This window comes from Petromyzon marinus, chromosome 45 (genome assembly GCF_048934315.1).
Source record: "Petromyzon marinus isolate PM22_M1 ecotype Great Lakes invasive population chromosome 45, UKy_Petmar_22M1.pri1.0, whole genome shotgun sequence".
Lineage (NCBI taxonomy): Eukaryota > Metazoa > Chordata > Hyperoartia > Petromyzontiformes > Petromyzontidae > Petromyzon > Petromyzon marinus.
This window is the reverse complement of record NC_133711.1, coordinates 10809695-11058778: the sequence shown is the minus strand read 5'-3', so window position 1 is coordinate 11058778 and position 249084 is coordinate 10809695. Positions and strand designations below refer to the sequence as shown.

Here is a 249084-nt window from a genome sequence, read left to right as displayed (position 1 = left end):
AAATAGTTCACGACTATTTGTATTTTAGCAGGTAATGCCCACTGAGCTTTATAGCTGTTTTTTTCAGAAGCGAGTTTTTACACAAATGATCGCTCGACAAAGTGGCTTATCATGTAGACATTGATAGCAGACAAAATAGTGAAACATGTTTCTAAACCCATAGAACATACACGCGACCACGGATCATGTAGACATTGATAGCAGACAAAATAGTGAAACATGTTTCTAAACCCGTAGAACATACACGCGACCACGGAGAAAGAGAGAACACGCAAACTCGAAATATACAGCAGCAGCAGGCGTCAGGGTCGGGATCGAACCTACGACCTCCTGCACACCAGGGGAGGTAGTTAACATCTAGCCACGTCGGCGTCTAAATGTTATCACAATGACAACTAATGAAACACACGTGGAGTAAAAGTAACAATGTGTGTATTTATTGTAGCTGATAATTGTTTTAAATAAATGATGTAGAACATTGTGTGGCACTCGCGTACGCGTTTATACAAATATTTATAGAAATATTTACAACACAGCCGCCGTTCGCCACCAAGTGTCGGCGACGTCACCACTGCGCTTGTGCCAGGCGAGGTGCACTTCGAGATCGTCACGTGAAGTGAGGACGTCTCGCTGCTGGCAGGAAGGTCACGGGACATGCCCGGGTGTTGTAGGTTCACTGGCACACACGCACGTACACATAAGGCGTACACACATGCTGGTGTTGTAGGTTCACTGGCACACACGCACGTACACATAAGGCGTACACACATGCTGGTGTTGTAGGTTCACTGGCACACACGCACGTACACATAAGGCGTACACACATGCTGATGCACAATGATACACACAAACCAACACACATCGTACACAAGACAGCTACAACTTGCTTCATCAGCTGCCTGATGAAGCTAGTTGTAATTACTGGCGAAACGTCGTACTCAGATTGTAAATGTTGTGGCTTGGCTCTCCAATACATCGGTGTGCTGTACTCGTAACGAATTGGCATGTTCTGTTTACGTGACAACCCTTGCTAGTTGGCTGTCGGTCGCGAAAGCCTCCTGCGTGTCGAAGTGAACGTCTTTCGGTAAAGTCACGTAGTATGGATTCCTGCAGTCACGAAAACTTCAAATCAAGATTGGACGTCTTTGTTCGATGGCCAAAAGCCGCTGCTGCGAGAAGTAACGCGCAAACACACAGACACACACACGCACACAGACCCAAACACACGCACACAGACACACACACACGTGTGTGAAGTGTGGAAGGCTCGTTTGTGTGTGGGTGTGCGTTTGAACACAACGTGCATTCCATTGCATGTGACGCTACACAGCCTCAGTGGACTTAACACCGATCCATAAGTCATTGGGTGCCCATGTCTGGAAATCTGCCAAGCAGTGGGCGGGTGAAGAAGCCACTGCGTGAACAACTATTTAATTCATTGAGCGTCGGTTAAGCGTTCGCGGCCTGTAGCTAGAGATGCCAACACTCCCGGAATGGCCGGGAGTCTCTTCCGGAATTGACATTCGATCTCAGTAATCCGGAAGATTTTTTTTATTATGGGATATTTGATGAAAATAAGTTAGTATTAGTAAAAAAACACTATCAATGTAAGCAACCTTGAAGGTAAAGATACAACCCTGAAACTACTCGCTCACGCCACTGCTGGCTATTTAATCGAAGCATCGTCACATGGGGGCGAGACATCAACTACCTCGCCTGGTATGCAGAAGGCCGTGGTATGCAGAAGGCCGTGGTATGCAGAAGGCCGTGGTATGCAGAAGGCCGTGCGTTCAAGCCTCGATGCCTCGAGTCTGCGTGGCTCTTTCCTTGTGGTGGCGTGGATTCTTCTCCAGGTCCTCCGGGTTTTCTCTCCACATTTAGAATCAACGTCACGCGTTTGGAGTATTCGCCTGCAATACATTCCACGTGTTAAGCCACTTCGTTGAGCTATAATGTGTGGCCAGATCGCTTCTGAAAAAATAGCTATATAGCTAAGTGGGGCCTTAGCTGGTAAAATAAAAACAGTTAAATAGTATACCGAGCGAAAAAACTTGTGTAGAAATTAAATCCACCCCCCTCCCCCCATCAAAAACCCAACCCCGTACGTACTAGCTGCATGCGTTTAACAAATCTCGTGGATTTACCGTCGAAACGACCTTTCTCCGTCAGTGTGCGTAACATCCCAGCCGTTGCTTGTTTTTTATTATCAAGGATGACCCTGAAAGGAGGAGGGGGGGGTCCAAGCGGGAATCTGCACGAGGGATCAGCGGTGGCGTAGCTGGCTCTCGAGTCTGCAGGCGATGTTATAACTCCCCCGGGGTGCATGGGTCAGAGGGGCCCAGACACCGGGTTAAGAAAAGGGGGGGAGCAGGCGGGGGTGGGGTGGGCAGGCGAAATGGGGGGCGGAGGGACCGAAGAGTCGAGTGTCGCATTTCATTCCTTGCGCTGGGCCCGTTGCGATCACGCCACGCCACTGGGGCGAATCGTCGCCGTGGCTTTATCCCAATCACGATTTGTGTAAATCACGGTCGCGTCTCATTGGGCTGAAGCGAATCGCATCTGCGTGGGAAATCTGCTCGTTTTGCTGAAGGCATCGCATAGTTTCTCGTGATGAATGGCGCTTGCAGTTGAATTGGGTCCTCCGAGGGAACATTTCGTGACATTGTTTCAGAAATATGAAAAAACTACGTACATTATTTTGATTGTTTCTGTTATCCAAATGAACGATGTTGCGGTTATAATTAAACTAAAGTTTGTATTTTACCAGGTAAGGCCCATTGGGCTATGTAGCTATTTTTCAGAAGCGACCTGGGCACAAATGGTAGCCCAACGAAGTGGCTCATCGCGTGTAAATGTAGAGCAGCCACACACTCTCAAGGCGTGGTTCTAAATGTGGAGCACTCGGAGAAAAATCCACGCGACCACGGGGAGAGAGACACGCAAACTCTAAATATACAGCAGCAGGCGTCAGGGTCGGGATCGAACCCACGACCTCTTGCATACCAGGCGAGGTAGTTAACATCTCCTAGCCACCGTGGCGCCCTTAATAATTCAATTCACGTGGCTATGAATTTAAAATTACGTTCTGGGGTGCCGAATCAGCCCATCATCACTTCTACAGCCATAAAATAGCTACCACGTCATGGGAAGTCAGCGGTGGTCTTCCTGTGGCGAGAGTGGCTGCCGCCATGGGAATGTGGAATTTCCACGACTGCATCAGGGCTTAGGAGCATCATACACTGCGGAGGGTTGCATGCTTGGAATTGTCTTCTTCTCACGACCGATGTTAATGTTGAGCAACGACTGCAAACTTACATTGAGGTGGTTGAGCCAGACCTTTGCGTCAGGAGTCGCGCGGTGCTGAATCATCGCCGCTGTGATGATGCCTCCTCTTCCTTCGCGTTCGCCCGTCGGGCACTGAGTCGTTTCACGTTCCCTGGTCGGCCCTGGCTGGTGACCGCAGTCTCCGCAAGCTGAACGGTAAACTTTTACTGGTAGGAACGAAGTTGTAAACTGAGTGTACCAGCCTGCAATAGATTAATGTGTCCGTCCGTCCGTCCCCTTTCAATACTTTATACTGGTAGGAACGAAATTGTAAACTGAGTGTACCAGCCTGCAATAGATTAATGTGTCCGTCCGTCCGTCCCCTTTCAATACTTTAACGAAGTGAAATATCGTGCTGTTGTCATAAAATTGCGCAAAATTCTAATGTTCCTACCAGCCCACCCTGCAGGGACCTGTTTAATTTTCAATTTGTGCATCATCATCATCGTCGTCGAGCATCCGCCATTGCTGCTGCTGCCATCGTTTGTGCAGTGGATGCGTCTCAGGAGTTGTGCTGCCCAGAAGCTTCGTATATGTTGAACAGTATGTACTGTACGTTGGATTTCTTTCGCACCGTACGTGGCCAACCGTGCTCATCGGAAGATCAAAGTCGGGCATCTTCCGCGCTGCCGGGTCTTTCACGAGGAAGTGTGTTGCTTGTGACTTGCATGGAATTCGACCGAGAGACAGGAAGCACACACGTTAGAGAGAGCGCGCGCGCGCGTGCCAGTGTCGTGGCGAGACGGGCCGGTGGCGAAGAAGAACGACGGCAGTGGCAATCCAAGGAACGAGACGCGTCCGATGTCAGGCGTCCACCGGGGAGATGGAACGGTGAAAGCAGCTCGTTGCGTGGGCGCTCGGCGGATCAATGCACTGCAGGCTCAGAGCAGTTGGTGGCGGCTTGCGAAGGCCTTCATCCAGCAGTGGATTGACCAACACTGCGGCTGCTGCTGACAATGATGATGATGTTGGCGTGCGAATGGAGATGTGGGGCGGCGTCGGGGGGGGGGGGGTGCTGAACCCATGCTCGTTTTGAGCTTAGAGCAATATCAGAATCCAAAGCGTTGAGGGATGCACGTTGACCTTGGCTTGGAGTTTAAACACGCGCACAAGGGCGAATTCTTCCACCACCACCACGCAGCAGCCTCCGCGGCGCTCTTTGAAGTTGCGGGCGACACCTGCGAGCAATTTTAAAATAACGCTCGCCACGTGGCTCTGGGCTGCTTCGAGATTCATTCGGGGAGGGCTTCTCAAAGCGTGGCTCTGCGCGCGCGCCCGTTAGTGATGAGGCCGACTCAGCCTCAAATCACGAGTAACCCACGCGACGTGTAAAATATTGTCACTTGGGAGACAAAGGCGGCCGTGCGTGGTGCTGGTCACCCATCGCCTCGTGTGCCGTGCCAGCGAACAGTGGTTGCCCCCCAAGGACTATTCAGGCTATGCGGGGGATTTTTCGCACTGCGCTACGAACGCAGTGACTCAAGTTCGACTCCTGCTCACGGCCACCAGTGATTATTGTATAAGCCGGTTCTGGGCCTCCTCTAGGTCGACTCAGCCTCAAATCAGTGCCTGGTGCGGTGTGTTAATATCGACACTGGGGAAACAGAGGCGGTCGGGCGTGGTGCTGGCCATCCACCCCATCGTGTACCGTCTCTGCCTTGATAATTTAAGATTCTGATTTTGATAGGTGATCGCGAACAATACGTACCACAAAAGTCTGTTCATGCTATACGGGGGATCTTTGTTAGTGATTAGCGCACTGCATCCCACCCATAGCCGTGGTTCTGTGTGCTGCGATTGTCGTGCGTGTGATGCTGCTTTTGTAAACTTGTGAATAACGCCCGCAGCAGCAGGAGCAGCAGCAGCAGCAGCTGCCACCGGTTTACAATGTTGAACCCAGTTTGGTTTTTTTGCTCTGCCTCCAGGCAATAACTGGCACAGCCTGTGCCTCCTTTCAATCGTTAACAGCGACAATTACAGTTAGTTTTTACATTTTATTTAGTGGATATTCTCTGGGTTGACACTGGTGAGGCAAGGGCATAAAGAAGGCTGTCTCTCGTGTAGGCCAATCAGTTTCAAAGACAATGCGAGTACATTATCAGAGCAAGTTTGTGTGGATGTTCACCACAAGTACGTGTGTGGTTTTATATTTGGTGTTTGAACATCTTAACACAACTCATGTTTTATTCCCAGAAGGGATCAAACCTATTCTTATTTTTCATACTTCCATATTGGGAAAAAAGGTCCCTTACTAATATTATTATTACATGTTGAACCAGGAAACCCTCCAACTAGTCTCACGACTGGGATTCAGAAGGATGCTGCCAAGTTCTCGCAGGGCCGTAGGCGGCGATTTTTGCTGAATATATGCGCCGTCGATAGATAATAAATCGCTCTTTACTCATTTCGGACGACAAATTTGGGCCGCGCCGCCGCCGCCACCGCACCGGCCTCCGGGCTCGCGAACGACATCACCGGAGGGGAGGCCGCCAGAGGCCAAACCGCGAAATCTCTTCAGCAACAACAACAACAAGCAGCCACCACTGGGCCGCAACACCCCCCTCAAATGATAATACATGTAGGGGGCGGGGGGTAGAGGGGGAGGGGTGGCCCAATCTAAAACGTCGAGAGAGTCACCCTTGTCCCTGGTTATGCAACCCTCTGCCACGCTGCGTACATATATTGGCCAACCGAGTGTGCGGTTTGTGGTGCGTGTCGCCTGGACAACAAATATTGGCAGAAGTCGCCACCCCTTATGAATGGTGCCATCTGTGGAGGAAGTGCGAGGGGCGATCCGAAGTCTGAGACCAGGAAAAGCGCCGGGCAGAGAGATCTCCCAAGCGAAATGCTGAGGGAGGGTGGCATCTGTGTGCATACTGCATTGCATACTACATTGACATCATCACAGCTTTCTGGACCACAGGACGGGTTCTGCAGGATTGGAAGTATGGGGGACCGCACAGACATTAACAACACAGGGGCATCTTTTTCTCATTGTGCCGGGAAAGGTTCTGCCAAGGATTATTCAACATCGCCTTGCCAGGCACGCTGAGGAAAGGTTTGTGGAGCCTCAATGTGGTTTTCAGATGCAGGGCGGTCCTGCACAGACGCCATATTCTCTGTCCGTCTGCTATAGCAGAGGTGTAGGGAATTCCAACAAGACCTAAATCTCTGCTTTATTGACCTGGTCAAGGCCTATGATACCATGAGCATGCCAGGGCACTGGGCTGTTCTTCGTGCTTTCAAGATGGTGGACAGGCCCGGGTAAAGTTACGTGGCAGGAGTCAGAGCGATTCCCTGTTTACTTAGGGGTGCGACAGGGATGTCCTCTGGCTCCCACATTATTTAACATCATCTTTGACCACGTAGTTCGAGAAGCTTTCCATAGCTGTACTGCAGAAATTTACATCTGGTACAGATTCAACGGGAGGCTGATCGATGTCCGGGTGCGGTCGAGGGATGGCTCCCTATTGGTCAATTATGTTATGTATGTTGATAATCTGGTGATTGCTGCTCACTCAGATGAGTAGTTGGAGGCGCTGCTGTTGAACCTGGAGCGTGCCACTAAGAAGTGGGGTCTTACCATCAGCCCCACCAAAACTAAGCGCCTACCTGGGTATTTTGTGCCACCAAACACTCCACCCCTCAGCTCCCCATTGGTGTTGGAGCAATTGTGGAGAGAGTGGAGAGTTTCCCATACCTGGGCAGTATGCTCATGACCGGCTCCGGTTTGACAGCGGACGTCTCACTCCGAATCAGTCGAGTGGCATTATCTTTTCATCGGCTGCGCAATGCTGTGTGGAAGCTACCTGGTCTGTTGCTCCGCACGAAGCTGCGGGTCTTCTCGGCCACAGTCATGCCCTCCCTTCTCTGTGCTTGTGAAACATGGACCCCTCTAATGGAACATCTGCGGCGGTTATAAATATTCAGGCTGGCCTGCCTACCATCCATCCTGGGTTTAACCAGGCTAGATTGTGTGAGGAGCTCACACATCCTAGAAAAATATCTGGACACATTCCCATTAGTGAGCTCCTCCGGTAGGCAAGGCTACGTAGGCTGGGTCATGTAGCCCACATGCCCAGCCACCGCATACCCAAGCAGTTTCTGCTTGGCAGCATAGAGGGGACTAAAAGGGCACGACATGGGCTGGAGAAGAGATGATGTGGTATGGGAGAATGTGGAGCTGAGTCGACTTGCCGACGATTGGTACCAGCGGTGTCAAAATCGGCCTCCATTGAGGAGGCTCGTGCAGGTCGCTACTGGGGAGTTGGAGACAGTCGCCCTCCAACAACGACGGAGGGCAGAGGAGCGACGCGCACAGCGAGCGGAGCGCCGGGCGCCAAAAATGCAGCAAGTTGGCACAGTGGGGGGTGCAGCTGGTGGTGCATCTACCGGTCATCTCAGTCAGCCGACCCATGGCACCTGCTGGGTCTGTCCCGAGACTCTCCTGCAGCGAGTCTTCGACACTTCACGTGGCCTCAAAGTGCACCTTGCCTGGCACAGGCGCCGTGGTGACGTTGCCGTCACTGAGTGGCGATTGGCGGCTGTTGTTGTTGGCCTGGCCAACAGCGAAGCGGGCGGGGGGCGACATCGGTCTGGATTTGTTTTTTGGTTTGTTTTAGATATGAACGCAAACGGGCTGATTCGAGCAGGGGAGGAGCGGTGGCTCAGTGGTTTTCGCACCGCGCTCTCGAGCCCGATACCCGCCCAAGGTTCACATGGCCCACGGGTGTTATCAGCGGCCGAGCGGTATCCGAAGAAGCCCTTCAAGCAACCTGCACTGACCAGCGTGGTTGAAGTATGGATCAGACGACACCCCGTGACTGACGCGGCATAGGAGTCGGCCCTCGTCCAGTAGTGGATCGACTGCAAGCCGCCACGATTCTTCATTTGAATCCGCGAGTTGTTTTCCGTGGCGCTTGAGACGAACGCGTCCCCCAACTTGTCTGCCGCGCCTGGAGGTCGTCCAGTGCAGCAGCTGTTTCGGTCCTTGCTGCTGGGCTATGAGGCAGCAGGCAGCGGCAGTGGCAGCACAAGAGGTTGCTGATTCACGCTGCCCTGGGGTGCGTGGGGGACTCTTTTCTGTTTGTTTCCCGCGGGAGTTCCACACGGGCGGCAACGAGTTTTCTAGTTCAATGCCCCCCACCGTGGCCCGTCTCGCGATGTCAATCGGAATATTTATTTATTCCTGGAGGAATCCGATGAGCTATAAAGCTCTTTTTTTACAGATGTCCAGTAGGGGCACTGGGTAAGAACGATACGACAATCAAACAATACAAAACACGATAGAAGTGCAAAGTACAGGCAAGGTAAACAAATCACCCAAACACAAACAAATAAAACTAAACCATTCCCATCCTACCAGACAAAGCCCACTGAGGTATTCACTTATTCTTCAGAAGCGATCTGGCCACAAATGATAGCTCAACAAAGTGGCCTATTATTTGGACATGTCTAGCAGCCCAACACTTCAGACGCACGTTGGTTCTAAACGTGGCGGGGAACCCGGAGAAAAACATCCACGCGACCACGTGGAGAGAGAGAGAAACGCAAACTCGAAATAGACAGCAGGTGTCAGGGTCGGGATCGAAGCCCGACCTCCTGCATACCAAGCGAGGTAGTTAACATCTCCTAGCCACCGTGGCGCCCCTCGAATAAATAAATAAATAAACGACATGAGTTAAAATTGCATAATCGATTCAGAAGGTTCGGAAATGCAGCAAAACAACAGCGAACGTGAAACCGCGAGACGCTCTGGCGCGCCGTCCAAAACATGGGACCAACGCTTTCCCGCCGAGTGCGTTGACGTGGGCAAAACCTCTGCACATTCTCTGTCCATTGCTGACGAAAGTCGCAGGACTACGTTGTAAGGACCTTCAAGCGAACTCACCACCGCCCCTGTGGCCCACACAATCGGCGTGCGGCGCTTCCACACTGATCTCTTTAATTCTCATCATCTGGAATTTGACTCAATGAAGGGCTGGACCGCAGATTCAGATGTCGTGCGTTCGTTTGTGCGGTCAATGGTGAGCGGCCCGAGACCAGCAACCCGCTAGTTTCGCGAACTTTAATCACTGGTCTAGGTGGCGTCGGCCGGGGTCTCTGCCCTCTGAGTCCCCCCCCCCCCCCACTTACTCCGCCTGCTCCGGGGAGAAGCGTCAACTTCGAGCGACTTATTTTAAGCTCCAGTCCCATTGGGTCCCTCAAGTGTGCACGCCCCAGGCCAGTGTGAAGATTGGAAGGGTCGTGGCCGGGGTGGAGTTACCACCACCACGTATTGCCGAAACACTTGAGACTCGAGACACACCGCAGACACACGCAGACAGAGAGACACACGGAGACAGAGAGACACACGCAGACAGAGAGACACACGGAGACAGAGAGACACGTGCAGACAGAGAGACACACGGAGACAGAGAGACACACGCAGACAGAGAGACACACGCAGACAGAGAGACAAGACAGACACAGACAGACACACGCAGACAGACAGACACACGCAGACAGACACACGCACAGAGAGACACACGCAGACAGAGAGACACAAGACAGACACAGACAGACACACGCAGACAGATACACAGACAGATACACGCAGACAGACACAGAGAGACACAAGCAGACAGACAGACACACGCAGACAGACACACGCACAGAGAGAGACACGCAGACAGAGAGACACACACAGACAGAGAGACACACGCAGACAGAGAGACACACGCACAGAGAGACACGCACAGACAGACAGGCGGAGCACGCACGCATCCGCCAGTGTCTCAGAATCACGCAGCTGCTGCAGTCGTTCGTAAGTTGCGGAAATGTCAAACTCGCGGCCTCGGCGTTGAGTGAATATTTTTTATTTTCTCGTCGTGTTTTTTGCGCGAACTGCGCCCGTTGACGTTACCTATGGAGCCATTGAGTCGACTGCCACGTGCGGGTCGCGTCGCGGCTTCGTGTCATCGGTCGCGTCGAGGGTTCGGTGCGGAATGCGATGTCTCTTGGGTATCGGACGACATATTTTGGATGTGGTGCGGGTTCTGTATTGGATGATCCGTGGCTTCTGGGTTAGACGTGTTAAAGGTTCTGTATTGGATGTGGTGTGGGTTCTGTATTGGATGATCCGTGGCCTCTGGGTTAGACGTGTTAAAGGTTCTGTATTGGATGCGATGTGGGTTCTATATTGGATGATCCGTGGCCTCTGGGTTAGACGCGTGCAAGGTTCTGTATTGGATATGGTGTGGGTTCTGTATTGGATGATCCGTGGCCTCTGGGTTAGACGTGTTAAAGGTTCTGTATTGGATGCGATGTGGGTTCTGTATTGGATGATCCGTGGCCTCTGGGTTAGACGCGTTCAAGGTTCTGTATTGGATGCGATGTGGGTTCTGTATTGGATGATCCGTGGCCTCTGGGTTAGACGCGTTCAAGGTTCTGTATTGGATGTTGCACGGCAGGGTGGTGCAGTGGTGACCACTCGTGACTTGCAGCAAAAAGTTCCTGGGTTCGATTCCCCGACTCGGACGCCTTTGTTTGTGGAGTTTGGATGTTCTCCCCCTGTTCTACAGTGTCACAGTGATGTTGTGTGGAGTTTGAATGTTCTCCCCCTGTTCTACAGTGTCACAGTGATGTTGTGTGGAGTTTGGATGTTCTCCCCCTGTTCTACAGTGTCACAGTGATGTTGTGTGGAGTTTGGATGTTCTCCCCCTGTTCTACAGTGTCACAGTGATGTAGTGTGGAGTTTGTATTCTCTCCCCCTGTTCTACAGTGTCACAGTGATGTTGTGTGGAGTTTGTGTGTTCTCCTCCTGTTCTACAGTATCACAGTGATGTTGTGTGGAGTTTGTGTGTTCTCCTCCTGTTCTACAGTGTCACAGTGATGTAGTGTGGAGTTTGTGTGTTCTCCCCCTGTTCTACAGTGTCGCAGTGATGTTGTGTGGAGTTTGTGTGTTCTCTCTCTCCCCCTGTTCTGCATGGATTTCCTCCGAGTTCTCCGGTTTCCTCCCATAGCTAAAATAAACTCATTGCAATGCGACTTGTATCGGCTAAACATTCCGATGCTGAACAATTGCCTGCGAATTAGTCAATTGGCAGGACCCTCTTGAAAAAGAGTCTTGAGACTCAGTGAGGCTTCCTGGGCAAACAAGAATAACGATGACAATTATAACTTCAACTTCTAACGCGCCCCTGCTACACGGCATTTGCTTCTCTCGTAGAGAGAAAGAGAGGACGACTCAGAGAGAGAGGGGGGGGGGGGACTTAGAGAGAGAGAGGGGGGACGACTCAGAGAGAGGGGGGGACTTAGAGAGAGGAAGAGAGGACGACTCAGAGAGAGAGAGAAGAGGGGGCGACTCAGAGAGAGGGGGGGGGGGGGACGACTCAGAGAGAGAGGGGGGACGACTCAGAGAGAGGGGGGGACGACTCAGAAAGAAGACGACTCAGAGAGAGAGGGGGGGGGGGCGACTCAGGGAGAGAGAGAGGGGGGACGACTCAGAGAGAGAGAGAGGGGGGACGACTCAGAGAGAGGGGGGGGGGGACTTAGAGAGAGAAAGAGAGGACGACTCAGAGAGAGAGAGAGAAGAGGGGGCGACTCAGAGAGAGAGGGGGGACGACTCAGAGAGAGAGAGAGGGGGGACGACTCAGAGAGAGGGGGGGGGGACGACTCAGAAAGAATACGACTCAGAGAGAGAGAGAGAAGGGGGGCGACTCAGGGAGAGAGAGAGGGGGGGGGGCGACTCAGGGAGAGAGAGAGAAGGGGGGACGACTCAGAGAGAGAGAGAAGGGGGGACGACTCAGAGAGAGAGAGAGGGGGGCGACTCAGGGAGAGAGAGGGGCGACTCACAGAGAGAGAAGGGGGGGCGACTCAGAGAGAGGGGGAGAGGGGGGAGGGACGACTCACATAGAGAGGACGACTCAGAGGCACGAGGAGGAATCAGGGACGAGCGGCATGGCAGCAGCAACAGCAACCACGTGGTGAGCAGCCGGTGCCAAATTCTGCCCCAAGCTCTGCGGTCCGCGCTCTGCGGTGCGTTCCGAGTTACGTCATTGTCAGGGTTAGAGGTTCCGTATCATTTTGTGTTTAGATGTGGTTATTGTTGTACTGTCCGTGTCATCATATGCAAAACTGTTGTGTTACGTTGCCCTGTATTGTCTGATACCACGGGTCTCGTATCAGCTTCATGAAGAGTTCGTATCGGACCTGCAGTTGTTCGTAAGTTTGTAAGTTACTGTTTGTAAGTTCCTGTCTAATATGTCTCTCCGAGGAACACAGAAAGCACCCACGCCGGAGTATTGTTATCGTCGTCGTCGTCCTTGTTGTTGCTGTTGTTGTTGCTGTTGTTGATGTTGGTGTTGCTGTTGTTGTTGCTGTTGTTGCTGTTGGTGTTGCTGTTGTACCTCGGGCGGCTATTGGAGGCGGTGGACCGGGATTCAAAGTGAGCAGACACAGAGGCAACGAATCTCGGCCATCGCCCATCGCCTCTCTCCGGACGACGTGGCCTGTGCCAAGCCTCTTGACCAAGCCGAAGTCGAGGCGACGTCTCTGACCCACTAATTGTCATTTTGTGATGCTGCTGCTGCCTTGGCAGTGGTGCACTAGCACAATTAACAACAAACAAAAAATAAACCCAACACACCCGTCAATAACACGGTGGCCTTCAAAGTAATATGGATATGTAAATGGGCAACGTTTAAGGCAATGTGCCTTCTTTACAAGCACACAGAGAGAGCGGTACCCACCGTGCGACAAATTTCCACCGTGGGAATGGTCGATAAAGTCAGTACCACATTGGTTGTCCCATGGATAGACTGACTCCACCATAGGAATGTGGAATTTCCACCTCTGGCTAAGGGTTTCCAATGCCGACGAGCGAGCACCTAGTGCTCGTTTGAAAACTAATCTCTTTTTTATTGACCAGGTAAGGCCTACTGAGCTATAAAGCTCTTTTCCAGAAGCGACCTTGCCACAAATGAAAGCTCAACAAAGTGGCTTATCACCACCACGTGGAAATTAATAGCAGCCAAATACTCTAAACGCGTGGTGACGTTGTGTCTAAACGTGGAGGAAAAAACCGGAGGACCCAGAGAAAAATGCACGCGACCACGGGGAGAGAGACACCGCAAACTCCAAATATACAGCAACAGGCATCGTCGTGGTCGCGATCGAACCCACGTCCATCTGTATACCAGGCGAGGTAGTTAACATCTCGCCACCGTGACACTTGAGTTCCCATGCCATTTGGCTCTCCCGGCGCGGCGTCTGCCCCCTCTCGTCGTCTCCAGGAGGCAGCATGTGGGAAGACTTCGGCGACTTCCATGCGGAGGCCGAGGGCTCCGGGGCGCGGAGGGGGAAGACCTCGGCGCCGCGGTCCTTCGCCCCCATCGACACGGTGCTCACCGCCGTCGAGGACACCACGGGGAGCTCCTCGTCCGAGGTGGCCGGCGGGCGGCCCCGCACCACTGGACCCCCGGGTTCGACAAACCTCCCCCCCCTGCATGCACACCTGTCAACCCCTTATCAGTGCTGCCTACCTTATTGCAGACCAATTCAGACCTTATTGGTGACCCCGTGTCCCTTATAAAATCTCAACGTTCATCTTACAAAGCCCCATCGCAAGGGAGAAACACAAACAAATAGACACAAAAGACTAATTTTGTTTCCCGTATTGAAACAGATGCTCGCCGTATAGACCTGAAAACTCAACTTCCCTGTACAAGAATGCGGGGTAAATCACGTGGGTTCGCAGCTACGTGCATGGAACGGCCGCCAGAACCCGTCGCGTTCTCCGAGGGTAATTTCGTGACCCCACCGACAGAGACGGGAGCTCTTCGCGTTCGAGACGCGTGCGCATATCGGCCTCTCGATGTTCTGACACGGTCGACGGCTCCACGGCCAGTGTCTTCAACGAGGAGGATGAGGAATGTCAAAGCCAGGGGGAGGAGTGCGATGATGTTCCAGTCTCTGGCCGTCCGCGTTGCTCCGCTCTGTTCGCCAGCGCCCCGCAAATGCGGCTCTCCTGGCCTCTTGAGTCTCCCACCTCGGTGGTGATAAGTCAAAAGAAAAGTCTGAGTTGAGCCGTGCCATGCCGCGCAGGTGCGGGGGGGGTCCCACTGCTGGGGGTGTGGGCCGTGGAGCTGCACGGCGAGCAGGAGGGACGCACGCGGCTGGAGCACCGCACGGAGCGCTACGAGACGCCGCTGCCCGTGCTGCGCCGGGGCCTCCCATTCCCCGTCACCATCACGTTCAGCCGCCCCTTCGAGCCGCGCTCCGACCGACTGCAGCTGGAGCTCTACATCGGTGAGGGCCGGCCGCGGCCGCGATCCGTCGACCCCGCCACCCCACGCACGCGGCGTGGGGTGGCCCTTTGTCTTTGGGCCCGTGACTGTGGGCTAGGCCCTGTCAAGGGGCGTTGACTGGTAGCTTTAGACAGCCGTGGGTTCCCCTCCCCTGAACTAGAGCAGGGGCTCTCAGCCGGGGGTACCACGTGACAATGTCCTAGGGGGCACGTGAGGTGATTTATACATGTGTGAAATTATATCATGCCTGAGAGTCATTCGGTGAATAATCACGTGTGAATCTGCCAATATAAAATAACTACAATGGAATTTTAAATCCATATGGTAACCTAGAAGGATATGAAAGGCCTTTGTAAACTCATTGATCGTGATCAATGCGGGTTTCCAAGAGTAACCAGCGAGCGCGAACAAATTCCGTGACGCACGCAGAGCGTCCGTTGACTTTATTTTTGTATTCACTTGCGGTTGCTTAGCTAGTTAGGGATACACCTCACAAAATGGACAATTGGTTAAAATGTTGATGTTCATTAATTAATACATTTATTTCTCAGAACCATGTTGGGTCAGGCAAGGGAGTTACTCGGTTGATCCACTGGGCTAGAGGTTTGGCTCACCACGCCGTGGGAGTTTTCTCCGCGCTGCTCCATTTCCTCCAAGATGTTTGAGAACCCACTGAACCCGACGCTCTGTTTTGGCTTCCCCAGGAAAGTACCCGAGGATTGATCGTGGCACCTACATCCCAATCCCACTGGCCGAGCCGGGCGAGGAGGTGGAGCCCGGCACCTGGAAGGCAAAGGTCACGGGCTCGGAGGGCGCGCGGCTGGCCCTGCTCGTTCACACGTCGCCCAAGTGCATCGTGGGCAAGTACCGCTTCCACGTGGCGACGCTGAGCGCGGGCGGCCTCTACCGCTCATCCCGCGACCCCAACACCGACCTCTACTTCATCTTCAACCCCTGGTGCCCAGGTGAGCGAATCCCGTACCGGGCTGGGCTGCCCCGTAAAAGTTCGTGTAACGTCGCACGCGAAACACAAGTGACTTCGCCGCTCGTGGAATGTTTTTTTGCGACACAGTTGCACAACGCCAGAGCCATTGCAATGGCTCGTTAAACACAACAACGAAAAATCCACCTTGTGCAGTTTTCTCATTGCCATGGCAGCCCCCGTGACATAGTCCAGCTGCAGTGGAGGGACTCCTCACCATCGTGCCGAGGCAGGTCAGGTTTTCCAGCCCGTTTACTGCACCTCCGTGGAGTTCAAAAGAAACTCGCAAACAAACACCACCTTGTGAAGGACCCAACGCAGAAGATCGCCTGGGGGTTTGATCTTCCACGAAGCTGGCTCATGGTCCACCCTAAACCGCATCCACTGCACGAACCGTGGCAGTAGATGCAGATGATACCTGACGATGCACAAATGGAAAATCTAAAACTCTCCAGGAGTGGTGTGCGACTGTGGACATCCAGGCCACAACGTATAACGACGCAATGGCCCGATCCACAAATACGAAGGAGACATCACGGCGATTAACACTCCGCTGGCTCCTGATGCGGTTGCCTGGCTTCACCACAGTCGACTCCTGGTGACCGCCTACGATTGCTTCTGCCCTCCATTTGGCCAAATCCAAGCTCTGACAATGAACATTTTGGTTTGGCTGCCATTCTCCGAGCATTCCCGTCCATGGCGAGGCAGGTGGAGGAAGTGCTGCCCCCACCACCCCCACTTACTCTGCGGACCAGGGGTAACACTTCAAACGGCTGTCAGAAGTAGTTCAGCGATATCCACTTCCGCGGACCGTTCTCCAACGCAGAGAGGGTGTGACGGCGACGGCACAATTCGATCAGGTCAACGCGGCCACCACTGGCGTGCTGACCGAGCGTTCAAATCCAAAGCTCCGGTCAGCCACGGTCAAGCCGGCTTCTCCAGTGTCCGTGACCTTGCCCCTCTTGATTCATTCGGGGCATTGTCTCAATAAGCTGGATTGCAACAATTCCAAACACTCTGCCTTGCGCTCTCTCTCTCTCGCTCGCTCGTTCGCTCTCCCCGAGGCTGGAGAGGTTTTACTGTGGGCCCTGTGTGGGTCATGGAGCTGAGCCGCTGTCAGTCGCCGGCCACTTACCGGTGATGGACTGGGACTAAAAATCGGCCCAAGTATTTGTAAAAATAGCGGGCCCAGATTCGAGCTTTGGAGTTAACTGGATGTTACGATGTGACGTACAGTATGAAAAATAAGAATAGGTCTTACCCTTTCTGGCAATAAGACCACAGGTTGTGGCCGAAACGTCGTGAGAATATTATTGTGTTATTTTATTTTATCAATTTATTATTTTATTCTCATTCTATGTGACTTTACCGAAAGAACCAAAGAAGATGAATCCTTGCAGTCACGAAAGCTTTAAATCGAAATTTAAGACCAAAGGTGTTAAGATGTTCAGACACCAAATGGATACACGTATGCATTAACCACACGTACTTGTGGTGAACACGCAAACAAACATGCTCTGATAAGATATGCATTGCCACCTGTTCTATTGCGAGATTGGGTAAAACTTATTTTTATTTTTTATACTTTGAAACTGGCAAAAAGGTCCCGTGATATGTGACATACAGTGGTAGCGTGATGGGGTTTTTTTGAGCCGTGGGTCCCAAAAACTAAATTGGGGGGGCGGGCGGCGATGGGAAGAATCTTTTGGGGGTGCCGAATATGGGGACCTAATGCCAACTGACAGCGTAAGTAAGCGATGAAGCATACACATTAGAGGTCATAAAATATTTTCATGAATTTTTATATATATACTCTGATCACATTGGCAATTTCCCCGCACAGACCGTCCCCCCCACCGACCCTCCGGGCATTTGCCCTCCGGACTGCTGCCCTATGGCCAGTCCGGATCTTGCCGCCGCCGCCGCCGACTGACGAACTCACTCACTCACTCACCGTGAGCGTGCTCGTGTGTGGTCGCGCAGAGGACAGCGTTTACATGGAGAGCGAGGCGGAGCGGGAGGAGTACGTCCTCAACGACATCGGCAGGATCTTCCACGGGACGCGCGACCAGATCGTGTCGCGCGTCTGGAACTTCGGGCAGGTGAGCGTCGCGCAACGCACGGGTTGAACTCAAGTCCACCGTAGGTGCAGCACTTGCCCCAACAGTCTGTGTTACAGGCTATGCGGGAGATCTTTGCCTTTTGTTTGTAGGAGCACGTTTTAGGGTGAAGCGGTGGCGTAACGGTTCGTGCACTTGCGCCGTGGACTTGGCGACCTGAGTTCGATTCCCAGCTACGGTTGACATCAGCGCCGAGTCATATCAGATCTCTTCTATGTCGAAACAGCCCTTTATCAGCACTGGGGAAACAAAGGTGGCCGGGCGTGGCGATGGCCACCCACCCGCTAGTGTGCCGTGCCAGCCTTAATAGGTGCTCGCTAACAGCATTCGCCCCGACCGTCTGTTGAAGGCTATCTGGGGGACCTTTGTGCTTTGTGTGGATGCGCGTGCGTGCGTGCGTGCGCGTGCATGCGCTTGCGTGCGTGTGCGTGTGTGTGCGTGCGCGTGTGTGTGCGTGTGTGTGCGTGCGCGTGTGTGCGTGCGTGCGTGTGTGTGCGTGCGTGTGTGTGCGTGCGTTTCCCTACCGCGTCTCTCAGTACGAGTATGGGGTTCTGGACGCCGCCCTCTCGGTGCTGGACTGCGGCCGCCTCCCGCTGCCCGGCCGGGACAACCCCGTGACGGTGGCTCGCGTCGCCTCCGCCGCCGTGAGTCCGCAGTGTCGCCCACGTCACGGAGGCAGTCGCCCTCATACAACGGAGGGCGGAGGAGCGACGCTCACAACTACGAGCGGAGCGCCGGGTGGCTAAAGCACAGCATGTTGGCACAGTAGGGGGCACAGGTGGCCCATCAGCCAGTCATCTCAGTCATCTTAGTCAGTCGACCCGTGGCACCTGGGTCTGCCCCGTGACCTCCTGCCAGCGGGCGTTCGACACTTCACGTGGCCTCAAGGTGCACATAGCCTGGCACAAGCGTCGTGGTGACGTCACTGCCACTTAGTGGCGAATGGCGGTTGTTGTTGTTGGTGTATGCAGTATTGTGTGTGTGGTGGTGGTGTGTGCAGTGGTGTGTGTGTGGTGGTGTGTGTGAATAATACTTAGAGTTACCAGATTTCCTTTTGGGCAGTTCTCTCGCTTGGTTGCCATCTTGGCAACCAAGCGAGAGACAAATCCTTGCACGTCCACCCCTCCTCACGCGCGTCGCAGGTCAACTCCCAGGACGACAACGGGGTGGTGGAGGGCTGCTGGGTGGACAACTACACGGGCGGAGTCGCCCCCACGGCGTGGAACGGCAGCGCGGAGATTCTGCTCGACTTCAAGATGTCGCGGCGGCCGGTGAAGTACGGCCAGTGCTGGGTGTTCGCCGGAGTCGCCACCAGCGGTGAGGATGAGACGATGATGAGGACGACGATGACGACAATGACGGCGATAATGATGACAATGACAATGACGTCGTCGTCAGCTGGGGGGACGGCTCAGTTGGCCGGCGCGAGGTTGAGAGTTCAAGCCGGGTTGCCAGTTGGTTGGCACAGGCCGATCGCGAGCACCGTCGTTGTCACCGCGGTCAGCACTGTCGTTGGAGTCGTCGTCGTCGCCATCATCATTTGCGACGTTGTCCCCCGTCGGTAACGGCGGCAGCGCCGTCATCGCCGCATCAGCGCGTGGGTGGTGCATTGGCCAGATGTCGAGCTGAGTGGACTTGCCGATGACCGGTACCAGCGGTGTCAAGATCGGCCTCTGTGAAGGATGCAAATGGGCAATTAAACTAAAACTATATTTTTATAAAAAATATATATTATACCAGGTAAGGCCCACTGAGTTGTATAGCTATTTTTCAAAAGCAACCTGGCCGTAAATAATAGCTCAATGAAGTGGCTTATTACGTGGAAATTTATAGCAGCCAAATACTCTAAACGCGTGTTGATTCTAAATGTGGAGGCCAAAACCGGAGGACCTGGAGAAAATTCCACGCGTCCATGGGGAGAACTTGCAAACCCCAAATATGCAGCAGGCGTCAGGGTCGGGATTGAACCCACGATCTCTTGTATACCAGGCGAGCTAGTTAACATCTCGCCACCGTGGAGCCAGTTGGAGGCAGCCACCCTCCAACAGCAAAGGAGGGCAGAGGAGCGACGCTCACAACAATGAGCGGAGCGCCGGGAGGCTAAAACGCAGCGAGGTGGTGCATCTGCCAGTCAACCCGTAACACCTGGGTGTGTCCCGTGATATCCTTCCAGCGAACCTTCCTCACTTCACGTAACTTCAAAAACGAAACTGTGTCTGGCACAAGTCACTCGGTGGCAGCAGCAGCTGTTGCTGTTGTTGTTGTCGTTGTGTTGCGACGGTGCAGTGCTGCGCTGCCTGGGCATCCCGAGCCGCCCGGTCACCAACTACTGCTCGGCCCACGACCGCGACGCCAGCATGTCGTACGACGTCTACCTGGACGAGAGCCTGGCGCCCCGGGACGACCTCAACAAGGACTCCATCTGGTACGAGCGTCTGTGGCGCCCGTGTGCCTGAGTGCGTGCGTACGAATGCAGGCTTCCTTACGTGCGTGCATGTGTTTTCTGCGTTAGGAGTCACAGTAGTGAGTGCTGTGCTCGGTTAAGATCCTGCTCATTGGTGGGGAATTTCTGAATTGGTCCAGGGCCGCTCTTAAGATGATTTGCCCCGGTGGAGAGACAAAGTTTGCCGAGCCTGGTATTGGCCGCGCCTTCCCCCCCTCGTGCACCGTGCTGGCGTTTGCCGTAACGCATGGCACACCGAGAGTCATCAACCCCGCGACCTGAGTTTTATTCCGTTAACCCGGACTGACCGGCGCGATGAAGTATGGCCAAACCGCCCCCCCACCTCCAAACCCCACCAACGTACCCCTCCTTCGCCCCGCCGCAGGAACTACCACGTGTGGAGCGAGTGCTGGATGGCGAGGCCCGACCTGCCGCTCGGCTACGGCGGATGGCAGATCGTGGACGCCACCCCGCAGGAGAACAGCGAAGGTGACGTCGAGGCTGCGCTCTGTGCAACAAACGCGGGACGGTGCGGGTTTCCACTCCAAGCCCCCAACCAGCCGTGGTGGAAATCCAACATCGTAATAGCGAGGACGGGTCTCTTCCTTGAGCTTATCTGATTCATTACGCGGATGGTCCCGCCTAGCCAGTAGCTCGCGCTATTTAAAACACGGGAGATTCGTGGTGCGTGAGCACAGTTGGCAGCAACAAAACAACGTCGATATTTGGGTGATGTCCTCCGTCAATTTTCCCGCGGGTGAAGGCTGGTTCCCAGCTCTCCGCGCTGGCATGCGTTTGCGTGCGACTCGACCTTAAATGTACAAGCAGCGCCACTCGCGAGACAAGGGCGGGCCGGGCGTGGTGCTGGACACTCACCCCTTTCGTGTTCCACCGTGCCGGCCTTCGTCAGTGCCACTGCTACTCGCGAACGGCACTTTGCCCCCGACAGTCCGTTAACGGCGACGTGGCGGAGTGGGGGATCTTTGCCTTTGTCTCCCGCAGGGATCTTCCGCTGTGGACCATCCCCCGTGAACGCGGTGAAGAGCGGCATCGTGTACCTGCCCTACGACACCAAGTTCGTGTTTGCGGAGGTGAGTGGCCCTCCGGTCCGCGCCGCGTGCCGCCCCTCCGCCTCGCAGCTCCAGGGCGCTCCCGCTGCAGACGGACACCGCGCTCTGTTAAAATAATAATATTAATCGTTATTAAATAAAGCAAACATTTAAATCTGATCGTTTTACGCCAGTGAAGCTAAATTCACAACCACATCGCTTTAACTCATGTAGGCTTTTGCGACCAATGATTTTCATAAAAATATTTTTTTTTTGGGTTAGATCGCATGAATACAAACGTGTCGTTAAACTCGCCACCACGCAACACAGCCAATTGGTAAGGTTTGTCACGTAAACAAAACGTGCCACTTTGTTAATACTTCAGCACACCGATGTGTTGCAGAGTAAACCCACACCGTTTGAAATTTGAGTATGACATTTCACTGGCGATTACAACCAGCCTCATCAGACGACAGCTAGAATTGTGAATAAGTCTTCCTGTTTCCGGTATTTGTTCGCCATTATCTGTTGTTGCTCTGGAGACTGCGAGGTCGATGGTCGATGTTCGGTAGCCACGTTGATGGCATTCGTCTGTTAACAGAGTGGGCTGTGTGAAGGTTGCTATCATCCACTCCAAGCTCATGATCCACCCTAAACTGCATCCGCTGCACAAACCATGGCAGATGCGGATACCGGATGCACAAACGGAAAAGTATAAACTCTCTAGGAGTGTGCGACTGTGGTCATCCAAAACAGACCTTACAACGTATAACGATGCAATGCCCGAACCACAGTAACACGAAGGAGACATCACAGCGATACACAACTCCGCTACTCTTGACGCGGTTGTCTGGCTTGACCACGTGAATGTAAAATTGTAGTTGTTACTCCACATGAAAGAAAAAGAGATTTTCTGTTTATTTGTCTAGATGCAGATCTTCCAACGCCTGTGCAAATCGCTCCTGCTGTCAAGTGGCACTTCACTGTGCACAGCAGTGGTGGGCAACTGGCCACCAGCACACGGTGGCCTGGTCTAGGCGTGTCTAGGGCAGGCGTCGGCAACCTGCGGCTCCGGAGCCGCGTGCGGCTCTTGTATTCACCCACAGTGCATTGCGGGTCTTGTTGAGTTTATTTTTTACCGAATTCAACAAAGACGGCTCTTCTTGTTATCTCGGTTGCCGACCGCTGGTTTAGGGCGATGCGTGGGGTCACGATTAGTGCACAGGCGACGATGTGAAGCCTGCGGCCCACTGAGGTGGAGGAGGAGGGCCACTGGTGTGGCCCTCTGACTCTCTGGGTTGCCCATCGCTGGTCTGCAGGGTTCCTGCAACAGAGTATCAAACAACGACGCCAATAATGCGGCATTGCAACACGCGAATGTGGTTTTGATTATTATTATGAAGCTTGTTTACTGAGGGAAAACCTCACTGAGCCTCATGCATCCTTCTCAGAAGGGTTCTGCCAAGCTTCACAGCATGGGCAGGGGTAGCGATGGTTGCTGCGTACACTATATACGAACTGAGTAGCTTGCGGTGTAATGTTAGACAAATGTGGACCATGATGCCAGGCACAGCGGACTGCTCTTGTGAATGTTGTCACGGGGATCTTTAGCGTCCGCTGCGAAGCAGAAGGCGCGTTGTATTGTTTTTTTACGGTTTGAACACCTGCGGCGTTTAATCACGGCGGCCGCCGGATCCGAACCGCGAAATTCCAAAATTTGAGCCTGGCCTCATCGTCCTTGAGGTCGACTCAGCCTAAAATGAGCATCGGGTGCGGTGTGCTCGTGAGCATGACGGCTGTACAAAGGGCTGACAGCTTCGCAGCGCGGGGTGCACTAATAAGCGACCGTGCCACCACTCCGCTCCGCGTTGTGAATCTTCGCGCTCCCGCGATCGTTCCCACGATCGTCGTTTTCGCTCGGCTGCGTACGCCGCAGGTGAACAGCGACAAGGTGTACTGGAAGGTGGGGCTGGACGGGGAGCTGTCGCCCGTGGACGTGGAGCGGAGGGCGGTTGGCCACTGCATCAGCACCAAGGCCATCGGCTCAGACAACCGCGAAGACATCACTCACGCGTACAAGTACCCGGAGGGTGAGCGCCAGTGCCCGGGGGGGGGGGGGGGGGTAAATACATGTTGTGATTGTGAGCAGGTAGGGGGGTGTGTGTGAGCGTGTGTGACCGTGCCAGCCTTCATAGGTGTTCGCTAACAGTACTTGCCCCAACGGTCCGTTCAGGCTATGAGGGAGATCTTTGTCTTTATGCAGTGGTGCAGGGATTAGCACGCCTCAAATTAGTCCCTGGTGTGGTGTGTTAACATCGCCACTGGGGAAACAAAGGCGGCCGGGCGTGGTGTTGGCGGCCTTCTCCCTTATGTGCCGTGCCGGCCTTCATAGGTGCTCGTTAGCAGCACTTCCCCTAACAGTCTGTTGAAGGCTATGCGGGCGGTCTTTGTGAGCGTGCACTGTTTATTGGGGGTGGCATTACAACGGCTAGCGCACTGCGCTTCGAACTCTCAGAATAGCCCCACGAATGATTGACCGTTTGAACGAATGGTCGAATGGACACACAAACGAATGTTGAACGAACAAACGAATGCACACCGCGTGTGCGTGCGTAGGCTCGGATGAAGAGCGCGTCTCGGTGGAGATGGCCTGCAGGTACGGCACCAAGCCCAGCCTGCTGGCGGAGGCGCTGGGCTCGCGGCCCAACCACGACGTCGTCCTCGAGGTGACGGCGCCGCTGGACGGCGCCCTCACCATGGGCCGCGACGTGGCGCTGGGCGTCCGGCTCAAGAACCACAGCGTGGACGGCGAGGAGCGCCACGTCTCCCTGCTGCTGCACTGCGACGCCCTCTTCTACACGGGCGTCGTGCGCACCGCCGTCAAGCGGCAGAGATTCGACTTGGACCTCCCGCCGGGCGCCGGTAGCGAACGGACACATGGACAGACGGGCGGAGGGATGGATAGACACATGGACACGTGGAGAGAGCTCAATCCCAGACAGCTGTGGCTGCAATTACTTAAATTAAGCTCTGGATTCGCTCCTATTTTTTTCATGTATTGGAAGCCCATAAACTTTAGCCTGACTTTGCTGATTTGACATTGTGTGTCGGATCTGGTCCAGAGTTTGCTGGCATTGAACCAATGCCGCTGATGCACTCCCAGAAGGCCGTGGGGCCGGTAAGTTGTGTCAAAAATACTTTAACGTTGTATTCACGTGGAGAGGACATGTGAAAGCGATGTAGCATCTGCATCTCGATATGAATCATGTGTAACATTGATCATTAGCTGCGTATCGATAATTCAATGTTCACGTGTCGTGTTTTTGAGGGACAGCTGCTGTGTGGTGTTACCTCGGTGTGGTCTGGGAATGTTTTGTCGTTATTGCTGCCTTGCCCCATCTTGATAAATCGGACTTATGAAATGAATTAATTTATTATGCATTTATATTTAGTGAGTTGCTTTATCAGTTTTTCAACTTGTTTGCCCTGTTATTGTGTTTTTGTTTGGTTTGCTGTTGTAACTTTCTGACCCGCCCATACTGGACATCTGTGAAAAAAGATCTTAATAGCTCATGGGATTCCTCCAGTCTAAATAAAGATTTTGATCTGAGTAATAATAACGTCATTATCATCATCATCATCTCTACATTGTCAGCCTTTCACTTTGTTTGCTTACGCCAACTCCCCGCCCTCCCGCACCCCCCCCCCCGCCACTCCTGCGGCCCAGAGCACCAGGTGGTGCTGCAGGTGCGTCGGGGCGAGTACCTGGGCATGCTGGTGGACCAGGGTGGCCTGATGCTCACGGCCACCGGGCGAGTGCTCGAGACGAGCCAGCCGCTCGTCGCGCAGCGAGCCTTCCACCTCACGCTGGCGCCGCTCCGCATCACCGTGAGTCCCTCCCTCTCGCCCGCCGGCTTCGTAGCATGGCGCACTAACCACTGTGCCACCAGCTCCTCCTTATCACCACCACCATCATGATTATCACCATCATCACCACCAGCTTCAGAGCCACCACCAGCACGACCACACGTGGCTCCACATCATCAAGCAGAGGGCATGCGACTTGTACCTGTATGTGTGTGTGTGAGCTTGTCTTGTGTATGTTGTTGTATATGCCGGGTCTTGAAAATTTAATAAATGTGAAATTCTCTCCCCTCTCTCCGCGTCTCTTGCGAGAGAGAAACAAAACAGATGCCCTCTGTCACCGTCCTACTCCCGTGGCAGCAGCCGCCTGGTTGCCCCCCCCCCCCCCCTTTTTGACCTTTGGCTGTTTTCGATCACCATGTTTATGTTTTTGTTTGCATTCCTCCCTTCGTGGTGTCTGCTAAATTGAGGGGAGGCACTCCCCCTTCATACGTATTTATTACTATCACGTGTTGTGTCACATTGTTGGAAGACAAAGGCGGCCAGGGAGGCTCTGATTCATGGAATATATATTATCTGGTCTTGTGTGTTTGACCTATTTTCTTGTATCTCTTATGAGTTACCCCCGGTCAAATATCTCGTGGTTATTATTTGGTTTATGTTTAACCAAGATTCGTAATGCCCGTCGTTGTTACCACCGGTATTTCAAGGGTTTTATTAACTTTTGCTCCCTGTCTGTATCCAGGGATCCGTGCTTTTTATTCTCGAGGTCAGAGATATAGCTTAGTTTGGACTTAAGCTTTCGTGATTGCAGGAACTCATGTACTTTGGTTCTGTTGGTAAGTCACGTAGATAGAAAGATACAATAAGAAATAAAATAAGGAATACTGCAGTCTATAATGTCGACTTATTCTTATAGCCAAGCTTAAACTTTTTCCATATAAAAATATATATCAGTTATAATGTCCGTTTGCCCCGTGTCCGTGCCTGTGATTCTGGATATTTGTTTGTGAGCTATCCAAAACGTCATCACATGTGGTCCTTTGACAATCTGGAGATTTTCAGATGGTCGTTAACCTCCCTTTGCCCCGGAGTTTATTATTTAATCTCTCTTCATGGCCTCCTCCCTCGAGATGCTGTTAATGCGGCAAGGCAGCTGGGTGTGAAGGGTGGGGTGTGCCTCACCCTTTCATGCCCCATGCTCGCCCCGATCAATAAAAAAATGGCAGAATTATTCTTAATATTATTTTTTGGAAAAAGGCCTATATATACAACAATGTATCTGTCTCGTCTGTGCGTGTGTGTCTGTCTCGTCTGTGTGTGTGTCTCGTCTGTGTGTTTGTGTGTCTCTCTCGTCTCTGTGTGTGTGTCTGTCTCGTCCGTGTGTGTGTCGTCTGTGCGTGTGTGTGTCTCGTCTGTGTGTGTGTGTCTGTGTCGTCTGTGTGTGTGTGTGTCTCGTCTGTGTGTGTGTGTCTGTGTCGTCTGTGTGTGTGTCTCCTCTGTGTGTGTGTCTGTCTCTGTGTGTGTGTGTCTCGTCTGTGCGTGTGTGTGTCTGTCTCGTCTGTGCGTGTGTGTGTCTCATCTATGCGTGTGTGTGTCGTCTGTGCATGTGTGTGTGTGTCTGTCTCGTCTGTGCGTGTGTGTGTGTGTGTCTGTCTGTCTCGTCTGTGCGTGTGTGCGTGTGTCTGTCTCGTCTGTGTGTCTGTCTCTGTGCGTGTGTGTCTCGTCTGTGTGTGTCTGTCTCTGTGCGTGTGTGTGTGTGTCTCGTCTGTGTGTGTCTGTCTCTGTGCGTGTGTGTCTCGTCTGTGTGTGCGTGTGTCTCGTCTGTGTGTGTGTGTCTGTCTCTGTGTGTGTGTCTGTCTCTGTGCGTGTGTGCGTGTGTGTGTCTCGTCTGTGTGTGTGTGTCTCGTCTGTGTGTCTTTCTCTGTGTGTGTGTCTGTCTCTGTGTGTGTGTGTCTCGTCTGTGTGTGTCTGTCTGTGTGTGTGTGTGTGTTTCGTCTGTGTGTGTCTGTCTCTGTGTGTCTCGTCTGTGTGTCTGTCTCTGTGTGTGTGTCTCGTCTGTGTGTCTGTCTCTGTGTGTGTGTCTCGTCTGTGTGTGTCTGTCTCTGTGTGTGTGTCTCGTCTGTGTGTGCGTGTGGCTGTCTGTCGGGCTGCCGCCTCCCTCCGAGCAGGTGCTGGGCGAGGTGCGGAGCGGCTGGGACTTCATGGCTGAGGTCAGCTTCACGAACCCGCTGCCCACAGTGCTGCAAGGGGTCACCTTCCGGCTGGAGGCCACTGGGCTGCAGCAGAACAAGGTCATCCGCCACGGGTGAGATTGTCCGCGAGTCGGCGATGGCGCCCGCCTCGGGTGGTAACCTCCGTCGCCGCAGGCACCGCGCTCTGTTTAAAATTAGAAAAAAAATGTTCATATACACAAGAACGTAGGCCCGTCGCAGAACGTTATGGTGAAAAAAAAAAAACGCTGGGCCCATGTACCCATGTACCCATGTACCGGACACGCTCTCATTTGATGGAGGGGGGCCGAGCGGTGAAAGTCAACTCGGGAAAGAGGGGGGGGGAGAGAATCTATAACAGAGGTTTTTGGGTTAGATCGCGTAAATATATAAATATGTCGTTAAAACCCGCCACCACCCGACACGGCCAACTAGTAAGGGTTGTCACGTAATCAGTTCGTCACTAATACAGGAGAGCCAAGCCACAACATTTACAAACTGAGTACGACGTTTCGCCAATAATTACAACTAGCTTCACCAGGCGACAGCCAGATTTGTGGAGAAATCCTCCTGTTTCGTGCCTTATATAGAGGCGTAGATGTGGTGACCTGCGCTCTTGCACAATGTGGCGGGTGGGGTTACTGAGGCAACGTACATTATGCACGTGCATTATGCAAGCCCTTTGAACCCATCTAACCCAAAACACCTCTATTATGGGTGATATGGGTCGCAAAAGCCTACATGTTAAACAGGGAGATAATCTATTGCCTCGTTTACGTCGAAAAATTGCTCCGGTAGAATATTAGTTTTTTGTGTTGTAATGTAGGGGGAGGGAAGGGGGTGGTTGTGTCGGAGAGGGAAAAGGGGGGGCTGGACCCCTCCCGCGCTCCATTTTTTAATTTATTTTTAAAAAGAATCTGCTCGTATTGACCCTATAAAGCAAAATCCACAACCGCATCGCTTTGCTCGGCCATCATCTGTTCATTTGTTCGATGTAGATCCCGCACCGTTCCTGTAAAGTGCCCGTGCTGCAGAGAGTACTCATGTAAAGCAGCACTTGACCACGTACAGGCTTCCTGTAACGTCGTGTGAAGTAACCACGCCAATAATGACATGGCATTACAACACAGGAATGAGGCTTTGATTATTATTCTTATTAATATCACGCTTGTTTAGCCAGGGAAAATTTCACAGAGTGTCATGTCTCTTTATCAGAAAGGTCATCACCAAGCTTCGCGCGCTTTCAGACGTGCTTCTGCGGACGTCTGGAACGCTCTTCCTTCCGATATTAGGAAGCCACTGGAGCTATGCACTTTTAACTCAGCTACATTGAAAACGAATTTCTTTAGAATAACTTCTTGTGGTTAGTTTGTTGTCCTTCCCCCCGTACCTCCGCCTAGCACATTTGGCTACGTACGGAGCGAAGTAAGTTCACCATACGTACGTACGCGGGTGCGACGGTTGCTTCGTACAAGCCGAGTCGTTTTGCGGCGTAACGTTTGCAATTTTTGGCAAAAGTGGACTACGACGGCAGGCACACGGTGGACTTGCTTTTGTGAATGTCGTCACGGGGATCTTGTAGCGTCCGCTGCGAAGCCGAACGTGCGCGCCGCGCTGTTTACGCTTCCCCGCGGGTTGTCGACGCGCCCGCCGCTGGCTTCGTCGTCGTTGTCATCGGCAGAAACGCCCTCCCGTCGGCGTCGTCTCTCCGCGCGTTTCATTTCCCGCGGTGTCTTCCTCCGAGCTCCGCTTGACCCCCCGCCCACCCCCCTGCCCTGCGCGTGGCCCTCACTCACTCACTCATTCACTCACCGCCGCTGTTTTCCAGCGACATCCGAGTGGGAGAGACGGTGACGGTGCGGGAGCGGCTCACGCCCACCCGCCCGGGACTCCGCAAGCTCGCGGGCAGCATGGTGTGCAGGCAACTCACCCAGGTGCTGGGCGACACCGACCTCAACGTGTACTGAGCTGCGAGGTCACGGTCAGGGTCAAGGGGATGCCGCAGCCGGTGCCGTCGACGCTGCCCACGGCCCGACTCTGCCACCTTGGGGTGCTGCTGTGGCTAGGAGATGTTAACTGCCCCGCCTGCTACTCAGGAGGTCGTGGGTTTGACCCTGATTCTGACGATGCCTGCTGCTGCTGTATATGTGGAGTCTGCGTCTCTCTCTCATCATCATCACTGTGGCTAGGAGATGTTAACTGCCCCGCCTGCTACTCAGAAGGTCGTGGGTTTGATCCCGAACTCGACGCCTGCTGTAGGGGTTTGCATGTCTCTCTCTTTTATTCCGGGTCTTCCGTTTTTTTCCCTTCCAAATTTAGAAACGTGCATTTAGAGTATTTGGCTGCTATAAATTTCCGCCTGATGATAAGCTACTTCGTTGAGCTATCATTTGTGGCCAGGTTGCTCCTGAAAAAGAGCTCACATAGCTCAGTGGGCCTTACCTGGTGAAATAAAAAGAGTTTTTAGATTAGTGTCTGATGTGTCGATTAATTGATGCTTCGTTACACCACAAACATATTAAACATCCTTCATATTCGTTTTTGTTTATATATACTATGTGCATTTTGAGAGGTCGGTAGGAGTATGTTCTACGAGTTTAGGTCAATATGAATGTTTCTTCATGCCTGTAGCCTGCTCACTCGCTCATCACTGCCGGCTGTGGGGCCACTCTAAGAGAGAGGGGGCACGGAGAGCTCCTGCCAGAGGACCATTTGGCCTGCTCTTCCACGCTGGGCCAGATGCCATAAATAAGCAGCCACCCACACTTTACCCCACCACACGCAACCTCCCAGTCGCCGGTGTGGTGAATCCCTTTACACTGCTGGGTGGACAGAGTCAGTGGGGTTTGAGGGGGTTCTAAAAACGCGTTTCAACTGCCGCGCCAGGAGGTCAAACCGGCGACCTCTGGATGGAAAATCCTCTGGATGGCAAATCCTCTGAATGGCAAATCTACTCGGACATCTGTGAAGAAAGAGCCATCATAGCTCATCGGATTCCTCTACGAAAAATTCTGATTCTGGAATCCGGTGGCGCTGACGGTTATCCCACTGTGGCAGCATCTCTTGGCAGAAGTGAGGACAAATGATCCCGCTTCCTCCGAGATGGAAAAGCCCAGCGGTGGACACACAGATGAGCGTACGGAGAAACTTCCCAGCTCGAAACTCGGCGGCAGGAGGCCCAGGATAAGCTGAGGGGTCTTATTTTTGGACAAGGGCCCTGTCTAAGAGCACCACTGCAACCCTCGGTCAATTCGGCAGGAAAATGGAATTACAGTGCAGGGGCACCGAAGCCGGTAGGCGCGCCTTCGAGACAGCGGCGGCACTGGGTGCTTTACGGAGTCTCAATGTCACCCGCACAGCCGACTGGTGTGACACGGTGACAGAGCCCCGTTGTAACGGCAGCCCCAAACACGCCTGCTTTGTGTCATGCTACTGCGAGGTTGTCCGTGTTGTTAAAAAAAAGCTTTCAGCTGTTCGTTGGTATCGATGGTGGTGGGAGATTTGTTTTAAACTCCGCCGCTGTGCCTGGTTACCACCAATAAAATAAAAATAAAATAATTATACACATGGCTAAGAGCCACCTACAAAGTGGTACATATTTTAACAAACCCAGAGCGATGATGGGGCTGAGTCAACTCTCGGCCAGGAATTGAAAGGGTAAACTTCTGACAACGAATCGTGTTCTCTCCTACAGTGGCACGTGGCTAGGTACGGGATGGGAATTGTGATGATTTTTCTAAATTAAATGACAATTATAATTTTTAAATGTCGCATACATAGTAACTTTACGCTGTTAAACGTAACCCATTACCCAGTGCATGTCACGTTACCAAGAGTAGGCCATTGTGCGCCAGCGTCACGCTCCGAATTTTGACGAAAAAAAATTACACCGCAAATTCCGACAATTGGAAACTTATTAGCAATTAGTGCCCCTCTACTGCGATCAATGAGTTTACGATCAATGAGTTTGGAAAGTTTTTTTTACATCGTTCAAGACTACCATATAGATTTAAAATGTATCGTAGTTATTTTATATTGACAGAGTCATACGTGATTATTCACCAATGATATAATTTCTCACATTTTTAAATCACCTCACGTACCCCCTGGGACATCGCAACGTACCTCCATGGAGTCCATGTACCCACGCCTGGTTGAAGAGCCACTGCCCTAGACGACGATTAACGAGAGGCACGGAGGGGCGAGACAAGGGAACGGCACAGCGGGGGAAGTGGGCGGGAATCTTGAAGGGAATGTGGAGGACGGAGGAGGAGATCGGTGAGCGGAGATCGTGGGGGTGGAGCAGAAGGAGCGGTGAAGAGGGGACAAAGGGGGCGAGGGGAAGTGCGTGCAGAGTCTGTTGGACGCAGCGTGTGTTTGTTTACCTGCCGTGCGACCTGCTGTTGTGTCAAGCTGTGGCTCGCCAATAAACAGACCGGCCACACGTGCTCTACACGAACGTTCACTTTGAGGATCTACATTTGACAAATAAACAGATAATGGCGAACAAATCGATGTGGTTGTGGATATTCATTGACGGTGGGGCTTGGCTCGATTAGTCAAGTAAGTAATTTCATTAACCAGAAATTGTAATCAACTACCCTTTTTGTTGTTGGTTGCTCTGACCCTTTAAAAGAAACAATTTTTATACAACCAGGTAAGGCCCACTGAGCTGTATAGCTCTTTATCAGAGGCGACCTGACCACAAATGATAGCCCAACAAAGTGGCTTTTCGCTTGGAAATTTAGAGCAGCCAAATACTCTAAACACGTGACGTTGATTCGAAATGGGGAGGGGAAAACCGAAGGACCCGGAGAACAATCCACGTGGCCATGGGGAGAGAGAGAGACACGCAAACTCCAAATATACATTGTTACTTAAAGCTTTCGTGACTGTAGGAATTCATACAGTGAGGGAAAAAAAGTATTTGATCCCCTGCTGATTTTGTACATTTGCCCACTGACAAAGAAATTATCAGTCTATAATTTTAATGGTAGGGTTTATTTGAACAGTGAGAGATAGAATAACAAAAAAATCCAGAAAAACGCATGTCAAAAATGTTATAAATTGATTTGCATTTTAATGAGGTAAATAGTATTGACCCCTCTGCAAAACATTACTTAGTACTTGGTGGCAAAACCGTTGTTGGCAATCAGAGGTCAGACGTTTCTTGTTGGCCACCAGGTTTGCACACAACTCAGGAGGGATTTTGTCCCACTCCTCTTTGCAGATCTTCTCCAAGTCATTAAGGTTTCGAGGCTGACGTTTGGCAACTCGAACCTTCAGCTCCCTCCACATATTTTCTATTGGATTAAGGTCTGGAGACTGGCTAGGCCACTCCAGGACCTTAATGTGCTTCTTCTTGAGCCACTCCTTTGTTGCCTTGGCTGTGTGTTTTGGGTCATTGTCATGCTGGAATACCCATCCACGACCCAATTTCAATGCCCTGGCTGAGGGAAGGAGGTTCTCACCCAATATTTGACGGTACATGGCCCCCTCCATCGTCCCTTTGATGCGGTAAAGTTGTCCTGTCCCCTTAGCAGAAAAAAACACCCCCAAAGCATAATGTTTCCACCTCCATGTTTGACGGTGGGGATGTTGTTCTTGGGGTCATAGGCAGCATTCCTCCTCCTCCAAACACGGCGAGTTGAGTTGATGCCAAAGAGCTCCATTTTGGTCTCATCTGAACACAACACTTTCACCCAGTTTTCCTCTGAATCATTCATATGTTCATTGGCAAACTTCAGAAGGGCATGTATATGTACTTTCTTGAGCAGAGGGATCTTACGGGCGCTGCAGGATTTCAGTCCTTCACGGCGTAGTGTGTTACCAATTGTTTTCTTGGTGATTATGGTCCCAGCTGCCTTGAGATAATTGACAAGATCATCCCGTGTAGTTCTGGGCTGATTCCTCACCGTTCTCATGATGATTGCAACTCCACGAGGCGAGATCTTGCATGGAGCTCCAGGCCGAGGGAGATTGACAGTTCTTTTGTGTTTCTTCCATTTACGAATAATCGCACCAACTGTTGTCACTTTCTCACCAAGCTGCTTGGCAATGATCTTGTAGCCCATTCCAGCCTTGTGTAGGTCTACAATCTTGTCCCTGACATCCTTGGAGAGCTCTTTGGTCTTGGCCATGGTGGAGAGTTTGGAATCTGATTGATTGCTTCTGTGGACAGGTGCCTTTTATACAGGTAACAAGCTGAGATTAGGAGCACTCCCTTTAAGAGTGTGCTCCTAATCTCAGCTCGTTACCTGTATAAAAGACACCTGGGAGCCAGAAATCTTTCTGATTGAGAGGGGGTCAAATACTTATTTCCCTCATTAGAATGCAAATCAATTTATAACATTTTGACAAGCGTTTTTCTGGATTTTTGTTGTTATTCTGTCTCTCATTGTTCAAATAAACCTACCATTAAAATTATAGACTGATAATTTCTTTGTCAGTGGGCAAACGTACAAAATCAGCAGGGGATCAAATACTTTTTTCCCTCACTGTATTTTTTGGGTCTTTCGGTAATGTCACGTAGATAGGTTGAAATAAAATAAAGAAAAACTACGACGTTTCGATCACAACACAAGCGATCGTCCTGATAGACCCAAAGAAAATAAAAATATACAGTCGGCGTCAGCGTCGTGATCGAACCCACGACCTCCTGTATACCAGGTGAGGGAGTTAACATCTCGCCACCGCGGCACCCCAGGCATTGTCACACCCAGAGTGGCATTGTGCTGGTCAGGCCAACCTGTGGCAGAGACGTTGTTGAGGTGCCGCCCTTCGCTGGTGGCCGCGTTGCCCGGCCGTAATCCAACGTGAAGCCAGGCTTGAGCCAGGGGGAAGTTCTTTGCCTGGGCCACCACACGTGCTTAGAAGAGGTGTTGTAGGCTGTGGGGGCAGTGTCGCGGTTAGCGCTACGCTGCTCTACAAACCTGGCGAGCAGAGTTCGGTTCCCGCTCACGTCCAACACCGGTGACGATTATCTGAACCGGTCCTGGGCCTTCCCCTAGGTCGACTTAGCCTCAAATGAGTACCTGGTGCAGATTTAACATCGCCACTGGGGAGATAAAGGCGGTCGAGCGTGGTGCTGGCCACCCACCCCCTCGTGTGCCGTTCTGGCCTTCATAGGTGCTGCTCGCTAACAGCGCTTGCCCCAACAGTTTGTTAAGGCGATACGGGGGATCTTTGTCATTGGGGGTTACACTGTGGGCAGCAAAGGGCAGTGCGGCAACATCCACGGCACTGCGCTTCCATGGCTCAACACGTCGATGCACCTTCAGCAACGTGCGCGGACCACCAGCGTGGGGACTTGTGGTCAGACCCTCACGGCGTGGGAGGAAACCTCAACTCGCGGTGGATGACTGTGGTGAGAAGGCTCCAGCAAGAGGTTGGGAAGTAATATCCTGGTTGAGGGTTTTGACTTTTTCCCATTGGTCTTTTCGTGGCCTGAAATGAGTTCCACTTTGGACGATGACAACAGTGCTTGATCCTGTGGAAAGACCACCAACCCCGTGCCCGTCATGGGAATGTGGAGTTTCCAACATTCACTTAGGGACATGAGCGGGGAGATGCTCCGACTTGATTTAAAGTACAATATTCCCGCTCGTTTTTTTTTGTTAAATAAAAATCGCGTGCTGTAAATTGATCTCAATCGGTAAAACCGACGTTGCCACAAATTGCCTTGGAATGCAATCTTGTAAAGCTAGTACATCAACCAAAACATCTGTAGTGCCCCCTTAAATGTCCTGGTCCCTGATGACAGAACATGAACAAAACAACACGGACTTTGTGGCAGTCGGAGTGATAGTTTTGGGGGCAGGTTGTTTAATTGGAGAGAAGCGAGGGACTCGCGCGGGTGGCTTTGTGTGTGGCTGCAGGTGTGTGGGGTTGGATTGGCTCGTGGGCACGCCGTGCTCATCAAGTGGGGGAACTCAATCAAAGGGCCCGCCGCGAGGAACCAAGGGGGAGGGGTGGGGGATTTCATTCCGCGACTGATCCTGTTCAAGGTGGCTGGGGGGGCTGATCCGTTTCGGTGGTGTTTGGAGCGTTTTGTTTGGTCTGTTCCAGAGCCGGGTGATGCTTCGTGCGTTCCTTCGGGGGTTTGCTCCGCAGTTCTCCCACCAGCGTGGTGGTGACGTCTGTGAAGCCGCGGTTGTCGGGTTGTGTTGGTTGTTGTGTTGTTGCGAGGGTCATTTGAGTTGGTATGGTGGCTTGTGATGTATGCACTCCTCCGGAGAAGTAGTAGGCCTGTTGCCCTTTAACAATGTAAGATTTGTGTCGAGATTAATTTCTAAGTAGACCGATACATCTGGAATATACCGGCAGTGGTCTTGGTTACCTTCTGCACACAGTCATTTGGGGCGTCGTGTAAAATAGGGGCCCCACCACAATTGATAAAAGTGGTGCTAGCTAGGGTTTCGGGTGACCGAAACCCGCTGAAGATTGTATCAAAAGGACGCACCCTTGCATACTTGTATAATTCGTAGTAATAATAATGAATAACAATAAATCAATATTTAATGTCGGCAGCTTGGCCCAAAATAATCTGCAGCCATAGATTCGTCCGCAAGAGGGCGTCACGTGCCCGTGAAGTGGAAACCGCAGGGCCAGGCGCGAGCCAGTGTTGGAGTCATTGTGCTGAGCTAGCGTCCCATATCTAACGGAGCGGGTTCCTGCCAATTGGCAGTTCACCAGTGTCGGTTCAAGAGAGCCTGACTGCCGATGAGATAACATTTGAGTGTCAAAGTCTGTCTCCAGGTAATTGCTTGCGTTGAACCGATGCCGCTGGTGAGATGCGCTCTCGGAAGGTCGTGCGGCTGACGTGACGAGTCGAGCCACTCACATTGTTCACGTGGAGAGGCGGCGATGCGTAGATTGTCGTTCTTGCTCTGTTATTTCGTTAGTTGCAAGGCAGCGGCTGTAGCTGTGCGTTTGTCCGCAAGAGGGCATTACGTGATTTGTGTAGATCCAAACAGTGCACCGATAGCCACCTCAACCCCAGTGCCGGATTAAGCTAATGCGGGGCCTGTAGCATGTTATAAAAATAAAACCCACAGACCCGAGTGAGACCCGGAGGCCACTGAGTTCCATAGACTGAGAGATCCACACACACTAAATTACTCCGTCTGTACATTCCCATGGACTCACACAGAGATATATACTGTACTAGTAAAAACAGACCCACTGACTCGTACAGCCTCTCATACCAGTCCCAGACTCGGATGCCCATAGATTCGTAAAAAGAGCCATAGACTTAAGACATCCATCGGGCATAAGTGTCACTCGCTCAAATGCATTAACTCGTAAAGAGACAAAGACTCGGGGATATCCTAAAATACTCGGATCTTTAATTGTAAGTTGTCTTTTTTAAGTGTGAATTTAAATACACAATTCAAATTGTAATACATAAAACTATCGTCGGCTTTTCCACTTAAACACAAATGGGCACAAAAACGCTTCAACATTGCATTTACTTGGAGAACTGAGTTGTGCTCAAGTAATGCCGAGCTAGAAAGTACAATTTGCATGCAAAACAAGTTTTACTTTCTCATCCCCTATGGGACATGAAGCATCAATGAGCTCTCTCCATCTTTCCTGTCTATGGCTGCATGCTGTGACTCTCTCCACGAGAGGTTCATCTGACCAAGCTCTTTGGTGACGGTTCTTTGCTAGGTGGTTTTTGGCCTCCCCGGGTTTCTTTTTGCCCGAAGGCGTCCATCTCAGGTACATTTTAGGGATGTGGTTCTGTTCTATTCTTAGGACATGGCCCGGCCATCGCAGTCTTCGTTGTTTTATCTCCTTTGTGATTTTCCAGCTTCGGATTCTCGAGTACAAATGATTGAAAATTTTCTTTGGCCAAAATATATGGCAAATGAGGCATCCATTGTTGAAGGCTTTTAAGATTGCACTAAAATCCACAAAGTTGATGAATAAAGGTGTGTTTCATTCTAAGCACTGGCTCTCATTCCAGTAAGGATCTGGCTTTCTCCTTAAGGGAGTGCCATGGTAGCACGATGTATAGGAGTTCTCATGCCCTGACTACAGCACCACCAATCTGTCATTCATCACAAGACGGTCCAGAGCCGGTCCAGCGACGTTCACTTATCCCCAGGATATCGAGATTGCGCCTCTTCATCTCGCCGAGGACTTCCGCGGTCTTGGAGGTCTCGTACATTGTTCTGACATTCCATGTGCCAAGGTGGATCTTGGTTTTAGGCTCCAATAGGCCCTCTTTCACACTCCCGGTTTCTGGTTGGCTTTCATCAGGAGTGATCATAATAGTAGTGATCATACTGCCACTCGAGAGGCTCGAATGGCAGTATGATCACTCAAGTCTACTAAGGGCCTGATGTCAATCGTTTCGTTCATTGTCATTTCTGCAACATTCAGTTTTTTTTTACGGGGTGACGTTGTTAGCGCCACGCCCAACCTCCAGCCTGGAGGGCCAGTGTGCTGGCTTTCATCTGGCCTCTCGCCTGAAACCAATCCGGTTAAACCTGCCAGGAGCCCGAAGCTCCCACCGACATCGCTCTCCGGGGCTTTGGGGCACACAAGCCTCTCCACCACAACAAGGTCCACAGCCATGTATTCATAATTCCGTATGTGGTGTTGCACAAACTGGACTTTAGCCATGTAGTCATAATTCCGTATGTGGTGTTGCACAAACTGGACTTTAGCCATGTAGTCATAATTCCGTATGTGGTGTTGCACAAACTGGACTTTAGGTAGGAATTCAAACTTGAGGTATTTTACTTTCCTTGTGAAAATTTGACCAAACGAAAGTAAATTTAGTGTTCTATAACACTGTGATTGAATAAGCACGTTTGTAAAAAGATGTCCAATTGTGGTGGACGTTTGAAGCAATGTAGAAATCATTCCTTTGGCAAAACAAGTGACAATTCCTCCAGATAAGACGCCATCACTTTCATTCCATTCATGTAGTTTGAGCTTCAAAACACAGGTACAAACGACAAACGGAAAATCATTAGTATTACTTCCATGAAATTACGTCCTAAAAATATTCCAACATGTAATTGCAATATGCTAAATTGCACTTGGCCGCACCAGGATGGATAATAAAACACATTTTTAGGTAATCTAATCATTTACATACTATATACTTTTAAAGATGTGATGTAATATATAATGCATACTTGAACATCATATGTGTACGTGTAAAACATGCAAAAAAATATCAAAACGTGAGTAAAGGAGGAGGGGGGTTGGTGGGAGATGGTGGGAAAGGGTTATGAAGGAGAGGTAGGTGGGGGTAAGGGGGGGAGCTGCATCCCCTTGGACCGACGAACACAACTACAGGACTCTATAGAATGCAAACCAAAAGTACTTTATATTTTTTATCTGGCTGGGGTTTCCAATACCTTTCGGTCCGTGCATCTTAACCTGGGCTGCACGCTGCATGGGCATGTACGTACAACTAATTTGTTTAATCAAACCGATGTATTTATTAATATTATAAAATAAAAAAATACGATTTAGAACCAAAGGGGTGTAAGGCTGCAGAAAAGGATAAGAACCACGACTTTAAGCCAACCTTTCTGAAACACACGGACCACTGTCAAAATCCTCAAAACAAATGTTGTGGACCACCGCACACCAATAATACTTTAAAATTTTAACTGCAGGAGACCCCTTGAAAATTGCGGGTTTATCGTTTGCGGTTTGGACCTATCACGGACAACCTCTTTGTATACCAATTTAGCTTTCGTGTGGGTTGGTTTTGACCTTTCGCGGGTATCCTACGCCTGGAAGCACTGTACCACTGGCTGGTGCAGTGGTGCGGAGCGTTGTTTATCACTGGCTGGTGCCGTGGTACAGAGCGTTGTGTATCACTGGCTGGTGCCGTGGTGCGGAGCGTTGTGTATCACTGGCTGGTGCCGTGGTACAGAGCGTTGTGTATCACTGGCTGGTGCGGAGCGTTGCGTATCACTGGCTGGTGCCGTGGTGCGGAGCGTTGTGTATCACTGGCTGGTGCCGTGGTACAGAGCGTTGTTTATCACTGGCTGGTGCCGTGGTATGGAGCGTTGTTTATAACTGGCTGGTGCCGTGGTACAGAGCGCTGTGTACCACTGGCTGGTGCCGTGGTGCAGACCGTTGTGCACCACTGGCTGGTGCCGTGGTGCGGAGCGTTGTGCACCACTGGCTGGTGCCGTGGTGCGGAGCGTTGTGTATCACTGGCTGGTGCCGTGGTGCAGAGCGTTGTGTATCACTGGCTGGTGCCGTGGTGCGGAGCGTTGTGTATCACTGGCTGGTGCCGTGGTGCGGAGCGTTGTGTATCACTGGCTGGTGCCGTGAAGCGGAGCGTTGTGTATCACTGGCTGGTGCCGTGGTGCGGAGCGTTGTGTATCACTGGATGGTGCCGTGGTGCGGAGCGTTGTGCACCACTGGCTGGTGCCGTGGTACAGAGCGTTGTTTATCACTGGCTGGTGCCGTGGTATGGAGCGTTGTTTATAACTGGCTGGTGCCGTGGTACAGAGCGCTGTGTACCACTGGCTGGTGCCGTGGTGCAGACCGTTGTGCACCACTGGCTGGTGCCGTGGTGCGGAGCGTTGTGTATCACTGGCTGGTGCCGTGGTGCGGAGCGTTGTGTATCACTGGCTGGTGCCGTGGTGCGGAGCGTTGTGTATCACTGGCTGGTGCCGTGGTGCGGAGCGTTGTGCACCACTGGCTGGTGCCGTGGTGCGGAGCGTTGTGTATCACTGGCTGGTGCCGTGGTACAGAGCGTTGTGTATCACTGGCTGGTGCCGTGGTGCGGAGCGTTGTGTATCACTGGCTGGTGCCGTGGTACAGAGCGTTGTTTATCACTGGCTGGTGCCGTGGTGCGGAGCGTTGTGTATCACTGGCTGGTGCCGTGGTACAGAGCGTTGTGTATCACTGGCTGGTGCCGTGGTACATAGCGTTGTGTATCACTGGCTGGTGCCGTGGTACGGCGCGTTGTGTATCACTGGCTGGTGCGGAGCGTTGCGTATCACTGGCTGGTGCCGTGGTGCGGAGCGTTGTTTATCACTGGCTGGTGCCGTGGTACAGAGCGTTGTGTATCACTGGCTGGTGCCGTGGTGCGGAGCGTTGTGTATCACTGGCTGGTGCCGTGGTACAGAGCGTTGTGTATCACTGGCTGGTGCGGAGCGTTGCGTATCACTGGCTGGTGCCGTGGTGCGGAGCGTTGTTTATCACTGGCTGGTGCCGTGGTGCGGAGCGTTGTGTATCACTGGCTGGTGCCGTGGTACAGAGCGTTGTTTATCACTGGCTGGTGCCGTGGTATGGAGCGTTGTTTATAACTGGCTGGTGCCGTGGTACAGAGCGCTGTGTACCACTGGCTGGTGCCGTGGTGCAGACCGTTGTGCACCACTGGCTGGTGCCGTGGTGCGGAGCGTTGTGCACCACTGGCTGGTGCCGTGGTGCGGAGCGTTGTGTATCACTGGCTGGTGCCGTGGTGCAGAGCGTTGTGTATCACTGGCTGGTGCCGTGGTGCGGAGCGTTGTGTATCACTGGCTGGTGCCGTGGTGCGGAGCGTTGTGTATCACTGGCTGGTGCTGTGAAGCGGAGCGTTGTGTATCACTGGCTGGTGCCGTGGTGCGGAGCGTTGTGTATCACTGGCTGGTGCCGTGGTGCGGAGCGTTGTGCACCACTGGCTGGTGCCGTGGTGCGGAGCGTTGTGTATCACTGGCTGGTGCCGTGGTACAGAGCGTTGTTTATCACTGGCTGGTGCCGTGGTGCGGAGCGTTGTGTATCACTGGCTGGTGCCGTGGTACAGAGCGTTGTGTATCACTGGCTGGTGCCGTGGTACAGAGCGTTGTGTATCACTGGCTGGTGCCGTGGTACAGAGCGTTGTGTATCACTGGCTGGTGCCGTGGTACGGAGCGTTGTGCACCACTGGCTGGTGCCGTGGTGCGGAGTGTTGTGTATCACTGGCTGGTGCCGTGGTGCGGAGCGTTGTAGGGCAGGGTGAGGGATGCGAGACAGTCGGTGGCACGTCAACCTTTGCGTGCAAGCATCTCAAGGACAAAGTCTATCAACAGACTGTTGGGGCCAGTGCTGTTAGCGAGTAGCACCTATGAACGACGACACGGCACACAATGGGGTGGGTGGCCAGCACCACGCCCCGCCCCCTTTATCTCCCTAGTGGTGACATTTACACATCGCACCAGGTACTCATTTGGGGCTGAGTCGAGCTAGTGGAGGGCCACGACCGGTTCGGATAATTGTCACCGGTGTTGGGCATGAGCGCGAATCAAACTTGGGTCGCCAGGCTTGTAGCGCAGCGCTAACCATTGCACTACTGCTGCTAAGTGGCGGTGACATCACCGCAGCACCTGCACCAGGCCAGGTATCCCCCCCCACCCCCCCAGCAATATTCAAGGGTCTCCTGTACTCTCAGTCATCGTATCTGCAACAATTATGCCCACTAGAAGTTGGAAACCACTGCTTCGGAGAAAACAGCCAAAATAAATTAGTGGCGAGACCGCGTTGGCTTACAGATTGAACTTCTCATTCTGCGAGTGGGCACCGTCATCACATGCACCCAGTGAGAGTAGCAGCACATTAAGCGCAGTGTGGCGAGAGAAGGCAAGTGTCACGGGGATGCTGCACCCATCACGGATGAGGTTTGGCTCGACACCAAACACTGCATGCACGGCCACAAACAAAAAAAAACAAAACATCCATAAGAGGGTGATCACCTTTTCCACGGGCCAAAAATTGGACATGCAGTATTTCTCAGTCAGCCTAAGCGCTATCGAAAACTGCGCATGACACCGCAATGAAGTTCAACACAATACCACCAGAGATCTCTGTACACATCAATTTCTGCCACATGAACACAGCCGCCTAACTCCAGGACTGTCCACCAGTTCAAACTAAGACAACAGATGGCAACCCTATCTACATGGGAATTAGAAGAAAAAAAAATCACAAATGCAGCAATATATATGCTTTTTCATCATCTGCAAAGACTGGGCACAAGGCATACAGTATTCTGTTAACGATATAAAATAAAAACGTGGATTTCAGAACAAATACAGATTAGAGACATCCTATTGACTTGTTGAAGAAATTCAGTGGCAATGGGGTACAATGTTAGAATGTATGATGGGCAATGGCCAAGAGTAATGACAGAATGGGAACTAAAATAAGGGAACAAGTTTGAGAGGATGACTGCTGCGGAGATGAAGTAATTTAGTCAACGTGTGTGCAGAAGGTTGATTAATTATTGCATCGTGAGACTGCAAAGAATGGCGATGACTTAGGAGAGTCATCCGGCAGTAAACGACACATGGCTAATGATGATATGTTACGATAAATGCCGGATATTCATACAGATGTACATACCTACAAACAATTGTGGCAATGCCTCGCACGAGTGTGTCAATATTCAGTGACCAGGGGGCACTGTCCGTGGAATGCGCACGCGCGCAGTTTGTGTGCGTGGCATACCCCTCCGCATGGCATTGCGTCCAGCGGTGTAGTTGGGGTGGGTGGAGTCGGCCACCCAAGCCTGCGATCCCACGGGCATGGTGATCCGGAAGCGATTAGGACTTCGCAGCTCAGAAAATGTCTGTGCAACATAATCTTTCACCTGTTACAATGAAAGGATACACACAATTACACGCAATTACAACACCAACAACAACAAGTGGCGCACTGTACAAAATACTGTTATAATCTCAAAAACTCTGGAACCTCCATTCACCCTCGGCACTCACTAAATATATCCCTTTCTCTCAGGTGTGAATATTTACATTGATTTTGGCTATTAGCAGGGAGATCAATAACCACGTCAGTTTAAAATAGCACAATAACTTTACATCTATGTGTCTAAAATTTCTATGTTATCTTAAAACCAAAAATTCACTTACGCTTTCTGCCCTGTTCAAATGTGAAGTCTCAGCCGCGCTGATGTCTCCTCCCTGGCAATGTTGTGTCTATCTGAACTGATCTCGACACAGGTAACACAGATAGGTCAAACCTTTCCCCCCACCACCACTGTGCCACCTTCATGGTGTCAGCCCGTATGGACATTGCAGACATCAAAGTACTTATCATACTGTACAACATTTTGGTACAAACAAAGTGTAAACCAGTTTGCGAACATTTAAGCAATCAACATCAGAACTACAAACGTGAACTTGCATTGAACCCCGTGGTACAGATTTAGATCACCGTATCGTTACAACTATGCGCCCACGAGTTCACTAATGTGTGTGAAGTATGGTCAGATGTCCCCGATAACCTGCATGGCGTAGGTAGGCTCTCATTCAGCAGTGGATCGACAGAGGGCTGTACATGTACAAGTCTTCGCCATTATCCGACCAGGTTTGCAGTACAGTTGATCATCGATAACACTGTGTAACAAAAAATTGCTTTTGTTCCTGGATAGTAAGTGTTATTTCCTAATTGCTTATGCCCCAAAAGTATAGTAAATGGATATTATTCCCCACAAACTTTGCTTTTGTGACCAGGACAGTGATATTTTGAAGTGTACCTATTTTCAATGAGAACACGTGGTGTGCATTTGTGTCATTCCTTCACATAAAGTCCTCGTCACAAAAGCAAAGTTTGTGGGGAATAATAGCAATTTACTGTACTTTTGAGGCATAAGCAATTAAAAAATAACACTTACTACCCAGGAACAAAAATAATTATCCGATGCACGATTATCCGGCTTCCAACATATTCCGGCGAAACGGTCAAAACCGCTCTAAAGGCTGTAAACAGTCCAGCGATCGGCTCCATGTAGCGTACCTAAAAAGGTCGCTATGCTTAATTTCAGTGCCAAATATTATATACAGTACATTATACGCTGCATATAACTTAAACAATGCCAATGCTGCACGTATGTACATTTTTCATGACTACTAACTGCAGTAATAAAAACAGAAAAGATACAGTGCCATCCGGCGATAAGTGTGCATGTTCTTCGGCGTACGTGGTCTAAAGGCTACATCATTGGTCCGGAGATCGTCAAACACTACGTACATTACCCCATGCAGAGTCTTCGAGATTGAAGTCGTAAGTACGGAACAGTAAATACAATAAATGTTTACAATAGGAAATACATTTTTGTCTATTTGAATGTTTATATATGCCAATTTTATATCGTAAACAAATGTAAAATACTAAAAAGCATATACACAATAGACAAAACGTGTTATTCAAGAATGTGCAAAAATAAGCTATTTTAAATAATGATGTAGTGATTGTCCGGCGTTTTTGAAAATCCGGTACCCCCTTCCCTCCCCCCAAAGCCACCAGTTAATCAATCACCTACTGTATTTACTTTAAAGTTATTTCCATCGTACAAAACTAAGGAAGAGGTAAAACATGTTGCAACGTCATTTAGAATAACAATGGTAAAGATGGTGAGAATTTTAAAGGACACCGTGTTTAATCTAGGTGAGAAAAAGGTCTCATTTGTCAGCGTGACCTGGGTCACCAATATGAAAAAAAACAATAATAACATAACAAGGAATACAACAATGAAAACATTTATAATGGCGCAAAAACATAAACCAATATTACATGCAGATTTCCTGGACACTACATTTTGCACCGTCAAATTACTTAAAAAAAAACAAAGTTAAATTAAGTTACAGATCTCACCTGCCTCTCTACCTCATCCGGTTCCATATCTGGGACGGTCCGAATTGAGAACTTTCCGACCACCCGGCTGGGGATGACCGTTTTCTGACCGAGCTCCGAGAATGCTCCCTCGATGCCATGTATGGAGAGCGATGGCAAGTGCCAGCGATGATTTAAAATGTCCTCCTTCAATAAACACAACGCACACACAATAATAATTATAATCACACGCTAGAAAACTACACGTAACAAGTTAGAGAATTAAAAAAGGGGAAAAAAACACAATTAGAATTTCAATGAAATGTTTAACTGCCACTGCGGTGGACACGATTTTGCACGGATAAAACCTGGACATATTTCTCAGTCAGCCTCGGTCTATCGAAACTTGCAGTAAACCTTAATGAAGTTAATACCAGATCTTGGTACAAAACAATTACTGGCACCAATTCCCAGATTGTCTGGGACAAACACAGGCAGATGCATTATATGCGTTAGAGTTCTGTGGTGAGCGCTGGCATAGCGGTTAGCTTGCTACGCTACGAACCCGGCGACCAGAGTTCGATATCTGCTCACGGCCAACACCAGGTGACGATTATCTGAACTGGTCCTGAGCCTCCCATAGGTCGACTCAGCCTCAAATGAGTACCTGGTGCTCTTTGTAAACAATCCCACTCGGGAGACAAAGACAGCTCGGCGTGGTGCTGGCCACCCACCCCTTCGTGTGCCGTCCCGGCCTTCGTAGGTGCTTGCTAACATCATTTACCCTAGAGTCTTTTTAAGGCTATGTGGGGGATATCTATGGGACCTTTTTAGGCCAGTACCAAGACTATGAAAAATAGGCTTTACCATTTCAGGCAAGAGTACAGTGTGGTTGATGCAGACTTGATGCCCTGTGATGGGTGTCTATTTGGCATTGAACATCTTAACACATGTACTCTTGCTGGAAAGGGTTAAGCATATTCTTGTTTTCGTCTTGATACTGGCAAAAGAGTCCAACAAATCAAACTGCTCAACCCAATCTATTGGTTTGATATCTGCATTGTCTTTGTACCATGCACCCTTTGATATTCTTCGGTCTAACGTATGAATGCTGAACTTCTTTCGCACCATACATAGCCAACCGTGCTAATCGAGAGGTGGGAGGACAACAAACTAAACACAGACTCGTGGGACAAGGCCATAAAGCAGCCTGTAGGCCAATCAGTTTCAAGGACAATGCATAAGCACCCTTAGCAAAACAGCAGAAGATAGCAGAGCTGTCACATCCATGGACAGGGGGCGGGAACATGTCAGGAGAGGAGGCAAGGAGGGATTGAGAGCATCTGTAGTCAATGCCTTGTAATGGATGTATATTTCGAACATCTTAACACCTGTATTCGTCAGAGATGGTAAAGCCATTTTTTTCAATATATGGGACATGGTTGTCTTTGTCTCGAGCCCTGCAATCCTGTTTGTGCCTGCATGTGTGCATATGCTGCCACTACGCACACATCTGTCTGTATCCAGCACTGTAACGAGATTATTCATTCCTAAAGGCAAGTTGGGGTTGGCCCCAAGTGGTGAATGTGTGACTTGGTGAGTGACATGGGTAAGTGAACAGGTCTTCTCAACCACATTCATGCCCTCCATTCTATATGCCTGCGAAACGTGGACCCCCCTAATGGAACATCTTCGCCGGTTAGATACATTCAGGCTGGCCTGCCTACGATCCAGCCTGAGTTTAGCTAGTCCGGATTGTGTGAGGAGCTCACAAACCCTTAAAAAATCTGGACAGTCTCATCAGTAAGCTCCTCCGACAGGCAAGGCTGCATTGGCTGGGTCATGTAACCCACATGCCCAGCCACCGCATGCCCAAACAGCTTTCGTTTGTCCGGATAGAGGGGACTAAACGGGCATGGCACAGGCTACAGAAGAGATGGAATGACGTGGTACGAGAGGACATAGCGCTGAGTGGACTTGCCAATGACTGGTTCCAGCGGTGTCAAAATCAGCCTCTGTGGAGGAGGCTTGTGAAGGATGCTATTGGGCAGTTGGAGGTAGTCGCCCACAAGCAACAACAGAGGGCAGAGGGGTGACGCTCACAACAAGCGGAACGTAGGGCGGTGAAAACACAGCAAGTTGGCACAGTAGGAGGCACGGGTGGTGCATCTGCCAGTCATCTCAGTCAATCAACCCATGGTACCTGGGTCTGTCCCATGGCCTCCTGCTAATGGGCGTTCGACACTTCACGTGGCCTTAAAATGCACACAGCCTGGCACAAGCACCGTAGTGATGTCACTGCTACTTAGTGGCAAATGGCGGTTGTTGTTGTTGGTTGAGCGAGTTGGTGATTGGATGAATGGAGGAGTAGGTGAGTGCGTGGGTGAGTATCTTCCTTCCCTTGCTTGCTCCTTCGTGTTCCCTCTCGATTTTCCCATGGTTATTTTCTGTGCTATGAGACAATTCTTACAATTGTAAGCAGTTGTTGTTCACGGTGCTGTATGTGCCTTGGTATGCTGCTGGAGGGTTGTGGCCCCGATTTCCAGCCGGTATTCCTCAGGACTGAAGTCCACGTTCGCGCACAGCCGTGCCTCCATCTCCGAGAGCGGCTTCACAGATCTATGGATCCCTGGCACCAGGATCCTGCCACTGCTGTCCACTAACGATGCTTGAACACAAAGGCACACAAATATAGATGTACACATACCACACAATGTAACATGAGCAATCGGTTAAAGTATTTCTGCATTTGTGTATGTGTTAACTGGATTCGTGTATGAATGCAAGACCAGTACTTGCAAGTACTGGTGTTGCATTCCATGGGAAGTTGTTCCTTCTTGGTTCCGGCTCCTACTGTCTGTACTTCCATTTCTCTTGAACTTTATGATGTTGAGGCTCTGCCCCGTTTCAAGTCAAGATTCAGACCAATATCCTCCCCCCACCACCACCCCGTGACTCATCTGAACACCTTGACTGCATTAAATACTAATTATCTGTAAATTGTATTGTAACCTACCCAGAATCTGCATGAGATCTGTCATCGCCTCGTGGACAGAGCCACCGTAAACCCCTGAATGGAGGTCCCTCTGGGCACACTGCACCTGCAGTCACATTGCACAAACATAACATTCACACTGCACTTGCATTGACACTACACAAACAACATTCACACTGCACTTGCATTCACATTGCACAAACACAACATTCACACTGCACAAACACAACATTCACACTGCACAAACACAACATTCACATTGCACAAACACAACATTCACACTGCACAAACACAACATTCACATTGCACAAACACACCATTCACATTGCACAAACACAACATTCACACTAACAAACACAACATTCACACTGCAAAAACACAACATTCACACTGCACAAACACAACATTCACATTGCACAAACACAACATTCACACTGCAGAGACACAACATTCACACTGCACAAACACAACATTCACATTGCACAAACACAACATTCACACTGCACAAACACAACATTCACACTGCACAAACACAACATTCACACTATACAAACATTCACACTACACAAACAACATGCATATTACACAAACACGATATTCATGTCATAAATATATACAATGTATAACGAAAACATTAGCATGTCTTATTATTATTATTATATAAACCAGTAAATATATCAGGGGTATATGTCCCTCGAGATATCGAAAAAAACATACGTATTTATACTTCGTATTGAGTAAAAAAAACTTTAATGACAACAGGCTACAAATTATATCCAAATTGTATGATTGGTCAACTGTATCGCTGCATAAATCAGTGGCGGCTCGTGACATTTCCACTAGGCGGGGCTGTTTTGAGTGACCTCTAAAAAATGGTGTTCTCATTAAGAAAACCTCGTCATGTTATTGAACTTCCCGTGAAAGTGATGTAACTGTGTTATATACCAACGGTGAGGCATTTATAAACTCATTAAGAAAACCTCGTCATGTTATTGTTTTTTTTTTCCCGTGAAAGTGATGTAACTGTGTTATCTACCAACGGTGAAGCATTTATAAACTCATTAAGAAAACCTCGTCATGTTATTGTTTTTTCCCGTGAAAGTGATGTAACTGTGTTATCTACCAACGGTGAGGCATTTATAAACTCATTAAGAAAACCTCGTCATGTTATTGTTTTTTTTCCCGTGAAAGTGATGTAACTGTGTTATCTACCAACGGTGAGGCATTTATAAACTCATTAAGAAAACCTCGTCATGTTATTGTTTTTTCCCGTGAAAGTGATGTAACTGTGTTATCTACCAACGGTGAGGCATTTATAAACTCATTAAGAAAACCTCGTCATGTTATTGAACTTCCCGTGAAAGTGATGTAACTGTGTCATCTACCAACGGTCGGCATTTATAAACTCATTAAGAAAACCTCGTCATGTTATTGTTTTTTCCCGTGAAAGTGATGTAACTGTGTTATCTACCAACGGTGAGGCATTTATAAACTCATTAAGAAAACCTCGTCATGTTATTGAACTTCCCGTGAAAGTGATGTAACTGTGTTATCTACCAACGGTGAGGCATTTATAAACTCATTAAGAAAACCTCGTCATGTTATTGTTTTTTCCCGTGAAAGTGATGTAACTGTGTTATCTACCAACGGTGAGGCATTTATAAACTCATTAAGAAAACCTCGTCATGTTATTGAACTTCCCGTGAAAGTGATGTAACTGTGTTATCTACCAACGGTGAGGCATTTATAAACTCATTAAGAAAACCTCGTCATGTTATTGAACTTCCCGTGAAAGTGATGTAACTGTGTTATCTACCAACGGTGAGGCATTTATAAACTCATTAAGAAAACCTCGTCATGTTATTGTTTTTTTCCGTGAAAGTGATGTAACTGTGTTATCTACCAACGGTGAGGCATTTATAAACTCATTAAGAAAACCTCGTCATGTTATTGTTTTTTCCCGTGAAAGTGATGTAACTGTGTTATCTACCAACGGTCGGCATTTATAAACTCATTAAGAAAACCTCGTCATGTTATTGAACTTCCCGTGAAAGTGATGTAACTGTGTTATCTACCAACGGTGAGGCATTTATAAACTCATTAAGAAAACCTCGTCATGTTATTGTTTTTTTCCCGTGAAAGTGATGTAACTGTGTTATCTACCAACGGTGAAGCATTTATAAACTCATTAAGAAAACCTCGTCATGTTATTGTTTTTTCCCGTGAAAGTGATGTAACTGTGTTATCTACCAACGGTCGGCATTTATAAACTCATTAAGAAAACCTCGTCATGTTATTGAACTTCCCGTGAAAGTGATGTAACTGTGTTATCTACCAACGGTGAGGCATTTATAAACTCATTAAGAAAACCTCGTCATGTTATTGTTTTTTCCCGTGAAAGTGATGTAACTGTGTTATCTACCAACGGTGAGGCATTTATAAACTCATTAAGAAAACCTCGTCATGTTATTGAACTTCCCGTGAAAGTGATGTAACTGTGTTATCTACCAACGGTGAGGCATTTATAAACTCATTAAGAAAACCTCGTCATGTTATTGTTTTTTCCCGTGAAAGTGATGTAACTGTGTTATCTACCAACGGTGAGGCATTTATAAACTCATTAAGAAAACCTCGTCATGTTATTGAACTTCCCGTGAAAGTGATGTAACTGTGTTATCTACCAACGGTGAGGCATTTATAAACTCATTAAGAAAACCTCGTCATGTTATTGAACTTCTCGTGAAAGTGATGTAACTGTGTTATCTACCAACGGTGAGGCATTTATAAACTCATTAAGAAAACCTCGTCATGTTATTGAACTTCCCGTGAAAGTGATGTAACTGTGTTATCTACCAACGGTGAGGCATTTATAAACTCATTAAGAAAACCTCGTCATGTTATTGTTTTTTCCCGTGAAAGTGATGTAACTGTGTTATCTACCAACGGTGAGGCATTTATAAACTCATTAAGAAAACCTCGTCATGTTATTGTTTTTTTCCCGTGAAAGTGATGTAACTGTGTCATCTACCAACGGTGAGGCATTTATAAACTCATTAAGAAAACCTCGTCATGTTATTGTTTTTTTCCCGTGAAAGTGATGTAACTGTGTTATCTACCAACGGTGAGGCATTTATAAACTCATTAAGAAAACCTCGTCATGTTATTGAACTTCCCGTGAAAGTGATGTAACTGTGTTATCTACCAACGGTGAGGCATTTATAAACTCATTAAGAAAACCTCGTCATGTTATTGAACTTCCCGTGAAAGTGATGTAACTGTGTTATCTACCAACGGTGAGGCATTTATAAACTCATTAAGAAAACCTCGTCATGTTATTGAACTTCCCGTGAAAGTGATGTAACTGTGTTATCTACCAACGGTGAAGCATTTATAAACAACACGAAACAAAAGAACAGAGCACTCAAGTGCTGTCCCCATGACCATCAAGTCCACACGACACAACCCCAGTGACGGTGCCAAAAGCCTACAGCTTGCAGGCCGTGAGCTGCTGCTCTATTTGCACAGTGCACCTCGCGTTGTGACGTCGTCACTACAGCCATGGCCGCATTTTTCACCGCCCTGAATGGGTCTGTCATGTTATTGAAGCTAATCGCAATGAATGAAGGGAAATCTCTCTCACTCGGACGCCTTCACAGCTGCCCCGAGACCTCCCCAAGACACAAATCAGACTGCGGTGTTGCAGCGGTTTCTAGTAGGAACAATTTTAAAAGTTATCTTAATTAGGCAATTCAAGTTGAAATATGCACTATATTTCAACATTTTTAAACACCGCAAAACTATTTATAGAAAAGTATTTTTTTTATTAGAAAATAATTTCTCATCTCCAGCTGCTTGGTGGAGCGGCGTCCCAACAAACCCCCAAGTGGACAAACCGCGCCCGGCATAAATGCATAAATACTGATGGAGTTGAGGAGGGAAGATGAATATGGAAAGGTGGGCGTGCCTTGACAACGTACATGAAGTTGCTTGTGGAACCGTAAAGGCTGCCGTCCACAGGATATATTTACAGAAACACAACGTTCACGTTCCATTGCACAGTCCGAGAGGAAACACCGAAAGGGTTCTGACCTCAATTTCAAAGTAGCAGAGACCCCGCAGGCCAAATGTGAGGCACGGCGTCTGCGTTCCCAACCAGTAACTGTCGGAGATGCACACGCAGTCCACGTTTCCAAAGAAGGATTTTCTCCGCTCAGCAATCAGCTCACCGAGCCCAATGGAACCCGACTCTTCCATGCCTTCCAAACACAGCTTCACATTCACCGGCAGGGCCTGCAGTGATACTCACACATCCGCACATTTCACGTATACATTCCCATTTCCCACAATGATTTATGTTTCCAAAGCTGAAGAGCCTCGTCAGTTTAACACATAGGCCAAAGAGCTTATTTATTTAGTGAATCTATTAGGTGTCTATTAGGCACAGTTACGTAAAAAGTTGTATTAATCTCGATTCTAAAGAAGAAACCAAAACCCCCCTTTGGTCTAACAAATTTTAAGATTCATTAACTGATATTATTTTGTAAAAATAAATATTTTACCTGGAAAATCTCTAAGAGATGGAATCTCTATTTTTACAAGTGTGTCTGGGGTGTCAATTACTGCAAATAATGAAAGGTATACAAACATTAAAAAAAATATCCAACTCATCCAGTGTGCTTGTATGCATTGTCCATGCGTTGACCATCACACGTCACACCCGTCAATTCGTAAAACACGGACATACATAACTTTTCACGTAAATATATGGTGCAAATTACCATTTCATATATAACGCACTCTAGCTGTAACTCACAAATGTTGTGAACATGCTTTTTAAATTAGACTTCAATTTAAATCTGAATTGAAACTAATTTCTTTCGAACAGCTTTTTGTGTTAAGTTTGTTATCCTTCTCCCGCACCTCCAATTAGCACGGTTAGCAACGTACGGTGCGAAAGAAGTTCAATATACAAATACACACATAAATACAGACTGGCAGCAGTGTGTCTGAGAGACCGTTCCATGAAGAAGAGGCTCTCTGTCTGAATGAGAGTGCCGTTCATACATTTAATTCTTGGGACATTAAATGTTTCCCATTAGCTATTCACGATAGCTACTGGTCTCTGTACCTTACTGACAGCTTGAAACGACTCAATGCAGTTCAGCCAAGACAGCACAGGACCCTTGTCATCCGTTGCACCACGGCCATACAGCTTTCCTGTGAAAATTAACGAATTCAGTAATTTACACGCATAAACATATATCACCAAGGCTCAATCAGCAATTGTCCATCAAACTGAAAGGCTTGTCAAAAGACTGCAATGTTTGATGTACTACAATATTAGGAAGCCACTGGAGCTATGCACTTTTAAATCTAGATTGAAAATATTAGTTTCTTAAACTGCTTTTTTGTGTTTAGTTTGTTGTACATCCCCTGCATCTCTAATTAGCATGGGTTGGTTACGTATGGTGCGAAAGAAGTTCAACAAACAGGTGAACCCCGCACCTACGACCTAATTGGTTGCTGTGGAGCCGTCGTAAGTCGAACCTTCGTTTCCCATAGGTGCAATGTTGTACATTGGGGTTCCGCTCCTGGCAACCCATTATATGCCATAAATATACCAAAATTGACCACGAAAATAACAAACATTTATTGTAAGTTAACACAACTTTTACAAACATATATCAGGTAAAAACAAACACTTACATTTGAAAATCCTAAAGTGCTTCTCTGCATGTGCATCACATTTATTATTCTCAGATGTAGCGAAATATTTTTTTTCTTATTTGAAGAAAATTTACAAAAAAGCGAAGAGTGTTGCGAAAGAGATGCGTCTCACTCTAGGCGCAGCTGCAGACTGCCGTGCTATACTCTACATACGCATATGGTGGTAGAGAAAAGCAGCGCCATCAGTCTGAGTCTGGGCATGTCATGCCTGTCATGCGCAGAATCGTCGACAATCGACTCGACGTCGGTAGCAGTCATAAAGCAGTCGTAGGTTCGAGTTTTGGTCGTTACAGTGGCGGTCTTACTGTAAGGTCGTAAAAGTGGGAGTCGCAAGTCGAGCCGTCCTAAGTCGGAGGTCACCTGTAGATGCATACAAAGTCAAACTCTCCCAATGAACAGGTGATAAAGCCGTTGTCACCTTGTTTCCTTGATTAACATCATAAATCTTCCTTAAAACAATATTCTGAAGCAGAATATGGGTACAAACCACATTTACAAATGTGGTTTGTACCTTTGATCCTTACCCATGTATCGACAGTTACATTTTAATGTGCAATTTTATTTAGGGACTGTGTTCTCTTGGTGTGGTCTGGGACTGTTTTTTGTTTTGCTGCCTTGCCCAAGATTGCATTTGGTGTAGAAAAAGCGGCAGGGATTGATGTACTTATCATCATTTGATATACTCCTGTGTATCGATATTTCAATGTTAATGTGCCACTTCATTGAGGGACTACTGTGTGTTATCTTGGCGTGGTCTGAGACTGTTTTGTTGTTTTTGCTGCCTTGCTCAATCTTGATAAATCGGACTTATATTATTGATTAATTCATTATATGTAGTGACTTGCTTACCATTTTAGACTCCTATAATGTTTTGTATTGTTTGTTGTTGTAACATTCTGACCCACCCCTACTGGACATCTGTGAAAAAAAGATTCTGACAAATATTTAGCTGTCAAGGTCGGTTCATTTAATACATGGCCCAGTGGTGGCATGTTGACTACTTGTTGCAGGGATTCATGGTTCAAATCAACCCATCACGCCACTCTATTCACAATGTGCACGCGATGGACTCACCATTCCGATGCGTCAGCGTGAAGGGGTCACTATCCCAGCCATCCTCAAGCTGGGCAGGTTGGACGTCCAAGTGGCCATACACACAAACCGTCTTCTTGGCCGGATCCCTCCCAATCTCTGCGAGAATAACTGGCGGTAGAGCTAACTTGGAGCCATCTGCTAGCTGTCAAAAACAAGTACAATCCAGCGAGACATTATGGTTTTTGTATTCCAGTACTAAATTCTACCGCCGACTACAAAGGTACATCCCTGCAATTGCTTTTCTCACGCCACTGCTGACGAAATTGTCTCCAATCGATTGAGCTCTAGAGGGTACTTGGCCAACTTTTCCACTGGTCAGATGTCTTGGAGCAAGAGATGGGAGTATCTACACTTTCCCCCCACCACACGAGACTTTAGGGTAGACAAATTGTGACATATCCACTTACACTCCTGGGTAGCCAGAGACAGCAGGGGATTAAGTGTACTTGCACCATGTATATCAACAGCCACACCAGGAGATGGAGTTGAACCAGTTAACTCCAGATTACAAGTGTGCTAACCAATATACCACACTGGCTGCTTTCATTTTTCCATTAAAGATAAACACGTTGCGATTATTGCTGTAGACATTTCTAACTGGTAACACTTGTTTTTAATACCATTTGTGCATTACCAGTAATGCATTACTGGTAATGAATTACCGGTAATGGAAAACAAAAACATGTAACAACTATACATACTCTCAATCCACCCATGTAAATGAAGTTCAACGTTAGTAGCATGGCCTACCGTCTCCGTGCCAATGTCCACCATCTCCACAGATCCTCCTAGGCGCTCGATGTGCTGTGCTGTCATCTGCACCATGCGCAACACTTCACCGCGCAGTTCAGGCTGGCTTGACACACTGCGCACAGACACCCACTCAGCCAGCCTCTGTACAGGCAGGCACACAACACACGCGTATCGGCAAACACGTTACTCACTCCCCACATGTAGCGCTTACAGAATGACAACAGAGTCAAAAGATTATGTCTGACAAAAAAATATTAAACACAATTGCTGAGTCCAGGGATGAAGGTCCAAGAAAATCCGGCAGCCAAAACAGTCTGGGAGTCCACAACATGCTGAATATATTTGTCTGGCACTATAAACCAGAGTAGAGTAAATGGTGGTTAATGCTTGCATTTTCCAATTAGAAAGTCTGCAAAACAACCACACCTTGACACCGCTGTACACTATTACAATTTCTTACAACTATACCAGATTTAGAAACAGGCGTTTAGAGTATTTTGGCTGCTATAAATTTCCACATGATAAGCCACTTTGTTGAGCAATCATTTATGGCCAGGTCGCTTCTGAATAAGAGCTATATAGATCAGTGGGCCTTACCTGGTGAAATAAAATGTTCACAAACTATATTCCAGTAAAACAAAGGTGTTTTATGGTAGAGTTGTGGAAATATGCCGGTATACGATAGTACACTCATAACGGCACTTCTAAAAAAAAACACATTCGTGTACCAGCACTTTTCACGGCGATTCTTTTCCTGTACCCGCAATGTTTACACGGACGGGAATTAGCAATGAGCGTGGGCTGCAGGATGCATAGGCCTCATACCGGCACTTCCACATTAAATTTCCACCACTGCTTTTGTGAAATAAACGGTATGGATATCTTTTGATTTAAAGCTTTTGTGACTGCAGGGATTCATATTCTTGGTTATCCATTGTAATTTATATGAATACCTAATTAGCTCACAAGTTACGATATCTTATTTACCCCCTCTATTTAAGACTGAAACACACGAGTATTTTTCCACAATTCTGGCTGTCGCTTGATGAGGCTGGTTGTAATTACCAGCGAATTGCAAATGCTGTGGGTTCACTCTCCAACACACCGGTGTGCTGAACAAGCAACGAATTGGCACGTTTTGTTCACGTCACAAACCTTGGTAATTGGCTGTGTCGGGTGGTAGCAGGTTTAACGGCACATTCATATTAACGCGATCTTATCTTATAATTTTTCTTATGTATAAACGGGTAGTGTCTGCAACAGTTCTGCGGATGACTCCCCACGGTTTTGTGGGCCCACTGGTGGCTCGCGCACCACAGGATGGTAACCACTGCCGTACACCGATTATTCAGATTAATCCGAAGTTGGGCCTAGAGATACGAAGACGATATAAACATTAACAAAACAAATAAAAGTTTTGCATTACAAACAAAAATGCGACAATAGCAACGAGTGTGGTCGCTCGCGTGCCATCACTTTCGCGCTATTCTCGTCGAAGCGTGTCATGTAACGTCATGTTAATGACCCACGATTGTCACGAGCACATTAACTTCGTTTTCAAAAAGTTCTAACATTAATGTTTCTTCTTTCCAGTGGAACTTTATATAAAAATGTATAATTTGATTAATAGTTCGAATTTTTTTATTATTATATTGTGTGCATAAAATATAAAAATTCTTCAGATTAAATGTTTAAATATGAAATTAAATCAGACATTGGGCTTAGAAAACCAAAAATGTTACATCACCAGGCCAAGAGGTCTTTGTTGTATTAAAAACTAGCTTTACTACCCGGCTTCGCCTGGGACTTGGATTCACCATGCCCGGCCACCTTTGTCTCCCCAGTGGCGATGTTCACACACTACACCAGTTACTCGTTTGAGGCTGAGTCGACCTAGGGGAGGCCCAGGACCAGTTCAAATAATCGTCACCGGTGGTGGCCGTGAGCGGGAATCGAACTCGGGTTGCCGGGTTCATAGCGCAGCACGCTAACCACTACACTACCGCTCCCCCCACACAGACACACACGCAGACACACACAGCACGCTAACCACTACACTACCGCTCCCCCCACACAGACACATGCGCGCGCGTCCATAGGTACACATACACGTGCTTGCTGCAGACACACAACTTTCAGGGTGCGTACGGCAGTAAACGACTCAAATAATAAACCAATCCTGCGCGAAGAACGCCTTAGACCTGCAACACATTTGTATTTCACTTTACCCGCGATCAGCAGGCACACTCCGTTACGCTTCCGCACACGGGTCACATGACAGATGTGACGTCACAGCTCACTTGCCGTGCAAAATATATGCATAATTGCGCCCCCCCGCCCCCCCCAAAAAGTGTATTTTTATAATTTTTGCATGGTGTACAGTCTGGAAAGTACCCACATGGCAAATTTCAAGTTTGTTGGATGTCGGGAAGTACGCTAAACATTTTGAACAGACACACATATTCACAAATTTCCCTTTTTTATATATAGACAAACAAAAAACAGACTTTGATAAATGTCCAAGATCCATTAATATCACATTCATGTCATTAAACTCCGAGACTACTAGGATAAATGTGATCATACCTTGACAAACAGCTGCTGGTTGTTCTCAATGTGCGTGAACACATCTTGGATGCTGGAAGTCATCCGTCTGACAAGGCCAAACCCTGGAAGCCACTGGGGCACACACCGTACAGCATAGATATTGTTTTGTCATTACCCAACGCTTGCATTTACATTGCACAATAGTTGATAATCGATTATCTAGCTGCGGTCCCGGGACGATCCGCCGAAACTGCTCCAAAGGCCGCAACCCAGTCCGGCGATTGGCACCATGTGCTTGACAAAAAAAACGAGGTGAAAATCTAGTTTTTCAATGCATACATGTTTTATTTTGACCCCAGAACTAATCAAATTTGATGTGCTGAATAAAAGTGGGTGGCTTGCATAAACAAAATTAAACTTATCGAAAGGAAACCACCCACTCTTATTCAGCTCATCAAATTGTATTAGTTCTTAGGTCAAAATAATTAATTTTATACTTTTAAGAGCAAATAAAAACTGTGTGCATTGAAAAGCTAGATTTTCACCTATTTTTTATACTTTTGAGTGCAAATAAAAGTGTGTCCATTGAAAAACTTACTTTTTTACCTAATTTATTTAAAATCTTGACTTAAAGCTTACGTGACTGCAGGAATTCATATTCGTTGGGTCTTTCGGTAAAGACAAAGTCACGTAGAACTGAATTAAAGTAGTTTTTTGTAAAAAAAAATTGTTCCACGTGACTTAACATTAAAATAAATGATATTCTTTGGGTCTTTCGGTAATGTTAATCTTGTAAAATAATTTGTATACGTACATATTCATTCTAAGATCTCTAACTATTGCCTGGATATTTCATATACATTTGAAATAGTGCAATACATTAAAAAAAAGAAACAAACCACTAAGAGGCCCAGGATCGATGGGACCTGGACTGGTTCTTTACAATAAATCTTGAATTGTCACGCGAGACGACCACAAGTCTGTGTGTACAAGTCTGCGTGTCCAAAACTGTGTGTACAAGTCTGCGTGTACAAGTCTGTGTACAGGTATGCATGTGCAAGTCTGTCTGTACAAGTCTGTGTACAGGTCTGTGTGTACAAGTCTGTGTACAGGTCTGTGTGTACAAGTCTGTGTGTACAAATCTGCATGTGCAAGTCTGTGTACAAGTCTGTGTGTACAAGTCTGTGTACAGGTCTGTGTGTACAAGTCTGTGTGTACAAGTCTGTGTGTGCAAGTCTGCGTGTGCAAAACTGCGTGTGCAAGTCTGCGTGTGCAAAACTGCGTGTGCAAGTCTGCGTGTGATAGTCTACCCTCGGGGCTCCTCCAGAAACAACGAAAAGCCACTTCGTGTGGCCACGAGGAATATTCGAACGCTCACTGCGGAGGAGAGGCTGCCACTCCTCTATCGGGAGCTGGACTGGTACCGCCTGGATCTCTGTGGCATTCAGGAGGTCCGGTGCACCGGTTCTGGCTCCTGCCACCATGAGGGGTGGACAGTCCTCTACTCGGGGCAGCAGACTGCCAAACAACAGGGTGTGGCTCTTCTTCTGAACAAAAGAATGAAGGGGGCGTGGGAGTGTGGCGGTGAGGCGTGGGAAGCTGTAAGCCCCAGGCTACTTTGGGCTCACCTTCCCATCAACCGGAGGTGAGGAGTGGTGGTCGTGGTTACTTATGCCCCCACCGAAGACGAACATCCGTGGAGGGATGCAGGCAAAGCCGATGAGTCAGATGCCTTCTATGACCTCCTTTCACAGGTGCTGGCTAAAGTGGCCCCTCGGGATAGAGTCATCTTGTTGGGTGACTTCAATGCCCGAGTTGGTCATGATGCTGGCACCTGGTCTGGAGTGATTGGAGGGCATGGGCCAGATCAGCTCAAGAACAACAGCAGGAGGCTGCTAGATTTTTTTGCAGCCTATGGGCTTGTAATTACCAACACGCTGTTCCGGCATTGGCGCATCCACACAACATCATGGATGGATGCCGGGTCCAAGCAAGAACATCTGCTGGACTACATAGTGCCGGACCAGCAGATGCGAGCCCATGTCCTTGACACCAGGTCCTACCGTGGAGCTCATTTGCCCTCTGACCATCGACTAGTCATCTGTAAGATGCGCCTGCCATTCTTCCACTCCGGTGGTGAGTGTACACCCAGGACCCCATTCCAACCTAAAGTGGCCTGGTCTCAGTTATCTGATGAAAGTTGCAAGCGAGAATTTCATCATCGCTTGCGGCTGGGGTTGGCATTGTCCCCCACTCCTCCTGATGTCGAGGGTAAATGGGCGAGGTTTAGGACTGTGACTCATGCAGCTGCAATAGCTGCTTTGGGTACACGGTCCAGACCTCCCCAGAGACCCTGGCTGACAGAGGTGTTCAGGATGGTTGAGAAAAAGCGACAGGCCCACTGTCATCGGCTACAGAATCTCACGTCAGAGAATGAGGAGGCTTACCGCAGCCTTCGCTCGGAGGTTCGGAGAGCTGTGAGGCGCTGCAAGGATGGGTGGTGGTCGCGGGTTGCTGAGGAGATGGAGTCTGCCTCAGTGGCTCGCGATCACAAATCTCTATTTAACTTCATCAAAAAAGTAACCTGCAGCGCCACACCTATTACCATCATTAGGGGAAAAAACGGTGATCCAATCTCCAACCCCCAGGAACAGGTTTGCAGATTTGCTGAGCATTTCTGTGAGGTCCTGGGGGAGGGGAAATCCCTCAGCCAAGAAAACATCGTGGCACAAAGTGGGGATGACCCTGCTGAGGCTGCAGTGCCTCAAATAGTGGAAGAAGTCACCCCCTGTGAGTGGCTGGCTGAGGTGCCATCTGTTGAGGAAGTATTGAAGGCGATCCGGAGTCTGAGACCAGGAAAGGCACCGAGTAGAGATGATCTCCCAAGAGAAATGCTGAGGGTGGCGTTTGTGCAGAGTGCCCTATATGACATCATAACAAGTCTGGACCACTGGACGGGTTCCACAGTATTGGAAGGATGGCCTGGTGGTCCCCCTCTTTAAGAAGGGGGACCGCACAGACTGTAACAACTACAGGGGAATCTCACTCCTCAGTGTGCCGGGAAAGGTCCTGGCAAGGATTATTCAACATCGCCTTGCCAGGCACGCTGAGGAGAGGCTTGCGGAGCCCCAATGCGGTTTCAGGAAAGGGCGGTCCTGCACAGATGCCATATTTTCTGTCCGTCTGCTACAGCAGAGGTGTAGGGAATTCCAACAAGACCTACATCTCTGCTTTATTGACCTGGTCAAGGCCTATGATACCATCAGTAGGCCTGGGCTCTGGGTTGTTCTTCGTGCTTTTGGAGTCCCTGACCCTCTGCTCACGATCATTAAGGACCTTCATGATGGTGAGCGGGCCCAGGTAAAACTACGTGGCCGGGAGTCAGAGCCATTCCCTGTACACCTTGGGGTGCGACAGGGATGTCCTCTGGCTCCAACATTATTTTACATCTATTTTGACCACGTAGTTCGTGAAGCCTTCAATAGCTGTACCGGGGGAATCACCATTTGGTACAGATATAATGGGAGGCTGATCGATGCCCGGGTGTGGTCAAGGGATGGCTCCCTAATGCTCAACAACGTTATGTATGCCGATGATTTGGTAATAGCTGCTTATTCAGAGGAGGAGTTGGAGATGCTGCTGCTGAGACTGGAGCGTGCCACTAAGCACCTGCCTGGGTATTTTGTACCATCGGACACTCCACCCCCACAACTCCCAATCGGTGATGGGGCAGTTGTGGAGAGAGTGGAGAGTTTCCCATACCTGGACAGTGTGCTTATGACCGGCTCCAGTTTCATCGGTTGCGTAACGCTGTGTGGAAGCTACCTGGTCTGTCGCTCCACACTAAGCTTCAGGTCTTCTCGGCCACGGTCATTCTCTCTCTTCTCTACGCTTGCGAAACGTGGACCCCCCTAATGGAACATCTTCGCCGGTTAGAAACATTTAGGCTAGCCTGCCTACGATCCATCCTGGGTTTAACCAGGCTGGATTGTGTGAGGAGCTCACAAATCCTTGAAAGATCTGGGCAAGGTCCCATCGGTCAGCTCCTCCGGCAGGCAAGGCTGTTGGCTGGGTCATGTAGCCCGCATGCCCAGCCACCGCATGCAGAAACAGCTTTTGTTCAGCCGGATCGAGGGGGCTAAACGGGCGCGGCACGGGCTAGAGAAGAGATGGAGTGATGTGGTACAGGAGGACGTGGAGCTGAGTGGACTTGCCGATAACTGGTACCAGCGGTGTCAAGATCGGCCTCTGTGGAGGAGACTCGTGAAGGACGCTACTGGGCAGTTGGAGGCAGTCGCCCTCCAACAACAACGGAGGGCGGAGGAGCGATGCTCACAACAACGAGCGAAGCGCCGGGTGGCTAAAGCACAGCAAGTTGGCACAGTAGGGGGCACAGGTGGTGCATCAGCCAGTCATCTCAGTCATCTTATTAGTCAGTCGACCCGTGGCACCTGGGTCTGCCCCGTGACCGCGGGCGTTCGACACTTCACGTGGCCTCAAGGTGCACATGGCCTGGCACAAGCGTCCTGGTGACGTCACCGCCACTTAGTGGCGAATGGCGGTTGTTGTTGTGCAAGTCTGTGTGTACAAGTGTGTGTACAAGTCTGTGTGTACAAAAAAGTTCAGCTCGCTAGGCTGCGTAGATCCGAAGATATCGTACCTGTCAACCCCTTATCAAGGACCAATTCAGACCTTATCGGTCACCCCGTGCCCTTATAAATCTCAACTTTCATCCTACAAAGTCCCATCACAAGAGGAGAAACACAGACAAATAAGACAGTGACTAATTTTGTGTTGCCCGTATTGAAACGTCTGTGCGCCCGTATGGACCTGAAAACTCAATTTCACTGCACAATAATACGGCGCAAAACCGTATGGGTTGGCAGCTATGGGATATTAAGCGTCAAAGATTCCACAGAATATAAACAGACAAAACAGGGCAAGTTAAATAAAAGTGTGGAATAAAAATGATAATAATAGTTATTATAAATAGATCAGGGCCGTGCTTCGTTACCTCGCCTCGGCGGCCTCTCCCAGCCGCCGAGGCCGCGACGCGCATCGCCCGGGCCGGGCCCCGCAGGAGGGCAGACATGAGAGCGGCAATCCGCTCTCCTCCCCCTCCTTCTTCTCCTCCTCCTTCTCCGCCTCCTCCTTCTCCGCCTCCTCCTTCTCCTCCTACTCCGCCTTCTCTGCCTCCTCCTTCGCCTTCTCCTCCGCCTTCTCCGCCTCCTCCTTGCTCAAGTCACCCCGAGACGCCAAGGGCACCACTGCCCATCAGTGACCACCAAGGGCACCACGGCCCCCGCCCGCTCCCACCACGCTCTCGAGAGCGCCCGAGCCGCGCCAGGCGTCACGAAGCCCGCGTGTGCACTGTGGGGAATGCAAAAACGGAGACTCGGCCGTTGTCGCCCAAGAGCTGTAGGGAATACAAACGATAGCTCGCCGGCCGCTTCGTGTCAACGTCTTGAAATGTAAACGAAAAAAAATTACGAGCTCGGAGTGGCGCTCAACAGTTGTGGGGAATTCAAACGGCTAGCTCGGAATGCCGCTCAACAGTTGTAGAGAATGCAAACGGCAAGCGCGGGGTGGGGCCTATTCGATGTAGGGAATACAAACGGCAAGCGCGGGGTGGGACCTATTCGCTGTAGGGAATACAAACGGCAAGCGCGGGGTGGGGCCTATTCGCTGTAGGGAATGCAAACGGCAAACGCGGGGTGGAGCCTATTCGCTGTAGGAAATACAAACGGCAAGCGCGGGGTGGGGCCTATTCGCTGTAGGGAATACAAACGGCAAGCGCGGGGTGGGGGGCCTATTCGCTGTAGGGAATACAAACGGCAAGCGCAGGATGGGGCCTATTCGCTGTAGGGAATACAAACGGCAAGCGCAGGATGGGGCCTATTCGCTGTAGGGAATACAAACGGCAAGCGCGGGGTGGGGCCTATTCACTGTAGGAAATACAAACGGCAAGCGCGGGGTGGGGGGCCTATTCGCTGTAGGAAATACAAACGGCAAGCGCGGGGTGGGGGGCCTATTCGCTGTAGGGAATACAAAGGGCAAGCGCGGGGTGGGGCCTATTCGCTGTAGGGAATACAAATGGCAAGCGCGGGGTGGGGCCTATTCGCTGTAGGGAATACAAACGGCAAGCGCGGGGTGGGGCCTATTCGCTGTATGGAATACAACCCCACATGTCACCGTCTCTCCCCCCCTCACATCTCTCTGCACCGTCAAGTTCGGGGCCTGTGGTGGAGTCGCGATGCGAGGAGGGACGCGGAGCGGGCGACTCGAGGACCCCGCGGCTCCCCCCCCACCCCCTCATGAGTAGCAGCAGCGGCGGCCAAGGTAAGGTTTCGGGTAAACTCACTGCTGCTACTGCTGTTGTTTAACGAGCAGAGTCCCGGAATTGGCATCTGGGTGTTCCGAGTGGCAGCGTGTAATGTGATTTGTGGCGCTGTCTCTGGCGGCGGCCTTGCCGGTGTTGACAGTCTTGATCGAGCCAGGGGCCAGACGGAGACACCCGTCTGGGGTGGAGACCTCTCAGCTCCGGTCCCACGAGTGTCCGCCCATGCCACCCCCTCCCATGTGTCCCGTCAGTGTCTCTCTCCCCGTACGTCCACCACCGCCGCACCGCAAGCCGGTGAGCTCCGCACCCCCACAACCATGGCCATGGCCTCCAAGATCATTCGCAAGCTCCGAGGCGGGAGCAAGAAGAGCCGTGGCCGGGGAGGGGCGCCCGGCCCGGAGGCCCGACCGGGGGACCTCGCCCCGGGCCTGGAGGAGGAGGAGGACGAGGAGGAGGCGTACCGGGTGGCCGCTCGCCTTGGGGGTACCCTGAGCTTCGACTCCGAGCTGCCGCGAGATCTGTCGAGCGGCGACTCGGCCGAGTCCGAGCGAGCGACGCCGGAGGACGCCGAGTGCGGGGGGCTCCCGGCGGAGGTGGAGCTCGCGGCGGGGGGAGGACGAGGAGGAGGCGATGAGCAGGCGGCGGGTACGCGCGCGGTTTGAGCGCAGCTCCTGTTGCGCCCCACGACACCAAATAACCGGCTATGGCACGGACACTCGGCTTGCTGCCAAGCGCGTCTCATCAGCAGCATGGGATCAACGCAAGGGAGAGAGCCGTGGACTGGGGTGGACATTCAGTGTCTCGTCAGCAGGGCCCAGGCTGCCTTGAACCAACGCTGTTGAGCTTATACGGCTGTCAACCCGCACGGGTCACCCCGTAGTCGTGTACAGGGAAATTGAGTTTTCAGGTCCATACGGCGTAGAGCCGTTTCAATGCGGGCAATTTTTGTCTTTCTCCCTTGCGATGGGACTTTGTAGGATGAACGTTGAGATGTATAAGAGGCACGGGGTGACCAATATGGTCTGAATTGGTCTGTAATAAGATAGGCACTGATAAGGGGTTGACGGGTATCAACTTAGATGTTTATAGATATGGTTTCTTGAGAAATGTCAAATACCCCATGAGTCTCCTGTCCCGTCTGTTTTCATGTCCCAGGAGAATCTCCTGACCCGTGCTATACAGCAGCAGATTGGCTCACAATGTAAAGGTTGCGAATTCAATTTGTGTTTGGGAGTTTACTCAGCCCGTCATCCGTCCGTCCTGCGTCTATAAAATAAGTACATATTGGGAGGTGTCAACACTGGTTGTCCTATGGATATACTTACCCTCGTCATAGGAATGTGGAATTTCTACCACTCATTTAGAGCTGTAAACATGAGATTTGAGCGCTGCGTCAATGCTCATTTGAGCAGGAAATCAATTTTAAATGTGAACATTGCCCTGGGCATTGGAGTAGTATTTTTTGCCGACAGACATGTAAACGTGCGTCACGGACAGGAGGAGACCGAGCAGATGACTCGACCCGGCTCACCAGTGCCCTGCAGGCCTCCTTCCGGTGCAAGCGCGACCAGCAGCGGCGGCAGCAGCAGCGCGGCGACTCGCTCACCTTCGAGGTGGTGGCAGCGAACGTGGTGCAGGAGTCCGGCTCCAAATACGTGGTGCGCAATTATACGTGTCGTCCAAGAGGTCACCCTCATTTGCACCAGTCACTCGCTCGCCAGCTTCAGTAGCTTCCTTATCACTTCGATAATGTAACTACCCATGGTTATACTGTTCCTCGTCAACTTCACTTATCGCATCCTCCACCCGTGTTGAGAACTCGGTCTACGAGACTATTTTGTCCTATCAGTACAGTGTTCAACCACCACACTGCAGATCGCCAAACTTCTCTCTCTGCTTCTTCCCCCACAGTGCTCCACTTTGGATACTCTCCCGGCATCGCCTTTTCCAAAGCTCTTATGTAACAACCTCTCTCAATTCAAGACGCGTATTAACAACGTAATTATTTCAACTTTGGTAGGACTGTTTGTTGCTGGGTGCTTAATGTGTTTGGCCTTTGCGCCTGTTTTCAGCCAACTGCATTTTAGCAAAGAATCACGAAGGCCTTTCCCAAAACATGGCACGTTGGGCCAATGGTTCCAAACACCTGCCATTGACCCAATTTAGCTTTTTTATTGGTAGACACCAGAATCTTCACAACATGAAAGCCGAGCCGCAGTAGAGAATGCAGATACAAGACAGCATATTGCACCCAAGGCAATTTGCCGGAGTGTTATTGGTTGGCACACCTTGAACTCCGTCAAGTGCAAGTGAGGTACGAATTGGGGGCTTCACCCAAGATATGACAACAGCAGGATTCCAACTTTGGCCGAATGTATGCTTTGTTTAGCAAAAGTAATAATTGTGCTGTGCAATATGGCACGAAAACCAAGCTTCTTCAATGGCTCCTTATGCAGATGAGTAATTTAGTAATACCCTAGTTTATGTGGGGGATGTGTTCCTGAAAGTTGCAACGAATATTAAAACGACATAAGTCAAAGCAATTTGTCTCATAAAAATGGGTTTCCTGCAGATGTACAACACGTTCAGGCTATATTCGGTCTCAGTATTATTAAGCCATTCAAGATAGATTAAACCACTCGGTAAATATTTTCTGTAGAAGTGACTGCTGTTGTTGATCACCAATACCGGTGCGCGTGCAACTGTGGGAGCGGTAGAGTAGCGGTTCGCACGCTGCGCAACAAACCCAGCGACCCGAGTTCAATTCCCGCTCACCGCCAACACCAGTGACGATTATCTGAACCAGACCTGGGCCTCCCCTATGTCGACTCAGCCTCAAATGAGTACCTGGTGTGGTGTGTAAACATCACCACTGGGGAGACAAAGGCGGCCGGGCGTGGTGTTGGCCACCCACTCCCTCGTGTGCCATGCCGGCCTTCATAGGTGCTTACTAACAGCACTTGCCCCAACAGTCTGTTCAGGCTATACGGGGGATCTTTGTCTTTGTTTGCAGCTGTACACTGTGCTCGTAGTAACGAATGGCTGTCTCGATGACAAGAAGGCGTCCATCAACCGTCGGTACTCGGACTTCTCCCACCTGCACAAGACCCTCCTCCGCTCTGCGCCTGCAAATGACGACAAATCGGACGACAATGATGACAACATGCGGTACCGCCGCCAGTTTGCCAGACAACTCTCTTCGGTCTCGTTTCCCTCCAAGAAAATCGCCGGGAACTTCACAGCCGTGACGATAGCTCGGCGAAGTCGGGCATTCGAGCAATACCTGTCTCACATCACGCAGATACCCTCCGTACGTGGCACCCCCAGCCTCTGGGCTTTCTTCTGCCTGCCTGATTTAAAAGCTGGGCACAGCGCAATCCGTGGAGGGGATTACGATGGAGCCCTGCAGAGCCTCACCAATGCCTTGCATCTGCAGGTACATGTTTTATGTTTAACACTCATTTTGTGTTTTTCATGTTCACGTCAAATCATGGGAACATGTTTCACAGACAAGAGTCTGCAGTTAGGGGGTAGTGATGCTGGTATATGTGACAGCAATTAAATAATATACGGGTAATTTTTCAAATTCGGCAAATTTGTACCATAAATCCGGCACACAATGGTTCTTTATCGTACACTGTGAAGCACACAGCGCGTAATATTTTTGTGTTTAGTTTTTTTGTCCTTGTTTTTTTCCCCCCGCACCTCCGATGAGCACGGTTGGCTCCGTGCGGTGCGAAATAACCCATAAAATAATACGCAAAGAATTAACCAGGGTGTCCTGCAACAAGCTCAATGAACACGGAACTGCTGGGTCATGTCATCACCCTGTGAGCCATTTGTAAAATAGTGTATATTTTGGAACGTACATATTGAGGCGTGAAACATTACAATGCGATAATTGGTGACATTTTATTCTTGCCTGTGCAGGAAAAGATAATTCCTCCTCCATCACACAAGTGGGAGCTTCCTCCCACGCTGTCTGCAATGGCAGTGTGCTGTCAAGCACTGGGCAGACGAAACGAAGCGCAGGGACACTGCCAGCGAGCCCTCCAGGTCATGGGCTCCGCTGACGACGAGGACGACGACGAAGACGCCAACACGGCCGCCGAAGATCAGGGTGGTCCCGGCGTCGAGGGCTCAGGTGGAGCCGCATCGAGGAAGGCGAACGGCGGGCAGTGGGGTGACCTTCTCGTCGCTCTCCTAAGTGCAAACGTTCACCTGTCCTGGCAGTTGGGCTTGGACAAGAGAGAGAGCGAAGCCAGGCTGCAGAGACTGCAAGGGCGCCGAAGTGCGGGGTGCCGCAGCCCGCTGTCTCTCAAAGAGTGGGTTATCCAACAACATCTCCAGTGAAAAACCAACGTCATCGTCGTTTTAATGGCTGTGCAGAGAACCGTGGACACCCTGAACAGCTGCGTCCATTCTCTGCAGGTCACAAAGATGTAGTACATTTGTGCAAAAGGTGACCGAAACATTTATAGAGGGGTTGTTAAAGTAATGTTTGTTTTGCCGGTAACCGCATGAAAATTAACCCAGTATTAAAATCGGTTACCGGTGTGCTGCACATAGACAGTGTCTCTAGCAAAACAAAAACACGTAACATGTTTACCTCTTTCACTGAGAAAGGGAGCTGCCATGGTATAATGGTGAGGAGCACACTGGACTTGCAATCCATAGGTCACCGTTTTGATTCAATATCGTGGCGCAGCAGTTTAATTGGGAAAGTTGATTAATTCCCCCACTCCAATGCCTGTCCCCCACTTGCTGTACTGTTTGAATCGGTGCGCATTCATGACTAAAATTCCACTGAAATTGTATGGCCGTCCCCCACAGTTCAGAACCAGTAATTTTGACAACGGTTTACGGGTTACCATTTGTGACAACCCGAGTTTATGAAGGGACACCACGCTCTGGCCTCGAATGAGATTTTACCATATTTGCCTACTTGAGTGGCTTGGCCATTTATAGTACAGCCAAGGGATGGAACGAACACGTGTCATCCCTCGGCTGCCGCTCCATTTTACACCATTGTCCATCATCCCTTCTAGCCGTGATGCGTCCTGTCCACGTCCATTATTTTTTTCCTAAAATGTTTGGATGTCATTAAGCTGTGTATATTCTACAACCTATGTGTCTCTGAATGTAATTCTTAAGCAGTGGAAACATCTCCCTCTGTTGATTTCCTGTCTCAGAAACTCAAGAGAAGCGCTACTATTGTGTTTGCAGCACCACTCCACTGCTACATGTAGGAGTGCAATACAAAAGTTGACAGCCTCAGTCCGTATAAGTGAAATGTACTAATACGAGCCAAAGCAAAATCTGTCAGTGGTTTAATGATGCTGATCAATTGGTGATGAAGTATAGATAGCATGCAAAGGGAGGTATATAGTATTAGTTTGCACTTTTGTAAATGGATCAAATCTTAAACCACACGTTAACAGACTTGCTTTGAATTTCGTAAAAAAAGCTGATTTGGAGATTTTGTGCTGTGATGTCATTGTATACATGAAAACGTCTAGTACATCACTATATAGCGCAATTCATACATATAGTGCATATCTTATCCTGTCGTATCCGTTATATCAATTATTAATTTTAATTGTACATGCTGAACTTCTTTTTGCACCATACATAGCCAATCGAGACATACAAATTCCACCTCCAAAGGCTGTAGGAATTTGTAACGTGATTTTTTTTTTTTTGCGCGTGGTAGACCACGGAGGGAGATGGCAGCAGGAAAAACCGGCAGTCACAATATCTGAAGCGCTTGTCCTATCTTGGGACGTTGGACCAACTTAATTCATGAGTGTTTACCCAGGACGCTATTGAAAACGACTCTTCTTGGTCCGTTGAGTTCTCAAATTGATAAGAAAAAAAGGCTTGCTTGTCTCACACACCAATGGAGGAATTTACTTGACGGTTCACAAACAGAAGTTTTAGGCCAAATCAAGCACCTGGATAATTGCAAGGAAAAACGTACACTGACAACTGATACACTTATAGATTCTAGATTTAAAGCTTTCGTGACTGCAAGGATCCATACTCCATACTCTTTGGTTCTATTCGGTAAAATCACCTAGGTGATTTTTGTTTTATTTTTTACCTACGTGACTTTACCGAATAGAACCAAAGAGTACACTTATAGATTGTCATCCACGTGCTGCACCTCCTGTGGTCGTGAAAAGGGAAGGCTGTATTATATTAATTTTGAGCTGCTTAAAGCTGCAGATTTGCGCACCTCGTGTCAGTTTTAGAGCTGGCTTACTGAGACGAGATATCATCGCACTTGAAACCAAGAAGAGCATTCTGCGAGAGCTCTTGCACATTTTTACGAGTAAACGGTTTGATTGCCTTAACACTCAACGGTGCCTTTTACTAACATGAAGATGTTGACTTTTGGTGTTTATAAAAAAAATAGCAATAAAATGCAATACAACACGGAAATAATGCTGCCATTATCTTTGCACTGTTTGTGCAAGTCGTGACATTAAGCCTCAAGAGTGAAGTGCCTGTTGGAACCAGCAGGTTAGGGTTTTTTTATGCTGATATTTTGATCTAAATCAATTATGCTAAATATTCTCATGATCAAAATAAAAGATATTAAAACATTAGATACTGTGACTTTATTAAGTTTTACTTGTTGAAGGATGTGAAAGACAGGTGCAGGTAATGTGCATCAAAACAGGCAGCACGAAAGATTGCCTTTAAATATCTGCCAGTCACCAACTCTGGTTCAGGCAAACCGAACTTGGCGAGGAGACACTGTCGAATGCGCTCTGTAGCCTGCTAGTGTTGAACCAATGCTGCGACTAAGATACACTCCGAGTAGCTGATTGGATGTGTAACAAATACCTCCTCTCCGTGTTAGGTAGAGGGTCAGGACATGTGAACGAGGCGGATTATTTATTTTGTTACATTCCCCACTGATGTTAATCATTTGTTTTGCACAGTAACATTTATGGAGTTTAAGCAGTAGTCTAACATTGCATCCTGCTCCGAACAACTTGAAAGCTTGCTCCCAGAGTGCTTTGAGTACATATTAACATCTCGCCACCGCGGCATTCGCGGTGGCGAGATGTTAACTGCCTCTCCTGGTATACAGGAGGTCGTGGGGCCAATTTTGACACCGACGCCTATATATTTGGAGCTTGCGTGTCTCTCCCCGTCGTTACGCGGATTTTTATCCGGGTCCTCTGGTGTTTACCTCCACATTTGGAATAATGTGTTTCGAGTATTTGGCTGCGATACATTTCCACATAAGCCACTTTGTTGAGCTATCATTTGTGGCCAGGTCGCTTAAAAAAATCTATATAACTCAGTGGGCCTTACCTGGTAAAATGAAATAGTTTAGTAAAATAGTAATAACAATTTCCTCTGTGATGTTAATACTAATTTTGGACTTGCATTAAATTTTCAGGGGCATATATTTTTCGTAGGACAGTCCCCGACTTACGAATGGGTTCCGTTCCTGGGCTCCCGTTCGTAAGTCTAACGGCTCATAAGTCGGAACACAGCAATGTGCCGTATTTAAAGGCACGTACGGTCACCGTGTTCTAAAATGTTATGGTTCAACAAGAGGAAGCATTGTTAAACTCATAAGACATTGTAAATCAGTCATCGACTTTATAACCGGATTAGTTACCGAGATCTATTCGTAAGTCGAAACAAAAATGCACTATTTAAATGCCCATACGGTTAGTATTATGAAATGTTATGGTTCAACAAAAAGGGAAGCGTTATTAAACTACACAGAGACAGACCAACGACAACGGTCTCCCTTGTAGCCTGCACAGACTGTTGGGGCAAGTGCCGTTAGCGAGCAGCGCTTATAAAGGCTGGAACGGCACACGAGGGGGTGGGTGGCCAGCGCCACGCCCGGCCGCCTTTGTCTTTCAAGTGGCGATGTTTACACCGCACCAGTTACTGTTTTGAGGCCGAGCCGACCTAGGAGAGGCCCACCGGTGTTGGCCGTGAGCAGGAATCGAACTCGGGTCTTCAGGTTGGTGGCACAGCACGCCTACCGTTGCACTACCGCTCCCCACACACACACACGTGCGTGCGCGCGCACACAGGAGGAGCCCACACTTGGTGATGCGTTGGTGATGCGTTGAGGCAGGGCACTGGGTGAGAGGATCGATGAAAGGGGTAGAACATGGATAAGTATTGAGATTGAATGATGACACCGGCTAACGAATAGAGCAGAGGATATTTAGACAGAAACCCTGAAACCATCACATTCCTACAGACCTGCACAGAGACCCATAGACCATACAGTCCCATAAACTTAGCCAACTCTTTTCCTCAAAATCGAAGGTGACGAAACTTTGCAGACTTCCCCCACCCCATCGTCAAACTCCCAATTGCTTCCCGAGAACAAGCCAGGCTTCGAACTGGACATAGCTACTGCAAACATTCATTGGCATGAAACAATAATAGGTTTTACCTTTTCTGGCAATTAAAAAAAAAACGCCAGTCTAAAGGCTGTCTCTGGTGTAGGCCAATCAGTTTAAAAGACAATGTCTATATTATCGAAGCATGATTGCATGTTCACCACAGGTACGTGTGTGGTTCATGCAGACGTGATAACTTGCAAAATGTTTATATTTGGTGTTTGAACATCTTAACACCTCTTTTATTGCCAGAAAGGGTAAAACATTCCTATTTTAGATACTTTAATCCTGACAAAAAGGCCCCATTTTATATCCATTGGCATCAAACGCATCCATGATTGCATTTTAATGTAGTTTTTTTCCATCTAAGGCCCATCTTTAGCAGCCACTTGAGTTTGTGCACAGTGGTTAGCAGTTACACGAGGACGCGCGGCCGCAATGCGAGCAGCTTTGAGACCCCCACGTTGCCATCCTGAACTTGTACATGCCACAGACATCGTCGTCATCAGCCATCATCAATCCACTGCTGATTGAAGGCCTCGCCAAGCCATTATTAATCTTGACCCACAGTCAATGATCTCTTCTCGCCATGCAGTGTCCTGCCCATGGGCGGGGTTTGGTGGGGGGCGGTTGGAGGGGGGGTACGGTGGCAAATGCCCCCCCCCCCCCCAAACTGGACATCTTTAATAAATTATTTTCAGTAGTTTACAATTAAGATAAAAAATACATTAATCATATGCACCCGCGATTCCTAATGTAAGGGACAAAGCGAACCCCCCCAAACTACACACGTTATTATAAAAGTATTTATCAATTTGTAATGAGCGACTTCCACGACACGTCGTGTAGAGGGTGCTCTTCTTTATTCCACGTACGGCACGGCACAGGCCAACGTTATAGGCACACACTGAGATGTGGACGTTCTACAGACTACACACACGGTCGATCACACAGCTGGTTCCGCCCTCCGCTCCCGGTCTCGCCGCTGGCTGACGGCGTTGCCGGGGAGGGCGGTGGAGCTTTGCCGGAGATCCGCCACGTGGCCGAACGACGGAGAGAGATGACGGCGAGCAGCGACGCAGTCCGGACCCAAGACTCCCCACACCGACCCCCGAGTCCTCCTCCGCTGATATTCTCCCAGGCGCGCCAAGGCTCCGCCTCCGGCCACGCCCTCTCGTGGAACTTTCCAGACGGTTCTCGGAGTTTCTCGGCCAGCCCCACCCCTCACCTTTGGCCCGGATACCTCCCCCTTTGGGGATTGGATAATGTTTATAATGGTGCATGTACTCGTGCTACCCTTTACCAACCAGTAGATGGCACTATCTCATTACACATTTATTTCCAGTTGTTTACAATGAAGATTTATAATGTACTGTATGCACCCGTGATTCCTACTATGAGGGACAAAACGAACTCCTGCGTCCCCCCCCCCCCAAATATAGAAGTCAAACTCCGCCTGTGGTGCTTCCTGCCCTCAGCCCACTCTTCCTCAGTGTGGATGATGGCACAAACTCCAATCACGCGTTTCTCCCTCCTCCTGTCAATTTAATTTCAAGTATGAATATTTCCACGCTTCTGTGTACTTTTAACATTTTTTGGCGTTTCTATTCTTCATGGATGATCCGTGTTGTTTCTGAAGCGTACACACCGTAGCGGAGTAGTGATTCACTGACGGACAACATTGTTATTGTTGAGACCAATCAGGAATGTTTCTTTTCACGATCAACTTCAGTTGTTAAAAAAAAAAACTCCAACATGCTCTTGTCCACCCCCCTTATGACATAATTTTCATCCTGGTCACATTCAATAGCGGACCAGAGTATGAGCATTATCCCGTGTTCTCTAGTTAGGTCTCTAATTCTGCCGTAACGGCTTCGTGATTAGTTTTGCGAGATTTACATTTCTAAAATAAATAAATAAAAACCTGTTACCCATTCGTGTGATTCCCAGTAATAGTGCACATTATCCACTAACAACGAGGACTTTACGGTACTCTCTATACGACACACATGGCAAAAGACGGGTCCGCTGTGTAAGTGCGCTAAAGCACGGAGCATTCAGCAAACAAACTTAGCACTCCCAAGTGTATACTTTTATTATTTTACACAAGTTAATACAAAAAAAGAAATAGACACATATGGCAGGCGATTATTGTGATTATTGTACATTGTAAATCAACAGCGCAAAGACTTATTTCCAGGCAAGTCAAAGGGCCAGACTTCTCGTACAAAGCGTTGTTCGCTTTAGTCTGCGTGTTTTCCTTTGTTATAGCAAAGAATGTGCGTTTGTCTCTACTATCAACCATGGGGCGAATCACCCAGGGTGACTGATCAATGATTTTTGGCCATCGCTCTCATGACAACGTGGCCTGGGCCAAAAGTGTCTCACCCTCCTGCTCAAGTGGACAAAGTAGCGGCACTCACAACTCCCACTACCGCGTCTCGATGTACAAATGAGACAATCAGGCGTGATACACCGACAGACTCGGGCGAACCTTGAATCCACAAGCGTCGGTTAACTCTGAAATATTAAAATGGTTAAGATTACAGCTTTCATTGTCACGAGTCATCAGTGGCTGTTAAACCCAACAGCGATAATAATATTGCCACCTTTTTCACAGGAGACCTGGACACATTCCTCGAAGTCAACCTCGGTCGACTATCCAAGCTGCGCGGTTTGCCGTGATGAAGTTCAACACGATTCCGCTACGAGATCTCGGAACAAATCAGCTCCTGCCATCCGAATACAGATGCCAATTCATGGTCTGTCCGGATCAAACCAGGGCACGTCTGACAACCCTAACCGATAACATCGAACACGTTTGAATGCACAATCACTCCCTCTAAGATGACCAAGCATGCGTCACCATCTATACACAGTGCCGGATTATTCTAGTAGCAAAAGTAGCTACATATGCTACGGGCCCCGCACTTTCAATGGCCCCGCGCTAAATGCTTTAAAGCTATTAATTCCGGTTCAGTGATTTTGCACTTGCTCTATTACTATAGTACTATACTGCCTTCAACTTTTATGAACGGCTGGGTGTTTAAGGTTAGCGATTTGTCGTATTATCTGGCTGTATAGCAAATGAAAAAATACAATTACTTGACTATGCGAGTTGAAAATGTCTTTTAATATTTTTAAAATTTCATCCGGCACTGTCTATACGAAACCTACAAATACCTAATTCGTCTGTCAGTCACTCGCAAGGTCAATCTAAGTCGTACAGGGTTCGGCCAGGTCTCATTCTGACCACAAGAACCCCGGAGATCTTTGGTATTGAACGTGACGTGTGTACAACCTATGACCTCTCACCCTGGACCTCAGAAACGATCACCGGCGTGGCAATCGCGACGAGTACTGTGCCGACGTTGCACGTCGTACTGTCACGTGCGACGGAGAGTTGATGGAGGGTCGTGTCACGGTGGAGCGGCGAGTCTGGTGCGTTTCATGCTCAGTGGAATCTGGCGAGTGGTGTCTGACGTCTGTGTTGTTATCAGTGTCAGGTGAGCGTTTGGCGATTGTCAGGTGAGTGTAAGGTCACCCTGCCCACAGACTTCCCGTATAGATGGAACCACGAAGGCAGCCCGATCATTGGAAGCTACAGCTGCACTTGTAGCCCTCCTGTGCATCGAGATACCTCGAAGTGCACGAAGTATCAGACGACATCTTGACAGCAGGGCACAGAGCAAAGTAAGCGACCTCGGAACACACACTTGAGATGTTTATGCGGTAGAACTCGATCGACCAGACTGACCGTTTTATCTGATCCAAATTGCACGTCACGACAACTAACTCGCACACCCACTCACCCCGCATTGCTGGCTACAACAAAGACAAAGATCCCCCGTATAGCCTTAACAGACTGTTGGGGCAAGTGCTGTTAGCGAGCACCTATGAAGGCCGGCACGACACACGAGGGGGTGGGTGGCCAACACCACACCCGGCCGCCTTTGTCTCCCCAGCAGCTCCCCAGGCTACAACACCACCTACCCACACACACACCCCACTCCCCACGCTGTCGTTCACGACGCTTCTCTTTCTGTTTCTTCCCTCGTGAACTGCTCCACTTTGGAATTCACTCCAGTTGGCACTTTTCCTAAACCATTGTAACAACTTTGTCCAATCCAAGACGCTTGTTCATTATTATCGTAAACTCTTGACGGTGCTGTGTGTTGTTGGCCGCTTGTCTTTTTGGACCTTTGGCCTTGTGCTCGGCAGCTGTTCATAAACTTTGTACAAGGACTCCTCTACTTACGAACGAGTTAGGTTCCAGGGCTATGTTTGTAAGTCGATTTGTTCGTAAGTTCGACTTTACTCCTGTCGATTCCAAACGTGCTGTTACGGCATTTACACTAAACAAGGAGAATGGCTTTAAAATTTGTATAATCTCCCGAAGATGTAGATGCCACTGGTACTTCACGTTCTACAGATGTAGATTCCACCACCGCCATCTATTGCGTGGCGATTGCATTTACGAATTTCGATCTGAACAAGCAACTGGACATAAGGACAGGTTTGTTCGTATCTCTGAAAGTTCGTAAGTCGAATGCTCGTAAGTAGAGGAATATCTGTATAAGTATGTGCTGTGTCTTAGCATAGTATTGCAGTGCAATAGGTGGTGGTGTGTGGATGCCTGGCAGGTGAGATGTATACTTGGGGTGCAAGGTCTGGGTGGTGTGAGGTGTCTGGGTGGTGTAGCATGGTGTCGAGTGGTGTATAGGCAGGGTGGTGTGTAGGCAGGGTGGGTGGGGGTGTGGTGTGTGGTGCGAGATGTATATGGTGTGGGTGGTTATGTTTGGTGAGTGGTGTGGGTGGTTATGTTTGGTGAGTGGTGTGGGTGGTGTGAGTGGGTTATGTGGTGTAATTGGGATGTGGTGAGAGTTTGATGTGGTATTAGTTGGGTGTGGTGTTGGTAGGGTGTGGTGTAAATGGGGTGTGGTGTGGGTGTGGTGCTGTGTGGTATCTGGGTATTGTGAGGTGGATGGGAGTAATTTGGCAGTGTTAAGAATGCTGTAATAATGTTTTGGTAATTTCCCATAAAACCTATGAGACCAGGTATAATTAAATCCACGTTCCAAGCAATCACCTACAGTTAGTACTGGAAATACAAATATGAATGAAACAATATTTTACATCATCCCACACCTTATTTGAACCCTGGTAAAAATGTCAATGATAAAAGTATGGGCCTCTTGGTCAAATTAGTCATTAAGATTTATTTGCATGAATAATAATTCTAATTGGCAATATCATTATTTACAAACTGCTTACTGTTGAGTAGTTACACTGCTCATCTCATTTACACAACAGACTTGTGCAGTAGTACAAAGCACACGAACGTAAGCGCGAGACATTCAAATCGGGTCACCGCCTTTTCCCACAGCTGAACAAACCCAGCGATATTTCTCAATTAGCCTAAGGCCTATTATCAAAAACTGTGCCATACACATTGTAATAAAGTTCAATACAACTCTAGTACCAGCCAGACCTTGGTACAAATCATTTACCGGCGCGCGAACACAGACACCCGATTCCCGGACTGTTTGAGTAAAACCCGGACAGGTGGCGGCGACCCTGCACTGAATCCCCGAGTGAGACACATAAATAGCGAGTCATGAACTGCAAAATTAAAATCAACCACAGATCGAGCAACGATGCCAACGACCAAACCCTGCAATTTGATTGGTGCCTTCCCCAAAAAATGCTCCACAGCATTCAGGTATCTTTCCACTTGTGCATCTCTGTGCTTTTCCCGCGTAACGCAGACACGCGCCTCTGGCCTTGCGTTGTAGTGCCGGCAATGAGACTACCGTGTGCCTGTCCCCAGCGGTGGGAACGTGAGTGCAGAGGCGCTGGTGTGAATCCTACCCATCTTGCTGCTGCCCATTGATCACTGCCGTTTCCCTTCTGCGGAAACATCGCGGCGCGGAAATAGGAAACGGTTCCGAAAAGTGTCAGAACATGCGTATTTGGTGCTCCAGAAGCGCCGGTAAGGCATACCGGCGTATACCGGCACATTTCCACCACCCTTTGTCACGTATAAAAGGCAGAGTCTGAAATAGACAAGAGATTAAACGACTGCAGAGTAACAGCAGACTGGCCTTGGCACAGAATCCAGAGGATACAAATGGTCCAGTGACCTTAAACCACCTCGGGGTCACCGATCAGCGGGCCGTGACGTGAGCACGGCGGAGTCCCTCGTCCCACATCCGTGGCGCCCTCTCTGGAGCGACGACGATCAGCCTTCGTCCGTCGAGTCGCTGGACTTGTCGCGGTGCGTGGGCCCTCCCCCCGCCCCGGTGCCCATCATCGCCCCGTGCGGCGTGCCACCCCCCGATCCGTCTTGGCTCGCCTTCCGCCGTTGTACCACCTTCTTTCTGGCGCGGGAGGCCGCTGCCAGCTCGTCGCCATCACCGCCCCCCGACTCGGAGTGGCTGCGGTGCGCGCCGCCGCCGCCGCCGCTGCTCAAAGCAAGTTCGGCGCCAGGGCCCGGCGCTCCCCGCTTCTCGTGCGTGCCTGCAGCGCACGCACGCACACAGATGTTATTATTATTTTTCCGCCTGTGTACCCAGCAAAACGTCAACGAGTTTCAAGACCTTTTTTAGGAGGCTCCTGCTAAGTATATTGTGGTCGAGGGTGACGAGCACGTTGCTTTTTTGGGGAATTTGGCAAAAAGACTTAAGACCGCGGCACCGGTTCAACCGTGGACCTTACCCGGCAGGGGGGATAGCTGCTCGTGGGCTGGGTTGGTGAGGTTGTTGTTACGTTGGGACATCTGCTCAAGCTCGTTGTCGGTATCCGTCCTCAGATCATCACCGGAGAGCTCACCTGCTTGGCACACAATGCGACGGACCAATAAGTAAAGTGGCGATGCCTTTGCACCTGGCCTGCAATATGCTTCTGGTGAATGTGCATATTTGCATGCAAGTATATTTATATCAGCGAGGTTGTGCATTGTTGCGTGTTGCGTGTGGGTTGCATGCGGTTGCATGTTGTTGCGTGTGGGTTGCATGTGGCTGCGTGCCCTCGGGGGTGGCAGAGCGACTGCTGTGGCCCGGAGTGGCGCTGCTCTCCGACGGAGACCGTCCCTGGCCCAGAGACACGGAGTCCCCGCTCTCCTCTAGACATGCACAGAGGCACACAGGGACAAACATGGACAGGCAGGGAAGCACAGGGACATGTTGGGACAGTCAGGAACACACAGAGAAAAACAATGACATACAGGGGACAGACGGGGACACACCGGGACATGCAGGCATTAACCCACAGACAATACTACACAGGCAATACTCCGCATACAATACCCCAGGAAATACCATACAAGCAATACCTTAGAGACAATACCTTAGAGACAATACCCCAGAGACAATACCCCAGAGACAATACCCCAGAGACAATACCCCAGAGACAATACCCCAGAGACAATACCCCAGAGACAATGCCGCAGAGACAATGCCCCAGAGACAATACCCCAGAGACAATACCCCAGAGACAATACCCCAGAGACAATACCCCAGAGACAATACCGCAGAGACAATGCCCCAGAGACAATACCCCAGAGACAATACCCCAGAGACAATACCCCAGAGACAATACCCCAGAGACAATACCCCAGAGACAATGCCGCAGAGACAATGCCCCAGAGACAATACCGCAGAGACAATACCCCAGAGACAATACCCCAGAGACAATACCCCAGAGACAATACCCCAGAGACAATACCCCAGAGACAATACCGCAGAGACAATACCGCAGAGACAATGCCCCAGAGACAATACCCCAGAGACAATACCCCAGAGACAATACCCCAGAGACAATACCCCAGAGACAATACCGCAGAGAAAATGCCCCAGAGACAATACCCCAGAGACAATACCCCAGAGACAATACCCCAGAGACAATACCCCAGAGACAATGCCGCAGAGACAATGCCCCAGAGACAATACCGCAGAGACAATACCCCAGAGACAATACCCCAGAGACAATACCCCAGAGACAATACCCCAGAGACAATACCCCAGAGACAATGCCGCAGAGACAATACCGCAGAGACAATGCCCCAGAGACAATACCCCAGAGACAATACCCCAGAGACAATACCCCAGAGACAATACCCCAGAGACAATACCGCAGAGACAATACCCCAGAGACAATACCCCAGAGACAATACCCCAGAGACAATGTCCCAGAGACAATACCCCAGAGACAATACCCCAGAGACAATACCCCAGAGACAATGTCCCAGAGACAATGCCCCAAAGACAATACCCCAGAGACAATACCCTAGAGACAATTCCGCACAGACAATACCCCAGAGACAATACCATGTGCAGCAGAGGAAACGAAAGTGCAACGCATGCAGACGAACGCAGGGACATGTGCATCGATCACAGTTCTGAATACGCAGACAAAGAGCCTCCTTCTCATATCTGTCCCTGATAATAAAAGTATTTTTAACACATCCGATCGGCAACACAACCATCTCAGGAGTGCGTTATGTCAACAGCATTCGTTCAACGGTGGCAAAAACAACTCCGAGTTGGTCTCCACCTGCAGCGTCTCGTCAGCAGTCAGGCTCCCTCGAATCAACGCTGACGAACTGCCAGACGCCGACGCGCGTCATTGCCAATCGTTTGGAGGCATCATTCCGCAAGTTCGGCAAAGCCTCACCTGAGGTCCAGCTGGGCTTGGGCCGTGGCGAGAAGGCCGGCTTGCCGAGGGGCGACGGCTTGCTTGGCGGCGAGGGCGACAGGGGCCCGCGGGGACTGGTGGGACCCGCGGGACACAACGGCGCGACCTTCGCGGCGGCATCGCGCGGGACGGCGACGCCGAGACCCAGGCCCTCGGCCTCCGCTGACTTCTGGTTCTGGAAGGGGCGAGAGGGCGGAGGAGGGGAAGGCGTTCTCGAACGACGTGGACCGAGGACGCCGCGACCGCGACGGCCAACGAAGCGCAGACAGCCGTGCCGCCGGCGACAGCGTGGTCGCTGTCGCCGAGTGGTGGAGCGAGCTCGCCGCTCGTTGCAGAGGTTCGCGGGTTGGATCCGGCTTGCATCCCGCAGGCCACACCGGGCGCATTTAACCGTGAAATACTCCGTGGCGTCCGCACACCTGCCAGCCCATACGGTTTACCCCGTATCCTTGTACAGGGAAATTGAGTTTTCAGGTCCACACGGCGTACAGATGTTTCGATATGGGCAAAAAAAATTGTCTATTTGTTTGTGTTTCTTCCTTGTGATGGGACGTTGTAGGATGAACGCTGAGGTTTATAAGGGGCACGGGGTGACCAATAAGGTCAGAATTGGACTGTAATAAGGTAGGCACTGATAAAGGGTTGACAGGTATGCGTCCGCTTCACAGTTGACTTTAAACATCGCATAATGCCAATCGTAGAAGTGTAGGCCATTGTGTTCCAGAACAGTGGTCCAAATTTGCTGAATTTGAACGTGTACTGGATTGGAATAGCGTTACGTTCCTTCTTTCACATTTGACGGAGGCTCTTACCATAGCGGGACATTTAAGCATTGACAATCGTCTACTTGATGGGCAACGGCAGAAGGACTGAGAGCTTGAGGGCACAGGCCCGAGTCAAAGTGATTTCCTTCGCAAATCACTTCTGCCTACGGCCCTGAGCCAGTGGTGGAAATTCCACATTTCTCCGGCGGTAGCAAGTTCTTGATCGTCCTCACAAAGCGGTGCTCATTTTATCCACATCGGAGGGAATTGTGGGCCGATTCGACACCCAAGCAAAAATCTGACCTCGTGACCTCGTGACCTTCCGACCGCAAGCCGCCCGCCCGCCGAGCCATGAGGACGGGGGTCGTGACCCCAGCTTACCCGCTGCTGGATGATGGCGCGTCTCTCCTGCTTGGCCTTCATCTCGGCCAGGAGGCTGCCCCCCATCACCGGGTAGCCTGGCGGGACACGTCGCCCTCCCGGGGGGCTCGGCTTGCTTGGCTCCGCCACCGCCGCGACTTTGCCAGGCTCGATGGCCGCTCCCCCGGCCCTGGCAGGCTCCACGCTTCTCACGGTGTCCTCGGCGAACGGGTGCGGCGACCTGGGGAGGCAGGATGTGGAAGAATAACGACGCGGCCGACCGTGCTCTGCGGAGGGCTGCACCCGGTGTGTGAGAAGCGGAGCTGCAAATCTTAAGCGTGGCGCTACGGGGTCGGGACTGCGCCTCGAGCGTCGCTCTCCTCTCGAGCATTTGCCCAACGCGCCGCTCGCTGCCGCGATCGATGCGTACAACCGCAGCACCGCGCGGGGGACAGTTTTACGGGAGGAAACGCTCAATGCGCAGGAGCACCCCAGAAAACCACACCTTGGATTACACGAAGCTTTCTCTCGCTCCCAACAATTCACAGCTCCTCCACAAAGAACAGGATTTGGCCGAAGCTGGAAACCTGTTGCTGTCGTATCTGGGGTGGAGCAACCCGGTTTGTACTTCGCTGCATGTGACAGGATTCACCGTAAAGGAGCACTCACCAATTAAACTCCAGCCACTCGTGGACAGTCGCCTCCACATCGCTCTTCTATTGCTACTACCATGGTCACTGTCCCCGTGAACTTTACTCGTCGATTCCTCCACCCATGTTGAGGACTCGGTCTGGTAAACCCCCGTTTTATCTTATCCACCACACTGTTCAACCACCACACTGCAGGTCACAACAAACACTCACCCCCACCCACTCACCACACTGCAGGTCACAATGATAATTATATTTCCACTAACATCACACACTCTGCTCCACTGTGGAATTCCGCGGCATCACCCTCATCCTCCTACCCCCAGGCCCTCATAATTAAAAAAATCGACTCGAGCCACGGCTGGAGTGGAGCAACAGCTGCGGAACGAAGCGGGGGGGGGGGGCTTCTGCCCCCACGCGCGGCGCCCCTCTCTCACCGCTCTTCCTCGTCGGGCTTAGCGGCGATTGCCGGCGCTTCCATCTCCGCGGCCTTCACCTCCGTCCTCGGGGCCTCCGTCCTCGGGGCCTCCGCTGCGGGCTCCGCGGCCGGACCTGGGGCCGCGGCGCCGGCCGTGGGCCCGGGGCTGGGGGAGGCCTTGTAGCTGCCCCGTGGCCGCATGAACCCGAAGAAGCTCCCCTTCTTAGAGTCGCGCCGCCTCTCGGAGGCATCGGCGTCCGTGGACTCGGCCCTCCGCAGCGAACCCCTCCTGCGGGGCCGCACGTCACCGGGGTTGAATCGTCACGAGCGCTCTCGTTGAGAGAATACGTGGGGCCTCAATACATTCTCGGCTACTACGCCTCCTAAAATGATTCACTCCCGGGATGCTCTCTGCCTGATGCGATGTGTGACAAAATAATAGGTCGGTTTTTTTTGTGCGGAGGGACAGATATGGGAAGGAGGCGTTTATTGTCAGCCTATTTATTTTGTAAATTAATCATCTTGTATTGGCGCCGTTCTCACAGCACAAGGCTGTGGTGTGATGTGCGGTGTGGTGACTGTGATGTTTGGTGTGGTGGCTGTGTGTGATGTGTAGTGGCCGTGAGTAATGGTGCTGTGGGCGTTGTGCGCCCGCTAGAGACGTAAACGCACTTGGAGGAGACTCGTGACACCTTCTTGGAGAAAAACTCATCGACTCCCTCATCCACGCGTCCCATGATGCCGTTCTGTTCGCCCTCCTGAGACTCCGCGATGCCGCCCGTGCAGGACTGCAGCCACACACACACGCACATGCACACACACACACGCACATGCACACACACACACACATGCGCGACGGCTCAACGACCACGTTGTGCCGGCACAGACACAACGCGCGTTCCGCACACAGCACAACTCCGGGAAGCGTTTGCTCACATAGCCGGATGCCACTGGGTCGGCGGCGGAGGGGGGGGGGGGGGGCACAGGCGGTGCGCCATGCCGTGATGCCGCTGTCACAGAGAGGATCCGGAAATGGAGCTCGACCGGCCAGTGCAGTTCACCGCGTCCACCGTCACACCCTCCCCTCCTCCGTAGGACGGGCGGTGGAGACCGATGCCACAGGGGAACGCCAACCCCGAACGAACGTTTGAAATCTGGGATTCGCCATTTGGTGACGACGCATCTGCCTGCCGAGTCGCCCCCGGGAAAAAAGGCTTCTTAGCTCGGGGGGGAAAAAACTTCCGGTTCCAATTCTGAGTGTGGACGCCTCGCACGTTACATTTCCCACCCATTTCCCTACGAGGGGGGCGAAGCGAGGAATTGCCGCTCACCGCCAGCCGCCCCAGCGGTTGCTTCTTGGCCCTGCGAGGCCGCCCCTTGGTCACGTGCTCCAGCTTGCGGCACTCCTCGGACGGTAGCTCGGCCAACGCGGCGTGAGGGCTGCGGTCCGTGCCGCTGCCGCCGCCGCCGCCGCCAGGACTCTCCGGAGTCGCGGCCTCATCCAGGAGCGACGTCGGGGTCGGGGTCAGGGTTGTCTCCGTCGTGCTCGTCATGGCGACCGGGTCGATCTCAAACTCTGCGGAGAATCGAAGGTCGTTCGCGGGCGTTTCCACGCGGAGAGCACGGCTTCATTTGAACGCAATTATTTGTTTGTTATTCGTTGAAATATTTCACCGGGAGAATCCCGTGAGATTTGAGATGGGCCGTCTCACTTGCAAGGATGTGGAGAGTGTCGATTGACACTTTCCAAATCCTTGCGTCCACCATCACGTTGCAACACCGCATTGCACCACCGCGTTGCACCACAGCAGTGCACCATCACGTTGCACCACCGCGTTGCACCACCACATGCACCACCACCACGTTGCACCTACCAAACAACTTGGACACGGGGCGTAGTTTCCGGCTGTAGATGCTTTTCCGTTTACTTTTTGGGGTGAGCTGTGGCATGGACAGAGAGAGGGGAAGAACGTCATCACATGGCCTGCACAAGTCGTTAGGCAAGTCACGTTAGCAAACGCCTATGAAGGCCGGCACGGTGCATCAGGTGGGTGGTGTGGCCAGCCCCACAGTCGGCCACCTCTGTCTCGCAGCCCCTGATTATTACTACGCAATGCATCAGGTACTGTAGTAATTTTAAGGTGGATTCAACTTAGGAAAGTGCAAAGGATCAATGCAGATTTCTGCCACTAGGGTCAGGATCTTGTCCAGAGCTGACCAAACCCACAGTTCAGTCAGCCTAGGCCTATTGTCAAGACGGTACAGTTACAACTAAAATAAAGTTCAACACAATACCGGTAATATCTTGGTACAATTTCATTATTTTCTGCTACCAAAACACAGAGGGTGCCACGGTGGCGATATGTTAACTACCTCGCCTGGTATACAGATGTCAGGGTTCGATCCCAACCCTGACATCTGTATAGTTGGAGTTTGCATCTCGCTCTCCCCGTGGCCGTGTGGATTTTTCTCCAGGTTCTCCGGTTTTTCCCCCTCCACATTTAGAATGAAAATCAAGCGTTTACAGCATTCGGCTGCTATAAATTTCCACATGATGTTAAGCCACTGCGTTGGGCTACCATTGGTGATAGGTCGCTTTTGAATAAGAGCTATAACATAGCTCAGTGGGCCTTACCTGGGGGAAAAAAAGCCAATTCCTGGACTTGTCCCGAGCCAAGCCAAGCCAGGCGGCCACCCTGTTCACTGATTTTGGCTCTCCCTGAGAACCAAACTCACCAGCTTCATAGCACAGTGGCACTAACCACTACCACTACTGCACATTGACACACACAACAGCCGCTGTTTCCCACCAAGTGATGGTGACATCGCGAACAGCGGTCGTACCAGCTGAGGTGCACTTTGAGGCTACCACGTGAATTGTGCAAGGCAACGCTGGTAGGAGGTCACGGGACAGACCCAGGTGGTGCCATGGGTTGATTGAGGACTGGCAGATGCACCACCAGTGCTGCCCACTGTGCCAACTTGCTGCGTTTTAGCTGCCCAGGCCTCCGCTCGTCGCGAGCAGTGTTGAGTTGCTCACAGTAACACGTGCATACTGCTTACGGACATGCAAGGTCTCAGGATAAAGCGGCTGAAGTTACTTACACTCGGGCAACAGAGCGTCTTCAGTGCCGAGTGTGACAGGGAAGCAGTGAGAAGAGGGAAAGAGAAAGAGACACGGCAACACAACACCGTCCCCTTACAGAAGAGTTAGACAAGGACAGTGCCGGCATCCACCCTCAAACACAGTCATCATCGGCATAATTCAACCATTCAGAATGTGCAGCATACGTAGTTTTTTTGATTACTCTCACGAGACACAGAACGACGATTCAGAAGCGTGGGAAAACCCACAGGCAAACGGGAATGCAGCCAGAACCCGGCACCATCAATTGTGGGCATGTGGCCAAACTCCATTTGCATCTGCGTGCAACTGCTCATCATTAAAAGAGCCGAGGCCTGGCAAGCTTACGTGTCTACGATCCTCTAAAAGCATCATCTGGCTTCCCGTGTAATATTTCAATTGGACGGCGTTGATCATAAAATCGCAACGAGCGACTACGGCACTGGGTGCTTTGATCACGCAGTCTTTACAGAGCTCTGATGACACTTGGCTGCGACTGGCGTAGGGGTTTAGCGCTAGATTTACGGTGAGAGCCTCGCATAGGGTGAGGATTAGGGTGAGGTTAGGGGGCTAGGTCTGGGTTCAGGTAAACGTGTGGGTGAGCGTTCCTGTGGCATTTGGGTGAGGATTAGGGTGAGGTTAGGGGGCTATGTCTGGGTTCAGATAGCAGTGTGGCGAGCGTTCCTGTGGCTTTTGGGTGAGGGTTAGGGCGAGGGTTCGGGCACCGTGCAGCTGTCCGCGTCCTCGTGCCGCTCGGCATCGTGCGTCCCCGCGGCCTCGTCGCCGCGCCGCTCTCTCTCGTCGCCGCGCCGCTCGCGCGTTCCCTCCTCCGGCGCGTCAAGCTCCTCCGAGTCTCGCCGCTGGGCGCGGGGGACGGGGCGCCCCGAGCGGTGCACGTGCTCACCCTGACGCACGCACGCACAGACGCACGCACGCACAGACGCACGCACGCACAGACACACGCACGCACAGACACACGCACGCACAGACACACGCACGGACAGACACACGCACGCACAGACACTCGCAAGCACAGACACACGCACGCACAGACACACGCACGCACAGACACGCGCACGCACAGACACGCGCACAGACACGCGGTGAGACCGTGCACCGCAGTACGAGCCGGTCACCCCACCTCTCTCCCCGTAGTGTTTTCTGGGCTCCACCACCACAAAGACCTCAAAAAAATGTTCAGAAACTGCAAACCTCTTCCTGGAGGTCATGTTACCAATTTTTCCCTTAATGATGGCGATGAGGTGCCGTTGCTGCAAGTTACCGTCTTGATAGAATTGAAGAATGATTTGTAAATTTCGTGTTGGTCACCGAGACCAGCCTCTTTTGGATTTGAATGGGGTCCTTTGGTGGATGTCTGCTATCAGTGGAAGACACTGTTCCCTCAGGGCCTCCAAGCTTGGTTTGGTGTTTCCTCTGTAGTTTTGTGGTGAATGAGTTTAACGGTGGAGAGGTTCCAAGCCCCGCCCCCACCCTCCAATACCTGTCCAGCATCCCATTAGCCACCGATGTGGCTGTGAGCACCATGAGGCTACGAGCCGATTAGCATCGGTCTTTCAGCTTTATTCCCTCTCAACACACCACGGTTACCATCTGATAACATCAAGGAGGCGGGAGTTCTTTTGTCATAGGTGAGGGCTGTTTTGATGCCCGCACACTAAAAATAATAAACTAAATTGTATTTATTTTACCAGGTATGGCTCACTGAGCTATACAGCTCTCCTTCAGAAGTGACTTGGCCACAAATGATGGATCAATGACGTGGCTTATCACGTGGGAAATTAGAGCAGACAAATACCATAAACGCACGTTTCCAAATGTGGAGGAGCCGGAGTAAATGCACACCACGACCTCCTGTATAGCAGGCCAGGTAGCTAACATCTCGCCATCCGTGGCACCCATGCACAGCGACGCACGGCGGCCAAGAGAGACGACGGCCGATGCTCGAGGCCGCCGGCGAGAGAAATTCAGGCGAAGGAGCGAGCGCGCCAGGAAGGACGTCGCGCCGCGGAGACGGAGCGACGAGGTGGATGGAGACGCGGGGAGGCCCCGCATCCAGCGGGCAAACAGAGAACGGCTGCCGACGTCACGCGAAGAAGAAAAACCTACCAGCCGATGCTGCGACGTGGAGAGGCTGCCCAGGATCTCGTCCATGAGACGGTCGGAGAGGTGCGACGCCGTGGCGAGTTTCACCTCGCTGAGCGCGCACGCGCACACGGCAACAAGGACAAAGATCACCCGCGTGCAACCTTAACAAGCGCTCGGGGCAAGCGCTGTTCGCGAGCAGTACCTATGAACGCCAGCACGGCACACGTGAGATGGGTGGCCAGCACCACGCCCGGCCGCCTTTGTCTCGACCCAGTGGCTAAGTTTTCTCACCGCGCAATGTGCTTATTTGAATCAGAATCTGAATATTTATCCTGGAGGAATCCGATGAGCTATAGAGCCCTTTTTCACAGATGTTCAGTTGGGGCATGGGGTTAGAACGTTACAACAAACAAACAACACAAAAAACACGATAGAAGTGCAAAGTACAAGAAAGTAATCAAATCACCCAAAGGACAGGGTGCCCTCGAGTACAATAAAGTCTCGGAGTACGCAGGCACATTGTACGCGGACCGCTCATACGTGACCGACCCCGATTCACTCACACTTTGTGACTTGTACTTTCGCTACAAATGCACGTGGACGTGTATTTGACGGAGTGTATCTCAAACCTGTCAACCCATGTAGTTTACCCTTATTCCTGTACAGTTAAATCGAGTTTTCAGGTCCAAACGGTGTACAGCCGTTTTAATACGGGCAAATTTTTTGTCTATTTGTTTGTGTTTCTCCCTTGTGATGGGACTTTGCAGGGTGAACGTTGAGATTTATAAAGGGCACGGGGTGACCTGTAAGGTCTGAATTGGTCTGTAATAAGGTAGGGCACTTACAAGGGGTTGACAGGTATTGCAAACACATACAAATAAAACTAAACCATCCCCATCCTACCAGGAAAAGCCCACTTTGAGTCTGGGTCGAACTATGCTAGGGCCAGGGAAAGCACAGGACTGAGTTCAGATAATCGTCACTGGTGTTGGCCGTGAGCAGGAATCGAACTCGGCTCGCTGGGTTCGTAGCGCAGCGTAGCGCTAACCGCTGCACTCCCGCTCCCCAGCACCACGCACACACGCACGCACGCAAAGACACGCACGTGGACAATCGTGACAAAGTGCGGGATACCTGATTTTATTGAGGATGTCGGCGGCGGCCTGCGTGAGGAGGACCTTGCGGACGAAGTCTTGCGGCACGGAGACCTTTCCGGCGCTGGACGCACGCAGCTCCTCCCGCATCTCCCCGCCCGGCCTCATCACGTGCGGGCACAGCGCCTGCGCCGCGTCCAGCATCGAGTCCAGCAGCGTCTACCAGGCAGCCCGCAATCACGCCAATCGTGCCGGCCAATCACGACAATCACGCCGGCCAATCACGCCAATCGCGCCGGCCAATCACGCCAATAGTGCCGGCCAATCACGCCAATCGTGCCGGAAATCGATGAGGGCAATCTTGGCAATCAATCAGGGCAATCACGACAATTGATGAGGAAAATCTCGGCAATCCATGAGGGCAATCTCGGCAATCGATGAGGACAATCTCGGATATAAATCAGGGGAAATCAATAAGGGCAATCACGGCAATCACACAAATCATGCCAATCAGGTCTCTGCGTTCGTAGCGCAGTGCGCCAACTACTCTGCCACCACTCCCCACATGAGCTGGTGCGCACACGCGCACCGATACACACGTCAGGACACCGAAGGAGGATGCTCGGTTGTTAAGGCTGACGTGCTCGTGGAGTAGTTAGCCGACTCTGCTGTTTGAATACATCGCTGGGAGTCTGCTATTACCTCAGCCGCGAGCCAGCCGAGCTCCAATTGGCCCATTGGTCAGCACATTTGAATAGGGAAAGGCGGGAGGATTCGAATCTGCCGAATGGCTGAGGGAAGATTCTGTGCGTCCACGTCATCTCAAACCACCGTGGGCAGACGACACTGCCCGCCTGTGTCTGATGAAGACATTCACCACCTTGTCATGGCCCTACACACAACGTACATGTACATTGTCGCGTGCTGCGTGGTGTGCTGCGGGGCTAAGTGGTGTGCTGCATCGTGTGCTGTGTGGTGTGCTGCGGGACTAAGTGGTGTGCTGCATCGTGTGCTGTGGGGCTAAGTGGTGTGCTGTATCGTGTGCTGTGTGGTGTGCTGCGGGACTGAGTGGTGTGCTGCATCGTGTGCTATGTGGTGTGCTGCAGGGCTAAGTGTTGTGCTGCGGGGCTAAGTGATGTGCTGCGGGGCTAAATGGTGTGCTGCGTGGTTAAATGGTGTGCTGCATCGTGTGCTGCGGGGCTAAGTGGTGTGCTGAATGGTGTGCTGCATGGTGTGCTGTGGGGCTAAATGGTGTGCTGTGTGGTGTGCTGTTGGTGTGCTACGAGGCTAAGTGGTGTGCTGCATCGTGTGCTGTGGGGCTAAGTGGTGTGCTACGTGGTGTGCTGCGTGGTGTGCTGCGTGGTGTGCTGCGTGGTGTGCTGCGTGGTGTGCTGCGCGGTGTGTCGCGGGGCTGCGGTGGAGAATCCCGCCTCACCTCCAGCTGCTTCTCGACGACCACGGTGAGCTCTCCGGCCATGAGCTCCAGCTTGGCCTGAATGGGCGACCCGCGGGCGCCGCTCTCTCCGTACCACGCCTCGGCACCCACGTGGTACAGGTTGGGCAGCAACTACGGGGGGGGGGGGGGGAGACACGCACGGCGTCGTGACGTGCGCCATCGCTACGCGGCAAACGCCGCCCACGTGGGGCCCGTGGCCCCGCCGTATCCGGCCTTGTCGTGGCAGTAGAGATTGGGGGCAAGTCCTCTGTCGACACCCCCCACAAAGAGGGGTTGGGTTTGCGCGTGCCCCGGCATTGCTGCGATTGGTGGCGATTATCGCCGAATGGGCACCGAGATGGTGGTCGCCTGTTCGCAGCCCTGAGCCAATGGTGGAAATTCCTCATTCCTATGGCGGAGGGGTGGCGAAGATGAATCCGAACGACAACCAACGAACGAGGCGATCACCTCGGCGGGCGCGCGAGTGACGACGGGGGGGGGGGGGGGTGAACTTACTGTGCGAGCGTTCTTGGCATCGCGTACGAGAGACTCAGCGGTCCTGACGTCGTCGCGAACGCTCTCCGCCTGAACGTTGCGCAGGGAGTTGAGGTGATCCCTCACCTTGACGCACATGCGGTCCACCATCTGTGAGCCAACACCACGGCACGCAAGGAGGGGGGGGCATGGCAAGGTTGCGCGCAGCGTCCACGTGCGTGTGTGTCATAGGTGCTGCCGCTTGCTAACAGCACTTGCCCCCAACAGTCTGTTGAGGCTACGCAGGGGGATCTTTGTATTTGGAAGCGGTAGTGTCGCGGTTAGCGCTACGTCGCGCTACGAATCCGGCGACCAGAGTTCAATTTCCGCTCACGGCCAACACCGGTGACGATTATCTGAACCGGTCTCTGGGACTCCCCTAGGTCGACTCAGCCTCAAATGAGTACCTGGTGCTATGCGTGAACATCGCCACTGGGGAGACAAAGGCGGCCAGGCGTGGTGTTGGCCACCCACTCCCTCGCGTGTCACAGTGCTGGCTTTCATAGGCACTGCTCGCGAGTAGCACTTGCCCGCAACAGTCTGTTTAGGCTATACGGGGCATCTTTGTCTTTACCATTTACACGCGTGTGGAAACGCAGACACACGTGCGCGTGTGGAAACGTGTCCGAGCGCGTGTGCAGATCCGCGGGGGCGAGGAACTCGGCCACGCGCGGCGCGAGCGGCTCGGCGGGGTTTGCGCTTCGCAGGCCGCCCATTTGTGCGTTTCTGTTTTCATTTAAACATTTAAAACACAATTGGCTGAGCACGGGCTGAAAGGTCCGAAACATCGAATTTGCAACAGAAAAATAATCAAGGTGGTGGTATTTTATTGCGTGAGGGTACCTATTTATGAGACTGGGATAAAGAGACAGTAGATGGGGATTCCAATACTGCGGCGGTGCGATTTAACCATCGGAATCAGAATCTTCGTTTTAGACTGGGGGAATCCGATGAGCCAAGAAGCTCTCCGTGTTTTTGTTCACGGATGCCCAAGTATTTTCACAGACGTCCTCTCTGCGTCCAACCGTGAACGCCGTCTGCTTCAGAGTGGATGTTCAAGATCCCGAGACGTCATTCGTGAGGATTGGAGGCAACCCACGTGCCGGCGTCATAGTTCGAGAGTTGGCAAAAAAAAGTTTAATTTACCTGGTAAATAGACGCCAATAGCGTCTACACACCGTTGCTGCAGCTTGTGGAGCGCGCAGGGTTTTTTGCACGGAGGTGCGGGGGGGAAAACGTCGGCGCAAGCGAGAAGGAAGGCGACCAAAAGCGGTACCAACAATTGCCCAAGCTCTGTGGTCCTATATTGGGTTGTCAGGCCAACGCCATCAGTGAGCGCTCGTGCTCTCAATGTGAAACGCACCGGCGGCTTCCCTCGCGACGTCCTTCTCGCCGCCGTTTCGGGAGCAGCACCTACGGCACGTGTGGAATCCCCGCCACTGGGAATTGTGATGCGGCGGACTCCGTTCGAACCGGACGAGCGACGCGGCGCACGGACAACAACCACCGAGAGCAACGGAGCCGAAGACGCGGTGAACATTGCCGAGAAACCAAGGCAGCTGCCACGCAATCTCCGGTTAGCACGGTTGGCTACGCACGGCGCGAAAGATGTTCGACGCACACAGAGGTGTAACCCTTAGGAGCGCGCTGGACTTGCAATCCAGATGTAGCCGATTCGATTCCATCTCCCGGTGCGGCAGGTGAAACAATGGGGCCACGTTTTCATAAATCGACCCCACCCACCCTCTATCCACCCAGCGGTATAGACGGGTAACAACCACAGTTGAGCCGGTTGGCAGGTCGCAAGCGGTGGGGCACATTGTGGCTACGGCCACCACTTCCAACCCGCATCACGTGGAGAGCAAATACCCCTCGAGAGCGCCACAAAAGGTGGCGGTCGCTCCCCCCGGCAGCGGTGCGAGCGAGACATTGCAGGGCCCACGCCTTTAACCTCTCAGCCGAGACACGAGGGCCAAACGCACGACGACACAGTCACCGTGCGGCTTGGCACGTTCGCGCGAGCCAGTCGGTTGCCTGCGTTCGCTGCCGACACCGCACTGGAATCGGTTACCGCTTCCTGGCCTTGGGAACCGGTAACCGATTTCCCAGGTTGCGGGTTGCGGTTGCGCGCCACCGCCACCGCCGCCGCCGGTGACGGTGAAGCCGGAGGAGAGGAGTGTGACGATGGCGAGGAAGGGGGGGCGGGGGGGGGGGGTGACCTGCTGCGACGTGCTCGTCACGATGCCCTGCTGCAGCCGGTACGCTTGCTCGGGGGAGAAGCGCCGACTCTCGTGGTTCCGCAGCAACACGTTCTCGATCTGCACAGACGCAAGCGCGCACACACACACAAGTACATACACGCACACACGTGCAGACACACAAGCACAAACACATGCGCACGCATGCACACGCGCGCATACACACAAGCAGAAACATGTTAGCCCGCACACACACGCGCGCATACACATGCGCACACATGCGCACACATGCGCACAAAGATCCCCCTTTTAGCCTGAACACACTGTTGGGGGCAAGTGCTGTTAGCAAGCCCCTATGAAGGCCGTCACGGCACACGAGGGGGTGGGTGGTCAACACCACCAGGCCAGGCCGTCTTTGTCTTCCCAGTGGCGATGTTCACACACTGCACATTTGAGGCCAAGTCGACCAAGCAGAGGCCCAGGACCGGTTCAGGTAATCGTCACCGGTGTTGGTGGCCGTGAACAGGAATGGAACTCGGGTCACCGCCGGGTTCACAGCGCTAGGAGGAGCTAACCGCTAGCCCACCTTCTGGAGGGCCTCTTCCGTTTTCTCGGGATTCGCTTTGAGGGCCACGGAGGCGTCGTTCACCGGGGTCGGCATGTACCGCAGCGTGTAGTTCCTGCTCACGCGCACGTGTACACACAACAAAGACAAAGATCCCCCGTATAGCCTGAACAGACTGTTAGGGAAAGTAATGTTTGCGAGCACCAATGAAAACCGGCATTATGAAACGCGAGGGGGTGGGTGGCCAACACCACGCCCGGCCGCCTTTGTCTCCCCGGTGGCGATGTTCACGCATAGCACCAGGTACTCATTTGAAGCTGAGTCAACCGAGGGGAGGCCCAGAACCGGTTCAGATAATCGTCACTGGCGTTGGTTGTGAGCAGGAATCGAACTCGGTTCAAACTCGGTTCGATTGCTGCTAACCGCTACACTACCTCTCACCACACACATGCACGCATGGACACGCAATCGCGCACGTACGTAACACACGCATGCACACACGCATGCACACACGCATGCACACACGCATGCACACACGCATGCACGCAAAGAGAGATCCCCCCGTATGACCCTAACAAGACTGTTTGGGGGCAAAGTGCCGTTAGCGAGCAGCACCTACGATCGTGGAATTGTGAGCATCGATGCCTCATTGCTCGTTGGGCAGTGGCAGGATCTCACGTTGGCGACGCACGGCGCACGGACATCGCGAGAGTGGCGGCAGAGTGGGGGTTGTGCAGGAGGGGAATGGATGTGACACGGACAGAGGGGACAGGACACGGACAGAGGGGACAGGACACGGACAGAGAGGACAAGACACGGACAGAGGGGACAAGACACGGACAGAGGGGACAGGACACGGACAGAGGGCACAGGACACGGACAGAGGGGACAGGACACGGACGTGATACGAACAGAGGAGACAAGATACGGACGTGACACGGACAGAGAGGACAAGACACGGACAGAGGGCACAGGACACGGACAGAGGGGACAGGACACGGACGTGATACGGACAGAGGAGACAAGATACGGACGTGACACGGACAGAGAGGACAAGACACGGACAGAGGGCACAGGACACGGACAGAGGGGACGGGACACGGACGTGACACGGACAGAGGGGACAGGACACGGACAGAGGGCACAGGACACGGACAGAGGGGACAGGACATGGATAGAGGAGACAAGACACGGATTTGACACGGACAGAGGGGACAGGACACGGACGTGACACGGACAGAGGGCACAGGACACAGACAGAGGGGGCAGGACACGGACAGAGGAGACAAGACACGGATTTGACACGGACAGAAGAGACGTACTTCTCCAGGGCTCCCGCCACATCCTGGAAGCCTTGTGCGGTCGTGTTGTTTTTATCCCAGATCACAGTCCTGTGCACAGGGTGACAGCGGAGCGAGGGTGAGCGCACCTCAACAGCAGCGGCACATTCGGTGGCAGAGCGGCAGGGCCCGAGTTACTCTCCGTGGGTTCTAGCCAACGGTGGAAAATGTCAATGTAAAAGTTCCAGTATGAATTCGTCATCGAGTTTTGGGTCAGGCCACGTAAATAATCCGATCAAATTTGTGTCGTTAATACCCTCCACCACCTGGTCAAACATTAAATGGGCAGGCAGTGAACAAGCGTTTGACAATTCGCCGATTATTATTTTTCCAGCTCAGTTACTCATTCACTCACCCACTCACTCACTGTCGGAGAGTCGGAGAACAATCTTCACGAATACATTTAGCAGCGGATTAGATACGCGACGTTTTGCTTGAACCCAAGTCAAACATCCTCAGGCAAATATCCAGGAAGTCAGAATAACCGTGTCACCTAACCCGGCTTTTTCACAGCAGGAATCACGAGCTCACATGAACAACCAATCACATTTAAATTGGACAATAATGTATTCTAATTGATAATCACCCTACGATATTGATTAGGACTCATCGGTGTTACTGGTCTGTAGGACGGTGTTATGAAGTTTGACCGAATCTCAAAAAGCGAAGTGAAACCGATTGGTCAAGCGGCTCGCGCTTGCTGACATTTTTTCCCCAGCAGCAGAAAAAACATCTCGGTGCAGGGATCCGAACCAGCCAGAAAAGTGTGCCGATACACACCCGTGGTGTTTTGGAAACGCCGGCACGGTGAACCAGCCGATAAGTCCGTTGCCAAAGACGTCAGGATCGAGTCTGTTTGGCACTCGAGTGCGAGACCGTTTTGCGAGTGGCAGGCAATGTAGGTTTGGGGCAGACCAAGAGATGGCCAGCAGAGGGGGCAGCATAGCAGCGGATTCTTGAATCTGTCTGTGTGGAGCTTTACTAAAAAAAAATAAACTAAACCATTTTTATTTTACCAGGTAAGGCCACTGAGCTATGTGGCGGCTTATCATCACGTGGAAATTTATAGCAGCCAAATACTCTAAACGCGTGATGTTTATTCTAAAGGTGAAGGGAAAAATCCACATGACCACGGGGCGAACGTGCAAACTCCAAACATACAGACGTCAGGGTCGGGATCGAACCCACGACTTCCTGTATACCAGGCGAGGTAGCGAGCATCTCGCCACCGCGGCACCACACCCCCTTGTGAGTGTCACCCCCTTCCTCGCCCCCCTGCTACGCGTGCTGGGGGGTTTCTCCGGCACACCGTCACATCGCGGCACATTCCCACCACTGGCCGTAGTTAAAGAGAAGATGGACGCATGGGGAGAAGGGGGACGAGCCGGCAAGCGCACGCGCGAGAGAACAGGCCTCAGCTTGGTGTTGATCTGCAGGGCCTTGGCCAGCATCTTGGCCCCGATGTCGCCCATGCTGTTCCCGCTGAGGTCGACGCGCGTCAGCGACGTGTTACTTCCCAGGGCGTTGATCACGATGGTGAGGTCCGCCTTGAGCTTGGAGTCCGCCAAGGACAACGACTGCAGAGGCTGCGAACGGCAGCGAGCAGCAGCAGCAGCAGCGACAAAGGCAACAATCGGCCGTGTAGCCTCAACAGACGGCTGAGGAGGCAGGTGCTGTCAGCAAGCACCTTTGAAAGGCCGGCACGGCGCACGAAGGGGGTGGTGTGGCCAGCGCCACACCCCGGCCACCTTTCGTCTCATCATTACCGATGTCCACGCAGTGCACTGGGTACTCGTGTAAGGCTGAGTAGACATAGAGGAGGACCAAGACTGGTTCTGACATTCATCACTGATATCCAGTAGTGAAAGATGCTCGCTGGCTTCATCGTGCAATGCACCAATCACTACGTTCACGGTTCCCCACCCAAGCCACCACACCCCATGCATACATACACACACACGCAACACGGATACACACACACACCACGCGTACACACACACCAGGCAACACGTGTGTTGTGCGTGCACACACACAACACACGTGCACGTGCACACACACCACACGTGCACGTGCACACACACCACACGTGCACGTGCACACACACCACACGTGCACGTGCACACACACCACACGTGCACGTGCACACACACCACACGTGCACGTGCACACACACCACACGTGCACGTGCACACACACCACACGTGCACGTGCACACACACCACACGTGCACGTGCACACACACCACACGTGCACGTGCACACACACCACACGTGCACGTGCACACACACCACACGTGCACGTGCACACACACCACACGTGCACGTGCACACACACCACACGTGCACGTGCACACACACCACACGTGCACGTGCACACACACCACACGTGCACGTGCACACACACACCACGTGCACGTGCACACACACACCACGTGCACGTGCACACACACACCACGTGCACGTGCACACACACTACTCGTGCACACACACCACACGTGCTTAAGACACACCACGTGTGCACACACACACGCACACGCCACACACACATGCGCACCCCACCCATACGTACACACACAGGTGTGAGGGGTTTGGGTCAAAGTTCACACGTACCGAGTCTTCGTCCTGGATCATCTGCACGATGTTATCCAGAACCGGTGCCACGTTCCTGCAAGAGTAAAACACGTTGTAGGTTTGATGTGCTCAGCTTATGTATTACAGTCAACGTGTATTATGTATTATTATGTATTACAGTCAACGTGTATTATGTATTATTATGTATTAGTCAACGTGTATTATGTATTATCATGTATTACAGTCAATGTGTATTATGTATTATTATGTATTACAGTCAATGTGTATTATGTATTACTATGTATTACAGTCAATGTGTATTATGTATTACTATGTATTACAGTCAACGTGTATTATGTATTATTATGTATTACAGTAAACGTGTATTATGTATCACTATGTATTACAGTCAACGTGTATTATGTATTATCATGTATTACAGTCAACGTGTATTATGTATTAGTATGTATTACAGTCAACGTGTATTATGTATTAGTATGTATTACAGTCAACGTGTATTATGTATTGTCATGTATTACAGTCAACATGTATTATGTATTATCATGTATTACAGTCAACGTGTATTATGTATTATTATGTATTACAGTCAACGTGTATTATGTATTAGTATGTATTACAGTCAACGTGTATTATGTATTAGTATGTATTACAGTCAATGTGTATTATGTATCAGTATGTATTACAGTCAGCGTGTATTATGTATTAGTATGTATTACAGTCAACGTGTATTATGTATTGTCATGTATTACAGTCAACATGTATTATGTATTATCATGTATTACAGTCAACATGTATTATGTATTATTATGTATTACAGTCAGCGTGTATTATGTATTATTATGTATTACAGTCAATGTGTATCATGTATTAGTATGTATTACAGTCAACGTGTATTATGTATTAGTATGTATTACAGTCAACGTGTATTATGTATTATTATGTATTACAGTCAACGTGTATTATGTATTAGTATGTATTACAGTCAACGTGTATTATGTATTAGTATGTATTACAGTCAACGTGTATTATGTATTATTATGTATTACAGTCAACGTGTATTATGTATTATTATGTATTACAGTCAACGTGTATTATGTATTATTATGTATTACAGTTAACGTGTATTATGTATTATTATGTATTAGTCAACGTGTATTATGTATTATTACATATTACAGTCAACGTGTATTATTTATTATTATGTATTACAGTCAACGTGTATTATGTATTAGTATGTATTACAGTCAATGTGTATTAATTATTATGTATTACAGTCAACGTGTATTATGTATTATTACGTATTACAGTCAACGTGTATTATGTATTAGTATGTATTACAGTCAACGTGTATTGTGTATTAGTATGTATTACAGTCAACGTGTATTATGTATTATTACGTATTACAGGCAACGTGTATTATGTATTAGTATGTATTACAGTCAACGTGTATTATGTATTATTATGTATTATTCAATATGTATTAAGTGTTATTATGTATTACAGTCAACGTGTATTATGTATTAGTATGTATTACAGTCAACGTGTATTATGTATTAGTATGTATTACAGTCAACGTGTATTATGTATTATTATGTATTACAGTTAACGTGTATTATGTATTATTATGTATTACAGTCAACGTGTATTACGTATTATGTATTACAGTCAACGTGTATTATGTAGTATTATGTATTACAGTCAACGTGTATTATGTATTGTTATGTATTACAGTTAACGTGTATTATGTATTATTATGTATTAGTCAACGTGTATTACGTATTATTACGTATTACAGTCAACGTGTATTATTTATTAGTATGTATTACAGTCAACGTGTATTATGTATTATTACGTAATACAGGCAACGTGTATTATGTATTAATATGTATTACAGTTAACGTGTATTATGTATTAGTATGTATTACAGTCAACGTGTATTATGTATCACTATGTATTACAGTCAACGTGTATTATGTATTATTATGTATTACAGTCAACATGTATTATGTATTATTACATATTACAGTCAACGTGTATTATGTATTAGTATGTATTACAGTTAACGTGTATTATGTATTATTACGTATTAGTCAACGTGTATTACGTATTATTACGTATTACAGTCAACGTGTATTATGTATTATTATGTATTACAGTCAACGTGTATTATGTATTATTACGTATTACAGGCAACGTGTATTATGTATTAGTATGTATTACAGTTAACGTGTATTATGTATTATTATGTATTACAGTCAACGTGTATTATGTATTAGTATGTATTACAGTCAACGTGTATTATGTATTAGTATGTATTACAGTCAACGTGTATTATGTATTATTACGTATTACAGTCAACGTGTATTATGTATTATTATGTATTAGTCAACGTATATTATGTATTATTACGTATTACAGTCAACGTGTATTATGTATTTTTATGTATTACAGTCAAAGTGTATTATGTATTATTATGTATTACAGTCAATGTGTATTACGTATTATTACGTATTACAGTCAACGTGTATTATGTATTAGTATGTATTACAGTTAACGTGTATTATGTATCACTATGTATTACAGTTAACGTGTATTATGTATTCGTATGTATTACAGTCAACGTGTATTATGTATTATTATGTATTACAGTTAACGTGTATTATGTATTATTATGTATTACAGTCAACGTGTATTACGTATTATTATGTATTACAGTCAACGTGTATTATGTATTATTATGTATTACAGTCAACGTGTATTATGTATTATTATGTATTACAGTTAACGTGTATTATGTATTATTATGTATTACAGTCAACGTGTATTATGTATTATTATGTATTACAGTTAACGTGTATTATGTATTATTATGTATTAGTCAACGTGTATTACGTATTATTACGTATTACAGTCAACGTGTATTATTTATTAGTATGTATTACAGTCAACGTGTATTATGTATTATTACGTAATACAGGCAACGTGTATTATGTATTAATATGTATTACAGTTAACGTGTATTATGTATTAGTATGTATTACAGTCAACGTGTATTATGTATCACTATGTATTACAGTCAACGTGTATTATGTATTATTATGTATTACAGTCAACATGTATTATGTATTATTACATATTACAGTCAACGTGTATTATGTATTAGTATGTATTACAGTTAACGTGTATTATGTATTATTACGTATTAGTCAACGTGTATTACGTATTATTACGTATTACAGTCAACGTGTATTATGTATTATTATGTATTACAGTCAACGTGTATTATGTATTATTACGTATTACAGGCAACGTGTATTATGTATTAGTATGTATTACAGTTAACGTGCATTATGTATTATTATGTATTACAGTCAACGTGTATTATGTATTAGTATGTATTACAGTCAACGTGTATTATGTATTAGTATGTATTACAGTCAACGTGTATTATGTATTATTACGTATTACAGTCAACGTGTATTATGTATTATTATGTATTAGTCAACGTATATTATGTATTATTATGTATTACAGTCAACGTGTATTATGTATTTTTATGTATTACAGTCAACGTGTATTATGTATTATTATGTATTACAGTCAATGTGTATTACGTATTATTACGTATTACAGTCAACGTGTATTATGTATTAGTATGTATTACAGTTAACGTGTATTATGTATCACTATGTATTACAGTTAACGTGTATTATGTATTCGTATGTATTACAGTCAACGTGTATTATGTATAATCATGTATTACAGTTAACGTGTATTATGTATTAGTATGTATTACAGTCAACGTGTATTATGTATAATCATGTATTACAGTTAACGTGTATTATGTATTAGTATGTATTACAGTCAACGTGTATTATGTATTAGTATGTATTACAGTCAACGTGTATTACTTATTATCACGTATTACAGTCAACGTGTATTATGCATTAGTATGTATTACAGTCAACGTGTATTATGTATTAGTATGTATTACAGTCAACGTGTATTATGTATTAGTATGTATTACAGTCAACGTGTATTATGTATTAGTATGTATTACAGCCAACGTGTATTATGTATTAGTATGTATTACAGTCGACGTGTATTATGTATTAGTATGTATTACAGTCAACGTGTATTATGTATTATTAAGTATTAAGATCTCAGAGTGTGTGGGGGTTGGGTTTTGTGTACCTCTGTGTAAGCGTGTAATTCTCCCCTGTCCGACGCCGCATGTCTCATCATGAACAGAAGCACGAGACAGATGTGGAAACTGTCCCGTCAATACGCGCGCCGCCCCGGGCTGAGACGACAAATGGTGAGCAACTCACTTGGGCTTCATGTTGCTGAAATTCCTGCCCAGCGCCAAATGCTTGATGGAGCGGTTCTTGCACAGCCAAACGGTTAGCGTGGCCAGGTCGGACTCCAGGCCTGCGTAGCAACACGCAGCGACACGCAGCGACACACAGTGACACACAGCAACACGCAGTGACACACAGCAACACGCAGCAACACGCAGCGACACAGCGACACGCAGCGACACACAGCAACACGCAGCGACACGCAGCGACACGCAGCAACACGCAGCGACACAGCGACACGCAGCGACACGCAGCGACACAGCGACACGCAGCGACACGCAGCGACACGCAGCGACACACAGCGACACACAGCGACACACAGCGACACGCAGCAACACGCAGCAACACGCAGCGACACACAGCAACACACGGCGACACGCAGCGACACGCAGCGACACGCAGCGACACACAGCAACACGCAGTGACACACAGCAACACACAGCAACACGCAGCAACACACAGCAACACACGGCGACACGCAGCGACACGCAGCGACACGCAGCGACACACAGCGACACACAGCGACACGCAGCGACACGCAGCAACACGCGGCAACACACGGCAACACACGGCGACACGCAGCGACACGCAGCGACACGCAGCGACACACAGCGACACGCAGCGACACACAGCGACACGCAGCAACACGCAGCGACACACAGCGACACACAGCGACACACAGCGACACGCAGCAACACGCAGCGACACGCAGCGACACACAGTGACACGCAGCGACACGCAGCAACACACAGCAACACACAGCGACACGCAGCGACACGCAGCGACACGCAGCGACACACAGCGACACACAGCGACACGCAGCGACACGCAGCGACACGCAGCGACACACAGCGACACGCAGCGACACACAGCGACACGCAGCAACACGCAGCGACACACAGCGACACACAGCGACACACAGCGACACACAGCGACACGCAGCAACACGCAGCGACACGCAGCGACACACAGTGACACACAGCGACACGCAGCAACACACAGCAACACACAGCAACACACAGCGACACGCAGCGACACGCAGCGACACACAGCGACACAGCGACACACAGCGACACACAGCGACACACAGCGACACACAGCGACACGCAGCGACACGCAGCGATACGCAGCGACACGCAGCGACACAGCGACACACAGCGACACACAGCGACACAGCAACACACAGCAACACGCAGCGACACGCAGCAACACACAGCGACACAGCGACACACAGCGACACACAGCAACACACAGCAACACGCAGCGACACGCAGCGACACACAGCAACACACAGCGACACGCAGCGACACACAGCGACACACAGCGACACAGCAACACACAGCAACACGCAGCGACACAGCGACACAGCGACACACAGCGACACACAGCAACACACAGCGACACACATCAACACGCAGCGACACACAGCGACACACAGCGACACAGCGACACACAGCGATAAAAGCGACATTGTTGTTTTACCGGCGTGACACCGCTACGTGAACGGGGCGATAGACTCTTATTGCCCCCGGCACGATGAGGGCTGTGCACACGGCTCCTCACCATTGTCGGACACGTCCAGGCTGCTGATGTTGTGTACATCTGCGATGCACCCTTCCAAAACTTGCGCACCCGCTGACCTTAGCTTTTAATAAAAAAAACAGCTAGTTTAGTGAACGAAACGTCACGCGAATAAACACACAGCATGACATGAAAACCGGCAGCATGACGTAAGCGATCTTTGCGGTTACTCGACTGCTCTCACGTGCTATGAGGAAGAAGGATCACTGGCCAAAATATCACCTATTATATATTTTTACTTTCAGGGTCACACTGTTACTGATGAATGTGTTGAGCTGTTTGTGTTGGACTTGATTGTGCACCATTGCCAACGGAGCAGCATCACCAAATAAATGTTTTGTTATTCTTAGTTTTTTCGGTAAAGTCACGTTGAAGAGAAACAACAAAATAATAAAATATATATAAAACAATAAAAAATTCTCACGACGTTTCGACCATAACTCAAACGGTCATCTTCAGGTGTGTTGGTTTGCATAAATTTATTTTTAAACGGCGCATTTATTTATTTATAAAAATAAGCTATCTGGCTTCCATGAGAGATTCGTTCATGAGGCTATCCACATATACAAGCACAGAGACAATTTCAACCGAGAAGATGGATTCTATCTTAGCAATCATTGGAAAGATTTGATAAACCATTTCAGTTCTTAATTGATTGTTCACGCTTACAGTGGCTTTCAGACAGCATACATTATAAAAAATTTCGTCTCCCCCCTCCTCTTTTCAAAATATAGATGGACTAGTCCTGGGCAAACTGCCAAATCGCTGCGCGTGACGCTAACGTTTTTTATAAATAAATAAATGCGCCGTTTAAAAATAAATTTATGCAAACCAACACACCTGAAGATGACCGTTTGAGTTATGGTCGAAACGTCGTGAGAATGTTTTATTGTTTTATATATATATTTTATTATTTTGTTGTTTCTCTTCAACGTGACTTTACCGAAAAAACTAAGAATATGAATTACTGCAGTCACGAAAGCTTTAAATCAAAATTTAAATGTTTTGTTATTCATTTAGTAACGGGAAAGGACACGCGAAATAATTTACAGCCTCCCTGTCAAACCACTGCCGGATGAAGGCCTCTTTGGGTCAGCACCGTTTCCCACGGTGGCAGCGAGGAGCTCCAGAGAGCTCGCCCCCTGTGAGCGGAGTGGACGCCAGCCCAGGCTCCGCACGCTTACGCACCGTTTAAGCGGCGGAACGTCCCCAGGCCGTTTCGGACACACGAGCAGCGGGGGGGGGGGGGGGGGGGGGTCTCCGAATCCGCAAAACGCAGACGACAATGTCGGGGGTACTCACACAGTGACCCAGCTGAGCAGTGGGGAGAGGCAGGCGGCAGGCAGGCAAAGTAGGAGGCACACACGCACACACCCAGCGGCGGTTATCAGAGTATAACGTAGAAGGCACCCAGAGAGGCGGTTACCAAAGTATAACGTAGAAGGCACCCCTAAAGAGAGGCGGTTATCAGAGTATAACGTAGAAGGCACCCAGAGAGGCGGTTACCAAAGTATAACGTAGAAGGCACCCACACAGAGAGGCGGTTATCAGAGTATAACGTAGAAGGCACCCACACAGAGAGGCGGTTACCAAAGTATAACGTAGAAGGCACCCACACAGAGAGGCGGTTACCAAAGTATAACGTAGAAGGCACCCACACACAGAGGCGGTTACCAAAGCATAACGTAGAAGGCACCCACACACAGAGGCGGTTATGAAAGTATAACGTAGAAGGCACCCACACAGAGAGGCGGTTATCAAAGTATAACGTAGAAGGCACCCCTAAAGAGAGGCGGTTATCAAAGTATAACGTAGAAGGCACCCACACAGAGAGGCGGTTATCAAAGTATAACGTAGAAGGCACCCCTACAGAGAGGCGGTTATCAGAGTATAACGTAGAAGGCACCCACACAGAGAGGCGGTTATCAAAGTATAAAGTAGAAGGCACCCACACACAGAGGCGGTTATCAGAGTATAACGTAGAAGGCACCCAAACAGAGAGGCGGTTATCAGAGTATAAAGTGAGACGGACTCGTGCCCGGAATAATTCCAGCAACCGGAGTGAAGAGGCACCAGGGTGAAGCTGCGGTGGCTCTTGAGTGAAAGGAGGGTTCTTAAAAATCTCTTTTCTTTATGCAACCGTTAATTAACTTTTTTAAATGTAACGGTTTACTCAGCCCATCATCCCTTCAAGGTCGATAAACAGAACCCAGGGTTTATTGGTACACTGAGCTCAGGGGCTTTGCCCTGTGAGCCATCTGGCCCGCTCTGAAAACCCAGCCAAGGACCAGTCCTGCTATCTCGTTCCCCCGTCGACAGCGGAGACCGCTCTCTCTACCGTGTCCCCAACAGCACATGGAAGAAGGTGAGGGGCATTTTCCTCCATGATTGTAACGATCAGGGACTCCACCAAACTACCCATAGCGGTGGGGTGCAAAACCATCAGGCGCACAACACCGCTGAGTGCCCAATACAGCACGCGCATTCCCGCAGACGACTTCACTCAGCTACCCCAATACCAAAGGGCGCGACGGTAGTGAGATGTTAACTACCTCGTATGCAGGAGGCATGGGTTCGATCCCAACCCCTGACGCCTGCATATTTGGCGTTTGCATGTTTCTCTCCCCGTGGCTGTGTGGATTTTTCTCCAGGTCATCCGGTTTTTCCCTCCACACTTAGAAACATGTGCTTGATAGGCGACTTAATTGAGCTGTCATTTGTAGCCAGGCCGCTGCTGAAAAAGAGTTTTATAGCTCAGTGGGGCCTGACCTGGTAAAATAAAACAATTTTAGTTGAGCAAAAAAATGGTTTAGTTTAGTTTTAGTTGACAACACGCATACCCTGGTGGAACAACTACCCGGACGCTGCCGTGGGATGGCGCACAACGTTAAACACGCACGACTCTCGCCCTGCTGATTTTTTCAAACGCCATACGACAGGAGGAGCAGCAGCTCCGAATTAACGGGGCGGGGGGAAGGGGGGACGACGCCTTGGGAAGCAGCCGCAGCCACCGCACCTCGGTGCTGCTGATGTCGAGCGAGACGTCGCGCGCGTGCTGGTTGCAGGTGAGGCCCAGCAGCAGCGCCCTGCGCACCACACGGCACAGCAGGGCTCGGCGGCAGTCGCGCACGGCGGTGGCGACGACGACCGGGACCGGCCGTGGTTACGGGGGACGGCGGCGAGAGCCGCGAGGGGACAGGTCGCCCTCCCGCGCCGTGGCCGCTCGTGCCGCGTGGCCATGGCCAGGTGCTCAGGGTGAGACGATGTGGGGGAGGGGGGGGTGAGATTTCCCTGCCTGCGCTGGGAAATGTTATGCCCAGCACCGCACCCTGAGGCTAGAAATACATTCATCCCCCTGAGGCTAGAAATACATTCATCCCCCTGAGGATAGAAATCCATTCACCCCCCTGAGGATAGAAATACATTCATCCCCCTGAGGCTAGAAATACATTCATCCCCCTGAGGATAGAAATACATTCATCCCCGAGGCTAGAAATACATTCATCCCCCTGAGGATAGAAATACATTCATCCCCCTGAGGATAGAAATACATTCATCCCCCTGAGGATAGAAATACATTCATCCCCCTGAGGATAGAAATACATTCATCCCCCTGAGGATAGAAATACATTCATCCCCCTGAGGATAGAAATACATTCATCCCCCTGAGGATAGAAATACATTCATCCCCCTGAGGATAGAAATACATTCATCCCCCTGAGGATAGAAATACATTCATCCCCCTGAGGATAGAAATACATTCATCCCCCTGAGGATAGAAATACATTCATCCCCCTGAGGATAGAAATACATTCATCCCCCTGAGGATAGAAATACATTCATCCCCCTGAGGATAGAAATACATTCATCCCCCTGAGGATAGAAATACATTCATCCCCCTGAGGATAGAAATACATTCATCCCCCTGAGGATAGAAATACATTCATCCCCCTGAGGATAGAAATACATTCATCCCCCTGAGGATAGAAATACATTCATCCCCCTGAGGATAGAAATACATTCATCCCCCTGAGGATAGAAATACATTCATCCCCCTGAGGATAGAAATACATTCATCCCCCTGAGGATAGAAATACATTCATCCCCCTGAGGATAGAAATACATTCATCCCCCTGAGGATAGAAATACATTCATCCCCCTGAGGATAGAAATACATTCATCCCCCTGAGGATAGAAATACATTCATCCCCCTGAGGATAGAAATACATTCATCCCCCTGAGGATAGAAATACATTCATCCCCCTGAGGATAGAAATACATTCATCCCCCTGAGGATAGAAATACATTAATCCCCCTGAGGATAGAAATACATTCATCCCCCTGAGGATAGAAATACATTCATCCCCCTGAGGCTAGAAATACATTCATCCCCCTGAGGATAGACATACATTCATCCCCCTGATGAAAGGCGTTGACCGGACAATGCCAGCTGGGCCGAGCCTGATTCGTCCTTGGGTGGGAGACTGTTCGCGAACAGCAGGCGCTGTGGGGGCTGGGACGGGGCGCGAGGTGACCAGCAGAGGGCAGCACAGTGACAGATTCTTAAATCCATCATTGCGGATTTTTGAATGTCACTGCCCTCCCTGTATTGTGGTGGGTTTTCTCTGGGCTCTCCGGCTTCTTTCCACAAGAACTCTCCTCTCATAATTGGAATTGGCCAAACATCCCAATGTAGCAGGGCCCTACTGTGCAAGAGGTTAATGCAGTATTATTATTCCCAAGTCCATATGGCACATTGAGGCAATACCGCCTGCTATGTATTCAAGTACAGCGTTACTACTTTAAGTTATCCGTTAATCTAATATTGGGTGAAACAAAATTCATTTAGGCAGACGACGACGCCTCCTTCTCGTGTACGTCTCTCCACGTGAATTAACACAAAACGTATTTTCTTTACACCCCCCCTCCCCCCCCCCCCCAAATTGGCCGCGCGCGATGTTTTCTGGCAGCGATTTCCATCGGCAGCGTTGTTTGGACGCCTCCTCTCCGCGTGTCGCTCACCGGGGCCCCCGTGTGACCATACTTCACCACGCTGCTCAGTGCGGGCTCCAGAAAAAGCCTCGAAATCTGTCGTTTTGCCCGCCCGCCGGACATTTGGTAAATGGCACCCACGGGCGTGAGTCTGGGCCGTGCACGCGAATCCTCACTTGACGGCCTCGGCTGGCAGCTTGGTGCCGGAGAGGCCGAGGTGACGCAGCGCAAGGGAGCTGCAGAAGAACTGCTTGCACGACGGGGCGATGTCTCTCGTTCGTCTGCCGGAGAATGGGAACGGTCAACGGTGGCAAGCACAACCAAGCCCTCATCCACTCGCAGTGAAATACAAGCATCGGGCTCCTCTCGCCCGCCACTACGTCCGCGTACCCAACACTTCATTTGCCACGAACTAACAATCGACCGATCGATGCAGTGCTCAGTGATGACACTTTCCTGCTCCCGCCAAGATCATTCGGCCCAATAAGTGGACAGCAGCAGAGCCACGCCAATCAACATCTTTCAAACTCCGCCCACTGTTGCCAAGATATGCAACTACTGTACTGTAGCGGCGATCACGTGGATTTCCAATTAACTGAAGCAACGTATTTCTTCAGTTTAAGCACGTGACTTGGAATAAACATTTCCAAGAATGTCAATGCATAACTGTTTTTAGATGATTAATTTGGGCTTAAGGGAAAATCCACGAGGAAAAATGCATGTCAAAATCTCAGGTGCAAATCCGTAAATCGGATAAACCGCACACGGATAATCGAGTCTACTGTGCTGCGGTAATCACCACGCGCCCCTCTGCCTCACTCGCAACGGACGCCGACGATCCCCTGACGTCGTTTGATAAAGAGCGTTTGTATTTTATTTCAATCACTCGACACGTTTCGCCCGGTGGGGGGGAAGGGAAAAACACAAGCTCAAGATAAACGTATGCCACTCGCAAAGCCCTAGGCTTGTCAATCTGACACACGCACGGCGAACGGGCGAGCCATTCGCGTGGCGACGTCACGATGCAAATTTGGCAAATAAAAATAAATGACAATGCCAGCGCGTCACAATCGTCGCTCAACCCCCCCCTCCCCCCAGAAGTGAAAACTCGGCAGGACCCTCCTGGAAAGTTACAAAAAGTCTTGAGACTCAGTGAGGTTTTTTGTCTGGGTCAACAAAGAGCGATGATGATAATGATGATAAACACTCACCTCTGTGAAAACACGTTCCTAGAGAGGTTGATGTGCGCCAGGTGATGGCAACAGCCACGCAGGAAGGGACCGAACAGCTGAAAACATCGTCATCAACATCATTGACATTATCATCAATATATGATTATTAATGTAATCAATACCATTAAAATCTTATCAATATCATCGATATTACCATCGGATTCACGTGTCCCACTTTGCGCGAGCTGGCGTGTAACCAGCCCCCGCCTCATCCTCCTCCACCCAGAGTACTCGGGGCGCTCGTTGTGATCCGGGGGGATCACCGGTCACCCAATCGCATCTCTCGCCGATCACGGCGGAGCGAGAGTGCCTCCACCAAACACTGCGGGATCCTCGAATCCACGCGACAGCGCTGTCAGCGTCGGGAGGCAAGGGTTGGTGGATCACGTGAAACTTTCTCCTCTACCCGTTTGGGTGCCGTGAGATCACCCATCTCTTGGCGTGCCAGGTAATGGCAGTAGAGCGAGCGGGTTGGTTTCCATCTAACGTCTTGTGAGAGACGCAGCTTGCGTGGCGAATGAGGCCGCTACATTTATTTACTCATCTGGGAGATTTGAGCGCCAACTCCCTTGCAGGCGTGGAATTTCCCCCTCGGGTATTCTGATTTTCCTCCCTCCCTCGTTCGTTCCATGGAGACGGCCAAGCATCACAATCTTGGACCGCAGAGCTTGCACAATTGTCGGCGCCAGTTTTGTTGCAGATTTCTCCGCTTTGGCCGTGGTTTCCCCATGGGGCGGGGGGGGGGGTCTGTGCGTCTGAAAAGAAAACATCGTCGTCGTCATCACCATCGTGATGACATCACTCACCGAGTCCACGGCGCAGTCGGTCGCCGATAGGTCGAGGTGTTCGAGTGCATTGGGCACCGCCAGGAAACTGTGCAGATGCTGCGGCCACAAAGCAAAACACCGGAGCGGCATCAGAACGTGCACGATCAACGTGTGCGTGCGTGTGTGTGCGTGCGTGTGCATGTGTGTGTGCATGTGCATGTGTGTGTGCATGTGTGTGTGCGTGTGTGCATTTCTGTCGATGTGCACGAGTGTGTGGCGAGCGGTGGCACAATTGTTAGCGCGCTGCGCGATGAACTCGTCGACAGGGGTTCGATGTCTGCTCGCGACCCACTGCCGGTGACGAGTAGCTGAACCGGTCCGGGGTTTTGTCCCGAGGTCGACTCGAGGAGTAGCTGGCACGGAGCGTAAACGTCAGCACCGGGGAGCCAGATGCGGCCAGGCGTGGTGCTGGCCACCGCCCCCCCCCCCCCCCCCACCTCGTGTGCAGAGTCGGCCTTCAGGAGGTGCTCGCTAACGGCTAAAGGCTGTCCCCCGGGGGGGCGGGGGGGGGGGGTTGTGTTTTCTGCTCGAGCGGCGACGTTGGCGCGAGGTTTTTGTGTGCGCGTCTCTGCGGCGGAAGCGCGAGGCGCGCCGGCACGTACGGTGAGGTCGTCTCCCCGCAGAGCGTTCCCCGACAGGTCCAGGTGAGTGAGCGTGGAGGCGGTCACCGGCGTGCTGGACAGCGCCTGGGCCAGGGTGTTGACGCCTGCCGGAGTGAACGGAGCAGCCACCGGGGATTCTCGCTCAAACGGCCAAGCGGACTCATTTTGCTCCTTCCCACAGCTGTCCCTTTAACACATCCCATCAGTCCCACGGTCTTCTTTTGAGTAGAACATTTTCAGCAGCATTGGGTTCAACGCAAGCAAAAAAAAAACTCAGTTTCGACACTTCAAGTGTTTCATCAGCAGAGGCAGGCCTGCCTAAATCAACGCTGGTGAACTTACAGATATTGTTTAGGCAAGGGCCCTCTTTGTTAGACATGGGTCCCTAATTTGCTCAAATGAGAATCACAGCGGCTCCTGTTCAAAGCCCTGAGCTCGTGGTGGAAATTCCACATTGCTATGGCGTGGTGGGTGTCACGATCCATACAACAGCCACTGCGGACTTCCCCGTGAAGTGGTTCTCATTTTATCAACCGCGGAGGGAGGGAGATCATGGGCTGAAGTCACTCAAACAAGGAATCACTTCGAGTAATCCACTGCCTCCAAATCTGCGGTTAAACCTCCCTCACGCTCCACCAGCTACTGCAACTCTACAGGTTCTGCATGGACCCAGTGTAAGTGTGAACTGTGCACACTCACACAGTGAATACGTGGGCACGTGTCGTTATACATTTGATATGTGGTGTGTGTGTGTGTGGAGCGACTCATGGAGCCATGCAAGTATTCATTTGTGGAGTCAAGCGAGGAGCGATGCGTGGGTGAAGTGGGGGCGATGCGCGGGCGATGTGCGGAGTATTGCGTGGGTGATGCGCGGGTGATTGTGGGGGCGATGCGCGGGTGATTGTGGGAGTGATGTGGGGTTGCGTCACCCTTGGCGGTGAGGGCGGTGCGGGAGAGGTTGAGCAGGGCGAGTCCTTTTCCCAGCTTCCCCAGGGCTCCACTCAAGCAGGCGGCACCTGCAGCACGAGCAGCACGAGCAGCAGCAGCACGAGCAGCAGCAGCATCAGCATCAGTAGCAGCAGCACGAGCAGCAGCAGCATCAGCAGCAGCAGCAGCACGAGCAGCAGCAGCAGCAGCAGCACGAGCAGCAGCAGCAGCACGAGCAGCAGCATCAGTAGCAGCAGCACGAGCAGCAGCATCAGTAGCAGCACGAGCAGCAGCAGCACGAGCAGCAGCAGCAGCATCAGTAGCAGCAGCACGAGCAGCAGCAGTAGCACGAGCAGCAGCAGCAGCCCCTCCAGCTTACTGCGAGTGGTATTCAACTGGAAATGTACTGCACGCTGTCTTGCTTCACAGTGGATGTCAAACGATCCCGTGACGTCGTTTGAACACACGTGGGAACGTCGTGCGGTGGCGGGTCGCGGTACAAATTTGCCCAAAAATGACACCGCAAAACCACTTGGTTGGGAAGTGAATGTCAACCGTCGCACCCTCCTGCCAAACAAACACAGCCCCCCCCCTCCCCCCGTGTAATACAGCAACTCCGCCCTATAGGAACGGCGCAAATACGAAATGTACTCGCGATGTGATGAGTTAAACGGCGATTTACCCAAAAGTTTTTCAACTAATTGTGCTAAAACCTGCCACCCCCCCCACCCCCTCCCGGTTGCATCAGGGGGGCCTTCTATGACCGTGCAGCAGCAGCAGCGCGCAAGCGGACGGTGTGCGCTGCACACGCTGCTCAGACACGCAGCCCTGGGCTGAGAAACTGTGCTCACGTTGAAATGTCTCCCGATAATCTACGGCCTTAACAGCCACACCCTTCTGTCGCAAATAATCGTGGCTTCGTGGTTCCCGTTCCCCCTTGAAGTTCGCTCGGTAATGCCCCCGCCCGTGTTGAGGACTCGGTTGACACTCTTTCATCCACCACAGGTCACAGCAATGCACCCACCCACCCGCCCACTCACCCACACTCATCTACACTCACCCACACTCACCCACACTCACCCACACTAACCCACACACCACAAACACAATGATAGCCTGAACAGCCTGAACAGACTGTTGGGGGCAAGTGCAGTCAAGCGAGCACCTAAGAAGGCTGGCAGGGCACACGAGGGGTGGGGGTGGCCAACTCCACGCCCGTCCGCCTTTGTCTCCCTAGTGGCGATGTTTTACACACCCCACCAGGTACTAATTTGAGGCTGCGTGGACCTAGGGGAGGTCCAGGATCGGTTCAGATAATCGTCACTGGTGTTGGCCGTGAGCAGGAATCGAACCCGGGTCGCCAGCTTCGTAGCGCAGCGTAGCGCTAACCGCTGTACTACCGCTCCCCACCCATTCACACACTCATCCTCTCACCCACTCGCTCTCCCGCTCACACCCACCACACTGCAGGTCATCGCCTCACGTCTCTCTCTGCTCCTTTCTCTCGAAATGCTCCACTGTGGAATCCCCTCCCAACATTATCATCGTCATCTTCGTCATCTTCGTCATCATCATCATCATTATCGTCTCTTCTCCAATCTCTCGCAATAACAATTTCGCTCAATCCAAGCAAGTCCTCGCGTACCAGTAGTGACTTTGATAGTGCTGTTTGTTGCTGGCCGATCGGTGTTTTGGACCACTGGGCCTCATCTCAGCCAGTGTGTAGTCAACAACAACAAAAAACCCCAGTAAGCAATTCAGATGGCTGAAGAAGCAATTTCATAAAAAGAGTAAAAATAACCGATTGAGTAACATTGCGCGATTGGTGATGTGAGGGTGCGTGCGGGGTCGTGACCTCTGTCCTCGAGCGCGTTGCCCGCGAGGCTGATGCTGTGCAGGGCCGTGCCGCCATTCTGCGCCAGGGCCACTCCCAGCTTCTGAGCAAAGTCCCTGGCACACAAAGACAAAGGTCCCCCGTGGGGAAAACCGCAGGCTGCTGGGGAAAGTGCTGTTGGCGAGCACCTACGAAGGCCAACACAGCGGTAGAGACCAGCACAACGCGCCTGGCCGCCTTTGTCTCCGCAGTGCTGACGTTTATACACCATGCCAGGTAATCATTTGAGTCAAAGAAGTTCAACGCACAGTACATTGTGAAAGGCACCTAATAAGTGCACACCACAGACTCGGTGTGGACAAGCCAAAGCCTCGTCGAATGGGAGAAAAAATAAAATAATCGTCAGAAATACACTGGGAGGGTAGTTATCACGACAGCGAGGAGGAAAAGCAGAGAGCTCCGTCCTTGTGAAGAATGGCACCGCTTTGCTACTGCGGGGGGCGAGGGCGGTGTTTTATTGGTTAAGCGGCAATTCATTGACCGGGGCAGCAGCTGTGTGGTGGTCTCTTGCCACCACCGAGCAAAACTTTAATAAAACTGCAAGACAAACTGGTTGTTCGTGTCATGTGTGGCGAATTTCCAGCTCTGAGAGAATTGTAACAATTGGTTTGACTGTCACGTGATAAAAACAAGCCAATTTGCATAGCCAACGTCGCAGAAGAGGAGCGCCGGACCCCACCTCGAGGCAGACCAAAACCCGGACAGAGACCCCCACAAGCCAGCCTGGGTCTATAAATAAAAAAAATACTGAGCATCAGTATTTTGGCACCAGGACCTCAGTACAAATCCGCCCCTGCAACCCGAACACAGATGCCAATTCTGTGACCGTCCCCCGGTCCAAGCTGGCCAGAGTGTGTGTGGGACACGTGTGCCAAGATGAAAGGTTTTCTTCTCAGGAGCACTTCTGTGGAAATGTCTCCTCCACAGGAAGGGGTTAAATGGGTCCACGGCGCAAAACTCCACTGGGAGCAAGCCGGGAACCAGGATGGGCGTTTCCATAGTAACTGGTTGTCATGGAGATTTTAAAGCGCTGCTGCCACATTTACATATACGAGTACAATAACAAAACGCGGACATACGTCACACGCGTGTAATCATACGTGGCGCACATTGACGCGTGATGCAACGCTGCCTCCGTTGCTGCCGATCCGAGAAAAATATCGAATTTGACTTCAGGACAGAGCGTTGCTTGTTTGCAAAATGCAAGCGTTATTTATTTCTTACAATAACTTCACCCGGAAAATGCCTCGCGACTGAGCGCCTTGTTTGCTCGGGTGTCCGGGGCCCAATTGTGCGGTGAAACGGCGAGTCTGTTCGGAAATGTCATGGCACGGCGTGGGGAAGGGGGGGGGGCGGGGGGGGGGAAAGGGGGGGGCGTGGGGGGAGCCACGGGACTCACGGATGAGCTGCGAGCGGTGGTTGTGACCGTGTGTAACTCCCCTGCGCGTGCGCTGCCGTGCAACGCGTTACAGTCGTCAACAACACATCTTTTGTTACTCACGAAGCCGGAATTTTTCCGAAATTAAGCGAAATCACAAATATTTATCGCACCATTATTTAGATTTAATTTTTTTACATTTTGCAATTTCAACTTCATCAATTCATCCTATCGGCCCTAATTGTTTTGTTACCCGGTAATTATTTACCAAAGCCTGAGAAATTACTCACACTTAAGATCCCAGTTTGAGGACAGGCAGCAGCTTGGTTTCAAACCCTAGAATCTCAGCGGAGCCGTCAGCTCAGTGCCGCGACAGTGCACGGCCACACGCTGGCGTTCATCGTTTGGCCACAATAGCAACCGCATCGGTTGCCAGCGAGCAGTCGGCTATGTACAACGCGTCCGTGGCCGGTGGGTCTCACGTCTTGAGGCCGGCATTCTCCAACAGAAGTTCCTGGAGTTGCGTGGAGCGCGCAACGGCCCGGAGGACTTGCTCGCTCACTTCCGAGCCCTGGAACAAGCAGAGCAGGGAGCGGTACGTCAACAAGTGAACCAGTGACGCGTGGAGCGGTGCGTTAACAACTAAACCAGTGAAGCATGGAGTGGTGCGTCAACAACTAAAGCAGTGACGCATGGAGCGGTGCGTCAACAAGTGAACGAGTGACGCATGGAGCGGTGCGTCAACAACTAAACCAGTGACGAGTGGAGCGGTGCGTCAACAACTAAAGTAGTGATGAGTGGAGCGGTGCATCAACAACTAAAGCAGTGACGCATGGAGCGGTGCATAAACAACTAAACCAGTGACGCGTGGAGCGGTGCATAAACAACTCAACCAGTGATGAGTGGAGCGGTGCGTCAACAACTAAAGCAGTGATGAGTGGAGCGGTGCCTCAACAACTAAAGCAGTGACGAGTGGAGCGGTGCGTCAACAACTAAAACAGTGACGAGTGGAGTGGTGCGTCAACAACTCAACCAGTGATGAGTGGAGCGGTGCGTCAACAACTAAAGCAGTGATGAGTGGAGCGGTGCATAAACAACTCAACCAGTGATGAGTGGAGCGGTGCGTCAACAACTAAAGCAGTGATGAGTGGAGCGGTGCATAAACAACTCAACCAGTGACGCATGGAGCGGTGCGTCAACAACTAAAACAGTGACGAGTGGAGCGGTGCGTCAACAACTAAAGCAGTGACGAGTGGAGCGGTGCGTCAACAACTAAAACAGTGACGAGTGGAGTGGTGCGTCAACAACTAAAGCAGTGACGAATGGAGCGGTGCGTCAACAACTAAAACAGTGACGAATGGAGCGGTGCGTCAACAACTAAAGCAGTGACGAGTGGAGCGGTGCATCAACAACTAAAGCAGTGACGCGTGGAGCGGTGCGTCAACAACTAAACCAGTGACGAGTGGAGCGGTGCGTCAACAAGTGAACCAGTGACGCATGGAGCGGTGCGTCAACAACTAAACCAGTGACGCATGGAGCGGTGCGTCAACAACTAAAGCAGTGACGCGTGGAGCGGTGTGACGCAACAAAAATGTACAGCTCAACATGACCGGGAGGGGCGAGCGAGTGCGTGTTGCTCACCAACTTCAGGTCCTGTGCCAATAGTTTGGTGAACCACTGGTTAAACTCCAGCACAGCCACAATCGGTACCAAGTCCCTGCAAATAGATCGGCAACAGAGCGTCACAGCCCCCACAGAGCAAGACATCGAGCGAGTGAACACGTGGTTGCGTACGCGACTGCAGAAGTGCCGCCGTGAACCCAAAGCGTCCCTTGCACGCCCAAATGCCGCTTCCCTCCTCGCTCTGCGGTGGAGGCGTCCGTAGCCGTGGCGTTCCACCAGTGGCCGTGGTGCTCACCGATTGTCCAGGTGGCTGAAGTCCTGCAGGTTAAGCTCGTGGGTGTCCTGGGAGAGGTAGATGGTGTCCACGTCCTGCCACGCATACGTTGAACAAAATGCATATAATATAATTATAATACAAGCACTCCTCTACTTACGAACGAGTTAGGTTCTAGAAGTCTGTTCGTAAGTCGATTTGTTCATAAGTCCACCTTCACTCCTGTCGATTCCAAACGTGTTGTTACAGCACGTACACTAAACACGGGAAATGGCTTTAAAAGTTGTATAATCTCCTGTAGATGTAGATGCCACTGGTTCTTCACGTTCTGCAGATGTAGATGCCACCACCGCCATCTATTGCACGGCGGTTTAACTTATCGCTCTCAGTCTGAACAGGCAATTTTGTTGGCGTCTCTAAAGTTCGCAAGTCGAATGTCGTAAAGGAGCCCCTGTACTCCTGTTGTGTATCGATAGTTCAATGTTCATGTGCCACTTTATTGAGGGACTATTGTTTGTTATCTTGGTGTGGTCTGGAACTGTTCCTGCATTATTATTATTATTCACCCAGTGAACCACCGAAAAATATTCTTAGCTCTTTCGGTAAAGTCACGTTGAAGGGAAACAATAAAATAATAAAATATATATAAAACAATAAAAATTCTCACGACGTTTCGACCATAACACAAACGGTCATCATCAGGTGTGAAAAAACCAACGGCAAGAAACATTTGAAAGAAGTAGCGGTGTGCATTAATTTATTTATTTTTAAACGGTGTATTTATTTAAAAAAAAACGTCAGCGCCACGTGCAGCGATTTGGCAGTTTATTTAGAAGGACTAGTCCATCTATGTTCTGAAAAGAGGAGGGGGGAGACGAAAAATTAATGTATGCTGTCTGAAAGCCACTGTAAGCGTGAACAATCAATTAAGACCTGAAATGGTTTATCAAATCCTTCCAATGATTGCTAAGCCAGAATCCATCTTCTCGGTTGAAATTGTCGCTGTGCTTGTATATGTGGATAGCCTCATGAACGAATCTCTCATGGTAGCCAGATGGCTTACAAAGAACCTCTGTCTTGGAAAAGTCAATGTCATGTGAGCCTACTGAATTATAACAATGATCTGCCATGGCCGAGGTGTTGGTCCTACCGTGTTTAAGGTCTGTTTTGTGTTCACGAATGCGGTCTGAGACATGGCGTTTGGTTTCTCCAATGTAACTACTACCACAGAGGCAACTTAGTTTGTAGACACCAGGGTACTGTATGTCCGGAATCACATCTTTTACAGACGGAACCAGATCACGGATTTTATGTAATGTGTTGAAACGGACCTGGATCTTGTGTTTATTGAAGATTTTGGAGATCTTTTTTGTGATCCCCGCAATGTAGGGTAAAGTGATGGTTTTGAAATGCTCCTCAAGAGGGTCCTTCTTCATGCTTTGAGTGATAGCTTTGCGGATTGTATAGTCGGAGTAACCATGAGCCTTAAGAGATGTTTTAGCAGTGCTGTCCCACGCCACCTGTAAAGCCACCACATTCCAGATGACTAAATAACGAAGACGTCTAGATCTTTGTTTGGCAGCCTCATTCACAAAAAACTTCATCTCAAAACGCCACTTCAAAACGAGATGGAAATGAACCCATTTGCTGTACTCTCACGCCCTGGCAAGCTAGGAGACGGGTAGGGAGAGAGTTCCTCGGAATGTGCGCGTGATCCACCGATGCCCCCTCACCGCCTCAGTGGCACATTATACAAGCCACGAGCAGCACGGCCACCAGTAACGGATGAGTCAACGGCCGTCCGTCGCTTCTTCCCGAGGCTCATCAGGGGGGAAGGATGGCGGCTCGCTGGCCCTCCCGGTGAATCAGTCAGTCAGTTACTCCTCTTCATCCCCCCTATGGGACATGAAGGCCGCAAATGAGTTCCCTCCACTTCTTCCTGTCCTTGGCAACGTGTAGAGCCTCGCCCCGAGAGAAGTTGATCGCTGTCACTAGCTCCTCCTCTTCCTTCACCACGGTCTTGCGCCAGGCGGTCTTTGGGGTGCGCCCGGTGAACGCTGCGGCGGATACCGGCCATGGAACACTCCGCGCCGTACACTGTCGATGTCAGAGATCCCCAAACGCCAAAAATCGTCTCACCCCCACCTCGCCCTCCCCCTCCCCCACTTGCTGAATTTGGGACTTTACCCCACAGGTGACTCAACTGGGGATGACACAGCAAGGCCTCGTCAACTGGGGATGACACAGCAAGGCCTCGATTTGCGGCCGCTCATGCTCACACGTTGCTTCGCCGCAACGTCGCCAGCTCGTTGGGAAAACGTCGTTCGATTTAAAGAACAACGTCTGGTTGATTCGCTGTAACGTCGTTGCGGAGAATTTTAAGAAAAGAATGCAGTGGCTTTGGCTGTATATTGTACGGTACTATACTAGCCTCTCTAAATGCAATCTCTTCCGCCATCTCTGGTGAGTGATCTGCATGGACTTATATTATTTATTGCTACATAACATATTTTTGGGTTCCTTTTGCTGTGTTTTTTTTTGTAATTCTCTCCAAATTTTGAGAATTTTTTTTTATCACCCACAGGAACGTATCCTAAATTTATATCGTCAAGTCAACGGTGAAATATATATGTATCAATTCACGTTTTGTCTTACCTAATGTCACGTTTTACAGGGATTCATCCCTTGCAGTGCATTGCAAACATCGCCACCGCCCACCGCAAAACTAGCGCGCAAAACGGTGCTCGTGAAACAGCAGTGCTTCTACCTTCCCCGATAGCTGTGCGCTATGAGAATCGCGCAAAAAATATAATAAATATGATGATATTATCACTTGCATATACACGGAGTGTGCTTACACACCTCGGCAATTCACGGTGCCTGACGTCTCATCTCAAGCGGGCGTTAGCCAAAGCAGCGATGATGGCTGCTGTGCGCGTCATCCCCACTGAGTAACTCGCAGGTGACGTTTTTGCAGATTTGGACTGTGAAGCCGGCAAAACAATGGGTCTAACTGGTCTCGAACTTGGTCAAACGGAGTGGGACTGAGTGAGCCACGGGTTCCAGCATTCGCGATCGTGAGAGGTGTGCGTGGGCGAGCGATCATGGGAGGGGTGTGTGGGCTAGCGAGTGAAGAGGTGAGAGTGGGCGAGCGATCGTGGGAGGTGTGGCCAGACGTACCCACTGCACCTCCTCGCGGTAAGGCAGGTTGTAGTAATCGCACAGACACGCGTACATCTGGGAGAAGCCGCCTGCCGTTGGGAGGGGTTGGACACGGGGAGCAGGGTGAGCACGCATTGTTCGGGCATGGATGATACGAAGACAAAGATCCCCCCGTGTGTAGCCTTAACAGACTTTTTGGGGTAAGTGCTGTCAGCGAGCACTTATGAAGGCCGGCACATAAAGGGGTGGGTGGCCAGCACCATGGCCGTCCGGCTTTGTCTCCGCAGTGCTGATGATTTTCACATCGCACCAGGTACTCGTATAAGGCTGAGTCACTCTCTAGGGGAGGTCCAGGACCGGTTCAGATAATTGCCACTGGTGTTGCCTGCGAGAGAGGGAACTGAACTGGAGTCGCCGGGTTGGTAACGCAGCGCTCTAACCGCGACACTACCACTCCCCACAACGTCAACGCAGGCATGCGATCTGTCTAAGCAGACAATTCGCCTCCTTCCCGTCTGACACATCTCATCTGCCACGCAGAATTATTCAAGAAAAACGCTTCACCAGTTTCGACATTCAGTGTCTCATCAGAAGAAACCGATCCGGTGGTGAGCGCATTTGTGCTACGAACCCGGCGACCCGGCTTCGATTCCCGCTCACGGTCAACACCAGCGATGATTATCTGAACCAGTCCTGGGCCTCTCCTAGGTCGACAGTCTCAAATGAGTACCTGGCGCGATGTGTAAACATCGCCACTCAGGAGACAAAGGGGGCCAGGCGTGGTGTTGGCCACCCACCCCCTCGTGTGCCGTGTCGGCCTTCATAAGTGCTCACTTACAGCACTTGCCCCTACAGCCTGTTAAGGATATGCGGGGGATCTTTGTCTTTGCTTCAGTCTGTGCGTGTTATTGCATTAGTGAGGGACAGTGGTGTAGCAGCAGCTAAGCGCTATGCGATGAACCCAGGAACTTGAGTACAATTCACGCCCACGGCCAACATTAATCAGTGTTGAACATCTGAAGGGTCTGGCACATTGTGGTGTAAACATTGCCACTTTGGAGACCAATACATGCACGGTGCTAACCACAACCACCCCCTCACAGAATCACTGTGTCGGCCCTCACAGGCACTCGCTAACAGCACTTGCCTCGACAACCTGCATTAGGCTACGTGGGGAGGACCTTAGTTTGTCGCTGTGTGATGCGTGCTGTGGTTCCTCACCGCACGGGCCTGGCTCGGGGGGCAAGTGGCTCTCCCACACGGCCTGCAGCCGCGCCAGCCGCTCCTGCGGCTCCACCACCACCCTCTGCATCAACCTCCTGCACCCGGGGCCGGTTCACAGACATCAGCGTGACGACGCGAAGTGATGAGACGACGCGGAGCGATGAGACAACACAGAGCAATGAGACAGAGCAGTGAGACAACACAGAGCAATGAGACAACACAGAGCAATGAGACAACACAGAGCAATGTGACAACACAGAGTAATGAGACAACACAGAGCAATGAGACAGAGCAATGAGACAGAGCAATGAGACAACACAGTGCAATGAGACAACACAGAGTAATGAGACGACACACACACCAGGTATTCCCTCTCGGGCGACGCTCCAGGTGGGATGTTAAAGTGGGTTACAAACGTAAAAGTAAACACCGCTAATAAAACCGCAACCGCGGCTCGACAAGTCCGTCAATGACGCTGCGGCCGTGACGGTGAACATTATACAGCAGTGGAGCAGTGCGAGGGAAGAAGCAGAAAAACAAGTGTTTTGACCTGCAGTGTGGTGAGTGGGTGAATAATTGGGTGGGCGAGTGGTGGTTGAGTGAGCGAGCAAGTACATGGGCGAGTCGGTGAGGGGGTGCGTGGGTGAGTGGGCGAGTGAGTGGGCGATTGGATGGTTGAGCGTAGGCGAGTGGGCGAGCGTGTTGTTGTAACTGGCAGTATGGTGGTGGGTGAACGGTGTGGATGAGACGAAACAGTCGGCGTCTGGCAGGCCGAGTCTCCACATCGGCGGAGGAGGGATCGACGAGGCACGTTCACGGGAACAGTCGCCGAGGTGGCAGTCATAAAAAGCGACAGGGAGGCGACCGACTGCCGGCGAGCGAGCAACCGGAGTGAAATGGCGGCAGCTGGACCCGGCGCAGAGCCGACGGCACGGCCGCAGAGGGCGCAACGGCAGGACCATGACGAGCGCTCGCACAACCGGCGGCGTGGGGACGCTGTGGCACGCGCCGGGATACGCCCCGGCGGCACCTCTCGGCTCCATTCCTCGTTACCGCGCCGGCGCTGTGCGCTGTGCGTGCGCGCTGTGTGCGCTGTGAGCTGTGCGCTGTGCGCTGTGTGTGTGCGTGCGTGCTGTGCGTACGTGTGTGTGTGCGTGTGCTGTTTCCTGTGAGCTGTGCGTGTGCGTGCGCGCTGTGCGTGTGTGCTGTGTGTGTGTGCTGTGCGTTGTGTGCGCTGTGTGCGCTGTGCGTGCGCGCTGCGCGCTGTGCGTGTGCGCTGTGTGTTGTGTGCGCTGTGCGTGCGCGCTGTGTGTTGTGTGCGCTGTGCGTGCTGTGTGTGCTGTGCGTGCTGTGCGCTGTGTGCGTGCAGCTGTGCGCTGTGTGTGTGCTGTGCGTGTGCGCTGTGCGCTGTGTGTGTGCTGTGTGTGCGTGCTGTGCGGCTCACATGGGGGACGCCCCGGGGAAGAGCTTCTTGAGGGAGCAGCCGACGTAGCCGACGATTTGATCGGTCTCCTCCTGCGACGCCAGCTTGAAGGGGAAGGACTGCCGATCCGTGTCGATCAGCAGCTGGGGGGGGCGAGCAGCGTGGGCAACGCGCCCAGTGCACGCGGTTAGCGCGTGCACACATCACGACTCGGGGACGTTGCAGGGGTGCCGACCGCTAACCCTGTTCCGAATGGATTCTCACGAGTAAAGACATTTTTGTATTTTGTACATTATTTTTATTCGCGACATTCTTCCTCCAGGACGAATGCTGATTCGATAACGGACCAGCAGCGTTCTTATGTAGCAAACGCACACACACACACACACGTAGCAGACACGTAATGACACGTGCGCACACATTATACATCTATAACCGATACAGTTTGCATTTTCGCACTGAATATCACACCCAGTCAATCGTGTAAATAAGTAAATAGATGCCTCGCACGGCCGCTCCATGCAGAACACACCCGCGGCTGCAGCAGTGGAAGTGTGAGTGAGGCGTCGCTCACAGATCTCACTCCGCCAAGAGCCGTGACACCGCACGTGCAGTGCGCGTGCCGGAGGAGGGGTACCTCGGTGTGTCTGTGCGGTGTTCACTCGAGCCACGCGGATACGCACCTGGCACGGCTTCACACTCGTCAGCGATTCTATGTCCAGGAAGTGGAAAGAAGTCTCCACCTGGACGCCAGACAAAATGACAGCACACACCACAGCATTCGCCTGGTATGCAGGAGGTCGTGGGTTCGATCCCGATCCCGACGCTGACGTCTGCTGCTGTATATTTGAAGTTTGCGTGTCTCTCTCCTCGTGGTCGCGTGGATTTTTCTCCAGGTCCTCGGGTTTTTCCCCCTCACATTTATAACGTGCATTTAAGAGTATCTGTCTGCTATATAGGTCCACGTGATAAGCCATCGTTGAGCTATCTTTTATGGCCAGATTGCTTCTGAAAAAAACTACATAGCTCAGTGGGCCTTTCCTGGTAAAATAAAAGCTAGTTTATAGCTTAGTTTATTCTGTCAGCATTGTCGGTTTCTTAACACAGCTGCAGAAGTGGGCCCAAAGCGCCAAGTTCCTTCAACAAACAGCGCCGTCAAAGTTGACATAGGCGAGAGTATTAAACACGTTTTGTAAAGTTGAGCAAGGTCGTTATTATTTTTTTGTAAGAGCTTGGGACAAGAGACAGTGATGACGAAGACGATGGGAGGAGGGAATTCCATGGTGGAGCAGAGAGTGGGAAGAAGCAGAAAGTAAAGTGCGGTGACCTGCAGACTGGTGAGTGAGTGGAGGAATGAGTGGGTGAGTGAGTGAGTGGGTGAGTGGAGGAATGAGTGGGTGAGTGAGTGGAGGAATGAGTGGGTGAGTGAGTGGAGGAATGAGTGGGTGAGTGGAGGAATGAGTGGGTGAGTGAGTGAGTGAGTGTGTGAGTGAGTGGGTAAGTGGAGGAATGAGTGGGTGAGTGGAGGAATGAGTGGGTGAGTGAGTGGGTGGGTGAGTGGAGGAATGAGTGGGTGAGTGAGTGGAGGAATGAGTGGGTGAGTGAGTGGAGGAATGAGTGGGTGAGTGGAGGAATGAGTGGGTGAGTGAGTGAGTGTGTGAGTGAGTGGGTAAGTGGAGGAATGAGTGGGTGAGTGGAGGAATGAGTGGGTGAGTGGAGGAATGAGTGGGTGAGTGAGTGGGTGAGTGGAGGAATGAGTGGGTGAGTGAGTGAGTGTGTGAGTGGGTGAGTGGAGGAATGAGTGGGTGAGTGAGTGAGTGAGTGGAGGAATGAGTGGGTGAGTGGGTGTGTGAGTGTGCGAGTGGATTTGTGAGTGGATGAATAAGTGGTTGAGTGAGTGGATGAGTGGGTGTGTGAGTGAGTGGGTGAGTGAGTGAGTGGGTGAGTGAGTGGGTGCGTGAGTGGGTGGGTGAATAAGTGATTGAGTGTGTGAGTGAATTAAAATGAGTGGGTGTGTGAGTGTGTGACTGGAAGAATGAGTGAGTGGGTGTGTGGGTGAGTGGCTGGTTGTGTGTATGTTGTTGTGACCTGCAATGTGGTGCTGGTTGAACACAGTGTGGTGGATGAGGCGACACGGTCATTGTCTGGTATAGACTGAGTCCTGTACACAGGTGGAGAAATTAATGATTGACATTCGCAGGAAAATGGACGACAGCATTAGTGATAGCAGAGTGAAACGGAGGCAATTGATCGCTGGTGACCGAGTGAATCCATTTTGAAAAATATAATAACCATAAATATTCCATATTAACGGAGTATTATATGTTATATAGTTTTGTGCCAAACTAGGACTCGTATCAAACAGAGACGGTCCTTGCCTACAAACATCTGGTAGTTCACACAGCGTTGGTTTGAACAAGCCCGACTCTGCTGATGAAACCTGCCAAGGGTTTGCCTGCATTCTTTAAAACCCGTGCTGCTGAAACATTACACTCCCAGAAGGCCGTGCGGCCGAGGGGATGTGTAACGAACACGGAGCAGCAACCGTGGGACGGGGGGCGGCCGCACCGTCCGCTCGTCCACTCAGCACCTGGCGGCGAGGAAGAGGTATCAGCACTGCGACACACACAGCAACAATGGCCACTATTCGCCACTAAGTGGCAGAGACATCACCACGGCGCTTGTGGCAGAATAGGTGCGCTTTGAGGCCAAGTTAAGTGTTGAAGGATCACTGGCAGCAGATCACAGGAGAGGCTCAGATGCCATGGGTCACCTGAGATGACCGACAGATGCGCCAACCGTGCTCCCCACTATGCCAACGTGCTGTGTTTTAGCCGCCCAGGCGCTCCGCTCGTTGTTGTGAGCGTCGCTGCTCTGCCCTCCGCTGCTGTTAGCGGGTGACTCCAACTCCCCCGGTAGCATCCTTCATTAGTCTTTTTCACAGAAGCTGGTCTTGACACTACTGGTCCCAGTCACCGACAAATCCACTCAGCTCCACATCCTCCTGCACAACACCAGTCCATCTCTTCTCCAGCCCCTGCCGTGCCCGTTTATCCCTCTCTATCTGGCCAAACAGAAGCTGCTTGGGGGCATGCTGTGACTGGGCATGTGGGCTATGTGATCCAGCCAACGCAGCATCTCCTACCAGAGGAGCTCACTGATGGGACTGTTTAGATCTTTCAAGGATTTGTAAGCTCATCACACAATCCACCCTGGTTAAACCCGATATATGTAATAGGCAGGCTAACCTTATTTTTCTAACCGGCACAGATGTTCCATGAGAGGAGTCCATGTTGTGCAAGAATAGAGAAGGGAGGGCATAGTCGTGGCCAAGAAGACCCGAAACTTTGTGTGGCGCAACAATCCAGGTAGCTTCCACACAGCTTTATGCAGCAAATACAAAAATAATGCTGCTCATCAGATTCGGAGTGAGATCTCCACTGCAACACCGGAGCTGGTCATAAGCGCACTGCCCAGGTACAGAAACGTTTCCACTCTCTCCACAACTGCCCTGTCACTCATGGGGAGTTGAGGGGGTGGAGTGTTCGATGACACAATACCCTGGCAGGTGCTTAGTTTGGTAGGGCTAATAGGATCACTCTTAGAGTTGTGATCGTAAGCTCCTGGGGAAGTTTCTGTCTCCTCAGCAATCCGCAACCACCACTCATTCTTGCAGTTCCACACGGCTCTCTGAAGCTCTGAGCGAAGACTGTGGTAAGCCTCTTCATTCTCGGACGTGGGATGTCGTAGACGGTGGGAGTGGGCCTGTCGCGTTCTCTCGGCGAGCTGGAACACCTCCTCCGTCAGCCAGGGTATCTGGGGAGGTCTGGACTGCATGCCCACTACAGCCGTTGCAGCTGCATGAGCCGCTGTCCTGAACCTCACCCGTTTTTCCCTCAGCAACAGGAGAAGCGGGGGGGGGGGGGGGGATGATGCCAACCCCAGCCGGAAGAATCCCTGTCACATCTTACAGATGACAAGCGATGACAAGCAGCCAGATCAGCTCCACGAACGCAGTGCGGCACGCGGACCCTCGGAATCGCCCCGGTGACGAGACGTGTGCCGAGGTCTGGAGACGGTGGCACTCACCTTGGAAGGGACGCGGGCAGTCAGCAGAAACGTGCGGCACGCGGTCAGGATCTGAGGAGGGAACACGCACACACACGCGCCACACAAAAACACCACGCAGCTGTGAGTCATTGCCGGGCGGCCATGCTGCACGTGGCCCGTAGAGCAGCACTGTGGAGGCAAGGGTTGGTGGATCACACACACATTGCTGGGTTTGTCTCCAGGCACACCGGTTGTTCCTCTCCCGTGTATACAAATATAGAACCGCAGAACTTGGGGAATTTTGGCACGGGTCCTCGGCCGCCGTCTCGCTCACACGGTCTCCCTCCCGTCTTGTGTGCCCAGCTTATCAGAAACAAATCTAGTCAACACCCCACCCGCCAACCCCTCTACCAGTGAAATGCTTACACCGCCACAGTGAGTCTATGATCGGCAAGTTGCACGTGGCCGTGTAAGGTGCGGGTGCGCCCACCCCTTCGAAACACGTCCGGTCAGCGTGGAAGAGCGGAATAAATGCCGATGAGAGGTCCCTCGAGGGGAGACATTGCAGGGCTGCGCCTGTGCCTCACACCCAGAACTGAGAAGAGCCCCGCACGGTGCGTGGACGCGAATTTGGCCGCCGTAGGTAATGTCACGTGGCTGCCGCTGGCCAATCAGGAGTCGCGCGCCCATGCGGTATGTAGGTCCGCGTACACACATTCCTGACATTCCACAGGAAACGGGTGCTGGTTAGTGACCAATCGTACCACCATCAGTTACTGGCTTAGTGGTCATAGTTTAACAACCCTAATGAGCATCCATCTGTGCGGGGATTTAGCGTTTATCCTATCACCACCACCCCCACTCCCCCCTATCGCACGTTTTGGACAAACATCCCAAACTAGCTTTTTTGCCCGTCCAAGGATGGCTGTATATTGCTGTAAATCTGAAATATTCAAAAGAAAAATTGTTCAGCTCATGATTATTAATGAGTAGGGGGGGGGGTTGCCCCATGAATATTAATGAAGGGGGGGAGGGCTCTTTTGCATTGACGTCACGCATGGATGTAGCACTGTGCTGCGTAGATTTATTTTGTACTGTCACTTTCTGTAAAGAAACGTCATATTTGAAGCGACTTTGCATTATAAATTATTTAATTCAGCTCGACCTTCCTCTGCGTTAGTGTGCAAATCCACCCACTCATGAATATTAATGAGAGGAGTGGGCCTCATGTGGAGTGACGTCACGTGGGGGGGGCGTGGGCCTCATGTGGAGTGACGTCACGTGCAGGACGGACAGACATTTCTGGGTGATTATAGTCGGTAATATAGGACCACTGAGCTTGAGCAATTGTTGGTAGTGCCGGTTCTGGCTCCCTTTTCAGCTCATCTGTGGGTTCCCCCGCACCTCCGTGTGAAACGTGCTCGCGTTACAAACTCCACGGGAGCAGCAGCGTTTTGAGATGGGGTGTGCGTGAGTGACGACTCTGTATGTAACAAAAACACATAATTACCATGAATTACCCAGAGCACACCGATGCGAGCTGCTGCACAGGCAATGGTGAAGCAGGGCAAGGCAGGTACACCTGGCAGGTACGCGAGCCCCCTGCAGGCCAGAGCTGCTGCTCAACACATTCTGGTGCCCAGAGGGCATACGCCAGTGAATATTTGCGGTTGGGGAGCCCTCTAAAGAAATACAAAGATCCCGCGTATAGCCTTAACAGACTTTCGCGGCAAGTGCTGTTTGCGAGCACCTACGAAGGCCGGCATGGCGCACAAAGCGTTGGGTGGGGCCAGCACCACACCCAGGCCGCTTCGTCTCCCGAGTGTCATCGTGCCAGGTCCACATTTGAGGCTGAGTCGACCTCGGGGAGGCGCAGGACCGGTTCAGATAACCATTACTGGTGTTGGTCGTGAGCGGGAATCAAAGTCGGGTTGGTGGGTGCGTAGTGCAGCGCGCTACCTAAGACATTACCACCCTTGAACCTCGTCATCGTGATTAGAGTTTCACAAGCAATGGCATAAAAAAATAATGTGACAGTGAGCCTTTTGTAGCAAGAAAACAGTTGTCATTTAATATAAATTTACATTTGTTCAATGTGTTCAAGTAGTTACACACAAGTTGTACACAAAGGAGTGGGGTCCTTTCTCATCTCTATTTTATTGTTTCTGCACTGATCTCTATTTGATTGTTTCTGCACTGATCTCTATTTTATTGTTTCTGCACTGATCTCTATTTGATTGTTTTTGCACTGATCTCTATTTGATTGTTTCTGCACTGATCTCTATTTGATTGTTTCTGCACTGATCTCTATTTGATTGTTTCTGCACTGATCTCTATTTGATTGTTTCTTCACTGATCTCTATTTGATTGTTTCTGCACTGATCTCTATTTGATTGTTTCTGCACTGATCTCAATTTGATTGTTTCTGCACTGATCTCAATTTGATTGTTTCTGCACCGATCTCTATTTGATTGTTTCTGCTCCGATCTCTATTTAATTGTTTCTGCACTGATCTCTATTTGATTGTTTCTGCACAGATCTCTATTTGATCGTTTCTGCACTGATCTCTATTTGATCGTTTCTGCACGGATCCCTATTTGATTGTTTTTGCACTGATCTCTATTTGATTGTTTCTGCACTGATCTCTATTTGATTGTTTCTGCACTGATCTCTATTTGATTGTTTCTGCACTGATCTCTATTTGATTGTTTCTGCACTGATCTCAATTTGATTGTTTCTGCACCGATCTCAATTTGATTGTTTCTGCACCGATCTCTATTTGATTGTTTCTGCTCCGATCTCTATTTAATTGTTTCTGCACAGATCTCTATTTGATCGTTTCTGCACTGATCTCTATTTGATCGTTTCTGCACTGATCCCTATTTGATTGTTTTTGAACTGATCTCTATTTGATTGTTTCTGCACTGATCTCTATTTGATTGTTTCTGCACTGATCTCTATGTGATTGTTTCTGCACCGATCTCTATTTGATCGTTTCTGCACTGATCTCTATTTGATTGTATCTGCACTGATCTCTATTTGATTGTTTTTGCACTGATCTCTATTTGATTGTTTTTGCACTGATCTCTATTTGATTGTTTCTGCACTGATCTCTATTTGATTGTTTCTGCACTGATCTCTATTTGATTGTTTCTGCACTGATCTCTATTTGATTGTTTCTGCACTGATCTCTATTTGATTGTTTCTGCACTGATCTCTATTTGATTGTTTCTGCACCGATCTCTATTTTATTGTTTCTGCACTGATCTCTATTTGATTGTTTCTGCACTGATCTCTATTTGATTGTTTCTGCACTGATCTCTATTTGATTGTTTCTGCACTGATCTCTATTTGATGCTTTCTTTTAGGATCTCTATTTGATTGTTTCTGCACTGATCTCTATTTAATTGTTTCTGTACTGATCTCTATTTGATTGTTTCTGCACTGATCTCTATTTGATTGTTTCTGCACTGATCTCAATTTGATTGTTTCTGCACTGATCTCTATTTGATTGTTTCTGCACTGATCTCTATTTGATTGTTTCTGCACCGATCTCTATTTGATTGTTTCTGCACAAATCTCTATTTGATTGTTTCTGCACAGATCTCGATTTGATTGTTTCTGCACCGATCTCTATTTGATTATTTCTGTACCGATCTCTATTTCATTGTTTTTGCACTGATCTCTATTTGATGGTTTTTGCACTGATCTCTATTTTATTGTTTCTGCACTGATTTCTATTTGATTGTTTCTGCCTTGATCTCTATTTGATTGTTTCTGCACTGATCTCTATTTGATTGTTTCTGCACTGATCTCTATTTGATTGTTTCTGCACTGATCTCTATTTGATTGTTTCTGCACTGATCTCTATTTAATTGTTTCTGTACTGATCTCTATTTGATCGTTTCTGCACTGATCTCTATTTGATCGTTTCTGCACCGATCTCTATTTGATTGTTTCTGCACTGATCTCTATTTGATTGTTTCTGCACTGATCTCTATTTGATTGTTTCTGCACTGATCTCAATTTGATTGTTTCTGCACTGATCTCTATTTGATTGTTTCTGCACTGATCTCTATTGGATTGTTTCTGCACAGATCTCTATTTGATTGTTTCTGCACAGATCTCTATTTGATTGTTTCTGCACTGATCTCTATTTCATCGTTTCTGCACTGATCTCTATTTGATTGTTTCTGCACTGATCTCTATTTGATTGTTTCTGCACTGATCTCTATTTGATTGTTTCTGCACTGATCTCTATTTGATTGTATCTGCACTGATCTCTATTTGATTGTTTTTGCACTGATCTCTATTTGATTGTTTCTGCACTGATTTCTATTTGATTGTTTCTGCACTGATCTCTATTTGATTGTTTTTGCACTGATCTCTATTTGATTGTTTTGCACTGATCTCTATTTGATTGTTTCTGCAGTGATCTCTATTTGATTGTTTCTGCACTGATCTCTATTTGATTGTTTCTGCACTGATCTCTATTTGATTGTTTCTGCACTGATCTCTATTTGATGTTTTCTTTTATGATCTCTATTTAATTGTTTCTGCAATGATCTCTATTTGATTGTTTCTGCACTGATCTCAATTTGATTGTTTCTGCACTGATCTCTATTTGATTGTTTCTGCACTGATCTCTATTTGATTGTTTCTGCACCGATCTCTGTTTGATTGTTTCTGCACCGATCTCCATTTGATTGTTTCTGCACCGATCTCTATTTCATTGTTTTTGCACTGATCTCTATTTGATGGTTTTTGCACTGATCTCTATTTTATTGTTTCTGCACTGATTTCTATTTGATTGTTTCTGCCCTGATCTCTATTTGATTGTTTCTGCACTGATCTCTATTTGATTGTTTCTGCACTGATCTCTATTTGATTGTTTCTGCACTGATCTCTATTTGATTGTTTCTGCACTGATCTCTATTTGATGTTTTCTTTTATGATCTCTATTTGATTGTTTCTGCACTTATCTCTATTTAATTGTTTCTGTACTGATCTCTATTTGATCGTTTCTGCACTGATCTCTATTTGATTGTCTCTGCACCGATCTCTATTTGATGGTTTCTGCACTGATCTCTATTTGATTGTTTCTGCACTGATTTCTATTTGATTGTTTCTGCACTGATCTCTATTTGATTTTTTTTTCTTTTCTGATCTCTATTTGATTGTTTCTGCACTGATCTCTATTTAATTGTTTCTGTACTGATCTATATTTGATCGTTTCTGCACTGATCTCTATTTGATTGTTTCTGCACCGATCTCTATTTGATTCTTTCTGCACTGATCTCTATTTGATTGTTTCTGCACTGATCTCTATTTGATTGTTTCTGCACTGATCTCTATGTGATTGTTTCTGCACCGATCTCTATTTGATCGTTTCTGCACTGATCTCTATTTGATTGTTTCTGCACTGATCTCTATTTGATTGTTTTTGCACTGATCTCAATTTTATTGTTTCTGCACCAATCTCTATTTGATCGTTTCTGCACTGATCTCTATTTGATTGTTTTTGCACTGATCTTTATTTGATTGTTTCTGCACTGATCTCTACTTGATTGTTTCTGCACTGATCTATATTTGGTTGTTTTTGCTCTGATCTCTATGTTTTGTTACCTGGCCTTACAAAATCACCTTGAAACTTCTTCAATAGAGCAGCTTTGCTTGAGTGAGTGCCTTGCAGAGCTGCGTGGCTGTGGTGCTGTACAGGAGCACCCATACCAGTCAGGCACACAACGAGAGGCGAGACAGAGCGAGCTCCCCCTCCACCAACCCGCATTGACCGGTGCAGTGAAGTATGGTGAACCCCACCACCCCCACACCCGAGTCATGACCGACGCACCTAAACCACGTCACGTCACCTTGGTTACACTCTGGGAACCCGTGCTGCTCATAGCCGACAGGCAGTCATGCAGACACTCCCCTGCACTCCGACTGCACTGTAGGGCCCTACCCTGGCCTGCACGCAGCCAGATGAACCACACACATCACAGCGGCTGTTCAGCTCAGTGAGACAGTGAGCGGCTCGCAGGAGGAAGTGTGCGAGTTCAAATCCTGGTCATGGTCGAGCGCCGCTTTGCGGGGAAGATCCACAGTGGTCGTCCTGCGGAGAGACTCGCCCCCATCGTGGCAATGTGGAATTGCTACCACTGGCTCCACAGGCATCTGCATCCCCGAGATGTGCACAAATGTCTCGACGCCCATTTGAGCCGGAAGCCACCGGCGGAATGTAGTGGTCTCCTTTGAGCGTTAAGAGAACTCGTCGCAGCACGGCCGAGTCTCGGAGAAGGCGTTTTGTGTCTGAAACTTGGGGTCACAGCAACGTAGTCACAGCAGCAGTGGAGGGTGACTGTGACGGTCGAGGCGGCATGTCAGGGCACAACTGAAGCAAAGACCCCAAACTTTGTAACAGGACAAACTGGAGGCAGCAGCATTCCAGGACTGTAACGGATGTATGAGTGAGGGGATAGAGTGTGGGGGGAGAGTGAGAGGGGAGTGCCGCTAGGTGCCGATTGTACAAGTTAAATCAAAGTTTCACCTTGCATTGATAACGCCACATTGATTGCAGCCACTTTACTTCTGCCATGAGACCCAACCTGAACCCAATCTGGCTGAGTCGCGGTTGGCTGCGTGGCTGGGTGGCTGGGGGTTGGGTGGCTGATAGGGTGGCAGGGTGGCTGAGCGGCTGGCTGAGTCGCTGGGTGGCTAGTGGTCGGGTGGCTGATAGGGTGGCAGGGTGGCTGAGCGGCTGGCTGGCTGAGTCGCTGGAGGCTGGGTGGTGGGTAACAGGCTGCTAGGGTGGCTTAGCAGCTGGAGGGCTGAGTGGCTGGGTGGTGGATGTCTGGGTGGCTCAGTTGCTGGAGGCCACGTTCTGAGTGGCTAGTGGCTGGGCTCTGGGGTGGCAGGGTGGCCGAGTGGCTGGGTGGTGGGTGGCTGGGTGCCGGCTGGCTGGGTGCCAACTGACTGGGTGCTTGTTGGCCGAGTGCCTTTCTCTGGATTGCAAGTCTGTGGATTGCAGTGCATTCACCATTATATGTACCACTGTGGCAGTTCTTCCTTTAATTCTGTCAGAAACCTGGCAGCCTATATAATGAAATAGCACCCATAGCAGAGGCCATCCTGGTCAAAGAGTAGCAAATTCCTGTGCCAGCCGGAAGCAGGAACTAAGTACTGTACCGTAAATTAGCATAGCAAACCCCAGGGCACAGAGTCCAACAGGCTCCATCAACACAGAGCCCGTCACCCAAAGTTACCCCCCTCCACCCACCCCCCCCCCCCCCCCCCCGAGTCTGGGCTCGGCATCGCAGCTCCGTGGGAGAAATGCGCGCCGAGTCCCAACAGCCGCATGCATTGGCCACGGGTAGTACGTGATTTCGGAAACCGTGTTCGTAGCTATCATCAAGTGCAACGTTGACGGTGCCGGTTTGTTGCTGGCCGCTCGGGTGTTTTGTGTACATTTGGGCCTGCACTCAGCAACTGTGTGTTTAATATGAAACAACAACGAAAAGTCACCAAAAGTTTCTTTTTCACTGGTGCCAGCCCAAAGGGGTTAGCGGTACACTCTCAGATGGGAAGACAAGATTTTATATAATAATAAATACATACAAACCTAATGCGTCATTCATGCAAATTGCATTTCGCAATCACTCCTAATTGAAAGTTATCTGACCACAGGCCCAATTGTTCTAAACGTCAAGCAGCCTGCAACAAACAGCACATTGGGTGAAGGGTGTGATAGACAAGAGTGAGCGAGTGTTTTTGAACCAAGCGAGGTGACAATAAGGGACTGGGATAAAGGGACAACGAGGGAAGGGAATTCCAGAGATTGGCACCGCGGTGCCAAACCGGACAACCCCACAGGCTCGGGCTCCGCTCGCCGGGAACCAGCGGCGGCGGCGGCGGCGAGGGTGCGTGCCGGGCCGGTCCTCACCAGCACGCGGTGCTCCACGCGGTCGGCACGCAGTTCCAGCTTCACCCTCCTCTTCAGGCCGATCTTCACGCGGCCCATCACCTCCTTGACGCTGTCTGCGGGGGTGCAACACAACCAGGGTAAGGTCACCGCCACTGCAGGCGCCTCCGGCGACAAGTCGCCATCGTTGCAGTCCACCAATCGTCAGGGTTTGTGAGTTCAACTACCGGCTAGGGGGGTTGCCTCGGCCCATCATCCCTCCCTCCGGGGTCGACAAAATAAGTACCACTTTGTAGTGAAGTGAAAAGTGGTTGTCCTTTGGATATACCTCATCCCGCCATAGGAATGTAGAATTTCCACCACCGGCTTTACAACGCTAAAAATAGGAAATAACCACCATCTAAATGCTCATTTGAGCAGCAGGAAATATCTCGGACTCGACTGTAATCACCACCAATGTAATCACCACGGCTGTAATCACCACCATCACAACATTCCAGAGCACGCACGAATTATCCCCTCTGGGGTCAAAGGACTACAACTCTCAACATGGCCAGGGAGGAGAGGCCATAGGGAGAGAAGAGAGAGTGTGGGCAGGGACGCGAGGTCATGGCCAGGTAAGAGAGGGAATGGCAAGGTAAGAGAGGGCATGGCCAGATAAGAGAGGGCATGGCCAGGTAAGAGAGGGCATGGCCAGGTAAGAGAGGGCATGGCCAGGTAAGAGAGAGTGTGGGCAGAGAAGAGAGGGCATGGCAAGGTAAGAGAGGGCATGGCAAGGTAAGAGAGGGCATGGCTAGGTAAGAGAGGGCATGGCCAGGTAAGAGAGGGCATGGCCAGGTAAGAGAGGGCATGGCCAGGTAAGAGAGGGCATGGCCAGGTAAGAGAGGGCATGGCCAGGTAAGAGAGGGCATGGCCAGGTAAGAGAGGGCATGGCCAGGTAAGAGAGGGCATGGCCAGGTAAGAGAGGGCATGGCCAGGTAAGAGAGAGTGTGGGCAGAGAAGAGAGGCAATGGGCAGGCAAGAGAGGGCATGGGATATAATAGGCAGATGAGGGAGAGCATGCTGCTGCTGATGATGACACAGGATAATGACTGGCGTGGATGTGGAGAATCACAAAGCTGACGATCCCGCCTCCTTCCCACACGAACATATTTAAAAGCAGATTAAACATATCCCATCAGCTGCACGTCTTTCTGGGAGTGCACAATTTCGTCACCAGCACCGATTCAAGCGAGCCTGACTGCTGAGACACTGAATGTCTAAATCGTGCCAGTGTTAAACCAATGCTGCCGAAGTGATACACTCCCGCACAGGCCGCGTGGCTGATGGGATGTGTAAGAATAAAAACACGTTTGCGTTTAGTGCGGAGGGCCGCCCTTGTGGAGGTGGCGGATTGCCTGACGATTGTGATACAAAGGTGGCGAGGGGCGCCCCTGACCACGGCCACGAGCACGTGGGTGATGGGTGACGATGGTGTCGATATCACGAGTTGGCCAAATCATCCTCGATGCGCCCGACGTCGCATCTCGGAAGAGCAGGTGACGACGAGGGGAGGTGACGACGAGGGGAGGTGACGAGGCGGGGAGGTGACGAGGAGGGGAGGTGACGAGGAGGGGAGGTGACGAGGAGGGGAGGTGACGAGTGGGGGGCGGGGGGGGCAGGCGGGGGGGGATAATGAGATGAGAGAAGTGGTGGTTGGTGGTTATGTTGATGGTGTTGACGATTACGACTCTGATATTGATAACGGCAATGTTGATAAGGTACAGGATGACAATGGTGCGATGCCCATAATTATCATCGTCATGGTGTGATGATGACAGTGGCGGTGGCGATAATGATGATGTTGATAACGATGACGCAATTTTATTTCCGATTAGAATGATTTGATTGATGATGATAGTGGTGGTGGGTGGCGACGTTGTACGTCGATGACGGTGGTGTGGTTACGATGGCCGGTGATGGTTGTGGATCATTGCGGACCTGCGAGCTCGGGAGGGATGTCCGTCGCCTCGTCTGCCATGCTGCCCTCGTCTCGCCGATGATGATGCTGCTGCTGCTGATCTGCCGATGCTGCTGCTTGCTGCTGCTGCTGATGGCGTCAACAAGAAGGCGAGGGGGGACGGCGCGGACGAAGCGGAGACTGCGCCTGGAACAGCAGCGGAGACTGCGGGAGCGCGGAGGGGGGCAGAGATAGGGAGGAGAGAGAGGGGGAGGAGGGGGAGGAGAGAGAGGGGGAGGAGGGGTGGAGAGAGAGGGGGAGGAGGGGGAGGAGAGATAGGGAGGAGAGAGGGGGTGGAGAGAGGGGGAGGAGAGAGGGGATCAATGAGGGAGGGGCGAGAGATGAGGGTTGAGAGGGGAGGAGACAGGCGATGAGGGTGCAGAGAGAGAGAGAGGTGAGACGAGGGAGGTGACAGGAATGAGGGAGGGGAGAGAGGTAAGGGAGGAGAGTAGAGAGTGGGCAGGAGAGAGGAACGGGACAATTGGGTGGAGGAGGGCGGGTAGCTGAGAGCGAGAGAGAGGACAGCTGCCGGAAATCCTGGGGCATCACGAATCTTGCTCCGTCAAACTCGTCGCTATCAGAATCCCATTACGGCTGTGTCCGCTCCACTTTGAGCGTGTTTCTCTCTCCTCGTGCCGCTCAGTGTCTCCTTGTCCCCTGCTACTCTCCTTGCGCCTCTCGCGTCTTCTCATCTCTCTGCTGTCTTTGTCTCCCTGTGTGTCTCTCCCTGTTGTGTGTGTGAGACTGTCTGCTCAGTCACAGCACCAACACTGTGTTGTCTCGTGTCTCTGTGTGCGCGGGAGTGGAGCGATTAGCGCGCTGCGCTACGAACCCGGCGATCCGAGTTAGATTCCCGCTCACGGCCATCATCCGTGACGATTAGCTGGGCATCCCCTAGGTAGACTCAGCCTAAAATGAGTACCTAGTGCGACGTGTAAAAGCATTGCCACTAGGGAGACAAAGGCGGCCGGGCGTGGTGTTGGCCACCCACCCCCTCGTGTGCCGTGCCGGCCTTCATAGGTGCTCACTAACAGCACTTGCCCAAACAGTCTGCGAAGGCTACACGGGGGATCTTTGTCTTTTGAGGCTGCGCAGTGAGCTGAGCAGAGCCACAGGAGGCGTGTGGCTCTGCGTGAGCTACACGTGGCGTGTGCGCGCGCCCAGTGGACATTCAGTGGAGAGGGGCATTGAGTGGACGTCCACCCGAGTGATAGGCCACATTCACACACTGTAGCTGTCAAGCCACACCGTTTACCCCGTATCCTTGTACAGGTGCAATGACTCTCGGACGATACGAACTGTAGAGGGATTTTTTTTATTTTGATTAGGGGCGCTTCACGCAGATAACTTGGGCCAGGGGTGACACGCAAATAATGCCGATGCGAAGACGGCGGCGGCGTGAAGACGGCGGCGGCGTAAAGATGGCGACGATCCCGATCCCACGGCAGCCCCGAATCTTGTTCTTAGCCTCCTTTTATCCCCCGGCGTGGCCCTCACTCCGCCCCTGGCCACGCCCCTTTCTCGAACTCTGGCCTGTTCCCGAACTTCCCTGGCAATTCCCCTTTGTGAAAACTCTCCCTCTATTATTTATCAACCCTGTAATTTCTGCTCGTGATCGCTAGTCCATGCGCTGTCTCCACACACGCAGTCTCCACACACACGCTGTCTCTACACAGGGACTTTTTAGGTCCATACGGCGTACAGCCGTTTAAATTTGGGCAACAAAAACTAGTTTGTCTATTTGTGTGTGTTTCTCTCTTGTGATGGGACTTTGTAGGATGAACGTTGAGATTTATAAGGGCACGGGGTGACCAGTAAGATCTGAACTGGTCTGTAACAAGGTAGGGCACTGATAAGGGGTTGACAGGCATGCCTTCGTGACATTCAAGAAGGTGTTCCTGTGCCACTGGTTTGTCACGTGGGGCATGCAATCCAGAGACTGGTCCCCAGATTAATTCCATCTAAATTAGAAACATAACTTTAAAGTTTACCAGGTCCGGCCCACTGAGCTGTGGAACTCTTCTTCAGACGCGACCTGGCCACCAACGATAGCCCGACCAAGTGTCTCATCATCGTGTGGACATCGATCACAGCCCGACCAAGTGTCTCATCATCGTGTGGACATCGATCACAGCCCGACCAAGTGTCTCATCATCGCGTGGACATCTATCACAGCCTGACCAAGTGTCTCATCATCGTGTGGACATCTATCACAGCCCGACCAAGTGTCTCATCATCGCGTGGACATCTATCACAGCCCGACCAAGTGTCTCATCATCGTGTGGACATCTATCACAGCCTGACCAAGTGTCTCATCATCGTGTGGACATCTATCACAGCCTGACCAAGTGTCTCATCATCGTGTGGACATCTATCACAGCCTGACCAAGTGTCTCATCATCGTGTGGACATCTGTAACAGCCTGACCAAGTGTCTCATCATCGTGTGGACATCTATCACAGCCCGACCAAGTGTCTCATCATCGTGTGGACATCTATCGCAGCCAAATGCTCTAAACCAGTGGTTCTTAACCTTGTTGGAGGTACCGAACCCCACCAGTTTCATATGCGCATTCACCGAACCCCTCTTTAGTGAAAAATAAAATGTGATTTTTTTCAAATTCAAGACGTAGATATGTTTTTTACTGGTACACAAAATGAGCCGTGCATGAACATTACCTTGTTCAAAGAATAAAACCAACACAATGCATAAACTCACAACAAATTACATACCTGGAAATCAATGTGACTTCTGCTGTTGCCTTTGAGAGATCAGTTCAGATATGCGTGGCTTCACCTTGGCAAGTGCCACTCTCATGTCATTTTCACAGCAAAGTCTGTTCCTTTTCTTCGTTTTTATGTCCAGCATCCTCGAAAAGGATTGCTCACAAAGATATGTTGTAACAAATGGTATAAAAAAATCCAGGGCTTTCTTAGCAATAACTGGATACTTGTTCATTTGTCGACACCAAAACGTTGAGAGCGTTGTTGTTCTGAAGAGTTGCCGTTGAACCTGGCTCTGCTGAATTTCAATGATTTCGTCGAGGAATTCATCATTGACATCTGCTGTTTCAACAGCAAACGTGAACGGCTGTCTCACCCATGCTGGATATGATTCTCTTGTAGGGAAATATCCGTCGAGAGACTTTGCAAGCTCATCTAAGTGCGTGGCAATTGTTTGCTTCAGTTCCGTGGATACAGAAATATCTCCGATTCCAGACACATCTTCGATCTTACTTGCACAGTCGTCCAGAAGCGGGAAGTTTGCGAAGTTATTGTTCTCTGTTCGTCGTTTCCATAACGGTAGCTTTTTTTGACAAGCCTTCAGGTGTTCTTCCGCTTCCATGATATTGACTCCACCACCCTGCATCTGCTGATTGAGATGATTGAGAGCTGCGAATATATCAGCCATGTACGCTAAAATGAGAATGAACTCAGGATTTTTGGAGCAATCTGCATGGCAGTGTTGGTGCTCTTGCAAAAACAGGGCTAATTCCACACGCATGGCAAAAACACGATTCAGCACCTGTCCCCGGGATAACCACCGAATATTAGAATGGAGCAGAAGTACCTCAAATTCAGAGCCCATTTCTTTACACAGCTCACTGAAGATGCAGTGCCTCAGAGCACTTTTTCGCACATAGTTCACACATTCCACCACAGTTTTTAATACTTCTGTCATTTTTGGAGGTAAGGTTTTTGTTGCCAACGCATGCCTGTGCAGAATACAATGCGTCACAATGATGTGTGGTGCATCGGCCTTTACTAGCGCACCAAAACCAGACTTTCTTCCCAGCATGACTGGAGCTCCGTCCGTACAAACTGCAGAAACCATATCCCATGAAAGATTGTTGTCTCTGAAGAAGTCATCCACAAGCTTCTTCACATCGGCTGCCTTCGTTGTTGTTGTAAGAGGCTTACAAAATAAAAACTCTTCTTTTATCATGTCGTCTTTCACATAGCGTACAAAAACAGCAAGCTGGCTTAGATCAGAAACGTCTGTGGTTTCGTCGAGTTGAAGGCTGAATTTTGCCGGGCTTGAAATCAGATCCGCGACTACTTGAGCCAAGATGTCTTTACGCATGTCTTCTATTCTGTGACTGACGGTGTCATTTGAAAGGGGAATTTGGGATAATTTACCTTCGGCCGCTGTTCCGAGTATCAGATTCGCCATCTTTAATGCAGCTGGTTTCACAAGTGTTTCACCAATGGTGTGTGGCTTGCCCTGCTTTGCGATCAGGTAAGCAACTTCGTACGATGCTGTCAGGATCGGTTTGTTAACAGGTACAAATCCAAGAGCAGGCAGAGTGGCCCTTTCATCAAATCTGGCTCTCTTCACCCTGAATTCAGCAAGTGTTGTGTTCTTGTATTCCCCGTCTCCATGCAGCTTCAAGAAGTGTTCCTTTAGTTTTGCCGGTGCAAGACTAGAGTTGCTCAACTTGGCGTTGCAAATCATGCAGATAGGACGCTCACTCCCATCACGTTCCGTGATACATGAGAATCCATGTTGTACATATTCGTCCGACCACTTTCTTCTTTTGCCCGACATAGTTAGTATGGATAAAATATTAAAGAAATCACACGACGTACGACAACAACAGTCACACGTTGACTACTGAGTACGCACTAAATTCCCCGCAGCGCTGATTGGCCAAGCAGTGTAGCATGATCATCTGCAGCCAGTGATGGCCAAGCGGGCCGTGTGTGTCATCACAAATTTACACAATAATTCAAGTGTGTCCGGACCTCCGTGGCGGGGGCTCTGCCGAACCCCTGAGATCGACTCACCGAACCCCTGGGGTTCGATCGAACCCAGGTTAAGAACCACTGCTCTAAACGCTCTAAACGCGCGGCGATTCTACATGTGGAGGGGGAAATTTCGGAGGAACCGGTGAAAAATCCACGCAACCACGGGGAGAGAGAGAGAGAGACGCGCACTCCAATTATACAGCAGGCGTCATGGCCCGGGATCGAACCCACGACCTCCTGTATACCAGGCGAGGTCGCTAACATCTCCGAGCCATCGTGCGCCGCCGCCGCTGCTGCCTCTGTCCAAGCCAGTAGCGGTGTAAATTTGAGGTTCCGTGATGATGGTGTCAATTGGCTTCAACAGCCGATCGGCAATAGCAAGGGAACTTTTTTTGCCAGTAACAAAGTATGAAAAATAATAATAGGTTTTATCCGTTCAGCCAATAAAACAAGAGGTGTTAAGATGTGAAAATACCAAATAGAAACCTTTTTGCAAGCAATCACGTCTGAATCAACCACACACAGTACTTGTGGTAAAACATGCGAGCAAAACATGGTCTGATAAAGGAATACATTGTCCTTGATACCGACTGGCCTACACATGCAAGTATGGGTACGCCCACCTCCCTTCCAAGATGTCTTGCTGGCCGTGTAAGGAGATGGGTGGGGGGCTCCCCCCCACCGAGGCCCTTCCGCCAGCAGTGGTCGCGAGCGAGGCGTTGCAAGGGGTCTGCGTGTGCTCCTTTACCTTCTAAGCAGCGAGAGGCGAGGGCCACAACAAATGTGGCCACGTGGTGAGTCGGGGCTGCCCGTGCGGTCTGTGTCCGTTCGGGCGAGTCCATGGGTGGGAGCCCTCAGGGGCAAGTGCTGTGAGCGAGCATCTATTAACGCTCAACTATTGTTTTTATTTTTCGAGGTAAGGCCCACTTGAGCTGTGTAGTTATTTGTTCAGAAGCGACCTGGCTATCACAAATGATAGGTCACACGAAGTGGGATTATCGTCGTGTGGAGATTCATAAGCAGCCAAATACTCTAAGCACGTGGTGTTCATTCTAAATGTGGAGCAAAAAACCGGAGGACGCGGAGGGAAAATCCACGCGACCACGGGGAGAGAGACACCGCAAACTCCAAATACACAGCAGGTGTCGTCAGGGTCGGGATAGAACCCACGACCTCCTGTAGACCAGGCGAGGTAGTTAACATCTCCTATCCACCGCGATGACGATGGTGAGAGACACCGCAAACTCCAAATATACAGCAGGCGTCGTCAGGGTCGGGATAGAACCCACGACCTCCTGTAGACCAGGCGAGGTAGTTAACATCTCCTATCCACCGCGATGACGATGGTGAGAGACACCGCAAACTCCAAATATACAGCAGGCGTTGTCAGGGTCGGGATAGAACCCACGACCTCCTGTAGACCAGGCGAGGTAGTTAACATCTATCCACCGCGATGACGATGGTGAGAGACACCGCAAACTCCAAATATACAGCAGGCGTCGTCAGGGTCGGGATAGAACCCACGACCTTCTGTAGACCAGGCGAGGTAGTTAACATCTCCTATCCACCGCGATGACGATGGTGAGAGAGAGACACCGCAAACTCCAAATATACCGCAGGCGTCGTCAGGGTCGGGATGGAACCCACGGCCTCCTGTATACCAAGCGAGGTAGTTAACATCTCCTAGCCACCGTGGTGCCGTGTTAAGGCTGACGCGGCGTGCTAGCTGGGTGTGGCCAGCACCACGTCCGGCCACCATGGTTTACACTGCACCTGCTACTGTACTCGCAGGAGTCTGAGTTGACCTAGGGGATGGACAGAGAGCGCGTTAGATGTCCATGGATGTTGAAGGCGAGTGGACATCAAACTCAGGATACCGGGTATATAGGGCAGTAGTGCCAACCACTGCGCCACCGCTCCCCACTTGTATACACACACTTATACACGTGTCATCACACAAGACACATATACACGTGTCATCACACAAGACACATACACACGTGTCATCACACAAGCCACACACGTGTCATCACACAAGACACATACACACTTGTCATGACACAAGACACATACACACGTACACGCAGACACGGCTTTATGAAAGTCGATTTAATTCAAAGGAAACAAATACATGTCACTTGTAAACACATCAACTCCAGGACTCGCCTCTCCATTGAGTCACATATATACCTGGTCATTCATGAACAAGCGTACCTGCCCATCGCATTAAAGATTCCCCCTATATCGCCTTTAACAGACTGTTAGGGCAAGTGCTGTTAGCGAGCAGCACCTATGAAGGCCGGCACGGCACTCAAGGAGGTGGGTGGCCATCACCACCCCCGGTCGCCTTTGTCTCCCCAGTGGCGATGTTTGCACATCGCACCAGCGACTGATTTGAGGCTGAGTCGACCTAGGGGAGGCCCAGGACCGGTTTGGATAATCGTCACCGGTGTTGGCCGTGAGCGGGAATCGAACTCTGGACGCCGGGTTTGCGGCACGCTAACCGCTGCACCACCACTCTCCACATTGCATCGCACACCTGTCCAGTGACACGTGACATCCAGCATCATACTAACAAGCCTCGTCAGACACATATACTTTTTTCAGAAACAGTGGTATACCTAGATTTGAAGCTTTCGTGACTGCAAGGATTCATACTTTGTTTTTTTTCGGTAAAGTCACGTAGGTAAAATAAAATAAATGAAAACAACTAAAGAGTAGTGGTATACCTATTTAGACGTGCGTACGTACATACCTATCAAGACCCGTGCTATCATTTGGTATGCAGAGTGCAGTACAGTAACTAAATAAACCGATGTTGGCACTCCCAGTGCCACACACACTGCGGAGGCCAGGAACGATGAGACTGGGTCCACACCCCTCACCCAGCTCGCCTCCTCCACTCCATTTACATCTGGCACATCTCAGCCGTGCCAGCAGGTCGAGGCTAGCACGCTTACGGGTGGTTTTCCCACTGGTATTTTACTTAGCCGGGAAATCAAGCCGCCGCTACGGCTGGCTCCGCAAAAGGGGACGTCTGAATCTGGCTCGGGGCCAAGCAGGGACAGGGGTGGGGCTCGCGACGCCTTCCGTTCGTCAAAAGTCGCAGTCGTCGGCGCGGGACGTCAACGGCATGGACCCCGGGGCTCGTGCGGTGGAAAAGCAACGCGCGTTTTCCCTGAAGCGCGCCACGCTGTCTCGGCGCGGCTCGGATGCGCCCGTGGAAAAGCGTCGCCTAGCGGATTGGCGCGCGCAGTCCCGTTCACCGTGCGGGCGAAGGGGTCGCTGGGACTTGAACCGCGCGAGCTCTTCAAACGCAATTTGCCGGCGCAACCTCAACGCGGGCACGCGGAGGCCACTCCCCGGGACCGCGAGAGAGGCCCTTGCGATGGCTGAGTCGCGCTCAAATCGGAAAAGGCGTTTTGCCAGATTGAACACATTCCCCTCCGGTGCACGATCAGTGCTGCCGACGAGCTCGCGGGGGCAGTTGGGTCAGCGGCATAGCAAGCTGCTCGCAGAAACCGGGAGATTGCAAAGTGGGTGGGGCGGGGGGGATAAAATAAGTACTATATCGCGGGAAAAATCGGCGGTGGTTGTCGTCCGGAGAAGCTTAGCCCACACATGAGGAATGTGGAATTTTCAACTGCCGTGAGCAAGAGATGGGCACCCGCGAAGGCGCTCGCGGTGACGGACGCGTGTCGCCCCGCGGCCCACACGCGCGCGTTCCCCTAACCTCGACCCGCGTCTGCGAGCGACCGGAGCGATCGCGCGGGCGCTGCGTTGAGATCGGCGGAGCGGCGAGGCCCGGGGCGAAACGAGACGGCGAAGTCCTGGAACTCAGCTCACGCGGGCGGCCGCCGTGGGGGCGGGCCGCTGCCTCGTGAGACCGGGAGAGGCTGCGGCGTGGGGAGGCCGTCACCCGGCAGCGGATCGGCCGCGGCCGAAGCTGATCGCGATGGCGGCGGCCCCCCGTCATATCGGCCGCGGAGCCGGAGAGCGTGGCCCCCCCGTGCGGGTCGCTCCGCGCGGCTCGCCGCGTCGCCTTCTCGTCGGCCGCGGCGCTTGACGGCGGGGTTCCCGCGTAGTTCCGTCTAGACGGAGCCGTCGCTGTCAGCGGTGCTGCTGTCGTTCGCCCCGCCTGCGGGACACGCGCGCACGCGAATGTCGTTCGGAATAGTTAATAACAAGCCACAAACTCGAGACTTGCAAAATGCTGGAAAGGTTTAAAAATGTTGAACTCGAGACGTCCAGCACCGCAGTGGCTCAATCCACAACGACGCCAGTGATGGTTCTGTGCCGTGTGAGTTCATCGTCCGGTTAGGACCCGTGTCTAGGGCCCTTGCCTATAGACACCTGGCAGCTTGACTCTGCTGAAGAGATGATGAATGTTGCGGCTGGTTCAGAGTTTGCTTGTGTTGAACCAATGCTGCTGCAACGATCCACCCCGAGGAGTGTGAAACGTCATTGTTGGAGTATATTGTGCTGTCTGCGTCTTTGTTGTGTGACCCACACGGTGCAGTGCATGATAGGTGTGAGCGGAGGGTGTCAATGGGAGGGAGTGGAGTAGGAGTGGGAGGCGGTGAGTGTAGGGGCGAGTGGCAGGGTGAGTGGCAGGGTGAGTCGTAGGGTGAGTTTAGGGGCGGGTGGCAGGGTGAGTGGCAGGGTAAGTGTAGGGGCGATTGTAGGGGTGAGTCGCAGGGTGAGTGTAGGGCGAGTGGCAGGGTGAGTGTATGGGTGAGTGTATGGGTGAGTGGCAGGGTGGGTGTAGGAGCAAGTGGTAGGGTGAGTGGCAGGGTGAGTGGCAGGGTGAGTGGCAGGGTGAGTGTATGGGTGAGTGGAGGGGTGAGTGGCAGGGTGGGTGTAGGAGCGAGTGGCAGGGTGAGTGGCAGGGTGAGTGGCAGGGTGAGTGGAGGGGTGAGTGGCAGGGTGAGTGTAGGAGCGAGTGGCACGGTGAGTGGCAGGGTGAGTGGCAGGGTGAGTGGCAGGGTGAGTGGCAGGGTGAGTGGCAGGGTGAGTGTATGGGTAAGTGGAGGGGTGAGTGGCAGGATGGGTGTAGGAGCGAGTGGCAGGGTGAGTGTATGGGTGAGTGTATGGGTGAGTGGAGGGGTGAGTGTATGGGTGAGTGGTAGGGTGAGTGACAGGGTGAGTGTATGGGTGAGTGGCAGGGTGAGTGTATGGGTGAGTGGCAGGGTGAGTGTATGGGTGAGTGTATGGGTGAGTGTATGGGTGAGTGGCAGGGTGAGTGGCAGGGTGAGTGTATGGGTGAGTGGCAGGGTGAGTAGCAGGGTGAGTGGCAGGGTGAGTGTATGGGTGAGTGGCAGGGTGAGGGAAGCGAGGGTACACACGGAGGGAGGTGAGGCGCTGGATCTGGGCCTCCAGGGCGACCGTGTGGCAGCCCTGCAGGAAGGCCTCCGCGTACTGGAAGAGGCTGAGGAGGCCGGGCCGTGGTGCCGCGCAGGCCAAACCGTCCACCATGTAGGCCACAGCGTCCCTGCACGCTGCTCACATGGAATCGATGGCGGGAATCAACGCGGCAGCGGCATCGGTGATCGATTCAGCAGCGAGGATCGGTGCGCCAATAGAGCAGCCTGGTGCCGATTATACAAGCGTTGGTGGGTCCTCTCCTCTGCTGGGGACATTGGGTGGCCCCCAACCTAAATATTTGCTAAAGATACTGCTGCACGTCAGTGCGCCTGCGCATGATGTTTTGTTCCGATTTCTCGTCGCTCCGTTGCCGTCATTTATATTGCCGTTGTCATCTTGGTAACCCAGGCCACACAACACGACAGCTACACACCCACTGCACTACAGCTACACACCCACTGCACTACAGCTACACACCCAGTGCACTACAGCTGCACACCCACTGCACTACAGCTACACACCCACTGCACTACAGCTACACACCCACTGCACTACAGCCACACACCCACTGCACTACAGCCACACACCCAGTGCACTACAGCTACACACCCACTGCACTACAGCTACACACCCACTGCACTACAGCTACACACCCACTGCACTGCAGATACACACCCACTGCACTACAGCTACACACCCAGTGCACTACAGCTACACACCCAGTAAACTACAGCTACACACCCACTGCACTACAGCTACACACCCACTGCACTACAGCTACACACCCACTGCACTGCAGACACACACCCACTGCACTACAGCTACACACCCAGTGCACTACAGCTACACACCCACTGCACTACAGCTACACACACACAACAGTACAGCTACACACCCAGTGCACTACAGCTACACACCCACTGCACTACAGCTACACACACACACAACACTACAGCTACACACCCAGTGCACTACAGCTACACGCCCACTGCACTACAGCTACACACCCACTGCACTGCAGATACACACCCACTGCACTACAGCTACACACCCAGTGGACTACAGCTACACACCCAGTGCACTACAGCTACACACCCAGTGCACTACAGCTACACACCCAGTGCACTACAGCTACACACCAGTGCACTAAAGCTACACACCCACTGCACTACAGCTACACACCCACTGCACTAAAGCCACACACCCACTGCACGACAGCTACACACCCAGTGCACTACAGCTACACACCCACTGCACTACAGCTACACACCCACTGCACTACAGCCACACATCCACTGCACTACAGCTACACACCCACTGCACTACAGCTACACACCCACTGCACTACAGCTACACACCCACTGCACTACAGCCACACATCCACTGCACTACAGCTACCCACCCACTGCACTACAGCTACACACCCACTGCACTACAGCCACACATCCACTGCACTACAGCTACCCACCCACTGCACTACAGCTACACACCCAGTGCACTACAGCTACACACCCACTGCACTACAGCTACACACCCACTGCACTACAGCCACACATCCACTGCACTACAGCTACCCACCCACTGCACTACAGCTACACACCCACTGCACTACAGCCACACACCCACAGCACTACAGCTACACACCCACAGCACTACAGCTACACACCCAGTGCACTACAGCTACACACCCACTGCACTACAGCTACACACCCCCTGCACTACAGCCACACACCCACTGCACTACAGCCACACACCAACTGCACTACAGCTACACACCCACAGCACTACAGCTACACACCCACTGCACTACAGCTACACACCCACTGCACTACAGCTACACACCCACTGCACTACAGTTACACACCCAGTGCACTACAGCTACACACCCACTGCACTACAGCTACACACCCACTGCACTACAGCTACACACCCACTGCACTACAGCTACACACCCACTGCACTACAGCTACACACCCACTGCACTACAGCTACACACCCACTGCACTACAGCTACACACCCACTGCACTACAGCTACACACCCACTGCACTACAGCTGCACACCCACTGCACTACAGCCACACACCCACTGCACTACAGCCACACACCCAGTGCACTACAGCTACACACCCACTGCACTACAGCTACACCCCACTACACTACAGCTACACACCCACTGCACTGCAGATACACACCCACTGCACTACAGCTACACACCCAGTGCACTACAGCTACACACCCAGTGCACTACAGCTACACACCCACTGCACTACAGCTACACACACACACAACACTACAGCTACACACCCACTGCACTACAGCTACACACCCACTGCACGACAGCTACACACCCAGTGCACTACAGCTACACACCCACAGCACTACAGCTACACACCCACTGCACTACAGCTACACACCCACTGCACTACAGCCACACACCCACTGCACTACAGCTACACACCCACTGCACTACAGCCACACACCCACAGCACTACAGCTACACACCCACAGCACTACAGCTACACACCCACTGCACTACAGCTACACACCCACTGCACTACAGCTACACACCCACTGCACTACAGCTACACACCCACAGCACTACAGCTACACACCCACTGCACTACAGCTACACACCCACTGCACTACAGCCACACACCCACTGCACTACAGCTACACACCCACTGCACTACAGCCACACACCCACAGCACTACAGCTACACACCCACAGCACTACAGCTACACACCCACTGCACTACAGCTACACACCCACTGCACTACAGCTACACACCCACTGCACTACAGCTACTCACCCACTGCACTACAGCTACTCACCCACTGCACTACAGCTACTCACCCAGTGCACTACAGCCACACACCCATTGCACTACAGCTACACACCCACTGCACTACAGCTACACACCCACAGCACTACAGCTACACACCCACTGCACTACAGCTACACACCCACTGCACTACAGCTACACACCCAGTGCACTACAGCTACACACCCACTGCACTACAGCTACACACCCACTGCACTACAGCTACACACCCACTGCACTACAGCTACACACCCACTGCACTACAGCTACACACCCACTGCACTACAGCTACACACCCACTGCACTACAGCTACACGCCCAGTGCACTACAGCTACACACCCACTGCACTACAGCTACACACCCACTGCACTACAGCCACACACCCACTGCACTACAGCCACACACCCAGTGCACTACAGCTACACACCCACTGCACTACAGCTACACACCCACTGCACTACAGCTACACACCCACTGCACTGTAGATACACACCCACTGCACTACAGCTACACACCCAGTGCACTACAGCTACACACACAGTGCACTACAGCTACACACACACTGCACTACAGCTACACACCCACTGCACTACAGCTACACACCCACTGCACTACAGCTACACACCCACTGCACTGCAGATACACACCCACTGCACTACAGCTACACACCCAGTGCACTACAGCTACACACCCACTGCACTACAGCTACACACCCAGTGCACTACAGCTACACACCCAGTGCACTACAGCTACACACCCACTGCACTACAGCCACACACCCACTGCACTACAGCTACACACCCACAGCACTACAGCTACACACCCACTGCACGACAGCTACACACCCAGTGCACTACAGCTACACACCCACTGCACCACAGCTACACACCCACTGCACTACAGCTACACACCCACTGCACTACAGCCACACACCCACTGCACTACAGCTACACACCCACTGCACTACAGCTACCCACCCACTGCACTACAGCTACACACCCAGTGCACTACAGCTACACACACAGTGCACTACAGCTACACACACACTGCACTACAGCTACACACCCACTGCACTACAGCTACACACCCACTGCACTACAGCTACACACCCACTGCACTGCAGATACACACCCACTGCACTACAGCTACACACCCAGTGCACTACAGCTACACACCCACTGCACTACAGCTACACACCCAGTGCACTACAGCTACACACCCAGTGCACTACAGCTACACACCCACTGCACTACAGCCACACACCCACTGCACTACAGCTACACACCCACAGCACTACAGCTACACACCCACTGCACGACAGCTACACACCCAGTGCACTACAGCTACACACCCACTGCACTACAGCTACACACCCACTGCACTACAGCTACACACCCACTGCACTACAGCCACACACCCACTGCACTACAGCTACACACCCACTGCACTACAGCTACCCACCCACTGCACTACAGCTACACACCCACTGCACTACAGCTACACACCCACTGCACTAAAGCCACACACCCACTGCACTACAGCTACACACCCACTGCACTACAGCCATGAACCCACAGCACTACAGCTACACACCCACAGCACTACAGCTACACACCCAGTGCACTACAGCTACACACCCACTGTACTACAGCTACACACCCACTGCACTACAGCCACACACCCACTGCACTACAGCCACACACCCACTGCACTACAGCTACAAACCCACTGCACTCAGCTACTCACCCACTGCACTACAGCTACTCACCCACTGCACCACAGCTACTCACCCAGTGCACTACAGCCACACACCCACTGCACTACAGCTACACACCCACTGCACTACAGCTACACACCCACAGCACTACAGCTACACACCCACTGCACTACAGCTACACACCCACTGCACTACAGCTACACACCCAGTGCACTACAGCTACACACCCACTGCACTACAGCTACACACCCACTGCACTACAGCTACACACCCACTGCACTACAGCCACACACCCACTGCACTACAGCTACACACCCACTGCACTACAGCTACACACCCACTGCACTACAGCTACACGCCCAATGCACTACAGCTACACACCCACTGCACTACAGCTACACACCCACTGCACTACAGCCACACACCCACTGCACTACAGCCACACACCCAGTGCACTACAGCTACACACCCACTGCACTACAGCTACACACCCACTGCACTACAGCTACACACCCACTGCACTGTAGATACACACCCACTGCACTACAGCTACACACCCACTGTACTACAGCTACACACCCAGTGCACTACAGCTACACACACAGTGCACTACAGCTACACACACACTGCACTACAGCTACACACCCACTGCACTACAGCTACACACCCACTGCACTACAGCTACACACCCACTGCACTGCAGATACACACCCACTGCACTACAGCTACACACCCAGTGCACTACAGCTACACACCCACTGCACTACAGCTACACACCCAGTGCACTACAGCTACACACCCAGTGCACTACAGCTACACACCCACTGCACTACAGCCACACACCCACTGCACTACAGCCACACCCCAACAGCACTACAGCTACACACCCACTGCACTACAGCTACACACCCATTGCACTACAGCTACACACCCACTGCACTACAGCTACACACCCACTGCACTACAGCTACACACCCACTGCACTACAGCCACACACCCACTGCACTACAGCTACACACCCACTGCACTACAGCTACCCACCCACTGCACTACAGCTACACACCCACTGCACTACAGATACACACCCACTGCACTAAAGCCACACACCCACTGCACTACAGCTACACACCACTGCACTACAGCCATGAACCCACAGCACTACAGCTACACACCCACAGCACTACAGCTACACACCCAGTGCACTACAGCTACACACCCACTGCACTACAGCTACACACCCACTGCACTACAGCCACACACCCACTGCACTACAGCCACACACCCACTGCACTACAGCTACAAACCCACTGCACTCAGCTACTCACCCACTGCACTACAGCTACTCACCCACAGCACTACAGCTACACACCCAGTGCACTACAGCTACACACCCAATGCACTACAGCTACACACCCACTGCACTACAGCCACACACCCACTGCACTACAGCCACACACCCACTGCACTACAGCTACAAACCCACTGCACTCAGCTACTCACCCACTGCACTACAGCTACTCACCCACTGCACTACAGCTACTCACCCAGTGCACTACAGCCACACACCCACTGCACTACAGCTACACACCCACTGCACTACAGCTACACACCCACAGCACTACAGCTACACACCCACTGCACTACACACACACAACACTACAGCTACACACCCACTGCACTATAGCTACACACCCACTGCACTAAGCTACACACCCACTGCACTACAGCTACACACCCACTGCACTACAGCCACACACCCACTGCACTACAGCTACACACCCACTGCACTACAGCTACACACCCACAGCTTTGTGCTCCCCACTGCACTACAACCGGAACCCTTACACTGTTCAATCAGCTGCTCACTCACACACTCATGTATGGATCCATCCATCCAGCTGTTCATCTATTTACTCACTTTCCCACTCACGCACCCACCCACTCACCTACCGCCTCTTACAAATGAGACTATATCCTGGTATCTTGAGTTCTCACTTGCTCAAGCAAAAATAAACTTTGAACTCACACCTCCTCACCCACTTATCCACTCATCCACCCACTCAATCACCTACCGACCAAACCACCTCAATCGCCCAGTCACCCAATCATTCTCTCAATTCTTGCACATGGAGACTCCGGTCCTCGTCCCTCGAGTTCTTTCACCGTGCAAGCTAAACGTGATCCTTGCCGTGATTAGCGGGGGGGCGATCCTGTCAAGGCTCCCGTCATGGTGGTGCCTCCCGTCACTCGTCACCTGCCCCGTCACTCGTTACCTGCCCCGTCCCTCGTCACCTGCCCCGTCACTCGTCACCTGCCCAGTCACTCGTCACCTGCCCCGTCACCCGTCACCTGCCCCGTCACCCGTCACCTGCCCCGTCACTTGTCACCTGCCCTGTCACTCGTCACCTGCCCCGTCACTCGTTACCTGCCCAGTCACTCGTCACCTGCCCCGTCACTCGTCACCTGCCCAGTCACTCGTCACCTGCCCCGTCACTCGTCACCTGCCCCGTCACCCGTCACCTGCCCCGTCACTCGTTACCTGCCCCGTCACTCGTCACCTGCCCCGTCACTCGTCACCTGCCCCGTCACTCGTCACCTGCCCCGTCACTCGTCACCTGCCCCGTCACTCGTCACCTGCCCAGTCACTCGTCACCTGCCCCGTCACTCGTCACCTGCCCCGTCACTCGTCACCTGCCCCGTCACTCGTTACCTGCCCCGTCACTCGTCACCTGCCCCGTCACTCGTCACCTGCCCCGTCACTCGTCACCTGCCCCGTCACTCGTCACCTGCCCCGTCACTCGTCACCTGCCCCGTCACTCGTCACCTGCACCGTCACTCGTTACCTGCCCCGTCACTCGTCACCTGCCCCGTCACTCGTTACCTGCCCCGTCACTCGTTACCTGCCCCGTCACTCGTCACCTGCCCCGTCACTCGTTACCTGCCCCGTCACTCGTCACCTGCCCCGTCACTCGTCACCTGCCCCGTCACTCGTCACCTGCACCGTCACTCGTTACCTGCCCCGTCACTCGTCACCTGCCCCGTCACTCGTTACCTGCCCCGTCACTCGTTACCTGCCCCGTCACTCGTCACCTGCCCCGTCACTCGTTACCTGCCCCGTCACTCGTCACCTGCCCCGTCACTCGTCACCTGCCCCGTCACTCGTTACCTGCCCCGCTTCCCGCGGGCTTGTCCAGCCGGCGGAGGAGCCGCTCCGTGGGGATGAGGTAGAGGCAGCGTCCAGAGTCGCAGCAGCAGCAGTCGTCCCAGAATGACAGCAGCCACGGCCTGGCCTTGAGCTCCGGGTAAACTGCAACGGGAAATGCGGGAACCCGTTAAACACTCCGGACACTGTGTGAGTGAACGAGCGTGTGCGTGAATGTGTGAGCGAGTGAGCGTGTGAGTGTGTGTCTAGGTGAGCGAGTGGGCAAGCGTGTGTATGGGTGACAAGGCAAGTGGGTGAATGAGTGGGTGTATGGGTGAGTGAATGAATGAGTGGGTGTATGGGTGAGTGAATGAATGAGTGGGTGTATGGGTGAGTGAATGAATGAGTGTATGTATGGGTGAGTGAATGAATGAGTGGGTGTATGGGTGAGTGAATGAATGAGTGTATGTATGGGTGAGTGAATGAATGAGTGGGTGTATGGGTGAGTGAATGAATGAGTGTATGTATGGGTGACAAGGCAAGTGGGTGAATGAGTGTATGTATGGGTGAGTGAATGAATGAGTGTGTGTATGGGTGAGCGAGTGGGCAATTGTGTGTGAGTCACCGCTACACTATAAATCCACTACACACCACGCCAGTGACGTATATCTGACACAGTTGTGAGCCTCCGCTAGGTTGAATCAGTGCTGGTGCGATGCGTAAACATCACCACTAGGGCGACAAAGGCATCCGAGCGTAGTGCTAGACACGCACCCCCTCGTGTGCCGTGTCGGCCTTTATAGGTGCTCGCTAACAGCACTTGTCCCAACAGTCTGTTAAGGCTATACGGGGGATCTTTGTCTTTTTTACGTGCGTGGGTGAATGGCGGCGGTGGTCGGCGTGCGTGTGTGGTGTGCGTCAGGTACCGTGGGCGGCCTGCGTGGCGGGGCGCGTGCCGTCGCGCCCGCTGAGCTCGGCCACCTTCCTCAGCACCGGCGCCTGGGCGAGCAGCTTGCGGACCACGGGGTCCTCGTTGTAGCCCAGCTGCCGGCACAGTTCCAGCCTCTGCGGCGCGGCGAGAGTCAAGAGAGCGGCCGGCTCGGATCACAGAGAACAGAAACCCCTCAGGGTTTCGCGCGGACACAGAATATCTAACGGAGGGGGTCCTTGTCTATCTGGCAATTTCCCAGCGTCGGTTTAAAGGCAGCCCATTGCTGCTGACGAGACGAATGAATGTCAAAAAAACGGACGAAGAGCTCGCTTGCGTGGATCCAGCGCCGCTGAACAAACACGCTCACGCTCGGCCGTGCGGACAACGAGACGCGTCATTTTTTCGTTCAACGCGGAATTTCCGCAGTTGCCCTTCGCGGTGCCGTTGAGCGGCCCGACCGTCCGCGACGCCGGCCCCTGGCGGCCGAGGGAGAGACGCGCGGCGGCGTTGCTCACCAGGAGGAGCCGCAGGCAGGCGCGCAGGTGCTCCGCCAGCGCCGCGTCCAGGAGCTCGTCGCCGGTCGTCACGGGGACGGGGCTGGGCTCGCGGCTCGCGCCCATGCCCACGTCCTCGGTGGTGCCGCTGCCGCTGCCGCCGCCGCCGCCGCCGCCACCCAGGCCGCCGCTGGTCGAGCTGCGGCGCTTCTCGTGAGGCCTGCACCGCCGCGTGAGCCAGGCCGTTAACGTCGGTTTGACCGGCCCCAGGGGCGGCGGTCGCAGAGAAACGTCGGCGCGGCGCGAAGGGAGACGCCGCCGCCACCACCGCGGTGGTGGAGGTGGTGGTGGAATGGTGTAGCGGTGCGCCATATCTCGACTTGGCAGTGGGACCAGCAATCACCCCGGGAGATGGAATCAAACCGGTGATTTCTGGATTGCGATTCCAGGTGTGCGAGCGGGGGTGGTGCCGCGCTAGCGGGGGCGGTGCCGCGCTAGTGGGGGTGGTGCCGTGCGAGTGGGGGGTGGTGCCGCTCACCCTCGGCTGTCCCCGCACTCGGACCGCTCTCCATCAGAGATGTCCAGGAAGTCGAAGCTGCCCAAGGCGCTCTCCACCGTGAGACTCCCGCTCGACTCGTGGCTCTTCAGAAATCGGTCCTTCTACAAGACAAAGACAAAAATTTCCACGTCGCCTTAACAGACTGTTGGGGCAACTGCTGTTCGCGAGCACCTATGAAGGCCGGCACGGCACACAGTGGGGGTGGCTGGCCAACATCACACCCGGTGGCCTTTGTCTCCCCAGTGGTGATGTTTACACACCGCACCAGGTACTCATTTGCGGTTGAGTCGACCTAGGGGAAGCCCAGGACCGGTTCAGATAAATGTTAATGGTGAGCAGGAATCTCACTTGGGTGAGCGTGCTAACAACTTCTCTATTGCTCCCCACACACACGCGCACGTAGTGGTGGGAATACGATTGCAGCCGACGCTCGCTGCTATTTCCCTTCTGCGGAGACATCGTAGCGCAGCGATAGGAGCAGTAGTTTCATTCAGTCTCACTTTGTGCTTCACTGCCGCATGTGTCCGGCCACTGTACAAAGTCTCCATGCTATGTGACGGTACAAACAGCTGTTCCCATCTGGAGAAGCTCCTGGCGTTCGGGAAGACGCCGCTCACTCCCAAATATTAGGAACATCGTCGCAGCGGCTCGCACGGAGCGGGCGCTGCGATCGGTATCGCAGAGCGCAGCGAACGGCGAGCGAGACCTGAGTGGCGTCCAGGAGGGAGAGAAACGCCGTCGCCATCTCCTCCAAGTCCTCCAGGCCGTGTCGGGTCGAGCGGGCCTCCAGCGCGACGCTCAGCTCCCTCGCGGCCTCGTCCAGGCCCGGCCCCGTCGCCGCGCAGTCGCCCGCGGCCGACCCCTCCTCGCACGCCGTGCCGCATCCCCGCGCGGACCCCGCGCGGCCGCCCCCGGTCGTCCGCGGCGGACGGGCGACGCCCTGGACGACCGCTACGGATGCGTCGCCCGCCGGGGCTTCCCGGCGCCCGGGCGACGCCGGCCCGGAGAAGGGAAGCGTCTTGCGAGCGGTCGTGACCGCGGACGGCGGGCGAGCCGGCTTCGTGGGGGACCACGGGGGCGAGGAGGGGTCGCGCGGCGAGGACGGGTGGCGGGACGAGCCGAGCGACGGCGCGGGGCTGTCCAGCGAGTCGGAGAACACGGAGGAGGCATCGTCCGTCGGGTAGAACTCCTCCTGCCCGACGCAAACGCGCTCATCAGCAGTGCACGGCCGCGCGGCCCGACGCCGCTGCGGGAGTGGGGTCAGGCGGCAACGCCTGTGCACTGAGAAGGTGGGAGGCGTGCGGGTGGTTGAGGTGGGGATGACACTGGGGCCTGCTTTATTTTCTAACACTTTTGCTGAGCGCAGGTCCACAAAGGCCTAAAAAGGTCAAAGGGCCAGCAAGAACCAAGGCTCTGAAAGTTGTCGTCAAGACTCGGCCATCAACCGCATCAACCGCCTGGCTGTTTGTCGTCACCCATCGCCCAGCTGTTGTCCGCGCCCTTCGAGAGTCGGTGAGTGAGAGTGTGCGACGAGCAACGACTTCACGTGCCCCGGCACAGATTCCTACGTCTCTGCCGTGTCACCTCCTTGACGCTCTTATACCGACAATCGCCAGAACGTAAGGTCTATGATGCCAATGTTATTCTGAATGGAGTATATACGCACCCAATATTAACCGGGGCTTGATAACCTTAAATTATTGCCTTTCTTGCACTGGTTGCCTTATAATTAATCATCATGTTGTCCATTGGGTGATGCCTTATTTCCCTAAACTATGAGTTAAGTCATCGATTCATTTGTGGAACAGTATCAAATATTCTTTGGACCGAGTGTCAGTTGCTTATTTGATGACTAGTACTCTCATTTTTAAAAATATAACTAAATGCTTAAATTATATGTGTGTGTGTGACCCATCACGTTCCATACGAGATATTGAAGAATCTGGACAATACGGCCAGTTTCTGTCATTGTGTAAAAAAAAATGACACCCTAGACAAATCAAACATTAAAATAAATGACATATGCTTTCCGGAACGACAGGGGAGGGAGATAAATACATTGTCGAAGCCTCGATTCCCTTTTGTAAGCTCCTACGAAGGGGAATGAAGATGCCAAAAGATATAAAGGGCTCGGTGAACTTGGCCACGAACAATGCGAAAGTGGCGATCTGCAGGGCCAGAAAATGTGCAATTTGAAGGAAATGGCACATCAAGGCGCTATCGCATCCTCAAGCCCCTGGCTACTGCCAGAATTCGGCCGGAATTTCGCTACGTTCAGTCCTTTTTGACGCGTTGGGCTGCAGAGGGTTGCTCTCCGTGCGATGCGACTGATGGAGGGGATTTGGCAACGGGTAACAAAAACAGAAAATACGCACGGTGCGATCCGGCGCAAAGTGCGTTGTGTAATTCGGCATTCGCCGGGACACCGCTCTAAAGGCTGCATCAGTTTGGCGATCGGCAAACACATGGTTCTTGTGTTGAAACAAGAGTGTAGTAACTACGTACATCACCCCATGCAGAGTCTTTGAAATTGGACTGGTAAGTGCGGTACAGTGAATACAGTAACGTTTTACAGTAGGGAATATTTGTATGTTTATTCAAGCGCATTTCATTTCGGAAACAATTTTAGAACACGAAAAAAACATACATAACACCTACAAAGATGTTATACAAGAATGTACAAAAATAAGCGATTTTAAATGACGATTAGTGCTTATCCGGCGTTTTTGAAAATCCGGCGCCCCCATCCCCCCCGAAGCCGCCGGGTAATCGATGATCAACTGTATGTTGATAATCAATGATCTACTGTACGTTATATTTCTTGTATTAACAAACAAAAGGCCATAAATGCCAAAAATGAAATAGCAAAATAAACACGCAATGAACAAAGCGAAGTGCCGAATAACCATGCATTTCTTTGGCTTGCTCCTTTCTATCCAACAAAAACAACAAAATTAGGGAGGGAAGGAGGGAGGGAGGTGGGAGCTCACAAAGAAGGCTTGGTCGGGCGTGCTGGGCGTGCTGGGGGAGCCGGGCACCGTCCGGTGCGACGAGGAGGCGCTGGGGGTGCGGCGGTGGCCGCTCACGGAGCCGAGGCGAGACAGCGGCTCCTCGCGCTCCAACGCTCTGCGGCAGCGGCACGCACGCACGCAGGCACGAGTCTTCGAGTCGCGCGGACACCGTGGGCGAGGGGGTTCACTTTGTCCCTCGCATTAGGAATTGCGGGGCGCGTATAATGCATTGATTTTTTTAATCTTAATTGTAAAAGACTGAAAATAAATTAAAGGAGGCCAGTTTGGGCCTCCCCCCCAAACTCCGCCCATGGCAGCAGACACATATGAGCACGTGGGTGATGTCTGCGTGGGGGACCGCGCAAGCGAGCGTGCAGGAGCCTCGGCACGCGATAGAAACTGCGTAAGCTGAGGCCATCATCATCGCTCCGGCTCCGTACGGGAGTGAAGCGTCGGGGAGTTCGGAGAGAACTCGGGGGCGGTTGGGTCACTTGTCAATGTCAACATAATAAAATTACCGGAATGCAACATTAATTTCAATAACATTGACACTGATGACCATCAGGACTCAACATTGACAAACCTACATCTACTGAGCTCAGCCACAGACCTGCTCAAGCGCGTGGAGCGATGACTTCACGGCAGCCAAGTTGCATGGGGGGGGGGTTATCTTCCTGCCAGCTGATTGGACGGTGCAGTGGTAGTGATGCTGTAATCCATAGCAACCGCCGCCACGCCCACGGCTTTGTGACGTCACCAGAACACCCGCAGTGCCTTTGAATTTTTATTTAATGTTCTCTTAAATGCTTCCGATACTACTACAATCGCTGCCCACGAGATTTTACGTGCGTGTGTTACGGCGTCACGGCCCGGTTGACCGCACCGTGTGGGTGACCATGCGTGTGTCCGGTCAGCTGGGGGCAGTCGTGCAGCGGTTAGCTCGTCGTGCTACGAACCTGCCGACCCGAATTCGATTCTCGCCACAGGGAGGCAAAGGCGGCCGGGGGTGGTGCTGACCACCCACCCCTTCGTGCGCCACATTGACCTTAACAGGTGCTCGATAACAGCACTTGCCCCAACAGTCTATTCAAGCCATACGGGGAATATTTGTCTTTGTGCGGTCAGAGGGAGCGGCGGTGCAGCGGTTAGGGCTCTACGCTGCGAACCCGGCGACCCGTGTTCGATTCCCGCTCATGACCAATGACGGTGGTGAATATTAGAACTGTGTTTGGGCCTCTCCTATGTGAACTCAGCCTTAAACGAGTAACCGGTTTTGATGTGTAAAACATCCGCTGTGGGGACACAAAGGCGGCCAGGCATGGTGTTGTTCACCCACCTCTTCACAGGGGCTCATGAACAGCACTTGCCCCAACAGTCTGTTTAAGTCTATGCGAAGGATCCTTGTCTTTGTAGGGGGGATGATGCGTGTGGCTGTGAGTGACCAGGTGGCTGCGTGCGTGGCCGTGTGTGCGGCGCGCGTACAGCCAGCTGACGAGCAGCTGCAGCTTCACGGTGCCCAGCGGGTTGATGTTAATCTCCAGCTGCTGCTCGTCTTTGCGGTAGAGCTCTGTGGGCTCCAGGCTCACCTGCCCCACCAGCGTCTGCGTCACCAACCCCTTCAGTTCCACCACCTGCGGGGGCAACCACGCAGCATCAGCAGCAGCCGCTAAGTGGCAGCGTTGTCACCATGGCGCTTGTACCAGACTAGGTGCATTTTGAAGGCTCGCTGGCAGGAGGTCACGGGGCAGACCCAGGTGCCATGGGTGGACTGACTGAGATGACTGACAGATGCACCACCTGTGCTCCCCACTGTGTCAACCTGCTGTATTTTAGCCACGCGGCACTCTGCTCGTTGTTGTGAGCATCGCTCCTCCGCCCTTCACTTTGTTGGAAGGCGACTGCCTCCAACTGCCCAGTAGCGTCCTTCAACGGGCCTCCTCAACAGAGGCCGATCTTGACACCGCAGGTACCGGTCGTTGGCAAGTCCACTCAGCTCCACGTCCTCCTGTGCCAAATCACTCCATCTCTTCTCCAGTCCAGACAAACTCTCACATGGCTATGCACGCCTACGCGCGCGTGCGTGACGCACCCAACATCATCGTTGCCGACGTCCGAATATCTGGGCCTTCGCTAGGTCAACCAATGCCATGCCGTGAACGCCCTCACGGCTTTGCCCACCTTGACGACGATCGGCTCGCCGATGAGCGGCAGCAGCACGGTGCCGTCGCTCGACCAGCACTGCTCGCCCTCGGCCCCGATCCTCCCGCGCACCTTCCACCTCTGCCTCCCGTGACGCAGCGACACCTGCGGCAGCAACAGCCTCGTTAAGGGGGCGCAGGGGGGCGTGGGGGTGGGGCAGCTGAGGTGGAGGGGGTTCGAGTGGCGGGGGTACTGGGAGACGGCTCGTTCGGCATCGCTCGGCACCGAATCAAAGTCTCGCGCGGTGTCATCGGGGATCTGGTCGGGAGGCGTGAGGTCACATCCGGGCCGTGGGGATTGCATTCAGCCCATCGCGCCTCTGGGGCCAACAGACCAGGTAAAACGACGTGGAAGAAGATCAACGGCGGTGATTGGCCTGTGGAGAGACTTGCCTCCTGCCTTCAGAAAGTGGAACTTCCACCGATGGCTCTGCAGGGGCTTAAGCAAGGTGAGCGCCGATGCCTCGACACTCACGCGGGCTGCAAGTTTGAGGCGATTCCTGAAATCACCGCAGAAGCACCGCGGCTTGTCGGACCTACGAAGCTGAGCAAGGTTGGTCCTGATTGGCAATTAGATGCGTAACCATCAGGACTAACATCCCAATGCAAGAAAAACAGTCTTTGGACTCAGAGGTTTTTATGGGTAAATTATTTCGATGCTAACCCTTATGCCTCATGTGCGTTTTGGAGTTTGCATGTTCTCCCCATTTTTCTATGGGTCCTCCGGTTTTTCCTTCTACATTTAGAATCGACATGTGTTTAATAAGAGTATCTGGCTGCTATAAATGTCCACATGATGATGAGGCACTTCGTTGAGCTATCACTCGTGGCCAGGTCGCTTCTGAACAAGAGCTCAGTGGGGCCTCACCCGGTAAAATAAAAATAGTTGAGAGTTTATTCGAATTATTGTTGCGCTTGTTAACCCAGGGAAGCCTCGCTGAGCCTGCAGACTGCCGTGATTCCAAAAACGTGGGACCGTGACGCCGGCACACGATGGCTTTAGTCTTCTTCGAAGGACCGACAGCTCGTGACCGGGAAGGCGGCCACGAGCTGCGACGACCCTCGGTGCGACTGCGGTGAGCAGAGCGACTCGCCGCTGCTGTTGCGACGCCGATCGGACACCGCGCGCCCGGTAACGACAAGGCGTAGCGAACAGACAGCAGCGAAGGCCACAGAGAAGCGCCGGAGCGGTGCATGCTGGGAATTTACGTGGAGAGACGGGGAGAGGAGAGGGGCACGTGGATTAGTGAACACCGCACGCGGATTAGTGAACACCGCGGGATTAGTGAACACCGCAGGATGATTAGTGAACACCGCACGCGGATTAGTGAACACTGCATGATTAGTGACCGCGCACAGATAAGTGAGCACGCAAGAATGGGTGAGCGCGTGCGGATTAGTGAGCACCGCACATGGATTAGTCCCAGAGGACTTCCGCAGAGGAAGATGGAGCGATGATTAAATCAGTTTGTTGCATAGCATGGATCGTGGGAGGTGGTGGCGCCTTGGGCAGACCTTCATCCAGCAGTGGATGGACCACGGCTTAATGATGCACGCAGTGAACGCGGCAGCTGATCGTCGCGGGCTCACCTCGTAAGTGTCCTTGGGGCAGAGTCGCGCAAAGCCCACGAGGCCTGAAGAGAAACGGAACACGGACAGAGAGAGAGAGCGAGCGAGCAAGAGCGTGGGGCTCACACGCGACTCACAGAGACCGCGAGCACAGCGGTGAGCGCGGTGAAAGCGGTGGGTGTGGTGAGAGTGGTCAGGGCGGTTGATGTGGTGAGGGTGGTGAGAGTGATGAGGGTGGTGAGCGTGGTGAGGGTGGTGAGAGCGGTGAGCGTGGTGAGGGTGGTGAGAGCGGTGAGGGTGGTGAGAGCGGTGAGGGTGGTGAGCGTGGTAAGGGTAATGAGAGCAGTGGGTGTGGTAGATGGTGAGGGCGGTGGGGAGCTATGGGTGTGGTGAGGGTGGTGAGGGCGGATATCATGGAGCTAGCTCTGGTAGTTTTAATAACTGCGAGCGTTCGACAAACCTAGAATCTTCACGTGGAATTCTCCCAGGAAGTTCTCCATTTGGCCTTCAAGCTGAGCCATGGTCTGAGTTTGGTTGCGCGCACGTGAAGACAAATGCACGCACGCACACAGAAACACACACGCACGTGCAAACACGCACACACCACACACACGCGGTTACTGTTAGCGAGCACAAATCAAGGCCAAAACAGCGCCCGCAGGAGTGGTGTGGCTCGCACTGTCCCCCGTCACCTTTGTCTCCCCAGTGCTGATATTGAGGCACAGCTCTGAGGCCGAGTCGACCTAGGGGGAGCCCCGGATGAGTTTTGAAACCAAGTCGCCACTGAGGTTTCCCACGGTCAGGAATCAAACTCGGGGGGAGAGGTTCATTGCCGAGCAGGAGGCTCACCGCTGCACCACCCCCCCCCACCCCCCTAGCGCGAGGGTGCGTGCGTCAGGGCTGGACGTATCTGTATTTGTAAGTCCGTGTGGTTTGTGTCGGGGGGGGGGGTGGGGTGGTTATAGGGAGCGGTAATGTAGCGGTTAGCCCGTTCGATTCCTGCTCACGGCCAACACCGGGGACGATGATCTGAACCGGTCCTGGGCCTCCCCTAGGTCGACCCAGCCTGAAACGAGCACCTGGTGCGGCGTGCAAAGCAGACGGAGGCGGGCCGGGCGCCGGGCCGGGCGCCGTGCCGGCCACCCGCCACGTCGTGTGCCCCGTGCCGGCCCTCGCAGGTGCTCGCTAGCGGCACTTGCCCCCCGACGGTCTGTCAAGGCTACACGGCGGGGGGGGGGGGTCTTTGTGTAGCGCGTGCGTGAGAGGTGGGGGAAGGGGGGGGGGCACCTCGCAGCACTCGCGGGCGCTGCGCTGGGCGTGCGCGAGGGCGTCGCGCGCCCCGCGGGTCGAGGGGGAGCACGCCAACGCCCTGGTCAGGTTCTCGGCGCCGGCGTGGAGACGCGTCTGCACGGTGTGCTCCTCCTGCAGCGCCTCCACCTGCGCGCCCACCGTCGGGAGCGTCCGAGTTAAACGTCGATAGCGAGCGGTCGACGGGCGTCTTCCGCTCGCCGACAACCCTCGAGCGAGACAATTTCATCCGAACGTCGGCGTCGTCGCCCTCCGCTGCACGATCGCAACATCGCGTCACCGTGAATGCCTCCGCCTGGAGGGAGCTTCGGTGGCGTCGTCGCCACAGCACCTCCTCTTAGCATGAGCAGCAACATCATCAAATCATCACGTCACATCACCTGTAACACCTCCAACTCACGTGACCCGGCCAACCATCAACATCATCGCCGCCATCGCCTATGCCTCCACGTTCATGGCCACGACAATCACAATCATCGCGGACATCACGATCAGCATCGTCATCACCAACGACACCGCAAACATCACAACATCTCGGCGCCATCAATTCCTCCATCACACTTTCCCCAATATCCTGTCGAGGGGACCTTTGCCTTTGTAGGCGTGTGTAAGAGTGTGTGTGTCTACGTGTGTAAGAGTGTGTGTGTAAGAGTGTGTGTGTCTACGTGTGTAAGAGTGTGTGTGTCTACGTGTGTAAGAGTGTGTGTGTCTACGTGTGTAAGAGTGTGTGTGTCTACGTGTGTAAGAGTGTGTGTGTCTACGTGTGTAAGAGTGCGTGTGTCTACGTGTGTAAGAGTGTGTGTGTCGACGTGTGTAAGAGTGTGTGTCTACGTGTGTAAGAGTGTGTGTTTAAGTGTGTGTGTAAGAGTGTGTGTGTAAGAGTGTGTGTGTCTACGTGTGTAAGAGTGTGTGTGTCTACGTGTGTAAGAGTGTGTGTGTCTACGTGTGTAAGAGTGTGTGTGTCTACGTGTGTAAGAGTGAGTGTGTCTACGTGTGTTAGAGTGTGTGTGTCTATGTGTGTTAGAGTGAGTGTGTCTACGTGTGTAAGAGTGCGTGTGTCTACGTGTGTAAGAGTGTGTGTGTCTACGTGTGTTAGAGTGTGTGTGTCTACGGGAGCGATAGTGTAGCGGTTAGCGCGCTGCGCTATGAACCTGGCGACCCGGGTTCGATTCCCGCTCACGGCCAACACCAGTGACGATTATCTGAACCGGTCACGGGCCTCCCCTAGGTCGACTCAGCCTCAAATGAGTACCTGGTGCGGTGTGTAAACATTGCCACTGGGGAGACAAAGGCGGTCGGGCGTGGTGCTGGCCACCCACCCCCTCGTGTACCGTTCCGGCCTTCATAGGTGCTCGCTAACAGCACTTGCCCCTACAGTCTGTTAAGGCTATATGGGGGATCTTTGTCTTTGTCTTTGTCTACGTGTGTAAGAGTGTGTGTGTCTACGTGTGTAAGAGTGAGTGTGTCTACGTGTGTAAGAGTGTGTGTGTCTACGTGTGTAAGAGTGTGTGTGTCTACGTGTGTTAGAGTGAGTGTGTCGACGTGTGTAAGAGTGTGTGTGTCTACGTGTGTAAGAGTGTGTGTGTCTACGTGTGTAAGAGTGAGTGTGTCTACGTGTGTTAGAGTGTGTGTGTCTATGTGTGTTAGAGTGAGTGTGTCTACGTGTGTAAGAGTGCGTGTGTCTACGTGTGTAAGAGTGTGTGTGTCGACGTGTGTTAGAGTGAGTGTGTCTACGTGTGTAAGAGTGAGTGTGTCTACGTGTGTTAGAGTGTGTGTGTCTATGTGTGTTAGAGTGAGTGTGTCTACGTGTGTAAGAGTGCGTGTGTCTACGTGTGTAAGAGTGTGTGTGTCGACGTGTGTTAGAGTGAGTGTGTCTACGTGTGTAAGAGTGTGCATGTCGATGTGTGTAAGAGTGTGTGTGTCTACGTGTGTAAGAGTGTGTGTGTCTACGTGTGTAAGTGTGTGTGTGTCTACGTGTGTAAGAGTGTGTGTGTCTACGTGTGTAAGAGTGTGTGTGTCTACGTGTGTAAGAGTGTGTGTGTCTACGTGTGTAAGAGTGTGTGTGTCTACGTGTGTAAGAGTGAGTGTGTCTACGTGTGTAAGAGTGTGTGTGTCTACGTGTGTAAGTGTGTGTGTGTCTACGTGTGTAAGATTGTGTGTGTGTCTACGTGTGTTAGAGTGTGTGTGTCTACGTGTGTAAGTGTGTGTGTGTCTACGTGTGTAAGAGTGTGTGTGTCTACGTGTGTAAGAGTGTGTGTGTCGGCGTGTGTAAGAGTGTGTGTGTCTATGTGTGTAAGAGTGTGTGTGTCTACGTGTGTGTGTGTGTCTACGTGTGTGTGTGTCTACGTGTTTAAGAGTGTGTGTGTCTACGTGTGTAAGAGTGTGTGTGTCTACGTGTGTACGAGTGTGTGTGTCTACGTGTGTAAGAGTGTGTGTGTAAGAGTGTGTGTGTCTACGTGTGTAAGAGTGTGTGTGTCTACGTGTGTTAGAGTGTGTGTGTCTACGTGTGTAAGAGTGTGTGTGTCTACGTGTGTAAGAGTGTGCGTGTCTACGTAAGAGTGTGTGTGTAAGAGTGTGCGTGTCTACGTGTGTAAGAGTGTGTGTGTCTACGTGTGTAAGTGTGTGTGTGTCTACGTGTGTGTGTGTCTACGTGTGTAAGAGTGTGTGTGTCTACGTGTGTAAGAGTGTGTGTGTCTACGTGTGTAAGAGTGTGTGTGTCTACGTGTGTAAGAGTGTGTGTGTAAGAGTGTGTGTGTCTACGTGTGTAAGAGTGAGTGTGTCTATGTGTGTAAGAGTGTGTGTGTCTACGTGTGTAAGTGTGTAAGTGTCGACGTGTGTAAGAGTGTGCGTGTCAACGTGTGTAAGAGAGCGCGTGTCGGCGTGTGTAGGTGTATAAATGTGTGTGCGCAAGTCTGTGGGGAGTGATTGAGTGGCAGTTACAACGCTGCGCTATGAATCCGGCAACCCAAGTTTGATTCCCGCTCACGGCCAACACCAGCGAAGATCATCTGAACCAGTCCTGGGCCTCCCCAAGGTCGACTCATCCTCAAATGAGAACCTCGTGCAATGTGTAAACATCCCCACTAGGGAGATCAAGGCGGCCGGGCGTGATATTTGGCTTTCATCCCCTTGAGTGCCATTACATCCTTCATAAGTCCTCTCCAACGGCACTTGACCCAGTGTGTATATATACAAACGAGGATCGTCTTTGTGTGCAGGTGTGCGGAGAGGTGTGGTCACCTTGCTCATGTGAAACTCCAGCCGCCGTAGGCTTCGCTCGTTGGCTTTAATTTGCTGGGAAAGAGATGCGGAAACGTCAGGGCCCCGTGTCTCGCGCACACCACGCGGAACAATGGCGCCTCGCGTCCCGCACGCGGCCCACGGCGCCACGCATCGCGACAACGCCATAGAATAACGAGCGGACATTGTCCCATTCCCACATCTGTCCCTCCACATGAAGAAGAAAAAAACGAGCAGCGTTTTACAAATCCCATCAGCCACACGGCCTTCGGGGGAGCGCACGTCAGGGGCATTGGTTGAACGCACGCCAACAAAATAAACTGCGGACCGGATTCGACATCCAACGTTGTCACATCGGCGGCAGAGTCCAGCTTGAACCAATGACGTCTTACAGGCCAGGGTGTCTCCGCTGGACGTGGGCCGCAGTCTGGCTCTGCGACGCCAACGCGACAACCGTGTCCGGCCGAGTGAGCCCCTCGCTGGAGATCGTCCCGCGAGGGGTTCAAGATGTGGAAGAAGTCCGTTGTGATTGCCGAGGCATTGGGGCTTATAATCGCTTTTACAGTCCCCAAATCAGCGGTGGAAATTCCACATTCCTATCCGTATATGGGCGCCAGTGGCCAGATGTTAGCGACTTCGCCTGATATACAGGAGGTCGTAGGTTCGATCCTGACCCTGACACCTGCTGTATATTTGGAGTTTGTCTCTCTCTCCTCGTCGTCGTGTGGATTTTTCTCCGGGTCCTCCGGTTTTTGTCTCCACATTTAGAATCAACGTCACGCGTTCCAAGTATTTGGCTGCAATAAATTTCCACGTGATAATAAGCCACTTCGTTGAGTTATCATTTGTGGCCAGGTCGCTTCTGAAAAAGAGCCATATAGCTCAGTGGGCCTCACCTGGTAAAATATTTTTTTTTATGTTTGTTGAACTTCTTTTACACCATACGTAGCAAACTGTGCTAAGGTGGGCGTGATGGTCTATCCCTTGGACAACCGCAGTTGACTTCCCCCCACAATGATGATGATGAGTGAACCCCGCCCCCAACCTCCAAAGGCGGGATGTGAGCTCCTGGCAAACCTTGAGATTGCGGTCTGCTCGCTCTACCGCTGGGCCCACCCCGGCCGGATCTACCGTGCGGGGGCGGGAGACGTGGACCGAGGCGATTTGCCTCTTTGTTTCTGTCAGTTCTTTCCCACGCAGGATGTGCGCGCGCGGCCATGGTGTCGTGCGCGATGAATCACCAACGCGGTCATGCCACCTGCTTGCTATGGCGCACGTGCGGCTTAAGCGGCGAATGATTTAAGGGGCCGTGCTTTAAGTGCGAATCAAAGGCATCTCCTTACCTTGTCCAGCTCGTACAGCATTCCCTGAAAGATACAAACACGTCGTCGTCGTCGTTAATACATAACCGCGTGGATGATGGTGATCTCATAATCACAATCGCATTTAGAATGCGCCCATATTGTAACGAAGCGTCTAGAGGATCACCTGCTGGCAGCTGTTCCTGTGTGGCACAAGGTGATTCAGCACCTGCGTGCCCAGTGAGCATTAGTCTGCCAGGAGGAGCCACCGAATGCTGTGGATTTATCCAACTGAGCCATTTGGAAGTATTTTATTTATTTTAATACAAATTTGGATCGTGACGCCGGTACACAACGGCCTTCTCTTTTTGACGACCCTGTCACGGGGCCTTTAAATGTCCACTGTGAAGCAGACGGTTATATACCGTTAACTTGTTATATATACACACTGTAAACTTGTTATATATACACTGTAAACTTGTTATATACACACTGTAAACTTGTTATATATACACTGTAAACTTGTTATATATACACTGTAAACTTGTTATATATACACACTGTAAACTTGTTATATATACACACTGTAAACTTGTTATATATACACACTGTAAACTTGTTATATACACACACTGTAAACTTGTTATATATACACACTGTAAACTTGTTATATATACACACACTGTAAACTTGTTATATATACACACTGTAAACTTGTTATATATACACACTGTAAACTTGTTATATATATACACTGTAAACTTGTTATATATACACACTGTAAACTTGTTATATATACACACTGTAAACTTGTTATATATACACTGTAAACTTGTTATATATACACACTGTAAACTTGTTATATATACACACACTGTAAACTTGTTATATATACACTGTAAACTTGTTATATATACACTGTAAACTTGTTATATATACACTGTAAACTTGCTATATATACACTGTAAACTTGTTATATACACACACTGTAAACTTGTTATATATACACACTGTAAACTTGTTATATATACACACTGTAAACTTGTTATAGATACACTGTAAACTTGTTATATATACACTGTAAACTTGTTATATAAACACTGTAAACTTGTTATACATACACACTGTAAACTTGTTATATATACACACTGTAAACTTGTTATATATACACTGTAAACTTGTTATATATACTGTAAACTTGTTATATATACACTGTAAACTTGTTATATACACTGTAAACTTGTTATATACACACTGTAAACTTGTTATATATACACTGTAAACTTGTTATATACACACTGTAAACTTGTTATATATACACACTGTAAACTTGTTATATACACTGTAAACTTGTTATATATACTGTAAACTTGTTATATATACTGTAAACTTGTTTTATATATATATACACTGTAAACTTGTTATATACACACTGAAAACTTGTTATATATACACACTGTAAACTTGTTATATACACACTGTAAACTTGTTATATATACACTGTAAACTTGTTATATACACACTGTAAACTTGTTATATATACACTGTAAACTTGTTATATACACACTGTAAACTTGTTATATACACACTGTAAACTTGTTATATATACACTGTAAACTTGTTATATACACACTGTAAACTTGTTATATATACACACTGTAAACTTGTTATATATACTGTAAACTTGTTATATACACACACTGTAAACTTGTTATATACACACTGTAAACTTGTTATATACACACTGTAAACTTGTTATATACACACTGTAAACTTGTTATATATACACTGTAAACTTGTTATATATACACTGTAAACTTGTTATATACTGTAAACTTGTTTTATATATACACTGTAAACTTGTTATATATACTGTAAACTTGTTATATATACACACACTGTAAACTTGTTATATATACACACTGTAAACTTGTTATATACACTGTAAACTTGTTATATATACACACTGTAAACTTGTTATATACACACTGTAAACTTGTTATATATACACTGTAAAATTGTTATATATACACTGTAAACTTGTTATATACACTGTAAACTTGTTATATACACACTGTAAACTTGTTATATATATATACACTGTAAACTTGTTATATACTGTAAACTTGTTTTATATATACACTGTAAACTTGTTATATATACACTGTAAACTTGTTATATATACACACTGTAAACTTGTTATATACACTGTAAACTTGTTATATATACACACTGTAAACTTGTTATATACACTGTAAACTTGTTATATACACTGTAAACTTGTTATATATAGACACTGTAAACTTGTTATATATACACTGTAAACTTGTTATATACACACTGTAAACTTGTTATATATACGCTGTAAACTTGTTATATATACACACACTGTAAACTTGTTATATATACACACTGTAAACTTGTTATATACACACACTGTAAACTTGTTATACACACACTGTAAACTTGTTATATATACACACTGTAAACTTGTTATATATACACTGTAAACTTGTTATATATACTGTAAACTTGTTATATACACTGTAAACTTGTTATATACACTGTAAACTTGTTATATATACACTGTAAACTTGTTATATATACACACTGTAAACTTGTTATATACACACTGTAAACTTGTTATATACACACACTGTAAACTTGTTATATACACACACTGTAAACTTGTTATATACACACACTGTAAACTTGTTATATACACACACTGTAAACTTGTTATATACACACACTGTAAACTTGTTATATATACACACTGTAAACTTGTTATATATACACTGTAAACTTGTTATATACACACTGTAAACTTGTTATATATACACACTGTAAACTTGTTATATATACGCTGTAAACTTGTTATATATACACACACTGTAAACTTGTTATACACACACTGTAAACTTGTTATATACACACACTGTAAACTTGTTATACACACACTGTAAACTTGTTATATATACACACTGTAAACTTGTTATATATACACTGTAAACTTGTTATATATACATACTGTAAACTTGTTATATATACACTGTAAACTTGTTATATATACACTGTAAACTTGTTATATACACACTGTAAACTTGTTATATATACACTGTAAACTTGTTATATATACTGTAAACTTGTTATATACACTGTAAACTTGTTATATATACACACTGTAAACTTGTTATATATATACTGTAAACTTGTTATATATACATACTGTAAACTTGTTATATATACACTGTAAACTTGTTATATATACACTGTAAACTTGTTATATACACACTGTAAACTTGTTATATATACACTGTAAACTTGTTATATATACTGTAAACTTGTTATATACACTGTAAACTTGTTATATATGTACACACCGTAAACTTGTTATATATACACACTGTAAACTTGTTATATATACACACTGTAAACTTGTTATATACACTGTAAACTTGTTATATATACACTGTAAACTTGTTATATATACACACTGTAAACTTGTTATATACACACTGTAAACTTGTTATATACACACACTGTAAACTTGTTATATACACACACTGTAAACTTGTTATATACACACACTGTAAACTTGTTATATACACACACTGTAAACTTGTTATATACACACACTGTAAACTTGTTATATATACACACTGTAAACTTGTTATATATACACTGTAAACTTGTTATATACACACTGTAAACTTGTTATATATACACACTGTAAACTTGTTATATACACACTGTAAACTTGTTATATACACACTGTAAACTTGTTATATATACACTGTAAACGTGTTATATACACACTGTAAACTTGTTATATATACACTGTAAACTTGCTATATATGCAGTAAAATTGCTATATATGCAGTAAAATTGCTACAGTTATATACCCACGGTGTTTACCAGGGTGACCTGCTGGATCCGACCTGTGAACCTCTACAATAAGTGGCGAACACGATGGTCACAGTGACGATAGGGGCATGATGATGCTGATAGGTGGAGGTATCGTCATGGTGATGGATAGATGATTACAGATGTATGATGATGTTGAAATGGATGGAGGCATGATGATCGTGATGGTGATGGATGTGGTTGGATGATGATGACATTGATGACGACGATGATGACGGTGATAATGGCGACGATGCATTACCAGGCGGGAGTCTCTCTTGGTGCTGTTGATGGCAATGGTGAGGTCACGATGCTGTGCTTGGTACCAGGTGAGGTACTCCCTGAGGGATGAGAGTGAAGGTGCAGGTAGGGGGGGCAGTTAAGGGAGGGGCAGTCTCTGTGGGTGTTTGATAGTCACCTGAACATACATGGGGAGCGGTAGTGTAGCGGTTAGCGCGCTGCGCTACCAGCCTGGTTACCCGGGTTTGATTTCCGCTCATGGCCAACACCAGTAACGATTATCTGAACTGGTCCTGGGCCTCCCCTAGGTCGACTCAGCCTTAAATGAGTACCTGGTGCGATGTGTAAACATCGCTACTAGGGAGACAAAGGCGGCCAGGCGTGGTGTTGGCCACCCACCCCCTCGTGTGCCGTGCCGGCATTTATAGGTACTCGCTAACAGCACTTTCCCCAACAGTCTGTTAAGGCTGTTAAGGCTACACGGGGGATCTTTTGTGTGTGTTCACAAAAACAACCCCCTACCTCCTCGTATTGCCGGACGGCAACGCTGCGGTGGGAAGTGTCATGGGGGGAGGGCCAATTTAGATTGGCCTTTCCCTTCATGGCGTTTGAAACCACTACAGCAGCCAAATGGGGGCTCTGGACGGGTGCGAGGGGCTGGTAACCCCTCCACCTTTAATTAACTTCCACAAAACTACGATGTAAAAAACTTGCTAAGCTTGTGCCGGAGGCCCCCGGGGGGACAGGCGTCTATGACGTCTCCTGGCCAAACCTCATTTGGCGGAGCCAGGAGACTGAATCCTTATCCTGGGGGCTCCTCCAGAAACAATATAAAGCCACTACGGATGGCCACGTGGAATGTTCGAACGCACACTATGGAGGAGAGGCTGCCACTGCTGTCGGGAGCTGAACCGGTACCACCTGGATCTCTGTGGTATTCAGGAGGTCTGGTGGACCGGCTCTGGCTCCTGCCTCCATGAGGGGTGGACAGTCCTCTACTCGGGGCAGGAGACTGCCAAACAACAGGGAGTGGGTCTTCTTCTGAACAAAAGAATGAAGGGGGTGTGGGAGCTTGGCGGTGAGGTGTGGGAAGACATGGGCCAGATTAGCTCAATAACAACGGTTGGAGTTTGCTCGATTTTTGTGCAGCCCATGGGCTTGTAATTACCAACACACTGTTCCGGCATCGGCGCGTCCACACAACATCGTGGATGCATGCCGGGTCCAAGCAAGAAAATCTGCTGGACTACATAGTGATGGAACAGCGGATGTGGGCCCATGTCCCTGACACCAGGACCTACCGTGGAGCTGATCTGCCCACTGACTATCGACTTGTAATCTGTAAGATGCGTCTGCCATTTCCCCACTCCAGTGGTGGGTGTACACCCAGGACCCCATTCAAACCCATAGTGGCATGGCCTCAGCTAGCTGATGAAAGTTGCAAGCGAGAATTTCATCATCGCTTGTGGCTGGAGTTGGCATCGTCCCCCACTCCTCCTGATGTCGAGGGGAAATGGGCGAGGTTTAGGACTGTGGCTCATGCAGCTGCAATGGCTGCTTTGGGTATACAGTCCAGACCTCCTCAGAGACCCTGGCTAACAGAGGAGGTGTTCAGGCTGGCTGAGAAAAAGCGACAGGCCCACTCTAATCGTCTGAAGCATCCCACGTCAGAGAATGAGGAGCCGTGAGGCGCTGCAAGGATGAGGCGCTGCTGCTGAACCTGGAGCTATCCACTAAGCACCTGCCTGGATATTTTGTACCATCGGACACTCCACCCCCACAACACCCAATTGGTGATAGGGCAGTTGTGGATAGAGTGGAGAGTTTCCCCATACCTGGGCAGTGTGCTCATGACCAGCTCTGGTTTGATAGCAGAGGTCTCACTCCGAATCAGTTGAGCGGCATTATCTTTTCATTGGTTGCGTAACACTGTGTGGAAGCTACCTGGTCTGTCACTCCGCACGAAGCTTCAGGTCTTCTGGGCCACAGTCATTCCCTCCCTTCTCTACGCTTACGAAACGTGGACCCCCCTAATGGAACATCTTCGCTGGTTAGAAACATTTAGGCTGGCCTGCCTACGATCCGTCCTGGGTTTAACCAGGCTGGATTGTGTGAGGAGCTCACATATCCTTGAAAGTTGTGTACAAAGTCCCGTCGGTGAGCTCCTCCGGCAGGCAAGGCTGCATTGGCTGGGTGATGTAGCCCGCATGCCCAGCTACCGCATGCCTAAACAGCTTTTGTTCGGCCGGATCGAGGGGGCTAAACGGGCGCGGCACGGGCTAGAGAAGAGATGGAGTGATGTGTTACAGGAGGACGTGGAGCTGAGTAGACTTGCCGATGACTGGTACCAGCGGTGTTAAGATCGGCCTCTGTGGAGGAGGCTCCTGAAGGACGCTACTGGGCAGTTGGAGGCAGTCGCCCTCCAACAACAACAACAGAGGGCGGAGGAGCGACGCTCACAACAACGAGCGGAGCGCCGGGTGGCTAAAGCACAGCAGGTTGGCACAGTAGGGGGCACAGGTGGTGCATCAGCCAGTCATCTCAGTCATCTCAGTCAGTCGACCCGTGGCACCTGGGTCTGCCCCGTGACCTCCTGCCAGCGGGCGTTCGACACTTCACGTGGCCTCAAGGTGCACATGGCCTGGCACAAGCGTCGTGGTGACGTCACCGCCACATAGTGGCGAATGGCGGTTGTTGTTGTTGTGTTCAGGTGTATTGTGTGTGTTCAGCCGTTTGTGTTCAGGTGAACGTATAGCGCGCTGCGCTTCGAACCCTGTGACCCGACTTAAGATTCCCGCTCACGGCCAAGACAAGTGGCGATTATCTGAACCTAGCCCTGGGCCTCCCCGAGGTCGACTCAGCCTCAAATGAGTACCTGGCAAGATGCATAAACATCGCCATTGGGGAGACAAAGGCGGCCGGGCGTTGGTGCTGGCCACCCATCCCCTCGTGCGCCGTGCCCGCTTTCGTAGGTGCTCGCGCTAACAGCACTTGCCCCTACAGCCTGCCAAGGCTACACGGTGGGGGAGGAGGAGGGAGTGAAAGTCGCTCACTGCAGTCCGGAGCGCAGTGCTCCCAGCGTCGTGCGGAACAGCTGCGGCTGAGCAGCGCGAGGGGGCGTGGCCGGGGGTGCGGAGCCGGGGGAGCCAATCCCGCGGCGCGCGCGCTCCGGGGAGCGACACGAGGACACGCGGGACCTGGGACACGGGGGGGGGGACACGGGGGGGGGGGACACGGGGGGGGGGGGGGGGGACACGGGGGGGGGGGGGACACGGGGGGGGGGGGGACACGGGGGGGGGGGGGACACGGGGGGGGGGACACGGGGGGGGGGGGACACGGGGGGGGGGGACACGGGGGGGGGGGGACACGGGGGGGGGGACACGGGGGGGGGGGGGGACACGGGGGGGGGGACACGGGGGGGGGGACACGGGGGGGGGGGACAAGGGGGGGGGGGACACGGGGGGGGGGGACACGGGGGGGGGGGGGACACGGGGGGGGGGGCACGGGGGGGGGACACGGGGGGGGGCACGGGGGGGGGACACGGGGGGGGGGGCACACGGGGGGGGGGGGCACGGGGGGAGGGGACACGGGGGGGGGCACGGGGGGGGGGGACACGGGGGGGGACACGGGGGGGGGGACACGGGGGGGGGGGACACGGGGGGGGGGACACGGGGGGGGGGGGACAGAGAAACAATGGGCACAAAGTCGGGCAACGGAGCCAGAGGCTGGGTCCAGAGACAAAGGAGACGAGGGTGGGACAAAGGCGGAGACAGATGTAGACAAGGGGGTGCACCCCCAGGGACACGGCGAGACACGGGGACACATCGGTGATTTACATAGACAAAGGAGACGCACAGGCGCAGACTTCCTCCCCGCCACCCCGAACATCTGCGTGGTTATTGAGGAGCCTGAGGCTCCCGTCACAGGCCCGGAATGTTATCTTTATTTCTGAACACATTTCACTTGAGCGGGGGGGGGCTCGAGGTGACGGCGCTGGGCTCCACTCCGCCGCCGCTCCGCTCGACAACCCGGGCCTGGGAGTCTAACAGGGGCCTGGGAGTTTAACCCGGGCCTGGGAGTCCAACACGGGCATGGGAGTCTAACCCGGGCCTGGGAGTCTAACACGGGCCTGGGAGTCTAACACGGGCCTGGGAGTCTAACCCGGGCCTGGGAGTCTAACACGGGACTGGGAGTCCAACACGGGCCTGGGAGTCTAACACGGGCCTGGGAGTCTAACCCGGGCCTGGGAGTCTAACACGGGCCTGGGAGTCTAACCCGGGACTGGGAGTCCAACACGGGCCTGGGAGTCTAACACGGGCCTGGGAGTCTAACACGGGCCTGGGAGTCTAACACGGGCCTGGGAGTCCAACCCGGGCCTGGGAGTCCAACCCGGGCCTGGGAGTCTAACACGGGACTGGGAGTCTAACCCGGGACTGGGAGTCCAACCCGGGCCTGGGAGTCCAACCCGGGCCTGGGAGTCTAACACGGGACTGGGAGTCTAACACGGGCCTGGGAGTCCAACCCGGGCCTGGGAGTCTAACACGGGCCTGGGAGTCTAACACGGGCCTGGGAGTCTAACACGGGCCTGGGAGTCCAACACGGGCCTGGGAGTCCAACACGGGCCTGGGAGTCCAACACGGGACTGGGAGTCTAACCCGGGGACGCAGCTGCGTCGCGGTTTCCGCTGCAGGCGATGCAATCTCACAGATCGACAAACCACACGGGCGCAGGCTGCGGCCATGAGCCCAGAGTGAGACAACCTCGACAGCCAGGAGAGGAGGGGGGGTGAAGGAGGGGGGGGGTCTCACCTGCCCGTGGAGTCCTGCTGACCCCTGAACCCATGGAAGGATCGACTCCTCGTCACCGCGGGGTGCAGCTTGGTTTGACCCCCAAGGGGCATGGTGACCTGGGGTGGTGTGGTAGGAAGAGAGGCCACACCCTTACTCACTTCCTCCTTGCGACAGCCTCACCCAGCGCCCCTCCCTGACGCCACCCTCCTGATGTCCCCATCCTCGCTGAGTTTGTCTGCCTCAACGTCCCAGCAGCCTCCCAATCTTCCCCGTCACCCACTCACCCAGTCTCCCTCCCTCCCCGCCTGCCAGGTCGCCTCTGAAAAATAAGTTAATAGCTAAGTGGGATTTGCCTGGTAGGATGGGGATGGTTTAGCTTCATTTGTTTGTGTTTGGCTGATTTGTTTATTAAGCTTGCTTGTACTTTGCACTACTATTGTGTGTTTGTACTGTTTGTGTTATCACGTTCTTACCCCCCCCCCCTCACTGTCCGGACATCTGTGAAAAAGAGCTTGATAGCTCATGGGATTCCTCCAGTATGAATAAACACCCTAAGTGTTAGTTGAAGCCGCCACCCAGACATGAGCGTGGTGATCGAGACCCGACGCGAGTTTTATTTATTTTTCTCCCTGCACGAACCTCGCACGCTCGCAACACGCAAGCACTGCCACAAACACCACCACCACCCAACACCACCACCACCCCCCACCACCACCCCCCCACCCCCCCCACCCCCCACCACCACCCACCACCACCCCCACCACCCCCACCACCACCACCACCCCCACCACCACCACCCCCCACCACCACCACCCCCCACCACCCACCACCACCACCCCCACCACCACCACCACCCCCACCACCACCACCCCCACCACTACCACCACCCCCCACCACCACCCCCCACCACCACCACCACCACTCTCCGGTCTCGTGGAAATAAATCTGCCGAGCCGCCCAGACGCAGGAAAGCGATGATTCCCATCTACAGCCGCCTGAGCGTGACTCAATGGGCCCCCACCCCGGCTCAAGTTGAGACGCGGCGGGCCACTCCGGGCTTCTGGCTTCTGGCTTCGTCAGCGGCAGGACGCCGGCAACAACCACAGGGCGCCACCTCCACTCGCCCTCTGGCCTGCGCCGTGCCGCGCGAACTCCCTACTCAGTCCACGGACTCGGAATGCCGCGGCAAACGACCACGGTGCCAATTTCAGACTCTCAGGACGCGGCGCTTGGGATTCAGGAAAAACGGTTACCGGTTTATGGGATAACGGTTTAACTTCACTCAGGATGGAGGAGGGAATATGGAGGGGGAAGGGAGATGAGTGAGGGGGGGGGGGCGTTGCCTACTCTGCACCAGCAGTGGTTCAATCGAGCCGCCACATTCACTCTGCCGAATGGAGACAGCGAACGTTGAAGCTGGCCCAGAGTTTTGCTTGTGCTCGACAAATTGCTGCTGATTTCATGCACTCCCAGAAGGCCACGTCGACTGACGAGACGTGCAAAGACAATGCTTGACTTCTGTCCGTGAAGGCGGGGAGGCATAACGTGCCCAGCTGGCTTGCCTTGCGCTGCCGCCTGCCCTCTGTGCTCCAAAGCGCATCGTACCCCGACTCCCGCGAGTGACATCGACGATGCCATCATCACCCTACCTTGTGGTTTAGGGTGAGCACCCACGCTCTATTCCACCCGCTCGTAATCGTCAAGTCGGCGTGTGCGGCAGGGTGGCGCTGGAGAGGTCACACCCGTGTCTCACCCAACCCCGGGTGGAGTCTCTAGGCTTCTCCCCCCCCTCCCTCACTTTTGTGGACGGGGTTTTATCCTCCAGATTCTCCGGGGGTTTTCCCCCCGCGGGCCGCAATAACACCGTACAACGTAACAACTGGAATCGGCCAAAAAAAAAACATCGCAAGGCTGACAGGCGAAACAACAAAAATCACCCGCATATTTATAACTCGATTGGGATAACGCTGCACCAGCAACATTGACACATCGCACCCAGCTACTAGGGAGAGAGAGAGAGACCCAAGTGAGACTTCCCCGAGGGCACGAGCACAACCGTCGGTGAAACTGCCGAGGGAGCGAGAGACGAAGCGCGCGGAGCTGGGGGCTGGGTGGCGTTGGAAGTCACGGAGTGGTTTATTTTACTTTCCCCGGGAAAGAAAAATAAATCTTCCAATTAGTTCAGTGGACACTTCCGGCGCGGTAGCGACCACGCATCGTGCGCGTGGTCGCCTCTGTGATGTGTACAGAAGGAACGCGCCAACTAACAGTCGGCTCGGTTGTTCGGCACTTTGCTTCGTTAAACGCGTCGGGTTTTTTTTGTTTGTTAATACAAGAAATGTGACGGAGTCGATCATCGATCATCCAGCGGCTACGCGGTGGTTGGGGAAGGGGCGGGCACCGGATTTTCAAAATAATTATTTAGTCACTGACCATTTAATTACCGACTAAATAAATAAATCACTATTTAACATGGCTAACTTTTTGCACATTTTTGCATAATGTTATGTTTTTAGGTGTTCTGCGTATGTGTTTTGGTTTTAAATGTGTTTTGCTCTGTGAAATTGGCATAAATACAATATACAAATATTCCCTGAGACTCTGTATGGGGGCTATGTAAGCGTAGATCTTAACCCATATGGTTTACCTTTACAGGTAACCCATATAGGTTACCTGTACAGGTAAACCATATGGTTTACCTGTACAGGGAAATTGAGTTTTCACATCCATACAGCTGTTTCAATACGAGTCAAAAAATGTCTTTGTCTTTCTCCCTTGTGATGGGACTTTGTAGGATGAATGTTGAGATTTATAAGGGGCACGGGGTGACCAGTAAGGTCTGCATTGATCTGTAATAAGGTAGGCAGCACTGATAAGGGATTGACAGGTAGTAACTAGGTTCTGGTGGCAACAGCCATCATGGGTGTTTGACGATCACTGGGTCACAGCCTTTGGAGCAGTTTTGCCGGTTTCGTCGGATAATCGATGATCAATTGTCATACTTGCCAACCCCTTATCAGTGCTCACCTTATTACAGACCAATTCAGACCTGATTAGTCATCCCGTGACCTTATAAATCTCAACGTTCATTCTACAAAGTCCCATCACAAGGGGAAAAACACAAACAAATAGACAAACTATGTTTTGTTGCCCGTATTGAAACGGCTATGCGCCGTCTGGACCTCAAAACTCAATTTCCCTGCACAAGAATACTGGTAAACCATATGGGTTGACAGCTATGAATTGTATTTATGTTTGTGCCACGATAATTATCATCATTATTAAAAGCTGAGTACAGAACGCGATTACGGGGAAATCACCACCACCACCACGCTTCGTGCTGACAGCAATTGGCGACCACGCGTGGAACCACGCGACCCGCTGCAACAAATGGTGGCTTCAAGATCCGATTTCTATAAATAGGGCTATTATTCAGGCGTGCATCGTTTCGTTGAACGCAAGCAAAACTCCGGAGCAGCTGTGTGTAACAACGTCAGGCTAAGTGTTGTGTTCGGTGATGTTGCAGAAGCTCGCGACTCTTTTTCAAGAAGGCGCCCCTGGTGGTGTGAGATCGCGCCCCTCTTGATGGGTCCTTGTTACACCAGTCTCAAAACAAATGTCCCATGGTGGAGCTGCTCACCCCGAGCTATAAAATGCCCTGATGGTGCATTGCCCTTGCACTGTTCGCCGTTTGGCGGCGTTCTCTGGTCTGACACTTGCTACAAAATCCCGGCGACCCGAATTCGATTCCCGATCACGGCCAACGCCAGTGACGATTATCCGAACAGGTCTTGGGCCTCCCCTATGTCGACTCAGCCTCAAATGAGTAGCTGGGTGCGATGTGTAAAAAAAACATCGTCGCCCGGGAGACGAAGGCGGCCGGGCGGTGGTGTTTGACCACCCACCCCCTCGTGTGCCCTGCCGGCCTTCATAGGCGCTGCTCGCTAACAGCACTTGCCCCTACAATCTGTGAAGGCTACTCCGGGACGGGGGATCTTTGTCTCACCTTGTGAGAGAGGCGTGGGAGGAGAGGCGCTGGGGCGACTCGATCGGCGCTGACTGCGAAAGAGAAGGGGGACTCCAAGACTCTGGAACCAAACCCCAACAGCGTGACCGCGCCCCGTCCGGCCACAATTCCCCACCCCCCCACCCCCTCACTCCCTCCCGCCGCACCCCCCTCGCCATGCGGTCAGCGCTCGGCGTTGCGAGTGAACGCCGCCACGCCTGCACAAAGCCCCCCCCCTCCCCACGTGTAGCCTGTACAGCAGACTGTTGGGGTAAGTGGAGTTTGCGAGCACCTATAAAGGCCAGCACGGCGCACACACGGACACACCACGCAAACAACAATCGCCACTCCGTGGCGGCGATGTCACCACGACGCTTGTGCCAGGCTTGGTGCACTTTGAGGCCACGTGAAGTGTCAAAGGCTCGCTGGCAGGAGGTCACGGGACAGACCCAGGTGTCATGGGTCGACTGACTGAGATGACTGGGTGATGCACCACCTTTGCCCCCCACTGTGCCAGCTCGCTGTGTTTCAGACGCCGAGCGCTCCGCTCGTTGTGAGCATCGCTCCTCTGGCCCTCCGTTATTGGAGGGCGACTGTCTCCAAATGCCCAATTGCTTATCTTCTCTCGCCTGTTCTGCGCCCGTTTAGCCTCCCCTATACCGTCAAACAAAAGCTGTTTAAGCATGCGGTGGATAGGCATGCTAGCTACATGCCCCAGCTAATGCAGCCTCGATTGCAGGAGGAACTCACCGATGGGACTGTATCCAGATCTTTCAAGGATCTGTGAGCTTCTCACACAATCCAGCCTGGTTAAACCCAGGATGGATCGTAGGTAGGCAAGCCTTAATGTTTCTAACCGGCGCAGATGTTCCCTTAGGGGAGATCCGCGTTCCGCAAGCATAGAGAGGCGAGGGCATGACTGCGGAGAGTCGGACCAGCTAGCTTCCACAGAGCCTTACGCAGTCGATGAAAAGATTCTGCCGCCAGACTGATTCGGAGTGAGACCTCTGCCATCAAACTGGAGCTGGTCAAAAGCACACTTCCCATGTATAGAAACCTCTCCAGTCTCCACAACTGCACCATCACCAATGGAGAGTGAGGGAGTTGGAGTGTTTGATGTCACAACATACCCAGGCAGGTGCCTAGTTTTGGTGGGGCTGATGGTAAGGCCCCACCCCTTAGTGGCACACTCCAGCTTCAGCATCAGCGCCTCCAACTCCTTCTCTGAGTGACCAACAATCACCAGATCATCAGCAATCACCAGATCATCAGCAATCACTAGGTAATCAGTATACATAACATGGCTGACCACGAGTGAGGGAAGGCGCTGGGTTTGGGTGGCCATCATCATCAACCATGATCAATCAACTGCTGGATGATGATGGCCTCCTAAACCCAGCGCCATCTCTCACCTGTCCTGAAATGTAACAATCTTCCCTTTTGCATTGTAATTTCCCAGCATGCATTTGTAACTACTCTCGGAGGCACGAACTGTAGAGGGTTTCTTTATTTCAACTTAGTCGCTTCACAGCGATGACTTCAAGACAGCGACGATGCGAAGACAGCTCCCGGACTGCGACGACCCCGATTTCCACAGTAGCCCGAACCTCGCTCCTCGCCCCCTTTTTATCCTTGGCGTGGCCATGCCTCCATCCCTGGCCACGCCCTTACTTCTTGAACTCTCCTGGAGGTTCCAGATCGTTCCCTTCTCTGTCACCTAGCCTGTTATTTCTGCTTGTGACCGCTAGCCTTCTAGATTGTCTTCACACCTGTAATTACCACTCGTGACCGCTAGACCATGCATTGTCTTTACACACGCACTGCCTCTACACGTGCATTGCCTTTACACACTAACTGTCTTTACACATGTACTCCCAGAATGTTCCTCTTTTGGTGCCACTCCGTTGTGAGTCCTGACCATTGGCCATCATCCCGTCTTAGCCACAAAGCGTCCTGCCCAAGGCCCACTGGAATTTTAACAGTCGCGATGATGAGTTTAACTCTTTCAATCGCAATACTATTCTTGCCTATAGTGGCAAACATGTTCAGGAGCTTAATGGCAATGCCGAGGTCTGCTGGCTACGACGAGAGGGCTTTGCTGTTCCTCCTCCGTTGAAGGAGCGCAGACGGCAGTGGTTTACCATATGGGCCATAGCTTGAGTTGCATGGCCACGATCGCACTCCATGTGGCTTGTGTCTTTTTAATTTCTTTTCAATTTGGGAAGATGTGTGCATCGGTCTGTAGATGTTCTGGCGAGGTTTATGGTTCACACCACCAGTGTCTTGGAGGATGTTTGGGTCTGAAATGATGTGTTCATTCTTGGACGTCCAAGTTGTGCTATTCTGTTCACCAGCGTTCCACCAGATCTGGGTGAGATTCTAGGCTGGTGGCAGCAGGTCAACCACATAATGTTTGCCATCGTGATTTGGCCTTGTTGCTCCCAAACGCCGAATTGCCAGAATACGCGACTTTAAAGTGCAGTACAATGCTTCCGTGCGTGAACATTGTCCCATTTTTGTTGAGTCCAAAGGTGCCAACTCTGAGCTGCCCTTACGATGACTCCACAAGGGTTATTTCTCGATTTGAAATGTTATATATATATTTTTTAAACAAGGAACCGTTCAAACATCCTGTAAACAATCAAATTCATTTAAATAATCTTGTTTGCTTCGTCTGAACTCACGATTGAGAGTCTGGCAAAGATACGAGCCTGCGGGTTAAACAGCGGTCCCCTCCATTTCTCGGTCACGCCGCTCGCTTACGCTCCCCCACAGGGTGATATCTCGACTCCGCAGCCGCCACCACCATCCTCTCTTCCTCCCCCCAGCTTGACCACAGCCCCTGCCGCGCCCTGCGCAGCAGATGGGGTCCATAGCCACGAAAGAGGAACCGCGACCGTGGGAACCGAGCGCTCGCCGTCCTCGCGGTCCATGCGTCTCACGTGGCACGGCGGAGGTCGCTCTGGCGAAACTCGCGCGGGTTTTGTAAGCGCCCGGTTACTGGAAACACGTGGAAAGAACTGGGGGCTAGTGACTTGAGTGAGTGAGAGAGAGAGAGAGAGAAAAGAGGGGAATTTAATTATCAGACCATGAGCGTCGCTTAAGAAGTGCAGTGACGTTGGACGGAAGCAGGAGGCACCGTGGGAGAGGGCTGCGACCCCTCCCCGTGACCGCATCCGAATTTCAAAAAAGTCAAATTTTAGGTGAATGATGTTTAGGGCACCATAGAGCCGGTGGTGGAAATTCCACGCCCTTGTGGTGCTGTCGAATTTCTCCATAGCACGCAGGGCAACCACTGTTGGCTTGCCCAAAAAAAGCGATTCTCGTTGTATGGGTCCCGGAAGGAGGGATGATGTCCCGAGTTAACCTCCCAATCAGGATTTGAACTCATGACCTTCCAATTGCGAACCGCTCGGTCTGCCGCTGAGCCAAGCAGACAGGGGGTCGGAACCGCTCCGGAGTTTGTGCTTGCGTTCAACCATTGCTGGTGAAATGATGCGCTCCCGAGAAGGCCGTGTGGCTGATGGGATGTATGAAAATAACAAAACATGATTTTGTTGCGTAGAGGGAGAGACGTGGGAATGAGGAGGGGGATTTTCTGACAGCTCAACGATTGTAGCGTCTCGAGCCTGGGCAACAACCGCCAGAACGCAACGACAATGGAGACATCAAAATCAATTACCCGACATGCGCCTGATCTTGAAACGCGAGCAGGGTTGGACAAGCGGTTGTTGGGTGGTTGGGCCACCATGCATAACAGGTGCTATAGGCTTTCCGGGGGACTGTGTGGTGGGCAGCAGAGGGCAATGCAGCAATATCAATGGTTGTACCGTACTGATGAATCAGCTGTGACCAGCATGGTGAAGTTGGGTAAATTAAAGTCCCAACTCAGTTGTCAAACTGAATAAACACTCATAGACAACTACTGTATGCAGCCGCTCTGCAGCACCACTCGACAAAACCACTCCACTGCCGGCTCTCACCTGGTGTTTAACTCACCTGCTACTCTTTAGTTCTTTCGGTAAAGTCACGTAGGTAGAAAAATAAAACAAAAAATAATATATCACGACGTTTCGATCGCAACACAAGCGGTCGTCCTCAGGCGGAAAAAAATAATCCAGCAGTGCAACTGCTGAACCAGCGAGAGAGCTGTGACAACAAGACGTTATTTACGTGGCGATGGGCATTTCAATGTCTCCAGATTATTTGCTTGTCAGCTTCGATGTAGTCTCTCTGTTCACAAAGGTACGTGTACCTGACACCATAGCAATCATTCAAGACTTGGTCCAACAAGGACTGAATCCTGATGTACTAACTTTGGTGAGGCACTGCCTTACCAACACTACTTAAATTTCGATTTAAAGCTTTCGTGACTGCAGGGATTCATCTTCTTGGTTCTTTCGGTAAAGTCACCACGTAGAATGGAAATAAAATAAATAAAATAAAACATAATAAAATAAAATTCTCACAACGTTTCGGCCACAACACAAGTAGCCTTCTTCAGGTGAAGGAACACAACTGTCGGGACGACAGCGCTTCAATGAACACTGCCAAGCTTGGCAGTGTCTTTTAAGCTGGGTGGGAGGAGCAGAGCGCCTTGACAAAGGAGTTTACATTCAACAGAAGAATTTAGCATTGAAATAGCTGTATTAAAGTGTTGGATTAATGATAATCTCCCAGTTACATGCTAATTTCTGACTTTAACACCCTGCTAATCCAACCCTTTAACACAGCTATTTCAATGCTAAATTATTCTGTTGATATGAAGACTCCTTTGTCAAGGCGCTCTGCTCCTCCCACCCAGCTTAAAAGATGCTGCGAAGCTTAGCAGTGTTCATTGAAGCACTGTCGTCCCGACAGTTCTGTTCCTTCACCTGAAGAAGGCTACTTGTGTTGTGGCCGAAACGTCGTGAGAATTTTATTTTATGATGTTTTATTTGTATTATTTTATTTCCATTCTACGTGGTGACTTTACCGAAACAACCAAGAAGATGAACACTTACTTAATCTGGAATGGTACATTCTAAAAACAAAATGAAGGTACCCCTATGGGTTCTCCCTTATCACAAGTGGTAGCGAATGTTTTCATGGAGACATTTGAAACAGATGCCATCCTGACAGCCACCCTACGTCCTTCCCTGTGGAAGAGATATGTAGATGACATTTTCGTCATCTGGCCACATGGCCAGCCAGCACTGAACCATGTTTTCAACCACATCCATTCCATACACCCATCCATCAAATTCACCATGGAATTGAAAATGATTGCAAGCTACCATTCCTGGATGTTTTGATCTAGAAGAGGCCTGATGGCTCGTTGGGACATTCCATCTACAGGAAAAACACCCACACGGATTCTATCTAAGGCCTGACTCCCACCACCATCCGGCCCAGAAGAACTCCCTCATCAAAACACTACATCATAGGGCCCGCTGCATCTCCGACCAGCACCACCAAGCCAATGAACTGGAGCACGTACACCAAGCCCTCAAGATGAATGGATACTCAGTCCGCACAATCCGCAAAGCTGTAGCCCCAACCATTGGGAGACAACAATCTGACGACCCAATCAAAACCATCACCTTGCCATACATAGCAGATGTTACCAAAAATATTTCCAAAATCTTAAACAAACACAAGATCCAGGTCCGATTCAATACAGTACACAAAATCCGTGATTTGATCCCATCTGTGAAGGATGTCATTCCTGACATGCAATACCCTGGTGTCTACAAACTAAGTTGTGTTTGTGGCAGAAATTACATTGGGGAAACGAAACGACATGTCTCGGACCATGTTCGCGAACACAAGGCAGATTTGAAACACTGCAGAACAAATACCTCTGCAGTGGCTGATCATTGTTATAACGTAGTGGCCTCGCACGATATTGTTTTTTTCCGAGACCAAGGTACTCTGCAAAGCTTCGGGCTACTATCAAAGATTTGTCCATGAAGCCATCCAGATATATAAACACGGAGACAATTTCAACCGAGAAGATGGGTATAAGCTGAGCAATCATTGGAAGGACGTTATCAACCAAACAACGTCGTAACTTGCTGTGGTGCTCCCATTCTTCCCTGCCATTTGGCTGTTATCTCCGACTCTCTGAGTTGCATTGCCCTGTTAGGTGCCTCTGCATTAACGAGCTGGAGTCTCACTAACATGGCCACCTCTGCTCCCTTAGACTCGATGTACCGATGGTTCTGGCTGTGTGATGAGCTGTGTGTCTCACTGGCGCGACCACCGTTGCGGTGGTTCCCTTGCGTGGACGCGCTTGCCTCGCAGTGCAGTTGGCAGCGCCGCAGCTTGTGTTACACATAGACATGACATTAACTTGCTAATCACCCTAATCTCCCTGCCTAATCTCTCCCATCAACATAGTGCTAATCTCCCATTAACACTGCTGTTGTGTGCATATGCAGGGATGATTCTCTGATGCGGCAACAGAAGCTGATTTTTCATGGTAATCTCTCTCCAAAATCTCTCTTTCCCTAATCTCCCCCATTAACACAACTGGCGTGCGTGCGTCCAGGGATGAAATTCCTTTCCAGCTCAGACTCCGCTTGCTTGCCCATCGCCACATAAATAACCTCTTGTTGTTGTAACAGCTCTCTCGCTGGTTCAGCAGTTCCACTGCTGGATTATTTTTTTCCGCCTGAGGACGACCGCTTGTGTTGCGATCGAAACGTCGTGATGTATTATTTTTTGTTTTATTTTTCTACCTACTCGCCCAGTGTTTAACTCGCCCGGTGTTTAACTCGCCCGGTGTATAACTCGCCAAGTGTTTAACTCGCCCGGTGTTTAACTCGCCAGGTGTTTAACTCGCCAGGTGTTTAACTCGCCAGGTGTTTAACTGGCCAGGTGTTTAACTGGCCAGGTGTTTAACTCGCCCGGTGTTTAACTCGCCAGGTGTTTCACTCGCCAGGTGTTTAACTCGCCCGGTGTTTAACTCGCCAGGTGTTTAACTCGCCCGGTGTTTAACTCGCCCGGTGTTTAACTCGCCCGGTGTTTAACTCGCCAGGTGTTTAACTCGCCCGGTGTTTAACTCGCCCGGTGTTTAACTCGCCCGGTGTTTAACTCGCCCGGTGTTTAACTCGCCCGGTGTTTAACTCGCCCGGTGTTTAACTCGCCCGGTGTTTAAGTCGCCCGGTGTTTAAGTCGCCCGGTGTTTAACTCGCCCGGTGTTTAACTCGCCCGGTGTTTAACTCGCCCAGTGTTTAACTCGCCCGCTGTTTAACTCGCCCGCTGTTTAACTCGCCCGCTGTTTAACTCGCCAGGTGTTCAATGCAGCCTTTGGCTCCCAACTCCCGGGTGTTCCCGTGTCTCGCCGCTAGAGGCTGCTAGAGGCAAGTGCAGGCAGACAGCCTGATGAAGCTTGTAACTGCGTGAAACGTCGTACTCAGATTGTAAATGTTGTGGCTTTGCTCTCCAACACAACGGTGTGCTGTACTAGTAATGAATTAGCAAACCTTACTATTTGGCTGTGTCGGGTGGTGGCGGGTTTAACGACACATTTATACTTACCCGACCTAACCCAAACAAAGCTCTATTGTGGATGATATTGGGCGCGAAAGCCTCCTGCTTGTTAAACTGACACCATACGCATTGACAGTGTCGTCCCACATTCCACATCATCGGCCTCGGTCTCTCCACTGCTGGATGAAGCCCTCCCCCCTCCCCGAGCCTTCGCCATCCCCCACGGTGTCGCGGCGCGGCCCCTGTGCACGTCCGACGTCACGGTGGCTCCGCCCCCTCGGGAGGGCCCCGGCTCTCTCCGGCAGTGTTCCTCTCCTCGAGCCGCCGCTCCGTCACCGCCCTCGAGCGCCGTCCCCTCGTGAGCTGGCGACGCGTCCTGCCCCCAGCCCCACTCGCGTCTCCTCAACACCCCGGGACGGTGCCGTGGTGCCGCAGCAGCGAAGCCGCTCCGTCGGAGCCGTGCCTGCAACTGTGATGCCGCAGCAGCAGCGAGGCCGTCCTGCCGACGCCGTGGCCGCGACGCCGCCACCTCCGAGCGACGGGGCCGACGCTGCTCCTCCCTCACCACCCCCCACATGAACACACACACACACTACACACACACACACCCACATAGAGCCCCCACATGAACACACACACACTATACACAGACTACACACACCCCCACATAGAGGGAGGTCACCTGGCCGACAGGTTTTCACCCAGAAGCCCTCTCATGGGACCAAACTTCACGGTTTCCTGCGACCAGGGAATTTGGCGATCTCCCCCGAGGCTAACTCGCACCGCAGCGCCGTGACTTGGGTTGTAATCACGTGGTCACGACGGGGCTGCTGAGCCACCGTGGGTAGAAAACACCCACAACACACACGGGTCAGCAGGCACGTGGGGGGGGGGGGGGACAGAGTCACGAACGGCGGGAAAAACAAGGCCCGTCCTCTGATTGGTAGGACAAATGTGCTTGTTTAGAGGGTAAAAAGCGGACATCTGAGAGAGCACCGGCCCGGGGAGAGTGGTGGGAAATCCGAGCAACCTGATTGGCCGGGAAGGCCAGCGGATCAGCGCAGAACTCTCTTTGATGTAGGGAACAATAAAAGGCGAGAGAAGGTAGGGATAGGGGAGTTGCGTTCTTCTCAAGTCGGGGGATCGGAGTAGTCACCGTGCCAGCCACTGTAACGTCCATGAAACGAGTCTCTGCGCAGCCAGGCCCCGTTCCCAGCGAGCATTTCGTGCAGCCTCGCCTCTCCCCGGCTTCCCGCACACCCGAGCCGAACCGCGAGTACGCAGGAGAGAGTGGGTATTTAGGGTAAGATCCTAGGGAGCTTGATTCTAAGGGGACGAGGTAGATCGGGTTTTGACCATCGGGAGATAGGTTAGACCTGCTCTGCTGACTCATACTGATTCGGGTGATAGTAGCGCGTGGACACGCCGGGAATAAATCGCTAGTGATAAATAAACCTTGTTGTGTGGTTTCTGCGAGTGTGGAACGGGCGCATGGTGGTGTGAGTCCGCTCGTCGTGGTATGGGGATTTGCGCGCTGGTAACTCTGTGGAGGCGGCCATTCTGTGCACGCCCGCCCAGGATTCCTACGTCGTTATACCCTGTGTTTGCGCGCGAGTGTGTATTTACCCACGTGTTTGCACCCGCCCATGCGTGTAACTCGTGGTTAGCGTGTGCGTGTGGCGAGCGGTGGCGGACTCGCACAGGGGCACGTGAGGTTACTCATATGCTCTTGTGTTTAACGTGTGCATGTGGCGGTGGACTCGTACAGGGGCACGTGAGGTTACTCATGCGCCCTTGTGTTTAACGTGTGCGTGAGGTAGACGGGCGGCGTACACGCCAGATTATCCATACGGCCTTTGTTTAGCATGTGCCCGCGGTGAGCGACGGTGGACTCGCCTGGGTACACGTGGGATTATTCATACAGCCCTTTAAATAATTTCCGAGACAACCCCCCAATCGACTACGCGTGTGCGAGTGACGTCCCTGCCCTCTGACCCCCGAACCCCGTCTCGCGCGTGCGATTGGTGTATCGTACTAGTGACAAAAAAGGATGGGTCAACCCGGTTTTGCGTTGATTACCGCAAATTGAACGCGGTCACCCTCGGCGATGCCTTCCCCATACCCCGCATCGATGACACCTTTGACAGCCTCGCGGGGCGCGGCATTTTTCCACCCTCGATCTGGCGTCGGGTACTGGCAGGTGGAGATGGCGGAGGAGGACCGGCCCAAAACCGCATTCACCACCCCGATGGGACTATTTGAGTTTCGTGTACTCCCGTTCGGGCTCACCAACGCGCCCGCGACGTTCCAGCGGCTGATGGAGTTGGTGATGCGGGGCTTGCAGTGGAAACAGTCCCTAATTTACCTGGATGATGTGATAGTGTTCAGTAGATCTCTGTCTGAGCACTGGTCCAGGTTACGGGAGGTGTTCCAGCGACTGCGAGCGGCCCATCTCAAGCTCAAGCTGCGTAAGTGTTACCTTGCACAGCGCGAGGTGGGGTACCTCAGACACCGCGTCAGCGAGGCAGGGGTGCGCACCAATCCGGAGAAGATACGCGCCGTAGTGGATTGGCCACGGCCAAGGAGCCTGACGGAGATCAGGTCATTCTTGGGGCTCGCCACCTATTACCGTCGATTTGTAAAGGGATTCAGCGAGATTACACACCCCCTCACCCAACTCACTTCCCTTAAGAACCCTTATCAGTGGACAGAGGCCTGCCAGACGGCCTTCACCACCCTCAAAGACCACCTCACCCACACCCCCACTCTGGCATTCCCCGATTTCACCACCGATTTTATTTTGGACACCAACGCCTGCAGTAGTGGGCTGGGCGCGGTGCTGTCACAGGTGCAGGACGGGACGGAGTGGATCATCGCATACGCCAGCAGGACCCTGAGCGGGGCCGAACTGAACTATTGCGTGACCTGTCAGGAGCTGTACGCCGTGATTTTCACGTGTAAACAGTTCCGACCGTGTTTGTACGGCAGGAGGTGCCGTGTGCGCACTGACCACTATGCCCTGCAGTTTCTCTTCACATTCAAGGAACCGCGGGGGCAGATGGCCCGATGGCTGGCGCAGCTGCAGGAGTACAACCTGCAGATCGAGTACCGGGCTGGGCGGACACACGCAAACGCGGACGCCTCGTCATGGCGGCCCACGGTGTGCGCCGAGACGAGGGCGGAGGAGGCCTGCCCGTGCTTCACGGGGGGACGCTGTCGACGGCCCTCCAGGAACACGCTGAGACTCACCCCCCTCTCGCGAGAGAGAGTGCAGCATGCGCCACAAAGACCCCTGCAGAAGGAGCCAGGGACCCGACGGACCGCCCCACCCAGACCGGGCGGATCCTAGAGGACGTCGGCTGCGCCTTCCCAGGGCCTGAACGATGAGCAGCTGAGACAGATTCAGCAGCGGGACCCGGACCTGGCGGTGGTAGAAGTGGCCCTACGGGGGAAGAAGAGCGCCCTACCGGGACCCTGGAGTGGTTTGGATGCCCGGTTGTGTGTGCAGAACGGGGTGGTACGAGAGCTAACCGAAGCCGGCCAGCCGGGGTGCATCTGTGTTCCCGCCCAGGTGCGACCCCAGCTGCTACGGCTGGTGCACGACCACCCGCTCGGGGGGCATGATGGGGAACGGCGCACTCGTGAAACCCTGCGTCGCCAGTATCTCTGGCCCAAGTTGGCACAAGACGTGGCCGCCTGGGTGCAGGGCTGCCGCGTGTGTCAGCAATGCGGGCTGAAACCGGCACAATACCAGGTACCCCTGAGACCGTTCCGCATCAGACGGACGAACCAGCTGGTTGGGATCGACCTGCAGGGGCCATTCCCGCGATCCCACCGGGGCAACCGATATATCCTCGTAGCGGTGGAGTACTTCACACGCTATCCCGTCGCGGTGGCCATCTCCGATAAGACGGCCCTCGTGGTGGCCCGGGCATTCGTGGAGCACTACGTACTCAAGCACGGGATCCCCGAACGAGTCATTACCGACCAAGGTAGTGAGTTCGAGGCAGAGCTGTTTCAGGTGCTGTGCCCTACGACCGACTCCGAATCCCCGCCCCGCAGCCCTTTAAACAATCTCCGTTGCCCGCCCTCGGTGGCAACGCGTCTGCGAAGGACGCCATTGCCCTCTGACCCCTGACTCCCGGTTCAGCGCGTGCGAGTAGTGCGCGGGGTTGTGCGAACGGACACGTCGCGTTTGAGTGGCTGAGAAGCGACGGATTGGTTCCAGGCAGCCGTGCGCCAGCCCCGAGCTATGCCCCCAAACAGGACCCGCGGACCCGAGGGGCTGCGCCGCGAGGAGGGGAGCCAGGGAGCCGCAGCCGTCTCTCCCCGCGAGCGAGGAGTTGAATAGTGGCGGCTCTCACACGAGCGAGGTGTCCGGAGCCCGCAGCCCTCCCGAGATCAACCCTCCCCTGGAGGGGGGATCGGGGACCCGCGTCCCCCACAATGCCGTGAACCCGCGTGCTCCGTTCTCCATCCCCATGGAACCCCCAGCGTGGATCTCTCTGTGCTTCCCCAGGCGCCCTTCGGCTTCTCTCCCCGTCTCTTTTCCGTGGCACCCGTCTGGGTTCACCGCCAACCCGCGCTGACCAGCGTGGTGAAGTATGGTCAAAAGAACACCTCCGCGGCCACCACGGCGCGGGGGTGGAGCCCTCAAACACAATCGCCCAAGGTCACTGTCGTGCCGTCCCATTGATTCAAATCTCCACTCAGCTCCTGTGATTCGCGCACGATGCAATTCTCACATCCGTGAGACGAACCACCAATGATGGAAACATCGCGCTCGCTTGTCGGAGCCCCGAGGGTCGAACTGAGCCTCCGACATCGCGTGCGAATTCACCCGATGCCGCTACTGCCCTCTGTTAGCAATACCGAGGTAGGCCCGGAGCTTCCGCTCCGATGTCTCAATGCAGTAGCGTCATTTAACGGTCAGGTGCTTGATCCAGCAGTGGAGTGATCATGGCTGATGATGATGAGAGCCAGGTACCACATCCAGCAGTGGAGTGATCATGGCTGATGATGATGAGAGCCAGATGCCTCATCCAGCAGTGGAGTGATCCTGGCTGATTATAATCGTGGTGGTTGTGGTGATGGTAGTTTGATACTTTTGGGCATGTGTTTTAACTTCCGTGATGTAAGACATCCCAGAATAATTTACTTCTCACTCGGCTATCCACCACCATCATCATTGTCATCATGCATGCTCACTCTGCTGCTGGCTGATGAGGGCTCCCTCCTGGTGGTGAATGCAGGCAACTGATTGGGACTTGAGGTTTTGGCTCCAAATTCTCGGACGTTCCCGTGTCTCGCCACCAGAGGGCGATATAATCTAGGGTAGGTGAATACACCACAAGCATTACCCTACGTACCACGCTTTTTGTCCCTGGGTTGTAAGTGTTATTTTCTAATTGCTTATGCCTCAAAAGTATGTAAAATGGCTATTATTCCCCACAAACTTTGCTTTTGTGACCAGGACTTTACGTGAAGGAATGACACAAATGCACACCACGTGTTCTCATTGAAAATAGGTACACTTCAAAATATCAATGTCCTGAACACAAAAGCAAAGTTTGTGGGGAGTAATATCCAGTAATATCCACTTCCTGTACTTTTGAGGCATAAGCAATTAGGAAATAATACGTAATACCTAGGAACAAAAAGAAAACATGTTTTTGTTACACAATGTTATCAGTTTTATTACAAGTTTCAAATCAGTGGTACAACCTCTCTAGAGCAGCCGTGCAACTCTTTGGTTCTCAATCGTAAAACAATAAAAATTTAGAATGTTAATAAATACAGCGTGTTTGCTGAAACAAAGGAAGTCGTACTTGCTTGTCCGTGCTTAATTTGTGTTTTAGATTATACACCTGTTTAGATTATACACCTGTTTAGATTATACACCTGTTTAGAATATACACCTGTTAAGATTATACACCTGTTTAGAATATACACCTGTTTAGATTATACACCTGTTTAGATGATACACCTGTTTAGCGTATACAACTGTTTAGATTATACACCTGTTTAGATTATACACCTGTTTAGATTATACACCTGTTTAACACGATTATACACCTGTTTAGATTATACACCTGTTTAGATTATACACCTGTTTAGATTATACAGCTGTTTAGATTATACACCTGTTTAGATTATACAACTGTTTTGAATATACACCTGTTTAGATGATACACCTGTTTAGATTATACACCTGTTTAGATTATACACCTGTTTAGAATATACACCTGTTAAGAATATACACCTGTTTAGATTATACACCTGTTTAGATTATACACCTGTTTAACACGATTATACACCTGTTTAGATTATACACCTGTTTAGATGATACACCTGTATAGATTATACACCTGTTTAGATTATACACCTGTTTAGATTATACACCTGTTTAGATTATACACCTGTTTAACACGATTATACACCTGTTTAGATTATACACCTGTTTATATTATACACCTGTTTAGATTACACACCTGTTTATATTATACACCTGTTTAGATTATACACCTGTTTAGATTACACACCTGTTTAGATTATACACCTGTTTATATTATACACCTGTTTAGATCATACACCTGTTTAGATTAAATACCTGTTGGGATTATAAACCTGTTTAGATTATACACCTGTTTAGATTATACACGTGTTTAGATGATACACCTGTTTAGATTACACACCTGTTTAGATTATACACCTAAATATCATGATTATACACCTGTTTAGATTATACACCTGTTTAAATAGTACACCTGTTTAGATTACACACTTGTTTAGATTATACACCTGTTTAACACGATTATACACCTGTTTAGATTATACACCTGTTTAAGACAGTTATACACCTGTTTAGATTATACACCTGTTTAGATTACACACCTGTTTAGATTATACACCTGTTTAGATTATACAGCTGTTTAGATTATACACCTTTTTAACACGATTATACACCTGTTCAGATTATACACCTGTTTAGATGATACACCTGTTTAGATGATAGACCTGTTTAGATTATACACCTGTTTAGATTATACACCTGTTAGACACAATTATACACCTGTTTAGATTATACACCTGTTTAAATGATACACCTGTTTAGATTACACACCTGTTAGATTATACACCTGTTTAACACGATTATACACCTGTTTAACACGATTATACACCTGTTTAGATTATACACCTGTTTAACACGGTTATACACCTGTTTAGATTATACACCTGTTTAGATTATACACCTGTTTAGATTATACACCTGTTTAGATTATACACCTGTTTAGATTATACAGCTGTTTAGATTATACAGCTGTTTAAATTATACACCTGTTCAGATTATACACCTGTTTCGATGATACATCTGTTTAGATGATACACCTGTTTAGATTATACACCTGTTTAGATGACACACCTGTTTAGATTATACACCTGTTTAGATGATACACCTGTTTAGATTATACACCTGTTCAGATTATACACCTGTTTCGATGATACATCTGTTTAGATGATACACCTGTTTAGATTATACACCTGTTTAGATGAGACACCTGTTTAGATTATACACCTGTTTAGATGATACACCTGTTTAGATTATACACCTGTTTAGATTATACACCTGTTTAGATGATACACCTGTTTAGATTACACACCTGTTTAACACGATTATACACCTGTTTAGATGATACACCTGTTTAGATTATACACCTGTTTAACACGATTATACACCTGTTTAGATTATACACCTGTTTAAATGATACACCTGTTTAGATTACACACCTGTTTAGATTATAAACCTGTTTAACACGATTATACACCTGTTTAGATTATACACCTGTTTAGATTATGCACCTGTTTAGATTATACACCTATTTAGATGATACACCTGTTTAGATTATACACCTGTTTAGATTACACACCTGTTTAGATTATACACCTGTTTAGATGATACACCTGTTTAGGTTACACAGCTGTTTAGATTATACACCTGTTTAACACGATTATACACCTGTTTAGATTATACACCTGTTTAGATTATACACCTGTTTAGATGATACACCGGTTTAGATTATACACCTGTTTAGATTATACACCTGTTTAGATGATACACCTGTTTAGATTATACACCTGTTTAGATTATACACCTGTTTAGATTATACACCTGTTTAGAATAAACACCTGTTTAGATTATACACCTGTTTAACACGATTATACACCTGTTTAGATTATACACCTGTTTAGATTATACACCTGTTTATATTATACACCTGTTTAGATTATACACCTGTTTAGCACGATTATACACCTGTTTAGATGATACACCTGTTTAGATTATACACCTGTTTAGATGATACACCTGTTTAGATGATACACCTGTTTAGATTATACACCTGTTTAGATTACACACCTGTTTAGATTATACACCTGTTTAACATGATTATACACCTGTTTAGACTATACACCTGTTTAGATGATACACCTGTTTAGATTACACAGCTGTTTAGATTATACACCTGTTTAACACGATTATACACCTGTTTAGATTATACACCTGTTTAGATTATACACCTGTACACCTGTTTAGATTAAACACCTGTTTAGATTATACATCTGTTTAACACGATTACACACCTGTTTAACACGCAGGAGGCCTTATTACACAATATCATCCCTAATGCGGGTGTTGTGGGTTAGATCGCGTTAAAATATATAAATGTGTCGCTAAACCCGCCACCACCCGACACCGCCAGCTAGTAAGGGTTGTCACGTCAACAGAGCGTGCCAATTCGTCACTAGTACAGCACACACCGGTACCAGTTTTACGACGTGCTTATATTTACGCGATTTAACCCAAAACACCTGCATCACGGATTATTTACCTTCTAAAAGCACCTGGGCAGTGTCTCGCACCCCCAGAAAGGGCATCTCGCTCCCCAGGGGGTGCGTGCACGCCAGGTTAAGCACCACCGTTCTACATCGTCTGCACTGCTCATCCAGCAGTGGAGTGATCATGGCTGATGATGATGAGAGCCAGATGCCTCATCCAGCAGTGGAGTGATCATGGCTGATTATAATCGTGGTGGTTGAGGTGATGGTAGTTTGATACTTTTGGGCATATGTTTTAACTTCCGTGATGTAAGACATCCCAGAATAATTTACTTCTCACTTGGCTATCCACCACCATCATCATTGTCATCATGCATGCTCACTCTGCTGCTGGCTGATGAGGGCTCCCTCCTGGTGGTGAATGCAGGCAACTGATTGGGACTTGAGGTTTTGGCTCCAGATTCTCGGACGATCCCGTGTCTCGCCACCAGAGGCCGCTATAATCTAGGGTAGGTGAATACACCACAAGCATTACCCTACGTACCACGCTTTTTGTCCCTGGGTAGTAAGTGTTATTTTCTAATTGCTTATGCCTCAAAAGTACAGCAAATTGCTATTTTTCCCCACGAACTTTGCTTTTGTGGCCAGGACTTTACGTGAAGGAATGACACAAATGCACACCACGTGTTCTCATTGAAAATAAGAATACTTCAAAATATCAATGTCCTGATCACAAAAGCAAAGTTTGTGGGGAGTAATATCCACTTCCTGTACTTTTGAGGCATAAGCAATTCGGAAATACCAGGTATTACCTAGGAACAAAAAGAAAACATGTTTTTGTTACACAATGTTATCAGTTTTATTACAAGTTTCACATCAGTGGTACAACCTCTACAGCAGCCGTGCAACTCTTTGGTTCTCAAAAGTAAAACAATAAAAATGTATAATGCTAATAAATACAGCGTGTTTTATGAAACAAAGGAAGTCGTACTTGCGTGTCCGTACTTAATTTGTGTTTTAGATTATACACCTGTTTAGATTATACACCTGTTTAGATTATACACCTGTTTAGATTATACACCTGTTTAACACGATTATACACCTGTTTAGATTATACACCTGTTTATATTATACACCTGTTTAGATTACACACCTGTTTATATTATACACCTGTTTAGATTATACACCTGTTTAGATTACACACCTGTTTAGATTATACACCTGTTTATATTATACACCTGTTTAGATCATACACCTGTTTAGATTAAATACCTGTTGGGATTATAAACCTGTTTAGATTATACACCTGTTTAGATTATACACGTGTTTAGATGATACACCTGTTTAGATTACACACCTGTTTAGATTATACACCTAAATATCATGATTATACACCTGTTTAGATTATACACCTGTTTAAATGATACACCTGTTTAGATTACACACTTGTTTAGATTATACACCTGTTTAACACGATTATACACCTGTTTAGATTATACACCTGTTTAACACAGTTATACACCTGTTTAGATTATACACCTGTTTAGATTACACACCTGTTTAGATTATACACCTGTTTAGATTATACAGCTGTTTAGATTATACACCTTTTTAACACGATTATACACCTGTTCAGATTATACACCTGTTTAGATGATACACCTGTTTAGATGATAGACCTGTTTAGATTACACACCTGTTTAGATTATACACCTGTTAGACACAATTATACACCTGTTTAGATTATACACCTGTTTAGATGATACACCGGTTTAGATTATACACCTGTTTAGATTATACACCTGTTTAGATGATACACCTGTTTAGATTATACACCTGTTTAGATTATACACCTGTTTAGATTATATACCTGTTTAGAATAAACACCTGTTTAGATTATACACCTGTTTAACACGATTATACACCTGTTTAGATTATACACCTGTTTAGATTATACACCTGTTTAGATTATACACCTGTTTAGATTACACACCTGTTTAGATGATACACCTGTTTAACACGATTATACACCTGTTTAGATGATACACCTGTTTAGATTATACACCTGTTTAACACGATTATACACCTGTTTAGATTATACACCTGTTTAAATGATACACCTGTTTAGATTACACACCTGTTTAGATTATACACCTGTTTAACACGATTATACACCTGTTTAGATTATACACCTGTTTAGATTATGCACCTGTTTAGATTATACACCTATTTAGATGATACACCTGTTTAGATTATACACCTGTTTAGATTATACACCTGTTTAGATTATACACCTGTTTAGATGATACACCTGTTTAGGTTACACAGCTGTTTAGATTATACACCTGTTTAACACGATTATACACCTGTTTAGATTATACACCTGTTTAGATTATACACCTGTTTAGATGATACACCGGTTTAGATGATACACCTGTTTAGATTATACACCTGTTTAGATTATACACCTGTTTAGATGATACACCTGTTTAGATTATACACCTGTTTAGATTATACACCTGTTTAGATTATACACCTGTTTAGAATAAACACCTGTTTAGATTATACACCTGTTTAACACGATTATACACCTGTTTAGATTATACACCTGTTTAGATTATACACCTGTTTATATTATACACCTGTTTAGATTATACACCTGTTTAGCACCATTATACACCTGTTTAGATGATACACCTGTTTAGATGATACACCTGTTTAGATGATACACCTGTTTAGATTATACACCTGTTTAGATTACACACCTGTTTAGATTATACACCTGTTTAACATGATTATACACCTGTTTAGACTATACACCTGTTTAGATGATACACCTGTTTAGATTACACAGCTGTTTAGATTATACACCTGTTTAACACGATTATACACCTGTTTAGATTATACACCTGTTTAGATTATACACCTGTACACCTGTTTAGATTAAACACCTGTTTAGATTATACACCTGTTTAACACGATTACACACCTGTTTTAACACGCAGGAGGCCTTATTACACAATATCATCCCTAATGCGGGTGTTGTGGGTTAGATCGCGTTAAAATATATAAATGTGTCGCTAAACCCGCCACCACCCGACACCGCCAGCTAGTAAGGGTTGTCACGTCAACAGAGCGTGCCAATTCGTCACTAGTACAGCACACACCGGTACCAGTTTTACGACGTGCTTATATTTACGCTATTTAACCCAAAACACCTGCATCACGGATTATTTACCTTCTAAAAGCACCTGGGCAGTGTCTCGCACCCCCAGAAAGGGCATCTCGCTCCCCAGGGGGTGCGTGCACGCCAGGTTAAGCACCACCGTTCTACATCGTCTGCACTGCTCATCCAGCAGTGGAGTGATCATGGCTGATGATGATGAGAGCCAGATGCCTCATCCAGCAGTGGAGTGATCATGGCTGATTATAATCGTGGTGGTTGAGGTGATGGTAGTTTGATACTTTTGGGCATATGTTTTAACTTCCGTGATGTAAGACATCCCAGAATAATTTACTTCTCACTTGGCTATCCACCACCATCATCATTGTCATCATGCATGCTCACTCTGCTGCTGGCTGATGAGGGCTCCCTCCTGGTGGTGAATGCAGGCAACTGATTGGGACTTGAGGTTTTGGCTCCAGATTCTCGGACGATCCCGTGTCTCGCCACCAGAGGCCGCTATAATCTAGGGTAGGTGAATACACCACAAGCATTACCCTACGTACCACGCTTTTTGTCCCTGGGTAGTAAGTGTTATTTTCTAATTGCTTATGCCTCAAAAGTACAGCAAATTGCTATTTTTCCCCACGAACTTTGCTTTTGTGGCCAGGACTTTACGTGAAGGAATGACACAAATGCACACCACGTGTTCTCATTGAAAATAAGCATACTTCAAAATATCAATGTCCTGATCACAAAAGCAAAGTTTCTGGGGAGTAATATCCACTTCCTGTACTTTTGAGGGATAAGCAATTAGGAAATAACACGTATCACCTAGGAACAAAAAGAAAACATGTTTTTGTTACACAATGTTATCAGTTTTATTACAAGTTTCACATCAGTGGTACAACCTCTACAGCAGCCGTGCAACTCTTTGGTTCTCAATAGTAAAACAATAAAAATGTATAATGTTAATAAATACAGCGTGTTTTATGAAACAAAGGAAGTCGTACTTGCGTGTCCGTACTTAATTTGTGTTTTAGATTATACACCTGTTTAGATTATACACCTGTTTAGATTATACACCTGTTTAGATTATACACCTGTTTAACACGATTATACACCTGTTTAGATTATACACCTGTTTATATTATACACCTGTTTAGATTACACACCTGTTTATATTATACACCTGTTAGATTATTCACCTGTTTAGATTACACACCTGTTTAGATTATACACCTGTTTATATTATACACCTGTTTAGATCATACACCTGTTTAGATTAAATACCTGTTGGGATTATAAACCTGTTTAGATTATACACCTGTTTAGATTATACACGTGTTTAGATGATACACCTGTTTAGATTACACACCTGTTTAGGTTATACACATAAATATCATGATTATACACCTGTTTAGATTATACACCTGTTTAAATGATACACCTGTTTAGATTACACACTTGTTTAGATTATACACCTGTTTAACACGATTATACACCTGTTTAGATTATACACCTGTTTAACACAGTTATACACCTGTTTAGATTATACACCTGTTTAGATTACACACCTGTTTAGATTATACACCTGTTTAGATTATACAGCTGTTTAGATTATACACCTTTTAACACGATTATACACCTGTTCAGATTATACACCTGTTTGGATGATACACCTGTTTAGATGATAGACCTGTTTAGATTACACACCTGTTTAGATTATACACCTGTTAGACACAATTATACACCTGTTTAGATTATTCACCTGTTTAAATGATACACCTGTTTAGATTACACACCTGTTAGATTATACACCTGTTTAACACGATTATACACCTGTTTAACACGATTATACACCTGTTTAAATTATACACCTGTTTAACACGGTTATACACCTGTTTAGATTATACACCTGTTTAGATTATACACCTGTTTAGATTACACACCTGTTTAGATTATACACCTGTTTAGATTATACAGCTGTTTAGATTATACAGCTGTTTAAAGTATACACCTGTTCAGATTATACACCTGTTTAGATGATACATCTGTTTAGATGATACACCTGTTTAGATTATACACCTGTTTAGATGACACACCTGTTTAGATTATACACCTGTTTAGATGATACACCTGTTTAGATTATACACCTGTTCAGATTATACACCTGTTTCGATGATACATCTGTTTAGATGATACACCTGTTTAGATTATACACCTGTTTAGCTGAGACACCTGTTTAGATTATACACCTGTTTAGATTATACACCTGTTTAGATTATACACCTGTTTAGATGATACACCTGTTTAGATTACACACCTGTTTAGATGATACACCTGTTTAACACGATTATACACCTGTTTAGATGATACACCTGTTTAGATTATACACCTGTTTAACACGATTATACACCTGTTTAGATTATACACCTGTTTAAATGATACACCTGTTTAGATTACACACCTGTTTAGATTATTCACCTGTTTAACACGATTATACACCTGTTTAGATTATACACCTGTTTAGATTATGCACCTGTTTAGATTATACACCTATTTAGATGATACACCTGTTCAGATTATACACCTGTTTAGATTATACACCTGTTTAGATGATACACCTGTTTAGGTTACACAGCTGTTTAGATTATACACCTGTTTAACACGATTATACACCTGTTTAGATTATACACCTGTTTAGATTATACACCTGTTTAGATGATACACCGGTTTAGATGATACACCTGTTTAGATTATACACCTGTTTAGATTATACACCTGTTTAGATGATACACCTGTTTAGATTATACACCTGTTTAGATGATACACCTGTTTAGATTATACACCTGTTTAGAATAAACACCTGTTTAGATTATACACCTGTTTAACACGATTATACACCTGTTTAGATTATACACCTGTTTAGATTATACACCTGTTTATATTATACACCTGTTTAGATTATACACCTGTTTAGCACGATTATACACCTGTTTAGATGATACACCTGTTTAGATTATACACCTGTTTAGATGATACACCTGTTTAGATGATACACCTGTTTAGATTATACACCTGTTTAGATTACACACCTGTTTAGATTATACACCTGTTTAACATGATTATACACCTGTTTAGACTATACACCTGTCTAGATGATACACCTGTTTAGATTACACAGCTGTTTAGATTATACACCTGTTTAACACGATTATACACCTGTTTAGATTATACACCTGTTTAGATTATACACCTGTACACCTGTTTAGATTAAACACCTGTTTAGATTATACACCTGTTTAACACGATTACACACCTGTTTTAACACGCAGGAGGCCTTATTACACAATATCATCCCTAATGCGGGTGTTGTGGGTTAGATCGCGTTAAAATATATAAATGTGTCGCTAAACCCGCCACCACCCGACACCGCCAGCTAGTAAGGGTTGTCACGTCAACAGAGCGTGCCAATTCGTCACTAGTACAGCACACACCGGTACCAGTTTTACGACGTGCTTATATTTACGCGATTTAACCCAAAACACCTGCATCACGGATTATTTACCTTCTAAAAGCACCTGGGCAGTGTCTCGCACCCCCAGAAAGGGCATCTCGCTCCCCAGGGGGTGCGTGCACGCCAGGTTAAGCACCACCGTTCTACATCGTCTGCACTGCTCATCCAGCAGTGGAGTGATCATGGCTGATGATGATGAGAGCCAGATGCCTCATCCAGCAGTGGAGTGATCATGGCTGATTATAATCGTGGTGGTTGAGGTGATGGTAGTTTGATACTTTTGGGCATATGTTTTAACTTCCGTGATGTAAGACATCCCAGAATAATTTACTTCTCACTTGGCTATCCACCACCATCATCATTGTCATCATGCATGCTCACTCTGCTGCTGGCTGATGAGGGCTCCCTCCTGGTGGTGAATGCAGGCAACTGATTGGGACTTGAGGTTTTGGCTCCAGATTCTCGGACGATTCCGTGTCTCGCCACCAGAGGCCGCTATAATCTAGGGTAGGTGAATACACCACAAGCATTACCCTACGTACCACGCTTTTTGTCCCTGGGTAGTAAGTGTTATTTTCTAATTGCTTATGCCTCAAAAGTACAGCAAATTGCTATTTTTCCCCACGAACTTTGCTTTTGTGGCCAGGACTTTACGTGAAGGAATGACACAAATGCACACCACGTGTTCTCATTGAAAATAAGTATACTTCAAAATATCAATGTCCTGATCACAAAAGCAAAGTTTGTGGGGAGTAATATCCACTTCCTGTACTTTTGAGGCATAAGCAATTAGGAAATAACACGTATTACCTAGGAACAAAAAGAAAACATGTTTTTTTTACACAATGTTATCAGTTTTATTACAAGTTTCACATCAGTGGTACAACCTCTACAGCAGCCGTGCAACTCTTTGGTTCTCAATAGTAAAACAATAAAAATGTATAATGTTAATAAATACAGCGTGTTTTATGAAACAAAGGAAGTCGTACTTGCGTGTCCGTACTTAATTTGTGTTTTAGATTATACACCTGTTTAGATTATACACCTGTTTAGATTATACACCTGTTTAGATTATACACCTGTTTAGATTATACACCGGTTTAGATTATACACCTGTTTAGATTATACACCTGTTAAGAATATACAACTGTTTAGATTATACACCTGTTTACCACGATTATACACCTGTTTAGATTATACACCTGTTTAGATTATACACCTGTTTAGATTATACACCTGTTTAGAATATACACCTGTTTAGATTATACACCTGTTTAACACGATTATACACTGTTTAGATGATACACCTGTTTAGATGATACACCTGTTTAGATTATACACCTGTTTAGATTACACACCTGTTTAGATTATACACCTGTTTAACATGATTATACACCTGTTTAGACTATACACCTGTTTAGATGATACACCTGTTTAGGTTACACAGCTATTTAGATTATACACCTGTTTAACACGATTATACACCTGTTTAGATTATACACCTGTTTAGATTATACACCTGTTTAGATTATACACCTGTTTAGATGATACACCTGTTTAGATTATACACCTGTTTAGATTATACACCTGTTTAGATGATACACCTGTTTATATTATACACCTGTTTAGATTATACACCTGTTTAGAATATACACCTGTTTAGATTATACACCTGTTTAACACGATTATACACCTGTTGAGATTATACACCTGTTTAGATTATACACCTGTTTAGATGATACACCTGTTTAGATTATACACCTGTTAAGATCACACACCTGTTTAGATTATACACCTGTTTAACACGATTATACACTGTTTAGATGATACACCTGTTTAGATGATACACCTGTTTAGATTATACACCTGTTTAGATTACACACCTGTTTAGATTATACACCTGTTTAACATGATTATACACCTGTTTAGACTATACACCTGTTTAGATGATACACCTGTTTAGGTTACACAGCTGTTTAGATTATACACCTGTTTAACACGATTATACACCTGTTTAGATTATACACCTGTTTAGATGATACACCTGTTTAGATTATACACCTGTTTAGATTATACACCTGTTTAGATGATACACCTGTTTAGATTATACACCTGTTTAGATTATACACCTGTTTAGATTATACACCTGTTTAGAATATACACCTGTTTAGATTATACACCTGTTTAACACGATTATACACCTGTTTAGATTATACACCTGTTTAGATTATACACCTGTTTAGATTATACACCTGTTTAGCACGATTATACACCTGTTTAGATGATACACCTGTTTAGATTACACACCTGTTTAGATCACACACCTGTTTAGATTATACACCTGTTTAGATGATACACCTGTTTAGATGATACACCTGTTTAGATTATACACCTGTTTAGATTTAACACCTGTTTAGATTATACACCTGTTCAACATGATTATACACCTGTTTAGACTATACACCTGTTTAGATGATACACCTGTTTAGATTACACAGCTGTTTAGATTACACACCTGTTTAACACGATTATACACCTGTTTAGATTATACACCTGTTTAGATTATACACCTGTTTAGATTATACACCTGTTTAGATTATACACCTGTTTAACACGATTACACACCTGTTTTAACACGCAGGAGGCCTTATCACATAATATCATCCCTAATGCGGGTGTTGTGGGTTAGATCGCGTTAAAATATATAAATGTGTCGCTAAACCCGCCACCACCCGACACCGCCAGCTAGTAAGGGTTGTCACGTCAACAGAGCGTGCCAATTCGTCACTAGTACAGCACACACCGGTACCAGTTTTACGACGTGCTTATATTTACGCGATTTAACCCAAAACACCTGCATCACGGATTATTTACCTTCTAAAAGCACCTGGGCAGTGTCTCGCACCCCCAGAAAGGGCATCTCGCTCCCCCAGGGGGTGCGTGCACGCCAGGTTAAGAGCCACCGTTCTACATCGTCTCCACTGCTGGATGAAGCCCACCCCCCCGACCCGTCGCCATCCCCCACGGTGTCACGGTGCGGCCCCTGTGCACGTCTGACGTCACGGTGGCTCCGTCCCCTCGGGAGGGCCCCGGCGCTCTCCGGCCGCGTTCCTCTCCTCGATCCGCCGCTCCGTCACCGCCCTCGAGCGCCGTCCCCTCGTGAGTCGGCGACGCGACCTGCCCCCAGCCCCACTCGCGTCTCCTCAACACCCCGGGACGATGCCGTGAACCCGCGCGCTCCGTTCTCCATCCCCATGGAACCCTCAGCGTGAATCTCCACGAGCTGCTCCAAGAACCCCTCCTCGGCTTCTCTCCCCGTCTCTTTTCCCTGAATTCTCTGCACGCAAATTTTCAGTTGCCACGATGTCTCTGTCTGTTACCACGATGTCTCTGTCTGTTACCACGATGTCTCTGTCTGTCACCATGATGTCTCTGTTTGTTACCACGATGTCTCTGTCTGTTACCACGATGTCTCTGTCTGTTGCCACGATGTCTCTGTCTGTTACCACGATGTCTCTGTCTGTTACCACGATGTCTCTGTCTGTTACCACGATGTCTCTGTCTGTCACCACGATGTCTCGGTCTGTTACCACGATGTCTCTGTCTGTTACCACGATGTCTCCGTCTGTTACCACGATATCTCTGTCTGTCACCACGATGTCTCTGTCTGTTGCCACGATGTCTCTGTCTGTTACCACGATGTCTCTGTCTGTCACCACGATGTCTCTGTCTGTTACCACGATGTCTCTGTCTGTCGTCACAATGTCTCCGTCTGTTACCACGATGTCTCTGTCTGTCACCACGTTGTCTCTGTCTGTTGCCACGATGTCTCTGTCTGTTGCCACGATGTCTCTGTCTGTCGTCACGATGTCTCTCCTTGTTACCACGATGTCTCTGTCTGTTGCCACGATGTCTCTGTCTGTTACCACGATATCTCTGTATGTCACCACGATGTCTCTGTCTGTTGCCACGATGTCTCTGTCTGTTACCACGATGTCTCTGTCTGTCACCACGATGTCTCTGTCTGTTACCACGATGTCTCTGTCTGTCGTCACAATGTCTCCGTCTGTTACCACGATGTCTCTGTCTGTCACCACGTTGTCTCTGTCTGTTGCCACGATGTCTCTGTCTGTTGCCACGATGTCTCTGTCTGTCGTCACGATGTCTCTCCTTGTTACCACGATGTCTCTGTCTGTTGCCACGATGTCTCTGTCTGTTATCACGATGTCTCTGTCTGTTATCACGATGTCTCTGTTACCACGATGTCTCTGTCTGTCGTCACGATGTCTCTGTCTGTCGTCACGATGTCTCTGTCTGTTATCACGATGTCTCTGTCTGTTACCACGATGTCTCTGTCTGTTACCACGATGTCTCTGTCTGTCGTCACGATGTCTCTGTCTGTTACCACGGTGTATCTGTCTGTCGTCACGATGTCTCTGTCTGTTACTACGATGTCTCTGTCTGTTACCACGATGTCTCTGTCTGTTGTCACGATGTCTCTGTCTGTGATCACGATGTCTCTGTCTGTTGTCACGATGTCTCTGTCTGTTACCACGATGTCTCTGTCTGTTGGCACGATGTCTGTTAGTTATCACGATGTCTCTGTCTGTTACCACGATGTCTCTGTCTGTTAACACGATGTCTCTGTCTGTTACCACGATGTCTCTGTCTGTCGTCACGATGTCTCTGTCTGTTACCACGATGTCTCTGTCTGTTACTACGATGTCTCTGTCTGTTGCCACGATGTCTCTGTCTGTTATCACGATGTCTCTGTATGTTGTCACGATGTCTCTGTCCGTCGTCACGATGTCTCTGTCTGTTACCACGATGTCTCTGTCTGTTACCACGATGTCTCTGTCTGTTACCACGATGTCTCTGTCTGTTATCACGATGTCTCTGTATGTTGTCACGATGTCTCTGTCTGTCGTCACGATGTCTCTGTCTGTTACCACGATGTCTCTGTCTGTTGTCACGATGTCTCTGTCTGTTACCACGATGTCTCTGTCTGTTGCCACGATGTCTCTGTCTGTTATCACGATGTCTCTGTATGTTGTCACGATGTCTCTGTCTGTCGTCACGATGTCTCTGTCTGTTACCACGATGTCTCTGTCTGTTGTCACGATGTCTCTGTCTGTTACCACGATGTCTCTGTCTGTTACCACGATGTCTCTGTCTGTTGCCACGATGTCTCTGTCTGTTATCACGATGTCTCTGTATGTTGTCACGATGTCTCTGTCTGTCGTCACGATGTTTCTGTCTGTTACCACAATGTCTATGTCTGTTACCACGATGTCTCTGTCTGTTGGCACGATGTCTCTGTCTGTTACCACGATGTCTCTGTTTGTTACCACGATGTCTCTGTATGTTGTCACGATGTCTCTGTCTGTTGGCACGATGTCTCTGTATGTTGTCACAATGTCTCTGTATGTTGTCATGATGTCTCTGTCTCTTACCACGATGTGTCTGTCTGGTACCACGATGCCTCTGTCTGTCGCCACAATGTCTCTGTGTGTTACCACGATGTCTCTGTCTGTCACCACGATGTCTCTGTCTTTCACCACGATGTCTCTGTCTGTTACCACGATGTCTCTGTCTGTTACCACGATGTCTCTGTCTGTTACCACGATGTCTCTGTCTGTCGTCACGATGTCTCTGTCTGTCGTCACGATGTCTCTGTCTGTCACCACGATGTCTCTGTCTGTTGTCACGATGTCTCTGTTACCACGATGTCTCTGTCTGTTACCACGATGTCTCTGTCTGTTACCACGATGTCTCTGTCTGTTACCACGATGTCTCTGTCTGTCGTCACGATGTCTCTGTCTGTTACCACGATGTCTCTGTCTGTTACCACGATGTCTCTGTTGCCACGATGTCTCTGTCTGAACGGTTTTCCGCAGAGGGTTTCAAGGCGCACCGATTGTAGTCGCTATTCCCTCTCTCTCTCTCGGCGCGTTTGCTTTGTTGCTTTTCATTACCGCATTCAGTTTTCCTAAACACAGCTCCACTCTCTGTTTACTTTGAATGCCGGTCAATAATGGCCACGTGTGTATTCGTTCCTCGGATGCGTGTGTGCGTTTGTTTTTATCAGTCGGTTGTGTCGCAGTTAGCGCTACGCTGTGCTACGATTCCCCCTCACGGCCAACATCAGTGGCGATTAGTTGAACAGTTCCTGGGCATCACCGAGATCGACACAGCCTCAAATGAGTAGCTGGTGTGATGTGTAAACATCGCCGCTGGGGATACAAAGGCGACCGGGCGTGGTGCTGGCCACCCATCCCCTCGTGTGCCGTTCCGGCCTTCATAGGTGCTCGCTAACAGCACTAGCCCCTACAGTCTGCTAGGACTATTCAGGGGATATTTTTTTAAAATATCTTATCAGTCCTATGTTCGTCCGGGACTTGCCATCAGACCGTGCTGTGTGTAACTTGGTGACCGTGCTGTGTGTAACTTGGTGACCATGCTGTGTGTAACTTGGTGACCGTGCTGTGTGTAACTTGGTGACCATGTTCTGTGTAACTTGGTGACCATGCTGTGTGTAACTTGGTGACAGTGCTGTGTGTAACGTGGTGACCGTGCTGTGTGTAACACGGTGACCGTGCTGTGTGTAACTTGGTGACCGTGCTGTGTGTAACTTGGTGACAGTGCTGTGTGTAACTTGGTGACCATGCTGTGTGTAACACGGTGACCGTGCTGTGTGTAACTTGGTGACCATGTTCTGTGTAACTTGGTGACCATGCTGTGTGTAACTTGGTGACAGTGCTGTGTGTAACGTGGTGACCGTGCTGTGTGTAACACGGTGACCGTGCTGTGTGTAACTTGGTGACCGTGCTGTGTGTAACTTGGTGACAGTGCTGTGTGTAACTTGGTGACCATGCTGTGTGTAACACGGTGACCGTGCTGTGTGTAACTTGGTGACCGTGCTGTGTGTAACTTGGTGACCATGCTGTGTGTAACGTGGTGACCGTGCTGTGTGTAACTTGATGACAGTGCTGTGTGTACGTGGTGACCATGCTGTGTGTAACTTGGTGACAGTGCTGTGTGTAACTTGGTGACAGTGCTGTGTGTAACTTGGTGACCGTGCTGTGTGTAACTTGGTGACCGTGCTGTGTGTAACTTGGTGACAGTGCTGTGTGTAACTTGGTGACCGTGCTGTGTGTAACTTGGTGACAGTGCTGTGTGTAACTTGGTGACCGTGCTGTGTGTAACTTGGTGACCGTGCTGTGTGTAACTTTGTGACCATGCTGTGTGTAACTTGGTGACCGTGCTGTGTGTAACTTGGTGACAGTGCTGTGTGTAACTTGGTGATCGTGCTGTGTGTAACTTGGTGACCGTGCTGTGTGTAACTTGGTGACCGTGCTGTGTGTAACTTGGTGACAGTGCTGTGTGTAACTTGGTGACCGTGCTGTGTGTAACTTGCTGACCATGCTGTGTGTAACGTGGTGACAGTGCTGTGTGTAACTTGGTGACCGTGCTGTGTGTAACTTGGTGACCGTGCTGTGTGTAACTTGGTGACCGTGCTGTGTGTGACTTGGTGACCGTGCTGTGTGTAACTTGGTGACCGTGCTGTGTGTAACTTGGTGACCGTGCTGTGTGTAACTTGGTGACCGTGCTGTGTGTATCTTGGTGACAGTGCTGTGTGTAACTTGGTGACCGTGCTGTGTGTAACTTGCTGACCATGCTGTGTGTAACGCGGTCACCTTGCTCTGTGTAACGTGGTGACAGTGCTGTGTGTAACGCGGTCAGCTCAGCAACTCGCACGGTTTTACACGCATGAGGTCATTGCACGTTTCAGCGGCTTTCGGGGGAGGGGGCGTCCAGCCATGGCTCAGCTGAACCCAGCTCCATTGATGAGGCGTGGCGGAGGAAGTGCCAGGCACGAACAGCCTGTGGACGAGCATCCCTGTTGACCTTTGAGTGGTCACGCGAGGTCGGAGCCACAGCTGATCACCGAGGGGGCCCTCCCTTGCCTACACACAATCTGGCAGTTCACCTGCACTGGTTCGAGTAAGCCCGACCCTGCTGATGAGACACGGAGCGCCGAAACCGGTGCCAGAGGTTGTTTGCGTGTAATAAATGCCGCTGAGAAAGAAAAAAAAACGTAGAAGGGCGTGCGGCCGATGGGATGCGTCAAATTCGCTTGTACCTTGTACGCGGAGACAGCAGATTGTCGCTGGCACGTTTGGTTCCGAGCGTATGAAGAGGGGGTGGACAGGTGGCTTTGCGCAAGGCTGCTCTGTTGCTGGACGCTACACCGTGCGCCAGTGACGAGGTGAGCGCACTGAACTTCGCCCTCCAGAGGTTCGGTGCGGCAGTTGAGACAATGGGCCCCGTTTCGTATGGTGCCCCCCTCCACCCCCCACCCACTCCTCACCACCATCCCCACCTGCGCGCACACTCCCCTCGCCTCTGTTCCACTCGGTGGCGAATCAGCCGGTTGTTGCACGTGGTGGCCCAGAGTGTGGCGAATGGAGAGAGGTTCGCGGAGGACGCTGCCGGGCAGGCGGAGGAAGCCGCTCCCTCCGCTCCAGCCAGCGGCGGAGGGCGGAGAGAAGCGACGCTCACAGCAACGAGCGGAGCTGTCGGGCGGATAAGATGCAGCCTTTTGGTGACAGCTCGGCAGCACAGATGACACATCATGCGCCAGTCGTCTCCAGTCAGTCGACCCATGGCGCGCCCGGGTCTGCCCCGTGACCATCTGCCGGCAGCGAGCCTTCGACACTTGGCCTCAAAGTGCACCTAGCCTGGCACAAGCGCCGTGATGAGGTCCCACCGCCAGTTGGTGGCAAACGGCGGCTGTCGATTCCGTTGTTGTTGCGGGAGCGACCAAGACGTCTGGCCAGCCGGCGTGGGACACTTGGCTCCAAGTAGCGTCCAGTTGAGGCTCTTCCACCAGCAGTGGCATGAGCAGGAAATTTCAGGGCTGCGCCTGTAGCTTCTGAACTCTCAAGCTTTGTGTGCGGGGGTGGCGTTCGCTGCACCTCGGCTCCCACAACACCACGGCGCTTGTGCCAGGCTAGGTGCACTTGAGACAACTGGCCCATGATGTGTCGTCTGTGCTGTCGAGCTGTGGATGCGCCTGATTTATAGCGTTGGTAACAGAGCGGAATAATTGTAATGGCGCTCTGCACAATACAATAAGTTACCGAAATCAGGTCGATTCGTTTCAGCTGCCTGGTTTTATTATTCCAAAAGGTCAGACTTGTCACAAAGACCCTGTCGTCACAGAAACGTCATGTAAACGGACAATGCACACACAGCCGGTGGCATTTTAACCATTGTGCCTGGTCAACGGCACGCGTGATTTACAGTATCACACAGAATACTCACACACAACAAACGCACACAACACACGCGTCACATTTACACAACACACACTCGCATAACACTCTCACACGGCACACTCGCACAACAAGACAAAGATCCCCCGTGTAGCCTGAACAGGCTGTAGGGGCAAGTGCTGTTAGCGAGCACCTCCGAAGGCCAGCACGGCACACGAGAGGTTCGGTGACCAGCACCACGCCCGGCCGCCTTTGTCTCCCCACTAGCGATGTCTACACACTGCACCGGGTACTCATTTGAGGATGAGTCGACCTAGGGGAGGCCCAGGACCGGTTTGGATAATTCTCACCGGTGGTGACCGTGAGCGGGAATCGAACTCGGGTGGCCGGGTTCGTCGTGCAACGCGCTGACCGCTACGCCACCGCTCCCCCCCGCCACAAGACAAACACACACACACACACATATACACACACACATATACACACACATACACACACACATACACACACATATACACACATATACACACACAGAACAACAACAACAACAACAACCGCTGGCAGGAGGTCACGGGGCAGACCCAGGTGCCACAGGTCGACTGACTGAGATGACCGAGATGACTTGCTGATGCGCCACCTGTGCCCCCTACTGTGCCAACCCGCTGTGCTTTAGCCACCCGGCGCTCCGCTCGTTGTTGTGAGCGTCGCTTTTCCGCCCTCCGTTGTTGTTGGAGGGCGACTGCCTCCAACTGCCCAGTAACATCCTTCACGAGCCTCCTCCACAGAGGCCGATCTTAACACCGCTGGTACCAGTCATCGGCAAGTCCACTCAGCTCCACGTCCTCCTGTACCACATCACTCCATCTCTTCTCTAGCCCGTTCCGCGCCCGTTTAGCCTCCTCGATCCGGCCGAACAAAATCTGTTTGGGCATGCGGTGATTGGGCATGCGGGCTACATGACCCAACCAACGCAGCCTTGCCTGCCGGAGGAGCTCACCAATGGGATTTTGTCCAGATCTTTCGAGGATTTGTGAGCTCCTCACACAATCCAGCCAGGTTAAACCCAGGATTGATCGTAGGCAAGCCAGCCTAAATGTTTCTAACCGGCGAAGATGTTCCATTAGGGGGTCCATGTTTCGCAAGCACAGAGAAGGGAGACAATGACTGTGGCCGAGAAGACCTGAAGCTTAGTGCGGAGCGACAGACCAGGTAGCTTCCACACAGCGTTACGCAACCGATGAACAGATAATGCCGCTCGACTGATTCGGAGTCAGACCTCTGATGTTAAACCGGAACCGGTCATGAGCACACTGCCCAGGTATGGGAAACTCTCCACTCTCTCCACAACTGCCCCATCACCGATTGGGAGATGTGCGGGTGGAGGCCCCATCTCTTAGTGGCACACTCCAGTTTCAACAGCAGCGCCTCCAACTCCCCCTCTGAATGAGCAGCAATTACCAAATAATCGGCATACATAACGTGGTTGACCAATAGGGAGCCATCCCTTGACCGCACCCGGGTATCGATCAGCCTCCCATTGTATCTGTACCAGATGGAAATTCCTCCGGTACAGCTACTGAAGGCTTCACGAACTACGTGGTCGAAATAGATGTTAAATAATGTTGGCGCCAGAGGACATCCCGGTCGCACCCCAAGGTGTTCAGGGAATGGCTCTGACTCGCGGCCACACACACATATATACACACACATACACACATATACACATATACACACACGTCTCACTCACACCCAGCCTGCGATACGCCACTTTCGTTGGGCTATCATTTGTGGCCAGGTCGCTTCTGAAAAGAGCTATGCATGTCAGTGGGCCTTACTTGCTAACATACATTGTTCACCTAGTTTTAGATTTACGTCGCGTCAACACACACACCACGATCACACATCGCACACACAAACCTAATTTAAACAACACACACACCCATCTCACACACGCTCACACAACACATTAACACACACATCACGCTCACACACACAACACATTAACACACACACCACGCTCACATAACACACAACACATTAACACACACACCACGCTCACATAACACATTAACACACACACACGCTCACATAACATATTAACACACACACCACGATCACACACATACATACGCGCTCATACAACACATTAACACACACACCACGCTCACATAACACATTAACACACACACGCTCACATAACACACAACACATTAACACACACATCACGCTCACACACACACAACACATTAACACACACACCACGCTCACATAACACACAACACATTAACACACACACCACGCTCACATAACACATTAACACACACACACGCTCACATAACATATTAACATACACACCACGATCACACACATACATACGCGCTCATACAACACATTAACACACACACGCGCTCACACAACACATTAACACACACACGCTCACATAACACACAACACATTAACACACACACACGCGCTCACACAACACATTAACACACACCACGCTCACACACACACACAACACATTAACACACACACCACGCTCACACGCAACACATTAACACACACACACACGCTTACACAACACATTAACACACACAACACATTAACACACACAACACATTAACACACACACGCGTGCTCACGCTCACACAACACATTAACACACCACGCTCACACAACACATTAACACACACACGCGCTCACGCTCACACAACACATTAACACACACACAACACATTAACACACACACAACACATTAACACACACACAACACATTAACACACACACAACACATTAACACACACACAACACATTAACACACACACAACACATTAACACACACACAACACATTAACACACACACAACACATTAACACACACACAACACATTAACACACACACAACACATTAACACACACACAACACATTAACACACACACAACACATTAACACACACACAACACATTAACACACACACAACACATTAACACACACACACGCGCTCACACAACACATTAACACACACACAACACATTAACACACACACAACACATTAACACACACACCACGCTCGCACATTCATCGTGCCCATTGAGCCGCGCGCGGCGCGCAAGGGGCCGCTCGGGGCAATCGGGTTCGGGGAGTTCTCGTGACGCCACCGCCGCCACCACCACCGCTCGCTACCGGGGAAGGGACAATCACCCAGTGTCAGGAGGGCCTCGGGGGGGGGGGGGCACAGGTCAGCAGTGGAGCGCTATCATCAACGGGGCGCGCTCCGCGCAAACACGGCGCTCGCTCGCTCTCTGGGCCACTCTCGCAAACAGATACGGGGAGGGCGAACGGGGCGCGCCGGTGTTTGAGATGTCCCCACGGGGTTTTTGGCCTCCCCGTCAACAAGGACATTGGCCGTGTGTTTTCGTTTCACGCTGCACCCAGGCCGGGGTGAACTGCTTGACCCGCCCCCCCCCCCCGTGAGTCACCGAGCGCGGGCGGGGCCGCAGAGAGCACCCGGGAGGAGGGAGTCGAACCGAGAATTTCACAACTTGGCGTGGGGGGCAGCGGGCGGGGAGGGAAGGGAGGGGGTGGTGACGTTGTGACAACCACGGCAACAAAAGACTCCGCGAAAGTCGAGCCCCCCTGCCCCCCCCCCCCATCCCAGGGTCATGAATTGATGGTCCCGAGGGCAGAGGAGGCATCTGGGAGTCCGTGCCACTCGCGTCCTCTTCTATCGCAATCTGACCCGCGGCCAAATCTAATCCAAAACTATTTTGTGCAGATAACGCGCGCTCAGAGGTCCTTACGAACAACAACGTTTGATGAATGTCCTGGAGAGGACCGTGATGCCCCACCTACAAACCCCAACACGACGGCTCTGCCTGCCGCTGTCGCTGCTGCTGTCGACAGCAGTTGGATTAAGTGGGCGACTTCAACATTAATGACCACGTCAACTGTTCCACAACAATAATACAACACGGGAAGTGGTTTGTGCGGCGTCTGAATGAGGTTAGCCGCGGGTCGCGCACGTGCGAGCTTTTGTTACGTCGCCCAGGACGCCTCTCGTGGAACGCGCCGCTCGTGAGACGTCGGCACGGCGCCGGGTCCGCTGCGAGACACCGACACACTGACAACGTCGCACAGCCTCGCACAGCAAATCCACAACAACCGCCAGGGTGCTCCTGGCTGGGAGCATCTGGCCTCCTGGTGTGCCGGCAGGCCTCTGGTGTGTTGGAAGGCCCGCTGGTGTGGAGGGGCCCTGGTGTGTTAGAAGGCCTCCTGGTGTGCCGGCAGGCCTCTGGTGTGTTAGAAGGCCCGCTGATGTGGAGGGGCCCTGGTGTGTTAGAAGGCCCCCTGGTGTGGAGGGGCCCTGGTGTGTTTGAAGGCCCCCTGGTGTGGTGGTAGGCCCCCTGGTGTGGTGGAGCCCCCTGGGGTGTTGGCAGGCCCCCTGGTGTGGAGGGGCCCTGGTGTGGCTAAAACACCCTGGTGTGGTGTCGTGGGGCCCTGGTGTGGTGAAAGCTGCCTGGTATGCCAGTAGGCCCCCTGGTGTGGTAGAGCCCCCTGGTGTGGCGGAGCCCTCTGGTGTAGCGGTAGACCCCTGGTGTGGCTGAAACCCCCTGGTGTCGAGGGGGGGGGGCTGGTGTGGTGGAAGCCGCCTGGCTTGGCGGGAGGCCCCCTGGTGTGCCGATAGGCTCCTGGCGTAGCGGGAGGCCCCTTGATGTGGAGGAGGCCCTTTGGTGTGGCAGTGGGCCCCCTGGTGTGGCGGTAGGCCCCCTGATGTGCTGGTTGTCCCCCTGATGTGATGGGGGCCCCCTGGTGTGGAGGGAGACCCCCTGCTGTGCCGGTAGACCTCTGCCGTGGCAGGAGGCCCTCTGGTGTGGAGGAGGGTCCCCCCGGTGTGGCGGCAGGCTTCTGGTCTCTCGGTAGGCCCCTTGGTGTGCCAATAGGCCCCCTGGTGTGCCAATAGACCCCATGGTGTGGCGGGAGGCCCCTTGGTGTGGCGGGAGGCCCCTTGGTGTGGCGGGAGGCCCCTTGGTGTGGCGGGAGGCCCCTTGTTGTGGCGGGAGGCCCCCCCCCCGATGCACGAGGGGCCTCGTCGACGGGTCCCTGAGCTGCCTCCACGAGGCCCGAGGCTCGGAGCGAGCGACGCAGCGACGCTCTCCGCTGCGGGTACTCGAGTTCGCGGAAGCGGTGGAAGCTGCGGGTGGCCTGCAGTTACCTCCTCCTCACGAACGCCACCGGGATCTTCCTGTCCGGAACCATGGTGCCCGAGTGCAGCGCGGTGATGGGGCCATCATCCGTGGCCACGATGTTGTACGTCTGGACGATCTGCAGGAGGGAATAAAGTAACCAAGCTTACAATTCGCATCCTTTCCATAGTGCTGCTTCCATAAAAAAACACATATTCCATCAGCAACACGGCCGTTGGGAGACGCATCATTTCAAAAGAAATTGGCTCAACACGGACAACTCTGGACTGGTTTCGACACTCAAATGTCTCATCAGCAGCGGGATCCAGCCAGGCGGCTCGGCGGTTGGGCGAGCGGCTCACAGTCGCGGCCACACTCGCTGGAAGCCCAACGCTGAACTGCCACGCGGTACGCGACACGCTGACGGGACGGAGGAACGTACTTTCACTTCAAATGTGGGGGGGACGACGTGGGAAGGAGGAGAGGGCGGCGCGGCCCGAGACCGGAGGCTCGCAGGGGATCGTGGCGCACTCACCGTGGCCAGGGCCAGGTGGATCTCCAGCTCGGCCAGGCGGCGGCCGATGCACATGCGAGGCCCGAAGCCGAATGGGATGTGCGAGAAGGGCTTCACGGTCCCCGGCGGGTCCTCCAGCCAGCGCTCCGGGCGGAAACTCATGGCGTTCGCGAAGTACTCCTCGCTCCAGGCGATCGCGTGGTTGCTCACCATCACCACCGTCTGCGGAGTGAGACGCGTCGTTCATTAGCCTCTCTGTATCTCCCAGTGACCCCCCCCCCCCGTGTCTCTAAAAAAAGAGATGTATCCCAGTGTCTATCTATGTCTCCTGGTACGGCATCTCTCTCTGCGTTTCAATGATCTCCCAGTGCCTCCCACCGTCAATGGCCGAATCCCAGTGTCTCTCTCTGTCTGTGTCGCCGCCCATGGATGCGGCGTGGTTCGGCGTAGAGGCGCGGCAGACTGTAAATGCCGCGGGCGTGGTAATAGGGCCGATAGGGCCGTGGGCACACTGCCACGCAATTCGCGCCCCTGGGCCCCGGTGTCCCCTGCCACGCACCCCCTCCCCGCCGCCCTCACCACGCAGGGCCACCGTGGGGGGGGGGGGGTTGGACGAGGTTCGGATCCGAGAGGAGGCGACCATCGGCGGAGAGGTTTGAATCGTGCACGCTCGGCCCCGGCGATGAGGTCACGCCGCATGACGCTGCGCGACTTGGCCGTAAAAACCTCATTCAGCAATTGCGGCGGCAGCAGCAGCAGCAGCAGCCTCGCTTCAAACACCGCTGCTCAATAATAATAATGATGATGATAAGTCCCCAGCCCCGTGCACCCATTGCCCTCGCCCAACCCCCCCCCACCCCCCACGCCACCGCGCTGGCATCACCGAGGCGGTGTCGCTTGCAGGAATTGGCAGCGGCACAATGAAGAAAACAAAGTTGCTGATGAGAGCCCCGCGTGGAACATGATGACTGCGGGGAAAACGCGGTGGGGGCCACTATTGGCTCGCGAGAGAGGAGGGGGTCGCGAGCGATGGGGGCCGGGTCATCGGGTTCAAACCTTGGGAGTTGCCGTTACGTAAACTGACTGCGGCTGCAGTGTTACACTGACTGTGGCTGCAGTGTTACACTGACTGCGGCTGCAGTGTTACACTGACTGCGGCTGCAGTGTTACACTGACTGCGGCTGCAGTGTTACACTGACTGCGGCTGCAGTGTTACACTGACTGCGGCTGCAGTGTTACACTGACTGCGGCTGCAGTGTTACACTGACTGCGGCTGCAGTGTTACACTGACTGCGGCTGCAGTGTTACACTGACTGCGGCTGCAGTGTTACACTGACTGCGGCTGCAGTATTACACTGACTGCGGCTGCAGTGTTACACTGACTGCGGCTGCAGTGTTACACTGACTGCGGCTGCAGTGTTACACTGACTGCGGCTGCAGTGTTACACTGACTGCGGCTGCAGTGTTACACTGACTGTGGCCGCAGTGTTACACTGACTGTGGCTGCAGTGTTAGACTGACTGTGGCTGCAGTGTTACACTGACTGTGGCTGCAGGGCTACGCTGACTGTGGCTGCAGTGTTACACTGACTGTGGCTGAAGTGTTACACTGACTGTGGCTGCAGTGTAACACTGACTGTGACTGCAGTGTTACACTGACTGTGGCTGCAATGTTACACTGACTACGGCTGCAGTGTTACACTGACTGCGGCTGCAGTGTTACACTGACTGCGGCTGCAGTGTTACACTGACTGCGGCTGCAGTGTTACACTGACTGTGGCCGCAGTGTTACACTGACTGTGGCTGCAGTGTTACACTGACTGTGGCTGCAGGGCTACGCTGACTGTGGCTGCAGTGTTACACTGACTGTGGCTGCAGGGCTACGCTGACTGTGGCTGCAGTGTTACACTGACTGTGGCTGAAGTGTTACACTGACTGTGGCTGCAATGTTACACTGACTGCGGCTGCAGTGTTACACTGACTGCGGCTGCAGTGTTACACTGACTGCGGCTGCAGTGTTACACTGACTGCGGCTGCAGTGTTACACTGACTGTGGCCGCAGTGTTACACTGACTGTGGCTGCAGTGTTAGACTGACTGTGACTGCAGTGTTACACTGACTGTGGCTGCAGGGCTACGCTGACTGTGGCTGCAGTGTTACACTGACTGTGGCTGAAGTGTTACACTGACTGTGGCTGCAGTGTTACACTGACTGTGACTGCAGTGTTACACTGACTGTGGCTGCAGGGCTACGCTGACTGTGGCTGCAGTGTTACACTGACTGTGGCTGCAGTGTTACACTGACTGTGGCTGCAGTGTTACACTGACTGTGACTGCAGTGTTACACTGACTGTGACTGCAGTGTTACACTGACTGTGACTGCAGGGCTAAGCTGACTGTGGCTGCAGTGTTACACTGACTGTGACTGCAGTGTTACACTGACTGTGGCTGCAGTGTTACACTGACTGTGGCTGCAGTGTTACACTGACTGTGGCTGCAGGGCTACGCTGACTGTGGCTGCAGTGTTGCACTGACTGTGGCTGAAGTGTTACGCTGACTGTGGCTGCAGTGTTACACTGACTGTGGCTGCAGTGTTGCACTGACTGTGGCTGCAGTGTTACACTGACTGTGACTGCAGTGTTACACTGACTGTGGCTGCAGTGTTACACTGACTGTGGCTGCAGGGCTATGATGACTGTGGCTGCAGTGTTACACTGACTGTGGCTGCAGGGCTACGCTGACTGTGGCTACAGTGTTACACTGACTGTGGCTGCAGTGTTACACTCACTGTGGATGCAGGGCTATGATGACTGTGGCTGCAGGGCTATGATGACTGTGGCGGCAGAGCTACGCTGACTGGCTGCAGGGCTACACTGAATGTGGCTTCAGTGCTACACCCACTGTGATTGTAAGGTTATACTGATTGTGACTGCAGTGCTACACCCACTGTGATTGTAAGGTTACACTGATTGTGACTGCAGTGCTAAACCCACTGTGATTGTAAGGTTACACTGATTGTGACTGCAGTGCTACACCCACTGTGATTGTAAGGTTACACTGATTGTGACTGCAGTGCTACACCCACTGTGATTGTAAGGTTACACTGATTGTGACTGCAGTGCTACACCCACTGTGATTGTAAGGTTACATTGATTGTGACTGCAGTGCTACACCCACTGTGATTGTAAGGTTACATTGATTGTGACTGCAGTGCTACACCCACTGTGATTGTAAGGTTACACTGATTGTGACTGCAGGAATACGCTACACTGTAGCTGCAAGGTTAAGGTTAAGTAACTCAAGACTTATTTTCAGCTGTCTCCTGCCTTCAATGGTATGAGCGAAGACATTTGGAATACCTGGAAGGCAACCCAGGCATGCGAGGCAACATCACAAACAGCTGTCGCACAGGAAGTACAGGTGGAAGGCATCGCCAATCCTCATCGCTACCCAGCATCCACACTGACCAACTTGGCGGCACACAGTTCGCCTTCTTCACATATATCGGCATTGTTTTTACACATCCCGTCAGCGACACGGCGGCGTTGTGGGCGTGCATCACATCGACGGCATTAGTTCAATGCAAGCAAATCTCTGGAGCAGTTTCAATATTCATTGTCTCATCAGGCAAGGGCCCTCTCTGATGCGACACGCTGTAGTCAGTGCCGGAGGTGAATGCCCCCCTGCGACTGCCCACGTTCAGAAATCGACGGCGTTCACGGTGAAATCGGCGGTGTCGGTTTCAGCAGCGCAGTCTCACGTCTTTGGGGAGGAGGTATTCACCGATCTGCGTCTCGCTGCTCAGGGTGCGGCTGGTGAAGGGGATCGTGGGGCTCAGTCTAGGGGACACAGGAGACACGGGCAGAGACACGTGCTGAGTTGAGCGCACACACACAAATACACAGATCCCCCCATGAAGCCCACACAGGCTGCTGGGGCAAGTGCGATTAGCGAGCGTCTGTGAAGGCAGGCAAGGTGGATGAGCGGGCGGTGTGGACAGAGGCATGCCTGGACGCCTTTGACTCCCCACTGTCGATGTTTAACACACTGGACCAGGAACTTGAAGCCCACGACCGGTTTGAATATTCGCCACTCGAGTTGGCCGTGAGCGGAAATCGAACTCGGGTCGCTGGGTTCATAGCGCAGCACGCCAGGCATGCATGCGACCACTCCTCAGGACACACAAATACACACAAAGCTAAAGATCCCCCGTATAGCCTTAACAGACTTTCGGGGCAAGTACTGTTCGCGAGCACCCACGAAGGCCAACGCGGCACACGAGGGGGTGGCCAACACCACGCACGGCCGCCTTTGTATCCCTAATGGCGATGTTTTCACACCGCACCAGATACTCATTTGAGGCTGAGTCGACCTAGAGGAAGAGGCCCAGGACTAGTTCAGATAATCGTCACCGGTGTTGGCCGTAAGCAGGAATCGAACTCGGGCCGCCGGGTTGGTAGCACAGCGCGTTGACCGCTACACCATGTGTATGTATGTTGAACTTATTTCACATCGTATGTAGCCAAACCCGTGCTAATCGGTTGGCCCAGTGCCATGTTAACAGGCATCACCATGCACTCATTTAAGGCCGAGTTGACCTTGTGGAAGGTCTAAAACTGGTTCAGATATCTGGTGTCACTGACGTCCATCCGTGACGGGAATTGAATTCGGGTCACTGGGTTCATTGTGTAGGGCGCTCGTCACAATTAGCACGAGAAACAAACTCTCCCCTCGTCAAAAACACCACGGCCTTAGCAGCAACATTGTCTACAATCGGAGACGTTTTAGTACATTGTCCTTCTTCGTAGCACATGGACGCACAATCGGACACAAATATTAACTTGTGTACACACACACACATACGGCTACCGACAACATCTCTGCGTGTACGTGGTCACATACAAGCACGCCGGGGAGAGTAACCATCACTTAGCCCCCCCGTCCCCCCCGTCCCATGAGCTCACAAGTCGCGATTTGAATGACAACGTCTCGAAGCAGGGACGTGGTCGAGACCTGAATGTGCACCAACGCTTGTCTTTACCCCGGCTGCCCACGGGGTAGAGGCAAGCCGTGCTTGTCGCCCCCGCCTGCAGCCTTGCTGCTGCTGGGAGCGTGCTTGCCCGTGTCTATGATTGATCACAGGATGTGATTTTTGTTCTTGCTTCAACGCTGCCCAGTTGAATGGTCGCGATTTTCTGTTGAGCCATTCCTGTACCATGCCCCCCCCTCGACCCCCAGCCCCCCTCCATGGAGCCCCCCTCGACCCCCAGCTCCCCTCCATGGTGCCCCCCTCGACCCCCAGCTCCCCTCCATGGACCCCCCCCCCTGCACCAGGTACTCATTTGAGGCTGAGTCGACGTAGGGGAGGCCCGGAACCGGTTAAGATTATCGTCATTGGTGTTGGCCGTGAGCGGGAATCGAACCCGTGTTGCCAGGTTCATAGCGCAGCGCGCTAACCGCTACACGATCGCTCCCCACCTACACACACCACACACACCAATCACACCACACACACACACCACACACACACACACCACACACCACACACACCACATACACCAATCACACACACCACATACACCAATCACACACACCACACACACCACACACCCCAATCACACACACCACACACACCACACACCCCAATCACACACACCACACACACCACACACACCACACACACCACACACACCACACACACCACACACACACAAACACCAATCGCACACACGCACCAACCACAAACACCACACACACCAATCACACACACCACACACACCACACACTCCAATCGCATACACACACACCAATCGCACACACACACCAACCACACACACACCAATCACACACACACCACACACACACCACACACACCAATCACACACCACACACACCAATCGCAGACACACACCAATCACACACCACACACCAATCACACACACACCAACCACACACACACCAACCACACACATATACACACCACACACACACCACACACACACACCACACACACACCACACACACACACCAACCACACACACACCAATCACACACACCAATCACACACACCAACCACACACACCAACCACACACACCATACACACACACACACCAATCACACACACACCACACACACACCACACACCAATCACACACACCACACACACCAATCACACACACACACCACACACACCAATCACACACACATCAATCACACACACCACACACACCAATCACACACACACATCAATCACACACACACACCACACACACAGCACACCCTCTCGGCCACGGCTCCCCCGTCACGGCGAGTTCCCCGATGAATGGGGGAGCTTGTGTTGACGGCTCGTGACGAGCCGATATCCACACAGTGCCAGCGAGAGGGCGCATGCATTACTCTGTGGGGGAGCGGTGGGGGGGGTCACCCGGGTTCATTTGTGGAGGCGAAACGAGTTCACGCATGAGCAGAGGCGATGGTCAATGATGTGTGTTCAAGATGGTGTGGCAGAACGATGTTAGTGATGTGTGTTCGTGGTGGTGTGGCAGAACGATGTTAGTGATGTGTGTTCGTGATGGTGCGGCAGAGGCGATGTTAGTGATGTGTGTTCGTGATGGTGCAGCAGAGGCGATGTTAGTGATGTGTGTTCGTGATGGTGTGGCAGAACGATGTTAGTGATGTGTGTTCGTGATGGTGTGGCAGAACGATGTTAGTGATGTGTGTTCGTGATGATGTGACAGAGGCGATGTTAGTGATGTGTGTTCGTGGTGGTGTGGCAGAACGATGTTAGTGATGTGTGTTCGTGATGGTGTGGCAGAGGTGATGTTAGTGATGTGTGTTCGTGATGGTGCAGCAGAGGCGATGTTAGTGATGTGTGTTCGTGATGGTGTGGCAGAACGATGTTAGTGATGTGTGTTCGTGATGGTGTGGCAGAACGATGTTAGTGATGTGTGTTCGTGATGGTGCGGCAGAGGCGATGTTAGTGATGTGTGTTCGTGATGGTGTGGCAGAACGATGTTAGTGATGTGTGTTCGTGATGATGCGGCAGAGGCGATGGTCAATGATGTGTGTTCGTGATGATGTGACAGAGGCGATGTTAGTGATGTGTGTTCGTGGTGGTGTGGCAGAACGATGTTAGTGATGTGTGTTCGTGATGGTGTGGCAGAGGCGATGTTAGTGATGTGTGTTCGTGATGGTGTGACAGAGGCGATGTTAGTGAGGTGTGTTCGTGGTGGTGTGGCAGAACGATGTTAGTGAGGTGTGTTCGTGGTGGTGTGGCAGAACGATGTTAGTGATGTGTGTTCGTGATGGTGTGGCAGAACGATGTTAGTGATGTGTGTTCGTGATGGTGTGGCAGAGGCGATGTTAGTGATGTGTGTTCGTGATGGTGTGACAGAGGCGATGTTAGTGATGTGTGTTCGTGATGATGCGGCAGAACGATGTTAGTGATGTGTGTTCGTGATGGTGCGGCAGAGGCGATGTTAGTGATGGTGACGGTGGTGTGATGATGGTGGGACGATGATGCTCTAAAATAATGAAGGTGGCATGTGTCACGTGCGATGGTGTGACGGCGACGTACGATGGGGATGGTGTGACGGTGTGATGTGTAACGTATGATGACGGTGTGATGTGTAACGTATGATGACAGTGTGATGTGTAACGGATGGTGATGGTGTTATGTGTAACGTATGGTGACGGTGATGCGCGAGTGATGTATGATGTGTAATGGTATGCCAGGGATGGTATGATGCTGATAGTGACCCAAGCTCTCCTTCCCCATCGTTAACACCGTCCCTCCTCATAACGTCTCTCCCCATCATTATATGCACTCATTATAACCACTCATTGTCACTTTCATCATCATCATCATCGTTTTTTCACATCATCATGTACTCCCATCCTCCTCATCAACTCACTCTATTTTCTGTACCATTGCTAATTCTCTGATCAGTGCTTTGGTTCATGTGCTATACAAATAACTAAGATAAGATTAGAGGTTGATAATGATCATAGTGGCATGATCGTATGATGATGTGATACGAGGATTATGGTAATAGTATGATGACAATAACGGTGATGGAGTGATTGTAGTATGATGACAATGGCATGGTAAGTATGGTATGATGTTGTGATAGAATCATGATAACAACGGAAATGGTATGATGATGATGAATTGATCATGATGATAATGGTATGATAATGATGAATCGATCATGATGATAATGGTATAATAATGATGAATTGATCATAATGATAATGGTATGACGATGACAAACGGTACGGCGACAATGTGGATACTGGTATGGTGATGACAATGGTATGATGATGATGATGGTGGTGGTGGTGGCGATGGCTGTGAACCCACACCTCATGGATTCCTTGAGGCAGGCGCGCAGGTAACGCATGGAGGCCACCTCCACGGCCGTGGGCGCTTTCCCCGGCGGGAGCAGCGCCTCCATCTCGGCACGCAGCCGCCGCTGGGCACGCGGGCTGCGTGACAGGTGGAAGATGGCCCACATCAGGGTCACGGCGGTCTGCGGAGAGACGGAGGTTTGGGGGGGGGGGGGAGAGACACGCGGGAAAGTCTCCGCTCGATTATGATGACAATAAGAAAATGTCCCCTCCGACACAGGGTGGCACCCCCTCGACTCGCTTTTCACGTGGTCGCTGGACACAGGCTACCCCCCCTCCCCCACCCGCGTTGAGCGGCCGGCGGCAATCGGCGCTGTCGGAGGGTGACGGTGCCGCGTCTCGGGGGCTTGGGGTGCGAGGGAAGAAGCGGACAGAGAAGTGAGGGCAGACCTGCGGCGTGGGGGAGCGGGTGCGTGGTTGAGTGTGCCGGGTGGCTGCGTGCATGCGTGAGCGGGTGAGTGAAAGTGTTGTTGTAGTCTGCAGTGTGGTGGTGGGTGGCCACAGTGTGGACTGAGATTAAACGGCGAGCGTCCGGTCGACCGAGTCCTCAACATGGGTGGAGGGGTGAACGAGTAAAGTTCACGGGATCAGGCACCACGATGGTAGAGGTTGCAGAGTGATGAGGAGGCGACTGACTGCGAGAGAGTGCTGGTTCATCCACCACCCTGACTGCTGCTGCTGCTGTTGCTTCACACGAAATCTGCTGGGTGCAGCAGTGAGGTTGGGTACTGGGTGCTCCACCCCAGAAGTGTCAGAAGCAGCAGTAGGGTTCCAACGTGGGCCCAATTTGTGCTGTGTGCTGCAGCAGGGATGACTGTCGGAGTGAATTGAGGCTTCGGCACCCAAGAGGAAACCCGGGACTCTGTGATGGCTCCTTAGCCAGGTAACAGGTACCTCCTTCAAACCCAGACGTAGCCACAGACGCACTCACACGTGAGAGGGAGACTCCCTCCTGCCGATAGCTCACGCAGGTCGCTGTGGGCCAGTGCTGTTCGCTCGCCGCATCTACGGAGGCCGGCACGACACGCGACGGGGGCTGTTGCCCAGCATCGCGCCCGGCCGTCTTTGTCTCCCTAGTGGCGATGTTAACACACCGCGCCAGGTACTCATTTAAGGCCAAGTCGACCTAAGACAGGCCCAGTGCCGGTTCAGATGATCGTCACTGGTATTGGCCGTGAACGAACTCGGCCATGGAATCGCACTCGGCACGCCGGGCTCGTAGTGCGAGGCACCAGCGGCCACGCCACCACGGAGCCATCCCTAACTTTACAGGTCAGGCCCACTGAGCGATGGAGCGCTTTTTAAGAAGCGACCTGGTCACCACAAATGATAGGCCGACGAAGCGGCTTATCACGTGGAAATAAATAGCGCCCAAAATACTAAACGCACCTTTCTAGATGTGGGGGGGGGGGGGGGGGGGGGTGGAACCGGACGACCCGGAGACAACCCCACGTGACCAGGGAGAGAGAGAGCCACGCAGACTCCATGTGTACAGCAGGCGTCAGGGTCGGGATCGAACCCATGCCCCCCTGTATACCAGGCGAGGTCGTTAACATCTCCTAGCCACCGCGGCACCCTCACACAGCCACAGGAGGAAATAGGTGGGAGTGGTGGGGGTGAGGGGGGTCAGGGGCGGGGTTGGTTGAGAGGCAGGGGGTGGGGGGTTCTCACCGTCTCCACCCCCCCAATCTGCATCTCGGCAACGCCGGCGTAGAGCTCCTTGGGGGACAGGAGCCCTCCACGGGCCACCTGCGAGACGAGGTCCTGGCCCGGGCACTGCGCGTTGCCCAGCCGCGTCAGCACGCACTGCTTGGCTGCTCGAGCACACACACACAGACACACAGACACATACATACACCCATACACAGACACACAGACACATACATACACCCATACACCCATACAGACACATACATACACCCATACACCCATACAGACACATACATACACCCATAGACAGACACACAGACACATACATACACCCATAGACAGACACACAGACACATACATACACCCATACACAGACACACAGACACATACATACACCCATACACAGACACACAGACACATACATACACCCATACACAGACACACAGACACATACATACACCCATACACAGACACACAGACACATACATACACCCATACACAGACACACAGACACATACATACACCCATACACAGAAACAGACACATACATACACCCATACACACACAGACACATACATACACCCATACACAGACACACAGACACATACATACATACACCCATACACAGACACATACATACACCCATACACACAGACACATACATACACCCATACACAGACACATACATACACATACATACATACACCCATACACACACAGACACATACATACACCCATACACACTCACTGATACATACATACATACACCCATACACACACAGACACATACATACACCCATACACAGACACACAGACACATACATACACCCATACACAGACACACAGACACATACATACATACACCCATACACAGACACACAGACACATACATACACCCATACACAGACACATACATACACCCATACACAGACACACAGACACATACATACACCCATACACACACAGACACATACATACACCCATACACACTCACTGATACATACAAATATAAAGATCCCCCCGCATAGACTTAACAGACTGTTGGGGCAAGTGCTGTTAGAACACATATGAAGGCCGGCACGGCACACGAGGGGGTGGCCAACACCACGCCCGGCCGCCTTTGTCTCCCTAGCGGCGATGTTTCCACACCGCGCGAGCCACTCCAGGAGGGTCCCAGGATAATTATATCGAGGCCGAGGGCGTCGGCGGCTTGTGGCCGGGAATCGAACTCGGGGCGGTCGTCGGCGCCGGCCGAGCGAGCGGCTCGCGGGCGTGGGAAGGAGCGCGACGCACCGATGCGGAAGATGTTGTCCCACGCTTCGGTGTGGACGCGCCACGTGCGCGTGTTGAGGCTGCGGTGTAGCCCCACGGGAGTGACGAGCATCGTGCCGAACGTGGCCATCATCTGCAACAGGTGCGCACGTGGCGTTGCGCACGGCGTCGAATCGACAATATAAGCAACAGCGCGCACGGAGCATCACCCACAGCACTGTAACAACATCACACACAGCATTGTAGCAACATCACGCACAGCATTGTAGCAACATCACACACAGCATTGTAGCAACATCACACACAGCATCAAAGCAGCATCACACACAGCATTGTAGCAACATCACACACAGCATCAAAGCAACATCACGCACAGCATTGTAGCAACATCACACACAGCATCAAAGCAGCATCACACACAGCATTGTAGCAACATCACACACAGCATCAAAGCAACATCACACACAGCATTGTAGCAACATCACACACAGCATCAAAGCAGCATCACACACAGCATTGTAGCAACATTACACACAGCATCAAAGCAGCATCACACACAGCATTATAGCAACATCACACACAGCATCAAAGCAACATCACGCACAGCATTGTAGCAACATCACACACAGCATCAAAGCAGCATCACACACAGCATTGTAGCAACATCACACACAGCATCAAAGCAGCATCACACACAGCATTGTAGCAACATTACACACAGCATCAAAGCAGCATCACACACAGCATTGTAGCAACATCACACACAGCATCAAAGCAACATCACGCACAGCATTGTAGCAACATCACGCACAGCATTGTAGCAACATCACACACAGCATTGTAGCAACATCACACACAGCATTGTAGCAACATCACACACAGCATCAAAGCAACATCACATACAGCATCAAAGCAAGATCACACACAGCATCAAAGCAACATCACACACAGCATCAAAGCAACATCACACACAGCATCAAAGCAACATCACACACAGCATCAAAGCAACATCACACACAGCATCAAAGCAAGATCACACACAGCATCAAAGCAACATCACGCACAGCATCAAAGCAAGATCACACACAGCATCAAAGCAACATCACACACAGCATCAAAGCAACATCACACAGCATCAAAGCAACATCACACACAGCATCAAAGCAACATCATATGTGCGGCCCCATCTTCCGCTGTGTGCAGCTCACCTTCTTGATGGAGGTGATGAAGATCTGCCCTTCCTCGCCCATGTCCTGGGACAGGAGGCCGAAACGTTTGCCGTAGAGGATGTAGGAGATGGCTGCGGGACACAGATCGGGGGTCACGCTATCAACGAGGGGGTCGCCACAACCACGGGCGGTCTTCTATCGCTCCATGCCGCGTGGGGCCGTTCCCGTGATCCTCGATTCTTGCACCCGCGTTGAGGAGCTACGGTCGAGCGGACACTGGCGCCCGATGCTGCTGGATGCAATTGCCAGCCAAACGTCACCGTACTCAAATTGTTTACACACCGGTGGGCTGAAGTAGTAACTAATTGGCCACGTTTTGTGTACGTGACAAACCTTCCTGCAGGTTGGGTGTTGGCGGTTTAAAGACGTGTTTACATGTATGCGATATAACCGCAAAAACAACAACTTTGTATTCATAGAATTAGTCGCGAAAGTCTACCACGTGTCAAACTGAGCTAGCACTGAGTTGAACCACGACGCTGCAGGGCACAACAATGCACACACTCACCCACTCATTCACTCACCCACTCATTCACTCACCCACTCATTCACTCACCCACTCATTCACTCACCCACTCACTCACCCACCCACTCATTCACTCACCCACCCACTCATTCACTCACCACCCACTCATTCGCTCACCCACTCACTCATTCACACACTCATTCACTCACCCACTCATTCACTCACCCACTCATTCACTAACTCACTCATTCACTCACCCACTCACCTACTTACTCTCTCATTCACTCATCCACCCACTCACCCATCCACTCATTCACTCAATCAATCGCTCAACCACCTACCCACCACACCGCAGGTCACTTCTCTTTCCACTCTTCCCTCGCGCTGCCCCACACTGGAATTCCCTTCTCTCAATCGTCACCCTCCTCTCTCTTTCCCAAGCTCTCACAACGATAACCTTGCTCAATCCAAGGGACGCGTTTTACTCGGATCTATCACAACTCTCACTGTGCTGACTGTTGCTGGCCGTTTGACGTTTTGTGCCTTTGGGCCTGTGCTCGGCAATTTGGTGTAAATAAAAATAATAATTCAGCAGCAGCAGTCGGGCTCCTTGCCGGATCTCCCGAAGGGGCTCGCCCAGCCGAATATCTGAACCAATCTTGGGCCTCCCCTATGTCGACTCGGCCTCAAATGAGTACCTGATGCGGTGGCGTAAACATCGCCACGAGGGAGACAAAGGCGACCGGGCGTGGTGCTGGCCACCCACCCCCTCGTGTGCCGTGCCGGGCACACATACATACATAGGTGCTCGCTAACAGCACTTGCCCCAAAAGCCTATGAAGGCTGTACGGGGGATATTTGTCTGTCTCTTGTCTTACTCATTGTTTTTTTCGGTAATGTCACGTATGTAGAAATACCATAAAATTATATAATAATGTAATAGAAATACCATAAAATTATAATATATTTTTATGGTATTTCTACATACGTGACTTTACCGAAAAAAAACAATGAATAATTTATGCAGTCACGAAAGCTTTAATTCTTATTTCTCTCGTCTTGTTTCAATGTGCACTTTAAGTCACGGGGGAGGGGGGGGGGCAGCAGGAACCAGGCAACGCGCGTGCGTCTTTGTGTGCGTGCGCTGAGGGGGCAGGGAGGGAGGTCCACTGGCTGGTGATGGCACTTGGGAATTGAAAGTGAACTGAGTGGGAGGAGGCGTGGGTGGGTGGGGGGTGTCCGGGATCCCTGGCAAGTCGGTGGTGCGTTGCGCAGTGGAGTCTGAGCGGGGTTCCTACTTTCGAACGACCACTTGTGCAGCTCCAGGCACAGGTCCCGGATGCCGCCCTGAGCGTCGCGGGTCGCGTCAAAGTGAACCACGAAATCTGAGAGCACCTGGGGAGGGGGCGGGCGGGGGGGGGGGAGAAAGTCCGGGGGCGGCGGGGGAGGAGGGGGGGGGCAAAGTATGGAGGGACGTGGAGAGGGGAGAGGCGCATTACCAAGAGTTGGCTCAGAGCTCCGCGTTGCGTAACGCGCCTCGTGCGGCACCGCCACTCTCTAGGAAGGAGCGAGGTGGTGCTGGTGCTGGTGGTCCTGGTGGTGGTGGTAGTGGTGGTGGTGCTGGTGGTGGTGCTGGTGGTGCTGGTGGTGCTGGTGGTGGTGGTTGTGCTGGTGGTGCTGGTTGTGCTGGTGGTGCTGGTGGTGGTTGTGCTGGTGGTGGTGTTGCTGGTGGTGGTGCTGGTGGTGGTACATGGTGGTGGTACATGGTGGTGGTGGTGCTGGTGGTGGTGCTGGTGGTGGTGCTGGTGGTGGTGGTGTTGGTGCTGGTGGTGGTACTGGTGGTGGTGCTGGTGGTGGTGCTGGTGGTGGTGGTGCTGGTGGTGGTGGTGCTGGTGGTGGTACTGGTGCTGGTGGTGGTACTGGTGGTGGTGTTGGTGCTGGTGGTGGTGCTGGTGGTGCTGGTGGTGGTGGTTGTGCTGGTGGTGCTGGTTGTGCTGGTGGTGGTTGTGCTGGTGGTGGTGGTGCTGGTGGTGGTGCTGGTGGTGGTGGTGGTGCTGGTGGTGGTACATGGTGGTGGTGGTGCTGGTGTTGGTGCTGGTGGTGGTGCTGGTGGTGCTGGTGCTGATGGTTGTGGTGGTGGTACTGGTGGTGGTGGTGGTGTTGGTGCTGGTGGTGGTACTGGTGGTGGTGGTGGTGGTGTTGGTGCTGGTGGTGCTGCTGGTGCTGGTACTGGTGCTGGTGGTGGTACTGGTGGTGGTGGTGGTGCTGGTGGTGGTGGTGCTGATGGTGGTACTGGTGGCGGTGGTGTTGGTGGTGCAGGTGGTGGTACTGGTGTTGGTATTGGTGCTGGTGGTGGTGGTGCTGGTGGTGGTGCTAGTGCTGGTGGTGGTGGTGCTGGTACTGGTACTGGTGGTGGTACTGGTGGTGGTGGTGTTGGTGGTGGTACTGGTGTTGGTATTGGTGCTGGTGGTGGTGGGACGCGCTGTGCGCTTGCTGGCGCTGCAAGGACGGACGCGGGGAGAGGACACGCGGGGGATGGGGGGTGGGGGATGGGGGGTGGGGGGGAGGGAGGGGACACGCGGGGGATGGGGGGCGGGGGGGAGGGGACACGCGGGGGGCAAGGGGATTGGAGTCCTCACCTCGTTAATCTTGTCATCGTATTTAGCCACCTCTTCTGGCAACATGAGCTTCTTTTGGAACGCCCTCCTCATCTTCTGCCACGGCTTGTCGTCCCTGCAGGGGCATCATCATCGTCGTCAGCAGAGTTGTGTCGTCGGTGGTGGAACTTTACACCACCATCACCACCACCACCACACGTGATCAACTCACTGTGAGTGAAACCAATTAACACTGCGGGGGTGGCTAGAGGCATTGGCGAGGTGTGTGCATGGCGAGGTGTGTGTGTGTGGCGAGGTGTGTGTGGCGAGGTGTATCTGGCGAGCTGTGTGTGTGTGGCGAGGTGTGCATGGCGAGGTGTGTGTGTGTGTGTGGCGAGCTGTGTGTGTGTGGCGAGGTGTGTGTGGCGAGGTGTATCTGGCGAGCTGTGTGTGTGTGTGGCGAGCTGTGTGTGTGTGGCGAGGGGTGTGTGTGGCGAGGGGTGTGTGTGTGGCGAGGTGTGTGTGTGTGGCGAGGTGTGTGTGTGGCGAGGTGTGTGTGGCGAGCTGTGTGTGTGTGGCGAGGGGTGTGTGTGGCGAGGTGTTTGTGTGTGTGTGGCGAGCTGTGTGTGTGTGGCGAGGTGTGCGTGTGGCGAGGTGTGTGTGTGTGTGTGGCGAGGTGTGTGTGTGGCGAGGTGTGTGTGTGGCGAGGTGTGTGTGTGGCGAGGTGTGTGTGTGGCGAGATGTGTGTGTGTGTGTGTGGCGAGGTGTGTGTGTGGCGAGGGGTGTGTGTGTGGTGAGATGTGTGTGTGGCGAGGGGTGTGTGTGTGTGTGTGGCGAGGTGTGTGTGTGTGGCGAGGTGTGTGTGTGTGTGAGATCGGGGTAAGGGGCCACAGCGGAGAGCAAAACTTTCCTTGTCAGGGGTGGGGTACCTGGGGGCGGTGAAGTTGTAAACAAAACGCTCAAAACAATACCATAAAGCCTCGGATCCCCACGAAACAACAATAATAAATACGGTGTAAAGTTTATCGCGGAGCGCGGCCTTCCTTGCCAGTTGGGTACGCAGCAGCACGTGCATTTGTGGCACAGGGTGCAATAGTTGGGGTGTCGAGATGCAATATTGTTCAGGTGCACGTGGGGCGTCGGGGTGCATAGCCCGCGCGTGGCCCGTCCGTGCGCGGTGCAGGAGTAGGCGCACCCCTCTGGCAACTTGTCAGTGCTGCTGCTGCTGCGTGTTTACACCGCCACTGGGAAGACAAAGGCGGCCGTGCATGCCGCTTGAGAGCACACCACCCGCTCCCTTCATAGGGGCTCGCTAATAGCACTTGTCCCAACGGTCGATGCGGCTACACTGTGGGGAGCGCTGCTTTGTCTTTGTGCATGCCGCTCACGCTTGCAAGTCGCGCCGCTGTTGTGTAGCCATCATCGGGAGCGTGCAGCGTGTGCCTGACGAGTTTCTCGTAATTTAGAGAAAGCGTTCGGATTGTGAATGTTATCTTGCAACGTAATTGCTGTGATGGAGGTTGATTTATTTATTAAAAACTATGTATAATTGCGGAATGCTTTGATGCTATTAAAAATAATAGGTTTGAACCCTTTCTGGCAATGAAACAGGCGTTGTGTTAAGATGCTCAAACACCAAATATAAGCCTTTTGAAAATAAATAAAGTACTGCATTAACCACACACGGTACTTGCCGTGAACATGCGAAGGAACATGCTCCAATAATAATAATAATAATGTATGGCATTGTCTTTGAAACTGAGTGATTGTAGCTCACTGGGCTTTACGGGGACATACGCTTCTGGTCGTGAACCTCCTCCGATTCCGACGTTCCAACTCGCGTCGACGGAACGGAGTGGGTGGGTGGGGGGAGATTCGTCGGTCGCAAGCCTTAACCCCAATACCAGCGGGACAAGCAGCATCGCTCCCAAGGAGGGCGCGTGGCGCACGGCGCACTGCCAAAGCGGCCCCTCTCACGTACAGGATGAGCAGCCCGTAGGCCTCGCCACGCAAGTCGCGGTAGGCCTTCCACGGCTTGATGTCAAGGCGGCGCGGACACGCGGCCTCGCGGCGGAACAGCGACTCGATGAGGTGCGGCGCGCCCACGTGGACGCTCTCGAACGAGCCGAGGCGCATGCGGTAGACGCTGCCCAGCCGCCGGTGGTACTCGGTCTGTGGGGTGGGGGTGAGAGTTGCGGCGAGTGAGGGATGGGCGAGTGAAGCACGCGGCAGCCGTCAGCGTCGACGCTGCGGCAGCGCCCCCCGGCCCGCCACGCGGGCTCTTGCGACGCTCTCGGAGGCCCGCGGAACAGGCAGCCTCTGTGCAGGCCATTCTCGCCCCCTTAGTTCCTGCCGCTGTCTCTACCTCCGAGGCCATTGGCGTCGAGTTTCCCCGGCGCACGCGGTGAGGCGACGCGGGCGATGAACACCGCGCGCAGCGGGCGTCACGTGGGGTATGACGTCACAAGTGGCCGCGCCGTGGGAGGGGTCAAGCTGATGGTGATTTCGCCCTGTCCCAGAATTCATTATGTATGCATCAATACCCATAACACATCCGTGTTGACTCTGTGTATACCTGTGGGCCGAGCTTGGAAGATTCGCACTGAGAAGAATTCGGGGGCCGACTTACGAATGGGAGAGAAAACGCGCCCGGGGTCAGATGCCTGGCCGTGACCTTGACCCTTCGTGACCGCGTGGCAGCGATGACCCCTTCACTTTATCTGGGCGTGAGTTGTCACGTGCGGTATTCGCCCACGCGTGCTGCTCAACCTCTCCAGGGGTTTCCTGCCGCGAGTCTCGCGGGAGACGCGGGGACCGCGATCTCACGGGGACCACGGGGACCACGGGGACCACGGGGACCACGGAGAACACGGGGACCACGGGGACCACGGGGACCACGATCTCACGGGGACCACGGAGACCACGGGGACCACGGGGACCACGATCTCACGGGGACCACGGGGACCACGATCTCACGGGGACCACGGGGACCACGGGGACCACGGGGACCACGGGGACCACGGGGACCACGGGGACCACGGAGACCACGGAGACCACGGGGACCACGATCTCACGGGGACTACGGGGACCACGGGGACCACGGAGACCACGGGGACCACGATCTCACGGGGACCACGGGGACCACGGGGACCACGGAGACCACGGGGACCACGGAGACCACGATCTCACCGGGACCACGGGGACCACGGAAACCACGGGGACCACGGGGACCACGGGGACCACGGGGACCACGGATGCTTGGAGATGGGGGGGGGTTCTGTTTGCATCAGAGGTGCCCGCGGGCGCTCGTCACGCGAGCTTCACGTCAAATGTAACCGGGGAGGGAGCGCTGATTGAGATTCGCAAAGTCATTCACGGAGCCAGTGGGGGTTGGGGGTGGAGGGATAGGTGGTGGTGGTGGGGGTGGATTCGTGAGGACTTTCCGAAGCGACGTGGAAGAGGACCACGTCGCTTAGATCAACATTCCCCGTACACAACAACATCACGCGGACACGGCGGGGGGCCCGCGCGGTGGTGGGAGGGGGGTGTGGTGCTGTTGGCAGAGAGGTGCGAAGCAAGGATGCTCACGGATCCCATTCACGAGACAAGATGCGATTCATAGAGAGAGAGAGGTTTATGTGCGCGTTTGTCGCGTTTGATTCATAGAGAGAGAGAGAGGTTTATGTGCGTGTGTGTTTGTCGCGTTTGATTCATAGAGAGCGATGTGCGTGGGGAGCGGGAGTGGAGCGGGCAGCGCTACGCTGAGCTACGAACCTGGCGGTCCGAGTTCGATTCCCTCTCACGGCCAACACCGGTGACGATTATCTGAACCGGTCCTGGGCCTCCCCTAGGTGGACTCAGCCCCAAATGAGTACCCAACACGATGTGTGTAGTAAACATCGCCACTAGGGAGACAAAGGCAGCCGGGCGTGGTGTTGGCCACCCACTCTCTAGTGTGCCGTGCCGGCCTTTATAGGTGCTCGCGAACGCCACTTGCCCCAACAGTCTGTTAAGGCAATACAGGGGATCTTTGTCTTTGTGTGATTCATAGAAAGCGGTGTGAGTGTGTGTTGGTGTGTGTGTGTGCGTGATTCACACAGAGAGCGGTGTGAGTGTGTGTTGGAGTGTGTGTGTGATTACCACAGAGAGCGGTGTGTGTGTGTGTTGGTGTGCGTGTGTGTGTGATTCACACAGAGAGCGATGTGAGTGTGTGTTGGTGTGTGTGTGTGATTCACACAGAGAGCGGTGTGAGTGTGTGTGTGATTCACAAAGAGAGCGGTGTGAGTGTGTGTTGGTGTGCGTGTGTGTGTGATTCACACAGAGAGCGGTGTGAGTGTGTGTTGGTGTGTGTGATTCACACAGAGAGCGGTGTGAGTGTGTGTTGGTGTGTGTGTGATTCACACAGAGAGCGGTGTGCGTGTGTGTTGGTGTGTGTGTGCGTGATTCACACAGAGAGCGGTGTGAGTGTGTGTTGGTGTGTGTGTGATTCACACAGAGAGCGGTGTGAGTGTGTGTTGGTGTGCGTGTGTGTGTGATTCACACAGAGAGCGGTGTGAGTGTGTGTTGGTGTGTGTGATTCACACAGAGAGCGGTGTGCGTGTGTGTTGGTGTTTGTGTGTGATTCACACAGAGAGCGGTGTGAGTGTGTGTTGGTGTGTGTGTGTGATTCACACAGAGAGCGGTGTGCGTGTGTGTTGGTGTGTGTGTGCGTGATTCACACAGAGAGCGGTGTGAGTGTGTGTTGGTGTGTGTGTGATTCACACAGAGAGCGGTGTGAGTGTGTGTTGGTGTGTGTGTGTGATTCACACAGAGAGCGGTGTGCGTGTGTGTTGGTGTGTGTGTGCGTGATTCACACAGAGAGCGGTGTGAGTGTGTGTTGGTGTGTGTGTGTGATTCACACAGAGAGCGGTGTGAGTGTGTGTTGGTGTGCGTGTGTGTGTGATTCACACAGAGAGCGGTGTGAGTGTGTGTTGGTGTGTGTGTGATTCACACAGAGAGCGGTGTGAGTGTGTGTTGGTGTGTGTGATTCACACAGAGAGCGGTGTGAGTGTGTGTTGGTGTGCGCGTGTGTGTGATTCACACAGAGAGCGGTGTGAGTGTGTGTTGGTGTGTGTGTGTGATTCACACAGAGAGCGGTGTGCGTGTGTGTTGGTGTGTGTGTGATTCACACAGAGAGCGGTGTGAGTGTGTGTTGGTGTGTGTGTGTGATTCACACAGAGAGCGGTGTGAGTGTGTGTTGGTGTGTGTGTGTGATTCACACAGAGAGCGGTGTGCGTGTGTGTTGGTGTGTGTGTGCGTGATTCACACAGAGAGCGGTGTGAGTGTGTGTTGGTGTGTGTGTGTGTGATTCACACAGAGAGCGGTGTGAGTGTGTGTTGGTGTGTGTGTGTGATTCACACAGAGAGCGGTGTGCGTGTGTGTTGGTGTGTGTGCGTGATTCACACAGAGAGCGGTGTGAGTGTGTGTTGGTGTGTGTGTGTGATTCACACAGAGAGCGGTGTGAGTGTGTGTGTGCGTGATTCGTAGAAAGCAGTGTGAGTGTGTGTTTGTGTGTGTGTGATTCACACAGAGAGCGGTGTGCGTGTGTGTTGGTGTGTGTGTGTGATTCACACAGAGAGCGGTGTGAGTGTGTGTTGGTGTGTGTGTGTGATTCACACAGAGAGCGGTGTGAGTGTGTGTTGGTGTGTGTGTGTGTGATTCACACAGAGAGCGGTGTGAGTGTGTGTGTGATTCACACAGAGAGCGGCGTGAGTGTGTGTTGGTGTGTGTGTGTGATTCACACAGAGAGCGGTGTGAGTGTGTGTGTGATTCACACAGAGAGCGGTGTGAGTGTGTGTTGGTGTGTGTGTGTGTGTGATTCACACAGAGAGCGGTGTGTGTTGGTGTGTGTGTGTGTGTGATTCACACAGAGAGCGGTGTGTGTTGGTGTGTGTGTGTGATTCACACAGAGAGCGGTGTGAGTGTGTATTGGTGTGTGTGTGATTCACACAGAGAGCGGTGTGAGTGTGTGTTGGTGTGTGTGTGATTCACACAGAGAGCGGTGTGAGTGTGTGATGGTGTGTTGGTGTGTGTGTGATTCACACAGAGAGCGGTGTGAGTGTGTGTGTGTGTGATTCACACAGAGAGCGCTGTGTGTGTGTGTTGGTATGTGTGTGTGTGATTCACACAGAGAGCGGTGTGAGTGTGTGCTGGTGTGTGTGTGTGTGATTCACACAGAGAGCGGTGTGAGTGTGTGTGTGATTCACACAGAGAGCGGTGTGTGTGTGTGATTCACACAGAGAGCGGTGTGAGTGTGTGTGTGATTCACACAGAGAGCGGTGTGTGTGTGTGTGTGATTCACACAGAGAGCCTCTCACCAGCACTTGGTACTGCTTGGAGATGCCGCCTTTCCGCAGCACCTCGAAGAGGCTGCCCACGACGGGCAGGCTGGGCGGGCTGGGCATCTCGCTCATCGACCGGAGCCTCCTCGCCCCCTCCGCGGCGGGACACGGCTCCCCGGCCAGGCTCGCCGGCGCTTCCACGGCGCCAGGAACCACCACCTGGGCCGCCCGGCTGCTGCCGCCCTGGTGCGCGAAGGGGCAGCCCCGGGGCAGCTGACCGGCCGCTCTCTGCAACACGACGCGATTCATTGTTTGGCGCGTTCACGCAGTCGTTCCGCTAAAGCGCGCTGGGATCGCAAGTGGACCCCCGCCCCACGGTCGCACACTCGTTGGCCGATGCGGTAACGCGAAACCGCAAGCGGAGCCTTGCGGCAAGGGTCGCTGTCGCTCAAGATGCGAGTTTAGCGAGACGAATGAATGAGCCGAGCGCGGTCGCGAACCGAGACTGCCACCCGCGTGAAATCCTCCGGTAACAAACCCCCGACCACTCCACTCAGTTGAACCGCTCGCGTACCGAGCCACTCACTGCGCTAATTGCGGCGCTTGTGGGCACGGAGCCCTTATATATACCCGCGTGTGTGTGTGTGGGAGCGTGAGTGCGCGTGTGTGTGTGTGTGCGTGTGGGTGTGTGTGTGTGTGCGCCGTGGCGTAAACACACCGGTCAGGACGCGCCAGCCAATCGCGGCTCTCAATGACAACTCCCTGGTTCTTCTCGGAAGCACAGACAACAACAACATCAAAAAAGATATTCGGGAGCGCGTTTACCCTTTTTGTTTGTTTGCGAGGTTCAGGATTGAGAGTTCACTCCGAGCGCTGACTTCGACCTCACACCGCCATGGGAGTTCACGGGCGCGAGTTCCTCACAAGCGGTGTTAGAGATTTGCATTTCATGGGGGCGGGGTGGGATAATTGAGATTAAAACCTCGGCTAGAGTTACAAGCCCTAAAACCTCGCAAGCTCTTGTCACAAGCGCCAAACCGGTTTAAGCTTTACCCGGCGTAAATTAGGAGTCGAGATGCAGCGTGGGTTTAATTAAACTCTCATCTAAGCCGTATCGCCTTGACAGACTGTTGGGGCAAGTGCTGTTAGCGAGTAGCACCTGTGGGTGGACAGCACCACGCCCGACCGCCTTTGTCTCCCTCGTGACGATGTTTACGCACCGCACCAGGTACTAATGTTGAGGCTGAGTCGACCTCGGCGAGGCCCAGGGCCAGTTCAAATAATCGTCGCTGGTGTTGGCCGTGAGCGAGCATGGAATTCGGGTCGCCGGGATCGTAGTGCAGATTAGCGCTAACCGCTACACTGCTACTCCTCGCACGCACACACTCCGTTACACACAGACACTCATAATTAAAAACACCCACACCCAACACGAACAAACGTACACATGTGCCAGGCTAGGTGAACCTTGAGGCCACGTGAAGCGTTGAAGGCTCGCTGCTGGCAGGAGGTTACGTGACAGACCCAGGTGCCATGGGTGTATTGACTGAGATGACTGGCAGACGCTCTCTTTGTGCTCCCCACTGTGCCAACTTGCTGCGTTTTATCCGCCTGGCGCTCCGCACATTGTTGTGAGCGTCGCTCTGCCGCCTTCGGTTGTTGTTAGAGGGCGACTGCCTCCAATTGCCCAGCAGCGTCCTTCACGAGCTTCCTCCTCCACATAATCCGATCTTGACACCGCTGGTACCGGTCATCGGCGAGTCCACTCAGCTCCACATCCTCCTGTACCATATCACTCCATCTCTTCTCTAGCCCGTTCCGCGCCCGTTTTGCCCCCTCTATCCGGCCAAACAGAAGCTGATTGTGAATGCGGTGGCTGGGCATTGCGGGCCACATGACCCAGCCAACCATGTACTCATTTATGGCCGAGTCAACGTAGGGGAAGCTCAGTGCTGGTACAGATAAACGTCACTCAACGACTGCAGTACACAACACAAATACATTCGCCACTAAGTGGCGGTGACGTTACCACGGCGCCTGTGCCAGGCTAGGTGCACGTTGAGGCCACGTGAAAATGGTGAGGCCACGTGAAATGGTGAACGCCCGCTGGCAGGAGGTCACGGGGCAGACCCAGGTGCCACGGGTCGACTGACTGAGATGACTGGCCGATGCACCACACACATACACACTCAACCACATACATGTAAAACCACACTAATACACACATGCATACAAAGACAAAGGTCCCAGACTGTTAGGACACCTCTGAAGGTCGGCACGGCACACAAGGGGGTGAGTGGCAACTTTGTCTCCCCAGGGGCGATGTCTATACATCGCACCAGGTATTTATTTGAGGCTGAGTCGACCTAGGGGAAGCCCAGGACCGATTCAGATAACCGTCACTTGTGGTGGCCTTGAGCGGGAATTGAACTCGAGTCGCCGGGTTCGTAGCGCAGCGTGCACACACACGTGTGATTAACTCACACTCACACACGTGTGATTAACTCACACTCACTCACGTGTGATTAACTCACACTCACACACGTGTGATTAACTCACACTCACTCACGTGTGATTAACTCACACTCACTCACGTGTGATTAACTCACACTCACACACGTGTGATTAACTCACACTCACTCACGTGTGATTAACTCACACTCACACACGTGTGATTAACTCACACTCACTCACGTGTGATTAACTCACACTCACTCACGTGTGATTAACTCACACTCACACACGTGTGATTAACTCACACACACGTGTGATTAACTCACACTCACACACGTGTGATTAACTCACACTCACTCACGTGTGATTAACTCACACTCACACACGTGTGATCAACTCACACTCACTCACGTGTGATTAACTCACACTCACACACGTGTGATTAATTCACACTCACACACGTGTGATTAACTCACACACACACGTGTGATTAACTCACACTCACACACGTGTGATCAACTCAAACTCACACACGTGTGATTAACTCACAGTCACACACGTGTGATTAGCTCACACTCACACACGTGTGATTAACTCACACTCACACACGTGTGATCAACTCACACTCACACACGTGTGATTAACTCACACTCACACACGTGTGATCACCTCACACTCACACACGTGTGATTAACTCACACTCACACACGTGTGATTAACTCACAGTCACACACGTGTGATTAACTCACACTCCCACACGTGTGATTAACTCACACTCACACACGTGTGATTAACTCACGCTCACACACGTGTGATTAACTCACAGTCACACACGTGTGATTAACTCACACTCACACACGTGTGATCACCTCACACTCACGTGTGATTAACGCACACTCACACACGTGTGATCAACTCACACTCACACACGTGTGATTAACTCACACTCACACACGTGTGATCAACTCACACACGTGTGATCAACTCACACTCACACACGTGTGATCAACTCACGCTCACACACGTGTGATCAACTCACGCTCACACACGTGTGACCAACTCACACTCACACACGTGTGATCAACTGACACTCACACACGTGTGATCACCTCACACTCACACACGTGTGATTAACTCACACTCACACACGTGTGATTAACTCACACTCACACACGTGTGATCAACTCACACACACGTGTGATTAACTCACACTCACACACGTGTGATCAACTCACACACACGTGTGATCAACTGACACACACGTGTGATCAACTCACACTCACACACGTGTGATTAACTCACACTCACACACGTGTGATTAACTCACACTCATACACGTGTGAATAACTCACACGCACACACGTGTGATTAACTCACACTCACACACGTGTGATTAACTCACACTCACACACGTGTGATCAACTCACGCTCACACACGTGTGATCAACTCACACACGCGTGATCAACTGACACTCACACACGTGTGATCAACTGACACTCACACACGTGTGATCAACTCACGCTCACACACGTGTGATCAACTGACACTCACACACGTGTGATTATCTCACACTCACACACGTGTGATCACCTCACACTCACACACGTGTGAATAACGCACACACGTGTGATTAACTCACACTCACACATACGTCATTAACTCACACGCACACACGTGTGATTAACTCAACAACAGCCGCCGCTCACCACGACGTGGCGATGACATAACGGCATTTGTGCCAGGCTAGGTGCACGTTGAGGCCACGTGAATTGTCAAAGGCCCGCTGGCAGAAGGTCACGGACCAGACCCAGGTGCCACGGGTCGACTGACTAAGATGACTGAGACGACTGGCTGATGCACCACCTGTGTCCCCTACTGTGCCAACCTGCTGTGCTTTATCCGCCCGGCGCTTCGTTCGTTGTTGTGAGCGTCGCTCCTCCGCCCTCCTTTGTTGTTGGAGTGCGACCGCCTCCAACTGCCCAGCAGCGTCCTTCACGAACCTACCCCACATAGGCCGATCTTGACACCGCTAGTACCAGTCATCGGCAAGTCCAATCGGTTCCACATCCTTCTGTAACACATCACTCCATCTCTTCTCTAGCCCATGCGACGCCCGCTGAGCCCCCTCGATGCGACCGAACAGAATCTGCTTGGGCGGTGGCTGGGCATGCGGGCTCCATGCCAATGCAGCCTCGCTTGCCAGAGTAGCTCACTGATGGGGCAGTGCCCACATCTTTCAAGGACCTGTGGACTACTTACACAGTCCAGTCTGGTTAAACCCAGGATGGGTCGTATGGAAATCTTTCCACTCTCTTCACCACTGCCCCGTCACTCATGGAGAGTTGAGGAAGGGGAGCATTCGATGAATTAAAATACCCAACCCAGGCAGGTGGGGCTGATAGTAAGGCCCCATCTCTTAGTAGCATGCTCCGGATTCAGCAGTGTGATCTGTAACATCTCAGGGTAGGCAGAAATCACCAGATCATCCGCAAACAAAATATGGTTGACCAATAGGGAGCCATCTCTCGACCGCACACGGGCATCGATCAGCCTCCCATTGAATCTACACCAGATGGAATTCACCGGTACGTCCATGGAAAACTTATTGGACTCCATGGCCAAAAGACGAGGTTGACATGCGTGGGCGCGAGACGACATTCCTGTCGCACCTCAAGGCGAACACACAAGGGCCCCCACGACACCCAGCCACGCAACCTTACCTGGACCTGCCCACCGTCATGAAGGTCCTTAATGATTGCGAACAGATTGTCTCGGACTCAAAAAGCACGAAGAATAAACCAGAACCCTGGCCTATTGATGGTATCATGGGCCTTGACAAGGTCAATAAAGTAAAGATTGTAGGTCCTGTTGAAATTCTCAACACCTATACTGTAGCATACAGACACAGAAAATGGCGTCCGTGCAGGACCACCCCGGTCTGAAACAATATTGGAGCTCCGCAAGCTTCTCCTCAGCTTGCCTAGCAAGGGCAATGTTGAATCATTCTTTCCAGGACCTTTTCCGGCACACTGAGGAGCGTGATACCCCGGTAAGTGCAATCAGTACGGGCCACCAGGGCATCCTTCTAATCTTGCAGAACCCGTCCTGAGGACCAGACGGTTGTAATTACGTCAAATCGGGCAGTCTGCACACAAACGCCACCCTCCCTCGGCATTTCACTTTGGAGGTGATCTCTCCCCGTTAGTTTGACCTGGTTTCAAGCTCCAGATCGCCCTTCATACTTTCTCAACAGATGGCTCCTCGGCCGAACAGTCACAAGGAGTGGCTACTTCCTCCCATATTTGAGGCACGGCAGCATCGGCAGA

General features: G+C 51.0%; 6 protein-coding genes and 1 long non-coding RNA gene across 11 annotated transcripts; 2 read left to right on the top strand and 5 right to left on the bottom strand.

The window, feature by feature from the left end:
• Positions 1-9536: 9536 nt before the first annotated feature.
• Positions 9537-29751, top strand: LOC116952134 (protein-glutamine gamma-glutamyltransferase K-like). Its single transcript, XM_032971201.2, has 15 exons — positions 9537-10129; positions 13599-13787; positions 14410-14613; positions 15317-15577; positions 17578-17696; positions 18251-18358; positions 18857-19031; positions 20001-20139; positions 20543-20646; positions 21160-21248; positions 23143-23296; positions 23823-24128; positions 24934-25094; positions 27242-27378; positions 29112-29751. Exons 2-15 carry the CDS (start codon positions 13607-13609, stop codon positions 29248-29250), a joined length of 2277 nt encoding a protein of 758 aa, XP_032827092.1. The 5' UTR covers positions 9537-10129; positions 13599-13606; the 3' UTR covers positions 29251-29751.
• A 6857-nt stretch (positions 29752-36608) lies between these two features.
• LOC116952170 (cytosolic non-specific dipeptidase-like) lies at positions 36609-64578 on the bottom strand. 3 transcript variants are annotated; one of them, XM_076074096.1, is made up of 13 exons: positions 64336-64578; positions 62989-63344; positions 58014-58106; positions 55425-55568; positions 54654-54816; positions 52981-53069; positions 51942-52142; positions 47874-47958; positions 47365-47525; positions 44900-45064; positions 42734-42875; positions 41777-41924; positions 36609-38230 (listed from the first exon to the last, which is right to left on the bottom strand). In XM_076074096.1, exons 2-13 carry the CDS (start codon positions 63064-63066, stop codon positions 38155-38157), a joined length of 1545 nt encoding a protein of 514 aa, XP_075930211.1. In that variant the 5' UTR covers positions 63067-63344; positions 64336-64578; the 3' UTR covers positions 36609-38154. The 3 variants fall into 3 exon arrangements, with proteins under 3 accessions (XP_075930211.1, XP_032827178.1, XP_032827180.1); XM_032971287.2 differs by lacking the exon at positions 64336-64578 and having other exon boundaries at positions 62989-63614; XM_032971289.2 differs by lacking the exons at positions 41777-41924; positions 64336-64578 and having other exon boundaries at positions 62989-63617.
• A 53-nt stretch (positions 64579-64631) lies between these two features.
• On the top strand, positions 64632-70925 carry LOC116952171 (sorting nexin-21-like). Its single transcript, XM_032971292.2, has 4 exons — positions 64632-64959; positions 65812-65972; positions 67328-67750; positions 68245-70925. Exons 1-4 carry the CDS (start codon positions 64632-64634, stop codon positions 68665-68667), a joined length of 1335 nt encoding a protein of 444 aa, XP_032827183.1. The 3' UTR covers positions 68668-70925.
• Positions 70926-74774: 3849 nt separating this feature from the next.
• CARMIL1 (capping protein regulator and myosin 1 linker 1) lies at positions 74775-138265 on the bottom strand. Of its 2 annotated transcripts, XM_032971265.2 has the most exons (39): positions 138026-138265; positions 136067-136161; positions 128167-128217; positions 124761-124820; positions 124099-124220; positions 122652-122749; positions 121449-121519; positions 118290-118363; positions 118013-118088; positions 116854-116942; positions 114955-115049; positions 113102-113188; positions 112173-112276; positions 111550-111627; positions 110723-110799; positions 109688-109792; positions 107536-107605; positions 104502-104583; positions 102909-103008; positions 98596-98650; positions 97400-97572; positions 95969-96037; positions 94668-94761; positions 94103-94201; positions 91866-91994; positions 91350-91481; positions 89955-90133; positions 88842-88929; positions 87440-87619; positions 86696-86713; positions 85465-85531; positions 84922-85166; positions 84263-84378; positions 83610-83879; positions 82544-82763; positions 81378-81573; positions 79732-79827; positions 79422-79535; positions 74775-79223 (listed from the first exon to the last, which is right to left on the bottom strand). In XM_032971265.2, exons 1-39 carry the CDS (start codon positions 138063-138065, stop codon positions 78946-78948), a joined length of 4392 nt encoding a protein of 1463 aa, XP_032827156.2. In that variant the 5' UTR covers positions 138066-138265; the 3' UTR covers positions 74775-78945. The 2 variants fall into 2 exon arrangements, with proteins under 2 accessions (XP_032827156.2, XP_075930209.1); XM_076074094.1 differs by lacking the exon at positions 86696-86713.
• Positions 138266-144886: 6621 nt separating this feature from the next.
• On the bottom strand, positions 144887-183503 carry LOC116952137 (rho family-interacting cell polarization regulator 2-like). The gene is made up of 19 exons (XM_076074095.1): positions 183393-183503; positions 179405-179502; positions 177650-177793; positions 174619-174697; positions 170493-170516; positions 169150-169203; positions 165889-166038; positions 165062-165125; positions 164623-164666; positions 163013-163138; positions 162317-162465; positions 160814-160949; positions 158530-159015; positions 157803-157924; positions 157286-157484; positions 156766-156904; positions 155864-156004; positions 148138-148290; positions 144887-146930 (listed from the first exon to the last, which is right to left on the bottom strand). Exons 2-19 carry the CDS (start codon positions 179494-179496, stop codon positions 146884-146886), a joined length of 2349 nt encoding a protein of 782 aa, XP_075930210.1. The 5' UTR covers positions 179497-179502; positions 183393-183503; the 3' UTR covers positions 144887-146883.
• A 15034-nt stretch (positions 183504-198537) lies between these two features.
• Positions 198538-208401, bottom strand: LOC116952179 (uncharacterized). The gene is made up of 3 exons (XR_012946930.1): positions 206768-208401; positions 203272-203392; positions 198538-200207 (listed from the first exon to the last, which is right to left on the bottom strand). It is a non-coding gene; the product is annotated as an uncharacterized LOC116952179 (long non-coding RNA).
• Positions 208402-215543: 7142 nt separating this feature from the next.
• Positions 215544-243966, bottom strand: CYP24A1 (cytochrome P450 family 24 subfamily A member 1). Of its 2 annotated transcripts, XR_012946929.1 has the most exons (12): positions 243340-243966; positions 238965-239155; positions 237026-237119; positions 235685-235781; positions 233900-233991; positions 232713-232824; positions 231441-231583; positions 229725-229891; positions 225120-225198; positions 221383-221583; positions 218328-220986; positions 215544-218072 (listed from the first exon to the last, which is right to left on the bottom strand). XR_012946929.1 is itself a non-coding variant. In XM_032971225.2 (11 exons), exons 1-11 carry the CDS (start codon positions 243610-243612, stop codon positions 220873-220875), a joined length of 1563 nt encoding a protein of 520 aa, XP_032827116.1. In that variant the 5' UTR covers positions 243613-243966; the 3' UTR covers positions 215544-220872. The 2 variants fall into 2 exon arrangements, 1 of the variants encoding a protein (XP_032827116.1); XM_032971225.2 differs by having other exon boundaries at positions 215544-220986.
• Positions 243967-249084: the final 5118 nt, after the last annotated feature.

Excerpts from the sequence above, each read along its gene's own strand:
- LOC116952134 (XM_032971201.2), top strand. The coding sequence starts at position 13,607 with ATGTGGGAAGACTTCGGCGACTTCCATGCGGAGGCCGAGGGCTCCGGG. Across the intron at positions 15,578-17,577 it reads CTTCAACCCCTGGTGCCCAG|AGGACAGCGTTTACATGGAG; the intron begins GTGAGCGAATCC and ends GTGGTCGCGCAG. Across the intron at positions 18,359-18,856 it reads CTCGCGTCGCCTCCGCCGCC|GTCAACTCCCAGGACGACAA; the intron begins GTGAGTCCGCAG and ends CGCGCGTCGCAG.
- LOC116952170 (XM_076074096.1), bottom strand. The coding sequence starts at position 63,066 with ATGTCTGCCCTCCTGCGGGGCCCGGCCCGGGCGATGCGCGTCGCGGCC. Across the intron at positions 54,817-55,424 it reads TGGACATTGGCACGGAGACG|CTAGCAGATGGCTCCAAGTT; the intron begins GTAGGCCATGCT and ends TGTTTTTGACAG. Across the intron at positions 38,231-41,776 it reads CAGAATGAGAAGTTCAATCT|CTCAAACTACATGAATGGAA; the intron begins GTAAGCCAACGC and ends TGTGTTTTGAAG.
- CYP24A1 (XM_032971225.2), bottom strand. The coding sequence starts at position 243,612 with ATGAATCGCGTCGTGTTGCAGAGAGCGGCCGGTCAGCTGCCCCGGGGC. Across the intron at positions 239,156-243,339 it reads CCAAGCAGTACCAAGTGCTG|ACCGAGTACCACCGGCGGCT; the intron begins GTGAGAGGCTCT and ends CCCACCCCACAG. Across the intron at positions 221,584-225,119 it reads AATACCTCCTCCCCAAAGAC|ACGGTGGTGATGGTGAGCAA; the intron begins GTGAGACTGCGC and ends CTCACTCCGCAG.
- LOC116952171 (XM_032971292.2), top strand. The coding sequence starts at position 64,632 with ATGGCCATGGCCTCCAAGATCATTCGCAAGCTCCGAGGCGGGAGCAAG. Across the intron at positions 64,960-65,811 it reads AGGCGATGAGCAGGCGGCGG|GAGGAGACCGAGCAGATGAC; the intron begins GTACGCGCGCGG and ends CGTCACGGACAG. Across the intron at positions 67,751-68,244 it reads CCAATGCCTTGCATCTGCAG|GAAAAGATAATTCCTCCTCC; the intron begins GTACATGTTTTA and ends TTGCCTGTGCAG.
- LOC116952137 (XM_076074095.1), bottom strand. The coding sequence starts at position 179,496 with ATGCCCCTTGGGGGTCAAACCAAGCTGCACCCCGCGGTGACGAGGAGT. Across the intron at positions 174,698-177,649 it reads GCACTGCGCTCCGGACTGCA|GGAGTACCTCACCTGGTACC; the intron begins GTGAGCGACTTT and ends CTCATCCCTCAG. Across the intron at positions 166,039-169,149 it reads TGGAGTTTCACATGAGCAAG|GTGGAGGCGCTGCAGGAGGA; the intron begins GTGACCACACCT and ends GTGGGCGCGCAG.
- CARMIL1 (XM_032971265.2), bottom strand. The coding sequence starts at position 138,065 with ATGGCAGACGAGGCGACGGACATCCCTCCCGAGCTCGCAG. Across the intron at positions 115,050-116,853 it reads GAGAATGCCGGCCTCAAGAC|GGACTTTGCTCAGAAGCTGG; the intron begins GTGAGACCCACC and ends TTTGTGTGCCAG. Across the intron at positions 79,828-81,377 it reads CAAGCCCAGCTGGACCTCAG|AGGAGAGCGGGGACTCCGTG; the intron begins GTGAGGCTTTGC and ends GTGCATGTCTAG.